This window comes from Elephas maximus, chromosome 22, assembly GCF_024166365.1.
Source record: "Elephas maximus indicus isolate mEleMax1 chromosome 22, mEleMax1 primary haplotype, whole genome shotgun sequence".
NCBI classification, from domain to species: Eukaryota; Metazoa; Chordata; class Mammalia; order Proboscidea; family Elephantidae; genus Elephas; species Elephas maximus.
Genome location: NC_064840.1, coordinates 27,527,046 through 27,814,013, shown reverse-complemented (window position 1 = coordinate 27,814,013; position 286,968 = coordinate 27,527,046). Strand labels below are relative to the sequence as shown.

The 286,968-nt window shown below is 43.4% G+C and overlaps 3 protein-coding genes across 5 annotated transcripts; 2 read left to right on the top strand and 1 right to left on the bottom strand.

Annotated features, from left to right (window-relative positions):
- Nucleotides 1-52,682: 52,682 nt before the first annotated feature.
- On the top strand, nt 52,683-58,447 carry LOC126065443 (60S ribosomal protein L21-like). The gene is made up of 2 exons (XM_049865471.1): nt 52,683-52,730; nt 57,950-58,447. The coding sequence occupies exons 1-2, from the start codon at nt 52,683-52,685 to the stop codon at nt 58,445-58,447; spliced, it is 546 nt and encodes a 181-aa protein (XP_049721428.1).
- Nucleotides 58,448-103,965: 45,518 nt separating this feature from the next.
- On the top strand, nt 103,966-279,271 carry ZNRF3 (zinc and ring finger 3). Of its 3 annotated transcripts, none has more exons than XM_049866947.1 (9): nt 103,966-104,502; nt 208,059-208,184; nt 265,683-265,757; nt 266,124-266,255; nt 267,856-267,966; nt 269,176-269,343; nt 271,233-271,335; nt 272,047-273,798; nt 275,413-279,270. In XM_049866947.1, the coding sequence occupies exons 1-9, from the start codon at nt 104,212-104,214 to the stop codon at nt 275,454-275,456; spliced, it is 2,802 nt and encodes a 933-aa protein (XP_049722904.1). In that variant the 5' UTR covers nt 103,966-104,211; the 3' UTR covers nt 275,457-279,270. The 3 variants fall into 3 exon arrangements, with proteins under 3 accessions (XP_049722904.1, XP_049722906.1, XP_049722905.1); XM_049866949.1 differs by lacking the exon at nt 103,966-104,502 and adding an exon at nt 104,702-105,557 and having other exon boundaries at nt 275,413-279,271; XM_049866948.1 differs by lacking the exon at nt 103,966-104,502 and adding an exon at nt 104,702-112,090 and having other exon boundaries at nt 275,413-279,271.
- A 1,124-nt stretch (nt 279,272-280,395) lies between these two features.
- Nucleotides 280,396-281,927, bottom strand: C22H22orf31 (chromosome 22 C22orf31 homolog). Its single transcript, XM_049866955.1, has 2 exons — nt 281,640-281,927; nt 280,396-280,821 (listed from the first exon to the last, which is right to left on the bottom strand). Exons 1-2 carry the CDS (start codon nt 281,925-281,927, stop codon nt 280,396-280,398), a joined length of 714 nt encoding a protein of 237 aa, XP_049722912.1.
- Between the last annotated feature and the right edge of the window lie 5,041 nt (nt 281,928-286,968).

Sequence of the window (286,968 nt, the reverse complement as noted above, 5' to 3'; positions counted from 1 at the left end):
CTGTAACCTTTCATTTACTGAGTTCACATTTATTAACTTGAAGATAATTTCTGGCACTGTTTAAGAAACTCGGGGAAACTAAAAACAAAAATGCCAAGAGTTTAGGCAAAAAGAAAGAAAGGAAACGCACGAGGCCCCTATTAGTCCATACCATACCATACCCATTGCCGTAGAGTCAATTCCGATTCATACTAACCTTATAGGACAGAATAGAGCTGCACCACAGGGTCTCCAAGGAGCACCTGGTGGATTTGAACTGCTCACCTTTATGGTTAGCAGCCGTAGCACTTAACCGCTACAGCACGCCAGCAGGGTGTAAATGAGGAACCATGTGGAAAAAGGTACAAGATACTGGGGCAGAGGAGAAAGTCAAACGCTTACATTTTGGTCTTGGTTGATGGAGAAGAAATGGAATGTTGAAACTGACTCCCCTAGCTTTTTGCTCAAGGCTTTTATCTTTTCGACCAATAGTTTAAGTCATACTAAAAAAAACAGTAATTTGATCCAATGCAGATCACTATCCATGAAGTCTTGAACACCCTGTGTCCAAACCCTTGAGTGGTTTCATATCCTCTTTGTAAAATGAATCCTATAATTCTTGCAACCAAAAAAAAAAAAAAAAGAAAGAAAACCAAACCCACTGCTGTCAAGTCGATTCTGACTCCTAACGACCGTAGTCTTTGTGAAATACAAGAAGCAGTGATGAGCAAACAAACCCGTGAAACGCTGTTACATGTGAGTAAATGTCAAGGTAAACGAACAAACAAACAAAAAGTGATGATCTATCTGAAACTAAAATTCAAGAACTGCTCTGTCTAACGCAGTAGCTACTAGCTACCCTGGTGGTACAGTGGTTACGAGCTGTGGCTACTAACCAAAAGGTTAGCAGTTCAAGTCTACCAGGTGCTCCTTGGAAACCCTACGGGGAAGTTCTGCTCTGTCACTGTGAGTTGGACTTGATTCAATGGCAATAGGTTTGGTTTTTTTTTTTTTTTGGTTTCAGCCACAAGTGGCTATTGAGCACCTGAAATGGGGCCAGTTCAAAATGAAAAGTACTGCAACTGTGAAATACACACTGGATTTGAAGATAAAAACCAAAAAATGAAAAAAAGAAAAAATATCATTAATCATTTTTATATTGATTATAAAGAAGGAGCCCTGGTGGCACAACAGTTAAGCGCTCAGCTGCTAATTGAAAGGCTGACAGTTCAAACTCACCCAGCAGCTCTGCAGAAGAAAGACCTATCTGCTTCTGTAAAGATAACAGCCTAGAAAACTCTATAGGGCAGTTCTAGTCTGTCACATGGGGTTGCTATGAGTTGAAAATCAACTTGACAGCACCCAACAACAACATATTGATTATAAGTTAAAATGAGAATATTTTTGGATCTGTTGGATTAAACTATGTTACTGAAATTAATTTCACTTGTTTCTTTCTGGTTTTTTTTTTTTTTTTTTTGAAGCCCAGGTGGCCCAGTGGTTAAATGTTCAGCTGCCAACCAAAAGGTCAGCAGTTTGAACCCACCAGCCACTCCTTGGAAACTTTGTGGGGCAGTTCTGTTCTGTTCTATAGGGCTGCTATGAGTTGGAATCGACAGCAACTGGTATGAGTCGGAATTGACTCAACAGCAACGAATTTACTAGAATATGAAAAATTACCTAGCTGGCTTGCATTATATTTCTACTGGGAAGCACCGATCTATGTGAGAGATGGCACAGGGAAAGAGGAACAAAGGAAGGGAAATAAATTCGTGCAAATCTGCTGTCTTTTTGAAGTGGCGGTATGCACAGGGTAGTTCTGCTTTGCACACGTGGGATTGCCATGACTCAGAATTGATTCAATGACAAAGTTTTCATTTGTTTATGCATGATGGTTAACCCTAGACATTATTAGAATAAATAGGTGTGTTAATAATGATTTTAGGACAGGGATACCTGTATCCCTCCAGGTGCACAATGACTTGCCAAGTCATGTGTGGATACATGGATAAAATCTCTCTTCCAAAATCCATGTGCCTGAGAACATGACTCTGAAGCAGATTCTTTTGCTATTCTAGCACTCTACAAAGGAGAGACCCTACTCTTCCCCATACCTGTTGTATTTGTGATCTATAGGGTTTTCATTGGCTGATTTTTTCAGAAGTAGCTTGCCAGGCCTTTCTTCCTGGTCTGACTTAATCTCGAGGTTTTGCTGAAACCTGTTCAGCATCATAGCAACATGCAAGCCTCCACTGACAGATGGTGGTGGCTGCATATAAGGTGCACTGTCTAGTAACTGAATCTGGGTATCCCACATGGAAGGCAAGAATTCTACCACTGTCCTACCACTGCCCACCCCCATGTCTAATCTCCCCAAAACGCATTGTCTTGGGGTAGATAAACCTCTGGAGCTCCAAACAAATAGACCTGTCTAGCTATTGGAGATGAAATTTAGAAAGGAAATGACCCTCCTCACTGACTGTCAAATCCCTTTCCAACTCCAGTGGTTCTAATTCTTTACTTTCAATAAGATTGATGGAACATAAAATAGAATTGTCAGGGGGAAGCCAGCACAGCCTGTGCAAGGCAGGGCCATGGTAGCTCCACAGACACACCCAGACTCCCTGAGGGACTGAATTGCTAGGCTGAGGGCTGTGGGGACCATGGTCTCAGGGAACATCAAGTTCAATTGGCATAACAGAGTTTATAAAAAAAATGTTCTACATTCTACTTTGGTGAGTAGCATCTGGTGTCTTAAAAGCCTGTGAGCGGCTACCTAGGATACTCCACTGGTCTCACCCCTTCGGGAGCAAGGAAGAATGAAGAAAATTAAAGACACAAGGAAAGATTAGTCCAAAGGACTAATGGACCACATCTACTATGGCCTCCACCAGACTGAGTCCAGTACAATGAGATGGTGCCCAGCTACCACCACTGACTGCTCTGACAGGGATCACAGTAGAGGGTCCTGGGCACAGCTGGAGAAAAAATGTATGACAAAATTCTAATTCAAAAAGAAAGACCAGACTTGTTGGCCTGACAGAGACTGGAGAAACCCCAAGAGTATGGTCCCCAGATACCCTTTTAGCTCAGTAATGAGGCCACTCCTTCAGCCAAAGATTAAACAGACCCATGGAACAAAAAAAGACTAAAGGGGCACACCAGCCCTGGGGTGGAGCCTGGAAAGTAGGAGGAAACAGGATAGCCGGTAATAGAGAGCCCAGGTTGGAGGAGGGAGAGTGCTGACATGTCGTGGTGTTGTTAACCAATGTCATACAATGTGTGTACCAACTGTTTGATGAGAAACTAGTTTGTTCTATAAACCTTCATCTAAAGTTCAATAAAAAAAAGAATTGTCAGCTGAGAGTTTAATAAAAATAATTTTTGATGATACATCACTATGTGACTTGGCTTCTAACTTGAAAGGTATTAAAGGATTGGCAGAGGGATAAAATATCAGCGACTATTTCTTTAATTTGGGCTGCCCCAGCTCTGGCCGTCCTGAGCACATGTTGTTTCTGTGGGTTGGAAGACAGAGGGGGAGTTTCTCTTTTCCCATCTACTTGGTTATATGAGCAAAGTTTCTGGGCACTTACATTTAAAAAAAGAAAAGAATAAAATTTATGCTGAACACTGTCACATTGTAACAGTAAGCTCTATTCATCCATTGATACATGAATCCAGAGATCCCATTCCAATATCATTTTACTTTGTATGATATAATAATTATTTATCAAAATTTGGATGATGTAGATATTGCTTTGAAGTTTAATAAAATTTTAGATGTGATAACTCAATGTGGAATATTTTTTATGATAAGAAAATTTTTAAATATTTATATACTTTTTTTGCAGAGTAATTAGGTAATCAATAATAGACTTTCAAAAATTATATTACATTGGGATAAAAGTCTGTTGGGGATGTAGAATGGAAATACAACTTCAAAGAGAAAGGGGAATAACGTAAAATATCTGGTTCTTAAAAAAGTTGTTGGTATATGTTTTAACTATTGATTTTGATATAATTTCAGATTTACTGAAAAAATGCAAAAATAGTATAGAGTTCCTGCATGCTCTTCACCTAGACTCTCCAGTTAGTTAATGAATAACATTTTACCATGTTTGCCTTATCATTCTCTCTCTCTCTATATATATATTTACATATATTTCTCCCTCATAACTGCAGTACTGCCATCAAAAGCAGGAAGTGAGCATTATTCAATATTTCACTATCTAATCCCCACCCCCCACCAAGCGTCAGTCAGTTTGTCTTACTGTGGGGGCCTGCGCGTTGCTCTGGCGCTGCAAGCTATGCCACCAGTGTTCAGATACCAGCAGGGTCACCCATGGAGGACAGGTTTCAGCTGAGCTTCCAGACTAAGACAGACTGGCAAGAAGGACCCGGCAGCCTACTTCTGAAAAGAATTAGCCGGTGAAAACCTTATGAATTGTGGTATTGGTGAAGAATATTGAATATACCATGGACTGCCAAAAGAATGAACAAATCTGTCTTGGAGGAAGTACAACCAGAATGCTCCTTAGAAGCAAGGACCGTGAGACTACATCTTACATACTTTGGACATGTTGTCAGGAGGGATCAGTCCCTGGAAAAGGACATCATGCTTGGCAAAGCACAGGGTCAGCGAAAAAGATCCTCAACGAGGTGGATTGACACAGTGGCTGCAATGATGGGCTCAAGTATAACAATGATTGTAAGGATGGCGCAGGACCAGGCAGTGTTTTGTTCTGTTGTGCATGGGGTCGCTGAGTCAGAACCGACTTGATGGCACCTACAACAACAGCAACCTAATCCCCAGGCTCCATTCAAATTTCTCTAATTGTCCCAAAAATGTCCTTAGTAATCCAGTCCAAGAACAAACATGTCCTTCAATATGGAACTGTTCCTCAATCTTTTTTGATCTTGACATTTTTTGAAAGTACAGGCCAATAACTTTGTAGAATGTCCCTCAATCTGGATTGTCTGATGTTACCTCATGATTTATGTGTTTTGGGCAGAAGTGATGTTACATTCTTGTCAGTGCCTTGGATCAGGAGGCACATAATGTCAATTTGTCCCATAGCTAGTAACATCAACTTTGGCCAGTTGGTTCTGTGGTGTCTGCCAGGTTACTCCACTTTGAAGTTAATTAGTAAGCATTATACTTATTAATAATAAGTATTTCATGGGAAGGTATTTCAAGGTATATAACCTGTTCCTCCTCATCAGGCTTTCACCCACCAATTTTGGTATCGGTTGATGATTCTTGCCTGAATTATAACTGTGTTGTTACTGGAAACCCTGGTGGCATAGTGGTTAAGTGCTACGGCTGCTAACCAATAGGTCGGCAGTTTGAATCCTCCAGGCGCTCCTTGGAAACTCTATGGGGCAGTTCTACTCTGTCCTATAGGGTTGCTATGAGTCGGAATAGACTTGACTGCAGTGGGGTTTTTTTTTGTTGTTGTTTATGTTGTTATTGTTAGTTGCTATTCAGTTTATTCTGACTCATGGCAACTCCGTGTGTGTCGCAGCAGAACTGTGCTCCATAGAGTTTTCAAGGCTGTGACCTTTTGGAAGCAGATAGCCATGTTTGTCTTCCAAGGTACCTTTAGGTGGGTTCAAACTGCCAGCCTTTCAGGAGCAGCCAAGCACTTGACTACTTGTGCTACCCAGGGACTCCAATTATCACTCTAATGGTTTCAAATGGTGATTTTCTAATTCCCGCATTCTTTCTGCATTTACTACTTGGAATTCTACTCTAAGGTAGAACTCTGTGTTCTTCTTTGTTTATTTATTCACCATTATCAAGCCATGGCGTCCTATTTTACTCAGTGGTTTAAAATCCATTACTACATTATTTATTTTGAGTCTCAGACTGTCTCAGACTTGGCCAATGGGAGTCCCTTTAAGCTGGCTCCTGTGTCCTTTTTGACATGTCCTCATCATTCTTTGAGCACATCCTTATTTTCTGGTAAGGCAAAATATTCCAGACTCATCTGTTCTTTACTAGCTCCAGCCCTGGAATTGGCCATTTTTCCAAGGAGCTCTGGCTTCTTTTAGTGAAGAATGGAGCTTAGAAACAAAGACCTGGGTGCTAGGTGTGCTCATTGCTATTGGGGTGTCATTGCTTCTAGGTTCTTTCAGTGAATGAGACTAGGAAATACATGTGTTCTGTGTATGTATGTCTATGTATACGTATGTATGTGTACTGGCCTATCTGTATATATTAAAAACTCATAAGTTCATACCAATAACTCTAATTCCAATCTAACAACAACAGGTCTGTTCTAATAGTCCCTCTTTCCGTAATTTTAACTCCGTTGTCTCACAATGAGAAAACAGGCTTCCATTAACCTAAATGTACTTACTTATTTGTTAAATTCTCATCTATGTAAATCTATATAACCAATCTACTAGCTATGATTGGTTGACTCCTCAGTCCCAGACAATGCCAACCCCTACTTCCAGCCAGCCATTCTTGGACAGATCCTTGGCCCATATTTTACAGTGTGTGGTGATGGATAGCAAATAACTATGGTATTTAGAGTCCATTGAACACATTTAAAAGAGTGATGCAATCATTTATTTTTAAATGTCAATACTTTCAGTTACGTCAGAAATAGCATCCTTTCCAATTGTTTAATTTAACAGTGAAATTTTAGATGTCAAGTTTAAAGTGTAGGAGGGGTATATTGTTTTCATTGTTGTCAGCCGCCATCAAGTCAGCTCCCTACTCAGCGTGACTGCATGCACAACAGAATCGAACCATTGTGATTCATAGAGTTTTTGCTGGCTGATTTTTCAGAAGTAGATTGCCAGGCCTTTCTTCCATGAGGGGTACACGGTTTTACTAAATTATTTTAGGGACCATGTGCCCAAAAAAAGACCACTGTAGCAGAAGAATAAAATCAAAGAAGTAGGAGAGTGAGAGAAAGAGAGAGAGAGAAACGCTTGATCAAGGGGAAAGCACAAGAAACATAGTCAATAGAAAACATGAAACAACATGGTAGAAATAAGTCCACACATAAAATAATCAAATATAACTGTTAATATATTACCTTCTCTTCTTAAAAGAGAAAGGATCTGACTGAGTGAAAAATCCAAAATCTAGCTAAATGCTGTTTACAGGCAATATACCTAAAACAAAACAGTACAAAAACGGAAAATGGCTTACCTGGCAAATGTAGCAATATTAACACCAGACAAAAGACAATATAAGGCAAAAAACATTAAAAGACTAAACAGACTGAAAATGAATCTCCCAACTAATATTGACCAAAGAAAAGCAAGCCTTAGAAGAATACATTTAAGAAATTCCCATTTGTCTAAAGTTGAAAAGGTAAAATTCAAGAATATATTTATTAAGAATATTCAAACAACAACAACAAAAAATTGATAGGCATGAGTAAACACACACACAAGAAAAGAATATTCAGAGTAAGCATACTAAAAACGGGAAAGATTATCACCAATATCAGGATACCTCTAGAAGATAAGAGGTTGGGATTGGCAAGAGGCTTACAGGTGGCTCTAAATTCCTCGAAATAGTCTATTTCATACTCTAAAGACAGTGAATACACATTGCTTTGCTTTATTTTTACTGTTCAAATTGTTTGCATATATTTTTGTGTAGTCTTTTCTACATATTATATATAGCACAATAAAGCAAATTTTAAAATAAAAAAAGGCATTAAAAAGGATAAAAGTTGTCATGGGCTGAATTGTGTCACCCCAAAATACCTGTCAACTTGCCTAGGTCATGAGTCCCTTGTATGATTGTCTACCATTTTATCATCTGATTTGATTTCCCTATGTGTTGTGAATCCCATCACTATGACATAATAAGATGGATTAGTGGCAGTTATATTGATGAGATATACAAGATTAGGTGGTGTCTTCAGCCAATCTCTTTGAGATATAAAAGAAGGAAGCAAGCAGAGAGACATAGGGACCTCTTACCACCAAGAAAGAAGCACCAGGAGCAGAGCACATCCTTTGGACCTGGGGTTCCTGCTCAGAGAAGCTCCTAGTCCAGGGAAAGGTTGATGACAAGAGCCTTCCTCCAGAGCCGACAGAGGGAGAAAGCCTTCCCCTGGAGCTGAAGCCCTGAATTTGGACTTCTAGCCTTCTAAATTGTGAGAGAATAAATTTCTCTTTGTTAAAGCCACCCACTTGTGGTATTTCTGTTATAGCAGCACTAGATGACTAAGACAAAGGGTGTTTCATATTGATTAAAGACACGAGTGATTAGCCATGAATCTTTATTGTACATAGTTACATAATATTGAAAAGTATAAAGACTAAAAATAAATGATGAAAATGACTGATCTACAATCATAATGGAGGACAAATATGCTTCTCTCAGAATCAAAGATTGAGCAGAAAAAAAGATTTGAATGGCACAATTAACAGTCTTAATTGAACTTTCCTCCAACCAAGAATACATTACTTTTTCCAACGTGAAAGATTCACATAGTCTGATCTCATTTCACACTTGAAGAGTGAGACTGACCATCGTGTCTTAGGTTTAGAAACTGAACTGCTGAGTTGTTCCTAGTTTTTGGTTTTGTGAATAAAGCTCCTGTGAACATTGGTGTACAAGTCTTTGTGTGGACATATATTTTCTTTTCTCTTGGGTAAACACCTAGAAGTGGAATTGCTAGGTCATATAGTAGATGTATGACTTTGTTGGAAATTGCCAAACAGTTTTTCAAAGTAGTTGTACCATTTTACATTCCTATGAGCTATATACTGCTTTCTTACATTGCTATTGCAGTTGTCATTGAACTTTCTCGTTAACCAACTTTTCATTTGTTTATTTACATGTTTGTTCCAACTGTTTTTCAACAAGCTCATTAGAAGCAGAAGTCATTTGTTACACTTCTTTATGGTTTTCAGTGCTTAATATAGTTCCTGAGTATATACTAGTCATTCAATAAATATTTGTTGAGTTATTATTGAACTGTTAGATTGCCTGAAACAAGCTTTAAATGACTGGCCATCTTTTAAACTGCCTTGGAAGCTTGCTATAGAATATCGTTCTCTTGAAGGCAGAATTCAACATAAGGCTGGTCTGTCTCGGACTCATTACCAAGGCACTGGAATGTGCTCATTTTTAAGGCACTAAGGCAACATTTCTATTCTACTTTTCTTCCTTATTAAAAAAAAAAAAAAAAATTTGCTCTTAAACGCTAACAAGTGGCCATCTAAGATGCATCAATTGGTCTTAACCCACTTGGAGCAAAGGAGAAGAACACCAAAGACACAAGGTAATTATGAGCCCAAGAGACAGAAAGGGCCATATAAACCAGAGACTCCATCAGCCTGAGACCAAAAGAACTAGATGGTGCCCGGCTACAACAGATGACTGCCCTGTCAGGGAACACCACAAAGAACCCCTAAGGGAGCAGGAGGGTTGTGGGATGAAGACCTCAATTCTTATAACAAAACCAAACTTAATGGTCTGAGTGAGACTAGGACCCCGGAGGCCATGGCCCCCAGACCTTCTGTTAGCCCAAGACAGGAACCATTCCCAAAGCCAACTCTTCAGATAGGGATTGGACTGGACTAAAAAAAAAAAAAAATTTTTTTTTTTTTCCTAGGGTTAGAAAATGATACTGGCGAAGAGTGAGCTTCTTGGATCAAATAGACAGCTGAGCCTATGTGGACAGCTCCTATCTGGACAGGAGGTGAGAGGGCATAGGGGGTCAGAAGCTGGCCAAATGGACACAAAAATATAGAGTGGAGGGAAGGAGTATGCTGTCTCATTGGAGAGAGAACAACTAAGTTTTTGTATGAGAGACTGACTTGGTTTGTAAACTTTCACTTAAAGCACAATAAAAATTAAAAAACAAAACAAAAAACCCATTTTGTTCAAGATGCCCAGATAAAAGCGCTGAGCTCCCAGATTCCCTCGAAGCTAGGGATAGCGAAATACTGCAGATCAGCCCAACGTGTAAGTAAAAGCTCTGGTCACAGAGGCTTCCAGGAAAGTTTGTTAAAGGAAGAAGGCTCAATCAGGATGCCTTTCATTTTTTGCCCATGGCTCTTTTCCCCTTTCCCCTTTTTGCCTGGAATGCTGATGAAAGTCTGAAGGTTGAGTAGGTTGCAAGCATGAGGAAAAAAACCACATACTAAGGGTGGCAGAGGGGAGTGATAGAAAGAGGCTGGGTTCCTCGTGGCAACATGGAGCATCCACCTAGCCCTGATCTAGCCCTAGCCTGCCCATTTCCAGATACCAAATCACACGAGAAATATAAACGACTAATCTATGTGCGCCACAGTAGGTGGGTTCCTGTTATATGCTGCAAGACTCAATCCTTGCTTTTACCTACCACTTTGCCCTCAGTCAGACTTCCCAAACATTGTTTTTGTTTTTTTTTTTTCATGAAAAGGCTACTAGCACTGCTAAAGAACAAGCATGCTTGAGAAGGGCAAGTGGAAGTAGGTGAACCCCAGGAACATAATTTTTATCAGTGACACTTTTTTCTGATACCAGGAAATGAGATGAGTCACTATTTCATGGACAGGAAACTTGAGGTTCAAAGGGAAGAGATAATCAGCTTAAGGCTATAGACTATTTCTCCAGCTTATCTAGCAGTCCAATACTCCAGGTTTACCAATTTCCTGGAATGTCCTTTTCCTCTTAGTTTGCCAATAAACTCCTATACCAGCATTTCTCAACCATGGCACTGTAACGTTTTGGGCTGGACCATTGAGTGACAACATCACCAGACCCTGCTTCACTGCACCAAACCTGAGGTGCAACATGGCAAATCTGCAGTGTACTCCCAGGTTGCACCCAATTTCTAGATAGCTAGGAGGGCATTAGAAAAAGGGTACCAACAGCTAGTATGGATTATTCCAAGAACATCACATCCTTCCCATCAGTGCTTGAACACACATTAGCACGCGGAAAGTGGCTTTTACTACTTAAAATAAGAAGCGGACAGTATATAACAAATGAGCGGTAACCCTGGTTAAAACCTGTCTGGGCAGAGATGACGACTTTTCCGTGCACACCCCACTTTGTGTCATGGGTGAAAGACTTAAATGGGATGGATATATGACACGCCTATGCCCTCTGGCTTCAGGAAACTGTCCCGGTGGAACTCTTCCATGCAAGCCCTCTACCTGGCATTGTGGCTGAGGGACACAAGGGTAGCCTACCTATTGCCAGTCTCCCCCTGGCCAGGCAGGTCCACTTAGTTAGGCTGTAAGCTTAATGCTATGTGTGCTGCCCATTAGCACCATAGCCAAGGAGACAAAGAAAGCCTTCTCTCCCAGCAATTTTATATCCCCAGCCTGCTTGACTAATTGTATCTTTTTAACTCTGTTAACAGGTGGGATCAGTCCCTGGAGAAGGACATCATGCTTCGCAAAGTACAGGGTCAGCGGAAAAAAGGAAGACCCTCAATGAGGTGGATTGACACAGTGGCTGCAACAATGAGCTCAAGCATAACAATCATTGTAAGGATGGTGCAGGACCCGGCAGTGTTTCGTTCTGTTGTGCATAGGGTCGCTATGAGTCGGAATCAACTCGACAGCACCTAACAACAACAACAACAACAAACATTCTAAGGCATCCTGCTGACAAAGTGGTTAAATGCTCAGCTGTTAATCAAAAGTTTGGTGGTTTGAACCCACCAGCCCCTCCAAGGTAGAAAGACGTGGCAGTCTGCCTTTGTAAAGATTATAGCCTGTTAACCCTACTGCACAGTTCCATTCTGTGCTATAGGGTTACAATGAGTCAGAATTCACTTGATGGCAATGGGGTTAACAAACATCCTGCTGCATCATGCCCCCCTTGACTTCCTGAAGGGGGGAATGGTTAGCCCAGAATTGTATGCTTTTAACCCTGCTAACAAACCCCAGAAACCCTGGTGGCATAGTGGTTAAGTGCTACGGCTGCTAACCAAGAAGTCGGCAGTTCAAATCTGCCAGGCACTCCTTGGAAACTCTATGGGGCAGTTCTACTCTGTCCTATAGGGTTGCTATGAGTTGGAGTCAACTCTACGCCAGTTGGTTTTTTGTTTTTTTTTTTTTAAACAAACTTCAGGTCTGGGGTAGGGTTGTTCTTAGGCCTAAAGATGCCAGCAGGGAGAGAAGGAATGGAGAAAATCATGGCCGTCTGGCTCGTTCAAAGGACCACCTTCTCACAGTCATTCTTTGCAGTAGGGGGCTGTTATGGATTGAATTGTGTCCCCCCAAAATGTGTGTCAACTTGGCTAGGCCAGGATGCCCAGTATTGTGTGATAGTTTGCAATTTCTAATCTGGTATGATTTTTCCTATATGCTGTAAACACTGCCTCTATGATATTAATGAGGCAGGAGTAGAGGTAGTTATGTTAATGACGCAGGACTCAGTCTACAGGGTTAGATTTTATGCTGAGTCAATCTCTTTTGAGATGTAAAAGAGAGAAGCTAGCAAAGAGGAGAGGACCTCCTGCCACCAAGAAAGAAACACCTAGAGAAGAGCATGTCCTTTGGACCAGGGTCTCTGTGCTGAGAAGCTCCTAGACCAGGGCGAGATTGATAACAAGGAACCTCCCCTGGAGCTGACAGAGAGTGAAGCCTTCCCCTGGAGCTAGCACCCTGAATTCAGACTTCTAGCCTCCTAAAATGTGAGAGAATAAACTTCTATTTGATAAAACCATCCGCTTGTGGTATTTCTGTTATAGCAGCACTAGATCACTAAGGGGCTGCCCTGTGCACTGGAGGATAATTAGCAGTATACCAAGTCTGTACCTACTAGATGCCAGTAGCAGCACTCCCTCAGTTGTGACAACCAAAAAAGTCCCCAGACATTCCCAAATGTCACCGAGGGGACAAAATCACCCCCAGTTGAGAAATGCTGCTCTAAACTCTTCGCAAATATCACTTCTCTCTGCACATTTGTCCCCAAGCTGTCCTCCACAGACTTCCAGTATGACACTTGCCACATCTGGTGGCACAGGTTCACCCATAAGGGACTGCATCCAATTCACGTTTGTATTCCCTTATTTGTTGACTAAATCGAATTCAAACTGGTCCAGGAAAGATATGGGAATAGAATTCAAGAATTCTGGCTCCCTGATCCCATGATTTGACACTCATCGAAAAAGACTCATGTGTTCCTATGCCTTTGCTCCGTGTCATATTTTATAGATTTCAGTAGGCAGATTGTAGCTCATGGTGTTGAAAACGCCAAGTAAAATTGAAAAAGAAAGAAAAATCGTTGAGACAGTCTTTTACGTTCTCATAAGGAAACATGAAAGACTTTTTTTTTTTTTCCAAGACGGCAGAAGAGATGACTTATTGTGCAGGTGTTACACTCAGCCACGACTGAGAACAGAACTAGTCCAGACTGTCATAGGTCCAGGGCAAAGGCTCAAAAGGGACTGATTTGGTAAGAGCAAGGTGGACCTCTCGGAAGTGTCTGAGGCGATTGAATGGCGATGAAAATTCTACATCCATTGAGGCAAGTTCTAGACAGTAGTATGCAGTCAACAACTTGTACCAGCGCCCCTGGCCTTCAGCGTCCCACGTTCCTGCTGCCGTCGCTTCTGTGGGTGCACACGCTAGTGTTTCCTTGGACCTCTGCCTCGTCTTTCTTCTTCTGTGCTTCAGCCTGTGCATTCTCGTCTTCCTCCACTTGGCTCTCACAGCTTGGAGGTTTCTAACAGGATGGCGCTAACACCGAGAGACGAAAGACTCTTAAATGATCTGGGAGAGAGTGAAGGGCAAGGTTCTACATAATATTTTTGTTTCTCTAATCAAATCAAGGAAACCCTGGTGGTGTAGTGTTTAAGTGCTACTAACCAAAAGGTAGGCAGTTCAAATCCACCAGGCACTCCTTGGAAATCCTAGGGGGCAGTTCTACTCTGTCCTGTAGGGTCGCTATGAGTCAGAATTGACTCGACGGCAATGGAGTTTTAATCAAATCAAAGTTGAATCATAATCTTGCAGAAGGGGTTATGTCCACCCCTCACCCCTTCTCAGTTTCTGCTAATGTTATCATCTTACTGGTAAAAATCAGTTCCCATTCAGTCAAAGCCGACTCATGGAGGCCCCCTGTGTATATTGGTCAAAAGTGAGAAACCAACTTCCACGCATTTGGCTTCACTAACCAGTAATCAGCTGCTGTCGAGTCAATTCTGATTCACGGCAACCTCATGTGTCAGCGTAGAACTATACACCATATGGTTTTCAAAGACCGATTTTTCAGAAGTAGATGACCAGGCCTTTCTTTCTAGGTACCTCTGTGTAGACTCAAACCTCTAACTTTGGGTTAACAGTGGGGCATATTAACTATTTGAGTCACCCAGGGACTCCAGGGCTTTATTACCCTCTAGAAATGGATGAAATTGTTTTGGTTTGATAGGCCTTTTGATCTTAGTGCTTCTGTTCACTGCTATTAATAGGGGTTTAAAGGAGGACTTTTATGAACTGTTTAAGTCGTGTTGAGATGGTTAGTATGTGGGCAGGAAATCCTCCTGGTCACGTTGGTGAACGTTTCCTTTGATCCTGCTGCTGCCCACCTCTTTCTGAAGAGTTGCAACACTTCCTGAAGCTCACTTGTGTCTATTACGGTTCTAAGAAATTCAATACTCCTTTGGCTTCCACAAAACTCTGCAGTTCATTTGCCAAGTAAATTAAACAGGCCCTGAAAGGGCACAACAACAAAAGGAAAAGATTCATTCAAAAAGTACAAAGGTATCGCCCATCTCTGGTTTTCACTTGGCGTTGACCCAGAGCAGTAAATGGCTCTGCATTTTGTTTTGTCTTTTGAAAGAAAGCACGGTTTTTCCATTGTCGGTACCTCTACTTCCTGACAAAGTTCAAAGGCGGCAAGAGAGGCAAGTTTTATCTTGAAAGAAGTTTAAGCGCTGTAGGCCTCCGTCATGAGTTCTGGGAGAATTAATATCAGGTCACTGGTATTGAATTTTTTTTTTTTTTTTAATAAACTTTAGATCTACAGAAAAGTTGCAAAGCTAGTGAGAATTATCATACCCTCTCCATCCAGTTACTGGTGCCCAGGACGTTATCAGCTTCCATACCATGGTATATTTGTGAAAACCAAGAAACCAACATGTGCACATTGCTATTAACTAATCTCCAGACTTTACTCAGGGTTCACCAGTCTTTCCCTAATGTCCTTTTCCTGTTCCAAGGTCTGGCATTGGCTTTGATTACTTAGCTTTTGTATAATACATCTAGTTTTGCAAAATATTTCATGATTCATTTCAGTAAATGATATTTATTTGAAGAGATAGGTTTGCTTAAGTTCAGCCTTCCCAGGCATCACTCTAGGGCTTTGGCCTCAAAATGTCAGCAGCTGGATCCTTCCGCCTTCAGTGCAGTGGGGTTGCCTTTAGGTGAGGCTCTGAGTTTTTGCATGACCTGGCTGGTGGTGGCTGTTGTGGCTGTGGGGTTGATTCTGACTCATAGTGATCCCCTGTGACAGAGTAGAACTGCCCCATAGGGTCTTGGCTCTAATCTTTACGGAAACAGGTTGCCAGGTCTTTCCTAACCTTTCGGTTAGGGGTTCGAACCACCAGCTTTCGGTTAGGAGGACTGGATTTCCTGAGAGTAGTCTAGAGACTTTCAGCATTAAAAAAAGAAAAATTAAAAAGTCTTCTCTTATTTATAGCTGACTTTGGACTTCTGATATTCATGCGGGCAAAGACAGCAAGCTGTGCCTTTTCTGTTCTCTCTTAAACAGCCAGGATTTATGTTGTTTCAAGAGCCAGCTGGATAAAATATAGAGCAAACTCTGGTTTGTGGAATGAAGGCGATATGAGAAGAGAAAAGCTTCAGAAGTGGAGGAGGAAGTAGAATTATGTTTCTTCAGAGAAGTCTCTGCGAGAGAGACCATCTGTCTTCTATCCCCCCTCCCCGCCCCCGATCCCATAAGACACATCGCTACAGCTTGAGGGTTAGGGGTGCTGGCTTGTGAAACAGACTGACCCAGGGTTGGTTTCAGCTGTACCACATACTAGTTGGATGATCTTGGACCAGTTACTTAATTTCTGTGAACCTCGGTTTCCTTGTCTGTAAAATGGGAATTGAGTATTAAATAAAATAATGTATTTAACACAGTGCCTGACATACAGAAAGCATTTGAATGTACTAAGTATTATTATTATTGAGGGCATTAGTGGTTCAATGGTAGAACTTTTGCCTTCCATGTAGGAGACCTGGGTTTGATTCCCAGCCAATGCGCTTCATGTGTAGACAGTACCTGTCTATCGTGGAGGCTTGCGTGTTGCTATGATGCTGAACAGGTTTCAGCTGAGCTTCCAGACTAAGCTGGACTAGGAAGAGAGGCTCGGTGATCTACTTCTGAAAATCGGTCAGTGAAAACCCTATGGATCACAACAGTCTGATCTGCAACTGATCACGAGGTTGGTACAGCATTTCATTGCATGGGGTCACCATGAGTCAGAGGCCGACTAACAACAAGAAGTATTATTATTACTAAAGACCTCTAAAAACTCAATTACTAAAGACAGTCCACCCTAATACCAACACACGTTACCAAACTCTTCTTGTTCTACCATCAATCTCATCCTTTCTTCCATTTTCGGATAGCAGGTAGCAAAGAAGTTGGCAATTCTCAGAAAGCTAAGTGGAACAATAGGTTACCCAAACCTTCAAAGCAAAATATTTCTAAGTAAGCATAAAATGTGGTGAGATCACAGGCAGGACCAAGTCTACGAAGCAGGAAAAGTGTCATAGTGATGAACACCAGGTAAGTTTTTTTCCAGTTGCTCCCCACCCCCTAAACCAGAGAACAAAATGCCCACGAATTCTGGGTGGGTTACATCTGGTTCCAAGTAGTCTGCCTTGCTAGTGTGACCTGAAATAAACTCCCCAGCAAAGGACTGCAAACATTGACTGAACATGCAGACCTGTGACCTATGGTTAGATTCCAGGGGCGGAGTTTGGATTACACCATAATTTGGGGGTTGGTGGCCTGTGGGAGCTGCCCTACACATAACAAGGCAAATGAGATGGTCAGATCTGGGAAAGAAGAGGTTGAGATCTGCAACTTTAAAAAAGGCGATCCTGTTGTTTTATTCCAAACACAATCATTTTTCATTTGAAAATGAAATTTCAAATTTCCCAGGACATGTGAGAATTAAGGAATTTGTTATAGTCCTAGGGTCCACAATGTCTTTCCAAAAATACTTGTCATTGTCTGTACATTCAGTGATCTGTGACCTCTTGGGTAACAAGAGGTAGTGGACAAACTGCTGGACTTGAGCGGTAAAATGTGGACCAGCTCTTAGCTCTGCTGGATGACCTGAAACACTAACCTCCTCAAGAGCTTCAGGGTTTCTTTGTCTGAAAAGGCGGAATATGCATGAAAGCAACCTAGCAGAGTACCTGGAACACAGGGAACAGCCTGTCTGATACATGGTTGCAGGCTCCAAAACAAAGGTGGCTCATCTCAGCCAGAGCCACTCTGTCTAGGTGTCTGAAGGAGTGTGACAGCAACAGGAACAAACTCCTGAAGATCTTTGTTGTTGTCCTCCGCTGTCATTGACTGGGCCCTTGACTCACGGTGACCTCCGGCCAACAGAACGAAAATGTTTCTGGATCCCGCTCATCCCCATGATCGGTTGCAAATCAGATTGCTGCGATCCATAGGGTTTTCACTGGCTGCTCTTCAGAAGTAGATCACCAACCACACCTTTCCTTCTAGTCTCTTAGTCTGGAAGTTCCATGGAAACCTGTTCAGCAGCATTATCGTGACCATCGCCACCAGTTCCTTTGAGTTGGTCCTGACTCATGGTGGCCTCTTATGTGTCGGAGTAGAACAGTGTGCTCCATAGGGTTTCCAATGGCTGGGTTTTTAGAAGTAGATCACCAGGCCTTTTTTCCAAGGTGCCTCTGTGTAGACTTGAATCTCCAGCCTTTTGGTTAGCAGCCACGTGCATTGACTGTTTACCCCACCCATCAACTCCTGTTCAGCATCATACCAACACGTAATCCACTGCTGACAGACAGGTGGTGGCCGCACAGGAGGTGTAGTGGGAATCATACCCAGGTCTCTCACATGGATGGCAAGAAGTCTACTGGAATTCTACCACTGAACCAGCAATGCCTCTTCCTGGAGATCCACCTGCCCACAAAGGTGCAGCTGGTGGAAGGAAGGAATGTGGGTTCCCAGGCCCCCCAGAGACATATACTTGGGGGAGTCTGTAGATTTTAAAGCTCAAAGGATCTGTGAGTCTGTTGACTTTCTTCTTAACTTCTGGAACAGACAAAGGGGTAAAGAAGATAGCTGACCTGGGGACAGTGTTAAAAAACCAAACCCATTGCCATGGAGTTGACTTTAATTCATGGCAACCCTATACCCAAAAAACCAAAACCCAGTACCATCGAGTCAAATCTGACTCATAGCGACCCTATAGGACAGAGTAGCACTGCCCTATAGAGTTTCCAAGGAGCGCCTGGTGGACTCAAACTGCCAACCCTTTGGTTAGCAGCCGTAGCACTTAACCACTACACCACCAGGGTTTCCAAATAGCAACCCTATTGGACAGAGTAAAATTGCTCCGCAGGGTTTCTGAGGTTGATATCTTTATGCAAACAAATTGTGGAAGCTTTCTTCTGTGGAGTGGCTGTTGGGCTCAAATCACCCACCTTTTGGTTAGCACCCAAGCACTCAATCACTGTGCCACCAGGGCTCCTTAGGTACAGCTTTGGATGGAATTAAACATTTCTCAACTGAAGTGTTTCGGTGGCCTCTAGAAAAACAATAGTTTTTCAGGCATGCAGGAAGTGGATTGCCCAATTCTAAGTTTCACGGAAAATTTTTGAAAGCAAAGCTTTCTATAGGGACTACCCTAATATTGATCAAGTGAGTGTCTCACACTCCCCTAGGTCCCAGTGAAAGAGGGAGGAGAACAGTTTGCCTTTGTACAGACTTGAGGTTCTCCTGAAAATCTCCATCCTTCATCAGGTCTCAATTATTCACATTCAGTGATATTTGTTGTTTCTTGGTCTTCAGGAGCTAGGTAAATTCAGCCAGCAATACTTGCAATAAAATGGTAATTTCAGAACCACTGACAGAGAACTTTGGTTTGGGGTCCTTTATACCATGTGCTATCGATGGTCGTCTGGCTCTCAGGTGAGCAGAATCTGGAAGAGGAGGGAGACATGTAAATAATACAATGCAACATAACTGCAACCAGCCCTTAGTAAGGAAAGTATGGCAGTAGGGAAGGCTTCATCGGGGAGATGTTCTCACAGGCCCTGAAGGATGAATAGGAGTTTGCATGGGATTGAGCACTTTTCTTATCTCTCTGTCCCTTCACCTTGCTAAAGAAGCTGGATGCCACTTGGAACCTTGGCATAGAATCTCAAGAAGGTAATAAAAATAACCTGAAACTAACAAAAATATATCCATTCAACCTTTAGCACCTGCTACTGTCCCTAAAAAAAAAAAAAAAAAAATTTTTTTTAACTGTCACTAAGACTAAGTGGGTAAAAAAGATCCTTCTGGATACCTATTTTCACTTTCCTGGAACATCCCCTGCCCCTTTCCTCCTGTCATCTCCACGCCCCTTCAGCTCAAGAATTCCTTAATATTTCTCTTTTAACCAACATCCTTTTTAAAAATCGCAGTGAAAATTTACATAAAAAATGTACCTCATCTCAACAATTTCTACATGTACAATTCAGTGACATTGATTATATTCCTCAAGTTGTACAACCATTCCCACTATCCTTTTCCAAATCGTTCTACCACCATTAACATGAACTCAATGCTCCCTAAAAAAAACTTCCCTTTCTCCCTCTCTCCCACTCCAGGTAACCACTAATAATCTTTGGTTTCTATAAAACCAAAACCAAACCCATTGCCGCTGGGTCCATTCCAACTTGTAGTGACCCTATAGGACAGAGTAGAACTGCCCCATAAACTTTTCAAGGAGCGCCTGGTGGATTTGAACCGCCAACCTTTTGGTTAGCAGCCGTAGCACTTACCCACTATGCCACCAGGGTTTCCTTGGTTTCTATATATTTGGTTATTTCACATAAGTGAGATCATATAGGATTTAGCCTATTGTGACTTATTTCACTCAGCATGATGTTTTCAAGATTCATCCATGTGGTGGCCTGCATCAGGACTTCATTTCTCTTTATGGCGGGTAATATGTTATTGTGTGTTTGTACCCCATTTTGTTTATCCATTTGTTGATGAACTTTTCGGTTGTTTCCATCTTTTGGCTGTGTTGTAGGGGAGAAAACATCACAAAGTTCAGTAAAGCAAAAAGAAAGTTTTCTTCGGCATATATTCAAAAAGACAAAAGTGGGAAGTGGACAAGCATGTTGTTAGAGCCACATCTGCCCGAGTCCAAGGAAATATTAGAATAGGTAAGAATGGGAGAACGGACAAGCAAGCTGCCACAGCCCTGTCTATCCAAGTCACAGAAGGTTACAGAGTCATCAGCATATATTAACATTACAAATGGGCAAAACCATTGAAAGCTTCACCTTTTCACAGATTGGTTAGAAACTGTGATCTTGCATTTTGAATTGTCCTTCTTAACAATCACCAATACAGGTTTCAGTAACCCACAGTCAGGAGGGTCTGCATTGGTCTAACAAATTTCTATTCACTGAATGTTAATAGAAAAAGATAAGAATGGAAAGTCTTTTGTGTTCTGGCTTCTGTCAAAAAAAGATATTTTCCAAGATTATCCTGTCTATTGTCTTTATACCTCAGGGCCCAGTTGATGTGTCCTTGTGAGTTCTTGTGAGCCCAGCTCCAGCTGGGTCACATTCTCTATACTCAAGGACAGGGAATAATGACTCCAATATTATTTCCTAAATCAGCTGTTCTGTAAAGTGCCATAGTGAACATTAGGGTGCTGCTTTTTGTTTGTGGTCCTACCTTCATTTTTTCTCAGTATATACTAATCAACAACATTTTAAAAATTGGCAGGCAGGAATTGACAGAGAAATGGAGGGCGGGATCCCAGCCCTACACCTGCCTTTGTTTGGCCTTCCATTCTTCACACTTCCGGCTCTGCTGTCCTTCCTAAAGCAACCTGTGTCTTTGGGCTTGGGCAGAATTATTGCTGCTTCCTGTAATCCCAAGAACGGGTTGTTTCTTGGCATCAGAAGCTGAGATGGGACCTCAGGCTGAGACCCAAGGCTGCATTCAGTGCGCCGGCCCTGCATCCTCACTTAGCACAATGAGAAAGCCCCACCTTTCGTTTTTTCTCTGTGCCCCATTGACTTGGCAACTAACCTGTCTTCATAAATCAACACTCTTTTCTCCTTGGCGTTTCTTAAATGTGTCCTCCTTGAATTAAACATTTAAAGGGGAGAGGCCCTGTGGACCTTGAAACATTCAGCTTGCCTTCTGGCCTTGGCCACCTGCCTGACAGGTCTCACTGGCTCCCTTGGGAGAGTGGGCAGCTGACGAAATCCCACAAGCCCTGAAACCTCCTTCCTGTAACTGCCCTTGTTTGCATATCCTGGTTGAGAACAGGAACTTCTTGTTGGAAATTGATCAAGGAGGTGCAGTTACTGATTGAATGGGTTTGCTTAGTGCTGTGGGCAGTAGCCTCCCTGAGAAAGAGGGAATCTGTCAATCTGCTTTACAGATTGAAATCTCCTGGTTTGTTCACTCTTTACTTCTAAAAGTTCTTGGAATTTTTTCCCAGGAAGAGGCCAGGTAATAGGGACACAATAGAAGGTCCTGCTTAGAACAAAACTCAAATTCATCAGAAGAAGACCAGACTTACTGGACTGATAGAGATCGGAGGAACCCCTGAGACTGTTGCCCTAAGACACCCTTTTAACCTAGAACTGAAGCCATTCTTGGAGCTCACCCTTCAGCCAAATATGAGTTTGGCCTAGGAATTAAACAGTAACACCCTTGAGGAATGAGTTCCTTAGAACAATCAACTATACGTGACCAAACAGGCAACATTTGCCCAAAAGGAAAAATGAGAAAATGGGGGTGGGGGAGGGGGCAAGGAAACTAATGAGATGGAAGCGGGCAAGTCAGGGTAGAAATGGGGAGAGTGCTGACACAGTGCAGGGATAGCAACCAAAATCACGGAATAATTTGTGTATGAATTGTTGAATGAGAAACTAAATTGCCATGTAAACTTTCACCTAAAACACAATAAAATGTTCCAAAAAAAAAAAAAAAAAGGAAGAGGCCAGGTAACAGGAAGTCAGAGTAGCAGGAAACATTAAGCCTTATTTTTGTCCTCCTTACCCCAAGCTCCCTTTATTTTCAAAGAAACATGCAAGAGGATGTGTGAAATAAATGAATAATAACAATAACAGCCAGTGAGCATCGGCTGTGTGCTAGGTCCATGTGAGGCTCTTGGCACCCACTCTCTTTTTTATTCCCGAAAGGTGACAATTGACTCCATTTTGCAGAGCAGGAAATTGAGGCTCTGAGAGGTTAAATCTGAGGTCATGCAACTAGTCACTGCCTTCAACCCACATCCCCACGCAGTGGCATCACTAGGGGGCTGTGGAGGGTGCAGACCACACCAGGTGACACGGTCAGAGGGGGTGACACCAAAATGATTGTCTATAAAATTTTCATGCAGTGTTTCAGCAGAAATGTATTTTTATTTTGAAAATGTATTATTTTTTATAAAAAATATCCCCGTAGTTAATTATAACAACAAAAACTTTTTCGTACGCCCAGCTTACATGTATCAATATACCTACAAGGCTAAAACTCTAAGCTAATGTACTTTTTGACCCTTCTAATGCACTCTGGTAAGAGCTGTCGTTATCACCCAATTACACATGATTTTTTTTTTTTAATAATTTTTATTGTGCTTTAAGTGAAAGCTTACAAATCAAGTTAGTCTCTCATACAAAAACTTATATACACCTTGCTAAAAAAAAAAAATACTCCCAATTACCCTCCCCCTAATGAGACAGCCCGCTCCCTCCCTCCACTCTCTCTTTTCGTGTCCATTTCGCCAGCTTCTAACCCCCTCTACCCTCTCATCTCCCCTCCAGGCAGGAGATGCCAACATAGTTTCAAGTGTCCACCGGATCCAAGAAGCTCACTCCTCACCAGCATCCCTCTCCAACCCATTGTCCAGTCCAATCCATGTCTGAAGCGTCGGCTTTGGGAATGGTTCCTGTCCTGGGCTAACAGAAAGTCTGGGGGCCATGACCACCAGGGTCCTTCTAGTCTCAGTCAGACCATTAAGTCTGGTCTTTTTACGAGAATTTGGGGTCTGCATCCCACTGCTCTTCTGGTCCCTCCAGGCTTCTCTGTTGTGTTCCCTGTCAGGGCAGTCATCGGTTGTAGCCGGGCACCATCTAGTTCTTCTGGTCTCAGCAATTACATGTGATTTTGTCTACAGACTGTACAAGAACACGCTGTTGTTTTTGTTGTCTCTGTTGTTTTTATAGTTGCTGATTTTGTCAAAATTTCTGGTGTTTTAGCTATGATATTATGGCAATTAGTATTTGTGAACCTATATCAATAACTTTTTTGAGAATGAGATACTAATTAAAGGAAAAGGAGGAGTGATATATGGAAATTTTGATTTACAAGTAACATTATGGCAAAAAACATTACTAAGGATTCTGTATGGTCTGGTACAGGAGGAGGTCATGGAAGGTGTGACACCATGAGTTACCGCACTGGTGACACCAAACCCTCATGTTGCCACTGTCCCTGTAGCTGAGGTAGACCTGTCCAACGGCTTTCGGGTTGTGATTCCTCTGAGGCAACTCCCCACCCCCACCCCTACCCCCACCTCTTTTAGTGATTTGCATTGTATTTGATAGAAACTGAAAATCCAAGTCAGGGTGCCTGAAACCAGCCAAAGAATGTTCCTTTCAGTCTCTGTTCTTATCCCTTGGTGGGGGGTATAGATCGGTGGGGCCTGGGTAACATTTCCTGTGCAAAGAGCAGATTAGAGCCAGGCAGAGCCCACACCTAACTGAGCAAATAGCACCTGGAGGCCCACAGGGCAAGCAGCGCTTTCCTGAAAGGCCTCCCTTCCCGAGGCACCATCTCTTTTCTGACAAACAAACATGCCAGAAATGCAGGAGATTGTGTCTGTGAACTGGAAGCCCACGACCCTGCTGCAGTCAGCATCTTAGGAATGGAGGAAATCAACTCAATGAACTCTGAGGTCCCAAATGGCTCTAGGAGTCTGTGCTGAGCAGTACATTACAATGGTCAGGCACCCAGAGTATGAAATCCAACTACTTGGGTGAAGTGTGAACTTAGCCACTTAAAAACTCTGTGATCCTAGACAAGTCATTAACTTTTCACAACTTCCATTTTCCTATTGGTCATGGGGGAATAATGATAGGACCCATCTCATGGGGTTGTCAAGCAGTTAGGGTTAACACCTTAGTTACAGGTAAAGCTTAGTTCAGTGTTGGTACATAGAAAAGATATTTTTTTTAAGGTGGCAAGGAATATTGAATAACTATATGTGGCTAGGAAACCCTGGTGGTGTAGTGGTTAAGTGCTACGGCTGCTAACCAAAAGGTCAGCAGTTTGACTCCACCAGGCACTCCTTGGAAACTCTGTGGGGCAGTTCTACTCTGTCCCATAACGTCGCTATGAATCAGAATCGACTGGCGGCAATGGGTTTAGGTTTTTTTTTCTCATATGTGGACTGCCAAAAGAATGAACAAATCAGTCTGAGAAGAAATATAACCAGAATGTTCCTTAGAAGCAAAGATGGTGAGACTTTGACACTCTTATTCTAGACATGTCATCAGAAAAGACTAATGGCCAGCAAAGGACATCTTGTTTGGTAAAGAGTTAGTGAAAATGAAGGAAACTCTCAATGAGATGAATTGACCCAAAAGCTACAACAATGGACTCAAACATACCAACCATCATGAAGATAGTATTTTGTTATGCATAAGGTCACCGTGAGTGGGAGGCAACTTGATGGCAACTAACAACAATGATGTAGGAATGTTGGGAATTATTGTTGACCCCCTAATTCCGCAAATAGTCACTGAGTTGCTAGCTGCCCTACTTCTGAGGAAGATGAAAAGATGATCACATGTGGACCTTTTCTCAAAGAACCCACAGCCCAGGAGCAGAGGCACACAAATGACAACGACACAGAAGTGATGGGGTCAAGTCTGGGATTGGCAATCTGCTCTGACGCTTCAGGAACTTCTGTAGAGAAGAGCTCCTAGGAGAAGGCAGATTTTATGGCTGCACATAGCACATTTTCAGCCCTGGCTTGGACACCAATCAACTGGATAGTCCCGCACAATTTATATAACTTCTCTGAACAATTTTCTCCTCCCGTGAGGGTGAGCTTAAAGTGTCAATTTGGCTAGGCTCTAGCCAACCTGCTGCTATTGAGTTGACCCCAACTCATGGCAATCCCATGTGGGTCACAGTCAGGGGCAGATTAACCAGCAAACACTGTATGCGCCAGCTTGCAGTAAGCAAGGTATGCATGGGCTTAATTATGTTTACTTACTAATCTGTAGTGCACAATTCAAAGTGGGTTTCACCATGCCACTGGGTGGATTCGAACTGCCAACCTTCTGGTTAGTAGCCAAGCACAACCGTTTGCACCACGCCGGGACTTCAGAAGTGACCCTAAGGCTGCATAATCTACCCTTCTCTATGTATGGGTGAGGATGTTCAGACTGAGAAGCCAAGAGATTTGTCCCAGCTCTCAAAGACTATACTGCAGGTATCAGGGCTTAGGGTTTGCCCTATAGGACTGGCACCAGGGTTGAGGCTAGTAAAATATTCACTTTGGACACAATATTTAAGGGTGCACCAAAAAATTTAGAGATCAAAATAAAAATATTTTAATGTGATTTTTTAAATCTAAATTAATGCAAAAAATCCAGGGTGAATAAAATACCATATTCCTACTAAATAAGAAGGATCAGTCTCCCCCTCTCCTTTTGCTGCAGGCTCCAGGACTTTGTTTCACAGCGTTGCCAGGTGCATTTGAGCTGCCAACCTTCTGGCTAGTTGTCCTAAGTCCACTGGGGTCTCTAATAGACACAGTGTCACATGCCACCCCGTGGTGTTCCTCATTATCGAGTGCGTGGTTTTCTCATCCCATCTAGACCTCCTGTAGGTGACCCACCGTCCTGCTGTGCCCCGGATGGAGGGGTTTCCTGGGACTTTCCTAAGGGCATGTGGGACTTTCAGTGCTTAAACTGGGACAGTCTGGCAAATCAGGATGACAGGTTGTTCACAATACCAGAGAAAGAAGCAGGAATTGGATCTTATGCACCTTTGCCCCCCAATCTACTTGGTTGTACTCAGTAGTTATTATTGAGTGAAATTGCCTTTTTTGGCAGTGCTCCTGGCAGGCACTCAGTACCCCTCTAATTAACTGCTTATCTCAAGCTAAAGGTGACATAGCCAGGGCCTACTGGCAAATTCCCATTGCTCCAGCCCCAGGCCTGCAGGCTTCCTGAGTTATCTACCTGCTGCTGCTCAGTCCTATCAGTCCCCTGAGGCCCCTGAGAAATGGGTCCAGCTCATGCAATTGATAAAGGCTGATTTGCCTAAAACCAGCACAGGAGGCCCCACGCTCCATTTTTTTCCTAGCAAACTCTTTACCCTCAAAAACTTTCTGTGCTCAAATGGACATTTTGCCTCTAGAATCATTATAGCATGTTTTCAGCTTGAAATGTGTAACTGGGACCATTCCAGGCAGGCCACTAAGTAGGCTAACTCTATCAATAGGGTCAAGGCCCCTAACTCAGATCTCTTTGGGCCTTAGCTCTGCATCTATGAAATGAAAGGCTTGGAGTCAGTGTACTGGGAGGCAGCAGGGTACCCCTGTGACCATCAGTTTCCTCATCTATAAAATGGGCATCATGATACCTTTTAAGGTCATTGTGAAGATTAAAGAGGATAATGTATATAAACTGCCTTGCATGGTGCCTTGTGGGAAGTCATTTATTAATTTTTTTCCCCTTCCCTTTAGTTCTCTTCTAAGTCTAAAATGCAATGATTTTATGATTCCACTTTTAGAATCAGTAGCCACAGATGAGTTGTTCACTTACACATTCAAAAATTTTTTATTATTTATCTACCATGCGCTAGGTTCTAAAAAAAAAAAAAAATTTATTATTTTTTTTTTTCTAGGCGCCAAGAATATGGTGGTGAGCAAGAACCTGGTTAGAAAAGATCAGAAATTGTTCCCAAACCCCCAGCAATACAAAGAAATAAACCAACCAAACCAAACCCATTGCTGTCGAGTCGATTCTGACTCATAGCAACTCTATACAACAGATTAGAACTGCCCTGTAGGGTTTCCAAGGCTGTAATCTTTACAGAAGCAGACTGCCACATCTTTCTGCCATGGAGTGGCTGGTGAATTGGAACCACTGACCTTTTTGGTTAGCAGCTGAGCACTTAACCACTGCACCACTAGGGCTACAATATAAAGAAAGACCTAGCAAAAAGACCAATGATGAAATGCACCCAGAAGTCAGAAATCATACCTCGCATGATTGTTTCAAGGAGCCCCGGTAGCACAACGGTTAAGCACTCAGCTGCTAACCCACCCATCAACTCCTTGGGAGAAAGATCTGGCAATCTTCTTCTGTAAAGATTACAGCCTAGAAAATATGCTGCACTTCTACTCTGTCACATGGGGTTACCATGAGTCAAAAATCGACTAGACGGTCACCTCACAGCAACACTATTGTGTCAAATGAATTCTGAGTAGATGTTACTTAGCAGATGGTCATGGTTCTCCCCAGTGGCTGCTTTTCTTGTATTTAAAACACCTGCTGCTGTTTCCAGGATATTAACATTTACTTTTGTCTTTATGTCAATGTCATTTGTAGAGAAAGCCAGCTGTGGGGCTTTTCTTTTCCAGCATTGCCACTGAATTGTGTTTGATTGATAAGAAAATAAACATCACTCACTAGGTAGCTCCAGGACAGCCTTCAAGACTGGTTTGAGCAGAACCCTTATACTCAAGATAAGGGGCAGGCTTCATCTTGTTGGTGTTGGGAATAGTCTCCTTCTTCGTGGCTTGCTTGATCACCTGGCTTGATTTTACTTTACTTAGTGTTGCTTTTGTCCTCTTCCCTTTCCTTCCTTGGTGCCTTCTCTTTTCTTTTTCTTTTTTAAATAATTTATTTCATTTTTTTTTTGTTGTTGAAAATGTACACAGCAGAATATACACCAATTCTCACCCTCCTTTTCTGAGCTGTTCCTCCTCCATTAACATAAACTCACTGCTCCCTAAGCTTCCTATTTAACATTTTGAGTTGCTGTCGTCAATTTGATTCTCATACAGCTACTTCTTTAAAGGAGCACAATGCTCAAGGCAGACACACTTTACTAATTAAGCTGAACTATTGTTTGGTTTAAAGAAGACTTCAGGGGATATATTTGGCTTAAGGTTTAAAGGTTATCTCAGGGCAACAGCTTCAGAGGTTCGTCCAGCCTCAATAGCTCCAGAAAGTCTGGATTCCATGAGAATTTGAAATTCTCTTCCTCATTTTCCTCTTTTTGATCAGGATTCTTCTATAGAATCTTTGATCAAAACATTCAGTAATGGTAGCCTGGCAATATCCAGTTCTTCTGGTCTCATGGCAAAAGAGACAGTTGTTCATGGAAGCAATCAGCCACACGTTCCATTTCCTCCTCCTATTCCTGACTCTCCTTCCCCTTAGAGCCCTTTCTAATAATTTCTGGAATTTTGCCCAATGGTTAAAAATAGATGAACCAGAAACAGTACACTGTAAAGGTTAGACAATAAGCAAATTAGCAGTTGCCAGGGGCTTGAGGAGGGTACATACAGGGTGTTCTTTGGGAAGTAATGAAAATGTTTTGGAACTAGGTAGAAGTAATGATCGCACAACATTGTGAATGTACTAAATGCCACTGAATTGTACACTTCAAAATCATTAATTTTATGTTCTGTGAATTTCATCTCAATGGAAAAAAAAGCACACATTAGGTTAAGCGAAAGAAGGCAGGTAAAAAGAGTACAACCTGTATGAGTCTTTTTATATGAAGTTCAAGAACAGACTAATCTATGGTGACAGAAATCAGAACAGTGGTTGCACTTGGGAGAGAAAGGGGTCTGACTGGAAAGAGGCACAAGGAAATTTTCTGGGTATTTGGTATATTCTGCACCATGTTTAGGGCATTTGTTAGAGAGTGTATTCATTTCCTAGGGCTACAGTAACAAAATACCTCAATTTATCGGCATCTGGACTTGCTTTAAAACCAAAAACCAAACCCATTGCCATCAAGTCGATTCCAACTCATAGGGCTGGCTTTATAAGGACAAAAATTTGTTCTCTCACAGTTCTGGAGGCTAGTAGTCTGAATTCAGGGTGTTGGCAGGGCCATGTTGTCTGCGAAGGTTCTAGAGGAAGATTCATTCTTGTCTCTCCAGGGTCTGGTAGCCCCAGCTGTTCCTTGGCTTCCAGCCTCATCGTAACCCCTACTTCTCTGTCTCTGTGTCTGTCTATCTTTCTCTCTCCTCTTCTTTTATAGAGACCACTTAGATTGGAAGGAGCCCTGGTGTTGCAGTTGTGAAAGCACTCAGCTGCTAACCGAAAGGTTGCTGGTTCGAACCCACCAGCCACTCTGCAGGGGAAAGATGTGGAAACTCTATGGGGCGGTTCTACTCTGTCCTACAGTTATGTCCTCATCGTTATGAGCCAGAATCAACTCCACGGCAGTGGATTTGGTTGGGACTCAGATTGGATCAGGACCCATTCTACTACAGTATAATTTCATGTTAACATAACTGATAACATCTTCAAAGACTCTAATTCCAAACGAGGTCACATTCACAGGTATGTGGTTAGGACTTCAACACATCTTTTTGAGGAGACACAATTCAATCCAAAACACAGAGTACAGGTAGTCCCCAATTTACGATGGGGTCCCATTCTGACAACTCCGTCATAAATCGGTTCTGACATGTCCAATGCCTCTTTTTTTTTTTTTAAGTTTTCATAGCTTCTTATACGACAGTGTTTTGAACAGTAAATCATAATATTGAACATCTGTGAGTGAACATTTGAAAATGATGACATCAGCAAATTACATGCTGCAACGTTGTATCTAGTACATATTACAAATCATAAGATGTACGAAAAAACAAACTAGACAAGTCGTAGGTGTGGCTTGTCATAACTAATACATTATAAATTGGGGGTTATCTTATATACAATTGTCAAAGCATATTGAACTATAAAATCAAGATCTGTGCATTTTATTGATGTTAATATACCCCATTAAAAAAAAGAAAAACTAGAAGAAAAATAAAGTAAAGGTTAATATCCTAGAAATAATGAAGGCAGAGGTCCTGGCAGTATTTGGAAAGTTTTTCTGGAGTTGAGACATTTATTTTTAACTTTATTGCCCTGAAGAACTGTTTTCTGTTACTCCACGAGTTGTTTGATGAAGGCAGTTTTTGAAAGGGATGAGTATTACTACTCACTAGTGGTGAGTATGAAGAAACCTTGTTGGCGCAATTGGTTTAAGTGCTCGACTACTAACTGCAAGGCTGGCGGTTTGAACCCACCCAGCGGCTCCTCGAGGGAAAGACCTGGCAACCTGCTTCTGTAAAGATTGCAGCCTATAAAACCCTATGGAGCAGTTCTACTCTATCACATGGGGTCACTATGAGTTGGAATTGACTAGACAACAACTAACAACAACATAGTCATATGGCTTTTCTACATAATTTCATTTCAAATAACTATATATACTTTGGGCTAAAGGCACCTCTTTCAAAGGATGACAATGAGTTTCACCTTCTCTTGAGAGGGATTTTAGCAAACTGGTTGACCGCCTAGGCTTTGGATTCAGATGGCTGGGATTTGCATCCTGCTCAACCATTTGACTCTTGCCTCGTTTATCTTCCTTGGCCACTTGTGAGTTGTGTGATTTGGGGTAAGTTTCTTAACCTCTCTGAGGCAAACTTCCTCTTGGTGTAAAGCAGGGATAATAACCCTGTAAAACAGGACCAACTGAGTTAACATGCAGAGCCTGGCACGCTTTACTTTGCTGAACTCAACACTTTGGACTGTCCCTGGTTTTCCTTATCCAGGGCTCAGACTCTCATTCCTCTATAATCCACAACCCACACCTGCAGGCCTCCCAGGGCCAGCCCAGCTCCTGGAGCCCTGACTTGGGCAGAACCCAGGATCTACTTGTGTGGCCAGGAGGAAAAGTCACCCTGAGAAAATATCCTCATCTTTGGAGTCTCAGGTTCCTCATGGATAACTTGGTCCAAATCAAACAATGTATTGCATTGGGCAAATCTGCTGCAAGAGACCTCTTTAAAGTATTAGAGAGCAAAGATATCACTTTGAGGACTAAGGTGTGCCTGACCCAAGCCATGGTGTTTTCAATCACCTAATATGGATATGAAAGCTGGACAATGAATAAGATGGAAGAAGAATCAATGCCTTTAAATTATGGTGTTGGTGAAGAATATTGAATATATCGTGGAATGCCAGAAGAACAAACAAATCTACCTTGGAAGAAGTACAGCCAGAGTGCTCCTTAGAGGCAAGGATGGTGAGACTACGTTTTACATACTTTGGACATATTATCAGGAGGGACCAATCCCTGGAAAAGGACAGTATGCTTGGTAGAGGGTCAGTAAAAAAGAGGAAAACCCTCAATGAGATGGATTGACATAGTGACTCAATGATGGGTTCAAACAGCAACAATTGTGAGGATGGCATAGGACTGGCCAGTGTTTCCTTCTCTTGCCCACAGGGTCGCTATGAGTTGGAACCGACTCAACAGCACCTAACAAAAACAACTTGGAAGCAATTATTCAGCTTGTGTAGATTGAAAGTGTAAAGAAATTAAAACTGAGAGTGGCACATACTAGGTGTAAGGAAACTATTAGCCAGAAACAACCTGAAGTAAAATTTCAAGCAACATCAAGAAACAGTGGCTGATGAGCTGGCTTGGTAGTGTAGGAGGGCAGCAGAAGTCAGCAAAGACTTCTGGAAGCAAGGGTTTCAGATCTCAACAGTTCTTAAGAAGGTCTGTGTCCATAACTGGATGGTTGTCTACATCCATCCCAGGGCCCACAGTGCTTTTTGGCCACATTCAGAGTCACAGACACATGCCATCTTTAAATGGAAAGCAAAATACTATATTCATCCAGGATTCTTCTTCCTCAGTGCGCTTCCTGGCTCTCCATACCCGTCCAGTGCTTTCAGAAAGTCTCAGGCCCTGTCAGTTCTGAGCTTTCTAGGCCACTGCCATGACCTGCCATGTGCTAAAAGACTTCTCACTTTCCTTTTGATTGTCAATATCTCCCTTGAGTAATTCAACATCTTTTTATTAACATCTTTTCATTTCACTGTAAGAAAAATAAAAAGAGCTTCTAACTACAATGTTCATGACTATACATAACTTTCACAGGCACTTTAGCTTGTCGTTTATTTGAAGGGCCATTGGAGGGCTGTGTATCTTTAAACCACATTAAGATGTTTGACTTGGATCTATTTTTCATGGGAAACTGATAGTTTACTGATTCCAGACTTTCAAAATTCTCACTCAAGTATGATTTTTAAAAAAAATGGGATTGCACAACATGGTGAATGTAATTAATGTCTATAAATTGTACACGTAAAAATGGTTGAAATGGCAACTGTTTTGTTATATATATTTTACCCCACACACATGCACAAAAGATAGGGGGTTTCCTAAGATAGGTCTGCCAGTTTTCAGTTTTGCCAAGGAAGAATATATGCGAAAGAGCAACAATTACCAACCGAAAGGGTAGGAAGGATGTTATCTCAGAATATAGAATGGTTTTTTAAATTTAGTACGTTAAGCTTTTCGAAAAATGCCCTACTTTGTTCTCATTTTCCTCACCTCTGCCACCTGGGACCAACACACCAAGGCGATTGGCGACAGCACCACAAAGAGCTACAGGGCCATCTAGTGTCCATTTGACCTCGTTGTACGTGCAAGTGAGAGTTATTCTATTCGGCAGTTCCAAAAAATGGTCAACTGGCACCCAGAATCTCTCCTTGAGGATCAACCTTTGCCATTTTGTGAAAAATTTGAAATTTATTTTTTAAACATTCGTCCAACCCTGGACTTAAAAAGGTTTGTTTCTGCTGTTAGGTGTTGTCAAGTCTCTTTCGATTCATAGTGACCCCATGTGACTATGAGTAGAACTCCCCCATAAGATTTTCTAGGCTGTAATCTTTACAGGAGCAGACTGCCAGGTCTTTCTTCCGCAAAGCCACAGGGTGGGTTCGAACCACCAACCTATGGGTTAGCAGCCGAGCGCTTAACCATTGCACCACCTGGGCTCCCTATGTGTTGAAAGATTGCCACACTGTAATTCTGAAGATTGAGTCTCTAGCCATCGAATGGGGATTTTGGGCACTGTTTCCAAGTCAGATGGGCCAGGGTTACAGCTTTCTGTCTGGGTGACTTTAGGCAAGTTGTTTAAACTCTGGGACGTTGGTTTCCTCTTGTACAATGGAGATAATAATGGTGGACACAGTTCTGAGGATAAAGGACAGCGTGCTTGTCATGTACTTGCCACTGTTCCTGATGAGTAGTGGGTGCTGGATATCCATCTGCTATTGAGGTGTTTATAATACTTTATCTTCTCGAGCCACCCTTTGAAATCTTCTGTTCAGTTCTTTTACTTCATCAATTCTTCCTTTGGCTTTAGCTGCTCAATGTTCGAGAGCAAGTTTCAGAGTCTCCTCTGACATCCGTCTTGGTCTTTTCTTTCTTTCCTGTCTTTTCAGTGACCTCTTGCTTTCTTCATGGATGATGTCCTTGATGTCATTCCACAACTCATCTGGTCTTCGGTCGCTAGTGTTCAATGTGCCAAATCTGTTCTTCAGATGGTCTCTAAATTCAGGTGGGATACACTCAAGATCATATTTTGGCTCTCATGGACTTGTTCAGATTTTCTTCAGTTTCAGCTTGAACTTGCATATGAGCAATTGATTGTCTGTTCCACAGTCGGCCCCTGGCCTTGTTCTGACTGATGATATTGAGCTTTTCCATCATCTCTTTCCACAGATGTAGTCAATTTGATTTCTGTGTGTTCCATCTGGTGAGGTCCATGTGTATAGTCACCATTTATGTTGGTGAAAAAAGATATTTGCAATGAAAGAGTCATTGGTCTTGCAAAATTCTGTCATTCGATGTCCGGCATTGTTTCTATCACCAAGGCCATATTTTCCAACTACTGATCCTTCTTCTTTGTTTCCAACTTTCCCGTTCCAATCCCCAGTAATTATCAATGCATCTTGATTGCATGTTCAATCAATTTCAGACTGCAGCAGCTGATAAAAATCTTCTATTTCTTCTTCTTTGGCCGTAGTGGTTGATGCGTAAATTTGAATAATAGTCATATTAACTGGCCTTCGTTGTAGGCTTATGGATATTATCCTAACACTGACAGCGTTGTACTTCAGGATAGATCTTGAAACATTCTTTTTGACGATGAATGCAACACCATTCCTCTTCAACTTGTCATTCCCAGCATAGTAGACTATATGATTGTCTGATTCAAAACGGCCAATACCAGTCCATTTCAGCTCACTATGCCTAGGATATTGATGTTTATGCATTCCATTTCATTTTTGACGATTTCCAGTTTTCGTAGATTCATACTTCGTGCATTCCAGGTTCTGATTATTAATGGATGTTTGCACCTGTTTCTTCTCATTTTGAGTCATGCCACATCAGCAAATGAAGGTCCTGAACGCTTTACTCCATCCACGTCATTAAGGTCAACTCTACTTTGAGGAGGCAGCTCTTCCCCAGTCACCTTTTGAGTGCCTTCCAACCTGGGAGGGGCTCATCTTCCAGCACTATACCAGACAATGTTCCACTACTATTCATAAGGTTTTCACTGGCTAATGCTTTTCAGAAGTAGACTGCCGGGTCCTTCTTCCTAGTCTGTCTTAGTCCAGAAGCTCAACTGAAACCTGTCCTCCACGGGGGACCCTGCTGGTATCTGAATACTGGTGGCATAGCTTCCAGCAACACAGCAACGCGCAAGCCCCCACAGTATGACAAACTGAACAGAAGATTTCAAAGGGCCTCTTGAGAAGACAAAGTATTATAATGATATGTACAAAGAGCTGGAGATGGAAAACCAAAAGGGAAGAACACCCTCGGCATTTCTCAAGCTGAAAGAACTGAAGAAAAAATTCAAGCCCAGAGTTGCAATAGTGACGGATTGCATGGGGAAAATATTAAATGACGCAGGAAGCATCAAAAGAAGATGGAAGGAATACACAGAGTCATTATACCAAGAAGAATTAGTTGATGTTCAACCATTTCAAGAGGTGGCATATGATCAGGAACTGATGGTACTGAAGGAAGAAGTCCAAGCTGCTCTGAAGGCATTGGCGAAAAACAAGGCTCCAGGAATTGATGGAATATCAATCAAGATGTTTCAACAAACAGATGCAGCGCTGGACATGCTCACTTGTCTATGCCAAGAAATAGAGAAGACAGCTTCCTGGCCAACTGACTGGAAGAGATCCATATTTATGCCTATTTCCAAGAAAGGTGACCTGACCGAATGTGGAAATTATAGAACAATATCATTAAAAGCAAAATTCTGCTGAAGATCATTCAAAAACGGCTGCAGCAGTATATCAACAGGGAGCTGCCAGAAATTCAGGCTGGTTTCAGAAGAGGACGTGGAACCAGGGATATCATTGCGGATGTCAGATGGATCCTGGCTGAAAGCAGAGAATAGCAGAAGGATGTTTATCTGTGTTTTATTGACTATGCAAAGGCATTTGACTATGTGGATCATAACAAATTATGGCTAATGTTGGGAAGAATGGGAATTCCAGAACACTTAATTGTGCTCATGAGGAACCTGTACATAGATCAAGAGGCAGTTGTTCAGACAGAACAAGGGGATACTGATTGGTTTAAAGTCAGGAAAGGTGTGCATCAGGATTGTATTCTATCACCATACCTATTCAATCTGTATGCTGAGCAAATAATCCAAGAAGCTGGACTATATGAAGAAGAAGGGGACATCGGGATTGGAGGAAGACTCATTAACAACCTGCGTTATGCAGATGACACCACCTTGCTTGCTGGAAGTGAAGTGGACTTGAAGCACTTACTAATGAAGATCAAAGACCACAGCCTTCAGTATGGATTGCACCTCAACATAAAGAAAACAAAAATCCTCATAACTGGACCAATAAGCAACATCATGATAAACGGAGAAAAGACTGAAGTTGTCAAGGGTTTCATTTTACTTGGTTCCACAATCAAGAGCCATGGAAGCAGCAGTCAAGAAATCAAAAGATGCAGAGCATTGGGTAAATCTTCTGCAAAGGAACCCTTTAAAGTGTTGAAGAGCAAAGATGTCACCTTGAAGACTAAGGTGCACCTGACCCAAGCCATGGTATTTTCAATCACATCATATGCATGGGAAAGCTGGACAATGAATAAGGAAGACCGAAGAATTGACGCCTTCGAATTGTGGTGTTGACGAAGAGTATTGAATATACTATAGGCTGCCAAAAGTAGGAAAAAACCCATTTTAGAAGAAGTACAGCCAGAATGCTCCTTAGAGACAAGTATGGTGAGGCTGCATCTTACATACTTTGGACGTGTTGTCAGGAGCGATCAGTCCCTGGAGAAGGACATCATGCTCGGCAGAGTACAGGGTCAGCGGAAAAGAGAAAGACCCTCAACAAGGTGGATTGACACATCAGCTGCAACAATGAGCTCAAGCATAACAATGATTGTAAGGATGGCTCAGGACCAGGCAGTGTTTCATTCTGTTGTGCGCAGGGTCGCTATGAGTCGGAACCGACTTGATAGCACCTAACAACAACAGCAACATTTGATGTGTTTGGAAACCCTGGTGGCGTAGTGGTTAAGAACTTTGGCTGCTAACCAAAAGGTCAGTAGCTCAAATCCACCAGGCACCCCTTGGAAACCCTATGGGGCAGTTCTACTCTGTCCTATAGGGTCACTATGAGTTGGAATTGACTCCATGGCAAGAGGTTGTTTTTTTATTGGTAAGTTTAACGCTTATGGAAAGAGTAGTAGTCCAAGCAAAGGAACAAATGTGCCCAAACGGGCCTAAAAGAGAATGCTTGCTATAAGAAGCTTGAGCAGTGTCTCAGAAAACCTTTCATTCCTCTCAATAATATTTTATAGTTATTTTGTATAGAGATTATACACATCTTTTCTATATGGATGTCTATATATTTTCATTAAGAAAAAAATCTTATTCAGCTTTAGGTGAAAGTTTACAGCACAAATAAGTTTCTCATTCCAAAATTTACACACAAATTGTTTTGTGACATTGGTTGTAATCCCCGCAATGTGTCAACACTCTCCTTTCCATCCCAGTTTCCCCGTGTCCTTTCCTCCAGTCTTCCTATCCCTTCCTGCCTTCTTGTCTTTCTTTTGGGGCAGGCGTTGACCATTTGGTCTCCTATATTTGATTGAACTAAGAAGCACATTCCTCACGTGTGTTGTTTATTGTTTTACAAGCTTGTCTAATCTTTGTCTGAAAAGTGGGCTTCAGGAATGGTTTCAGTTCTGAGTTAGCAGAGTATCCGGGGCCGTAGTGTTGGTGGTTCCGCCAGTCTCTATCAGAATCAGTAAGTTTGGTCTTTTTTGTGTGTGAATTTGAATTGTGTTCTACATTTTCCTCCCGTTCTGTCCGGGATGCTCTGTTGTGATCCCTGTCAGAGCAGTTGGTGGTGGTAGCCAAGCAGATGAGCATAGACGTGTAATTTTTAGGGGCTCCCATTTATCAAATTTATCTTCTGCTGTTTGTGCGTTGTTAGCTATGGTTTGTATTGTATTCATGCCATGTATTAGGCCCCTAGCATTGTCTCTATTTTTTCTTCCATGATCTTTATAGTTTTACACCAAAAAACCAAATTGCCCCATAGGGTTTCCAAGGATTGGCTGGTGGATTTGAACTGCCAACCTTTTTGGTTAGCAGCTAAGCTCTTAACCACTACTCCACCGTGGCTTTGATTTTTAGGTTTTATACTTAGCTCTTTGATCCATTCTGAATTAGTTTTTGTGTATGGTGTTAGGTATGGGTCCTGTTTCATTTTTTTACAGATGGACATCCAGTTTTGCCGGCACCATTTGTTAAAGACTGTTTTTTTTCCCCCCACTTAATGGACTTTGGCCCTTTGTCAAAGATCTGCTTACCATGGGTGGAAGGATTTACATCTGGGTTCTTGATTCTGTTCCATTGGTCTACATGTCTGTCGTTGTACCAGCATACCAGACTGTTTTGACTACCATGGCTGAATAGTACGTTCTGAGATCTGGTAGTATGAGGCCTCCTTCTTTGTTCTTTATCTTCAATAATGCCTTGCTTGTCTGGGTCCTCTTTTCTTTCCATATAAAGTTAGTGACTACTTTTTCCATCTTGTTAAAGAATGCTGTTGATATTTGGATCAGAATTGCATTATATTTGTAGATCACTTTGGGTAGAATTGACATTTTCACAATGTTGAGTCTTCTTATCCATGGACATGTAGGTATGTTTTGGTTTCTTGCAGTAATGTTTTGTAGTTTTCTTTGTATAGGTCTTTTACATCCCTGGTTAGATTTATTCCTAAGTATTTTATCTTTTTGGAGGGCTATTATAAATCATATTGTTTTCCTGATTTCCTTTTCAAAGTTCTCTTTGTTGGTGTATACGAACCCAGCTGATTTTTCTATGCTGATCTTGTATCCTGTCACTCTGCTGAATCTTTTTCTATTAGTTCCAGTAGTTTTCTTGTGGAATCTTTGATATTCTCTATGTATAGTATAATATCATCTGAGATTGGGATAATTTTACTTCTTCCATTCCAGTTTGGATGTCCTTTATTTCTTTTTCTTGCTTATTGCTGTAGCTAGGACTTCCAGCACAGTGTTAAATAGGAGTGGTGATAAAGGGCATCCTTATCTGGTTTCCATCCTCAGGGTGAATTCTTTCATCCCGTCTCCATTGAGAATGATGTAGGCTGTTGATTTTGTATAGATACCCTTTATTATGATGAGGAATTTCCTTCTATTTCTGTCTTACTCAGAGTTTTTATCAGGAATGGATGTTGGACTTCATTAGAGGCCTTTTCTGTGTCGATTGAACTGATCATGTGATTCTTTTCTTTTGTTCTATTTATGTGGTAGATTACGTTGACTGATTTTCTAATGTTCTTGCATACCTGGTATGAATCCCACTTGGTCACGGTGTATTAATTTTTTGGTGTGATGCTTAATTCTATTGGCTAGATTTTGTTGAGAATTTTTCTATCTATATTCATGAGAGATATTGGACTGTAATTTTCTTTCTTTGTGGTCTCTTTGCCTGCTTTGGTATCAAGGTTATGCTCATAGCATGAACTCAGGAGTATTCCTTTCTTTTCCAGGCCCTGTATGAAACAGTTTGAGTAGTACTGCTGTGAGCTCTTCTCTGAATGTTTGGTAGAATCCTCCAGTGAAGCTGTCCAGGACTTTTCCTTTTTTTTGTTGGGAGTTTTTTTTTTTATTATTATTATTAACTTTTATTAAGCTTCAAGTGAACGTTTACGAATCCAATCAGTCTGTCACATATAAGTTTGGAGAGTTTTTTTTTTATTACCTCTTCAATTTCTTTTCTTATTACGGGTCTGTTCAGATTTTCTATCTCAGTTTTTGTTAGTTTTGGAAGGTAGTGTGTGTCTAGAAATGTGTCCATTTTCTCTAGGTTCTCAAATTTGTTGGAGTACAATTTTTCATAATAGGATCCTTTTTATTTTAGTTGTGTCTGTTGCAAAGTCCCCTATCCCATTTCTTATTTGACTTGTTTGCTTCCTCTCCTGCTTTTCTTTTGTCAGTTTGGCCAATAGTTTGTCAGTTTGGTTGACCTTTTCAAAGAACCAACTTTTGGTTTTGTTGATTCTTTCTATTGTTTTTCTGTACTCTATTTCATATATTTCTGCTCTAATCTTTATTATTTCCTTTCTTCTGGTGGCTGGGGGTTTCTTTTGCTGTTCTCTTTCTATTTGTTCTAGTTGTAGGACTAACTATTTCATTTTGGCCCATTCTTTTTTGATGTGTGTGTTTATTGCTATAAATTGACCTCTGAGCACTGCTTTTGCTGTGTCCCAAAAGTTTTGGTATGATGTGTTTTCATTCTCATTTAATTCCAGGAATTTTTTAAAATTCCTTTTTTGATTTCTTCCATTACTCAGTTGTTTTTAAGCAAGATGTTATTCAGTTTCCATGTATTTTTTTTTCCCCTAGCTCTTCCTATTATTTATTTCTAATTTAATGGTGTTGTGATCACAGAGAAAGCTTTGTATTATTTTGATGTTTTTTATTTTATTGAGGGTTGCTTTGTGGCCTGAAATGTGGTCTAGTCTAGTGAATGTTCCATGCATACTGGAAAAGAATGTATGCTCTGCTACTGATGGGTGGAATGTTCCATATATGTCTACGAGGTCAAGTTGGTTGATTTTGGCCTTTAGACCTTCCATATCTTTGTTGAGTTTCTTTCTAGATGTTTTGTCCTTTACCAAGAGTGGTGTACTGAATTCTCGTACTATAATTGTGGAACTGTCTGTTTCTCTTTTCAGTGCTGTTAGAGTTTGTTTTATGTATGTCGGAGCCCTGTTGTTGGGTGCATAGATATTTATTATGGTTATATCCTCATGGTGGATTGTCTCTTTAATCATCATATAATGTCTTTCCTTGTATGATGGATTTCCTTTAATGATGGATTTTGTCTTAAATTCTATTTCATCTGAGATTAGTATTACCACCCCTGTTCCTTTTTGGTTACTACATATTGATTTTTTTTTTCCATCTTTTGATTTTTAATATATTTATGTCTTTGTGTCTAAGGTGTGTCTCTTGTAGAAAGCAGATTGATGGGTCATGGTTTTTTTTTTTTTTTTTCCCTTTTTTCAATGCAGGCTGCTACTCTCTGTCTCTTTACACATGCATTTAAGCCATTTACATTCAGTGTGGCTATTGATTGGTATGAGGTTATTGCTGTCATATTGTGCTTTTATTTTGTGGTGCTGATGTTTTCTGTGTTCCTCTTACTTTCCTGTGCTGAATTCCATTGTGGGTTTTCTTTTAATTTCTTTCATTATTATAGAATTTGTGTTTACCGAGTCTTTATGTTTTTCTTCTTTTTTATTTTGAGGAGTAGGTTTGTTAACTTTCTTTGTGGTTACCTTAGAATTTACCCTTATTTTCTTAAGTTTGAACCAGTCTTCTATTACTTGATATCACCTTGACTCCCCCCGCCACTTGAAAGTTCTATATCTGCACAGTTTATTCCCCTTTTGTTGTTTTCATGTTGTTGTCATTTACAGACTGACATCTGTTACCCTGTCTTCAGTCTTTTAGCTTTGTTTTATTATTGAGAGTTCTTTACCTAGGTTGCTAACTGGCTGATGCTGGTCCTGTGTCCTAGACTCCAGTCGTTGTCTGATGTTCTTGGCTCTCTACCCAAAGGATGCCCTTTAATAGTTCTTGTAAGTTTGGTTTGGTTTTTATGAATTCCCTTAATTTCTTTTTATCTGGGAATGTCCTAATTATGCCATTTTATTTGAGAGAGTTTTGCAGGATTTATTATTCTTGGTTGTCAGTTTTTCCTTTCAAGTTTTTGGATATGTCATTCCATTGCCTTCTTGCCTGCATAGTTTCTGCCCAGTAATCAGAACTTTGTCTTCTTCTTTCCCCCTTGTAAGTGACTTTTCTTTTTTCTTGAGCTGCTCTCAGAATTCTTTCTTTGTGTTCTGGTTTGGGCAAGCATGATTATGATATGCCTTGGTGACTTTCTTTTAGGGTCTATCCTATACGGAGTTTGTTGAGCCTCTTGGATAGTCAGCTTTTTGTCTTTTATGATATTTGGAAAGTTTTCTGCCAGCAAATCTCCAACAATCTCCTCTGTGTTTTCCATTTTCTCCTCCTGCTCTGGAACTCCAAGTATACATAAATTTTTGCTCTTGATTATGTCCCACAGTATTCTTAGGTTTCCTGCCTTCTTTTCTCTGATTTTTCCTCAAACGAAGTGACGTCCATGGATTTGTCTTCGGTTTTACTAATTCTATCTTCCATTGTTTCCAATTTGCTCCTAAAACCTTCCATTGAGTTGTCTATTTCTGAAATTTTGTTGTTTGTATTTCTAGTTGCTGTTTTTGTATGATTTCTAATTATTTATTTTGATGTTTTGTTCTTGTATTATTTTCCCAAAATCTTCTTTTGCTTTGTCTGTGTTTCCCATGATTTTAGCTATGTTTTTGTTGGCTTTGTCTGTGTTTCCCATGATTTTGTCTATTTTTTCCTTGGTTTTGTGTGTGTTTTCCTTGATCTCTTTCCTAATCTCTTGGAGAAGCCTAAATATTAGCCTTTTAAATTCCACATCGGGTAGTTTCAATGCTTTTCTTCTACTGGAAGGTTATCTGATTCTTCATTTTGATCACTTGCTGGAGTCATCTTGTCCCGATTTTTATATGTTTTGATACTGTCTGCTCTCTCTGAGACGTTAAGGTGTTATTTTATTTGTTGATTTTATGTTCTTCGTTTTGTCCTGCTCTTTTGTTTTGTTTTCAAGTGTCAAGGCAGGTGGGCCATGCTTGCTTTGCTGCTTACTTCTCTGTGGGCATGATAGCTCTCACCACCTTATCTGAGTCGGCAGGGCAGCACCAGGCAGGGTGAGCCACTTCACTGTATGCTGGTTTGGTGAGGTGGCTAAGGGCAGACTGGGAGATACTGTCTGCCTCCCGATGTTGGAACAGCAGTGTGGGAGCATTCACAGCCCCTAGCCAGATGGGTGGGGATGTCAGATGGGGAGTGGTACAGGCTTGCTCCCCACTGTTCAGCAGCTGGTCGAGTGGTGAGGAGGGCAGTGTGGGCCTGGTGTGGCAGTGGGTCTGAGCACCAGAGACTGGTGGGAAAGGGAGAGATGGGAGGGAAAAAGAAAAGGACAGAAAAAGAAAAAAACAAACAAATGATTGTGCATTGGGGGCTGGCGGGTGGTGGAGCAGTGATCCTGGGATAGTAGAGTCCCAGTATGCCAGTGGCACTTTATCTGCACGGTGTTGCAGGGGCTTGTGGGAAGAGGGGAGGTGGTGTATGGGTCTTGGTGTGAAGGAGAAGGAAAACAGAGAAAAATTTGGCAGTGCGGTGAGAGCAGGGTAGACCCAGTGAGCCAGTGGGAAGGGAGGGGAAGTAGCATATGGAGCCAGGTGGAAGGGAGAAAGAAAAGATGAAAAAAATGGCAGTGAGGCAGGAACAAGTGGGTGAGGGCGGGTAGACCTGGGGTGGTGGTGAGCAGTTGTCTCTCTAGCCTCGGCAGTGTGGTGGCATCCATGGGAATGAGGGAGGTGGTGTACAGGGCTAGATGGGAAGACCCAACCAAAACCAAACCCAGTGCCATCGAGTCAATTCCAACTCATAGCAACCCTATAGGGCAGAGTGGAACTGCCCCATAGAGTTTCCAAGGAGCACCTGGCAGATTTGAGCTGCAGACCCTTTGGTTAGCAGCCATAGCACTTAACCACTACGCCACCAGGGTTTCCTAGATGGGAAGGAGAAATAAAAAAGGAAAAGAAAGAAAGAAAAGTCAGTGCTGTGGGGGTCACCAGGCAGGGGCAGGCCAGACCCATGGCAACAGTGGGCTAGAGGCCCTCTAGCCACAGCAGCATGGCAGGGGCCAGCAGGAAGTGAGGGAGGTGGTATATGGGGCTAGGTGGGAGGGAGAAAGAAAGAAAAAAAAATGCCACATGGCTGGAGCGGGTGGGGTGAGTTTAGGGAGTGGTGGGGGCTCATATTATGGACCCTGACAGTGGGGGCTGCCAGGATGGGGTGTGGGGTTCTTGCTTCTACTCACCAGAAGGACAAGGGGTGGTAAAGCATGTTTCTCTGGTTACCAAGTGCTCTGTCTCCTGTGGGGAGCTCCATGAAATTGCCTTTCCATACTCACTGTCCAAGGTCTTTGCTGGCTGTGTTTCAAGATATTAGTTGGCAGGGGACCTCCCCTCCATATTGCTCCTCGTTCTCTGCTTTCCACCAGTTTCTTCTTCTATTTGGTGTTTGATCTAGTTCTTTACTCCTTTATTTGATGCTCAGGTTTCCAGGATTGATGACTGCATCTGTTTTACTTAGATTTTGGGTCTTTGCTGAATGGGGATAGCATGGTGCCTCTACGGCATCATGTTGGGCTCATCTAGATACATATTTTAATTTTTGATGCTATTGTATGTGGTGCTTAATTACGTTTCATTTATTTGACTTGTTACTTGTATGAAGAAGTACTTTTTTTTTTAATTGTACTTTGGGTAAAAGTTTACAGCTCAAGTTAATTTCTCATACAAAAATTTATACACATATTGTTATGTGACCCTAGTTGCTATCCCTATAATGTAACAGCACACTCCTTCCCACCCCAGGGTTCCCATGTCCATTCAACCAACTCCTATCCCTTTCTGCCTTCTCATCCTGCCTCTGGACAGGAGCTACCCATTTAGTCTCTTGTATCTACTTGAACTAAGAAGCACACTCTTCATGGGTATTATTTTATGTTTCACAGCCTGGTCTAATCTTTGTCTGAAGAGTCAGCTTTGGGGATGGTTTTAGTTCTAGGTTAACAGAGAGTCCAGGGGCCATGTTTTCTGGGGTTTCTCCAGTCTCAGTCAGATCATCGAGTCTGGTCTTTTTATGCAAATTTGAGTTCTGCATCACAATTTCCTCCTGCTCTGTCAGGGACTTTCTGTTGTGTTCCCTGTCAGGGCAGTTATTGGTGGCAGCCAGGCACCATCTAGTTCTTCTGGTCTTAGGCTGATGGAGTCTCTGATTTATGTGGCCCTTTTGTCTCTTGAGCTAATATTTTCCTTGTGTCTTCGGTATCCCTCATTCTCCTTTGCTCCAGGTAGGTTGGGACCAATTGATGCATCTTAGATGGACACTCTCAAACTTTTAAGACCCCAGGTGCTAATCACCAAAGTGGGATGCAGAACATTTTCTTAATAAACTTTGTTATGCCAACTGACCTAGATGTTCCCCAAAACCATGGTCCCCAGACCTCTCTGCCCCTGCTACTTTGTCCCTTGAAGTGTTTGGTTGTGTTCAGGAAACTTCTTAGCTTTTGGTTTAGTCCAGTTGTGCTGACTTCCCCTGTATCGTGTGTTGTCCTTCCCTTCACCTAAGATAATCCTTGTCTACTATCTAGTTAGTGAATTACCCTCTTTGTCCCTCCCCACCCTCATAACCATCAAAGAATGTTTTCTTCTGTGTTTAAACCTTTTCTTGAATTTTTATAACAGTGGTCTCATACAATATTTGTCTTTTTGTGACTGGGTATGTTCACTTAGCATAATGCCTTCCAGATTCATCCATGTTGTGAGATATTTTGCAGATTCATCATTGTTCTTTATCATTGAGTAGTATTTCATTGTGAGAATATACCGTAATTTGTTTATTCACTCATCTGTTGATGGGCACCTAAGTTGTTTCTATCTTTTCGCTACTATGAACAGTGCTGCAGTGATCACGGGTGTGCATATATCTATTCGTGTGAGGGCTCTTATTTCTCTAGGACATATTTCAAGGAGTGGGGTTGTTGGACTATATGGTGCTTCTATTTCTAGCTTTTTAAGGAAGTGCCAAGTGTATTTCCAAAGAGGTTATACCATTTGACATTCCCAACAGCAGTGTACAAATGTTCCAGTCTCTCCACAACCTCTCCAACATTTATTATTGTGTGTTTTTTGGATTAATGCTAGCCTTATTGGGGTGAGATGGTATCTCATTGTAGTTTTGACTTGCATTTCTCTAATGGCTAATGGTCATGGGCATTTCCTCATATATCTGTTCGCCGCCTGAATGTCTTCTTTGGTGAAGTGCGTGTTCGTATCCTTCGTGCATTTTTCTTTCTTTCTTTTTTTTATTGTACATTATATGAAGGTTTACAGAACAAACTAGCTTCTTACTAAAAAGTTAGGTCACATATTGTTTTATGACAATGTTTAACATCCCTTTGCCCATTTTTAATTGGGCTATTTGTCTTTTTGTTGTTGAGATTTTGCAGTATCTTGTAGATTTTAGAGATTAGACTCTGATTGGATATGTTGTACTCAAAATTTTTTTCCCAGTCTGTAGATTGTTTTTTACTCTTTTGGTGAAGTCTTTGAATGAGCATAAGTTTTTGATTTTTAGGAACTTCCAGTTATCTAGTTTCTCTTCTGGTGTTTGTGCATTGTTAGTTATGTTTTGTATTCTGCTTATACCATGTTTTAGGGCTCCTATTGTCCTTATTTTTATTCCCATGATCTTTATTGTTTTAGATTTTATGTTCAGGTCTTTGATCCTTTTTGAGTTAGTTTTTGTACATGATGTGAGGTATGGGTCTCGTTTCATTATTTTGCAGATGGATATCCAGTTATGCCAGCACCGTTTGTTAAAGAGACTGTCTTTTCCCTATTTAATGGACTTTGGGCCTTTGTCAAATATCAGCTGCTCATAGGTGGATGAATTTAAGTCTGGATTCTAAATTTTGTTCCATTGGTCTATGTATTTGTTGTTATACCTATACCAGACTGTTTTGACTACCATGGTGGTATAATAGGTTCTAAAATCAGGTAGTGTGAGTCCTTCCACTTTGTTCTTCTTCTTCTTCAGTAATGCTTTACTTATCTGGGGCCTCTTCCCTTTCCATATGAAGTTGGTGATTTGTTTCTCCATCTCATTAAAAAATGCCTTTGGAATTTGAATCGGTATTGCACTATATCTGTAGATCGCTTTGGGTAGAATAGACATTTTCACAATGTTGAATTTTCCTATCCATGAGCAAGGTATGTTTTTCCACTTATGTAGGTCTCTTTTGGTTTCTTGTAGTAGTGTTTTGTAGTTTTCTTTGTATAGGCCTTTTATGTCACTGGTTAGATTTATTCCTAAGTATTTTATCTTCTTGGGGGCTATTGTAAATGATATTGATTTGGTGATTTCCTCTTCAAAGTTTTCTCTGTTGTTGTAGAGGAATCCAACTGATTTTTGTGTGTTTATCTTGTATCTTGATATTCTTCTGAAATCTTCTGTTAGTTCCAGTAGTTTTCTTGTGGATTCTTTGGGTTTCCTGTGTATGAGATCATATCATCTGCCAGTAGGGATATTTTACTTCTTCCTTGCCAATTTGGATGACCTTTATTTCTTTGTTCTTGCCCTCCTGCTCTGTCTAGGACCTCCAGCACAATGTTCAATGAGAGTGGTGATAAAGGGCATCATTGTCTGGTTCTTGTTCTCAAGGGGAATGTTTTCAGACTCTCTCCATTTAGGATGATGTTGGCTGTTGGGTTTGTATAAATGTCCTTTATTATGTTGAGGAATTTCCCTTCTATTCCTATTTTGCCGAGAGTTTTTGTCATGAATAGGTGTTGGACTTTGTCAAATGCCTTTTCTGCATCAATTGATAAGATCATGTGGTTCTTATCTTTTATTTATGTGATGGATCACATTGATTGTTTTTCTAATGCTGAACCATCCCTGCATATCTGGTATGAATCTCACTTGGTCATGGTGAATTTTTTTTTTGATATGTTGAATTCTATTGGCTAGAATTTTGTTGAGAATTTTTGTGTCTATGTTCATGAGGGATACTGGTCTGTAATTTTCTTTTTTTGTGTGACGTCTTTACCTGGTTTTGGTATCAGAGTTACGCTGGCTTCACAGAATGACTTTGGGAGTATTCCATCCTTTCTTATGTTCTGAAATGCCTTTAGTAGTAGTGGTGTTAACACTTCTCCTTAAGTTTGGTAGAATTCTCCAGTAAAGCTGTCAGGACCAGGGCTTTTTTTTTTTTTTTTTGTGGGAGTGTTTTAATTTCCTCTTTAATCTCTCCTTTTGTTATAGGTTTATTTAGTTGTTCTACCTCTGTTTGTGTTAGTTTAGGTAGGTAGTATGCTTCTAGAAATTTGTCCATTTCCTCTGGGTTTTCCAACTTGTTGGAGTATAATTTTTCATAGTATTCTGTTATGATTCTTTCAATTTCAGTTGGCCCTGTTGTGATATTGCCCATCTTATTTCTTATTCAGGTTGTTTGCTTTCTCTCCTGTTTTTCTTTTGTTAGTTTGGCCAATGGTTTATCGATTTTGTGGATCTTCTCAAAGACTCACCTTTTGGTTTCATTAACTCTCTTGTTTGTTTTTCTATTCTTTATTTCATTTATTTCTGCTCTCATTTTTATTATTTCTTTTCTTCTGGTGCCCGTGGGCTTCACTTGCTGCTCTCTTTCTACTTGTTTGAGTTGTAAGGTTAATGTTTTGATTTTGGCTGTTTCTTCTTTTTGGATGTGTGCATTTATTGCTGTAAATAGTCCTCTGAGCACTGCTTTTGCTGTGTCCCAAAGGTTCTGGTGAGATGTGTTTTCATTCTCATTTGAGTCTGTGAATTTCTTTATTCTATCCTTGATTTCTTCTATAACCCAGTAGTTTTTGAGCAATGTGCTGTTCAGCTTCAATGTATTTTTTTTCTTTGCTTTTTGTGTTATTGATTTCTACTTTTATCGCTTTATAGTCAGAAAAGATGCTTTGTAATATTTTGATGTTTTGGATTCTGCTATGGCTTGCTTTGTGGCCTAATATGTGGTCTATTCTGGAGAATGTTCCATATGCTTTGGAAAAGAAAGTATACTTGCTGCTCTTGGTTGGAGTGTTCTGCATATATCTATGAGATTAAGTTGGTTGATTGTGGCATTTAGATCTTCCACATCTTTATTGGCTTCTTTCTGGATGTTCTGTCCTTCTCCAAAAGTGGTGTGTTGAAGTCTCCTACTGTTATTGTGGAGTTGTCTATTTCTCTCTTCAATGCTGTTAGACGTTTTTTAAATGTATTTTGGAGCCCTGTCATTGGGTGAGTAAATATTTATCATGGTTATATCCTCCTGGTATTGACCCTTTAATATTTATGTAGTGTCCTTCCTTATCCTTTGTGGTGGATTTTGCTTTAAGTCTATTTTGTCAGAAGTTAATATTGCCACTCCTGCTCTTTTTTGATTGTTCTTTGCTTGACATATTTTTCTCCATCCTTTGAGGTTTAGTTTGTTTGTGCCTTTGAGTCTAAGGTGTGTCTCTTGTAGGCAGCATATAGATGGATCTTTTTTTTTACCGTTCTGCCACTGTCTGTCTCTTAATTGGTATATTTAGTCCTTTTACATTCAGCATAATTATTGATACATATGAGTTTAGTGCTGTCATTTTGATGTAGTTTTGTGTGTGTTGTTGATAGTTTCTTTTGTTCCACTTAATTTTCTGTGCTGAGTCACATTTTTATGTATTTTCTTTTTATTTTTTTCATTTTTGTTGATTTTTGTATTTGCTGAGTCTTTATGTTTTTCTTCTTTTTTATTTTGATGTGCAGGAGGGTTAGTTTCCTTTGTGGTTACCTGAATATTTACCTCCATTTTTCTAAATTTAAACCAATCTTTTATTTCTTGATATCACCTTGACTTACTCTCCATATAAAAGTTATATGACTACATGATTTATTCCCTCTTTTTTCTTTTAATGTTGCCATCCTTTACATATTGGTGTCTCTGTTTCCCTACTTTCAGTGTTTTAGCTTTGATTTATTTTTGTGACTTCCTATCTGGGTTGATATTTGGTTGTTCTGTCCTGTGTTCTAGTCTTTGGTTGTTATCCGATGTTACTGAATTTATAACCGTAGGACTCCCTTTTGTATTTCTTGTAATTTTGGTTTGGTTTTTACAAATTCCCTTAACTTGTGTTTATCTGGAAATGCCCTAATTTTGCCATCACATTTAAGAGACAGTTTTTACTGGATATGTAATTCTTGGCTGGCAATTTTTTCCCTTCAAGACTTTATGTATGTCATCCCATTGCCTTCTTTCCTGCATGGTTTCTGTTGAGTAGTCAGAGCTTAGTCTTATTAACTCTCCTTTGTGGATGACTTTTTGGTTATTCCTAGCTGCTCTTAAAATTCACTCTTTATCTTTGGTTTTGGCAAGTTTGATTATAATATTTCTTGGTGACTTTCTTTTGGGATCTACCCTGTGTGGGGTTTGATGAGCTTCTTGGATAAATATTTTCTTGTCTTTCATGATATCAGGGAAGTTTTCTGTCAAGAAATCTTCTACAATTCTCTCTGTATTTTCTGTTATTCTGTTACTCCAATTATTCATAGGTATTCCTCTTGATAGAGTCCCACATAATTCTTAGGGTTTCTTCATTTTTTTTAATTATTTCATCTGATTTTTTTCCTCAAATAAATTGGTGTCAAGTGCTTTATCTTCAATCTTACTAATTCTGACTTCCATTGTTTCAGTTCTGCTCCTACGACTTTCTATTGAGTTGTCTAATTCTGAAATTTTATTGTTAATCTTTTGGATTTCTCTTTGCTGTCGCTCTATGGATTCTTGCAGCCTGTTAATTTGTCATTATGCTCTTGCATAACCTTCCTGAGTTCCTCTGTTGCCTTGTCTGTGTATTCCTTGGCTTGTTCGCATTTTGCCTGACCTCCTTCCTGATATTTTCAAGAGCTCTGTATATTAATCTTTTGAGTCCTACCTCTGGTAACTCTAAGAACTTCTGTTCCTTCAGGAGGTTTCTTGGCTCTTGTTTTGGTCACTTGCTGAAGCCATCATGCTCTGCGCCATAAGGGCTCCTTTTCCTAAAATATAAACTACTTTAATATATGAGTAATTTACAGTGAACATGTATTTCTTTTGTGATCAGAAAAATAAAGCCAAAAAGACATTTTAATTTAACCAGATAAGTATAACAAACATCAAATAGTGAAATAGATCATTTTCAGATCAAGTCTTGTGAAGATAAATCCAAATACATATTTTTCGCTAATTCTTTCCCATACCACTTCGTTCTAACCCTGTCCATAGTCTTTGCTTAGAATATTTCTTTCTAATGCACACTGAATTACAGCATGTAGTGAAATTCCTTTCAGGTTGTTTGTCTATAGTGGATACTGTTGGTGTCCCACCTAGGGCCCCTTCTTCAGGCCATTCCCTAGCTACTCTTGGCTGCTAAATATTCATGGCTACATTCTCTTTAGAGAATTCTCTTAGTTAAAGGGAACCACCTTACCAGGAGGTGACTGGGGTGGCCCAAGGCCAATGACTGACTAATAGGCTGGATATGAAAGCCTAGCTCCCTGGCCTCAAAGGATCCATCTATTGTGTCCCTGATCAGAATGTTCAGTAGTGATAGCTGGGCACTATCTAATTCTTCTGGTCTCAAGTAGAGGAGGCTGTGGATTATGGAGATAATTAGTCCTGTAATCTGGTTCCTTCTCTGATTCTTGGGTTTCCTTCTTTCTTTTTGGTTCCAGACAAATAGAGATGAAATACTACTCACTGTATTGGGAAGTAGAACATGAAGTGTTTATAGATTTAAACTGCTACTTTTCTATAAAGCAGCCCTGGTGGCACAATGGTTAAACCCTCAGCTATTAACCAAAAGGTCGATGGTTTGAACCCACCAGCCGCTCCAAAGAAGCAAAGACCTGAAAATCTGCTCCCATAAAGATTACAGCCTAGGAAACCCTGTGGGGCAGTTCTACTCTGTCATGTGGAGTGATTATGAGTCCAAACCAACTCCATAGCACACAACAGCTTTTCTATAATCAAAAGAGGCAATCTTTCTTTGTCAACGCAGCTACTGAGGTGTTGTAAGGTTGGTGTTCTGTGCCCAGGAGGGTGGCTGCTCCGACACGCCTCCACCGACTCCTCTACAGTCACCCACTTTACCCAGTCTAGATACCAGACCAGCAGGTCAGTGGGAAAAAGATGGTGTCGGGACAACTGATTATCAGTATGGAAAAACATAGAATTGGTTCCCTACCCTCACCACAGACTTATAAATGATTTTAAGATGCATCAAAACTCTGATTGTCAAAAGCAAGCTTTAAAATTTGAGAAGAAAATATAGGAAGCATATTTGGAACATCAAAGTGGTGAAGGATTTCTTAAGTAAGATGCAAAAGTGGAAACCATTAAGGAAAACATTGTTAAATCTGATGCATCAACATTAAAAACATCCGTATGAGAAACCCTGGTGGAACAATGGTTAAGTGTTGGCTGCTAACCAAAAGGTCTGCAGTTCGAATCCACCAGTCGTTCCTTAGAAATTGCATGGGGCAGTTCTACTCTATACTGTACGGTTGCTATAAGTCAAGATTGACTTGACGGCATGGGGTTTGGTTTGGGGTTTATGACAAATCTTATCACAAAATCAAGGTGAACAAGACAAGCCACAGGCTTGCTAGTATCATTATTGTTAGTTGACACAGGCCATTTCTGACCTATGATGTGGTTCTCACTCATGGCACTTCTACTCTAGAGGTCCCTGATCCTTCAAACCATTTCCTCACCTTCACCCTCATTCATAGTCCCTGGCCACCGAAGCCTGGGTGCTATCATCAGCTAGACCAGATCCCCAAAGGTTGGTCCAGATTCAAGGACTTGGTGAGACTTATGATTCAGACCTGGCTGAAATTACTTTCACTTTGCTTTTCTTCTGAACCTGCAAATGAACTGTGTGAAGGAGATACCTGAGATTGAGGGTATTTCTGGCCTGAACTTGCCAATGAGATGTAAACAGAAGGTGCTAGAGGGGCTTTTGTATAAACTTTTAAAAACAGGGGTGGATGCAGCTGACATGTATTTTGCTCTTTGCCCTTGACCTTGGTTGGAATGCAGAGCAGATGCTAGAGATGGAGCACCATCTTGTGACCATGAGGTGATGAGCCGAGGATGACAGCCCATACGCTGGGGATGAGGAATGATAGGAGTGTGGTCTGTGTAGGCATCCAGGAGCCACCATACCAGCCCTGTGCCATTTGCTTCCGGATTTCTTGAGAGAGATAAGGCTCCTATTTGGTTAAGCCTCTATAAATTGCTTCCCTTGTATAATAATTGCTAACATTTATTATGCACTTACTATATGTTTATATATTAGAGACATGCTGGTGGCATAGTGGTTAAGTGGTATGGCTGCTAACCAAAAGGTCTGCAGTTCGAATCCGCCAGGCGCTCCTTGGAAATGCTACAGGGCAGTTCTACTCTGTCCTATAGGGTCGCTATGAGTCAGAATCAACTCGACAGCAGTGGGTTTGGTTTGGCTGGTTTTCTGTATGTTAGAAATTGTGCTGTTGTTAGTTGCCATCAGTAGATTCTGACTCATGGTGACCCTATGTATGTCAGGGTTTTCTGTACGATTTTCCATGGCTGATTTTTCAGAAGTGTGTTGCCAGCCCTTTCTTCCAAGGCACCTCTGGGTGGACTCAAACCACCAACTTTTGGTTAGCAGCCAAGCTTTGTTAACTGCACCATTCAGGGACTCCAATTGATCTATAGGTTCCATGTAATCCAATCAAAATCCAAGGAAATTGACAAGCTAATTCTAAAATTTACATGGAAATGCTAAAGACAAATATTGTCAAGGCAATATTGAAGAACAAAGCTGGAGGACCTACAGTATTAGATATCGAGTCTTTCTATAAAGCTTACAGTAAATGAGACAATGTGGTACTCTTGCAAGGTGGACAATCAGACCAACAGAATAGAACACAGGGTCCCGAAATAGATCCTCACATAGTCACCAGATTTATCACAAAGATGACCTTGCAGTGTATTGGAGAAAGGATGGCCTTTTTCAATAAATCATCTGTGCCAATTTATGGGGGGAAAGAAAAAAACCTTGACCCATACTTCACACCATATACAAAAATTAATTTGAGATAGATCATAGACTAAAATTTGAAACAATCAAGCTTCTAGAAGAAAACATAGGAGACTGTCTCATAACATTGGAATAGGAAGATTTCTTTAACAGGACACAAAAAACACAGACTATGAAGGATGGATGCATTGATATCATTAAAATTAACAACTTCTATTCATCAAAAGACATCATTAAGAGAGTAAAAAGGTAAGCCCCAGAGAGAAAGGAGATAACTCTAATAAATATATCTGGTGAAAGGCTCCTATGCAGAAAGTATAAAAAAAAAAAACTCTTACAAATCAATAAGAAGAGAATCCCAATTTTTTTATTGCAGTAAAATACGCATAACACAAAATTTACCATTGTAACCATTTTAAAGTGTACAATTCATTGGTGTTAAGTACATTTACAATGCTGCACAACCACCACCTCTGTCTTCTTCCAGAACTTTCCTCACCCCAAATAGAAACTCTATACCCACTAAGCAGTAGCTCCTCATTCCTTCCTCATCCCACCAACTGGCAACCACTAATCTACTTTCTATCCCTATGGATTTGTGAATTCTAGATATTTCATATAAATGGAATGATACAATACTAGTATGCAGCCTTTTGTGTCTGTTTTCTTTTACTTAAGATAAGGTTTTTAGGTTCGTCCATGTTGTACCATGTATCAGTACTTTAGGTCTTTTTTTTTTTTTTCTTCTAATTTTTCTCTCCCCCATGTGTCTGACAGTTTGTCTTACTGTGGTGGCTTGCATGTTGCCGTGATACTAGAAGCTTTGCCACCAGTATATCAAATATTGGCAGAGTCACCCTTGGTGGACAGGTTTCAACTGAGCTTCCAGACTAAGACAGACTAAGAAGAAGGACCTGGCAGTCTAGTTCTGAAAAAAATGGCCAGTGAAAACCTTATGATTAGCAGTGGAACATTTTCTGATAAAGGGCCAGAAGATGAGCCCCTCAGGTTGGAAAGCACTCCAAATACAACTGGGAAAGAACTGCCTTTTCAAAGTAGAGTCAATCTTAATGACATGGATGGAGTCAAGCTTTCAGGACCATTGTTTGCTGATGTGGCATGATTCAAAATGAGAAGAAATAGTTCCGAACACCCATTAGTAACAGGAACGTGGAATGTACAAAGCATGAATCTAGGAAAATTGGAAGTCGTCAGATATGAAATGGAACGCATAAAGATTGATATTCTAGATCAATATCCTAGGCATTAGTGAACTGATATGGACTGGCAATTGTCATTTTGAATCAGGCAATCATATGGTCTACTATGCCAAATATGACAAATTGAAGATGAATGGAGTTGCATTCATTGTCAAAAACAACATTTCAAAATCCATCCTGAAGTACAATGCTGTCAGTTATAGGATAATATCCATATGCCTACAAGGAAGACCAGTTAATATGACTATTATTCAAATTTATGCGCCAATCACTAAGGCCAAAGTTGAAGAAACCAAAGATTTTTACCAACATCTGCAGGCTGAAATTAATCAAACATGTAATCAAGATGCATTCATAACTACTGGCAACTGGAATTCGAAAGTTGGAAACAAAGAAAGATTGGTAGTCGGAAAATATGGCCTTGGTGATAGAAATGATGCTGGAGATCACATGATAGAATTTCGCAAGGCCAACAACTTCTCCACTTCAAATACCTTTTTTCAACAACATAAACGGCAACTATACACATGGACCTCGCCAGACAGAATACACAGGAATCAAATTGACTGCATATGTGGAAAGAGACGATGGAAAAGCTCAAGATCATCAGTCAGAACAAGGCCAGGGCTGACTGCAGAACAGACCATCAATTGCTCATATGTGAGTTCAATTTGAAACTGAAGAAAATTAGAACAAGTCTACAAGAGCCAAAGTATGACCTTGAGTATATCCCACCTGAATTTAGAGACCATTTCAAGAACAGATTTGACACATTGAACAGTAATGACTGAAAACCATACAATTTGTGAAATGACATCAAGGGCATCATACATGAAGAAAGCAAGAGGTCATTAAAAAGACAAGAAACAAGAGATCAAAATGGATGTTAGAAGAGACCCTGAAAGTTGCTTTTGAAGGTAGAGTAGATAAAGTCAAAGGAAGAAATGATGAAGAGCTGAACAGAAAATTTCAAAGGGCAGCTCGAGAAGACAAAAGTAAAGTATTATAATGAAATGTGCAAAGACCTAGAGTTAGAAAATCAAAAATGAAGAACATGCTCAGCATTTCTCAAGCTGAAAGAACTGAAGAAAAAATTCAAGTCTCAGGTTGCAATATTGAAGGATTCTATGGGGAAAATATTAAATGATGCAGGAAGCATCAAAAGAAGATGGAAGGAATACACAGAGTCACTGTACCAAAAAGAACTGGACGACCTTCAGTCATTTCAGAAGGTGGCATATGATCAAGAATCAATGTTACTGAAGGAAGAGGTCCAAGCTACATTGAAGGCATTGGTGAAAAACAAGGCTCTGGGGATTGACGGAATACCAATTGAGATGTTTTGCAGCAAACAAATGCAGTGCTGGAAGTGCTCACTCATCTATGCCAAGAAATTTGAAGATGGCTACCTGGCCAACTGAATGGAAACCTGAATGGAAGAGATCCATATTTCTGCCCATTCCAAAGAAAGGTGATTCAACAGAATATGGAAATTATCAAGCAATATCATTAATATTTTTTAATAAAATTTTATTTAATTAAATAAATTTTATTTAATTAAATTTAATTTATAATTTTATTTTTTTAAATAAAAATTTCATGAAAATCACTCAAAAGCAGTTGCAGCAGTGTATTTACAGGGAACTGCCAGAGATTCAAGATGAATTCAGAAGAGGAGTGCAGCTAGGGCTATCGTTGCTGATGTCAGATGAATCACGGCTGAAAGGAGAGAATACCAGAAAGATGTTTACCTGTGTTTTATGGATTACCCAAAGGCATTCGACTGTGTGGATCATAACAAATTATGGTTAACACTGCAAAGAATGAGAATCCCAGAACACTTAATTGTGCTCATGAGAAACCTGTACTTAGATCAAGAGGCAGTTGTTTGAGCAGAACAAGGGACTACTGAGTTGTTTAAAGTCAAGAAAGATGTGTATTAGGGTTGTATCTTTTCGCCATACTTATTCAATCTGTATATTGAGCAAATAATCAGAGAAACTAGACTATATGAAGAAGAACGCAGCATCAGGACTGGAGGAAAACTCATTAACAACCTGCAATATGCACATGACACAACCTTGCTTGCTGAAAGTGAAGAGGACTTGAAGCATTCACTGATGAAGCTCAAAGACCACAGCCTACAGTATGGATTACACCTCAACATAAAGAAAACAAAAATCCTCACAACTGGACCAATAAGAGACACCATGATAAATGGAGAAAAGTTCGAAGTTGTCAGGGTTTCATTTTACTTGGGTCCACAATCAACGCCCATGGAGGCAGCAGTCAAGAAATCAAAAGATGCATTGCATTGGGCAAATCTGCGGCAAAAGGCCTCTTTAAAGTGTTCAGAAGCAAAGATGCCACTTTAAGGACTAAGGTGTGCCTGACCCAAGTCATGGTGTTTTCAATTGCCTCATATGCATGTGAAAGCTGGACAATGAATAAGGAAGACTGGAGAAGAACTGATACCTTTGAATTATGGTGTTGGAAAAGAATATTGAATATACCATGGACTGCCAGAAGAGTGAACAAGTCTGTCTCGGAAGAAGTACAGCCAGAATGCTGATTAGAAGCAAGATTTCATCTCACATACTTTAAATATGTTATCAAGAGAGACCAGTCCCTGGAGAAGGACTGGATGCTTGGTAAAAAGGATGAAGACCTTTAGCAAGATGGATTGACGCAGTGGCTCCAACAATGGGCTCAGGACTGGGCAGTATTTTGTTCTGTTGTACATAGGGTCGCTACGAGTTGGAGCTGACTCGGCGGCACCTAACAACAACAACAATTTTTATTTATTGTGTTTTTTGTGTTTGAGAATATACATAGCAAAAAGTACACCAATTCAACAGTGTCTACATATACAATTTAGTGACATTGATTACATTCTTCAAGTTGTATAACCATTCTAACCCCCCTTCTCTGAGTTGCTCCTCCCCATCAACATAAGCTCACTGCCCCCTAAGCTTTCTGCCTAATATTTCAGGTTGTTGTTATCAATTTGATCCCATAAAGATAGTTCTTTTGTGTGTGTGTGTGCTTTAGGTGAAAGTTTACAGAGCAAATTAGTTTCTCATTAAAAAAATTTATACATACTTTTTTCGTTTGGCCAGAACTGCCATCTTCTCAAAAAGACAAACCCAAAGAGAAAGAGAAGTAGCACATACTGTATGTTCTCCAGGCCTTTTAGAAAATTTGGAGTTGTTCCTTTGGCCACATACATGCGAATCTATAAGAAGGGTGGTATTGTAGACATCAAGAGACTGGGCACTGTTCAAAAAAGAATGTCCCCCAAATACTACCGTGGCAAAACTGGAATAGTCTACGTTACCCAGTGTGCTGTTAGCATTGTTGTGAACAAACAAGTTAAGGACAAGATTTTTGCCAAAAGACTCAATGTGCGTATCAAACATATTAAGCACTGTAAGAGCCAAGATAGCTTCCTGCAACGCATGAAGGAAAAAGATCGGAAAAAGAAGGACGCCAAAGAGGAAGTTACCTGGGTTCAGCTGAAGCTCAAGCCTGCTCCACCCCGAGAAGCATGCTTGGTGAGAACCAGTGGAAATGAGCCTGAGCTGCTGGAACCTATTTGCTATGAATTCGTGGCATAACAGGCGTAAATTAAAGACGTCTGCGATGTAAAAAAAAAAAAAAATTCATGCACAAATTGTTTCATGACATTGATTACAATCCCTGACATGTGTCAGCACTCTCCCCCTTGCCACTCCATCTTCCCCATTTCCATTCCTCCATTTTTCCTGTCCCTTACTGCCTTCTCATCCCATTTGGTCTCATGTGTTTGATTGATCTGAGAAACACATTCCTGACACGTGTTATCGTTGGTTTTATAAGCCTGTCTAGTCTTCAGCTGAAAGGTGAGTTTCGGGAGTGGCTTCAGTTCTGAGTTAGAAGGGTTTCCGGGAGCCAGAGTCTTGGAGGTTCCCCCGGTCTCTGTCAGACCAGTAAGTCTGGTCTTTTTTGTGAATTTGAATTTTGTTATTTTGAATTTTGTCCTATATTTTTCTCCTGCTCTGTCGGTGGTTGTAGCCGGGCATCAGCTAGTTCTTCTGGGCTGAGGCTGTGGGTTCATGTGGTCCATTAGTCCTTTGAGCTAATATTTTCCTTGTGTCTTTGGGTTTTTTTTCTTTAGCTATAAAAGCTAAACAATACTGTATGATATGGACATAGCACAATTTGTTTACACATTCATCTGTTGATGGACACTTGGGTTGTTTCCACTTTTCACTATTGTGAATAGAGCTGCAATGAACTGTGTTCAAGCTTTTGTTGGAACACCTGTTTTCCATTCTTTTGGATGTATACCTAGGGGTGAAGTTGCTGTGTCATGGGATAATTCTACTTTTAACTTATTGAGGAACTGCCAAATAGTTTTCCACAGGGATTGCACCATTTGACATTTCCACCAGCAATGTATGGGAGTGCCAATTTCGCCATATCCTCACCAGCACTTACTACTTTCTCTCTCTTTTTTTTTTGCTTTGTTTTGTTTTGTTTAATTATGGCCATCTTAGTAGGTGTGCAGGAGTTTCTGGGTGGCAAAAATAGTTAAGCACTGGGCTACTAGCCAAAAGTTTGGTGGTTCAAACCTACCCAGAGGAGCCTGGCAATTTGCTTCCAAAAGATCACAGCCATGAAGACTGTGCTAGAAGCACAGCTCTACTGTGGGACACATGAGGTCACCATGAGTCATAATCAACTCTATGGTAACTGGTTTTGTTTCGTTGTTGTTGTTGTTTAGCAGGGAAGTGATATCTCATTCTGGTTTTGATTTGCATCTCCCTAGTGATTAATGATTAATAGGAAACCCTAGTGGCTCAGTGGTTAAATACTAAGGCTGCTAACCAAAAGGCTGACAGCTCAAGTTCACCAGGTGCTCATGGGAAACTCTATGGGGCAGTTCTATTCTGTCCTATAGGGTTGCTATGAGTTGGAATCTACTCGACGGCAGTGGGTTTGTTTTTTTTAAATGATTAATAAAGAAACCCGGGTGGTGTAGTAGGAAACCCTGGTGGCATAGTGGTTAAGAGTTCGGCTGCTAACCAAAAGGTCAGCAGTTCAAATCCACCAGGTGCTCCTTGGAAACCCTATGGGGCAGTTCTACTCTGTCCTCTAGGGTCGCTATGAGTCGGAATTGACTCAACAACAATGGGTTTGGTTTGTGGGTTTTTTTTTTTTTTTTTTTTTTGGTGGCTTAGTGGTTAAGTGCTATAGCTGCTAACTAACAGGTTGGCAGTTTCAATCCACTATGTGCTCCTTGGATACTCTGTGGGGCAGTTCTACTCTGTCCTATAGCATCACTCTGATTTGAAATTGACTCAACGGCAATGAGTTGTTTTTTTTTTTTAATGATTAATAAAAAACCCTGGGTGATACAAACAGTTTGTGCTTGGCTACTACTACAGTCGTTAAGTGCTCAGCTGCTAACTGAAAGGTTGGCAGTTTGAATCCATGAGCCACTCCACTGAAGAAAGATGTGGCAGTCTGCTTCCATAAAGGTTACAGCCTTGGAAACCCAATGGAGCAGTTTTACTCTGTCCTATAGGGTCTCTGTACGTCAGAACTGACTGAACAGCAATGGATTTGCTTTGCTTACCAGGAAGCTGGTGGCTGGCATCCACCCAGCAGTGCCGTGGAAGAAGGGCCTGGCGATTTGCTTCTGTAACTTTAAAACCCATTGCTTTCGACTCGATTCATGGCCGCTGTATAGGACAGAGTAGAACTGCCCCATAGAGTTTCCAAGAAATGGCTGGTGCATTCAGACTGCCAACCATTTAGTTAGAACCATAGCTTTTAAACCGCTGCACCACCAGGGCTCCTCTATAAGATCACAGCCATTTAAAATCCTATAGAGTGCAGTTCTGCTCTGAAACATATGGGATCACTGTGTGTTGGAATTGCCTAGAAAGCAACAGGTTTGGTTTTGGAATGTCTAATAAAATTCAACATCGTTATGGATTGATTTGTGTCTCCCCAGTAAGATATATTCAAGTCCTAACCCCTGGTACCTGTGAATATAACTTTATTTGGAAATAATTTCTTTGCAGATATAATTAGTTTCGTTAACATGAGGTTATCCCAGAGTACGGTGGGCCATAGTCCAATATGTCTGGTGCCTTTGTAAGAAGAGGAGACAGAGACAGAGAAACACAATGAGAAGAATACCATGCAAAGACACAGAGGGAAGATGGTCATGTAAAGACAGAGGCAGAGATTGGAGTGATGCCGTCAACAAAAAAAGGAACACCTGGGACCTCCAGAAGCTGGAAAAGGCAAGAAACAGATTTTCGACCTAGTGTCCTAGTGTCTTCAGAGAGAACATGGTTCTGCTGACACTTTGATTTCAGACTTCTAGCCTTCAGAACCATGAAAGAAAAAAATTCTGTTTTTGTACGCCACTAAGTTTGAAGTACTTTGTTGTGGCAGCCCTAGGAAGCTAATATAGACATCTTTTCATGTGCTTGTTGGCCATTTATGCATCTTCTTTGGAGAATATCCAATTAAGTCCTTTGCCCATTTTTTAATTGGGTCGTTTGTCTTTTTATTATTGAGTCATAAGAATTCTTTATGTATTCTGGTTATGAGACGCTTATCTGGTATATGGTATAAGATTTACAAATATTTTCTCCCATTCTCTGGGTAGACAACCCAATTTTAAAAATGGGCAAAAGCCTTGCACAAACATTTCACAAAAAAGAACATCAAAATGACTAATAGCCATATGAAAAAATGTTCAACATCTTTTGTCATCAGAGACATGTAAATTAAAACTGCAAAGGGATATTACTACATGCTTACCAGAATGGCTAAAATTAAAAAGACTGACATACCGAGAGTTGGTAAGGAGCAACTGGAACTCCCTTATATTGTTGGTGGTAACCTATATTGACACAAACTCTTTGAAAAAAGCATTTGGCAGTAATTACTAAACCTAAACATAAGTATACTCTATAACTCAGCATTTCCACTCCTGGGTATAGACTTGTCTTAGTTATCTAGTGCTGCTATTACAGAAATACCACAAGTGGATGTCTTTAACAAACAAGTTTATTCTCTCATAATCTAGTAGGCTAGAAGTCCTCATTCAGGGTGCCAGCTCCAGGGGAAGATTTTCTCTCTCTGTTGACTCTGGAGGAAGGTACTTGTCATCAATCTTTCTGTGGTCTAGGAGCTTCTCAATGCAGGAATCTTGGGTCCAAAGGACATACTCTGCTCCTGGCGTTGCTTTCTTGGTGGTGTGAGGTTCCCCCAGTCTCTCTCTGCTCGCTTCTTTCTTTTATATCTCAAAAGAGATTGGCTCAAGACACAATCCAATCTTGTAGACTGAGTCCTCCCTTATTAACATATCTGCTGCTAATCCCATCTCATCAACATCATACAGACAGGATTACAACACATAGGAAAATCACATCAGAAGACAAAATAGTGGACAATCACACAATACTGGGAATTATGGCCCAGCCACCAAGCCTCATTGCCGTAGAGTTGATTCCAACTCATAGTGACCCTATAGGACAGAGTAGTACTGCCCCATAGAGTTTCCAAGGACTGGCTGGTGGATTTGAACTGCCAGCCTTTTGGTTAGCAGCTGTAGCATTTAACCACTACGCCACCAGGGTTTCCTGGCCCAGCCGAGGTGACACATATTTTTGGGAGACACAATTCAATCCATGAGAATACCCAACAGAAGTAAGCGCTAACTCTACCAAAGGACATGTTTAAGAATGTTTGTAGCAGCTCTACTCATAATAGCCTAAAACTGGAAACAAATCAAATGTCTATCAACATGCTGTAAGAGTTATTATTATTGAAGTTCAAAAGCTGGCAAAATTAATCTATGATGGTAGAAGCCAGAATAATGGTCACCCTTAGGTGGGTACTGACTGGCAGGGGGCACGAGGGAGCATTCTGGGATGCTGAAAATGTCCCATATCTAGATCTGGGTGGATGTTACATTGAGTGTAATGTGTATAAAAATTCCTTGAGCTGTACACTGTCACCTTATCAGAGTGGCCTTTGCTGAACATGTTATCCAAAGTAGCATACCTCCTCTTCCCATCCTGATGCCCTGACCCTGTGTGAAAATGGCATGGCGGGGCCATCTCACCTCCTTTAACATCACAAGGGAGAAGGAGAATCATATCAGCAGCAAGCACCCAAGGCTGATTCCCACGAGAAAGAAGACGTGCGTCCTCTTGCCAAGATTTTCACCAGTTCTGGCACCAATCGTCCCTCCCCCCAGCACTCTCTACTTCTCTGCTGGGTTCAATAACTCATTGCAATGACTCCATAGAACTCACAATGCATACTGACAGTTATGGGGTTTATTAGGGAAGTAATAGTTTACAATTCAGGTTCAGGAACACTCATGATAGAGTTCTTTGATCAGGACAGCCTCTTCTCAGTGGTGCCCGCTGGCAGGTCTCTCTCTGACCCTCAGCTGCTCATCCTGGCCTCTGCCTTGCTCATACAAGTGTTACAAAGCTCTTCTAGTTCTGCAGGTAAGTGCCCCAAGGCACCTCACTCCTCCATTAAGCCTCAGTCCAAAGGCACTCAGTTCTAGCTGCAGGGGTCTGCAAATCTAGCTCCATCAAGTGCCTGGAGGCACGCTACTCCATCAGCAAGCCTCCTCCCTGAAGGCACTCAGCTTTTTCTCTCTGTGGGCGAGGAAGTCCACCGTGCCATCTCCTGCTGGTCTCCTAGTTCTGCTGCCTCTGCTGCGGCTGTTTCTCAGCCGCTGCTTCTTGCTATCTCCAGTGTTACAGCTCCCTCTCTCTGTTCCTGGATCTAGAAGGTTCTCAGTGCAGGGATCCTGGGTCCAAAGGATGTGCTCCACTCCTGGCTCTTCTTTCTTGGTGGTAGTGAAATTCTCCCTTCCCGCCTCTGAGATGGCTCATTTTAAGCCTAGTAGGATGGCAAAAGTGACCAATTCCCTCTTTAGGGCTCCATACACTTTATTTGCATTGTCCCATCCAGTCATTTGGTGGGTGTCTTAGTTATCTAGTGCTGCTATAACGGAAATACCACAAGTGGATGGCTTTAACAAACAGAAATTTATTCTCTCACAGTCTAGGAAGTTAGAAGTTCAAATTTTGTGCACCGGCTCCAGGGGAAGGCTTTCTCTCTCTGTTGACTCTAGAGGAAGGTCCTTGTCATCAATCTTCCCCTGGTCTAGGAGCTTCTCAGTGCAAGGATCCTGCATCCAAAGGACACACTTTTCTCCTGGCACTATTTTCTTGGTGGTATGAGGTCTACCTGTCGCTCTGCTCAATTCTCTCTTTTGTATCTCAAAAGAGGTTGACTTAAGACACAACCTAATCTTGTAGATTGAGTTCTGCTTTATTAACATAACTGCCTCTGATCCTGCCTCATTAGTATCATAGAGGCAGGATTTACAACACATAGGAAAATTGCATCAGATGACAAAATGGTGGACAATTGCACAACACTGGAATCACGGACTAGCCAAGCCGACATACTTTTTTGGGGGGACACAATTCAGTCCATAACATCCCACCCTTTGGTTCCCAAGATTAATGTCCTTGCTACATGTAAAACACATTCACCCCATCATATCATAGTAAAAGTCTTAATTCAACCCCAAATCCAAAATCCAAAAATTTCTCTTCATCTGTGCTAGATTACAAATTATCTGCTTCCCAAGTACAATGTTGGAACAGGCACAAGCTAGACATTTCCATTACAAATGGGAGAAATTAGAGGGAAAGAAGGCATAACAGGGACCAAGCAAGTCAGCAGAACACATTACACTAGCCTTTAAGGCTTGAAAATAATCCTCTGTTCTCTGGGACCATTTAGTCAATGGCCCTGCCCTCCAGACTCTGGGTGTTGGCCTCACTCTCCTGATTCTTGGTGGAGGCCCGTCGGTCCTGGGCTTCAGTTCCAGCTTCTAGGGCCACTGGGACAGTGACTCCGCTCACTCATCTTTAGACAGCCCCATTCTCCTAGTCCATCTGAGTGGTAACTTCAGCCTTTGAGACCCCAGCCATACTCTGAGATGGAGGCAGCTCTGCTTCCTATGTTGCTTGTCTCTTCAGCTTATGTTTCCTGGTTCCTTGGCATCTTGGCCCCTTGTGCCTCTCTGCCCACATCTGCTCTCCTTGTGCAAGTGTTCCAAAGCTCTGTAGCTCCACCAGTAAGTGCCTGGAGGCACCCTACTCCAGAAGTAAACTTCAGTTGGAAGGCACTCAGCTCTCTTGCTCCGAGGGTTTCCAAACCTAGCTCCACCGATAAGTGCTTGGAGGCACCCAACTCTGCCAGGAAGCCTCCTGAGCAAAGGCACTGAGCTCTCTTGCTCTGTGGGTCGGCTCCAGGGCTGTCTCGCGCTGGTCTCCTGGTTCGGCTGCTGCCACCGCCGTTTCTCTGCTGCTGCCTTTTGCCATTGGTGCTGTCTCCAGTGTTACAGTTCTCCTTACTTCTTTTTGAGTTCTCACCAGAATTGTCTTTGATGTCTGTAATTGTGGGAGTTACCAAGACTATGGCTAGAAGGACCAAGTTAAGTAATTCACTGCACCAGGCCCTACCTTATTTCTCTTCACAGTGACTGCGGCTACCCAACATAGTATATGTTTGACTATTGACTTATTTATCATCCATCTTTCCCTAGTCGAATCTAGGCTCCTTGAGGGCAGGGACCCTGTTTTGATCACTGTGGTGTCCCCAGCACTAGGACAGTGTGTGCCGCAGAAGAGATCTCCATGAGTATTTGTGGAATGGATGAAAGAAAGAGGGCCAGGTAGTGGTAGTAGCAGCCAAGTGCTACTAAGCCCAATGTCCAGTTTATGGGACTAGCACAATGGGTGGTAACTATCACCATCATGGTCAATAGACAGAGAGAGAGAGTTAGAGAGAGAGATCAATAGCTGCCATTGAGTTGACCCCAACTCGCAGTGACCTCGTGTAAAACAGAATGAAACATTACCTGGTCCTCTGTCACCCTCACGATCACCAGCATGTTCCAGTCCATCGTTAAGGCTATTGTGCCAATCCATCTCACCAAGGGTCTTCTTTGCCCTTATTGGCCCTCTATTTCACCAAACATGATGTCCTCATCCAGCAATCGATCCCTCCTGACAACATGTCCAGAGCAAGAGAATTGGACAGTGTTCTATTGTGATCCATAGGTGTTCGATAGCTAATTTTCTGAAGTAGATTGACAGGAGTTTCTTCTTAGTCTGCTTTTGTCTGGAAGCTCCACTGAAACCTATCCACCACGGGTGACCTTGCTGGTATTTGAAATACCAGTGGCATATTGTTGTTGTTGTTGTTGGGTGCTGTCGAGTCAATTTTCAACTCATAGTAACCCCATGTTACAGAGTACAACTGTCCCATAGAATTCTCTAGGCTGTAATATATTTTTTTTAATAGTTAAGGGAGCAGATTGCCAGGTCTTTCTCCCATGGAGCCTCTGGGTGAGTTCGAACTACCAATCCTTTGGTTAGCAGCCGAGCGCTTCACTGTCATGTCACCAGAGCTCCTTCACATAGCTTCTAGAATCACAGCAACGTGTACTCCACCAGAGTACGACAAACTGACAGGTGGGCGGTGGATCATTGTCATTACAGTTTGTTAATTCTCAGAGTACTCAGTATACGACCCAAAGTTTCTGCTTCAAATAATTTACATTCTAAAAGAGAAAAGACTTTCCATGTGCACTTTGCTGTGTGTTTTATAGTATGCAACATGCTGAGTCGCTTCTTCTTTCAAGAAAATTAGTTCTTAGATTATCACATTGTAGTAAGCATCCTGAATATAGGAGTTGAGTTTTAGGACGTGGCTCTTGTTTGACTTTAGCACTACATTGCCATATGCCCAGGGTGATTCCCTTCCCTTCTATGAACGTTGGCTTCCTTAACAGTGAAATAAAGGGTTTCAGTGGATTTAAGATCTCTGAAGTCAGTTCTTTGCAGCTGGGAAATATTATAACCCATCTAGTATGTTGTTCTTGATCCTTACACTAGGGGGCAATACAGTCAGAACATTAGAACGGATTCTGCTTTTATAGTTCCTGATATTAGACATTGAATTGATGATGCAGAAAGACCGCTTCTGAAACCTTAATCCCACAAAACCAAGCTTTCTACCAGGCTAATTAGAGACACAGACTTCCATCAAAGAGAACAGAGCCGGATTGCTCTTGAAATCTGGACTCCGTCACTTCTGTACCTGCCATGGACCACGTATGTGGTTGAGGCGGTGGCATGCAAGTAATAAAACGCCTAGGAATGACACTTGGACACCCAGAAGGAGGTAGACTGAGATTTTGTTCAGAAAAGAAAATCAGTCTAGTAATACTATCTGTTCAAATGTCTGTCTGAGACCAGCCCGTGTTTGGAAGGTCCACTGAGGCCATGTACGGAGAGGAAGAGCCACAGCCTACATGCTAGAAGGCCTGCACTTAAGTCCCAGCTTGTCTACTGACTTGTGTCACCTTGGACAAGCCATTTCCCCTCTGGGTATAACTTTCCACCCGTGAAGTGAAAGAAAGGTACCTCTATATAACAAATGCATATCCTATATGTCTCCCACCACCTTTCTGCACCATGGCAGGTATCTCTCACCAGCCCACAAACCTTTCCCACCAAACCCATACACAACTTCAGAATCCTTTTCAACACTACAGCAATGAAAGCTGGCCCATGAGAAGGCTTTTTGCCATCTCTGTTAACGTTAGATTTTTTTTTTGCAGTGAATTAAATTATAGTTAGTAGTAATTCTATTATAGTTAACAGTGTATGTTGTTTTGTTTTAGATCTTGGGGGGATCATTTCTCAAAGTCCTTCCAGAGTCAGCATTCTATAGAAATGGGGCTTTAATAGCAGAGGCCTTGTTGATATTGATCAACTTAGGCTAGTTTTAGGTGGTTTAGGGTCAGCATTTCAATGCCTTTGTACATTGAGCAGAGACAGAAAAGTTTTACGCTCTACATGATCAAAATGCTTAGCAAGGGTTGAAGAACATGATGCGTTAGCCCACTGGTTTAGCAAAAGGCTTTCCTTATATGGAGATTTTGGTGATCACATTGCAAAGCAATTAAGAGGTATGAGAGCATGCCCTCTACTTGGCCCTTGACCTTCAGAACTTCACTTGGAGTTTTCAGACCCAGGTACAGAATGTGGCTAAATTTAGGCTCAAAGATCAGGTTCTTGTAGGTAAACCTGGAATTAATTCAGTCTTCATTACCAGAAGATATCTCCATCAGGAGCCATTGGTGGTTCAGTGGTGGAATTCTCACCTGCCATGTGAGAAACTCAGTTCGGTTTCCATACAATGCAAGTCGTGCATAGTTACTACCCATCTGTCAGTGGAGGCTTGCATCCTGCTTTGATGCTGAACAGACTAAGAGGGGCTAGGAAGAAAGGCCTGATGAACTACTTTAGAAAATCAGCCAATAAAAACCTTATGAATCACAATAATCCAAACCACAACTGATCATGGGGATGTGCAGAAGCAGGCTTAGTTCAGTTATACGTGAGACCCCCATGACCTGGGGGCCAATACGCTGGCAGCTAACAACAACGTCTCCATTGTATGATGTGGCTGTCATCCATTAAAAATAGGTACTGGTAAATATGTTCTCGTTAATGTTATTACTGGACTAGAAGTAAGAAGACCTCCTTCATGCTTTACAAGCCGTGCGACTTGAACAAGCTACAAAATCTCTCGGAGCCTCAGTCTCCACACCTATAAAATGGGGATAATTATACCTGCCCTACTTATTCAGTTTGTGTGTTTCAAATGAGATCATATACCTGAAAATATATTGAAAGGTAAATACACTATACAACTCCAAAGGAACATGATACAAATTTTTTAGGACCCTCTGGGAACATACTTACCATCTTGAACTCAGTCAAGGAACTCAAGATTTCTTAGCTTCATGCATCGCTGACAGAAATGTAAATTAGGATAACTTTTTGGAAGTCTATTTGGTCAATAGGAATCATAAGTCTTAAAAATATGCATGCCACACACCCACTAGATTGGTTAAGACTAAAAATCCAGATAGTACTAAATGTTGACGAGGAAATAGAACAATTAGAACACTCACACGCTGCTGGCAGGAGTGATGATTGGTACAACCACTTTAGAAAACTGGCAGTATTTACTGAAGCTGATGATCCACACCCCCTAGAACCCAACAATTATGCTTCTATGTATTCACCCAATAGAAATGTCTACATATGTTCACCAAAAGACATGTATTAGAGTGTTCACAATGGCACTCTTTGTAACAGGAAAAAAACTGAATGTTTCCATAAAGCCCATCCACAATAGAATGAACAAACAAATTAGGGTGTATTCATAGTATGGAATTCTAGCCAGCAACGAGAGTGAAGGAACTAAAATTAGTTGCAGCAATAGGATGGATCTCAAAAACAATATGAGTGAAAAGACTGTATACTGTATGATTTCTTGTTCCTAAAGTTCAAAACTCATCAGTGGTGATATGTTAGGATACTGGTTACTCTTGGGGGAGGGAGTGACTGGGAGGAAATAATACAGGGTTTCTGGGAGGCTGGGCAATGTTCTGTTTGTTGATCTGGATGTTGGTTACACAGGTGTGTTCACCTGTAAAAATTCATCAAGTTGTACACTTACGATTAGTACACTTTTCTGCAATTATGTTAATCTTCAATAAAAAGTTTACTTAAAAATGTGATGCCTTTGACTCAGAAACTTTACTTTTAGGAGCTAGATTTTAAGGGAAGAAAATAAGAGTCATTAAAAAATATGCTATATGCATACATTCATGTTGGTGTTATTTCTCACAGCAAACAAAAAGGAAGCATTAAAGAAAGAAATACATGTAGAATTTCTTTTCACATTTTGGGTTTCTGAAAAATCTAATTTAAATATTTTTTTGTGGTGCACTCCCACATGCGGTTGTTGCCGTCGAGTCAATTTTGGCTCATGGAGACCCGATGTGTGCTGAGTAGAACGACTCCATAGGGTTTTCAAGCCTGTGATCTTTCAGAAGAAGATTGGTAGGCCTGTGTTCCAAGGCGCCTCCAGGTAAGTCGAACTGCCATCCTTTTAGCTAGTAGTTTCAAGCGTTTAACCATACCTCCTGCCATTATAGGGAAGCACCAAAAAAAAAAACAAACAAAAAAAGCCAAACCTGTTGCCATCGAATTGATTCTAACTCATAGCAACCCTATAGGAGAGAGTAGAACTACCCCGTAGAGCTTCCAAGGAGCATCTGATGGATTCAAACTGCCAACCTTCTGGTTAGCAGCTGTAGCCCTTAACCACTACGCCACCAGGGCAAAGGGATGTTAAAGTAGAGCAGGTTGATGATTTTCTTCTGTGAAGATCCCACAGTCGTATCAGTTGAAGGCCACAGCTGAGTTTCCTGTGAGTCAAACACATTTATTTTTTGAAAAAAATTTTTATTGCAATAAAGTATGTATAACATAACATTTGTCTTTTAACCATTTTTAAGAGTACAATTCAGTGGTATTTATTACATCCACCATATCGTACAACCATCACCACTACCTACTTTCAAAACTTTTCATCACCCCAAACAGAACCTGTTTCCATTAAGCAATAATTCCCCATTCTCCCTTCACCTCAGTCCCTGGTAAACCCCTAATCTACTTTCTGTCTCTGTGAATTTGCCTATTCGGGATACTTCATGTAAGTGGGATCATGTAATATTTGTCCTTTTGTGTTTGGCTTATTTTACTTAGCGTAATGTTTTTACGTTTCATCCATGTGGCTTCACGTGTCAGAACTTTATTTCTCTTTATCGCTGAATAATATTCCATTGTACCATATTTTGTTTGTTCATTCATCTGTTGGTGGACACTTGAGTCGTTTCTCCCTTTTGGCTATTGTGAATAATGCTGCAGTGAACAGTGGTATACGAGTATCTATTTGCATCCCTGCTTTCAATTCTTGTGAGTCCCCCTAGAAGAGGAATTGCTGGGTCATATGGTAATTCTAAAGAGTCCTTGTGGCACAAAGGCTAAGCGCTCAGCTGCTAACTGAAAGGTCAGAGGTTTGACTTCTAAAGATTACAACCAGGAAACCCAATGCAGTCGTTCTACTCAGTCCTACAGTTAGAATCCCTCGATGGCACACAACAAGGTAATTCAGTACTTAATTTTTGAGGAACTGCCCAACTGTGTTCCGTAGCAGCTCTACCATTTTACCCTCCCACCAACAATGGATGAGGGCTCTGATTTCTCCACAACCTCCCCATCACTGGCTATTTTCTGTGTTTTTTTTTTTTAACAACCATCCTAGTGGATGTGGAGTAGTATCTCATTGTGGCTTTCATATGCATTTTCCAAATGACTAATGATGTTGAACATATTTTTACGTGCTTTTTGGCTTTTTGTATCTCTTTGGGCAACTTTCTCCTCAAGTCCTTTTCCCATTTTTATATTGGATTGATTGTCTTTGTTCTTGAATTGTAGGATATTAAACCCTTATCAGATACATGAATTGCAAATATTTTCTCCCATTCCATGTCTTTTCATTTTCTGATATTGCCCTTTGATGCACAAAAGTTTTTAATTTTGACGAAGTCTAATTTATCTATTTTTTCTTTCATTGCTCTTGCTTTTGGTGTCATATCCAAAAATCTATTGCCAAATCTAAGGTCATGAAATTTAACCCTGTATTTTCCTGTAAGAATTTTATAGTTTTAATGCTTATATTTAGGTCATTGAGTTATTCTGAGTAATTTTTGTATATGGTGTCAGGTAGGGGGTCCCTCACTTGTCTGTCAGTTTGTTGTACTGCGAGGGCTTTCATGTTGCTGTGAAGCTGGAAGCTATGACAACAGTATTCAAATACTAGCAGGATCCATCATGGTAGACAGGCTTCAGATGATCTTTCAGACTAGAAAAAAGGACCTGGCAGTCCACTTCTGGAAAAATTTGCAGGTGAAAACCTTATGAATAGCAGTGGAACATTGTCTGGTATAATGCTGGAAGATGAACCCCTCAGGTAAAATACAACTGGAAAAGGGCTGCCTCCTCAAAGTAGAGTGGACCTTAATGACATGGATGGAGTCAAACTTTGGGGACTTTCATTTGCTGATGTGGCACGACTCAAAATGAAGAGAAACAGCTGCAAACGTCCAGTAATAATTAGAACATGGAATGTATGAAGTGTGAATCTAAGAAAATTAGAAGTCATCAAAAATTAAATGGAATACAGAAATATCGATATCTTAGGCCCTACTGAGCTGAAATAGGCTGATACTGGCCATTTTGAATCAGACAATCATATGATACTATGCTGGGAATTACAAATTGAAGAAGAATGCCATTGCATTCATTGTCAAAAAGACCGTTTCAAGATCTATCCTGAAGTATAACTCTGTCAGTGATAGGATGATGTCCATGCACCTACAAGGAAGACCAGTAATACAACTGTCTTAGTCATCTAGCACTGCCATAACAGAAATATCACAAGTGGATGGCTATAACAAAGAGAAGTTTATTCTCTCACAATCAGTAGAAGTCTGAATTCAGGGCGCTGGCTCCAGGGGAAGACTTTCTCTCTCTGTCAGCTCTGGAGAAAAGTCCTTGTTGTCAGTCTTCCCTTGGTCTGGGAGCATCTCAGCACAGGAATCTCAGGTCCAAAGGACGCACTCTGCTCCCAGCACTGCTATCTTGGTGGTACGGTGTCCACATGTCTCTCTGCTCGCTTCTCTCTTTTATATCTCAGAGATTGGCTAAAGACACTATCTAATCTTGTATATCTCATCAATATAACTGCCATTAATCCTTCTCATTTCATCATAGTGATAGGATTTATAACACATACGGAAATCACATAAAATGGTAGACAATAACACAATACTGGGACTCATGGCCCAGCTAGCGACAGATATTTTGGGGGACAAAATTCAGTCCATGACAATGAATATTATTCAAATTTACATACCAATCACTAAGGCCAAAGATGAAGAAACTGAAGATGTTTACCAACTTTTGCAGTCTGAAATTGATCAAACATGCAAACAAGATGCATTGGTGATTACTGGCGATTGGAAGCAAAGAAGAAGGACTGGTAGTTGGAAAATATGGCCTTGGTGATAGAAACAATGCTGGAGAGGGCATGATAGAATTTTGTAAGACCAACAACTTCACTGCAAATACTTTTTCCAACAACATAAATGGTGACTATGCACGTGGACTTCACCAGATGGAATACACAGGAATTAAATCGACCACATCTGTGGAAAGAGACAGTGGAAAAGCTCACTATTATCAGTCAGAACAAGGCTAGGGGCTGACTGTGGAACAGTTCATCAATTGCTCATGGGCAAGTTCAAGTTGAAGTTGAAGAAAATTAGAACAAGTCCACAAGAGCTGAAGTACAACCTTGAGTATATCCATCCTGAATTTAGAGGCCGTCTCATGAAGAGATTTGATGCACTGAAGGTTAATGACCGAAGACCAGATAATTTGTGGGATGACATCAAGGATATTGTACATGAAGAAAGCAAAAGGTCATTAAAAAGACAAGATACAAAAGACCAAAATGGATGTCAGAAGAGACTCTGAAAATTGCTCTTGAAAGTAGAGTAGTTAAAGTGAAAGGAAGAAATGATGAAGTAAAAGAGCTGAACAGAAGATTTCGAAGGGTGGCTCAAGAAGACAAAGTATTATAACGAAATGTGCAAAGACCTGGAGTCAGAAAACCAAAAGGGAAGAACACGCTCTGCATTTCTTAAACTGAAAGAAATGAAGAAAAAATTCAGGTCTCAAGTTGCAATATTGAAAGATCCTACGGGGAAAATAGGATGCAGGAAGCATCAAAAGAAGATGGAAGGAATACACAGAGTCACTGTACCAAAAAGAATTAGTTGACATTCAATCATTTCAGGAGGTAGCATATGATCAAGAGCTGATGATACTGAAGGAAGAGGTCCAAGCTGCAGTGAAAACTTTGGCAAAAAACAAGGCTTCAGGAATTGATGGAATACCAATTGAGATGTTTCAACAAATGGATGCAGCACTGGAAGTGCTTAACTGTCTATGCCAAGAAATTTGGAAGACAGCTACCTGTCCAAATGACTGGAAGAGATCCACATTTTAGCCATTCCAAAGAAAGGTGATCCAACAGAATGCAGAAATTATTGAACAATATCATTAATATCACGCACTAGAAAATTTTGCTGAAGATCATTCAAAAGCAGTAGCAGCAGTATATCAACAGGCAGCTGCCAGAAATTCAAGCCAGATTCAGAAGAGGACATGGAACAAGGGATAATATTGCTGATATCAGATGGATCATGGATGAAAGCAGAGAATATCAGAAACATGTTTACCTGTGTTTTATGGACTACGCAAAGACAATTGGCTGTAGGGATCATAACAAATTATGGATGACATCGCAAAGAATGGAAATCCCAGAACACTTAATTGTGCTCAGGAGGAAACTATACTTAGACCAAAAGGCAGTAATTCAAATAGAACAAGGGGATGCTGTGTGGTTTAAAGTCAGGAAAGGTGTGTGTCAGGGTTGTATCTTTTCACCATACTTACTCAATGTGTATGCTGAGCAAATAATCTGAGAAGCTGGACTATATGAAGAAGAATGGGGCATCAGGATTGGAGGAAGACTCACTAACAAACTGTGACGTGCAGTTGATACAACCTTGCTTGCTGAAAGTGAAGAGGACTTGAAGCACTTACTGATGAAAATCAAAGTATGGATAAATAAAACAAAAATTCTCACAACTGAACCAGTAAACAACATCATGATAAACAGAGAAAAGTTTGAAGTTGTTAAGGATTTCATTTTACTTGAATCCATAATCAACGCCTGTGGAAGCAGCAGTCAGGAACTCAAAAGACATATTTCATTGAACAAATATATTGCAAAAGACCTCTCTAAAGTGTTAAAAAACAAAGATGTCACTTTAAGAACTAAGGTGTGCCTGACCCAAGCCAGGGTATTTTCAGTTGCCTCATATGCATGTGAAAGCTAGACAATGAATAAGGAATACTGAAGAATTGGTGCCTTTAAATTATGGTGTTGGCGAAGAACAGTGAATATACCATGAACTGCAAGAAGAACAAACAAATCTGTCTTGGAAAGAAGTACAGCCAGAATGGTCATTAGAAGCGAGGATGGTGAGACTTTGTCTCACATACTTTGAACATGTTATCAAAGGGATCAGTCCCTGGAGAAGGACACCATGCTTGGTAGAACAGAGAGTCAGTGAAAAAGATGAAGATCCTCAATGAGATGAATTGACACAGTGGCTGCAACAATGGGCTCAAGCATAACAACGATTGTGAGTACGGCACCGGCCAGGGCAGTGTTTCTTTCTGTTGTAGATAGGGTTGCTATGAGTCGGGACCAACTAGATGGCACCTAACAACAACAACGGGGACCCAACTTTATTTTTTTGCATATCAAAATCCAGTTGTCCCAGAATCATTTATTGAAGATACCATTCTTTCCCCATTGAGTGGACTTGGCACCCTCGTCAAATATCAATTGGCCATAACACATTCATTTTTATGTCTATTTTTTCTTTTTCTCATCTTGAAGTCTTACCAGCTGTCATCAGAAAGCTACTGGACCCTAGATTTCCCCCAGTTGCTTTTTCTGCAAGAAGCCTCTCTATAGGAAGCCACTGGAAGAGAAACATCTCACACTGGCTCTGTAGCCTCGGCAAGTCCTTGAACCACTCAGAAATCTCTCTGTGCACCGGGGATTCGTTCATTCAACAGATAACCCTCAAACATCTGCTATGTGCATATCTTGTGGCATTGGACAAGGTGGACATAGCTCTGCTCCTGTAGAGTTTACAGTTCAGCATGGGACCCAAATAATAAATAACTAAATAAACAAGGAAACACACAGTTAACACATTGTGATAAATATTTAGAAGCCAAAGTACAGAAATCTGAGAGAATGTCAAGTGGGCCAGGTTTATCTTGAGAAGCCAGAGAAGAACTCCTTGAGGGAGGGACTTACCCCCTGCCATTGTCTGCTCATCCACATTCTTAGAGGGTCATGATACTGACCTAGTCATTATTCTGTACTTCTGAGCCTCAGTTTCCTCATCTATAAAATGAGAGATTGGCCTAGATCAGTGATTTTAACCTTTTCCAGTAGGATAGCCTTTTTAATGTAGAAAATATTTGTCTCCACCCCAGTGCTACATGGAGTTATCTTGGAGCCTGAGGTAAAAGGAAAAACCAGTTACACAGATCCTCTCTTTATTTAAAATTTTGATGTTTTGCTTATTGTCACGGATTGAATTGTGTCCCCCCAAAATTTGTGTCAACTTGGCTATGCCATGATTCTCTATATTGTGTGACTGTCCTCCATTTTGTGACTTGATGTAATTTTCCTATGTGTTGTAAACCTGAATCTCTGTCTGTGGTTAATGAGGCAAGATTAGGTTATGTTAAAGAGAATTAGGGTGGGATGCAACACCATTACTCAGGTCACATCCCTGATCTGATGTAAAGGGAGTTTTCCTGGAGTGTGGCCTGTATCACCTTTTACCTTAGAAGAGATAAAAGGAGAGAGAATACAGCAGAGAGATGGGGACCTCATACCACCAAGGAAGAAACCCTGGGAGCAGAATTTGTCCTTTGGACCTCGGGTTCCTGCACTGAGAAGCTCTTAGACCAGGGGAAGATTGATGACTAGGACTTTTTCTCAGAGCAAACACAGAGAAAGCCTTCCCCTGGAGGTGACATCCTGAATTCAGTCTTCAAGCCTCCTAACCTGTGAGATAATAAACTTCTCTTTGTTAAAGCCATCCACTTGTAGTATTTGTTATAGCAGCACTAGACAACTAAGACATTCACCATGGATTTCTTACATTGATTTGATTTTTTAAAATATTGCATTGAAGTATTACTGATCTTATTACAAGTTTTTTGGTGCCCCCTTAAATTTTGTGTCTGAGGTGAGTTCCTCACTCTCCTCAGCCTAGTCCTGGCCCTCTCTATCTTCCTGTGATAGTAGTTGTATTATTGATTAATTAAGAACAATCACAATGACCAAAAATTACAATGAATTCAGGAACATTTTGGGATGAATTAAGATTTGATTGAGCCCAGCTCTTCTCGCCCTGGGGTTGCAATGGTAACTCAGCTACTAAACCAAAGGTCAGCGGGTTTGAACCCACCATCCACTTTGTGGGAGAAAAGACCTAGTGATCTGTTTCTGTAAAGATTACAGCCTTGGAAACCCTACTCTGCCCTATAGGGTTGTTATGACAGTGCACTGGAGGAGCTAGGTAGGAAGCTGAGGAGCGGGAGGGGGATTGGATAGATACCTATAGGCCAGAAGAGGGCACTCCTGAGTGATGGTGAAGAGCGGGGCCACACCTGACGAGGCTTTCTTTCTTGACTTGCTTAAAATGATGTGCACCTTATCCCAATTCTCTAAGCTATACATTTGTGTGGTTTTCTGTATCTGAGCTTTATTTTACAATAAAAAAAAGTATTGTAAAATTTTATAATACATAAAATTTATTTTACAACTAAAAAATCAGAAAAAAAAAATCAAAGTGGGGCCATGCAGTGCTGAGTCGGGATTGACACGCTTGAGGAACTCCTGTTCCACAGCTCTGCCAGGTTCTCCAGTAGCTCTCAGCAGCCCACAGAAGAGCACGGAAAAGCGGGGTTGGGTTGACCCCATTCATTCCACAGCTTGGCTGAGCACCTACTAGTAGTCAGGTCAGAGAGGCAACAGACTGCAGGGCAAATGGGGTTCTTGCCCTCCTGTAGCTTCCAGCTTTGTGAGGAAGGCAGGTGGCAAAGGAGCCACTGGAATTCTGTGCTATGGAGTGGCAAGTGAGGGTTGTTATGGGGCCTAGCCCAGCCTGGGATCAGGGGAGCCTCTGCAATCCAGTCTTGGGAGTTTCCAAAAAGGCTGGCATGAAGGATTAAAGGGGAAAGCACATAAAGCCAGAGATGATGAGAAAGGAAAAAATAAAGGGCGCCCCTAAAGTCCGGAAAGGTCCCTGGGTGGCACAAATGGTTTGCACTCGACTACTAACCGAAACGTTGGCAATCCGAATCCACCCAGCCGTACAAGGGAAAAAAGGCCTGTTGATCGGCTTCCATAAAGATAACAGCCAAGAAAACGCTGTGGAGCAGTTCCACACTGTAACACATGGGGTCACCATGAGTCAGAATCAACTCAGTGGTGACTGGTTGGTTTGGCTTTGACGTCCAAAAGCTGGCCTGGCACTCAGAGCTAGGCCATGTTATTCTCCTTCTGAATAAAAACAATCTTACAGAACACCAACATCAGACAAGGTCACTCTGAGACCATGAGAAAATGAGACAGAACAAGGCCACTTCATCATTTTGTTTAAGCACAGACAAAAACAAGGTCACTATGCAACCCACAAGATACCAAACACCCCCTTCCCTCTGCTAATACACATGGCTGCTGCTTCTTGGCCAACTACAGCTTTATCCTCCCTCTGGTCTGCCCTCTCTATAGATAAGATTTATTGAGATACCCGATCACAGAATTGTCCCTGCTCTGTGACGGCACCCAATCTAGAGGAAACCTGCGCTTCCTTTGACTCTCCCCCAAATCACCCACCCAAAATCCAAATCTATAGTAATCCTAACACCCTCTTACGGAGACACTCCACAGATCCCCAGGGTGCTTGTTCTCCTTCGATACAACCAGTAATAAAACTGACTCGTTCAGGGCACTTCACTAAAGAAGACATTCAGGTAGCTAACAGATACATGTGGAAATGCTCATGATCATTAGCCATTAGAGAAATGCAAATCAAAACTACAATGAGATTCCATCTCACTCCAACAAGGCTGGTATTAATCCAAAAAACACAAAATAATAAATGTTGGAGAGGTTGTGGAGAGACTGGAACACTTCTACACTTCTGGTGGGGATGTAAAATGGTACAACCACTTGGGAAATCGATTTGGCACTTCCTTAAAAAGCTAGAAATAGAACTACCATATGATCCAGCAATCCCACTCCTTGGACTATATCCTAGAGAAGTAAGAGCCTTTACATGAACAGATATATGCCCACCCGTGTTCACTGCAGCACTGTTTACAATAGCAAAAAGATGGAAGCAACCAAGGTGCCCATCAATGGATGAAAAGATAAATAAATTGTGGTATATTCACACAATGGAATGCTATGCATCGATAAAGAACAGTCATGAATCTCTGAAACATTTCATAACATGGAGGAATCTGCAAGGCATTATGCTGAGTGAAATCAGTTAGTTGCAAAAGGACAAATATTGTATAAGACCACTATTATAAGAACTTAAGAAATAGTTTAAACTGAGAAGAAAACGTTCTTTTGTGGTTACGAAAGGGGGGGCGTGGGAGAGGGATATCCACTAATTAGATAGTAGATAACTATTTTAGGTGAAGGGAAAGACAGCACACAGTACAGGAGAGGTAGCACAACTGGACTAAACTGAAAGCAAAGAAGTTTCCTGAATAAACTGAATGCTTCAAAGGCCAGTGCAGGAGGGGTGGGGGTTTGGGGACCACAGTTTCAGGGGACATCTAAGTCAACTGGCATAATGAAATCTATTAAGAAAACATTCTGCACTCCACTTTGGAGAGTGGCGTCTGGGGTCTTAAACGCTAGCAAGTGGCCATCTAAGATGCATCAATGGGTCTCAACCCACCTGGATCAAAGGAGAATGAAGAACACCAAGGACACAAGGCGATTACAAGCCCAGGAGATAGAAAGGGCCACATGAACCAGAGACTACATCATCCTGAGACCAGAAGAACTAGATGGTACCCGGCTACAACCGATGACAGGGAACACAACAGAGAACCCCTGGGGAGCAGGAGAGCAGTGGGATGCAGACCCCAAATTCTCATAAAAAGGCCAGACTTAATGGTCTGACTGAGACTAGAAGGACCCCAGTGGTCATGGTCCCCAGACCTGTTAGCCCAAGACAGGAACCATTCCCGAAGCCAAAGCTTCAGACAGGGATTGGACTGGACAATGGGACAGAAAATGATACTGGTGAAGAATGAGCTTCTTGGGTGAAGTAGACACAAATAGACTATGTTGGCATCTTCTGTCTGAAGGGGAGATGAGAGGGCAGGGGGGTCAGAAGCTGGCTGAATAGACATGAAAAGAGAGAGTGGAGGGAAGGAGTGTGCTGTCTCATTAGGGGGAGAGCAACTAGGAGTATAAAGCAAGGTGTATTTTAATTTTTGTATAAGAGTCTGACTAGATTTGTAAACTTTCACTTAAAACACAATAAAAATTGAAAAAAAACTGATTCTTCAACTACAGGTGTGATTCTGGTGGTCTTCAGATGGAGGGCATTGACAATGACAATGACAGTGATGACATTTATTGTGCTGCATGCACTGTACGTCAAGCGCCATGCTAAGTGCTTTGTTTGTGTTACTTCATTGAAACCTCACAAAACCCTGAACTAGGTACTAGTTTTATAGGCGAGCCTGAAGCCCAGAGAGGTTTAGTAGCTTGATGCAAATCACACAGCTAGTAAGTAGTGGAGGTGAATTCAAAACCAGGCAGTCTGAAATTGGAGTCTGTACCTCCAAACCCTGGTCTCTCTTGCCTTGGCACAAACCTGGGTGCTACAAGGATGACAGGGCTGGATGAGGTTCAAGAAGGAGAGGTTGCTAATTAGAGGGTGTGGGTATTCATACAACAAGGAGCCATGGTGGTACAAACGGTTAAGCATCGGGCTGCTAATTGAAGCGTTGGCAGTTCGAACCCACCCAGTGGCTCCATGGACGGAAGATCTGGTGGTCTGGTTCTGTAAAGATTACAGCCAAGAAAACCCTATGGGGCCGTTCTACCCTGTCACATGAGGTCACTACGAGTAGGAATTGACTCCACGACACCCAACAAGAACATCCATACAATGGAGTATTATTCAGTGATAAAAAGATATGAGCTATGACCCATAAGAAGACACGGAGGAACCTTAAACGCATGCTGCTTACTGAAAGAAATCAGTCTGAAAAAGCTACATATTGTATGAGTCCAACTGTATGACATTCTGGAAAAGGCAAAACTATAGAGATAGAAAAAAGATTGGGTTGCCAGGAGCTCGAGGGGTCAGAAATGATGCTGGGTGCTGGCCTCCTGAGCGTCAAGACCTCACTCCCCTCCAACCCTACTGCCACCACCCTTATACTGAACACCATTACCTTTTTTAAAATTATGTAAAATATTTGACCCACCAAAATATATAAAGGGGATTACAATAAAACCTATTTCCCACCACACAGCTTAAGACATAAAACAGTCCCAAGATTGCCGAACCCTGTGTACCCTCCCAGTAACTGCCTCTCCCTGGCAGCCCCACAAGTAACCGCTATCCAAGCCTGATGTTTATTATCCCATGCATTTCTTTATAGCTTTATTATTTGTTATTATAATGTTATTAAACTGTCTGCCCGCCCATTTATTATGTTCTACTGTGGTGGCTTGCATGTTGCTATGATGCCGGACGCTATGCCACCGGTATTTCAAATGCCAGCAGGGTCACCCATGGTAGACAGGTTTCAGCCAAGCTTCCAGACTAAGAGTAGGAAGGAAGGCTTGGTGATCTACTTCCAAAAATGAGCCAATGAAAATTTTATGAATCACAACAGAATATTGTGCAATATAGTGACGGAAGATGAGTCCGCTAGGTTGGAGGTCACGACACAATAGCTGCAAAACGGACTCGAGTGTACCACCCATCACGGAGATGACACAGGACTGGGCGACGCTTCATTCTGCTATGTACCAGGCGGCCATGAGGAGAAGCCGACTCAATGGCAACTAACAGCGACCGTCAATAGGTGTGTGTTTTTTTAATGTTTGTACACTTTATTTAAATGAAATCATACAGTGTGCGCTCTTCTTCACCTTTTTTGTTCCGCGTTTGTGAATCAACCAAGCTGATGGATGTAGCTTTAGTTCATTTATTTGCCCCGCTTTTTGGTTATTTCACAGGGAATGGGCCACAATCTCTCCGTTCTGTTAATGGTCATTCCTCCCCCCAACTATTTGCTATAACAAATAATGGTGCTCTGAACGTTTCTGTACCTGCCTGCTGGTGCACAGGAGCAAACTTTTCTGCAGGTATGTATACCTGGGAACGGAATTGAGAAGTGGCTGGGCACATGCTTCGTCAACTTTACCAGCCACTAACGGTGGGGAACCCTGGTGGTCTGCTGTCTTTCTCTCTCCTCTTCTTTTATAAGGACTACTTAGATTGGAAGGAGCCCTGGTGGTGCAGTGGTTAAAGCACTCGGCTGCTAACCAAAAGGTAGACAGCTTGAACCCACCAGCTGCTCTGCAATAGAAAGGTGTGGCAGTCTTCTTCTGTAAAGATTTATAGCCTTGCAAACCCTGTGGGGGGGTTCTACTCTGTCCTACAGGGTCACTGTGAGTCGGAACCGATTCAACGGTAGTGGGGTTGGGTTTGGTTTTTGGTTAATTACTCGCCAAAGTCACATGCTCCCAGCAGTGTGGGAGTTCCCGTGGCTCTCACCAACAATGGGTATTGTCAGATTTTTTAATTTTTGCCAATCTGATGGCTATGAAATGGATCTCATTGTGGTTGTAAATTGTCCTTTTCTATTTATCAGTTAGTCTGAGTGTTTCTTCACACACTCATTGACCATTGTTGTTGTTGTTAGCTGTTGTCAAGCCGGTCCCCGATTCATGGCAAGCCCATGTACAATAGCACAAAACGCTGCCCAGACCTAGGCTATCTCATGATCACTTGCAGATCGGACTGTTGTGATCCGCAGGGGTTTTTACTGGTTGATTTTTGAAAGTAGGTCACCAAGCCTTTCTTCCTAGTCCATCTTGGTCTAGAAGCTCCGCTGAACCTGTTCAGCATCAGAGTAACACGCAAGCCCCCCCTCTGACAGATGGGTGGTAGCTGCACCCTGTTCTGTGGCTTGCCCACTTTTCTGTCGGGTTGCTTACCTTTATCCTATTTCTTTGTAGATGTTCTTTATGTATTCCTGATACTGACCTTTTGCTGATTACGTGTTATAAAAATCCACCCATCAGGGGCTCATGCTTTCCCCTTTTGTATATTGTCTTTTGTTTAACAGAAGATTTTAAGTTTGATTTGTCTCTCTTTTCCTTTAGGGTGTGTCTTGTTTAAGAAATCCTCCCACACTCCAAACCCAAAACAATATTTAACTCTATTTCCTTAAAAATGTTTTGAGGTTTTGCTTTTCAAGTTGAGGATTTTAATCTTCTTGAAATTAAATTCTGTGTTTGTTATGATGCAGGGATCCTCCTTTTTTCTATTTGGGTAACAAGTTGTCCCTTTGCCAGATATTCAATAGTGACATTAATTGTCACTCCACTGCTTAAAACCCTTCCGTGTCTAACCAGTGCCATGAGCCGGAGCTCCAGCCTCCTTGCCTCAGTGTACTTGGTACTACACAAATGCCTATCCCACTCCCCTTCCTCACCTCTTGCCACTCTCCTTGTGCTCCAACCACGCTAACCTTCCTTCATTTCTAAAGGGCTGGGCTTTCCAACAACGAAAAGTCCAGGCCCAGATCCCTTCACTGGTGAATTCGACCAAACGTTTAAAGAAGATTTAACAACAACCCTTCTCAAATGCTTCCAAAAACAATAGAGGGGGAGGGAATAGTTCCAAATTTATTCTATGAAGCCAGCATTAACCTGATACCAAAGCCAGACAAAGATGCCACAAGAAAAGAAAACTATAGACCAACATCTATGAATATCCCTCAATGAAATACTGGCAAAAAATTCCAACATCATGTTAAGAGGGTCACACACCATGACCAAGTGGGATTCATTCCAGGAATGCAAGAGTGGTTCCACATTAGAAAATTAATCAGTGTAATACACTACATTAATAGGATGAGGAAAAAAAAAAACCACATGATCATCTCAAATGATGCAGAGAAAGCATTGGACAAAAGCCAACACACCTTCATGATAAAAACAATCAGAAAACTAGAAATAGAAGGGAACTTCCTCAACGTGATAACAGGCATTTATGAAAAACCCACAGCTAACATCACTTTCCATGGTGAGAGACTGAAAGTTTTCTGAAGACTGAAAGCATGCCCACTTTCATCACTGCTATTCAACAATTCAACATTGTACTGAAAGTTTTAGCCAGAGCGATTAGGCAAGAAAAAGAAGTAAAATGCGTTCAAATTAGAAAGGAAGAAGTAAAACTATTCACAGATGACATGATTCTATATATAGCAAACCAAAGAATCCATAAGGAGTCAGGCTCTTTTTAGCCTCCAGTCTTCAGTGTTTTGTTCTTACTACCTGGTGCACTCGGATTCTTGTGGTCTCAGTCAATATTAGCTGTAGTGAGTTGAATGGTGGGCCCCCAAAATATATGTCCACCAGGAACCTGTCAATGTGGCCTTATTTGGAAAAAGGGTCTTTGCAGATGTAACTAAGATCAGAATCTCAAGATGAGAACATCCTGGATTACCTGAATGGGCCCTAAATCCAATGCCAAGTGTTATTATAAGAAAGAGGAGAAGACACAGACACATGGAGGAGAAGGCCATGTGAAGATAGTGGCAGAGATTGGAGGGATGCAGCCACAGGCAAAGGAATGCCTGGAGCCACGAGAATCTGTAGGAGACAAGGCACAGATTCTCTTCTAGAAACTCCAGAGGGAGCATGGCCCTGCTGACACCTTGATTTCAGGCTTCTGAACTTCAGAATAAATTTCTGTTGTTTTTAGCCACCAAGTTTGTGGTAATTTGTTAGAATAGCCCTAGAACACTAATACAGGCAGGAAGCTGCAGTGGAGAGCCATCAAAGATGGTGGACAAGGAGTCCAGACTAGGGGCCTGAAGAAGCCAAGGCAGGTGGTAGAATGAAGGATGTTCAAATCCCCAGCCAGGAGGAGGGCATTTCTCTTAGTGACAGGTGTGTCCATTCTCCCAGGTGTTGGAGGGTGATGAACAGTGGCCACAGAGTTGGGGGGGAGGGTGTTTGTGACAGGACCATGCTGGAAGGGTCCTTGGTCCCAATGTCTTCTATGAAATCAATGGAATGAATGAATCTACTCCAGAGGCTTTTGAGTACCTTACCTGCGTAGGAGAGTGGCTGGAGGGATGTAAGGGAGGTGTGCAGGTCTGTAAGGGAGCGAATGTTTCTGGTCCTGCCCTTGCTGGAGACCTCAGTTGCCTAGTACTGGGCTGATGGAAAGAAGAAAGGGAATGATGGAGACAAGGATGGAGATAGCAGAGGTGTATGGCAGGGGTCCAGAGACGGGCACACTGATCTCAGGGAGATGCTAAGGGCTAACCAGAGTGCGGTTGAAAGGTCAAGGGGGCAACAGTGTGGAGGTAGACGCCAGTAGGCTAAAGGACAATTCTGGGACAGGGCTACAGGAGGGCTCCCTGTGTCTTTGGTCTTCTTTGATCCCTGGGCAACTTTGGCTGGGACAGAGCCTTGGGCTCCAATGGGGTCATGTCTGTTTAAACAAAATTAAACACTGGTGGTGAATCACTAACTCATTGAAGAAACAAACAGGAGTGGAGGCAATATCTCCAGCACCAGGACTTGAGAGCCATGTGGATGTTAAGAACTCCTGCTTATCAGGAGTGGCTGCCACTCAAGGTCCCCTTTGGCAAGTATAAGCATTTGCCCAGCACCTTCTATAAGCAAGTCACAGCACCAGATGCTGTGGGGTTGATGAATAGACAGGCAAAATCTGCTCTCCACTCAGACCTGGGGGAATCAGAGCTCAGAGCCAGCGTGATGTCCGTATTCCAGGCACCATGCTCTCCTTGGCCCACACAGCATCTCATGTCATCCTCACTCTAACCATCTGAAGTAGGGTGAAGATTTCCCTCGTTTTACAATGTGGAAACCTGAGCTCAGAGAGGGAGAGCAACTTGACTTGGTCACACAGCTTGTCAGAGGTGGAAGAAAGCAGACAAGAGCTGGCTTTTGCACAAAGGGGAATTAATTGTTAGAGTTTATGATGGTTAAAGCTGTGTGTCAACTTGGCTGGGCCATGACTCTCAGTGGTTATGATGTAGTTTGGCAGCTATGTAGTGATGTAATCACCTCCATAGTGAGACCTGATATAATGTAATCACCTCTATGATGAGATCTGCTATGAGCAGCCAGTCAGTTGAAAGGCATTTCCTTCGGGGTGTGGCCTGCATCCAATATACGTGGACTTTCTGGCAAAGCCTGAGGGTTTTTGTTCTCTCTGGTTCCCGCATTTGGCTACTGTTCATACAACCTCCGGTTCTTGGGACTTGAGCTAGCAGCTTACCTGCTGATCTTGGGATTAGTCAAGATAAATTATTTTAAAAAACAAACACAGTCTTAGGTGTGTGAGATAGTCTTAAGAGAAGTGAAGGTGAGAAGCTGGGCAGACTAATCAAAAGGTTTTTTGTTTCTGTAGAAAATATACATGTAACCAATTGTCATTTCAACATTCTTCATGTGCACAATTCAGTGACATTAGTTGTGCTTATTGTGTTGTTCAACCACTTGCCACCACCTGTTTCCAAATTTTCCCATCACCTTTAACAGCAGCTCAGTATCCTCTGAACAATAAGTTCCCATTTTCCTCTCCCTCTTACCTGTCCCTGGTAACCCTAATAAACTTTGGACTGTGTACACTTACTCTATATACGACCCTAGGTATTTCCTATAAGTGGAATGATATAATATTTATCCCTTTGTGACTGACTTCTTTCACTCAGCACGATGTTTTCAAGGTTCATCCATGGTAGAGCATGTATCAGGACTTCATTTCTCTTTATGTCAGAATAAAAGCTTTGTACTAATCTAAAGGTGTCTGGTTTCAACTGCAGGGCCCTGCGATCAGAAAACCTTTCCAGGTTCCTCCATCATGAACCTCGGGGTGAGAGCAGTCCAGTTGAGGGAATAGGAAGATGAAAGCTTAGAAGTGGCAAAGTGCCTGGTATGTTTGAGGTGGCTGCTGACACATAGGCTGTGTGAAGCATGGAAAAGGCAGGAAGGATGGTTTGGGGCCCAGTAAGGAAAAGCCTGGAAGGTCAGGATTTTATTTTGGCATAGATTGTGAGGAGCCATTCACGCATTTAGCAAATATTTATCAAGTGCCAACTGTATGTGAGGCATTTTGCCGGGGATTGCCTACATAAAAAAGGAGCCATTGGCGGAGCCAAGATGGCGGACTAGGCAGACGCTACCTCGGATCCCTCTTACAACAAAGACACGGAAAAACAAGTGAATCGATCACATACATAACAATCTACGAACCCTGAACAACAAACACAGATTTAGAGACGGAGAACGAACTAATACGGGGAAGCAGCGATTGTTTCCAGAGCCTGGAGCCAGCGTACCAGTCAGGTACGGCACAAGCACAGAGACCTGCTCCACCCCCCTGAACTAACCCCGGGAGGGGGACCAGCCGGTTCCACGGGCGGCGTGGGATGCAGCCGGTAGGAGAAGTCCCCGGGAGGCAGTGACTGGTCTTGGAGCAGAAAGAGCAGCGTCCGAGCCGGGGAACCGTCCCTCAGGGATTTGGACTGGACACAGGTACGGCATAAACATGGAGAGTTGCTCCACCCCCCTGAACTAACCCCAGGAAGGGGACCAGCCGGGTCGCGCGGGCAGCGTGGGACGCAGCCGGTAGGAGAAGTCCCTGGGAGGCAGCGACTGGTATTGGAGCGGGGAGAACAGCGTCCCAGCCGGGACACTCGGTCACGGCACAAGCACGGGGACCTGCTCCACCCATCTGAACTAACCCCGGGAGGAGGCCCAACTGGTTCTCGGGAGCGGCACGGCCACGCGGCTGGAGGGACGAGAAGTCCCCGGGAGGCAGCGACTGATTTTGGAGTCAAGAGGGCATCGTCCCAGTAGGGGAGCCTTGACGCTGGGCTTGGGGCTGGAAGCGGAGGCTCTGACCGTGACTCCAGCGGGCCAGACCCCCCGGGGGCAATCTCCACACAGCCAGCACACATAGGCGACGCGCCCGCGGGAATCTCAGATATAATAGTCATTCCAAGCAAGACAAGCAACTCTGGCTATATTCTGAGGTGCTACTCTCCTATCGCTCTGTTCCCTCCCCCACCCTCCCCAGGCGGCTTCATTAACATCTGAATAGCCTGAGCCAGAGGGAGAACTCTGATAGGGATCTGACTGCATTTTTTTTTTAGCAGATTTTCTGGAAAAACTAGTTTCCCAGTGATGGCTCGGAGACAACAATCCATATCAAACCACTTAAAGAAGCAGACCATGACAGCTTCTCCAACCCCCCAAACAAAAGAATCAAAATCTTTCCCAAATGAAGATACAATCTTGGAATTATCAGATACAGAATATAAAAAACTAATTTACAGAATGCTTAATGATATCACAAATGAAATTAGGATAACTGCAGAAAAAGCCAAGGAACACACTGATAAAACTGTTGAAGAACTCAAAAAGATTATTCAAGAACATAGTGGAAAAATTAATAAGTTGCAAGAATCCATAGAGAGACAACATGTAGAAATCCAAAAGATTAACAATAAAATTACAGAATTAGACAACGCAATAGGAAGTCAGAGGAGCAGACTCGAGCAATTAGAATGCAGACTGGGACATCTGGAGGACCAGGGAATCAACACCAACATAGCTGAAAAAAAATCAGATAAAAGAATTTAAAAAAATGAAGAAACCCTAAGAATTATGTGGGACCCTATCAAGAAGGATAACCTGCGGGTGATTGGAGTCCCAGAACAGGGAGGGGGGACAGAAAACACAGAGAAAATAGTTGAAGAACTCCTGACACAAAACTTCCCTGACATCATGAAAGACGAAAGGATATCTATCCAAGATGCTCATCGAACCCCATTTAAGATTGATACAAAAAGAAAAACACCAAGACATATTATCATCAAACTCACCAAAACCAAAGATAAACAGAAAATTTTAAAAGCAGCCAGGGAGAAAAGAAAGGTTTCCTTCAAGGGAGAATCAATAAGAATATGTTCTGACTACTCAGCAGAAACCATGCAGGCAAGAAGGGAATGGGACGACATATACAGAACACTGAAGGAGAAAAACTGCCAGCCAAGGATCATATATCCAGCAAAACTCTCTCTGAAATATGAAGGCGAAATTAAGATATTTACAGACAAACACAAGTTTAGAGAATTTGCAAAAACCAAACCAAAGCTACAAGAAATACTAAAGGATATTGTTTGGTCAGAGAACCAATACTATCAGACATCAGCACAACACAAGGTCACAAAACAGAACGTCCTGATATCAACTCAAATAGGGAAATCACAAAAACAAACAAATTAAGATTAATTAAAAAAAAATAATACACATAACAGGGAATCATGGAAGTCAATAGGTAAAAGATCACAATAATCAAAAAGAGGGACTAAATACAGGAGGCATTGAACTGCCATATGGAGAGTGATACAAGGCGATATAGAACAATACAAGTTAGGTTTTTACTTAGAAAAATAGGGGTAAATAATAAGGTAACCACAAAAAGGTATAACAACTCTATAACTCAAGATAAAAACCAAGAAAAACGTAACGACTCAACTAACATAAAGTCAAGCACTATGAAAATGAGGATCTCACAATTTACTAAGAAAAATGCCTCAGCACAAAAAAGTATGTGGAAAAATGAAATTGTCAACAATACACATAGAAAGGCATCAAAATGACAGCACTAAAAACTTATTTATCTATAATTACCCTGAATGTAAATGGACTAAATGCACCAATAAAGAGACAGAGAGTCACAGACTGGATAAAGAAACACGATCCATCTATATGCTGCCTACAAGAGACATACCTTAGACTTAGAGACACAAACAAACTAAAACTCAAAGGATGGAAAAAAGTATATCAAGCAAACAATAAGCAAAAAAGAAGAGGAGTAGCAATATTAATTTCTGACAAAATAGACTTTAGACTTAAATCCACCACAAAGGATAAAGAAGGACACTATATAATGATAAAAGGGACAATTGATCAGGAAGACATAACCATATTAAATATTTATGCACCCAATGACAGGGCTGCAAGATACATAAATCAAATTTTAACAGAATTGAAAAGCGAGATAGATACCTCCACAATTATAGTAGGAGACTTCAACACACCACTTTCGGAGAAGGACAGGACATCCAGTAAGAAGCTCAACAGAGACACGGAAGATCTAATTACAACAATCAACCAACTTGACCTCATTGACTTATACAGAACTCTCCACCCAACTGCTGCAAAATATACTTTTTTTTCTAGCGCACATGGAACATTCTCTAGAATAGACCACATATGAGGTCATAAAACAAACCTTTGCAGAGTCCAAAACATCGAAATATTACAAAGCATCTTCTCAGACCACAAGGCAATAAAACTAGAGATCAATAACAGAAAACTAGGGAAAAGAAATCAAATACTTGGAAAATGAACAATACCCTCCTGAAAAAAGACTGGGTTATAGAAGACATCAAGGAGGGAATAAGGAAATTCATAGAAAGCAACGAGAATGAAAATATTTCCTATCAAAACCTCTGGGACACAGCAAAAGCAGTGCTCAGAGGCCAATTTATATCAATAAATGCACACATACAAAAAGAAGAAAGAACCAAAATCAGAGAACTGCCCCTACAACTTGAACAAATAGAAACTGAGCAACAAAAGAATCCATCAGGCACCAGAAGAAAACAAAAATAAAAATTAGAGCTGAACTAAATGAATTAGAGAACAGAAGAACAATTGAAAGAATTAACAAAGCCAAAAGCTGGTTCTTTGAAAAAATTAACAAAATTGACAAACCATTGGCTAGACTGACTAAAGAAATACAGGAAAGGAAACAAATAACCCGAATAAGAAACAAGAAGGACCACATCACAACAGAACCAAATGAAATTAAAAGGATCATTTCAGATTACTACGAAAAATTGTACTCTAACAAATTTGAAAACCTAGAAGAAATGGATGAATTCCTAGAAAAACACTACCTACCTAAACTAACACATTCAGAAGTAGAACAACTAAATAGACCCATAACAAAAAAAGAGATTGAAACAGTAATCAAAAAACTCCCAACAAAAAAAAGCCCTGGCCCGGACGGCTTCACTGCAGAGTTCTACCAAACTTTCAGAGAAGAGTTAACACCACTACTACTAAAGGTATTCCAAAGCATAGAAAATGACGGAATACTACCCAACTCATTTTATGAAGCCACCATCTCCCTGATACCAAAACCAGGTAAAGACATTACAAAAAAAGAAAATTATAGACCTATATCCCTGATGAACATTGATGCAAAAATCCTGAACAAAATTCTAGCCAATAGAATCCAACAACACATCAAAAAAATAATTCACCCTGATCAAGTGGGATTTATACCAGGTATGCAAGGCTGGTTTAATATCAGAAAAACCATTAATGTAATCCATCACATAAATAAAACAAAAGACAAAAACCACATGATCTTATCAATTGATGCAGAAAAGGCATTTGACAAAGTCCAACACCCATTCATGATAAAAACTCTTACCAAAATAGGAATTGAAGGAAAATTCCTCAACATAATAAAGGGCATCTATGCAAAGCCAACAGCCAATATCACTCTAAATGGAGAGAACCTGAAAGCATTTCCCTTGAGAACGGGAACCAGACAAGGATGCCCTTTATCTCCGCTCTTATTCAACATCATGTTGGAAGTCTTAGCCAGGGCAATTAGGCTAGACAAAGAAATAAAAGGTATCCGGATTGGCAACGAAGAAGTAAAGTTATCACTATTTGCAGATGACATGATTATATACACAGAAAACCCTAAGGAATCCTCCAGAAAACTACTGAAACTAATAGAAGAGTTTGGCAGAGTCTCAGGTTATAAAATAAACATACAAAAATCACTTGGATTCCTCTACATCAACAAAAAGAACACCGAAGAGGAAATAACCAAATCAATACCATTCACAGTAGCCCCCAAGAAGATAAGATACTTAGGAATAAATCTTACCAAGGATGTAAAAGACCTATACAAAGAAAACTACAAAGCTCTACTACAAGAAATTCAAAAGGACATACTTAAGTGGAAAAACATACCCTGCTCATGGATAGGAAGACTTAACATAGTAAAAATGTCTATTCTACCAAAAGCCATCTATACATTTAACGCACTTCCGATCCAAATTCCAATGTCATATTTTAAGGGGATAGAGAAACAAATCACCAATTTCATATGGAAGGGAAAGAAGCCCCGGATAAGCAAAGCACTACTGAAAAAGAAGAAGAAAGTGGGAGGCCTCACCTTACCTGACTTCAGAACCTATTATACAGCCACAGTAGTCAAAACAGCCTGGTATTGGTACAACAACAGACACATAGACCAATGGAACAGAATTGAGAACCCAGACATAGATCCATCCACGTATGAGCAGCTGATATTTGACAAAGGACCAGTGTCAGTTAATTGGGGAAAAGATAGTCTCTTTAACAAATGGTGCTGGCATAACTGGATATCCATTTGCAAAAAAATGAAACAGGACCCATACCTCACACCATGCACAAAAACTAACTCCAAGTGGATCAAAGACCTAAACATAAAGACTAAAACGATAAAGATCATGGAAGAAAAAATTGGGACAACCCTAGGAGCCCTAATACAAGGCATAAACAGAATACAAAAGATTACCAAAAATGATGAAGAGAAACCAGATAACTGGGAGCTCCTAAAAATCAAACACCTATGCTCATCTAAAGACTTCTCCAAAAGAGTAAAAAGAGCACCTAGAGACTGGGAAAGAATTTTCAGCTATGACATCTCCGACCAGCGCCTGATCTCTAAAATCTACATGATTCTGTCAAAACTCAACCACAAAAAGACAAACAACCCAATCAAGAAGTGGGCAAAGGATATGAACACACATTTCACTAAAGAAGATATTCAGGCAGCCAACAGATACATGAGAAAATGCTCTCGATCATTAGCCATTAGAGAAATGCAAATTAAAACTACGATGAGATTCCATCTCACACCAGCAAGGCTGGCATAAATCCAAAAAACACAAAATAATAAATGTTGGAGAGGCTGTGGAGAGATTGGAACTCTCATACACTGCTGGTGGGAATGTAAAATGGTACAACCACTTTGGAAATCTATCTGGCGTTATCTTAAACAGTTAGAAATAGAACTACCATACAACCCAGAAATCCCACTCCTGGGAATATACCCTAGAGAAACAAGAGCCTTCATACAAACAGATATATGCACACCCATGTTTATTGCAGCTCTGTTTAGAATAGCAAAAAGTTGGAAGCAACCAAGGTGTCCGTCAACGGATGAATGGGTAAATAAATTGTGGTATATTCACACAATGGAATACTACGCATCGATAAAGAACAGTGACGAATCTCTGAAACATTTCATAACATGGAGGAACCTGGAAGGCATTATGCTGAGTAAAATTAGTCAGAGGCAAAAGGACAAATATTGTATAAGACCACTATTATAAGATCTTGAGAAATAGTAAACCTGAGAAGAACACATACTTTTGTGGTTACGAGGGGGGAGGGAGGGAGGGTGGGAGAGGGTTTTTTATTGATTAATCAGTAGATAAGAACTGCTTTAGGTGAAGGGAAAGACAACACTCAATACGTGGAAGGTCAGCTCAATTGGACTGGACCAAAAGCAGTTTCCGGGATAAAATGAATGCTTCAAAGGTCAGCGGAGCAAGCGCGGGGGTCTGGGGAACATGGTTTGCCGGGACTTCTAAGTCAATTGGCAAAATAATTCTATTATGAAATCATTCTGCATCCCACTTTGAAATGTGGCGTCTGGGGTCTTAAATGCTAACAAGCGGCCATCTAAGATGCAGCAATTGGTCTCAACCCACCTGGAGCAAAGGAAAATGAAGAACACCAAGGCCACACGACAACTAAGAGCCCAAGAGACAGAAAGGGCCACATGAACCAGAGACCTACATCATCCTGAGACCAGAAGAACTAGTTGGTGCCCGGCCACAATCGATGACTGCCCTGACAGGGAGCACAACAGAGGACCCCTGAGGGAGCAGGAGATCAGTGGGATACAGACCCCAAATTCTCATAAAAAGACCAAACTTAATGGTCTGACTGAGACTGGAGGAATCCCGGCGGCCATGCTCCCCAGACCTTCTGTTGACACAGGACAGGAACCATCCCCGAAGGCAACTCATCAGAAATGAAACGGACTGGTCAGCGGGTGGGAGAGAGACGCTGATGAAGAGTGAGCTAATTATATCAGGTGGACACTTGAGATTGTGTTGGCAACTCTTGTCTGGAGGGGGGATGGGAGGATAGAGAGAGAGGGAAGCCGGCAAAATTGTCAAGAAAGGAGAGACTGAAAGGGCTGACTCAAGAGGGGGAGAGCAAGTAGGAGTAGGGAGTGAGATGTATGTAAACTTATATGTGACAGACTGATTGGATTTGTAAACGTTCACTTGAAGCTTAATAAAAGTTATAAAAAAAAAAAAAAAAGGAGCCGTTGTGGCACAACAGTTAAGCACTCGGATGCTAACCAAAAGTTTACAGTTTGAACACACCCAGCAGCTTCGCAGGAGGAAGACGTAGTGACCTGCTTCCGTAAAGATCACTGCCAGGAAAATCCTATGGGGCAGTTCTACTCTGTTATATGGGGTCATTATGAGTTGGAATTGACTCAGTGGTACCCAACAACAACAACACAACCTACTTAAGCAAAAAGCATAGTCCTTGCCCTCAAATAGTTAAATGGACTAGTAGGAGTAATCAGACACACAAATCCAGGAATATTGTACAATGTGATCCAAGCTCAAAGAGAGATCAGCTCAAGGTGGGAGGGGAACAGGAGGAGGAACATCTGTCCACCCAGGGTTGGGGAGCCAGGGAAGATGTTAGAGGAGGTGACTAGGCATCTATGTTAGATTTTGTAGGTTTTGCATGCCTAGTATCCATTCCCCCATTTCTAAGGGGAAACAGACATTGGCCACTCTTAGTCTTCATGGTTGGATGAGTCTAATCCAGCTCCAGAGAAGGGTATATGAGTCAAGCCTAGTCAGCCAGCATATTCCATTCCATAGTGAGGAGCCCCGGTGGTGCACTGGTTAAGAGTTCAGCTGTTAACCAAAATGTCAGCAGTTCAAATCCACCAGTCGCTCCTTAGAAACACTATGGGACAGTTCTTCTCCATCCTACACAGTTGCCATGAGTTGGAATCAACTCAACAGCAATGGGTTTGGTTTTGTTTAGCCATAGTGATTGGTTCAGTGAGGTGTATGTTAACCAGCTCTAGCCAATGAGAGGCAACCCATAACTTGGGTTGGAACTGATATGAAAGACATTCTCTTTTCACTGGGAGTGCTGGCAATATGCACCCTACAAAAACTGAGAAATATGGTAGCTCCAAGAAGGCAGGGCCAAGAGCTAGAAAAAGATGATACCTAATAATATCTTTTGAGCCCCTGGATCCAGCTGTGCCTGAAACCAACATTCCAGTTATATGAGTCATTAAATCCCTCTCCCCTTTTTTTTTTTTTTTGCTTTAGGCAGCTTGAGTTTTCTGTTTCTGAGAAGGGGTTTCAATACATTCAGCCTCTCTCCCATCCCGAACTTCCAGTTTTCTTTTTCTCATACACTACTGATAACAGCTTCTTCTGTATCCTTCCTGAAATTTTATATGTATACACTCCCCTGCATGAATGCATATGTTTTGGTTTCACAAAAAAGGGAATATATAATCACAAGGTCCTTCCATCTCATACCCCTGCCTTCTTCTACTTGAGTCACCCATCATCTTGAGTCCCTGGCTTTCCTTTTATATGCTTTCATTGCATCTACATGTAATCCTAAATATTTTTTCAACAATAACAACAAAGTGTCTTTCAGCAATAACATGAGTGGCCTTTCTGAATTCTGAATTACCTTTGGAGATTACAGTTTTATCATTTTTCTATGTAGTGGTTTATTTGCTTTCAAGTTGAAACAACAAGGAACTCTAGTTTGAAAATTAATTCACTTATTTCATTAATGTATTGAACACTTTATTTTAGATTTTTTGCTTTGGAATTCTTTTTCATTTCTCTTGATTCACAAAAGTTTTCTTTTTTTTGTGAAGTAGATACTAGAGATCTCAAGATGAAGCTATGTTTGACTCAATTGCTTCTAACAAAAGTTGGGTTTCTTGACCAACCTCAATCTCAGTTGGACAAAAGCAAATGATTGGCCTTAATTTTCTTCTAGTATTTTCTCTCAATTCTCCTTTTGTCTTCAAATAGAGGCATAATCAGTGTAAAAGTAACCTGACTAGTCTATCTTTCAAAACTCTAATGAACTTGTCATCTAGATCAGGTTTTTTTTTTTTTTTAATTGTGCTTTAGGTGGAAGTTTACAGCTCAAGTTAGTTTCTCATATAAAAATTTATACACATACTGTTATGTGACCCTAGTTGCTATCCCTATAATGTGACAGCACAATTCCTCTCTCCACCACAGATTTCCCATGTCCATCCAACCAGCTCCTATCCCTTTCTGCCTTCTTATCTCACCTCTGGACAGGAGCTGCCCGTTTAGTCCTGTGTATGTACTTGAACTAAGAAGCACGCTCTTCAGGGGTATTATTTTGTATTTTATAGTCCAGTCTAATCTTTGTCTGAAGAGTTAGCTTTGGGAATGATTTTAGTTCTGGGTTAACAGAGAGTCTGGGGGCCATGTCTTCTGGGGTTCCTCTAGTCTCAGACCATTAAGTCTGGCCTTTTCACGTGATTTTGAATTCTGACCCCACTTTTCTCCTGCTCCGTCAGGGATCTCTGTTGTTTTCCCTGTCAGGGTGGTCATTGGTGGTAGTCAGGCACCATCTAGTTCTTCTGGTCTTGGGTAGATAAGCCTATCTTAGCCAAGGAAAGCATATGACTACATTTCTGTATTAATTAAATACTGTATCCTGAAGACAGGTGCCTTTCATGGTCAAGGGCGCAGCCCACAGATACAACTGTCTCCTATATATGGCACAGTATTTATACTTCTTGGATCTTGGGGCTTCCTCCTCTTCCTGCACCTAATAGTTTAGAAGTGATAGTTTCACTATCAGGCCCAGTCAGCATCTACCATGTCAGGCCACTACTCAGCAATATACCTTATACCAGTTACCGTCCAGTAGACTCCAACTCATGGCAACCATGTGTGTGTCAGAGTAGAACCGTGGTCCCTAGGGCTTTCAATGACTGATTTTTTCCTAAGTATATTGCCAGGCCTGTCTTCCAACGCACCTCTTGGCGGACTTGAACCTCCAACCTTTCAGTTAGCAGCCAAGCACGTTCACCATTTTTACCACCCAGGCACTTCCCACACACCAATACATTGCAAACACTTAAAAACCAAGAGATGTTACAAATAAATTTGGATTTTTTGCTTCTTTTGAACAAAATCAGAAGATCTGAGCCCACGTTCCTCACAGCAATTATGTGCCAGAGTGACCTTTTGGACAGATAATGGGTTCCCCAGGCCATCAACTCCCAATGGTGTTCTTACCTGAGGCCCAGTGCCATTTAGCATCTGGCCTTATTTTTTCTTACACCTGGCCTCTTCACTCAGTCACATTCCCTGCCGGCCCCTGGAGCGCTATTTGAGTTTGTGACTCCCTGTTGGGTGGCCACTGCAAATCAGGGGCAGGTTGAAGCAAGGTTTAAACCACTGATGAGTTGGGGCCCAGGTCGGCCTTCCGCCTCCAGGCTCAAAGTCGAAGTGGATTGATGCTGTACTTCAAAGGTGGAAGAGGCACTTCTAAGAGTCTTGAAAGAATTGCCGCTACTTGTCTGTATAACATCTATTGTGCCTTTCAAGAGAATTACATGATGTTTAAATACAATAAATGTAAGTTTCCAGAAATAGATATATTGTGGAAGAATGCTAGCTAGCATGTCTTAAATTTGAATTATCTTAAAGAAGCAAGATGAGGCTCAAGCTCTTAAAAGTTTTTTTTTTGTAAAATAGTTAACCTATACTTATCCTACTTCATCATAATCTTTTACTGACTTCCCTGCTGAAGAAAGGAAAGAAAGAGGGAAGAAAGGAAAAAGGAGGCTGATTCTCACTGTTCTGTTAGCTACTTGCATGTAATGACTGGTAAGCCATTTTTTTAACTCCTTATTTTGAAATAATTAAAAGTTTCAAAGACAGTACAGATAGGTCCCACGTACCCATCACCCCGTTTCCTCAATGATGACATCTCATACAACTATAGGCTGATTCCTTTTCGTATGCCAAAGGCATGCATTAACCTGTTGCTGTCCAGTGGATTCTGACTCATAGCAACCTTGTGTGTTACAGAATAGAACTGCACCATAGGGTTTTCTTGGCTGTGTGGCATTTTTTCACAGCATCTCTGAGTGGATTCCAACCTGCAACCTTTATGTTAGTAGTTGAGTGCAAACCCTTTGCACCACCCAGGGACCTTTTATGACATGCATTAGGTATATAATAAAGTTTACTGAATGAATGAATGTCTTTCCATATAGAACACTAATGTCATCATCTGTTGATTGAGTAGGTTAGTCTATTTACTTTATCCTATCAATTTTGAATAAGTGTGTAGAGCAAAATTCAATAGGTACAAAGGGTATACAGTGAAAAGTAGATCTTTCTCCTTTCCCTGCACCCCAGTCACCCAGATGCCTCCTTAGAGGGAATAATTTCCCATATCTCTTTTCATACATGGTTAGTGTTTGTAAACCTTCAGGTATCTGTTGTCTCCCCACCCTCTAGCCCCATTGTAGTAGTATGTATTAGTTTCCTACAGGTGCCATCACAAAGTATCACAACATGGGTGGCTTAAAATGACAGAAATGTATTGTTTCACAGTTCTGGAAGCTGGAAGTCCAAATTCAGTGTGTCAGCAGGGCCACGCTCTCTCAATGGCTCTAGGGAAGATCCTTCATCTCTTCCAGCTTCTGGTAGCCCCAGGTGTTCCTTGACTTGCAGCTGCAGCGTAACTCCATCTCTGCTTCCATCTTCCCTGTGTGTGTGTCCCTGTGTCTCTTCTCCTTTCATAAGGACGCTGACACTCATATTGGGAGCCCTGGTGATATAGTGGTTAAGTGCTATGGCTGCTAACCAAAAGGTCAGCAGTTCAAGTCCACCAGGCAGTCCCTGGAAACTCTATGGGGCAGTTCTACTCTGTCCTTTAGGGTCACTGAGTTGGAATTGACTCAATGGCAACGGGTTTGGTTTTGGTTTGCTTTTTACCACTCATAGTGGATTAGGATCCACCCTCCTCCAGTATGACTTCATATTAATTGATAAGATCTTCAACGACATCATCCAAACAAGGCCACATTCACAGGTACTGGAGGTTAGGACTTCAACATATCTTTTGAGGGGACACAATTCAATCCACAGCACATCTTTTTCATTTAACAGTGTATATTGGAGATCATTCTACATAAGCTCAGAGAGCTTTTATCTTTCTTTCCTTTTAAAGGCTATAAAGGCTATACCTGTTCTATTATACGGATGTACCATAATTTACTTAACCAATCCCCTACTGATGGACATTTAGGTTGCTTTCTGTCTTTTATCATTAAAAACAATACTGAAATGAATATTCACATCTGTTTTGATTTAGCACAGATACAGTCTCTCTAGGTCCAACATGCATACATTTATGAAATGACCAAACTTTCCTATCTGGTTATATAAGTAGAACTTTGATGGTAAAAAAATTTCCCAAAGCTTTATGTGATCTTTGGCCTAAATCAGTCAGATTTACCAAAGATGTGGCAGCTTTAACAGTTGCTGATGCACCTGTTCTGTTCTTCTCATCTGAGCTGTGCCTGATAAGTAGAGAAAGGAACAAGATAAGTTATACCCTGAATGACCCACCAGGGAGGTGCTGAATGTCTATCACCTCTCTTCATTCCTATCACTTGATCCAGTTTGCTGATCCTGTCCTTGCCCCTGGCTGAAGTGTCTTATCTCTCGTTTGAAGTTATTTTCTGTCTCCCCTTACTGCCCTTACTGATGCTGGTGACACTTCTTTACTCAGTAAATGCCTCCATTTCTAAACAGCTTTATGCTGCTTAAGCCTCTGTCTTATTAGGTATATTTTGCTTTAAGCTGGCTTCTAAAAAATTGAACCTGGTTTCTTTTCTGACATTTTTGTGGGTTTTCATTGTAGTTCCTGAGGGAAGGACTGTTACTCTTCACTCAGAATTTATTTTGGGCCCACAAAGCCCAATGCTCCTAAACAGCTGTTAACAAGCTGCCCCAAATGTATGCAAAATGGGAGGGGTACATGTCTATGAGCTTATCACTCATTCATTTAGTCATTAATTCATGCAACAAATATTTACTGAGTTCTACTGTAGTCCAGGCAGCCTTGGCCTAAGTCAGTGAACAAGACAAAGATCCCTGCCATTAGGGAGCTTATTCTTTGGCATGTGTGTATGTGGGGCATGGAGGACAGACAAAAATAAATAAGCAAATTATTTTCTATGTTAAAAAAAACAAAAAAGAAACCCATAGAGTCATTTCTGACTCCTAGTGACCCTATAGGACACAGAAGAATTGCTCCATAGGGTTTCCAAGGCTGTAATCTTTATGGTTTTCACTGGCTAATTCTTTTCAGAAGTAGACCGCTGGTTTCTTCTTCCTAGTCTTCGTCTGGGAGCTCAGCTGAAACCTGTCTGCCATGGGTGACCCTGCTGGTATTTGAATACTGATGGCATAACTTCCAACGTCACAGCAACTTGCAAACCCCCACAGTACGACAAAGTGACAGATGAGTGAAGAACAAGGGGATACTGCCTATTTCAAAGTCAGGAAAGGTGTACCTCAGGGTTGTATCATTTACCATATCTATTTAATCTGTATGCTGAGCAAATAACCCCAGAAGCTGGACTATATGAAGAAGAACAGGGCATCAGGATTGGAGGAAGACTCACTAACAACCTGTGGTATGCAAATGACACAACCTTGTTTGCTGAAAGCGAAGGGGACTTGAAGCACTTACTGATAAAGATCAAAGACCTCAGCCTTCAGTATGGATTACACCTCAACATAAACAAAAATCCTCACAACTAGACCAATAAGCAACATCATGATAAATGAAGAAAAGATTGAAGTTGTCGAGGATTTCATTTTACTTGGATCCACAGTCAATACTCATGGAAGCAGCAGTCAAGAAATCAAAAGACACACTGCACTGGGCAAATCTGCTGCAAAAAACCTCCTTAAAGTGTTGAAAAGCAAAGATGTCACCTTAAAGACTAAGGTGTGGCTGACCCAAGCCATGTTGTCTTCAGTTGCCTCATATGCATGTGAAAGCTGAATGATGAATAAGGAAGACCGAAGAATTGACACCTTTGAATTGTGGTGTTGGCAAAGAATACTGATATACCATGGACTGCCAAAAGAATGAACAAGTCTGTCTTGGAAGAAGTACAACCAGAATGTTCTTTAGAAGCAAGGATGGGGAGACTACATCTCACATACTTTGGATATTATCAGGAGGGATCAGTCCATGGAGAAGGACATGCTTAGTAGAGGGTCAGCAAAAAAGAGGAAGACTCTCAATGAGATGGACTGACACAGTGGCTGCAACAATGGGCTCAAGCATTAACAATTGTGAGGATGGGGATGGTGAAGGACCAGGCAGTGTTTCATTCTGTTGTACATAAGGACACTATGAGCTGGAGCCAACTCGACAACACCTAACAACAATGCAACAATCTTCACGGAAGCAGACTGCCACCTCTCTCTCAAAGCGCAGCTGGTGAGTTTGAATCCTCAACCTTTTCAGGTAGTAGCCAAGTGCTTAACCACTGTGCTACCAGGGCTCCTAGTACATTAAAAAAGGTAATAAATACCATGGGGGGGAGAGGGTAAAGCTGGCCAATGGAGACTGGGAGTGGGGGAAGAGTACACATTGCAGCTTTCAATAAGGTAGTCAGAGGAGGAGCCCAGGTGGTACAACACTTAAGCACTCGTCTGCCAACCAAAAGGTTGGCAGTTCGAATCCACCAGTGGTTCTGTGGGAGAAAGGCCTGGCGTTCCACTTCCGTAAAGATTACAGCCAAGAACACACATGGTGTTGGTAAGAGTCGGAATCGACTCGAAAGCACCCAACAGCAGTCAGGGGAGGCCTCACTGAGGGTGTGAGATTTGAGCTAAGACTTCAAAGAGCAGAGGATATCCTTACACAGTTATCCTGCATGTTTTAATGAAAATACCACTAATGATCTTCTTTTATGACAGCTGTCTTAAGTCCATATAACATGAAATTCACCTTTTAAAAGTCTACAGTTCAGTGATTTTTAATATATTTACAGGGTGGTGCAGCCATCACCACTACCTAACTGCACAGCATTTTCGTCACCTCCAAAAGAAACCATTAGCAGTCACTCCCCATTCTCTTTACCTAGTCCCTCTTAACCACCAGACTACTTTTTGTCTCTATGAACTTGCCTATTCTGGACATTTCACAGAAATGGAACCACACAACACCTGATCTTTTGTGACTGACTGCCTTCTTTCACTTAAACCAGAACCGGTTGCCGTTGATTCCAAGTCAAGGTGACCCCATGTGTGTCAGAGTAGAACTGGGCTCCCTTGGGCTTTCATTGGCTGATTTTTCTGAAGTAGATCACCAAGCCTTTGAGGTTCCTCTAGGTGGACTCAAACTTCTAACCTTTGAGGTAGCAGCCAAGCAAATTAACTGTTTGCACCATCTATTTTCAAGTTTTATCTATATCGTAGCATGTATCAGTACTTCATTCCTTTTTATGACTACGCCACATTTTCTTTATTCATCAGTTGATGGTGACCTCGAATTTTAAATAGTGCAAAGAGTCTTGGGCTGCAGTAGTGATGGACCTACCCCATGAGGACTGCAACATGCCACCCATGGGGAGCTCCTGGCAGCATAAGGTCTGAAGGTGCTCTTTAGGCAGGTTTTGGAGAAGCTAAAAAGCCACCTTCCTTAGAGCCCTGTTTTTCCAGGTGCCTTCCACTTGAGCAGGAGCTCTGGGTGGTCCAAATGTGGTAACACTGATCTGCGGATTTTTTCAAGTGTATTTTCTAATCTACATTCTGAAATATTTTTTCTACTTTAAAATGTAATCTAGATAAGCTACTTACCCAAGAAAATTCTCAATGAGTTTTTTTTGTGTGTATGTCTGTGTGTGTTTTGGTCTTTTTCATATTTTGGATATGTTGGCAAGTAAAAGTAGATCTTCCTAACCAAGTATTTCCAATTTTCTAAGCAAAGCCATTGTGGCCAGGGATGGAAGACTCCATGGACTTGAATCTGGCCTTTGAAGGCGGGGTTTGATTCCCACAGACGGCTAGGAGACGAGGAAGGGAAAGAAACGTTCCACAAGGTTGGGTAGGGATTTAAAGTTTATCTTCTGGGGGGCTGGGACCCCTGGGTCCTGGAAGGTTTTAATCACGCGTCTTAGAAACATTAATCTGGCATCCACTTGTCTCTATGCGTAAAAGGTGGTGTAGGATTCCTTCTGCCTTCTGCACAAGGTTGGTGGGGCGTTTGAGTCTCCAGGGCTGCAGAAAGATGAGCTCAATCAGAGTCCAAATGGCTTCCTCAAGTGCTTCCTCCAGCCCACCGGTGCAAGAACCGGACACGTCGCAGCGTGGCCAAGCTGTGGACAGCCCCGAGCGCTGGGGTCTTTCTGGTTCCATCCTAGAGGTGGGTTGGGGGTGGTGGGCCGGGTCGGCGCCCCGGAAACTGGACTGGGGCGGGGGAGCCGGGAGGTGCCGGGCCTTCCACGTCCCCCCGCGCAGCTGCCCTACCACCTGCGCCGGACCAGGTCGCACGGGGTCTCCAGAGAGGAAGCGCATTACCGGAGAACAGGTTGCAATTCCAATTCCCGCCGAATTCTAGCGTCGGCTAGTAGAAATGCCTGCCGCCGAGGGCGGAGCGCGGCGGGGGCGGTGCGCGAGCGTGAGGGGCGGAGCGAGGACGAGGGGCGGGGCATAGATGGGGATGGGGCGGAGCGAGGGCGAGGGGCGGGGCGGAGGCGGAGGCACGGGCGGGGCGAAGACGGGGGCGTGTCTGGCTCCGGACCCCCGCCCCCCGCCGCAGGCGCGCCCGCTCCGCCCCCCCGCTCCCTCCGGCGGCGGCCGAGCGCGGGGAGGGAGGGGAGAGCGGGTCACGGCGCTGCCGGGGCGGGGATAACCCCTCACGTGGAGCAGATGAAAGGGCCGCGGCGCGACGGCCGGGGGAGCCGAGCGAAGCCTGCGACCCACAAAGCCACCGCCGCCGCCGCCGCTGCGATGAGCCTCTGAGGCGTGAGCCCGCGCTTGGTCCTCCGCCGGCCAGCGACTATGCCCGGCCGCGCCCGCCCTCCGCGCCCTCCCGCCGCAGGACCATGAGGCCGCGCTCGGGCGGGCGCCCAGGGGCCCCGGGCCGCCGCCGCCGCCGCCTCCGCCGCCGCCCCCGCGGCCGCCGCCTGCCGCCGCCGCCGCCGCTGCCGCTGCTGCTCGGGCTGCTGCTGGCGGCCGCGGGGCCCGGCGCGGCGCGGGCCAAGGAGACGGCGTTCGTGGAGGTGGTCCTGTTCGAGTCGAGCCCGAGCGGCGACTACACCACCTACACCACCGGCCTCACGGGCCGCTTCTCGCGGGCCGGGGCCACGCTCAGCGCCGAGGGCGAGATCGTGCAGGTAGCTGCCGGCCTCCCGGGCCCCGCGCCGCCACAAGATGGCTCCGGGGGCTGCGCCTGCCGACCCCGCAGCGGGCGGGCGGGCGGGCGGGCGGGCGGGCGGGCGGGAGGGGCGGCGAGGAGGCCCGCGGCATCCCTCTCCCGCGGGCGGGCGGGCGGGCGGGCGGGACGGGGCCGTGGGGCGCCCGGCGGGGGGCGCGGGCACGTGGGGGTTCGGACCGCGCGCCCCCGCCGGGGCCGGGCCTCCTGTGGGCCCGGGGGCGGGAGGTGAACCCCAGTCCTGGGCACCCACGCTGGGGCGGCGCCCTTGGGCAGGTTGGCTATTCCTAGCTGCCTCAGGTGGAAGTGCCGAGAACTACCTGTTGCATGCCAACTTTGGGAAGAGTGATGAAGTCTGGTTTCAGACCAAGGGATTGGCTTTCCATCCATGCACATTCTTTTGGGGAGCGGCCAAGTTTGTCGGAGGGGCTGAACGACTTCAGGCTCTTCCGCCGCCTGCCTCACCTGGGCGCCGACCCTTCAGTTGGGCTCAGGACAAGCAGCAGCAGCAGCAGGCAGAGGAGCAGGGGGAGCTGGCCGAGGAGTGGAGATCGGGGTGCCCTGGAGTGGCTGTGGAAGGCAGCCCTTGCTGTGAGCCTCAGATTACAGAGGGTGGGAGAAAGGAGACCGCCTGCCCGCCTCTCGGCCAAGGACTTCTGCGGAGGGCCTGCAACTCCGGAGACAGGGTCGCGCACTGACAGGGCCTCCTCCACCTTGCTCCAAATGAAAGAGGTCTGCATTCCAAAGGAAGCTGGATAGAGAGAGCTTTGAGCTGTGCTCACTCTTTGGAGGAGGGACTCTCAGTTGAAGCCACTGCAGACGGTTCGCTGGGCAGATGTCTTCCCGCTTCTTTGGCCATGATTTTGTCAGTTCCTTAGTAGACTGCATGTAGACTGATGGCGGTTGTGCGTGCTGCGGCTGGGGCCGTTTGAAATCGTTGGCTTGCCTGTGAACCTCTTGGGGTGATCGGATGGTTGCAGGGCCTAAAGCTTTGGGCGATCTGGGCTTTGCTCTTGGGTGAGTTAAAATGAATAGGAGACGCTATGGAACGATTGCATAGCAGCTCAGAGTGTAGGCAGCCTCTTTCCTTTTCCCAGGTGGGTAGGGCAGGGAACCTGTAGGCTTTGCTCCTTCGAGGTGTGCCCTTCCAGAGCTGGAAGAGGCTTTTTTTTTTTTTTTGTCCAATGATTAATCAGCAGCACTGCATACAGGGCTCTTATCCCCTTTTTAAACATCTGTGGTGGTAAATAGAAGGGGAAACACATGTTGTTTGAGTCCTGTGACTACATATGTTGCTTAAGGCTTCTGGAGGTTTTATTTTAATAATGATATAATTGTGGTCTTCAATTTTTAGGCTTTAGAGACCATGCTCTGCTGAAGATTGCTAAACATTTCAGTCACAGCCTTCAAGAATAGTTTGAATCTTAAATCTTGCTCCTGTGACTCCTTGTCTCTCTTTGAGACCTTCACTGTGCCCTGTTGGCTTTAGAAATGTTTGATTTACAGCCCTCCAAGAAAAAAAGATGTTTTAACACAACACTTTACTTTTTGTGGGAGACTTCTGAAGTTTGCATTTTTTTTATCTGCAGTGTTTTAACTTGCACTCTTTTTGTATGGTAGTTTGTCTGGCAAGTTATCCATTATGATAGTGGTATGCTTTGGAGATAATCTTGGGTTCTCTATTTAATACAAAATTAGCCGTTTAAACACACCATTTGTAACTATTTTATCCTTCTGAGTAGAGATAATGTGTGAATTTGGCAGAAGGAACTTATTCTCTTTTGAAACTTTTTGAAGTGCTTATCTAACTCTTTTGTAGTCCATTAGCCTAGTTAAAAAAAAAAAGTCAACAATTACTGAGTAAAGAAAAATGACTTAAATGGTATTTAATAAGTTTACCTGTTAAGCAGTCACTAATAAAAAATGTCTTTAAGTCCCTTATAACTGCAGTAATATTGGTGAGTTTATCTGAGCTGCTGTCTGAATAGTTATTTCTTAGTGTACTGTGTATCTTTAATAACTTTATTGCCGTGGCTGGCTCATTGAACCTCTCCGTGGCCACGGACTGGAGCACAGTGTGGCTTTCTTGGCTGTGTGTGTACAAAGAGTGACTTGCTCTTACTAGTTCTTTGAATACTGCCAGATTAAAGGAACCTGGTGTGGCCCCTCTTGGCCCGGAAAAAAAGTTTTTGTTTTTTTTTTTAAATAAGAAAAGCTGATGGAGAGAGGCTATAACATTTTCTGGTGAGAAATGGGAAAAGTAGAAGAAATAAATCGGTCTTCAGTTTCAAATGAATCCTGTTTTTAAGTGCTGTAGTTGAACTTTTCAAAACCTCCTTTTATGTCCTATCTTAAAAAAAGCTTGGTGTGATTTGCTATTAATGTTTTATGGCTTTCCGAGCTGAGGTCATTTTCCTATCACTAAACCTAAATAGTAGCACTGGAGCATTGCTTTTGTTATTTCTAGCGGGGTTCAGTGGCACTTTTGTTCATGGTTTAGGGGAGAAAACCTGTTGGAGAGCCCCCTCCCTTTATGAATTCTAAGGGAATGTGTTTGTATTACTGACTTTTTATTCTCCCTATTATATGCCACTGAAAGTGTGTGTGTGTATGTATATATACACATATATATGTATATACATACAGAACACCTGTTGCCGTTGAGTTGATTCCACGTTATCATCCCATTTGGCCAGATTATTTCTAATTGAAGTACCTGTTCAGTGGTTTGCATGGGGTATGGGGAGGCTGGGTTAAGAAGGTACGTGTGAGAGAGAGAGAGGCGTAAATGTAGTAATTCAGATCTTGGGATTAGCCTCCAAGGGTCTTGTGGGCATTTTAGTCTTAAATAACTTGCCCAAGCTCACCAGTGTGTCCTGTAAGAAGAGAGCTCTTTTAATTTTTGACATCTCCATCTGTGAAAGTGATGGTGAACACAACGTGTGGGTTCAAAAAAAAAACACTCATTGGTGTCAAGTCGATTTCAACTCATAGCCTTCGAACTGCCAGACTTTTTGGTCAGCAGCTGTAGCTTGCCAGAACCCCACTGCCATTGAGTCGATTCCAACTCATAGCGACCCTATAGGACAGAGTAGAACTGCCCCATAGAGTTTCCAAGGAGCGGCTGGCGGATTCAAACTGCTGACCTCTTGGTTAGTAGCTGTAGCACTTAACCACTGTGCCACCTAGCTTACAGTAGCGCTTAACCACTGCGCCAATGTGTGGGTAGGAAATGCTGTTAATCGCTTTTATTATTGTATTTATTCGTGCAGTGTTAAAGCCCGTATGTTAGAGTGTCAGGCATACCTGTTTGAATGCTGGAGGAATTAATTACATTTCTCCTCTAGTTCTGAAGTGTGGAGGCTTAAAGCGTTCTTAGACATATTGATACATATTTCATCTTTGGATCAATTTATTGCTGTTAATGAGATCATTATCTGAAAATCCCAGACTTGGCTGGTGATGTTAAATAAAAAAAAAAAGACCTGATTAAACACTGGCTAGCGGTATGCGGATTGGTTAAACAATGAAAATTTGCATCACTAGTGATGAAGGATTGTTTTAAAGTGGAAATGCGCTTTTCCTTGAAGTCAAATATTTAGAAACGCTTGGGCAATTCATTTGTAGAAGGACTCTGACAGATTTTGTGTAACTTTAAAATTGGCCTTTCTAGATCCTGGGTTAAGTGTTGAATGGTCTTAAAAGCAGAGGAAAGCTGAGAACTTTTAATAACCAAGGCAGTGCCTTTAGTTATTTAGGGGTGGGAGGAGAGCCGGGTGGGTTAGAAAGGCCAAGTGGTCCTTAAATATCCCACGTTAACTAAACGTATCAAGGAGAAAAATTTTAGGAAACTAATTCCCCTGCCTTGTTTCTCTGTTTGATCAAATGCTAAACTGTTTTGTGCAGTTTAGCATTTGATCAAACGCTTTCTTTTCATCTCTGTTTTAAGTGAACTTAACAGGCCTGCCTCTAAAAATTGACTTGGCCTAATAGAATGATTGCGTGCTGATGGCTGACCTGGATTTACACGGAAAGGAGTCTCTGACTGTCTTGTCAGATGGGCCTTCATGGGTTAAAACCAATTTGATTTTTGGGAAAAATTAGAACTGTGTTTTGTGACCTTATGAGTTCTTTCCCATTGTCGTTGAGTTGATTCTGACTCAAAGAGATTCTATAGGATAGAGTAGACCTGCCCCATAGGGTTTCCAAGGCTGTAATCATTCCGAAAGTAGACAGCCACATCTTTCTCCCAAGGAGCAGCTGGTGGGTTGGAACCACTGACTTTTCAGTTAGCAGCCAAGTACTTAAGCACTGTGCCACCAGGGCTCCTGTATGATTTCTTAGGGACTCTTATTTTCTGTCTTGTTCCTTGAGATCTCATGGGACTTACAAATAAAGTTGTGAACAAAGATGAGGGTGGGAGATAAGCGTGGAGTCTGTAGACTCTAGGGAAGGTGGTGAGGGTTTCTGTTTACAAGCATTTATTGTATACAGGGCACTGTGTCAAGCACTTCATGTGTTTGCTCTTTTCACCCTGGCATTAACGCAGAATTAGCAACTATTGTTAGCCCCATTTTACAGATGAGGAAACTGAGCCTGAGAGACAAGTTGACTTCTCTAACCCTACATGGTTAATAAATTGTAAAACCTGGATTGAAACTCATGTCTGTCTGGCCTCCAAACCTGTACTCTTAAGCTTTATGCTCAATGACCTCATACCACAGAAGAGTGAAACTCTTAGGTTTGTTCCTGGATTTGCCAAATAAGCAGCACTTTGCTGTTAGGACTTGGACATTAATTCAAGACTAATTTTTTTAAATAATCTAGTATAGGAGTTCTTAACCTGAGGGTCATAGACTTTCAGAGGTGTCCCACAAACCCCTGAAATTGTATGTATAGTCTAGTATACGTACACTTTTGCTTTCCTGAGAAGACATACAACTTTGCCTCTTGGAGGTTTCTATAATCTCCCCTGCTAAGAGAAAAAGAGAAACCCTAATCTAATACCAAACCAAAAAAACCAAACCAGTTACTCTTGAGTTGATTGTGCCTCATGGCTACCCGGTATGTATCAGAGTAGGACTGTGCTCCTTAGGGTTTTCAATTGCCGATTTTTTCCCCCAGAAATAGATGGCCAGACCTTTATTCCGAGGCACCTCTGGGTGCTGGCAAGAGTTGTAGGGAAGAAGTCTACAGGTTTCTATACCCCTGTCAAGCATATTCATTTGATAGACGTTTACCAAAGCCCTGTTCTGTACCAGACCTCTGTTGTTGTCCTCTGGAGCTCACCGTTGCTTATGGAGACAAATATATGTATGGATAAATAATAACCCTTTGCTACTGTACTTCCTCACAGAATTGAGACCTTAAGCCCTAAGGCGTCATTGTAGGTAATGAATTAACTTCTGTGTATCTGTCTGGTACTAACTGTGTATCATACTTAGGAAAAGTAAGAATTTTCTGGGTTCAGATGGTGAGGTGCAAGAAGGCGATGATCTGAACACAGAGTGTAAGTGTGCTCCTTTTCCCCGTTTATTGAAGAATGGAATGGGGTATCTGTTGGTGTTGAAACGCCTTGAGAACTGCTCCACATACCTTCCCTTGTGGTGGGCCTAGGCTAGTCTCTGGCAGCACCACTGGGTTCCCAGTGGCTGCTACTTATCAGGCACTTGGTATTTATCGAATGATCTAAGTAATTAGAGTGGGGACGCCAGGCAGGGTCTTAAAAACTTGAATTAATAGATGAGAACAACTTCATTTGGCTCAGTTAATTAATTCTGGGATTATCTTTCCTTTTTGGTTGTTAGTTCCAGAAACTTGCTTGGTAGATGGAAAGGATGGAGTTGTCTGTCTCTCATTCTAGTAGACCCAGTGGTATTACAATACCAAGTTCTATGAGAGTAAGAGTGCCTGGGTGGTTCAAATGGTTAATATTCTTTTTTGCTAACTGAAAGGTTGGCAGTTCAAGTCTACCTAGAAGTGCCTTAGAAGAAAGTCCTGGTGATCTACTGCCAAAAAATCAGCCATTGAAAACATACGGAGCATAATTTTCCTCTGGCACACGTGGGGTTACCTTGAGTCAGAATTGACTCAGTGACAGCTGATTTTTTATATGAGAGTGATGTGCGTCTGTGGGCATTTTGGGCAGGGTATGTGGCATTATCAAGGCCCGAAGATGCTCTTTTCCTGACAAAACACGGAATATTGGATAAAGCCCTAAGGTGGACAGGTCTTATGGATGGACAGACACACAAAGAAGACCCTGGCCAAGCCCTAGTGTCCCTGGGAATAACTGTGAAGGCTTGACATTTCAGTATCATCATTACCCTTAGGATATGCCAACTTTGCTTCTTACTGGTGCATCCCAAGTCTGTGGAATGTAGATTTGCAGTTCGTGACAAAAACGGTGTTTAAATGAACCTTCATCATCAAAAGAGCCAGATTCCTACCTTTAATATTTTAGGTAAGGAGACTAAGGTCCAGAGCTGCCTTCCTTGCCTAGGACCGTGTGGTGAGGTAGAGATGGTACTGGACTTGGCGCCTTTCTGCTATCCCTGGCTGCACCCCAGCTGAGTGTATGAGGGAAGAAAGAGCAGATGAAGAAGCGTGCTGTATGATCAGGTGTATAATTGAGGAAAGCCAGGCATTCTTAAATTATATATTGGGTTTAAGCGGTTACTTTTCTCCTCTAATTAATCCAGACTTTGAATCGCTCAGTCTTCCTCTCTGGGAGAGCTTTTAAAAATAGCTACTAATGATCAAGTGCTTACTGCCTGCTGGGCACCGGGCACAGTGCTTTCCCTGCATTTTAACTGAGGTCGATGGTGTGTCCCAGGTTCTCACACAAGGACACTAAGCGTGGAGAGGCCACTGAGCAAGTCGCTGCAGAGCTGAGATTGAAGCCCAGGTCTTCCTGATTCTGAAGGCTTTTCTCTTTGCCCAAGACTGCTTCCCTGGGTGCCTTTTTAGCTTGTGATGAGGTATGCAAACGGATGGTAGAATTCAGTTAGGTAGAAATGGAGAAGAAATGAGCCTTTAACTGAGAAAACACTCTACCCCTACGGAACTACTCTTTCTTTTCTTTCTTTCGTCATGGAAGGCTCGTTCTAATCTGCTTTTTCCACACAGAGTCAGTCTGCCAAGTTTGGGAAGAGGGACCAGTGACTTGAAGGATATAGCTGTCACTTGATGGCACTTCATTGTTTTTGGCTATAGGGAATGTTGGAACGTTTAAAAGGCTTTTTTTGATATGAGACACACCTCTTTCCCTGCCTCTTCACTTCCTGCGGCTGACGTTTTAAAGCCATTCGGGAATGTGCATGGCTTTCTCCAGAGGTCATGTCCATGTTCATCCCTTCCTCACGTTGCATGGGCTGTGCCTTCCTGTTTAATTTAGAGGACTGTGAGAACCTAACACTGGATTCTCCCTGCTCATTCCATCCTCCTGGCTATTAGAACTTGCAGTGGGTACTGCATTCCTTCTGTTGGCAGACAGTCACTGGTGCCCACTGTCTGCCAGACCCTGCATGAGGCAAGACCTTAGTGCAAAGGTAGGTATGCCATGGTCCCTGCCCACAGGCAGCTGAGTGTAGGGGGGCAAACAGCATGTGACTAATACTTACAGTGTGACAGGTTTTGTCTGGTAAGACATATCTTACAGGATTCTGAGAGAACACCTGGGAGAGGGAACCTGGCCTGGAGTGCTGACTTTAGGCCTTGGCAACCCATCCTGAAGAAATATCTAATGAAAACATAGTATGTGATTTGGGCATTTTGGTCTTTTCCCACTCATTTTTACCTACCTGTGAGGTTAAAGCTGATAACCTCTTAGTAGAGATGTATCTTTATGCTTGTCAAACAGATAGGAAGGAGGTAAAGAGTAGAGGTTCTTTGTTCATTTGTAGCTTGAATGAGATGTTTTAAAATCTGATTTTGAGCGAGTCTGTTGACTCATGATAGTGTTAACAGAATGAGGTCAGCTGACCCATTGTGGTTCAAGGGAGAGTATTTTATTTTTATTACCCTTAAGCTATGTTGGAAGACTTAGTATTAATTCCCCTCTCTCCCCAGCAGTCAGTGATATGGTTGTTTAGCCACTGGATGTGTAGAGTTGATTTGGTTAAACTGCTTTGACGATCCTGGAAGTTTGATGTGAAAATGTATGCTAGGATGGGACTTTAAGCCTCCTAGTGCAGAAATGGAGTCCCTGGGTGGTGCAGATGGTTAACATGCTGGGCTGTTAACCGAAGGGTTGGAGGTTCAAGCCCACATAGAGGTGCCTTGGAAGAAAGGCCTGGCTACCTACTTCCAAAAATCAGCCATTGAAAACCTTATGGAGCATAGTTCTACTTTGACACACATGGGGTCACCATGAATTGGGGTTGCCCTAAGTTGGAGTCTAGTGCAGAAATGGCCTCATTTTAATATAAAATAATTGAGGTGGTGTTTGATAGGTACATGTTAGGACCTCATCCAAAAAAACCTAAATCCATGGCCATCGGGACAATTCCAACTCACATCTACCCCATAGGTTTCCAAGGGTATAAATCTCTATGTCTTTCTCCATCCAGTGGGTAAGAATTTGATTAAAACTTGATTTTCTACTTGAACTTTGGTTAATCTGAGACGCTAACTTGTCAGCAGACATTTTATTGAATTTTTCCTGTGGAAATAGCCTAGAGAAGAAACATAGCTTTTAAAATGCAGCCATGATGTACTTTGCACTTTACAGATTTTTTTTTTCTATAAGTTCTCACATAAAAATTTGGGCAGTTGAATTAGCCCCACTTCACGGAGTAAACTGAGGCTGACAGTCTTAAGTAAACTACCTGAGGCCTTAGAGGCTGGGGTTGAACTTGGGCCACCTGTAACCAGAGCTCACTGCCCCACCTGCCTGAGGACCCAGGTCTAATTTGGTGAGATTTAGGTAAAAGTGTTAGAATACATTTTATGTTACCTATAATTGGGGCTAAGACCTCCCTTTAAAGAAAATCATCTAACTTATTTTGTAATTATGAAAGTAATACATGTTTATTATAGAATACTTAGAAATTAAAGAAAAGTATGAAAAAGGAAGTTAATACCACTACCTAAAGATTGAGTCCCTAGGAGGCACAGTTAAACACTTGGCTACTAACTGAAAGTTTGGAGGTTCAAGGCTACCCAGAGGTGCCTTGGAAGAAAGACCTCGTGATCCTTTTCCAAAAAATCAGCCATCGAAAACCCTGTGGAGCACAGTTCTACTCTGAAACACATGGGGTCGCCCTGAGTTGGAATTGACTTGACACAACTGGTTTTGTTTTTGTTTTAACTTAAAGATAACCTCTGTTAACCTTTTGTGTTTTAGAATATTTTCCTTCCTTTTTTTTTTTTCTGCCACGAGCGTACAAGAGTTTTAAAGAAAATTCAAAAAACATTACATAGTGCTTATAATCTTTTGTCCAGCTGGAGTGTTTTCCTGTTACTAAATACGCTGAAGCATTTTTAGTGGCTGTATGATATATTCTTGTTTTCATTATTTTAAGTAGTGCTGCAGCAGACATCCCTTCTCTGTCTCTTAATTATTCTCATAAGATTAATTTCTAGAACTAGGATCACTGCTTCAAGCAGTATAAACATTTTTAAGGCTTTTGATACATATGGCCAGGTTGCTCTGCAGAAGAGTGGTCTAGTTTATACTCCCCACACTAGGTAGGCATTCGTGCACCCTTGCTCGTAATGGGTAGTCTCTGTTTCTTAAAAAAAAAAAAAAAAAAAACCAAAAAGAACTTCATAAATGTGAAAGTCTATTATATTCCTATCATCTACTAAATGGTAAAACACTTTTCCCTTCCCTGCCGCAAGGACCTAAGCTATAACTAATCTCTGCATTGAAGGACGGTTCCTGGCGTGGGATCAAGTACCCCTCCTTGTAGGTGTAACTGAGCACGATTCAGGAGCAGCAGGTTGCCCTTGTGTTCTGCGCAGGGACACGGCAGCTGTCCAGGCAGACGGAAGGGGCCGCTGTGCTGCCGCCACCCCCGTGCAGCAGATTGTTGCCCAGGGGGTGCTCCTGCGTTTGCAGTGTTCTGCGCGGTGTTCTGCACTGCCTCTTTACGATAGAGCAGCCACTGGGTTCGGAAAGACCACCACGGATCTGTCCTTGCAGTCAGAGTGACGCTGTCAGAGATGCAAATAGAGCCAAGTGCTGGACTATCTTGTGCATCCAGACAGTAGGCTCCTAGGCTGAAAACAGCTTCCGGCTATTTTGTTCATTAAAAATCTAGAATTTTTTACCTAAAAATCTGAGTTTTTGGCTCTTCTTGAAAAATGGAAAGATCTGGCCCCAGTAGGTCCACATTCTCACAGGACAACAGCCTTCCACAGTGGACTAGCAGCCGTCCCTTTCCAGTGAGGCAGTGCACTCGAGCTCACAGTCCCTGTCACCTGGCACTGGCTTCCTTTGTCACTGACAGTTGCATTCGCAAATGCCTGGCCCCTGTTGGCATTGGAGTTTGCCATCCTTTCTGTTCCTGAAAATTCTGAAGCTGGAAGCTTTTGAGCTGCGCTTGACGAGTCTCTCTCTTCTCCTTTTCCTCAACCGTCCTGTGTGTCATGTGTCTGTGAGTGGCTTTACAACCTTTCGTTGGACCCCATGAGTTATGCTGCTGGGCAAGGCCCAACTGACCCTGGCATGGCCAGAGTGTCCTTACTTTTTATGAGTGCTCCTGCCTTCTCAAGGACTTCTCAAAGGCTGAAGTCTAACAGCCATTTGGCCTATGTTACCTCCTGTCTTTTGCTCCTTGGTTTAACTGTTAGTGTTTGTGCTGAAGGGCACCTTGAATATGCTGTGGCTCAGTTCTCCCGTTGTAGCAGAGAAAGGAACTGCAGGCAAGAGCCTTGGGCATTTGGTCCCAAGAGGAGCTGGGATTAGAAGTCAGCTTTAGGGTTCCCAGATAGTGGTCTTCCTAGGAGGGCATCCTGCTTTGATGGTTCGAGCTCCAGAATACCGTGGTGCTTTCGGATCCTACTGCACTTTGAATTTCTTTATCTCATTCTCCTCCTTATCTGGGAGCTCTTTCCCAGCATTCTGCCCCAGAAGGCCATCTGCAGTGGCTTGTCCCATTCTTGACATAGAATGGTTTTCTTTGTATCTGATTTTATAGTTGTACTTGAATGCATTTGACATTGTGTGTTCAGCACCTTTATGCGATTTTTGGAAATATAGCTGGGTACCCAGAGAGTTGGCATCTTTTTGGAAAGTGCCTCAGTCTTGGATAGGTGGTAAGCGGACAGCTAATGACATGTAAGGAATGTTATAAGCTTGACTTGTGAAGCTATTTCAAAATTTAAATCAAGGTATCTTGTGGCCGAGGCAAAGGGAGATGGTGGTGCCCTCAAGATAATGCGTGGTTTGCTCTTCCCTTTGCGGAGTGTGGCAGCTGACCTGACCTCTTCATGCCCGATGCTGCCCAAGACGTCTTTCTGTCTCATATTCTCTCCCCTCCCATCAATTCTACCCCCACCCCCTGTGCATTTATCTTTCTAAATAAGTCTCTGATCCTGTCACTACCTTGATCAAAATCTTTAAGTGACATCCATTGTTTACTGCTGAACTGAGTACTGACTTCACAGTCCCTCCGTAGGTGACCTGGGCTGGCGCTTAGCCTCTCTCATTGTTGCTTTAGGACATGGGCCTAGGTATTTGTGTTCTAGTACTTGTTCCCTGAATGGGTCCTGAGCTTTCCTCCCTCTGTGCCTTTCGTTTCAAATTGCCCTCCTGCTGGAAGGTGTTCCTGTACCTTCACATCCCAATCCCATCGTTCCCTTTCTATTCTCCCTCCCCCCTCTTGCAACTCTTCCATCCACAGGCCAACCTCCAGTTTCTCCATTCAAGCATGTCTTAGTTCCACTAGTGCATTCCTTCAAACCAAAGCACTCCCCATTTTTTGCTTCTGGTCTTAAATGCCATTTATTAATGTTTCCTGTTTCCTATAAGATCACAGCTTTTAGCAGATATGTTTTACTCATCCACCTATTGCCTTGCGTCTAAAACTCTTAGATATTAGCTGAACTGAAATTCCTTTAGATCATAAATACACAAGTTAATGCGTGTGATGAGGATATTAGTGTAGCCAGAAAAAGACTTGGCCTTTTGAAGGATTGTAGAAACATTCTCTGTAGAAACGATTCACCAGCAATTTTCAGACATGGGTGTGTCCTAGGGCCCTTCCAAATAGTTGGGATGGATCAGACTCTCAACAATAACTTTACCTGGCCTCTAGTCTCCAAGAGGCCTGGAGAAAGGAGGTAGGATGGGAGATGATGGCCTCCAGTCCTTGCAGCTGGCCTGTGGCTGCCCCAGTACGTTGTTCACAGCACGCTGGGGAAGCAAAGACCTCCTCAGCCTCACTGCAGACTTTTAGGGAGTGTATTTTATTTAAATATTAAATAAATATTTAAATATATATATAATATTTTGGTGTCACTTGGGAAACTAGTACTTTTGGGGACAGCAAAAGTTATATGTAGCTCTAGAATGACCCCCCAGAAAAAACTTCATTTGCGTTAGCACTTCAATTTGTACCATATTACTTCTTTCATTTTTTTTTTCCTCTTTTGGAATCTCTGGTGTGGGTCTTGATCCTGTGTTTAACTGCTAGGTGGGAAGCAGCATTGTAAAGGACTCTCTAAAGAAATATTACATGTAGAAGAATTTTAGAGTTCAATTTAATTAACCTTTGCTTTTCTGCTGCTTCTAGGGTCCACTATAAGCATTTAGGAAATTATTAAATTACTGCCAGGTTCTGTTCATGTTGGCATGTTAAGTTTATTTTTGTTATTGTCATTTTTTTTGGAACAGTGGTAGTGACATGGGCACTGGGACCTTCAGGAATATTCTAGAGTATCTGTGATGTGTCGCATTTCACATGGACTGGAGGGTTTTCCTGGCTCCCTTTTCATGGCATATCCACTCTAGGAATGCTCCTGTACCCATCAGTAATTGCTGCCCTACTCCTAGGAATCAAACTAAGAGCTAGCTTGTAGTTTTGAAGTTTGGGTGTTACTAGGTTTAAATCTTTAGGACACATAGAAGCTGGCTTGTGGCATTAAATGTGCCATGTGGGTGATTTCAAGATCCAGTGGCAGTGGTAATTTTTGCATTTCCTGACTCTCGTGTTTAAATTTGCAGTCTCAACATTGCATCACCATAGGTTTTCACATTTAATGAATATTTATGTTGAGCCGAGTTCTATACGAATGCGGCGGTTTCTGTCTTGATTATAGCTTGCTGCGTACTGCGGCCAGGAGTGCCCTACAGACAACAGAGTTGGCACACGTCTCAGCATGCCAAGCCCTGGCGGATGTGGTTAGGGACCACGGCGACTGGTGCTTTGGTTGCCATGCCAACCTTGTTTTTGGAATCAGGAGGCTTTAAAACAGCATTGGGATAGAGGCAGGCTAGTTTTGAATATTCCAAGTAAAATTGCTCCCTATATGCACCCTTGCCAGGGATGTTGTAGAAAATCCCCAAATTCTTACTACATGCTCAGAGAGCATGTAGTATATGAATTTACTTTTTTAGAACTTTGTTTCTGTCTCCCTTTGTCCCATAAAGATTTCAGGGAGTACCTAGGGCTCCACAGAATTTTAAAGCAAGAAGCATTTATGTCACCTCTTTTTCTGTTTCTCACTTGCACATATCCCAGTTCCAGATACCACCTTGCCCCCAAGACTGCCAGCACCCCTGTTGTATCTTTTGTCTGCCGAGTGCTCCTTATCTCGCTGACCTCCTGTACCCAGCCTTCCTCCAGCTGTGCCTTTCATTTACTTTTGCAAGGCTGTTTGAATTGTCCTCTTGTAAACTTGGGGAAGTTATATAGTGGGGACTTACGTGTGTGAATGTCTTCCCTAGATAGGGTACACAGGGAATCTTCTGTCTCTTAATACCACTAACTCTCTCTTTCCCCTCTATACCATACCTTGCCCTCTGGCAACAATAACCTAGGATGGCTGATTGAGGAGGAGAAAGGAAAAGAACAACAGGAGGGAGAGTGGATGGGGACTTTCTCCCCCACTACCGCGCCACCAAAGAAGACCTCTCTTCTCTCTTGTATATTCAGCAAAGATAAGACCGCCAGGGTCGCAGGTGCCGTCACCCACAACTGGGATTTTAGGATGCCCTACTCTTGAGCTTTGGCAGGTAGAGCTGGGATGGGAGAAGGAAGGACTTGTCCCCCTACGCTGGAACCTCCCTTAGCCCCTTTGCTCTAAGTGCCCTATGTGGTTAGTTCTCATTGCTTTGTGTTGTGTCAGGAAGGGAATTGATCAGGCCTGGTGAATCAGGAGCCCTGATGATGCAGTGATTGAGAGCTCGGCTGCTAACCAAAAGGTCAGCAACTCGAATCTGTCAGCTGCTCCTTGGGAACTCTATGCAGCAGTTCTACTCTGTCCTATAGGATCACTATGAGTCAAAATTGGCTCGATGGCAATGTGTGTATTTTTTTTTTTTTTTGGTTTAGTGAACCAGATGGGAGGCCAGAATGCAGGGTGGGAAGGGACTGGAGGGTGCCATGCACTGCTCTAATTGCCTCTTTATGGGAAACCTGAGCCATCAGAGGCTGTAACTTGTCCAGGTTCAGATAGCTCCGACTGTCTTGCGTTGCTTTCTCTTATGCCTTGTCCTCCCCCAAAAAAGCCCCTACCCCTTGAATGAAAACGTAGTAGTATCTCAGAAGGGGGAGATTGACCGTAAATCAATTCTGATGAGACTAGAACTTTCTTTAGGGCAGGGATGGTGTCTCAATCTTGTAACTTTTCCCCTCTCCAACCCAGAGTCCTTTGGTATAAATTAGAAAAAGCGGCCCCTTTCTCAAGACGCTTGACTTCTACTTGCCTGAAATTGGTCATAAGGTGACTCCTGGGTGACCACAGATGTGAATGCACCCCCTAGAATTGTGCAGTGCTCAGAAGGTGCTCCTTCAGCTCCCTTTTGGCTGATGGGACACCTGTCTCTGAGTCGTTCCTTTCCCTGTCAATCTCTCTGCCTTAGCAACTCTGATTCGCTGCTTCAGATTTCTTTAGTCCATTCCTAGAAATCCAGGGAACCATGTTGGTTAGAAGTGTGTGTAAAGTTAGGGAAGAGCGATACCAAGGGGGGCTTAGGAGTTGAGTACTGGGATTCATGACCTCTGCCATGGCTGCTCTTCTGTTCTGGGCTGCTCTCCCTCATAGGTGACCTGGCTACAGTGTGGAGTCCTCAAGCAGTTGCCAGTTCCTCAAACTCTGGACACATTTTAATGAAGCAAATTGACTTTTTTCGTGGAGCAGGAACAGCATTGCTATTTTATGGGAGAAAATACACATGGATTCCTAATTGCCAGCCTACTTATAAATTAACTTTTGGACTATAACCTGGTTTGGTTATAAGTTCTGTTTACTTCTATCTTGTAACTATAGCCTTTAGTCAGCTGTATTTGAGAGGAGTTGAGAGGATACTTTCGTGCCATCAAACACTGGCATGGCTGTTAGGAGCAGTGATTTTTCCATTTGCTTTTACAGGTACCCAGGGTTTGCCAGGCTCTTTAAAAAAAAAAAAAAACCATTGCCACCGAGTTGATTCCGACTCATAACGACCCTATAGGACAGAGTGGAACTGCTCCATAGAGTTTCCAAGGAGCACCTGGTGGATTTGAACTGCCAGCCTCTTGGTTAGCAGACATAGCTCTTAACCACTACGCCACCAGGGTTTCCAAAAGCATGTTGTAAATTTTGCAGAATGTAGTGGCTCTGAATTTCCTTCGATGGGAAGAGGCAGCAGAGTGCCATGTCTGGAGCCAGACTGCCTGTGTTTGAATTCTGACTCTGCCACTTACGTGCTGTGGAAAAGTGACTTTTTTTTTTTTTTTTTACCTCATAGGCTCTCAGTTTCTTTGTCTATACAACGGAGATAAACAAGGAGCACGTCTTTCCTAGAGTTGTTGCGAGGATTAAATGAGTTACAACATGCAATTTGTGTTTAGTGATGGTGAGGGTGAGCATGATGATCAAGGAAATAACGTATCTAATTTTATGATACTCCTCACATACGCTACTGCCTACTACTGCCAGTTGCCACTGAGTCAGTTCTGACTTAGGGTAACTCTATGTGTGTCAGAAGGACTGTGTTCCATAGGGTTTTCAGTAGTGGATTTTTTAGAAGTAGATCACCAGGCTTTTCTTCTGGGGCACCTCTGGGTGGTCTCAAACCTCCAACCTTTTGGTTAGCAGCCCAGTGCACCGTTTGCACCACCCAGGGATGCCTCTTTATGTATACCTAACATTGATGTTGTATTCCCAAATGATTGAAATTTTTTGTTCTAAAGTAGTAGTTGATCAAGGTTTAAAAAATCTAAAGGCTCAACCTATTTAGAAGTTGTCATATAGAAGGTATCTTTTTTTCAAAAACTCTCAGGACCTTCTTACTTGCTGCTGTGTTCTTTCTTCTCTAGTGTGGAATTCAAGGACTTCAGAGTGGTTCTAAAACATCTGCAAGAGGCTCAGGCTGTTCATTTCTCCATAATTCCTAGCTGCTGCTTTCACCTGTTTCTTGGGAGGGGTGCTTTGTCGCATCTTTGTCTGCCCATCTCTGTTCCCTGCAGCTAGATCATTGCCCAGGCCCTGAACGTTGTCATTTGGGTGTACACGCATGTTCACACATGTACACACGCATACGCAGCTGGATGTGAATTACGAGTCCTGTGTGCAGGAGGCTGGGTTTCTGGTTTCTAGACCAACCTGCCTGTTGTCCCTGAGGCCACATGGGCTGCACAGGGGTGTGTCTGCTACAGAGGAAAGCTGGGTGGCTGGTTGCTCTGCTGGATCTGGCAAGGGCACATGGAATGTTGTGACACGCTTAAGGCTTTGCTCTGGGGGTTTAATTATGTGGGACCTGTGGCAGGTATAAGTGACTTCAGCACTTGGTTTGATCCAGCGTGTGATTTTGCCAAGGCAAATACTTTATTAATCTTAGCCCCCAGAATTAGACACATTGAATTTTACTAAAAATGGGAATGATGGGAGTATGTTGTGTTTTTTTTAACCCCTCCCACCAAGACTGGGCTGAGCATTCCTGTCCTTGAATGGAGAAGGTAGTTTCCATCTCTGCTACCTCCTTCTCTCAAATTCCTGAAACTGGGCAATGGAAGGATGCCCTATTATGGATAGAATTGTGTCCCCCCAAAATATGTGTTGTAAATCTTAACCTCTATGCCTGTGGTTATAATCCCATTTGGGAATGAGTTCTCTTTGTTATGTTAATGAAACAGAATTAGTGGAGGGTGTGTCTTGAGTCAATCTCTTACAAAATATAAAAGGAGCAGATTAAGGAAGCAGAGATGGGGTAAGGTAGATGCCAAGATACATGGCAATCTCCAAGGAACCAGGAATCGGAAGCTGAAGAGACAAGGACTTTCCCTAGAGCTGACACAGAGAGAAAGCCCCCCTCTAGAGCCAGCGCTTTAAATTTTGACTTCTAGCCTCCTAAACAAATAGAAAATAAATTTCCGTTTGTTAAAGCCATTCACTTGTGGTGTTTCTGTTACAGCAGGACTAGATAGAATTTGGTACCAGAATACTGGGATGTTGCTCTAACAAACACTGAAAATGTAGAAATGGTTTTAGAATTGGGTAATGGGTAGAGGCTGGAAGAGTTTTAAGGTGCCTAATAGTAAAAGCCTAGATTGCCTTAAAGAGAGTGTTGGTGAAATTATGGATGTCAATTGTAATTCTGGTAAGGGCTCAGAAGGAAGTGAGGAGAGCTCTATCATTTTAGAGAATACACATGGTGCCAGCAACAGAATGTTGCTAGAAATGTGGACATTAAATGTGCTTCTGGTGAGGCTTTAAAAGAAAATGTTGAACATGTGATTGGAGATGAAGGAAGGGCAGTGATTTTTCTGCAGTGGCAAAGAGCTTGTCTGAATTATGTTCAAATGTTTGGTGGAAAGTAGAACTTGTAAGTGACGAACTTGTATGTCTAACTGATGAGATTCCTAACCAAGATCTTAAAGGGGTTGTGCGTTTTCTCCTTGCCACTTACAGTAAAATGCAAGAGGAAAGAGATGGACTTAAAAATGACCTGTGCAAAATGAAAACAGCTTAAAAATTTGGGAAATTCTTTTGTACAAACTAAGGACATGTGTCCTAGAATTTTCATCAAGGATTTGGCTACACGATCTTTTCTTAAAGAGATTAAGCCTGTGAGTGATGGATTTAACCAACTACCATAGCAGAAAACTTGTCAGTTTAGACTGAAGGGGATAGAGAAAGAACAAAAGTAAAGAATGCTGTCTGGCTCTTGGAATTCTACAGGCAGGAGACAGCCAAAGGAGCTACATCTGTTGTTCTTCAAGAAAAGAAAAGAACCACCCCTGTAACAATTTGGAGATCTGCAGAACTGTTGGAAGGAGCACAGAAAAGCAGGATCTTCTCAGTTTCAAAGGGTGGGGCCACGGTCTCCTGGATTTCAAAGAGTGTGGCCACAGCCTCTTAGGTTTCAAAGAGTCAGATCTTTACCAGCTTGGTTCCAGAGTGTGAGGCTGCCATTAAGGTGTGCTAGGTGGATGGGGCTGCTGCTTAAAGCTGAGGGGGCAGGGCAGTGATGTCCAAGGGGCAGAAGAGTGGGGCCTGTTGGGGTGAGGGATTGGGGTCACCACTCAGATGGACTAGGAGAATGGGGCTGCCCAAAACTGAGGGAGCAGAGTTGCCATCCCAGAGGCCTAGAAGGTGAAGCTGAAGCTCAGAGCCAAGGGGTCTCCACCCAGCATACAGAGGGCATGACTGACACCCAGAGTCTTGAGGTTGGGACCATTGCCCACATGGTCCCAAATAACAGAGGATTATTTTCAAGCCTTGAGAGCTAATGTAAATTACTCCTCTGGGTTTTGGACTGGCTGGGTGCCTGTTATCTTTATCTCCGATTTCTCCCATTTGTAATGGAAGTGTCTGCCTTGTGCCTGTTCCACTACTGTACTTTGGAAACACATAACTTATAGTCTAGATTTCACAGGTTCACAGATGAAGAATATTCCCCAGGGTGGAATATACCTAAAGTCTCACCCATATTTGATTTAGATAATTCAGAAGATGAGATTTTGGATTTGGAGTTGATTTAAGACTTTTGGGGTAATATAATGGGGTAAATGTGTTTTACATGTGGAAAGAACATGAATTTTGGGGGGCCAAAGGGTGAAATCTTATGGATTTAATTGTGTTCTCTTCCCCCCCCCGCCAGGGAAGGAAAAAAAAAAAAGAAACCCACAACTAAACCCATTGCTGTCAAGTTGATTTTGACTCATAAAGACCCTACAGGACAGAGTAGAAGTGCCCCATAGGGTTTCCAAGGAGCAGCTGGTGGATTTGAACTCTCAACATTTTGGTTAACAGTGGTAGCTCTTAACCACTGTGCCACCAAGGCTTCATCCCCCAAAAATATGTGTTGTAAATCCTAACGTCTATGTCTGTGGTTATAATCCTATTAGGGAATGAGTCGTCTTAGTTATGTTAGTGAGACAGGATTAGTGTAGGGTGTGTCTTGAGTCAATCTCTTACAAAATATAAAAGGAACAGATTAAGGAAGCAGAGATGGAGTAAGATAGATGCCAAGACAATGGAGGTCTCCAGAGAACCAGGAAACAGAAGCTGAAGAGACAAGGACCTTCCTCCAGAGCCGGTGCTTTGAATTCAGTCTTCCAGCCTCCTAAACTGTGAGAAAATAAATTCCTGTTTGTTAAAGCCATCCACTTGTAGTATTTCTGTTATAGCAGCACTGGCTAACATGCCCCTTCTTCTATGCAGGTTCGTGTAGGCTTTTTCCAAGAGGTTTCAATTCTTTCTACTTCAAGGCCAAAGAGTCTTGGTTCTGAAAAAATTTGCTGTCCTGATGGAACTTCCCTAGGTGTGGACTCTTCTTGGTTTCCTTGGGATCCAGATGTGTGTAGGAAAGACTGTTGTGTGACTTCCTGTAGTGACCTCGAATGTGTCTGGGGAGGCTCAGCCATGATTTTTTGTGGCTTGTGAGTGAGTGGGGGAGCAAGGGAAGGGAGGTCTAGTAGATGAAGGCTTCCTACTTGACACACCGCATCTCTCCTCAGAGTATCTCTGGTAAAGGGCCTTTTCAGAAGTTAGAATGATTCTGGTATTAGAAAGAGAGCTTGTTCTCACCTAGTCTAAACTAGAAAAAAACGAACACCTCTAAAGAAGCAAGCAACCTCAGCTCACCTCAGAAAACAGTTCTTGGTTAACCTGTTGCCTTCTTTTCACCTTGCTTCCACCTTCCAGACTGAGGTGTCCTGGTGGGATTTGTGACCTTTGAAGTCATAAGGTGCTATTTTAATAACATTTCTTTTACACTGTAGTTTTTGAGACCAATTTAACTAGATTCTTGAGGGAGCTTACTTTACAGCATTCTTAAGCACTCGGACAGTCTTGAAAGAGTTAAACTCTAATTAGCTCATTCGTAAGGTATTTAATGCCCTTATTAAAACTCAACTGCTCGTTCACTTTTTTCTTCAGTGAATCAGATTTCTTGAGGAGCTGAGCCCTCGCTTCTCAGATCACAGGCTCACATGTTGAAGCTGGCAGTGCTAGAGGCTAGTTCCTATCTGTGACAGCATTTTTAATTTAACAGGACCGCCTTTGATGTTCCCAAATATTTATAGGCAGCTTTAGATCATTTCAGTGTGTGCTTTCTTTTTTTTCTTCTCTCTCTCTCTTTTTTTAACTGGAGCAAAAGTTCTTCCTCATGTAACAGCCTTCCTTTTATCCTGTGAGTTTATTTTTGTTTCCTTTGCAGCTTTGGTGAAGGCACTTTGCCTGCCTTCACACACAAAGTTGACCCTTCTTTTTGCTTCTTTGGTAAAGGCCACCTCTCGGTGTCATCTTGCCTGCTTGAGATTGCCGAAGGCACTTCTGTTAGTCCCTTTACTTTTTAGAGCCTGAGTGTTTTCTGATTTGGCTCCGGAATCTGCTCTCTGACAGACCCACAAAGCTTTCAGATGTGCAGTTGTGGCCTGGTTTGTATGTGTGTAGGTGTCTCTTTATGATGGCCAGGCTGTGTTGGCCTCTCTGCCTTGCAGGCTGACCAGGCTTCTGCAAGTTATGATTTATAATATAACCTCAACAGATATTGTTATAGCTGGGGCGGATCTGGGCAGAGACATAGCACTCTCTCCTGATCAGTGCAGGGTTGTTGCATTTGGCTATACGGGATTTTGCTGCCCAAAGTGGTAGAGAATCAGACTTGGGTCTCAGAGATGGGAAAAACATGGCTGTGTTGTAGATTGCCTTAAACCATTAAGAAAAAGGAAACTTTGTACCAGTCAAAACAGAGGGTGGAACAGAGGACAGTGGTTTCTCCTGCCTGGACTCTGGGTAAACATTCTGCTTATGAAACAATTCAAGTTACCAAACCCTCCACTGCTGTAACTCACCTGGGCCTGACAGATAGAAGTGCAGAACATTTCATGGCTTCCTCTATCATTGCTGGCTCTGCCTCCTGCTACATGGAAGCCTTTTAGGGAGGAAGGTCACACAGGCGCTGGGTGAAATGTTTGAATGAATGAACACTGTGTTGGACACTATCCTTGGGACTATTTGTCTCAGGTTCTCAGGAGGACTCTGATCAACCAGAGGTTCCATTCTTGTTTTTCAGGTGAGGAAACCAAAGTGCAGAGAAGTTTAATACAGCTAGAGAAAGGAGAATCAAGGCTGGAGCTCAGGACTGTTTACAGCCTTACCGTACTATAGCTTGAGGCAGATAAGTCTAATGGCAGTCTGCTAACCTCTTGCAGCTTTTTGGCAGATTGAGACTAAAATCTGTAGTTCATTGGGTTCTGAGAGTTCAGAATTCACCAGAACAAGAGGCCGTGTATGGGGCACAGTGGTTGAGAGCATGGCCCCGGAGCGAGACAGGCCTGTGTTTGCATCCCAGTTCTACCCACCTCCCTGAACTTGTGTTTCCTCATCTGTAATGTGGGACTTGTACTTCAGGATTGTGAGGGTTAACTGAGATTATATGTATACCATGTACAGTAAGTGCTCAATACAGGTTGCTCATATGCAATCATTGCCTTTAAGAAGTTTGCAGTCCTGAGAGAAAAACAAGTAAACCAGCCATTAGAAGACAAGCCTTTGTTGGCTACAGCAGAGAAATGTGCTGTGCATAGCAGGGGCCTTGGACAGAGCCACTGCCTTGGATTTTTATGTTCTTTCATTCAGCACGTATATACACCTATTCCTCACTTACAGACTATCTCATTACCTGACATTTTGGATTTACGACAATAGTGAAAAATCTACTGTACAACTATTTTGTGTATTAATAATGTTGTACGTCTGGTAGTAATGAACACTAAGGTGCAAAGTAAGAGTAACACTGGCTGTGGTGGTTAAGGTTATGTATCAGCTTGGCTAGGCCGTGATTCTCAATGGTTTGGCAGTTACGTAAAGATGTAATTTGGCAATTATGTAATGATGTAATCATCTTCCATTTTGTGATCTGATGTGGTTATCCTCCATTTTTGCATAATGACCTGGTCTTTGGAATCTAACCATGTCGATAAGTGCGGAGTGGGTGTTTTGAGTGCCTACTCTGTTTTGGGTGGAGCCATTAGATCCCATTGATTGTTCCCTCCAATCCCCCTTAATTTTCCTTTTCTCTTCTTGGGGGAATATGTGCTAAAATGCTAATTGCCACCTGGAAAAAGAGCACTCAAGTCATTTTCATGTAAAATCCCCAGGTGCCAAATAGCACAGCTACATTCCACCTGACAGTTTATCTTGTATGGCCTCGTGCTGTCCAACTATTATTTTAATCTTATTAAAAAAATATTTTTTTCTTTTTAATTTTTACTAACTTGTCTAGTCTCTTCTACATCAGAACTTTACAGTCCTTGAGAACGGAGAAGAGGCTCACTGAGGGAGCAAGGGGCAATTGTTTTGTCCTCACAACTCTCGGATGGTGTACGTGCCTTCTCATGATGTAGTACTGTGGGAATTTTTTGATAAGATTTTGCTTTGATTTGTTTTTCCAACCTAGTACTATATTCCGATTTGATTACCAACATTAGCTTTTTTCTTGCAGAGTTTTTTGTCTCTGTCATTGGCTATCTTGAAACCGAAGTCCCCTCACCTTTTTGCAAGCAGTGGAATGATTGTCGGAGAGAACTTTTTAACTGCTTATAGTGCTTGGTCCACTGTGGATATCAGCATACTTTTACTTTTTGAATGGATTGATAACATACTTATTTTAGAACAAAAGAAAAAATTGAAAGGCACTTGCTGTTCTTTTTATATATTTAAGAAACCAAATAAGCCTGTCTCTAAAAAAATTTTGTGAGCTTTCAGTGGGAAGTGGGTGTTCTCTAAATGTGCTGTTGATTTGAAGCTAAGATGATGCTGTAACTACTTTGGGACTGTGAAAATTATGATTTGGCTCTGTTGGCAGGGACCACTAGGGTGTTCATTTATATTAGGCTTTGGTATCCATGCTTTCTTTAAATCGCATGTTTAACTTCACATTGAAAACCAGCTTATGTTCAGCTAAAACAACAACTGATTGAAAGGATGGTTCAGAAGAACTAGATGATAGCAAGAAGGTAGCGTTGGATTGAAATTGGCTGCAGGTCTTCTCTTTAGAGTTAATTGAGAATTCAGCAAAGCCCAGATTTCTTTCCAAAGAACCCCTACAACCCTCTGTGTTGACTTATCCTCTCCCGGACATCTTGGTCTTTGGTCCACAGTGCACGCCAGCTGTGCTGTGGATAAAACAGTTGTGCCTGGCAGCACATCTTGAAGTAGTGATGAGTGATGTGCAAATCAATTTTGGAAAGGCTACATGAGTCACTAGCAAAATTTGGTCAAATAGAAGTCCACGAGGGATGAATGAGTACCACTGGGGCTTGTGCATGAGGTTGCTTGGATTTTCTAGTGACACTCATGGGGCTTCAGTTTGCCGCGTGTTCTTGGGCCATATTTGCCTTGTCCTTTGGCAGTCAAAACTAGGCCTTGGAGTAAAATCCATTCCTCACTGACACTCTTCCTTCGGGCTTAGTGGCATCATTAGATGTGTGGTCGGTTGGATGTGATGTGTTTTTGCTAAAGAAAGGAAAAGTCTGCATTGGTAATACAATGATAGGACCTGTGCTTTCATTTTGGGTTTTTTTTATATTGATGATTAGAAAGGAGCCCTCGTGGTGCAACAGTTAAGCACTCCACTGCTAACTGAAAGGTTGGTGGTGCAAGCTTACCCGGTGGCTCTGTGGGAGAAAGACCTGGCGACCTGCTTTGGTAAAGATTGCAGCTATGAGGCAGGTCTGTTCTGTCACATGGGGTCACTGAGTCGGAGTCGACTTGATGGCACCCAGCAACAGCAACAAAATGATAAATAAATGGGACTTTGGAATAAAGTGGTGATTAGATTTGCTGGGAGGAGCGGAGTAAAAGGAGGAAGCTAACAGCCTAATACAGACACACGGGTGCCCGGGCTCATGATTCTCCCAGCGAGAGCCTGGCATCTCAGTTGGTCGTCTGAAGAAGATTTTTTGGTCCTGTACCCCTTCCCTGCACTCCAGAGTCCCTCCTGGTCTTAACTCTTTATGGTCTCCTATGAGAAACTGGCGCTTTAGGACTAATCCGAAAGTTGGAGATGACAGCCTTTAAAATGACTCGATGGCAATGGGTTTTGTCCTAGAGGCTTCCTGCTGGGCTTGTTTCCTCACTCTATTGAGAACTCTACCTTAAGACCAGGGTAATTTTCACTGTATTTATTTTTTCAGAAAATAATCAAACCAAAACTTGCCCTTGCAGGTAGAGGATGATTGTGCTAATTAGGTCTCTATATATTCTATTCTTATGTTCCTAGAAATGTAGTGCCATTAAAAGAAACACCTTCTTTTAAAGCCCATATATTTTCCCCGTTTATGCAACGAATATGATAAAATCTGGTTTGTATCTGGGAACCTCAGTTTCTCCATTAGATTTCAGATCTGACAAAGGTAATAAGACAAAAAGCAAAGTAGAATCTTAGAAATGTAGTGCCATTAAAAGAAGCACTTTCTTTTAAAGCCCATATATTTTCCCCGTTTATGCAACGAATATGATAAAATCTGGTTTGTATCTGGGAACCTCAGTTTCTCCATTAGATTTCAGATCTGACAAAGGTAATAAGACAAAAAGCAAAGTAGAATCTTCTTTTCTTCCTCTATGGTTGTTGGCAATGCCAATCTTGTCATTATTATCAGCCTTATTACCATATTCTTTGGGGACAAAGGTGAGGAAGCCAAGAATAGGTTTTGGGTGTTTGAAGGTATACCTGACTGTGCTCTGCTCTTCTGAGCTTCAGCCTTAATGCCCTCTTCTCTTGGAGAGGGTTGGTGGATGTGGGGCCTGATATTTTCTGGAGGATATTCACTGTTGGACTCCTGTTTAAAAAAAAACCAAAAACTGTTACCATCAAGTCGTTTCCTATTCATGGCGACCCCATGTGTTACAGAGTAGAACTGCTCCATGGGGTTTTCTTGACTGTAATCTTTGTGGAAGGAGCCCTGGCGGCACAGTGGTTAAGCGCTTGGCTGCTAACCAAAAGGTTGGTGGTTCGAACCCATCAGCTACTCCGCAAGGGAAAGATGTGGCAGTCAGCTTCCCTGAAGATCTGTAGCTTTGGGAACCTATGGGGCAGTTCTGCTCTGTCCTGCACAGCCGTTAGGAGTTGGAATCAGCTCGATGGTAGTGGGGAACCTATGGGGCAGTTCTGCTCTGTCCCGCACAGCCGTTAGGGGTTGGAATCAGCTCGATGGCAGTGGGGAACCTATGGGGCAGTTCTGCTCTGTCCCGCCGTTAGGAGTTGGAATCAGCTCGATGGCAGTGGGGAACCTATGGGGCAGTTCTGCTCTGTCCCGCAGAGCCGTTAGGGGTTGGAATCAGCTCGATGGCAGTGGGGAACCTATGGGGCGGTTCTGCTCTGTCCCGCACAGCCGTTAGGGGTTGGAATCAGCTCAATGGCAGTGGGTTGATCTTCATGGCAGCCGATCACCAGGACTTTCTTCTGTGGTGCCACTGGATGTATTTGAACCATCAACTTTTAGGTTAGTTTGTGCCACCGGGGACCTGTGAGTGTCTGTTAGGGGTGGGCTTATGATGTGGATGGGAAAGACAGGATGTATTCGTACCATGGTGACAGTATAACACCGCAGGGGCTGAGTGCTGCATGCCTGGGGCTGAGAGAAAGTGTGTAGAAATGCAGAGATAAGTCTGGGAGGGGTAGGAGGGCGATGTCTCAAGCAGGGTTCTTAAGGAAGGTGGGTGCTTATATTGGCCCCTGCTGGCCCTTGCTGAAACCTAGGCAGGGTTGGTGCCGGATGGGGTCTTTTCCTAGCTGGTGAGGGCTAACAAGTAGACCCAGAGGCGGCCTGATGTGGAATATGGCCTTGACAGTGTGGGGAGAAAGGTGAGCCAGGGTGGGCTCATGGCCAGGAAACAGGTGACCTGAGATCTGTTTCCCAGTCTGTCACTTAGGTGGGACCATAGGGAGCTAGCCTCCCTGAACCTCAGTCCCCACATTGGTAAACTGAGCATGGAGGCTGGGTGAGGTTCCCATGGACCTGCAGCTCTACCTCAGAAAGGTGCCCCAGGGGGTAGGAGAATCTGGGAGGGAAACAAACTTGCATTTGTGAAGGTGAGTGGAGAACTGAGAGATGGGGCTCTGAATGCCAAGGAGAGGTGTTTGACTCTTGTTCTAGAGGCCAGTGGGATGCACATGGCCCTGATTTTGCTGACAGGACCTCCCTGCCTTACCCCACAGATAGACACACCCGCCCCATCTTCTTGAGCCGCGCAGTTTGTAATCACAACATTTACAGCATCTACAGGAGCTTGTTCGGGGGCTGTTCCCTAGCAGTCACTCCTCTCCAGAGAGCAGCCTGGAATGTAAGGGAGTAGGTGACATTCAAGTGACAACCTTGAATTCATTTTATTGAAGATAAATACATCACATGCCAACTTTGGCCTTTAGCTGTTACTAGTGACAAGTTGCTGTCTATGCATACACTGGGCCACTCGTGACACCTTGGAGGAAAATTGCTGTTGTAGCATTTGACTTTAGTTAGCACTGTTTTTTTTTTTTTTTTTTGAGGTTTTTTTTTTAATACACCACAAGTGCCTAGAAACGTCTAGGGAGCCATTCATCAGCTGCCTTTCAAGTTATACCCATAACCCTTCTCCTGAGGCTACACCCATTAACTGTCCTGGGTTTCAGAAGGGTGATTTAGATCCTTTAGGCTTAGGCAATAGAGTGACAGGCTGGTTTGGATGCTTTTCTGGTTACTGACAGCCCTTACTGTGGCTTCTCCCAAATGAATGAGGAATATATTTTTCTCAATTCAGCCGATGAGCCAAGTGAGCCACACTGGGATAAACTCTGTTTGTTTACAAATTATGTAAGAGAAGGACCTAGCCATTAAATTCTTCTGGGCCAGAATTCCTACCCCTCTTCAAAGTTGTGCTCAAACTAAACAAACACTTTCCACAGGAACTAACTCCCTCTGGAGAAACAGGAGCAGATGCTCCTGGGAGGCCTACAGCAACTTTGGAATGTTTAAAGTCAAAATATGTAACGAAGGTGAAGTTGTTCCAGAAACGTTGCTTGCTCTAGCCAGGACCAAAGCACGTGTCAGCTTTTTTATTTAGGGCAAGAGGTGCAGAATGAACTGGGCCAGTCCAGGCGGAATTTTCTCTGAATGTTTAATTTTCCCTTTTCATCTTTCTGTGCTTCTCATGGTTTTAGCTCCTTGTGACCTTTATTCCTTTCTGCTTAAGTAGCTTTTTTTTTTTTTAGCTTGATCCTTATCTCTCATCTTTTAGCTATGCTAAATTACATCTAGGGATCAAGGAGCCCTCCTCTTAACCAAAGCCAGCGATTATTGCTTCTTTGTGCCTAGAAAGATGTCAGCTGCAATGCAGACAATGCCAGGGAGGGAGGCTGAGGCTGGCCTGGTCTTCATTGTTGTCTAAGTCAAGACAAGGGCCTTGCCACTTGCTCCCTGGTACTTTTCGGAACAGACAGAGACCATGTAGGGGCAGGGACACAGGTTTACAGCTCTTGCTGATTTGGGTTTTACAAAATGATTTGATTTAATTAGGTTTGGGAATGTTGTACATTTTGGGGATGCCAAGCACACCTGTATTAAAATACACACAGTAAAACCTGCAAAAGCCAGAACCTGTTTAAGATGGAAACCTGCCAGAGAAGGAAAACGTAAATATTTTCCACTAATAGCGATAGAAAAGTGATAAGCTGTACCCTGTTAAAGGCAAGAAGTGAGACCCGGAAAAACAAGGCAGTCCTGTCAAGTTCCAGCTCTTGCAGGTTTCAGTGTTCCTTCTAAAGTCAAATGAGGATTTCTCTGGATTATCCGGATTTCTGCCTCTTTCCAGATGAGCTTTTCTGAAGGTGTCTTCATAAAAAAGGTCCCTGGGGTGGTGCAAATGGTTTGTGCTAGACTACTAACCTCGAGGTCAGCGGTTGGAAGCCATCCAGCAGTGCCGTAGAAGAAGGGCCTGGCAACTTGCTTCCATAAAGATTACAGCCAAGAAAACGCTATGGAGCAGTTCTGCTTTGTAATGTATGTTCTGAAGAATGCCAGTCCTGCAACATACCCTGGAAAGTGTTCCCTGGTGAACTGACTTTGAGAAGTGCTGTTTATAATAGTTCCCTCTTGGAAATTTGTACTGCACAGTAGTGAATTAATGGTTCTGAGAAAGCTTACTAAAGAGAATTCTATTTTAACTCTATTTAATCTGGCGTTTCCCAAATATACTCAATCGTGGAACTGTTTTTCTTCCTTTCTCAAATGATCCCGTGTGCTAGGGAAGCTCTACTCCAGGTAGCCTGTGTTAGGTTGTTCTGTGCTTGCTCAGTTGGTGTCCTATTGAATTGTAAGCATGAAAGGCCAAGACCGTGCTAACTTAAAACTTTCCACAGGGCCCTGGGATAAAGTCATCACCCCCTGAATGGTATGCATGCCTTTCAGCTGTGATAGCTGTGTTCCTTTGTGCTCTTCTCTGTATTTGGGTGAAGGGATATGGAGATGTACAAAGAAAACCGGGAAACAACACCTCTCTTTGAGGAGTTTAATTCCTGTGGTGACCCGGAAGATTCTTCAAAGAATTGAATAGTAATATGGTATACAAACACGCACATGCACGTGCACACACATACACCCTACACCCATTGCTATCAAGTGGATGCCAACTCATGGTGACCCTATAGGACAGAGTGGAACTGCCCACGGGGTTTCCAAGGCTGTAGTCTTTACGGAAGCAGACTGCCACATCTTTCTCCCACTGAGCGACTGGCTGGTGGGTTTGAACCCCCGAACTTTTGATTAGCAGCCAGAAGCTTAACCACTTCGCCACCAAGGCTCCTAATACAGTCCAGATGAGTGTGAAATGATACCAAAGCAAGCCGAGCACACAGCCAGTTCTGTGGGCGTTGGAGAAGGGGATGACTTGTGGTGAGCTGTGGGGACCATGCGAGGAGGGAAGATGGAGGAGTGTCATCCATGGCAGTTGAGAAATCCTAAATGATTTTTCATTGGTCTCAGCCTAGAGATGGGGGGGTGGGGGGGGCATGGCAGAGGAGGGCACTTGCCCCTGGGTGCAAGTCCAAGGGGGCACCAGATGAGGCATGGAATGACATTCTGAGGTGCCACAAATATAAAAGGTGCCTGACTGAGGTAGCTGGACAAGATGGGGAAGGCATTTCTGCTGACTGTTGTCATTGCAGCTATCAATGTCTAGTCATCCTAAAAAGGGGGCGGGGGGTTGCAACTTAGACATTGCCTCTGGGTGCCTGTTACCCTCCCTCTGCCTCTGGCTCAGCCCTGAGTTTAACTCCTGTAAACACTTCCCCCTAAAGGGGAGTCCCTTCTGGCTAACCACACAGTTGGCTGTTCAAGTCCACCCTGAGGCACTCCAGGAAGAAAAGCGGTAATCTACTTGCAAAAAATTAGCCATCGAAAACCCTATGGAGTGCAATTCTACTGTGACACATACGGGTTCACCATGAGTCGGAATTGATTTGATGGCAACTGGTTTCCCCGTAAATTGATACTTAAAGTTCTGCCTTCTGGAAGGAGAGCTCTGCCTAATCTGCAGGCCTCCTTTGGCTGGGTTAACATCCTGGATTTGGGGGCGGCTGTCCTCCCCAACTCCAATATTCAGCTGTGTGTTTGGCTACCTGACTTTTGGGGCCTTGGGGTCTGCTGTCTTGGAGGCGCTGGCCTGAGTTGATCAGACAAGCATTTGTCAGGCTTGTCTACCTTGGTTAACACACAAAATAGGCTCCTCTGACTCTAGTTGCCTGTAAAGAGCGTGATAAGAGCAGAGCTGAAATCCCCTGCGAGATGCTGAGAGGAAACTCCGAGATGAGAAGTCTAAATTCTTCTCCAACTGTGTGTCATATTTCATAGAGTGTTGACTTAGGGCCTTTAAAAAAAATTTAAATTGGGGTTGACCTACATGATGGATATTATCAACTACTGAGGTCTAGGCGGGGGCTCTGCTATTGCATTAAGGAAGGATTTGGGAATGGCCCTGGTCTTGGCCTTGGGTAGCATCTTGAGCAAGAGGGGTGGGGCGCAGTATCTCCTGATACGTGTAAGGATCTCTTAGACTTCCCCATCCCCCGCCTGTTGAGGCCAGCCATTGTGTTTCCAGGGTGCTGATTGTCGGAAAGTCCTTCCTTACACTGAACCAAACTTTTGCTCCTTACTTCTGGTTCTGCCTTCTGGAGCCAAGTAAGACATGATGCCCCTTCCGATCTTGGAAGGTGACTCTCCTCCGTTACACTCTCACATGCCCCTCCCCCAATAAAACTCCTTGCTGAGCACCCCCAGTTCTTTCTGGTTTTCCTTATATGAGATGGCTTTGAGGTCCCTTATCATCTTCGAGTATCTTCTGGACGTGCTTCAGTTAAGGAGAGACAGGAGTACCCTGGACTGTATGTGATATTCCAGTAGATTGCATTCTCATCTGTGCCCCAGCAAACAATTTTGAAGATTTTTTAGAGAATTTAAAAGGCCTGCAGAGCTTCAGTAACACCTTTAATGTATTTGTCCTTAATTTTGCACATGCACACATACAAACGCACGTGTGCACGCATGTACCCACACACACACGTACCCCCGCATGAGTTGAGTGTTGACCATGAATCTTTTTTTTTTTTTTGACTCAAACATGTATGTGTAGAGGTAAGTGCTTAAGATCTGTTTGTTCACCACATTTTTCCCTTTCTCACGATAGAAATAGTTATTTCAAAAGAGGAAATGAACGTAGAAGTTTATCTATTTTGCTATTTATTTTTTAGTGGAATTGAAGAGCTTTGGAGTAACTCAGTTGTTGAATAGAACTCATTTTAGGTAATACCCTAATGCCAATCTGTAGTATCTTTAGATTGAAAATTAGAAGGTGCCATCTTCACTTTTTGGGTTGGTTTACTTTTTATTGCCTGCATCCTCCACTAGAAATGAGGTGTCAAAAAGACTCACCTTTCTTTACGTGAACAGATAAATGCACACCCATGTTTATTGCAGCACTGTTTACAATAGCAAAAAGATGGAAGCAACCAAGGTGCCCATCAGCGGATGAATGGATAAATAAATTATGGTATATTCACACAATGGAATACTACACATCGATAAAGAACAGTGATGAATCTGTGAAACATTTCGTAACATGGATTAACCTGGAAGGCATTACGCTGAGTGAAATTAGTTGCAAAAGAACAAATATTGTATAAGACCACTATTAAAAGAACTTGAGAAATAATTTAAACTGAGAAGAAAACATTCTTTTGTGGTTACGAAAGGGGAGAGGGAGGGAGAGTGGGCGAGGGAGGGAGGGTGGGAGAGGAGTATTCACTAATTAAATAGTAGATAAGAACTACTTTAGGTGAAGGGAAAGACAACACACAATACAGGGGAGGTCAGCACTACTAGACTAATCCGAAAGCAAAGAAGTTTCCTGAATAAACTGAATGCTTCGAAGGCTGCTGTAGCAGGGGCAGAGGTTTGGGGACCATGGTTTCAGGGGACATCTAAGTCAATTGGCATAATAAAATCTATTAAGAAATTATTCTGCATCCCACTTTGAAGAGTGGCACCTGGGGTCTTAAACGCTAGCAAGCGGCCATCACTTGGATCAAAGGAGAATGAACACCAAAGACACAAGGTAATTATGAGCCTAAGAGACAGAAAGGGCCACGTGACCCAGAGACTACATCATCCTGAGACCAGAAGAACTAGATGGTGCCTGGCTACAACCGATGACTGCCCTCACAGGGAACACAACAGAGAACCCCTGAGGAAGCAGGAGAGCAGTGGGATGCAGACCCCAAATGCTCATAAAAAGACCAGACTTAATGGTCTGACTGAGACTAGAAGGACCCCGGTGGTCATGGCCCCCAGACCTACTGTTGGCCCAGAACAGGAACCATTCCCGAAGCCAACTCTTCAGACATGGATTGGACTGGACAATGGGTTGGAGGGGGATGCTGGTGAGGAGTGAGCTTCTTGGATCAGGTGGACACTTGAGACTATGTAGGTAGAGGGGGTTAGAAGCTGGCGGAATGGACATGAAAAGAGAAAGTGGAGGTAGGGAGCGGGCTGTCTCAAAAAAAAAAATTAGGGGGAGAGTAATTGGAGTACGTAGCAAGGTGTATGTAAGTTTTTGTGTGAGAGACTGACTTGATTTGTAAACTTTCACTTAAAGCACAATAATCAGGAGTGCCCCGTTGCGGTGTAGAGGCAGAAATGTTGTAGAAATGACAGCTTGAGGTTCTCGAGGTTCAGGGATTATTCTGGCCGCTTTCTGTTTTGCCATTGAATTTTGGCACTTCTTACGAAGAGCCCCTCAGTGCTGTTCACTCTTCTGCTCAACTGTGGTTTGTAAATCCTGATGGACAGTTCTGACAGACTTTCTCCCTCTAGCGGAGTCTCTGGACAGAGTGTGTCATGCTCAGGAGTTCCTTTCTTTGAAGGTGCTTTGACTACACCACCCAGGACTTCCAAATTGTAGCCCTTAGATGCCTGGAGCCCTGGTCCCACAAAGCTGTTAGGTTCCTTCTGTTCTGGAGGCCGGACAACGTTAAAACACCGACTATTTTCAGTGTCGGTAAATTATAGGATGCTTTTGCCAGTGGGTTGGGATAAGCACTCATCTGCTTGCTGCTCTGCGATTTCCCAGGAGCTGAGGCCCACCTGAGTGCTTCCAGGACCTCACCTGGCACTTGCCCAGGAAACTGAGGGCTACTGGAATGCCCTGGGATTTCTAGTAGCTTCCTTGTCCTTTGTGATGGAGTGGTTGGGGATAAAAAAGCAGAAGACCCTGAGGTATCTGACTGCCAAAGCTCGCCTGGTGGCAGGAATCCCTTTGAACACACTTTTCCCTGGGGCTGCTGGGAGTAGGAGTGGTATCCTGGGGCGGGGGGGGGGGGGGGGGGATAGTGTGTGAAGCTGAAGTCTTTCTACTTGGTCCTAAGGAGGCTTCTTGCTCCCTGCTAGGGTAGGAGAGATGCCACTGATCCAGTCTCTGAATCAGGTTAGAGCATAGTGGTCCAGAAGAGCACTGGGCTAAGAATGAGAAGTTCTGGGTTCTGACACGTTGCACAGTCTTGTGCAGGGAAGTTTGTTAAGTTGCCGGTGAACAGGGGAGTGTCCTGTGCAATGTCCAGTTGAATCCTTACCTGGAAGGATCCCCTAATTTTAAACAAGGTTACAGAAGAATGCTGTGTCTAAATTTGGGTAAGATATCATCTCTGGAGGAAACCCTGATGCTGTAGTGGTTAAGAGCTACGGCTGCTAACCAAAAGGTCAACAGTTGGAATCAGGCGCTTCTTGGAAACCCTATAGGGCAGTTCAGCTCTGTCCTATAGGGTTGCTATGAGTCAGAATCGACTAGACTGCAGTGGGTTTGGTTTGGTTTGGTTTTATAGTCTCTGGAGGGTGAAGAGGTTTAAGAGGGTGTAAAAACTTAAAAAGGCCCAGTAGGATCTAGGGTCTTAATCTTTCTTCAGTTGCCCCTTGGAAAAGATTTCCTGGCCTGGCATTCCGAGAGTAGGCTCAGTTGCTAGAACGCAAGGAGGCTTGCCACCAAGCCTGAAGTAGGTGGGCTTTGGGGGGCAGGTTTTGTTCTGCTAGCTTTCAGGCCCTTCATTGCTTTGCCTGGTTCTTGGAGGAACGGGAGCACTGAGAAAGGGCTGTTCTCTTAGCTGGAGTTTCCATTGAAGTGCTAAATGTTGGATCCTTTGAACCTACAGCCTGGGAGGGTATTTATAACTAGCTGTTTGCCTTCTTGGAAGAACGGAGGCCTTCCCTTTCTGTGGTGGTTTAAGCCTAGTGCCCTTGGTGTCGGCTGGAAGGGCAGGCCTGGCGCAGTTTGGGGACTCCCACTTGGCTCCCCTCGACCTTGTCCTCCTTTCCCCTCTCCTGTGTGCCTGAGAGACCCAAGCAAGCGGCTCTTTCAGGGTTAACTACTCTGCTTTGGAAGCAGCTGGCCAGTTTACACTCCTCCCTGGGCTGTACAAAAATACTTCCTTTGAAGTGTCGGGAGAAGCGGTGGAGGGTAAAACCTGGTGAAGAACAAAACCTGGAGTGGGGCTTGAATGCACTTCTCTCTCTGTGAGTTTGGAGTGAGATTCAGCCTCCAGCCTTCATTATAACCTACCGGGCTGTTCGGATCTCCTCATGTAGTTTATAGCTTTCAGCCAGAGGAAGCTCAGCATTGCAGCTGGCTTTCTCTGTGTGTGTGTTTGTGTTTAAAAGTCTCCACGAAAGGAGTATTTCTCAACAAGAGAGATAGTTAGAATGTGGCTGCCAAAGCTCGCCTGGTGGCAGGAATCCCTTTGAACACACTTTTCCCTGGGGCTGCTGGGAGTAGGAGTGGTATCCTGGGGCGGGGGGGGGGGAGGGGGGGATAGTGTGTGAAGCTGAAGTCTTTCTACTTGGTCCTAAAGAGGCCAGCCCTGCTTCTTGCTCCCTGCTAGGGTAGGAGAGATGCCACTGATCCAGTCTCTGAATCAGGTTAGGGCATAGTGGCCCAGAAGAGCACTGGGCTAGGAATGAGAAGTTCTGGGTTCTGACACGTTGCACTTGCCCAGTGACGAAGCATGCTGCTCTAACTTCTCTAACTTTAAACTTCACTTGCTACCTAAAGTGGGGATGGCAGCTCCTATCATGAGGGTGTTGTAAGGATCAGTGGAAATAAAGGGTGGGGGGCACCTTGAGAAAGTGTAAGACACTTCTGTAATATAGGGTCTGCTTCTTGGGCCCGAAATGGCATTCAGGATAAAGGGGGTGGAAGAGAAGAATGCTGGAGCAGAAATGAGATGGAACAAAGCTTGAATGTCTTCTTAATCCTCGAGTATTTGCAGCCGAGGAGGGGTTGGGTGAGATGGGAGGAGAGGCAGCTGTTACATTCTAGAGAAGAATGCCAACCTGTTTCTCCCCACAGATGGGGCCACACAAGTCCTTTCTGAAGTGGAGTTTGCAGTCCTTTCTTCCCTGGGAAATGTCCTCTTTGTATGGATGTTTTACATCTTATTACAATACCTCCTATCTGTTAGACAGGGATGAGTTCCACAGAATTAAAATAATACCACATGGCTAATTTATTGCTGACTTGTGCCAGGCATTGTGTTAAGCGTGCCACACGAATGATCTCATTTACTCCTCATAATAGCCCTATTTAGTTAAGTGTGGTTGTCCCCTTTTTACAGACGATGAAACTGAGGCTCAAAGAGGTGAAATGACTTACCCAAGGCCCTACTGATACAAGTATGGAAGTACAGACCCAGTTAAGCTGACTTTAGAGATAAGTTATAGCAATTGATGGAGGATGAGATTTAATTCTGTGCCCCAAACCTGGTCAGAAACTGTTTTTAGGAAAGAAGTAGAACATGGAACTCTGTTCTTTGTGACGGTTTTAACCCATGTTATATTCATCAGTTGGCTCTTGTTGATCACTTCTATTTGAATACATAGAAGTGCTCTTTGCCTTGTGGTTGCTGAAAATGACATTTCCTAACTTCTAACTGTCTGTGTTGTCTTTATAAGATATATGTTATTTGCCATTGGAAATACATGTCATTAGAAAGGCAGAAGATGGTCTTGTCTCCCTTGCAGTTGAAAGTCTTGACGTTGGAGATTGATAGGTAGCCTTTACCTCTAGGAATCCATAGTAGTAGGCTTTGGGCTTCCCCCAGCCTGGAGTCAGATTCAGCAGTTATTCAAGGGCCTTAGGGTCCCGCCCTGGATCCTCCTCATCTCATGGGGGAAACTGAGCTTGAGTTATTTGCCCCCAGTCACACACCCGGCAGCAGGGGCAGACCCAGGGCCAGGCGGGCAGGCTCCCAGTCCACTTTCCACATGCTAGTCCTTTTCACCTGAATTTCAAACAGGAGGGTAGATGAAAGGAATAGAAATGACAAGTCAGAAGAGTAGGAGGGCTCTCATTTGCAAACAGTTTCTTTTGATCTTTACCCCTTTGTTTAAAAAAAAAAAAAAATCCACATGGTAGTCTGAGCACATGGTTGACTCTAGTTCATTGAGGGGCAGTCATTTCTCATTTAGCAGGAAGCCCCCCATCGCCAGTGGTCTGTTTCATTTAGGGCCCCACACCCCTTTCCCCTTTTGCTGCTAGGCTGCCAGATGTCTCGTCCCTTTTTACAAATCTTTAAGAACTTTTTACTGCCTATAGGATGGAGTCCAAACCCTGTCCTACTCTAATGTTCTGAAACTCTCTGCATTTTGCTCCCAGCCCGTCTTTGTAATTTTGGTATCCTACTGCAGAACCTCTCACCTCCAGTGACATGGCTCCTCCAGACATGCTCCTTTGCCCACATTCTGCCCATCTTTCAAGGCTGCCACCTCCAGGGAGCTCTCAGACCACTACCATACCCAGTCACCTCTGCTGCCTCTGAACTTGAAACAACCTGGCCTGGTCACACATTTGGCACTTAATAAATGGTATACTGCTTTGAGGTGTTTGTCTTTAATTTGTGGACCTGTCTCTCCATCTAGATTTTAAGGTCAGTGAGGCCAGAGACATGCCTTATAAAAACTGCTTTGCAACCCCCCACAGCATTCCTGGGTCAAATGTCACATAAGTATCTGGGGCTGAAATCCTGTCATTTTCTAACAGTTAATAGGAATGAAAGACTTGATAAATGGGTTTCCATAAAATAAAACGATTACTTAGATTTTTACAGGCCCTGGTGGCGTAGTGGTTAAGTGCTGCGGCTGCTAACCAAAGGGTCAGCAGTTTGAATCCACCAGGCGCTCCTTGAAAACTCTATGGGGCAGTTCTGCTCTGTCCTGTAGGGTCACTAAGAGTCAGAATTGACTGGATGGCACTGGGTTTGGTTTGGTTTGGTTTTGTGTTGTGCCAGAATTAATTTACTTTAAATCAGGAGTTCTTGGATGAATCAAGTACTTGGAATCTGTGCAGAATTTTTTATATGTATAATTTTACTGGGAAAGGTCCATAATGGTGATTAAAAATTTTTTTTCTTGACATAGACCCTTTCAAAATGAAAACTAATATTTTCTCTTTATAATCTGCTGTTGTTAGCTCCCTAAATAAAAAAGTGGTTGTCCTTGTTGTTTCTAGACTTTTACTTGACTTAATTCCTTATAACTTCTCTCCCAACTCATTTTTTGGATCTCTGCTCACATTGTTATAATTGTGGGCTTCTCTTGAAAAATATCTCCCACATCTTTTTAGTTATGATGATAACACATTTTGTTTTCTTGAACTTTTCCATGGTTGGAACTTTTCCATAGTTCGTGGTTGTGCTGCCGAGTCTGAGGGTCTCCGGGTAGATTGATGGCTTTCGCTGGAGTTTTGAGTTTGATCTCCCCAAGGTGGGTCACCTGTATGTGTTTGGGAAGGATTTGTTTCCCCCTTCTCCATCCCTGCCCTCTTTCCTCTGCATTCTGGTCTGTGTATGGAATTCTGGCCTTGAACACACCTAGCAGGCCTGGACCATGACTGTTTCCCAGTTAACTCTTTTGTGCCGGATTTATGTGTGGCGTGTTCATCTGCAGCTGCAGATGAAATCATGTTTCTGTCACCATATACCCTTTTTCTTCTTGACATTTTTCCATTTCTTACCCTGAGCTAAGTGTGTAGCAGAAGGGATGGTGACTACATAGGGTCGGCATTAATAGCTCCCACTTATAAAATGTGGCAACAGATCTGAAAAGGCTAGCTGACCTACCCAAGGCCAAAAAGCCAGTAAGGAAATCACAAAATTGATCTTGTGACTCCTGGCTCAGGTATCTCCAGGCCCCATGGTGGACCCAGTGTTGGCATTGTTGGTGGATGTCTTGGAGTCAGGTGGCTGTTCAAGTGTCTGTAGCTGTTCTTTGGGAAGGAGTCACCTAGGTAAAGCAGCCTGGAGTGCTTACTCTAAGGGTCATTTCTAATCACATTTTTGAAAGTAAGGGATTTTCAGGGTGGGTTCTAGAATTTCCTCCTGGTTCTGATATGTTTGTGGGCATTCTTCTGGAGAGATGGACTCTGTAATACTCATCTGTCTCTTAAAGAAGGAACCCTGGTGGCACTAATTGAAAGGTTGGCGGTTCTAATCCACTCAGTGGCACTGGCGGACTGCTTCTAAAAAGCCTGGAAATTTCTACAGGGCAGTTTTATTCTGTCATATGGGGTCACTATGTGTCAGAATCGACTTGAATGCATCCAACAACAAACAACAATAATTCTTTTAAAGAGGTCCATGATCCCAAAAAGGTTTAGAACCACTGGTGGGGAGCCATGGTGGTACAGCGGTTAAGTGCTAAGGCTGCTAACCAAAAGGTCCACAGTTCAAATTCACTGTCTGCTCCTTGGAAACCCTATGGGGCAGTTCTACTCTGTCCTATAGGGTCGCTATAAGTCAAAATTGACTCGAGGCCAGTGGGTTTGATTTTTTTTTTTGGGCAGGTGACACCAGTGTCCCCTCCCCTTGCAGGTTGGACTGGAGAAGTCAGGCCTGTGGCCACCTGCTGTCCTTGGTAGTAGCATCACTGACTGCCCTGGAAGCACGGTAGAAAAGTCGGATGTGATTACTGCTACCTCCATCCTGTCGTAAAATGTTTTTTTCCTTCTTAAATTAAAAGTCTGTGAAGAATAACTTTTAAAAATAGCAAAGGATTAGTTTCTTTTTCAATTTTTTGTTATAGGAAATGTTAAAGATATATATACAGAGATGAAAAGATGTGATGTACATAATGTACCTCCATAGACTGGTCACTGGCTTCAACAGTTGTCAACTCCTGGCTGGTCTTGTTTCATCTACATACCATCCCCAAAATGATTTTGAAGCCAAAGTAGATCTTTTTTTTTCTTTTGTAAGTATTTCACTAGCTCTAAAAGGTAAAGATTCTTTTAGAAAACATAAGCTCAGTGCTATTCCAAGTGGTTAGTGTTAAGTTAATGATATCCCCCTCAAAAGGGACAGCCCCTCTGTCCCCCAGTCCTGTGATCGAGCCTACATTTTGGTGCTGGGGCCCTGGGTTGAGTCTGGGCATTGTGCTGGCCCGTAGTCCCTGATGGTCCAGTCCCCTGCGTGGGTGCATGATGGTATCGGCTTGCCCCAGGGCGGGAACTGCAAGATCAAAGCGCCGCGCACTGGGGCACTTCAAAGCCAGGCTGTAGCAGGCCAGGATGGAGGCCTAGAACTAGAGCGCCCTGCTGATGTAATCGTAGCCTGTGGGACAGGTTCTTTTATTTATTTATTTTTTTAATTTAAACAAAGACACCCCTTGTTTGTTTAGAGAGGTGAAGCGTGTGCTGCAGAGGGCACATGGCATCTGGGGGGCTCCACTCTGGGCTGGTGTGTTCCTAGTGGGGCAGGAACCTGCGAAGTGGCTAGCGTTTTCTCAGATGGGCTGGCAGATTTTCCCCAAAAGAAAAATCACTTCTGCGAAGAGCAGCTGAATTTTTTCCCTTTCCTAAGGTGATCAGATTTGTTCCCAAGTGACACCTCAGACATTTTGAAGGCAGCATCCTCTAGAAGGAAGTCAGGCTTTGCAGCCAGGTTGGGAGACAGACCAGAAAGTAGGCAAGTGGTCTGCTGGGCCCCTTTGTCAGTTCTCCAGAAAGGAGGCTCAGCAGCCCCTTCTCACCTCACTGGGGATGAGAGGTTTGCCTCAGACTGACATGGCGAGGAAGGGGTGGTGAGAGCAGTGTCATCCCATTGGGGGTCCCCAAGAATATGACTGAATGCCAGGATCTGTACCAACCCAGACAGAATATTCTCACCTCCCCTATAAAAGTCACAGTCACATGGCTGATCTTCTGGGCATTCGAAGCCCAAGGTGGTATCCAAGGCCAGGACTCAGGCCTTGCCTTCAGAGTTGGTCAGTACACAAAATGGTAAAATCCTGTGCCATACATATGCTGTGAGTAAAATTATAGCCATATTCTGTTTTCTTGCTTAATAGTTTTACAGACACGTAGCCAGACAGATGAAGCATCCCTCCAAATGGAGCCAGCATCTTGACGGTTCACTTCCTTCCTGAGATGACCCCCACCTGAGTTCAGGATGGGTGGGGCCAGAGGCACTCAGCAGTCATGGTGACCTGTGTCCGCTTGGGTATCCCACCAGCACCCCAAACCCAGCATGTGTAAAACCAGATTTCTCTTCTTTCCCCAAACCTAATTCCTTCAGGTTCTGTTACTCAAGCTAAAGCCCTAGGTGTCATTCTGGACTACCTCTTCCTCATTTTTTGATGTGTAAAACTTCTCACTAGGATTTCCTAGGCTGTAATCTTTTTGGGGAAATCCTGGTGGCGTAGCGGTTAAGTGCTATGGCTGCTAAGCAAAGGGCTGGCAGTTCGAATCCGCCAGGCGCCCCCTGGAAACTCTGTGGGGCAGTTCTACTCTGTCCTATAGGGTCACTAGGAGTCAGAATCGACTCAACGGCACTGGTTTGGTTTGGTTTGAGTTAATCTTTTTGGGAGCAGATCACCAGGTCTTCCTTCCACTCTGCTATGATTGGAGTGTTCTAACAGCCCTGTGCACGGACTGCTATCTCAAGCTCAATCCCCTCATATCTTTCCTCTAATTGATTTTGTGAGTTGGAAATCTGTTACTAGCCTCCCTGCATAGCTCCCTTCTCTACTGGCTCCCTGCCACTTGGCAGGCTCCTTACCATGGCCCCAAAGCCTGTATGGCAGTTTCCCTTTCTGAGGTTCCTGTGCACCCTCTCCATCCGGCATCACTGGGCCCCTTGGGTCTCTTGTATGCCCTGCTGTTCATGCTGCTGTGTGTTTTCTGTCTTTTAGGCCCCTGCTCTGGCCTCAGTGAGGTACTTTGTCCTCTGGTCCCCAGGATGCCTCGTCTCTGCATGTTGAATTGTCTGTAAGCTCCTAAAGGGCATGACTAGGAGATCTTTTATCTTTTTTTAACTATAAATCAAGTTTCCCACTTCTTCTACAAGAGTACTCTCCCATCCCCCAGTACTTTATTATGGAAAATTTCAGACATAAAGGGAAGTTGAACACCCTTTACTCGCCCACCACCTCTGTTCTACCGTTAGTGTTTTGCTGTAGTTGCTTTATCACGTGTCTGTGCATGTGATGGTCTTTAATATTTGAAACCCAAGCACATGAATATCCAGCACATGGTAGGCCCTCAGATATTTTAATGGACGTGACGGGGGTTTTGCAGTCCTCTTTGTTATAGATTGTTTTGGCCACTTTTGGATCCATGGTGCATTGGTAAGAAAGATTGTATTTTGTGAATGTTTTACCTGGGGTCAGTGATGACATTGAGTGATAAGAAGCCAGCACCTAAAAACTGACTTTTTTTTTGGTGGCTTGAGCAAGATGCTTCTTTGTTCTAACACTCAACAGGGAACCCAGGAGGTTGCGATGGCTAGAGGGCCCAGCCGAGGCATGGCGTTTGCTCTGGAGGCTCTGCTGTGTTTGAATGACTTAGCTCATTCACATTTTCTGACACAGAGTCCCTGCCCTTTCTTGATCTTGTCCTTCCCTTCGCTTTCTAGTAGCGTGGACTTGTGGCTGCAGCAGGCATGGGCACATTTGGCTCAGAGGCTGTAGGTTTTTGTACAACGGGGTGCTACTGTAGAGCGTACACTTAGCCAGCTCGGTTGAACCTCTGCTGGGTTTTAAACAAACTGGTTTGAAAAATCTCTAGTCCAAACAAGGTTGCGGTTTTTTCTTTTCTTTTTTTTAAGTGAGTAAAACAACTCAAGTTTCTTGAAGTAGCCGTGCGAACTTGTGCTTCGGCGGGTGGGGAGGGGGGAGGTTCATTGGAGTTGGTGAAATCGGTTTATCCTTGATGTTACTCCTTTAATTTTAAGGCTTTAGCTCTTACTTGTAAACCTGTTCAAAAGATCCCAGAAGCCTAGAATGTTTTGACTTTTATATGTAAAATGAGTATGCTTTGCAAAGTTAAGATGAGCCACAACTTGTTGCATTCAGACTGGCTTCCTATGAACTTTTCATTTGCTTTGTTTTGCTTTGGCTTTGGTTTGTATCCCCTTTAAAGTAAGTCGATGTGTGATTGTGTGATTTTGTGTATGTGTGTGTGTAAAATCTTTTAGAGCAGAAAGAGCCCTTTTGCTATTGTGGACAGGAGATAGACAGCGTTTACAAGCTTGCCTCAAGGTCTGTGGTTCTTTCTCTTCATAGAATTGGGTAAGTTTTTCCTTTCCCTCATGGCTTAGCATATTTTAGTTCCAACCTGTGGCTTCTCTGCTTCTGGGGCTTGGGCTCAGGTAGGTTTCAGTTTTAGGTAGGGGTGTGTGTGTGTTGCATGCCATCAAGTCTTAAGAAGAGTGACCTGCCTGTGTAGTGGCCTCCAGGCTGCCAAGAAGCCTATGATGTGGGCTGTGTAGTTGACCTGCTGACTCTGCCTGTTACACCAGTGTTGTCCCTATTTTCTTCTGTGGGAGTTGGCCTAAAGGGAGGCAGCTACCCAGCTTTTTAATAATGAAGCTCAGACAACATCTCCATTTTTATTCTGTTTAGAGACCCTTTCTTGTATAGTCTGGACCTGTGATCCAGCAACACCTCTGAGTTGGTTGGTGTCTCCCTACCCTATCTTGGTCTGTATGTAATTTATCCCCCAGCTTTTTTATTTTGAAGTATTTCAGCCTATAGAGAAGTTGAACGAACAGTTCAGTGTGTGGCAGAATGTTAACAGTGGACCAGTTTGTATTCTTTCTCTGCCATACACTCACACTCTCAGTGTATGTGTATGTGTATATATTTTCTTTTTTTGGCTAGACCATTTGAAAGTCACCAGCGTCATGGCATTGTACCCCTCAACACTTCGGCATACATCTACTAACACTAAAGACATGCTCCTAGCCACTACTCCATCATCACACCTAAGAATGAAACATATTTAAATTTCTCTGATTGCTTCAGAAATGACTTTTAAAGTGGGCTTTAAAAAATTCAGGATCCATTCAAGGTTAACCCCCCCCAAAAAACCCGAATGTATTGCCATCAAGTTGATTCCGACTCATAGCGACCCTGTAGGACAGAGTGAAACTGCCCTGTAGGGTTTCCGAGCCTGTAAATCTTTATGGAAGCAGACTGCCACATCTTTCTCCCAGTGTGGCTAGTGTGTTTTATCTTCCAACCTTTTGGTTAACAATGGAGCGCTTAACCACTGCGCTACAGGGCTTTTTCCATTCAAGTTTACCATATGGTATTTAATTTGGAAAGTACTTGTATCGCATAAATATGTAGATACTATAATGCTAATGGAAGCAAAATCAAAGGAAAGGTGTTTTATAATCCTACCACAACAAACCAAACCAATTTGGCTTTTCCATCTCGTATGCTCTTTAAAAATAAAGCTTTGAACATATTTCTTAGTTCATTTTTATTAACTATCCAGGAGATAATTGGAGGTATAATGGAATTAAAAAACAACAAAAAACAAACACTGACCATGATGGTTTTGCTGTTTCACTACACAAGAAAAATTGTGGTCTTTGAAAATTCTTGCCGGGAGATTTGGAGCTTTATTAAGAATACCAGGAAGCCAGTGGCCTTTGAGTAATGTTTGAATCAAGAGGGAAGAAATTGACTCTTCCTTTTGTTTGTTCAACAGCTGATTGTTTTTTGATGATGTAAATGTCAGTAGGTCTTGGGATTCCTTTTTTTCATGCCTTAGACCAGGATTTCTCCACCTCTATTTTTTTTATGCTACTACCATTTGGGGCTGGAAAATTCTTTGTGGTGGGGGCTGTCCTGGGCATTGAGCAGCATCCCTGGCTTCTACCCACTGGATGCTAGTAACAAACCCAGTTGTGACAGCCTCAGTTATGACAACCAGAAATACCTCCAGACATTGCCAGATGTTGCCAGATGGGGGACCAAAATTGCCCCTAGTTGAGTACCATTTTCCTAGAGATTTTTAAGGGTCAATTATTAAGTTGAGTTTGACAGCTGCTGATAAATTTCTGTGGAGGGGCATTTCCTATTACAATGAGAATAAAAATTTTATGTCCTGCCTCGTTTTGAGAACCCAGAAATTTCTAGATGTCACTGGCCAAGGGATTGAAATCATTTGGCAGATGACGACTGAGCGTGTGCCTTTTCATGATTTGCACACTTTAGCAGAAGCTTTGTTATCTGATCCTGTTGGGACTTGTAGGTGGCTGGATAATTGAAAAAGGTCAGTTAAGTTGAAGCAGGGAATGCTGAAAAAGAAATACTTTAAAATTATGTTTTAATTAAAGCCTTTAAGTGGACATTCAAGCCCAGGCCTTTGCAAATGGGATTGCCCATTTGCATTCCTTAGGCTCTTAAATTAACCTCATCCTTGATCTATCACAATTTCCAACTCAGGTTTTTTTTTTTTAAGTGGAGCAAGAACTTATAGACACTTCTAAAGTTATCAGGAGTCTTCTAGAGTTTCAGTTTTCGATGACACTGGGTTTTTTTTTCTTTTATTCAAAAGTTGTTGTGTTTATACCTAGTTCTCAGCAATTTTTTTTAAAGTTAATTCTCTTCATTTAATCTTTCTTTCCAAAGCTTTCAACTTAGTGTTCGCAGAATAAAATTCTATTTTTTGCATTGTTTAAAATTTAGTTTACTTACATAATTAAAGCAGGTAAAGTTGTCATAAACAGGTCTAGAAGCAAACATATCTCAGCTGGTGGGAGCAGTTGAGCATGGACGTTCTAGAGAGGAATCAACAGGCCTGGAGCCAGCAGTGGGTGCCGGCATCAGAGTGGGCAGATCGTTAATGTTGTTGTTGTTGGAAGCAGTTGAGTTGATTCCGACTCATAGTAGAACTAAGTAGAACTGCCCCATAGGGTTTTCTTGGCTGTAATCTTTAGGGAAGCAGGTTGCCAGGCCTTTCTCTCATAGAACCACTGGGTGGGTTTGAACCACCAATTTTTAGGATAGCGGTTGAGTGCTTAATGTATTTTTACACAAATAACGCATGCCTTCTATGTTTGTTTGCGAAATGCGCCCCCCTTGAAGTATTTTCGTAAGTGTCACTATGCCTTTTTTTTTTTTTAAACACGTTGCCTTAAAAAAAAATTAGCATGGCACACTCATGAAAATATCTTGGGGGGAGGTGTGGTTGGCAAATAAACATAGAAGGTGTGCATTATTTATGTAAAAATACAGTGATTATTGTACCACCAGGGCTCCTTTTGGTCTGCTAATAGCCTCTACTTCGTTCTGAAAGGCCTGGAGAAACTCCCAGAAGAAGGTGGTATCCTTTCTAAGTGTATATATACCTCCCTAGGAGTTGGAAGATCAGCATTCAAGCCCTGCTTTTATTGCTTCCTCTAGATTTGGGGCTCCAGTCCTCAGCTTGCTCATCTGTCCAGTGGGAATGATGGTAATGCCTGTCTAAAATACTGAGCGGGTTATCCTGTGGGTTGCTTGCAGGTCATGTAACAGGAAACGCCTTTGTAAATGTTCCATGGGACATACTGGTGTGTTATTAACAAGCCAGTTATTCCTGAGGCTGAGAATTAATTTGCTCTTTCGTGGGTGTGTTGGCAGCTTCTTATTCTTTAGCCACAGAGCACTTGAACTTCACAAGTAAAAGCTTTTGGTCAGAATAAGAAATGGGGAGGCTTTGCTCAATGTACATTTAACCCCACCACTGAGGAAACAGCTTTGGGCTGTTGTTGGTGAAGGCATGTGGCATGGCTGGTTATTGCCTTCCCTGTGACAAACCCAGAGTGTGCAGCCTCAGGTGAGGGGACAAAGTAGGGGACACCTGGCACTCGGCTGGCATATAAGCAGCAGTCAGGGTTTTCTTCACTGGCCCTTTACTCATGCTGTGAGGTACATGCACAGTGAATGATGCTGTGAAGACTGTGCCACCTGGAGGAAACGTTTTAGGATCTTCTGGAAAGTAAGAAAATATAATTCCCTCCCACCCCTTGTGCTGCTTGCGTTGTATTCGTGGTTTATCAACCAGTTAGCCCAAGTTGGAGCTGTCTGTCAGAGTCTGGTGCTGTAGAATGGTTAGATACTAAATCACCTACTGATGTTCATACCTTGAGGGACCTGTTGTTTCGGCGCATCATGAATTAGAGAAACTGAACTCCATGAGATAGAGCAGATCAAATTGTTCTCTTCAGTCTTTCTTCCCCACCCAACAAAGGAAGCTAGAATGGAGGTAGTAGGTGAAGACTTTGTGAGTACTTGTGTAACCTGAACAAGACTGAAATTATGAAGCAGTTAGCATTAGGGAAGCCCTGGAATTATTAGCCCGTGGTAGTTGTTAGTGCAGCATAAATTTGGCTGTTAGACCAACATTCCTATTTTGACATGGAATTGACAAAAGGAGAAAGAATTGAGGAGACTACTACTTTGCTAGGGAATCCCATCCATCCATCCATTCAAACATCCATCCAGCCATGCCAGCCACTGTGCAGGCACTAGGGATACTATAGCAAATAAGACAAAAATCCCTGACCTCATGGAGCTGACATTGTCCTGGGGAAACCTAGGCCCTAGCATGCTGTCATTTGGGAGCCAGAGGGCCTCTTCCTGCCTAGCTTCACTGGACTAGACACATAAAAGAAAATGTGTGTTGGAGGGACAGCTAAGCTTTGGTCAATGACAAAATGAAGGTGAGGTTTCTATGGTCAGAAAAGGCAGAAGATATGATGGGGACACATTGAGCTCTGTAACATGTTGGCATATCACTGTAGATAGCCTGGGAGAAGTACAGTAAGGAGAATTCAGGTCGTCAGCCAGGTGTGGGTCATCTTGGAACAGAGGCTGTGGAAGGGGACAGATGTGATGTGTGATACCCGTAGCCGAGGCTCAGATGATAATCTTACCCTGCCCACAGCACAGAGAGGACCTGTTTAGCCACGGAGGACCTGTTCAGCCATATGCGATCCTCACTAAAGGCACGAAACAGGGAGGTCTGCATGGGGCAGTGGGAGGCGGAAGACCTGGATACTTATCATGGTCATTAGTGGTGTGATCTCAGGGAGGCTTGTCCCCTCTCCTGGCCCTGATTTCCTCACCTGTAAAATGAAGCGTGTATCTCAAAAGTCTCTTCTGGTTCAAATAACAACTTAACATTGTTGAGTAAGAAAGAATGTAACCAGTTGCCTCTTTGATCAGTGATCCGCATGAATGGAGGGGACCTGGCTTTTCCTGGTTCATGCTACCTTTGGAGTGAGTGCAAAATGTCCATTTTGCTGATGACTGGATCCCTACTGGTGTGTTCAGAATTCCAGGCAGTGTGAGAGTGTAGTAGCCACACAGTGACACTGGGCCACTGTGTGTGCATCCAGCGTGTACACACGTAATCCATCATCAGGCTGTTCTTTGTCTGGATCTAAGATGCACTACAACTTTGCCCTGCAGAGACTTCAGCCTAGAGGCAAAACTGAGCAGAGAAAGGGGCTTCTGCAGCTGTCATCCTGAGAGGCTGGGAGTAGCTGACATGTAGTTCTTTAAATCCTTGTGTTGGGTGTTTCAGGCTGTGGTTGGTTCCCCTTAAGAATCTTCAGAATAAACACCAAATATCTGTGTGCTGCTTTGGAGCCCTTTACCAGCAGTAAGTCTTCCTCTGAGAGATACTCTACTGTCTGTTCTCTCTCCTTTTCCCCATGCCCCTTTCCTCTCTCCGCCCCTCTACTGTCATGAAAACAAACAAAACTTTACATCGCACAGGTCTACTAGGATGGGGCTGTGTGTGTGTACCAGTATCCAGTGCAGATCATCTGACATTTTAGAATAAGAACTAACATCTCAAAGTTGTGTTTTAACAGCTTGCAATTTTAGAATATTTTCTAAACTCACGAACAAATGCATTCTTCTCAATTATACCCCAACTCTACCATAGTCTTCACCTTAATTTCTCTAGAAATTAATGGACTCTCCTTACAAAAACTGAGGGATTGTATGTTAATAGTCGATTTCATGGGAGTCAATTCAAGTTTGAGCAGTATGGAAAAAAGGATTTTCAGGTGTTATTTTGATGTTTTAAAAAGAGCATTCCTGAACCTGAATGAAGCAGTCACGACCATAACATCTGTGTTCCTGACGAGTCAGGGCCCATTGAGCAAATATTCATGTCTTCTGGCGGTCATAATAACTATTAGGGAGTTAACGTTACCTCTGCTATGTTTAAACATTAACCAAAGGCTTCCTCTGCTGTTATCTGTTATCAACAATTACTTGGAACGTTTTCTGGCAGTCCAGCTTTGTTTTTCCTCTGAGGAGATGCTAGAACAGGATGAGAGTACACATTAAACCACAACAAAGGAAGATTCTTGATTATGTCCAAAGAAACCCTGGCCTTGTGGGTGCACAGAGTTTGCCTTCTTAACATTTTCTAACTACTGCTTCCTCCTCCTCCTCCTCCACCCCAACAGACACAGTTCCCTGGGCCTGGGGGAGAGGGCTGTAGTGCTTACTGTGTGATGAGTGGGAGAGGGCTGTGGTGCTTACTGTGTGATGAGTGGGAGAGGGCTGTGGTGCTTACTGTGTGATGAGGGGGAGAGGGCTGTGGTGCTTACTGTGTGATGAGGGGGAGAGGGCTGTGGTGCTTACTGTGTGATGAGTGGGAGAGGGCTGTGGTGCTTACTGTGTGATGAGGGGGAGAGGGCTGTGGTGCTTACTGTGTGAAGAGGGGGAGAGGGCTGTGGTGCTTACTGTGTGATGAGTGGGAGAGGGCTATGGTGCTTACTGTGTGATGAGGGGTGCCTCTTTTCCAATTTGGAATATTCATTAGAGTCGCTTCGTGGTGACGGAATGATGGCGAGGTGTAATTAAACACAGCCAGTGCTTTCTGCTTAAGTACCTGAGATATTAATGCCCTTCCGGTCACTCATATTTGGGGAGATGAATAAAGGGGGTACTTCTCTGCTGCACATGTGTTCATTTAACAATTAACAAAGGCTGGGTGACCCAGAAACTTAAACCCTGAGAAGAACAAAAGTACTTTAAAACTTACAAATGCGATGATCTTGGAGACTCTTGAATAATTCTTCTGGAGTGCTTTCCTTGCCACCTAGTTGCTTTGGAGCTGTGGAGCCTAATAGCTTCTCAGCGTAGAGGGCCCCGTAAAATTTTAGCCTGTTTCTGTGTAGAGTGCTTTGGAGTGGCCATTTCTCTCTGCCTCTTATTTAGTCTCAAATACCCTTTGGAAAAAGAGCTGATGAGATGCATTGAGATTTGGCATCAAAAGCTATTCATTGGTAGCCATAGCTTGGTTCTCCTACACTCTTGGCCTTAAATTAAAAAGAAAAAAAGTTTTAAAGAATTGCTACTATAATACAAGAATACATACATGTTAAAAAAAAACAATCTAACCCGTGAAAAAGTATGTAGATTAAAAAAAAAAAAAAAGCTCCCCCCCCCTTCTTCCCTTAGATAACTATTGTTACTAGCTGGATATAGAGATTTTCTTTTCTGTGCGTTTGTCTGTATTCACAAATGGCTTTACATAGATGGGATTATGTACATCTGCACACCCTGTTGCTTGACTTGCTGGTGCAGGTGTACACTGCTGGTCTTCTTTCCCAGACACCTTTCAGCTCCAAGTGCCTCAGCACCTGTCTCAGGACACCGAGGCCTGGCCTCTGGCTGCCTGGAAGAGCAGCAGACTCAGCACCTTGGAGCGAATGGTGTCTGAGTAGCCACTTAGTTGTGGATCGGTTATGTCTAATTGGTTTACCCTTGCCCCCCTCCCACTCATTCCCCCCTTGGCTCTTCCAGGCGAGGAGTGTGAATACTTTAATTGGTCCTGTTGTTGTTAGTTTACCATCGAGTTGATTCCACCTCATGGCGACCCCATGTGTGCGGAGTAAAACTGTTCCATAGGGTTTTCACGGCTGTGACTTTTTGGAAGCAGATCGCCAGGCCTGTCTTCTGATGTGCTTCTGGGTGGGTTCCAACCGCCAGCCTTTTGGCTAGAGGTCGAGTGCTTAACTGTTTACGTCACTCAAAGACCCTTAAATTGGCTCCTGTTGTGTGTTGTTGAGTCAATTCTGACTCATAGTGACCCTGTGGGCAGAGTAGAACTGCCCCATAGGGTTTCCTAGGCTGTAATCTTTATGGGAGCAGATCGCCAGGTCTTTCTCCCGTGGAGTGGCTGGTGGGCTCGAACCACTGATCTTTCGATTAGCAGCCGAGCTCTTAACCACCATGCTACCACGGCTCCTTAATTGGCTCTAAACTGAAACCAAACCCATTGCCATCAAGTTGATTCCGACTCATAGCTACCCTGTAGGACAGAGTAGAACTGCCTCATACGGTGTCCAAGGATCAGGTAGTGGATTTGAACTGCTGTCCTTTTGGTTAGCAGCTATCCTCTTAACCACTGCACCACCTGAAAACCTGTTGCCGCCAAGTCAATTTTGACTCATAGCAACCTTATAGGACAGAGTGGAACTGCCCCATAGGGTTTCCAAGGAGCAGCTGGTGGATTTGAACTGCTGACTTTTGGTTAGCAGCTGAGCTCTTAACCACTGTGCCACCAGGGCTCCTAATTGGCTCTAAGAGGTAGTAATTTCAGGTTGAATTTCTGTGTTTTTTCTTTACTGTGGCCAGAAGCTTAGCCACCAGACAAAAACAGCCGTTTGAGTGCCCGTAAAAGTGGAGTCGAAATACAAATTTTGCCAGTAGTCTATGCCAGGTAGAAGTCCTGTACTTTCCAAGAAGTCTAAGGGTGTACCTGGAGGGGGAGGAAGCCAGATGAGGGTTATAAATACTTGTTGACTACAGGATAGGGTTAAAAAAAAGGATATCAGAGGCCATTACAAAGCCAGGGCTTCTAATCTAGCATTGCACTTTGTTTATCCGAGCTATTGAACAGCTTACAGGTTTAAGGTCTTTTTTAATTATGAAGATGAGTCTCTGCCTCTTACACTGTTAGTTATGATACCCTGGCCGGCATTGTTAATATAAAATTGAGACTGGAGGCCATAAATTTGAAGATGAGAATGCTGCCAATGAACTCCTTTCTTACAGTTAATTAAAAATAAATAAATAAATAACAGCCTATGCCAGACTTGTTTGAGAATTGTCCGTATAGTCACACCAGAGACCCCCACAGATGTTGGCTTGGGATGTGGCTGAGGGTCACGGGGTGGACAGAAGAGGTCATTTTGAGCTTGGGACTGGTTCGTGTGTGTCCCTTGGGCGTATCCTGTGTTAGGGCATGTGTCTGCTCTAAAAATGCTGTGCATTCATTGATATACCGACCCTTCTATTCAGGTTTCGTTGTTCTGTTGTTTTGACTGTGAAACTAGTACTTGCTACAAAACAATTTTCTGCGTTCTAGAACAGTATTCTCAAACTTTTGTGTGCGTCAGAATCATCTGGCCCTACCTCCAGAGTTTCTGATCAGTAGTTCTCAATTGGCTGCTAACTGAAGGGTTGGTGGTTCAAACCCACCAGGAGAAGGACCTAATAATCTGCTTCTGTGAAAACTACAGCCTCAAAAACCCTAGGGGCAGTTCTCCTCTGTCACATGAGGTCACTATAAGTCAAAAGTGGGCTATGGCACCTAACAGGGTGGGGCCTGGGAATTTGCGTTTCCAACAAGTTTCCAGGTGGTGCTCCTGCTCTGGGGACCACCTTTTGAGAACCACTGATATAGAAGGTACAAGGAAATGGAAACCATCTTCTATCTTACCACTCAGACAGAACTATTGTTAACATTTTAGGGTATAGTTTCCAGATTAAAAAAAAAAAAAAAAAGTAGGTATGTATATGGATGCATTTTTTAAAAATTGTGCTTTAAGTGAAAAGTTTAAAAATCAAGTCAGTCTCTCATATAAAAATTTATATATACTTTGGTATGTACTCCTAGTTGCTCTCCCGCTAATGAGACAGCACACTCCTCCTCTCTACCCTGTATTCCCTGTGTCCCTTCAGCCAGCTGCTCTGCCCCTCTGCCATCTCATCTCCTCTCCAGACAGGAGCTGCCCACGTAGACTCATGTGTCTACTTAAGCCAAGAAGCTCGCTCCTCACCAGTATCATTTTCTATCTTATAGTCCAGTCCAATCCCTGTCTGAAGAGCTGGCTTTGGGAATGGTTCCTGTCTTGGGCTAACAGAAGATGTGGTGACCATGACCTCCAGGGTCCTAGTCTCAGACCATTAAGTCTTTTTATGAGAATTTGAGGTCTGCATCCCACTGTTCTCTTGCTGCGTCAGGGATTCTCTGTTGTGTTCCTTGTCAGGGCCATGGATGCATTCTTAAAAGCAAAGATTGTGCTGTACCTTACCCTGGAGGGATGTGTTCCGAGACCCCCCTGTGGGTGCCTGAAACCAAGAATAGCACCAAACCCAATATATACTATGTTTTGCCCTATGTACACATACCTACGATAAAGTTTAATTTGTAAGTTAGGTACGGTAAGAGATTAACAACAATAATAATAAAATAGGACAAGTATGACAGTAAAAAAAACAGTACACTGTAATAAAAGTTATGCGAATATGGTCCCTGGGCAGGATGGAGCTGCATGGCTTCAGATTTCATCACATTACTCATTTCACGGAAAGTGAAACTGCGGATAAGGGGGGACTATTGTATACTACTCAGATTATTGCTCCCTTTTTAAAAAACAAAAAAGCTTTTATTTTGGAAACCCTGGTGGCGAAGTGGCTAAGAGCTAATCAAAAGGCTGGCCGTTCAAATCCACCGGGCGCTCCCTGGAAACCCTGTGGGGGCAGTTCTACTCTGTCCTTTAGGGTTGCTATGAGTCAGATTTGACTCGACGGCAACAGGTTTAGTTTTTTAGATTTTCAGAGAAGTTGCAAAAGATAGAGCAAGGAGTTCCTGTATACCTTGTGCCCAGTTTCTGTTATTGTTAATATCTTAAATTCCGGTAATAGGTCACAACAGACAAATCATAATGGTACGTTACTATTAACTAAACTCCACACTATTAACTGCTTTTAATGAAAATACATGAATGTTTTTTCATAGTGGGATCCAAAAATCAGAACCGCGTAGTGACAGACTCCCTGCACTCCTCCAGTCCCACTCACTTTGAAGAGGAAGCACTGGGTAGCAGCCTTCGTATACTGTTTGTATATTTCAGAGTGTTTTTTATACACTTATATACATATGTAATTACATACATACAACCCTCCCCCATCTTATTTTAGGACATGCTTTTTTTATTTAAATATATTGTAGAAAAATTTTTTATATCAGTATATCTGGAACTACCCCCATTGTTTTTTAATGGCTAATACACATTGTTTTGTACCCTTTTAAAATTTAATAATATCTGTTTCTAAATTTTTAAATAGATTAAAGGTAAGGTCTAGCACTCCTCCCCTTTATCTTGCAGTGGAGGTTAGAGGTTATTTGCCAGCCTTCGTGGAGTACTTAGCATGTTCCAGGTACTGCCAGGCACTTAGCGAGTATTATCTCAGTTATCAAAACAACCTTATGAAATAGGTATCATTATTATCACTATTAACAGATGAGGAAACTGAGGGTCAGAGAGGTCAAGCGAGCAAAACCCTTGGACGACTTTCAAGCTGAAGCAGGCAGGCTCTCTCTGGCCTTTTGGGTCCTCCAAGCCATTCAGCTTAGTGTGCACTAAGTTTATTTATTATGTATTCAGCTTATTTGGTGTGCACTAGAATCTGAGGGTGAAGGATGTCCTCAAGAACTCAGTCTAGTTGGGGAGAGATGCATGTAAGCAAATGATAGGATAAACACTACCCCAGAGCTGGTAAGTGACTAGTGGATTTTTGATGCCTTAAAAAAAAATCCCCTGGAGGAGGGGGCAGGGTGCCTGAAATAGTGGTGGTGCAGATGGACGTATAGCATCCGATGTTGCAATGAGACCTGAGTTTGAATTCTGAATGTTACATTTTAGCTGTGTGACTCTAGGCAACGTACTTAACCTCTCTGAGGTTTTGTATGAATATCGTAAAAATATTTCTTCTGGTTGTTAAGATTACATAAACATATATTAAGAACTAGCTCCTGTTATGATTAATAAATGCATAAATATATATTGTGTGTTTAGTATATTTACTGGGCTTAATAAATTTAAATGTGTCATCTCTGCCACATTAGTTGCTGAATGGAAACTTGTTTTTCTAAAATCCTTAGAAAGTTCCAAATAGAATTAAGGAAGAAACTCAAATTCCCAGCCTCCTTTCTTAACTCTTATCTCTCAAGAGCAAATTCTGAAGCCTTCTCTGCATTCTCATGGCTTTCTCTTGATGGACCTCACTCTTGGTACTTAACCCTTGCTTCCACGTATGTTCTCTTCATGCCACCTCACCTCCGTGGAACTGTAGTGTTTTTGGAGGGCAGAATCTGTCTTTTCTTCTTGTGTCCCCTGAAGTTTGACAGAAGCACATTAAATATCAGTTGCAGAACCACGTGCTATGGAAGGGGCTCACATCCTCATGCCAAGATGAGTCGAACTGAAACATTTTGGTTTTTGAAGAGTCTTTTCACCTCTCCTAACCATCATCCTTTCCCCGTTTTTTTAGACTTCAGCTTTTCAGACCCAAACCTGAGTTTTTAACGTAAGAGGTAATAGAACATTTTGTTAATAAGACTTAATGAACTATATCTTGATATATGAGTAGTCTGCATTATGAATCTACTTATCCTCAGTTCTTTCACTGGAAGGGAAGATTTATGTTGATATTCCTGCCGCTCTTACTTAGAAAAGTAGAACAAAACCTCAGCAGGCCTATGTCTGTGTAGCCTGGACGATTCTTACCAGACTGCAACAAGGAGATAAAGAGCTGTTTGCTCTTTTCCTTGTCTGCTGGCGTGGGGGGTGAAGAGCGTTTTGGCAAGGATTCTGGGATAACAAATGTGTAAAGAAGTTTTGGTTGAAGAGGAGGCAAAGTGAGTTAAGGGAGAGGCTGGTTTCTTTGCAGCACAATGGCTTAGAGAAGTTTCTGAGTTTGTCCTAAGGGGTTGGTGGTTAAAACATGCTCCATGTCAACCTGTAATTTTTCTTCCTTCCCTTGGAAAATCAGCTAAACTCCACACCTTGGGTAGAAAGTATGCTCAACTTGTATGTGAAAATCTGTCCTCCTAGATTCGAAGAACAGGACTTTCATTTCTGAAGGGTAGCAACAGAGCCACACTAGGTTTCTGTCATTTATTTTTTTCTTTTCTTTAGGAGATTGCTCCCCCAAGAGAGCCAGCTATTCAGAAAACTTAATCATAGGTTCCTTCCATTCAGTTTTAGTCTGGTCATTCAGAGGCCCTTGCCCTCCCCTTCTGAGGCTGCAGCAGCAGACCCAGGCCATGCAGGGTCTTCCTCTTCAGCCTCCAGAACGCTCCGAGGGCAGGGGAGGGTGTGGAGAGGGGGTTGGGCTGGGTCCATTAAAATTAATCTCCAGTTGTGAACTGTAAAGGAGACTAACCAGGAGGGATTTACTCTCCTCCATAATTTATCATTGCAGCCAGAAGATTCTGATGGTCTCGGCCAAAAAAATCTGACCAAAATATAGCAGAAATTTATTTCACTAAGGTTGTTCATTTTACGGATGGTTGTGCCTTTTCAAGCACTTGAATCACCCTCATACATTCCTTCTTTTCCCAGTCCAGTTCTCTAGCACATTTAGTGACGGGAGTAGAAGGGCCTTAGAAAGTCTTTCTTTGTGTAAATAAGCGCCTCCATCTCCCCACACTTTTACTTTCCCTGACACTAAAAAAAGGGTAGAGTGGGGTTCTTAGAAATCCTATCACTGCAAAAAGGATGAGCTTAGGTGGCAGCAGTGGTGATGGTGGCTAGGGAAAGAAACGATGAGGCCCTTTGTTTGCTGCCTCGATGTATTTGCTTGTTCATTAGCTATGTGCCCTAAGGTGTCTGGAGTAGTACAAATTGTTTTTTGTGGATTTTTTAAAATTTCGTGTTAACTTTCTTTCCTCTTGGTTGAAGACAAATACAGACAAAGTCTTGGCCTATGCCATTTGAAGTTTAAAAAATATTTATTGTGGTAAAATTATAAATATTAATTTTGCCATTTTAAATGTACAGTTTAATGACATTAATTACATTCACCATGTTGTGCAACCATCACCACTATCTGCTTCCAAAAGGTTTTCATCATCTTAGACAGAAACTCAGTACCTCTCAAGCATTAACTCCTCATTCCCTCCACTGTCCCCCAGCCCCTGGTCCAAAACCAAAACTAAACCTAATAGATAGTAGACAAGTAGTAACTTTGGTGAAGGGAAAGACAACACACCATATAGGGGAAGTCAGCACACTTTGACCAAGGCAAAAGCATAGAAGCTTCCCAGACACATCCAAACATCTTGAGGGACCTAATTACTGGGGCTGAGGGCTGGGAACCATGGTCTCAGGAGACACCTAGGTCAATTGGCATGACATAGTTCATAAAGAAGATGTTCTACATCCTACTTTGATGAGTAGTGTCTGAGGTCTTAAAAGCTTGCCAGTGGCCACCTAAGATACATCTATTGTCCACATCCCAGCCGGAGCAAAGGAGAATGAAGAAAACCAAAGACACAAGGAAGATATTAGTCCAAAGGACTAATGGACCACAATTGCCACAGCCTCCAGCAGCCTGAGGCCAGAAGAACTAGATGGCATGTGGCTACCCCCACTGACTGCTCTGACAGGGATCACAATAGAGGGCTCCGGACAGAGGAGGAGAAAAGTGTATAACAAAGTTCAAATTCACAAAAAAACACGAGACTTACTAGTCTGACAGACACTGGAGGAACCCCTGACACTGTGGCCCCGGGACACCCTGCTAACTCAGAACTGAAGCTACTCTCAAAGTCCACCTTTCTGCCAAAGATTAGACAGACCTATAAAACAAACAAGAGCACACATGAGGAACGTGCTTCTTAGTTCAATCAAGTATACGAGACCAAATGGGCAACACCTGCTCAAAAGCAAAGACGAGAGGGCAGAAAGAGACAGGAAATTGGACAAATAGTCACGGGAACCCTGAGTGGAAAGGGGGAGGGTGCTGACACATTGCAGGGATTGTAACCAATGTCACAAAACAGTTTGTGTATAAATTTTTGAATGAGAGGCTAATTAGCACTGTAAACTTCCACCTAAAGCACAATTTTAAAAGAATTCAACTTGAGAGGGAAAAAAAAACCTAAACCTGACTCTGACTCATGGTAACCCTATGTGTTACAAGGTAAAAACTCTTTAGGGTTTTCTTTACCGTAATCTTTACGGAAGTAGATCACCAAGCCTTTCTTCAGTGGTGATGCGGGGTGGGTTGAAATCATCAACCTTTAAGTAACCACTAATCTGCTTTGGTCTCTGTGCATTTACCTATTCTAGATATTTCTTATAAGTGGGATCATACAGTATTTGTCCTTTTGTGTCTGACTTATTTCATTCAGAGTAATGTTTTCAAGGTTCCTCCATGTCGTAGCATGGATCAGAACTTTAAATTTTGTTTTTAACACAGGACATTTTATCTCTGCAAAATGTGGTAAAGACAAATCCATTGGTAAAAATAGATTGCATGAGATTGTTCACCCTAACTGTCGAAGGCTGGAAGAAATCACAGGTGCCGTTTTAGCCTTAACCTTTCATATGGTCATGGGGTTCTTTGATAGTTTCAGGCTTGAACCCTTTGTGTGTGTGTGTGTGTGTGTGTGTGTGTTTAGCTCTATAAGTCTGTCACCTGTTTCAGGAAATCATTTTGAGCAAACCTTACCTTCTTTAAGGGTCTGAGCACTTTCTAGGCAAAGCTTATAAACAGCTATGTGATATGCAGAGAGCTGGAGCAAGGGTGCCCACCTGCCTAGGGACCTAATTTCAACTTCCACTGTGAAAATCCACTAAAACCAGTGGGCTAACTGTTCTTTCTCAGAAGAAAAGGGAGACACAGCATTTCACGTATATCACGCCATTTAGGGGCGGCCAAAAACTAAGTGAGGAATGAAGACCAAGCTTTCAGCCTTTTTTGGTCTTGTCCCTAGAACTTTATAATTGTATCCAGTCAGTGGGAAGAACTTCGGAGTGAGCGTTGGGGGGCTTGGGATCTAGACGAGCTGGGTGACCTTGAGCAAGTCTCTTAATGTCTCAAGATCTTTCTCCAGAGGGGACAGGACTTGATTCTCTGCAGTCTCTTCCCTATAGGACAACTCCTAGGGGTCAGTGCTGCATCTGTGGTTGGAGATCTTAAGTGTGAAAGGAGCTATTTTAGGTGTCCACCGTAGTGGTTAAGTGGTATGACTGCTAACCAAAAGGTCGGCAGTTCGAATCCCCCAGGCGCTCCTTGGAAACTCTATGGGGCAGTTCTACTCTGTCCTATAGGGTCGTTATGAGTCGGAATCGACTCGACGGCAATGGATTTTTACATAGGGCCCACAAAGTCCGTTGAATCTTTTGTCTTTCAGCTGGGAAAATGAGGACAGCTTCTATCTGAATTAGGGGGTGTCTTCAAACCAAAAAAAAAAAAAAAAAAAAGAAACCGATTGCTGTCGAGTCGATTCAGACTCATAGAGACCCTATCGATTCCCCTATTTATATTCTATGGACCAGTGGTTGGTCTTCTCGTCCATGTGATTGGTGTTGCCCTATTGGAAGGGGGACATTTGGACTAAGGATTTAGAGATTTTCTACCAAGAGATTATCCTATTATGCTAAGAAGTTGTTTAAAGCTGATATTTACCATCTTATCACTGAGTGGCTGTTTCTCTTTCCATAGCTGTGGGCTTTATGTGGCCATCTTTCAGGTATGCCGAAAGATTTGGCTAGCACTTAAAAGGCAAGTTCAGGAAATACTATTGTGTGTGTTTCTTTTTCTCCTTACTTTCTTCCTTGTTGAACAGCACACCACTGCCCGTTTTTATGTTCCACTGGGCAGCTGCTGCCAGTCTGATGTTTTTCTCTCCCCTTCCTCCTCCTCCTTCTTCTATTACCCCTCCCCTGAAGGCCCCCCACCCCTCCATTCTTGCTCTGCTCTGAGGGGAGCTGTACCTTTGAGGTTCTTCTGCAGCTGCTGAACTTTGATGGGGACATGCTTGCTGCCTCTACACTTGCTTCCCCTAGCAACCGATCCTTTGAAGATGACCTCTTGCTGTTTGCCTGTTGTGTCTCATGTTGGATTATAGATGAGAGATTTATCAGGCTTGGAGTAGGAGCCTGCTGTTGCATATTTCTTTTAGGGTTCCCAGCATCCCTTAGCCTGGGTTTTCTTTCTCCAAAAACGGTATTTGGAGAGTGGGGTGTGTGTGTGTATGGGGTGGGGGGCTAGGGAGATATTTGTGCTGAATCAAACACAATTTCAAGTTTATGCAGTTGTCCTAGTTGTGAGTTAATTTGAAAATAGACAATGCGGTGATTCCTTGTAAAAGCCACGTGACTGATGTCTCATTTTTCTTATAATATGATTAATATACACAGGATGGGGCCGACATTTTTTCCTCTTTACCCTCCCAAAGTGTTTGTGTGTTGGCACCAGGCTTGCTTCCTGATATAATCTGAGTTCTGGGAATTACCAGACTACCTAAATCTCCACACATTTCAACACCCCTGCTTTCTCCCCAAACATCAAGCTTTCTCTTTATTTAAAGTAGCAGAATCCTCTGAAATGTGGCCCTTAGACTGTGTGGCTAGTTCATGATCTGCTGTGTCCAACTAGCACGTTGATTTTTGTTTAGCTCAGTGGAATTCCTTTGGATGAAGATTGGTGAGGACAGGGGAGTTGGGGGACAGCAAGTATTCCAAAACAACTCTGGATTAAAACAAAGTCAAGATGTCTCCCCTCCTAAAATTAGTACAAGAAAATAGATACTCTTATGTACTACTGGTGTGGAGTGCTATTTGTAGCAGTGTATCTATCAAGAGCCTTAAAAATATTCATACCCCTTGACTCAGCAGTTTTTCTTCCAGGGGCTTTATCCTAAAAATGTAATCAAAGATGCATAGCATATCAAAATTTATGTTCCAGGACATTTACTAACATGTTATTTATAAAAGAAAATTGCCAACAGTGAAAATAATAATAAAAGGCTGGCTAAGCGATAAAAAAAAAAAAGAAAAGCAATAGTACCATTGTTCATATACTGGGGTACTATGCTGGTATTAAAATTGCTTGAGAATACTTAATGTCATGTAAAAATGCTGATAAGTGAAAAAAGCAGAATATAAAGCAATATATCATATCCTAATTTTGTTTACCACCACGCATCTGTCAGTTTGTCATACTGTGTTACGTGTTGCTGTGATGCTGGAAGATGCGCCACCAGTATTTCAAATACCAGCAGGGTCATCCTTGGTAGACATGTTTCAGCAGAGTTTCCAGACTAAGAGAGACTAGGAAGAAGGACCTGGCAGTCTACTTCTGCAAAAGTTGGCCAGTGAAGACCTTATGAATATAGCAGAACATCATCTGATACAATGTCAGAAGATGAGCCCCTCAGGTTGGAAGGCATTCAGAATACAACTGGGGAAGAGCTGCTTCCTCAGAGTCCACCTTAATGATATGGAGGTGGAGTCAACTTTCAGGACCTTCATTTGCTGATGTGGCACAACTCAAAATGAGAAGAATCAGCTGCGAACAGCCATTGACAATCGGAATGTGGACTGTACGAAGTATGAATCTAGGAAAATTGGAAGTCAAAGATGAAATTAAACGCATAAAGATCCATATCCTAGGCATTAGTGAGCTGAAATGGACTGGGATTGGCCATTTCAGAACAAACAATCATATGGTCTACTGTGCTGGGAATGGCAAAATGAAGAGAAATGGCGTAGCATTCATCATCAGAAAGAACATCTCAAGATCTATCCTGAAGTACAACCCTGTCAGTGATAGAATAATATCCATATGCCTACAAGGAAGACCAGTTAATATGACTATTATTCAAATTTTTGTACCAACCACTAATGCCAAAGATGAGGAAATTGAAGATATTTACCAACTTCTGCAGTCTGAAATTAATCAAATATGCAATCAAGATGCGTTGGTAATTACTGGTGATTGAAATTCGAAAGTTGGAAACAAAGAAGGATCAGTAGTTGGAAAATATGGCCTTTGTGATAGAAACGACTTGGGAGAGTGCATGATAGAATTTTGTAAGACCAGTGACTTCTCTGTTGCAAATACATTTTTTTTCAACAACATGAATGGTGACTATACACGTGGACCTCAACAGATGGAAAACACAAGAATCAAATTGACTACATCTGTGGAAAGAGACGATAGAAAAGCTCAGTATCAGTCAGAACAAGGCCAGGAGCCAACTTCAGAACAGGCCATCAGTTGCTCGTATGCAAGTTCAAGTTGAAGCTAAAAAATTAAAACAAGTCCATGTGAACCAAAATACAACCTTAAGTATATCCCACTTGAATTTAGAGACATCTCAAGAATAGATTTGACTGACTGAACGCTAATGACTGAAGACCAGATGGGTTGTGAGATGACATCAAGGGCATCATACATGAAGAAAGTGAAAGGTCATTAAAAAGATAGGAAGGAAAGAGAAGAACAACATGGATGCCAGAAGAGACTCTGAAACTTAACCTTTGACCATAGAGTAGCTAAAGCGAATGGAAGAAATGATGAAATAAAATAGCTGAACAGAAGATTTCAAAGTTCGGCTCGAGAAGACAAAGTAAAGTATTATAATGAAATGGGCAAAGACCTGGAGTTAGAAAACCAAAAGGGAAGAACATGCTTGGCATTTTTCAAGCTGAAAGAACTGAATAAAAAATTCAAACCTTAAGTTGCAATATTGAAGGGTTCTATGAGGAAAATATTGAATGATACAGGAAGCATCAAAAGAAGATGGAAGGAATACCCAGAGTCAGTATCCCAAAAATAATGGTTCTATATTTGGCCATTTCAGGAGGTGACATATAATCAAGAACCAATGGTATAGAAGGAAAAAGTCCAAGCTGCACTGAAGGCAGTGGTGAAAAACAAGGTTCTAGGAATTGACAGAATACCAGTTGAGATGGTCAACAAACAGATGAAGTGCTGGAGGTGCTCACTCATGTATGCCAGGAAATTTAGAAGACAGCTACCTGGAGAGCTGACTGGAAGAGATCCATATTTGTGCCCATTCCAAAGAAAAGTGACCCAACAGATTGTGGAAACTATCAAACAGTTAATATCACACACAAGTGAAATTTTGCTGAAGATCATTTAAAAACGATTGCAGCAGTCCATCGACAGAACTGCCAGAAATTCAAGACGGATTCAGAAGAGGACATGGAAGGAGGGATATCATTGCTGATGTCAAATGGATCTTGGCTGAGAGCAGAGAATACCAGGAGGACTTTTACCTGTGTCTTATTGACTATGCAAAGGCATTTGACTGTGTGGATCTTAACAAATTATGGATAATATTGCAGAGAATAGGAATTCCAGAACACAATTATGTTTATGCAAAGCCTATGTGTAGACCAAGAGGCATTCATTTGAACAAAACGGGAGTATGGCCTGGTTTAAAATAAGGAAAGGTGTGCATCAGGGTTGTATCCTTTCACCATATGTATTCAGTCTGTATGCTGTGCAGATAATCTGAGAAGCTGGACTATATGAAGAAGAACGCAGCATCAGGATTGTTGGAAGACTCATTAACCTGCGATATGCCGATAACACAACCTTGCTTGCTAAAAGTGAGGAGAACTCGAAGCACTTCTTGATGAAGATCGTAAGCTACAGCCTTATAGATTACATCTCAACGTAAAGAAAACAAAAATCTTCACAACTGGACCTATAAGCAACATTATGATAAATGGAGAGAAGATCGAAGTTGTCAAGGATTTCGTTTTACTCAGATCCACTGTCAACACCCATGGAAGCAGCAGTCAAGAAATCAAACGACACATTGCACTGAGCAAATCTGCTGCAAGAGATCTCTTTAAACTGTTAAACAGCAAAGATATCACTTTGGGGAGTAAGGTTTGCCTGATCCAAGCAATGATGTTTTCAGTTGCCTCATGTGCATGCCAGAGCTAGACAAGGAATAAAGAAGACCTAAGAAGAATTGATGCCTTTGAATTATATACCGTGGACTGCCAGAAGAACAAGAAGTCTGTCCTGGAAGAAGTGCAGCTAGAGTGCTCCTTGGAAGCTAGGATGGCAAGACTTTGTCTGGTGGACTTTGGACATGTTATCAAGAGGGACCAGTCCCTGGAGAAGGACATCATGCTTGCTAAGGTCAGCAATAACGAGGAAAATCCTTGATGAGATGGATTGACACAGTGGCAGCAACGGTGGGCTCAAATAGAGCAAGGATTTTGAGCATGGTGCAGGACTGGGCAGTGTATGTGGGGTCACTATGAGTTACACCTAACAACAAGAATAACAACAATTTTGTTTAATTAAAAAAAAATTGTGTGGCATACACAGAAGAAAAGACTGTTATGAAATTGTATTCTGAAGCTATTTCTCCAGGTAAGAGGATTTTTTTGTGCTCTGAATTTTGTGGGTTTTTAATTTTGTTCACACTTCAAGTTCTTCAATGATCAGGTATTACTTTTATAAGCTGAGATTTTTATTTTTTATTTATTTTTATTTTTTAGTTGCTCCCACCCTCAAAAAATTACTCCAAAAACATTTTCATTTAAGGGCAAGTATTTCTTAGCATGTAAACCAAGAAAATGCTTGTGCTCTTTGCCTTTTTATTGTTAGAATGTGTGGTTGTTTTTTTTTTTTAAGCCATCATCATTCCTTGAGATAAATGATATTGTGGCTTTAAGATTTATTCCAGTTTTATACAAAAGGATGTTATATTCCTTACCAGGAGTTCAATAAAATAATGTATTGTCTGTTGTAATTACGTAATAATGCCTGACTTCAAAATGTCTTACTTAGGAATTGGTGTTTGGACCAGTTGTAGAGGGCACAGTCCACGTGAACTAACCATTCACTAAAGATGGCTGGATGGCAGTGGGCTTTAGGATCTCTTCTCTTAGTTGGTAGTTGAAGTCGCTAGTTTTGAACCCTATTTTTATTTGGAAAATGTTTATGATCTGGGAAGATGAGAAATATTAGCAGATGATCTTATGGTGCTACAAATAGGTTATCTAGGTACATCAAAGTGGTAGGAGCAGGTTTAGGGAACTGGAGTGTGGGTTTTGTTTGTGTTCGGCTGTAGCAGGTGGTATTGTTGAGGACAGAAAGGTCTGTACTCACTGTTGAGGTATACCTGAATAATGGTGGTTGAGTGAGTGGATGGGTAACTGAAACTATGGACTGATGAGCCTCATGCTTCCTCAGCCCTCACTGTCACCAATTACCTGGGAAACATATAAGGCTGGGAAGAAGATAAATATAGCAGTCACTTCCTGGGAAGGGGATTGAGAGACCTGCCCAAATGCCAGAATATGGGTGAAACTAGACCACCATACTTCTATTGGGTTCATCTTGTGGGAGGGACTAGTAAGAGTAGGGTTGACATTTTTTATAGGGTTCAGTCTTTTAACACTCTATTTTAAATCTTTTCAGTAGGCACATGTGGGAGTCCACAGGTGTCTAGATAGAATTTTCGTCCACCTGGTACCCTGTTATCAACCAAATGATCTTCACTCTTTGATTTTATTTTTTTAATTTGATTTATTTTGTTGTTGTTGAAAATATACACAGCAAAACGTACACCAATTGTGCAGTTTCTAAATGTACAATTTAGTGACATGGATTATATTCTTTGAGTTCTGCAACCATTCTCACCTTCCTTTTCTGAGTTGTTTCTCCTTGGTTAACATAAATTCACTTCCCTTTAAGGTTCCTATCTAATCTTTCAAGTTGCGGTTATCAATTTGATCCCATATAGTGAGTTCTTAAGAGGGCATAATGCTCGAGGCAGACATTTTTTACTAGTTAAGCTAAACTAATGTTTGGTTTTAAGAAAACTTTAGGAGATATTTTTGGTTTAAGGTTTAAAGATTATCTCAGGGCAGTACTTTTAGGGGTTCATCCAACCTCTGTGGCTCCATGAAGTCTGATGTCTATGAGAATTTGAAATTCTGTTTTGCATTTTTCCTCTTTTGATCAGGATTCTTCTATAGAATCTTTGATCAAAATGGTCAATAATAGTGGCCAGGCACCCTCTAGCTCTTCTGGGCTCATGGCAAAGGAGGTAGTTGTTCATGGAGGCAGTTAGCCACACCTTCCGTATCTTCTTCTTATTCCTGACTCTCCTTCATCTGTTGCTCCAGGAGAATAGAGACCGATTGTTGTGACTTGGATGGCGGCTTGTAAGCTTTGAAGACCTCAGGCACTATGCGTTGAACTAGGAGGTAGAAGAGAAGCACTAAACATGTTATTAGGCCAATTAACTGGAACGTCCCATGAAACCATGACCCTCAACCCCCAAAGCAAGGAACCAAATGCCATGAGATTTTTGGTTGTATGTAAGCAGCCTCAGCAGCTACTCTTTTTATTTTCTTTTTTTTAAACCTTCACTCTTGATTGTTCATCCTATAGAATAATAGTTATGGATCAGTTCCATTAAACACCTTTTTCCATGGATGTGTACAACAGTGATTCTCAAAATCTTTGGTCTAAGGACCCCTTTATACTTTTTTCCTAAAACAGTTCACCCATTTGAAGTGTACATTTCAGTGGTTTTTAGTATATTTACAAAGTTGTGCACCCATCAGTGCAATCAATTTTAGAACATTTTCATCACCCCCAAAAGAAACACCATATACTCATGAGCATTCACTCTTATTTCTTCCCAACCTCTCTTCCCCCCAAGCCTTAGGCAACCACCGGTCTACTTTCCAAATGGAACCGTGCGATATGTGGCCTTTTGTGACTTGCCTTTTTCACTTAGCATAATGTTTTCAAGACTTATCTATGTTGTAACATCAATACTTCATTTCTTTTTATTGCTGAATAATACTCCATTGTACGACTTTACCACATTTTATAGTGCAAAATTAAAAGCACATGAACATTTGGGTTTTTTCCACTCTTTCACTATTACAAATAGTGGCTATTATGACCTTTTTGTGGAGCTGCCAGACACACTGCACCATTTTACAATCCCAGCAGCAGTGTATGAGGGTCCTGATTTTTCCATATCCTCACTGACACTTATTATTATCTGTCTTTTTGATTATAGCCATTGTAGTAGATGTATAGTGGTATTCTCATTGTGGTTTTAATTTGCACTTTTCTGATGGCTCATGGTGTTGAACATCTTTTCATGTGCTTATTGGCCATTTGTATATCTTATTTGGAGAAATAGTCTGTTTAGATCATTTGCCCCTTTTTAAGTTGGTTTTTTGTCTTTTTATTATTGAGTTGTAAAGAGTCCTTTACACTCTTAAAGTATTGAGGACCACAAAGGAATTTTCTTTATGTGAGTTATATCTATCAATATTTACCATATGAGAAATTAAAACTGAGAAAATTTAAAAATATTAAACTTTAACATTCACTTGAAAATAATAGTAAACCCATTACATGTTAACATAAATGACATTTTTTTCATGAAAAATAATTTTTTGTTTTGGAAAATACAGTCAGAAGGATGGCATTGTTTTATATTTTTGCAAATCTCTTTAATGTCTAGCTTAATAGAAGTCATTTGGATTCTCTCATCTATTTCTGTACACACAATCTGCTGCAGTCAGCTTTGACTGAAGCAAGTGAAGAATATCTGGTCTTACACAAATACGTAGTTTGAAAACGGAGAGGTACTTTACTACCCTCTTAAGATAATTGTGGGTTTTTTTTTTTTTTTAAATACTACATGAAAACTGGACAGGAAGTAGTTTCTTAAAAGTTAGTTGCAGTGCAGAATCTGAAACCATATCGATGAACGTTTTATACTCTTTTACGTTAAAATCCATTAGTCTTTCTTATACTTTGAATGGATCTTTTACCAGTACATATCGTTACGCATTAGTCATTTAGAAAATATTGGTTCACTGTATCATGCAGTTCTTCCAGATCTTGGAACATTTCATTATACAATATAAAAAAATCACGCTTATCTCCATATGAAAAGTCTTTAAGTATCAGGATTCTATCAAGTGCATGGTGGCAGATACAAGTTTCCCAGAAGTCTAATTTTCACTTGAACGTTCAAATACTGTCATTGTTAACAAATATTGTCAGTTGTTTTCCTGAAAGCAACGAGCTCACTTCATTCATTTTTGAGAATGAATTGCCCTATGCCCAAGTCTGCTTGTTTTTGAACGTAGAGTAGCTAAAGCAAAAGGAAGAAATGATGAAGTGAAAGAGATGAACAGAAGACGTCAAAGGGCGGCTGAAGAAGACAGAGAAAAGTATTATGAAATGTGCAAAGATCTAGAGTTAGAAAACCAAAAGAGAAGACTATATTTAGCATTTTTCAAGCTGAAGAACGGAAGAGAAAATTCAGGCCTCAAGTTGCGATATTGAAGGATTCTCTGGGGAAAATATTGGACGACGGAGGAAGCATCAAAAGGAGATGGAAGGAATACACAGAGTCACTGTACCAAAAAGAATTGGTTGATGTTCAGCCGTTTCAGGAGGTAACATATGATCAACAACTAACTGATGGTACTGAAGGAAGAAGTCCAAGTTGTACTGAAGGCATTGGTGAAAACCAAGGCTCCAGGTGTTGAAAGAATATCAATTGAGATGTTTCAACAAACGGATGCAGTTCTGGAAGTACTTACTCGTATATGCCAAGAAATTTGGAAGACAGCTACCTGGCTAACTAGAAGAGATCCTGTCTGTGCCTATTCCAAAGAAAGGTGATCCATCTGAATGTGGAAATTATCGGACAATGTCATTAATATCACACATGAGTAAAATTTTGCTGAAAATCATTCAAAAGCAGTTGAAGCAGTCCATCAACAGAACTGCCAGAAATTCAAGTTGGATTCAGAAGAGGATGTAGAATGAGGGATATTATCGCTGATGTCAGATGGATCTTGGCTGAAAGCAGAGAGTACCAGAAAGATGTTTACCTCTGTTTTATTGACTATGCAGAGGCATTCAGCTGTATGGATTGCATTTAACTGTATGGATTGTAACAAATTATGGACCATGAGGCAGTTGTTCAAATGGACCAAGGGACTACTGCATGGTTTAAAATCAGGGAAGGTGTGTCAGCGTGGTATCCTTTCACCATACTTATTCAATCTGTATGTTGACCAAATAATGCAAAAAGCTGGACTATAAGAAGAAGAACTCAGCATCAGGACTGGAGGAAGACTCATTAACCTTTGGTATGTAGATGACACAGCCTCACTTGCTGAAAGTGAAGAGGACTTGAAGCACTTATTGATGAAGATCAAAGACTACAGCCTTCAGTATGGATTGCACCTTAACATAAAGAAAACAGAAATCCCCACAACTGGACCAATAAATAACATCATGATAAGCAGAGAAAAGATTGAAGTTGTCTAGGATTTCATTTTACTTAGATCCACAATCAATGCCCATGGAAGCAGCAGTCAAGCAATCAAACGATGCATTGCATTGGGCACATATACTGTGAAAGATCTCTTTAAAGTGTTAAAAAAGCAAAGATGTCACTTTGAGGAGTAAGGTGCACCTAACCCAAGCCATGATGTTTTCAGTCACTTCATATACATGGGAAAGCTGGACAATGAATAAAGAAGACCAAAGAAGAATTGATGCCTTCAAAGTGTGATGTTGGCAAAAGAATACTGAATATACTATGGACTGCCAGAGGAACCCTGGTGGCATAGTGGTTAAGAGCTACAGCTGCTAACCAGAAGGTCAGCAGTTCAAATCCACCAGGCGCTCCTTGGAAGCTTTATGGGGCAGCTCTACTCTGTCTTGTAGGGTTGCTATAGAATCGACCCGACAGTAGTGGGTTTGGGTTTTGGTTTTTTATGGACTGCCAGAAGAACACACAAATCTGTCACGCAAGTACAGTCACAATGTTCCTTAGAAGCAGGGATGGCAAGACTTCATCTCACATGCTTTGGACATTATATCAGGAAGGACCAGTCCCTGGAGAAGGATGTCATGCTTGGTAAGGTAGTGGGTCAGCAAGATAGATTGACACAGTGGCTGCAACAATGGGCCCAGGTATAATAATAATTGTGAGGATGGCACAGAATCGGGCAGTGTTTTCGTTCTGTTGTACATGAGGTCGCTAAGAGTTGGAACTGACTTGATGCACCTAACAACATATCCAAGTCTGTATCATCATTTGTCTTAGTTATCTACTACTGCTATAACAGAAGTATCACATGTGGATGGCTTTAACAAAGAAAGATTTATTCTTTCTCAGTCTTGTAGGCTAGAAGTCTGAACTCAGGGTGCTAGCTCCAGGGGAAGGCTTTCATTCTGTTTGCTCTGGGGAAGGTCGTTGTCATCAATCTTCCCATGGTCTAGGAGCTTCTCAGCTCAGGGACTCCAGGTCCAAAGGATGTGCTCCCCTTCTGGTTCTTCACTTTTGGTGGCATGAGGTTCCCATCCTCTCTCCTTGATTCTCTGTTCTCTATCTCAAAAGAGATTGACTCCGAATACAACTTAATCCTGTAGATTGAGTCTTGCCTCATGAACATAACTGCCTCTAATCCAGCCTCATTAATCTCATAGAGGTAGGATTTACAATACGTAGGAAAAGCACATCAAATCACAAAATGGTGGACAACACCACACTATGGAAATCATGACCCAGCTCAGTTCCATGGCGTTCCATGAAAAATGTGGCTGTTTTGACTTGCTGCTCACAAGTGTACAAGTACTTTTTCTTGAGACGGCCATCCTACTTCAGTTTACAGCAGAAGTACTCTATGCACTCTTCTCGTTTTATCTCACAGAATATTAAAAAGCTTGTATTCAAGGTCAAGATTTAATAAAATTAATAGCTTTTATTGCTTCATCAATGACATTCTAAATGGAGCTTTTTTTTTTTTTTTTTAACTGCAAGTGCATAGTGGTCCAAGGTGCAGTTTGGTGCCACTGGCCTAACTCATGCAAAGGTACAGAGAGTTTTTCCCATCACTGCTTCTGTACCATCAATGCAAATGTCAGCACAGTGAAAAAGGCAAAAAGCCAAAATGTAACCTGTTGCTGCGAGCCTATTCCGACTCACGTTTTTAGGTACCGTTGAGTCAGTTCCAACTCATGAGACCCGATGTATAACACAATGAAACACTGCCCAGTCCTGCACTGTCTTCACAATTGTGCTGTTTGAGCCTATCATTGTGGCCACCATATCAATCCATCTCATTGAGGGTCCTCCTCTTTTTCGCTGACCCTCTACTTTACCAAGCACAATGTCCTTCTCCAAGGACTGGTCCCTCCTGATAACATGTCCACAGTACTTATAGTGACCCTAAGGGTAGAACTGCCCCATAAGGTTTCCACCAACCTCTGTCTGTCTGTCGTACTGTGATTGCTTGTGTGTTGCTGTGATAATGGAAGCTTTGTTACCAGTACTTCAAATACCAGTAGGGTTACCCTTGGTGGACAGATTTCAGTGGAGCTTCCAGACTAAGACAGACTAGAAAGAAGGACCTGGCAGTCTACTTCTGAAAAAGTTGACCAGTGAATGGCAGCAGAACATTTTCTGATATCATGCCAGAAAATAAACCCCTCAGGTTAGAAGGCACTCAGAATAGGACTGGGGAAGAGCTGCCTACTCAAATTAGAGTTGACCTTAATGACATAGATGGAGTCAAGTTTTTGGGACCTTCATTAGGATGGCCCAGTCCCTGGAGAAGGACATCATGCTTGGTAAAGTAGAGCATCAGTGAAAAAGAGAAAGACCTTCAACCAAATGGTATTGACACAGTGGCTGCAACAATGAACTTAAGCATAATGTTTGTGAGGATGGCATAGACCAGGCAGTGTTTCATTCTGTTGTACATAGGGTCACAATGAGTTGGAACTGATGCCATAACATATAACAACAACAACATAGGGTTTCCAAAGCTGTAATCTTTATGAAAGCAGACTGCCACATCTTCTCCTATGGAGCAGCTGTTGGGTTTGAACTGCTGACCTTTCAGTTAGCAGCCATGCGCTTAGCCACTGCACCACCAGGGCTCCTGAAAAAGGCAAACAGTGTTTTAATTTTGCTACGAAAATAGTTTTGCTTTTGCAGAACTCCTGAAAGATTTAAGGGCCCTCAAGGGCTTGTAGACTGCACTTTGAGAACCACTGGGCTAGCCAGCATTTAATAAAAATTGGGGTAAATTTTTTTAAAGGTGCTTGCCTGTTATCTGACAGTGTTAGCATGAAGTTACATGGTGATAGCTACAATAAGTGTATCTTGTGTATTATGCAGGTCATAACCGCAGCCAACTTCAACTTCGTCTAGTTTTCAGCAACACGCAAAATCCCAAAGCTATAAAAAACGCTGAGGCACCTTTGAGAAGGGAATTCTTTTCCTTTTTTCTTCTTTTCTTTCCTTCTTTCTTCTTTTTTTCTTCCTAGAAGAGGACCCTCTTTATCACCCACCTTTGCCAAATGTGGTATTTCCTTTATTTCATGTTTTGAATTTGAATGGCACTAGTCCTCAAGGGCCCTACTCCATATCTGTTTCTCAGGTCACGCCTTACTCTGAAACTCTTAAAGGATGACTAGTTCAAGCCCAGGACAGTGGTTGGCAGTGACCTGCTCCTTGCTGTGTAAATCCTCACCAAACAGCATGAGACTCAAATGTAGCAGCTCATGGAATTGTAAGGTGAGCCTAGTTTCCCAGCCAATTATGACTTGATCTAAAGCTGTAGCGGGCCATTAATGTATTTTGGCCTTGTCCTCTTTTATATCTTGCCAAACTCTTGACAGTCTACTATATAGCTACTGGCAACAGACCTCTGCCAAAACAGACTGTGAATGTATCATTTTACACCTCATTTTTCCTTGTTTTTCCTCTGTGATGGCACCTTGCCTGTATTTCTCTCCCACACCTTTCCACCCACTTAAAAAAATTATTCATTTAATTTATTCCTACATCTTGGTATTACAGACTTTTGGCTTTTGTACTTACTGTGAAAGAGATGCTAGAGACTGAAAATGTGACTCTCTTCTTATAGTACCCCTTCTTTTTCAACTGTGTAGTTCTCTAAGGACCCAGAAGTTCATTGCTGCCTCCAATGGCCCCGTGGTTCCATTACTCACCCTGGAACTTTGTTCTACAGGTGACACCACCATGGTCTCTCAGGGGTTCACATGAACTTGGAATCAAGGTTGATAACCACGTCTCTGCTTCCATCCCTTCTGCCCATACCTCTTCCTCTGCATTAATTAGAGATACTGAAACCTGACTGCCTTCCACTTGCTACCCTTTCCTGCTGAGTGAGGAGCGTGGAGCCAGCACGGGTATATTTGGCTTTATTTTCTCCAAGTACTTTCTCCCTGGGACCCGCCTGCGGGTTTCCAGCTGACCGCCGATTTGCACCGCACAGCCCGGAGAGGTGGCCAAGAAGAGCGAGCTGCTGGTATACTCAGGGCCCCAAGACATTACCCTTTGTGGTAGTTTGGTTCTTGACAGGATGCCCTTGTAAAACTTTTACAAAAATGTTGTTATACTTGAGCTGGAGGTTGAAAATTGCTGTTAACCTTGCTAAGTCCCATGTCGCCAGGAATGTGGGACGCCAAGGAAATGCTTCTGGCCCTCCCACTGAATGGGCCCTCCACTGCAGCAGCTGCCCAGTGCAGAAAGTTGAGCTGGATGGATGGATTAAAGGACATCAGCTAGGCCTTTGTTTAAAAATATTTAAAATATGTTTGAACCTCCCTTTATCAACAAAGAACCATTCCTTTTAGCAGAGAGAAGTTTTTCATTTCCATGTTTTTTTTTTACAATTTTGTTTGGACCTTTTGTACATTAGTGACTTGAGAAAAGTCGTTCCCATTCACGTTTTGAAAACCAAGTACAAAAGCCATTGCATAGTTGTGTTCTATTTTGCTTAAGGGAAAAGAGCAGTTTACTTCTGTTAAGAACATAATGTTTACGAAGATAATCTCCTCTGGCTTGAGATCATTTTTTCTGGCGCTGAGCTTTGGCAGTTAAAAAAAAAAGGATATGTTTGAGAGCATGTATATTTAAAACTTCTTTGGAATTAGGAGTTAATGGAGGTGTATTAGTAATGAGAATGAGCTTTGGAAGTTACAAAGGTATAAAAATAAAAGAGGTTCCTATGCCAGGGTCCCCTGGTATTGGGACCAGAAGGGATATTAGCCTCCTCAGAGGCCTTGGCTGTCAGGTATTTTGAGTCAAATTTCAGAATAAGGTAGCATTTCCAAATATGAGATCCAGGTTTGCCCTTGCATTCCTCTGTGATGATCAGTTTTGTTTGCCAGGTTCTGCTTAACTTCAGATCTTCTTTGGGCATTTGCCCAGTGTTATTAGAAACCTGAAATAGCTTTCTACATACATGTAGGAAGGGCCAGCATGTTGCACAGCTCCGGGGGCCCCGTTCATCTTAGTGCATTGATTAGGCTAGAATGTGAAGGATGCTGGCGGCGTGCGGTCCTGCATGCAGGTGGTAACAGGAAAGAGGGAGTGGGTGGATGTCCTGCTTTGTGCGTTGATTCATATATTACTATTTTAGAAATATATCCCAGTTGTTGTTGTTATTGTGTGCCATCGAGTTCATTTTGACTCAGAGCAACCCTATAGAACAGAGTAGAACCGCCCCACAGGGTTTCCTGGGCTGTAACCTTTATGGAAGCAGACAGCCACATCTTTCTCCCACGGAGTAGCTGGTGGGTTCAAACCACCAACCTTTTGGGTTAGCAGCTGAGTGCTTAACTGTTGCACCACCAGGCCTTCCAGCTATAGTCCCTGATATCCTGTGTATGTAAATCAAATCATTATCTGGAGGAGTATTTAGCTAACTCTGGGTTATGGTTTTACCATCTAGCCACTAGCTCAGCCACAGCTGGACAAGGGTGAAGCTACAGTCCGAGGAAGATCATCTGGAAAATTATTAGTTGTCTTTTAAATTAAATAGTTGTGTTTGAAATCATTTGAGGGTCAGCCATGACATTTGGGGAAAGAATGTGCCTATGTTTTTCCTTTTTCCTTCTTTCTCCGACAAGCATTCCTGTTCTTCAATTGATTCCAGTGGCTGGAACCTGAGTGAAGAAGATGAAGGGTGCTTTAGATCAACATTCTGGAATATTTCAGAGTTTCGGGGCTTTCGGTTGAGGTTAGTGATGTGCTCCCAATGAGTGAGGCTCTATTATATCCTGAAAGGATATATATTTTTTTCTCAGTCACTCGTTGATCCTTAGCCAGGAATTTAATGAATGGCACTTAAATAACTAGGTTGAATTGTATGAAACTCCCATTTGTGTAGGTCAGAAATAGTTGAGTATTGGCAGTTTTCTGTTTTTCTTCCTGGAGCGATGGGTAGCGTGGTGCTTAAGCACATGGGCCTGGGGCCCACATGCCTCATGCTGGCCTGGAATTCTTGCCTGGCCACTCACTTGTTGAGTGACCTTGGGCAAGTCACCCACCCTCATCGGTGCAGTTTACACTCTGAAAATGGTGATGATTGTGGTACTACTTCATAGGGTTGTTTTAAAGATTAAGTGTCTGTGTAAGACACTAGAACAAGGCCTAGCACGCAGTTCGCTCTTTGTGTTATTATTCTGTTATCATTAATATATGAAACATATGTAAAATAAACAAAATATTATTAATATTTAAAATGTTAAAATTTTTATTAGTCATGTATTTAATATTTTTCTTCAAAGTGACTACATTTGAAAAAGCTAAAATAACTTAGATTTTTAGATGTTTTTCTTTTTCATATTTTATCATCTCTGAAATTAGAATGTCTTAAGATCCATGGCATGTCCTGGTTTAAATTTTCTTTTCCATGAAAAAATCTTATAATCAATGATGCTATATTTGGTAAAAAATGCTGTTTTGAAAAGGAAATTTTATTAGGAATTTGTACCGGTTATCTTTTTCTAATTCACATTAAAATAAATGTCTGCTGAGGAAAAAAGTTCACTAGCGTACCACCTAGAATCCTCTGTGTGTGTCGGCAGTGACTTGTGGCTGCATTCTGGGAAACGCTGAGGGCCGTGAATGGTTTTCAGACGCTGGTTTGTGGAACAGCTTTGGGGTCACTGCCAGGAGCAGGGAGGCAAGAGGCTCAACCTGGAGCCTCTTCACCCTGCGTGGCTCTGCTTTGTCTGTCTCCTGCATTGGCGTTTTATTTAAGGTTTGGTTTATGGAAAGGACTTCTGCTGCTAAATATGGTTTAAAAACCACAGCCCTAAGCTACCCTTAAGGAGCCTTGGTGGCACAATAGCTAAGCGCTTGGCTGCTAACCAAAAGGTCGGTGGTTCAAACCTACCAGCTGCTGTGCAGCAGATCTCCTACCTGGATATCTGCTCCTATAAAGATTGTGGCCTAGTGGATCAATATAGGCATATTGGTATACAGGTAGGTACAGGTGTGTACATAGGTGAGAAGAGATAGAAGTAACTATATATATATAAAAAAAAAAACTATAGGTACATGTAAATACAAATATTTGGGTGCAACCTCGTGTATTCATTGAAGACACAACTCTGGATACGCCTCAAACATAACCAAGCACCTTCCAACATTGGTTTTCTGGGTTTGAAGGCTTAGGACTGCAGTCTCGTGAGACAACTCAGTCAGTTGGCATAACATAGATCACAAAAATCATGATCTGCATCTTAGTGAAGTGAGTAGCATCTAAGGTCTTAAAAGCTTGTGAACAACCATCTAAGACACAACTACAGGTCTCTGCTTGCCAGGAGCAAAACAGTAAGAAGGTAACCAAAAGTACAGAGAAGAAACAAGCCTGCAGGAGCCACAACCTCATGTACCCCGAGACCGGAAGAAGTAGGTGGTACCAGCTACTACGACTGACCATTGTTACCGGGGTTACAATAGTTGGTCCCCGACAGAATGGGAGAAAAATATGGAGCAGAACTCAAATTTTTCTTCTTCTTCTTTTTTTTTTTTAAGGCCAGACAAACTACAGCAGCAGAAAACAGAGGACTCCCAGAGAATATTTTCATGAGACACTCTTTAAACCTAGAACTGAGCCTATCCCCTGAGATCACCTATTAGTGAAATAGCAGAGTGGCATACAAAATACAGGATATTACCGGTAAGATCAGTGCCTTACTTAAAAACCATAAGTATGAGACCAAAAGGTCAACAATTACTCAAAAGCAAAGATAAGAAGCTAAGGGGACAGGGAAACTAGAGTATTAGAAAGGGAACAAACTGAACACAAAGAGAATGTTGACACGTTGTGATAAATATATCTAATGTCACCGAACAATTTGTGTGGAAATTGTCAAACGGGAACCCAACTTGCTGTGTAAACTTTCGTCAAAAACTCAATAAAAGATTACTTAAAAAAAAAAAAAAAATTACAGCCTAGGAATCCCTATGGGCAATTCTATTTTGTCCTATAGGGTTGTTGTGAATAGGAATCAACTCGATGGCATACAACAACAAAGCCCTCCTTAAGAAGCCCTGGTGGCATAACAGTTAAGCACTTGGCTGCTAACCGAAAGGTTGGCAGTTCAAACCTACCCAGTAGCTCTAAGGGAGAAAGACCTGGTGATCTGCGCCTGTAAGGATTAGTATGGAAAGTCCTGTGGGGCAGTTCTGCTCTGTCACATGGGGTCACTATGAATCGAAAACAACTCGACAGCACCTAAAAGCAACAACAGTAAACCTCCTTGACATTTGCCCCACACATGGCCTGTCCTGGTTCCACAGACTGGCAGGCTGGGGTGCAGAGCATTCTCTCCTCAGGACAGTAAGCTCATCAGCCTACCTGTCTGATTGGGAGGTAGCGAAGCACACAGAGATGGCTAGAGACAAGGATGGCTGCCCCAGACAAAGGTCACTTTTGAGTAGGGAGCATGCAGCTGTTTTCTGGGATGGAAGTGGGCTAGGAAAGAGATGTGTGGTGCCTGCCTTGAATTTCTTCCTGTGGATGGCTCACGGGTGTCTGATGGCATTTCTTAGATTTTCTGGGTAGCCTTTTTTTCCGTTTCCTTGATTTTTTAGCAGCATCTTCTTACATTGGTAGAACTCTGAGCTTCCTGGAAACAAAGGGATCTCCTGACTCTTCTTCCCTTCCCTTTTCAGGGCTGGTGTTTTCTCTATGACCAAGAAGAGTAGAGCACGGAGAACTCAGGGAAGCTAGCTTTACCTTTTCTCCTACAGGGAGAAGATCGTCTGCAAAGCAAGGGGTCTCTTTTTCTGTCCTTTGAAGTCACCTGGTCTGACAGAGAGTTTCCCTGCTAGCTTCTTGAATACTGAGCTGAGCCAAAAATAATTGAATTGCCCAAAGCCGTGTGTGTGTTGAGTTTGATGGACTTCATGCACTACCGCTTGGGCTTTATCTGGGAGAGAAGCTGAGAGCTGAACAATGCGTGGCCTGCTTCCTGAGGCCTCTCTAGGCGATCTCTTCTAGAAGATCATCAAAAGCCTAGAGGCTCTGGAACCAGGCCAGGTCAATTCTGGAGGAAAAATAATAGCTTAATAGCCAAGACCCCTTTCTAACCCAACTGTCTTTTAGCCATAGCAGGTTTAGCAGCCAAGTGGGGACCAGGAGCACCAGCGTCTCGGCTGGCCACTTCCACCTCCCAGTGCATATTGATTTGTTGAGAAGGTGGATTTGAATTTGGTCCAAAGGAGGTAACGTCATATCGTGCAGGACATAGGGCTTTTTGTTCAAGGATGTGTGCACTTGGAAAGAGAATTATAGAGCAGGGTAGGTTTACATGGAGCATATTTGGGGTTTGTTACAACCCTAGGCTTTATCCTTTGGAGCCGGGACAGTGCCTTCCAAAGCCTGTCTTCGTGGAGGGGTTTTGCAGTTGTGGGATTTTGCTGTGGTGGCACTAGTTACGAGATAAGACATAGTTAAAAAATTCCTGCTGGGGATTATCATCTGCTGTCATTCCACAGTTGGCTCCTTGGCCTGACTCTTTACTGCCACTCTCAGCACCTGCCACAACACGTGTCACCCAGAGGGTGCTCAGTAAACTTAATGAATGAGTTTATAAACGAACAAACCACTTTTTGATTGTGTAATAATGCCTGCTCTTTCTGAGTCCTTGCCGTTATACTGAGTCAAGCTAGGTGTCCCCTGAGACTGTTACCATGTTCCGAAGTGGGAAATAAGTGTCTGCTGCGCTCAGTTTGGGAGTATGGAGAACTTTTGGAGGTGGCAGCATCCAGGAGAATGCTTTGAAAAGCAACTGACTCTTTTGTGCATTTCTTCAACAAGAGCCCAGGGTACAGTTCATTGAAAAGAGCTTTGTCTTTTCTGAAAGGTAGTAACTAGTTCTTCCATCAACAACTATTTAAGTGCCTACTAGGCAGGCAGGAGCCAGTGATCGATAAATTCTGAGATCAATAGAATAGTTGTTTTTATTTTCATCTCCCCCAAACCAGAGACTTGTTAAGGAATAGTTTATTTTGACTTTTGCCCCGTCTCCTTTGGGAGAGGGGAAGGTGTACAACGTAATGAATGATTAAGAGCATCAACTCGGGGGTCAAATTGCTTGGGTTTGAACGTGGGTCCATGTTGACTCCGTGTTTCTTTGGATATACCGCCTCCTGAGTCCAGGCCCCTGTCATGACGTGGGGACAGTAATCTCTTTCCTGCCAGCCACATGAGGAAGGTAGTGGCCGTGACTTGCAGTACGACTTGTAAAGCACTGCACGCCTTGGAGTGGTCGCTGCTGACGGGGGAAGGGGATAAGGGTGGCGCTTGTCGGGTACAGTACACCAGGAGCCTCAGCCTCCCTACTCGTGACTGTGTTTGGTTCTCCTTCCCTTCTTCGGTAGGTACTGTTTCACCCATTTATCTTCATTAAACTTCCCAATTTGGCTTCTCTCCTAGCTCATGGTAAACAAGTTACTGTCTGTTCAAAACCAAATGAATTGCATCGGGTACATTTAGTCCTTGTACCTGATAGCAAAGGACTAAATTCTGGTGGCTTGGCAAAATGGGCACCGAATTGGTTACCAGAGAGTAGCATAGTCACTTCAGAGGGCAGATCCCTGGAGGAGGCACCCATTTTGGTACAGAATTCTCACTGACCACAGGTGCTGCTGAAAATTACCTCGTACACACTTTCCCATTCCTCCCCAGGGAAGGCTGAGTTGCTTCTTAACTTTGTCTGGCAACCACTTGGGTGAGAATTCTGGTTTCATTGAAAGGCAAGAGCTCAGAAACAACAGAATACGGGCTGTTTTCTTGGAGGAAGCAGGAAGCTCAGCTTACACATGCCTCTGGTCCAGCAGCTCCCCACATGGGAAGTGACCCTTTAGCTGTGGAAACCCTGCAGGGGAATGATGACTTGCCCCCTGTTAGCTGTTGCTTCCTCTCTCCCTCCCTCCCATACTCCCCCACAGAGGAATATGCAATAAGCCTCTGGCCTGGGTAGACCTCTTTCAAATAAGGCTATGGTCTTTGTTGGCTAAAAAGTTAACCCATTCACTAAGGTGCATACTTGGATCTAGAAGTGATACCATCTTATTGCATAATAGTATTTAATAGAACCATATGCAAGTGCTATTTTTGTAAGCAAAAAATTGGCAAATAGTGACCATTTCTCGTGATTCTTCTAATACTTATTGAGTATATGAGTTTCGACTTCCATCATGTCATCAAATTCAGATGGAAAGTGGGAAGTCTTATTCCGGTATGTTTCTCGTCTGCACTTGGCCTGTTTTCTTTGGTCTAAGCAAGTTATTTTGAAAGTTTTCTCTGAAAGTCACCTTCATCAGAATCACCTGGGAAGCATGTTAAAAACCCGAAGTCTTGGTCCCAGTTCTGGAGATTCGGATTGGGTGTGTATGTAGTTGGATTGTGCCTTTGTTGTTTGTTTATCTTTTTTCTTTGAGGTACAGTTCAACTAGAGTGAATTGTACAGGTCTTAAGTATATCATCCCGTGAGCTTTGACAAATGCAACACATTTGTTGTGTAACCCGACTCCTGAAGCATCAGCCTAGAAAGTTTTCTTGTCCGTCTTCACAGCCAGTTCCCAGTGGACTGTGCATTTTTAATGGTGCCCTGGGGCTTCTTATTAGTGGCTAAGTCAGAGAGCCACTATTAATTAACGAATGACGGAACAGCTCAGAATTTTGATCTAACTGGAAGGGTCTGGGTCTTGAGGTTGCTATCCTGAATTCAAGGTTCTTTGAATTCTACAGATTTTCGGTCATATTGATAAGGACTATATTTTAAAAATGAAGAGTGATTTTGGCGACATGATTAGAAGGAAGCCGAAGTGTGTTTACCACTGGGTCCACCCTGTTGCCCCCCTCTGAAGTCAAGGTGTTTCTGGTACTGGGTGCAGAGGCCACATTGTTGTCTCAGCCAGGCTCCTGCTTCCTCAGGCTTCCCCCTGGAGAGGCTCCCCTGCAGCGCCATCCTTAGGGCTTCCCGGCTCCTCCCTTCCGTGGCTGTTCCCGGTCATTCTAAATGTAGAAGACCACTCCATCGGTGGTTACTGCCTTGTACTCACTTGACTGTGTTGTCTTTCTTCACTTCATAATCTTGCTATTTATTTTTCATAATACAAAAATGTTTGTCATTTGACACGCATTCTCTCATTTAATCCAGAGCCAGTGGGTTGACCTGACCTACCCTGCCCACTGGGAAGAGTACATATATACAATAGCTAAGCTTCTAAAAAACCAAACCTGTTGCCATTGTGTTAATTCTGACTCACAGTGACCCTATAGGACAGAGGAGAACTGCCCTGTCAGGCTTCCAAGACTGTGTATCCCACAGAAGCAGACTGCCACACCTTTCTCCCTCATAGCAACTGGTAGGTTCGAACTGTCAACCTTTCGGTTAGCAGCCGAGCACTTAACCACTGTGCCACCGGAGTGAAAGATCACATGGAGGCAGTGAGGCTGGAGCTGGACGGTGAAGAATGGGTGAGCCAGGGAATGAGGGTTAAGGACTCCAAGTGACTTAGGTGAATTTACTATGATGGCATCTTTTGAGTTACATTTGATACTCTTTAGAACACTTTATCTTATCTTTTCCTTTCTGGCAACTCTCTGAGTTACATGGGGCAGACAGCTAAATCTTGTTTATGTTGCATAATTGAGGTTCAGAGAGATAAAAGTGATGTGCCTAATAGTCCACAGCAAAATAAGTTTCAGAGCCCAGCTCGCAGCCTGAGCTTCTGACTATGGATATATCAGATTCACCTGACCACCCACTGGTCTCTGACCCCAAAGACCTTCATTACTGGTTTCCTGCGGCATTTTGTTTTGTTCCGCGTTGTGTGGTGCTGTTTAAAGTACAGCCTTTTTAAAACAATGTTTTGCCTGTAAACCAGTAACATCAGACACATTTCTGTATCTTTGAGATTCAAGCTGGTCCTGCTTTTAATTTGATGCCTTTAAGTAAACTTGAGGAGAACAAGGTGAAAGTATATTTGATCTTTTTTTTATTTCTTGAGGTTGTAGGGAAATATTACATTTCAGAATCTAAAGTTAATACAGTAGTTGCTAGCCAGATGTGTTACTTAAATTTAAACTAATTAAAATGAAGTAAAGTCTAAAATTCCATTCCTCAGTTGTACTAGTCACATTTCAACTATGAATTGGAATTGACTTGATGCAAGTGGGTTTGGTTTTTTTGTTGTTTTATAAAACATGGGGAGCCCTGGTAGCGCAGTGGTTAAGAGCTTGGTTGCTAACCAAAAGGTCAGCAGTTTGAATCCACCAGCCACCCCTTGGAAGCCCTTTGGGGCAGTTCTACTCTGTCCTGTAACGTCTCTGTGAGTCAGAATTGACTCAATGGCAATGGGTTTGATTTGTTTTTTATAGTACATGTAGGGTCGCTATGAGTCAGAATAAATTTGATGGCAATGGGTTTGGTTTTTTTCTTTTTAATAGCATATGTAGGAGCCCTGGTGGCATAGTGGTTGAGCACTTGGCTGCTAACCGAAAGGTTGGCGTTTTGAACCCACCAACCACTCCACAGGGGAAAGATGTGGCAGTCTGCTCCCATAAAGATTTATGGCTTGGAAACCCTATGGGCAGTTCACTCTGTCATACAGAGTCGCTACGAGCCAGAATCAACTTGATGACAATGGTGTATAGCACATGTGGCTTGTGGCTCCTGTATTGTCAGTAGAGAATAAGAACCTCTCCATCATTGCAGAAATTTCTGTTGGACAGCACTGGTCTAACACTGCTGTCTCAACTGAGTGACTTCTCCATAACCTCCAACCCTCGGTAGCCTCTCACCTGTAACTTCTTGATAACCTCTGAGTTTACAGGTTAGGCTTGGAATGCAAGTGGCGTGCGATGAAGTTGCTCAGGGTGCTGAGACATGTTTCAGGCCATGAGCTCACATTCCCTGGTTCATCTCCCCAAAGACACGAGCAGCCACTTGTTTTCTTCAGAGAAAGGGAAAACCTGATTCTGGCCATTACACTGACTCTTGTGTAGAGATGCTGTGCGGTTTTGCGGCATGCCATGAGAGAATCTAGGGCCCGTGTATTAGCATCTGTTCCTTATTTGTATGTGGAGTGCACATGTGCTGTGAGTGGTGCATATTACACGGTGTAAAATGTGTAGTGGATCAGTGTATGAGCATGAAGCGATATACCTGTATTTGGGGGCACAGATATCGGGGAGGGCAGCTGCAGCCAGAAAAGCTCCTGTACCAAGGAATAAACCGCCATGTTGGTGCCTCGACTGCCCTTAAGAGTGTTCTTTGTTGGGCCTGCCAGTGTCCTACTGGGATTTGGTGTGTATAGTCTTTGCGTTTGTCAGAATAAAACCCTAAATGCAGAGTTACAGGTAGGGGGCTGCCATTGGTTCAGATGTGTTGAGATAACTCATTTTTATGCACAATGGCTTATACGTTCAATACCCTTTTATAAGGGCAGGGCAAAGGGGGTCATTGTAGACCTTAATGTTTGAGCTGACTCTGGATGTAACACTGCTGATGTCCAAGGCCACTGCTCTTATTCTACCTTCAAAATATATTCAGAATCTGACCACTTCTCATTATCTCCACTACTGCTTTCACCCTGTCCAGGCTACCATCATTTTTTTCTTTGGATTATTGCATATGCCTCCTAGTTTGTCTCCTTTCTTCTACCTGCCACTCCACCCTTCACCCCAGTCTTTTCTCAAACATAGCAGCCAGTGCAGTCCTTTTAAAACATAAGTCAGACCATGTTACTCCTCTGCTGAAAATTTACCAATGATGTCCCAGCTCACTGTAAGTGGAAACAAAAGACTTTGTGAAGGTCTGTAAAATCCTTCATGGTTTGACATTCTGTACCTTCTCTCTCCCTCTGTCCTATCACTTTTGCTCCTTGTTCACTCTGTTCCAGCCACACTGGCCTTTTTGCTGTTCTTCATAGAACATGCCAGGCATGATCCTGCCTCAGATGTTTTGCACTTGCTATTATTCCATATGCCTGTGCTCTCTCTCTTACTTCCTTTAAGTCTTTGCTTAAATATCACCTTCTGCTCAGTGTGTAAGTTTCATTTTGAACATCCCTCTCCTGATACCAAACCCCAAATAATAAAAAGAAAATTAAAGATGTAATTATGCTCAAAAATAAGATAAACATATCTATGGAACAAGAACTAGAGTAGAAACACAAAGCAAATTGATGCTGAAGCCATACACCAGCTGAGCTTCGAGTCTGGAAGCAGGCTAGGACCTCTAATCTAGTAGGGCAGTGGAATGAAGAGTAGCCCATGTGGGTGGGGGACTGGAGCCAGACTCACTGCTTAAAACCAAGGTCTGGGTGGGCTGTTCCATCTATGAAAGGAGGCTAAAAAAAAAAACCCTACAGTTACTGTTCAGTATAAAGCCTAGGGTGGTGGGAAGAAACAGGTACAACCTTGCAGTCAGCATGGGGGCCAAGGATACCTAGAGGTGTGATGACTCAAGTTTGCCATTGTCACTGTTGCCTGGGGGTCCTGATAGTCAACACAAGACCTGTTCCAGACTAGGGATCCTGGGAGATGTAACCACAAGCTTGCAGGGGAGGAGCAATCGCAGAGAAGGACTCGCTTCAATTAACTGACTCCATGAGTTTGCAAACCAAAATTCCAAAACACCTGAGGAAGACTAAGAACAGGTAGCTCACAAAATCACAAAGATTAATTTGTTTGAGATTAAATGAAGGTAGGGCAGTCTGACAATGACTTTAAAATGCATGTTGAGGATTATCAGAGAAGGAAGAATTACAGACCTAAGAAAGAATAAGAAATTATGAAAGAGAACAGGCAGGAAACATTGATAGACATGAAAAGGAATGGTGTAGAAATGCTGGAAATGAAAAATAGGCATTGGAATTTAGGTCTTAATAAGTGAAACTCCAAACTGGACAAAGGTGCAGGTAGGATTAGTGAACTGGAAGACACACTAGGGAATTTACCCAGAACACGGCACAGGAAGAATAAAAATTTTTGACGGTTTAGCAACGTGGAGGACAGACCTAAGCCTCTAACTAAGGTCTGATGGGTATTCCAGAGGAAGAGAGCAGGGGCAGTGGCGGACAAGCCAGGAGTAAATAAGACCTGTGTTTTCAGGTCAAATACACAAAGAGTGCTTTGCTTAGCAGGATGAATTAAAATAAATCCATAAATTCACCCTAGACATAGTGAAAATAGCCCAGCATAAAGGAAAAGCAAAAATCTTAACTGCCACCAAAGAGAGAAGACAGATGACCTAAGAAGGAGTAACAGTTTTAAGGTAGCCTTTTTTTCCCTGTCCATCCACAGCACTGTTTTCCCTCCAGCCTTAATCTTAAGTACTAAAGTAGTCGTTACTGCTTACACTCCACTTGAAGGTCTTCGTCTTCCAAACCCAAATCAAACCCATTGCTGTCAATCCCGACTCATAGTGACCCTACAGGACAGAGTAGAATTGCCCCATCGGGTTTCTAAGGCTACAAATCTTTAGGACACAGAGCAGCTTGTGGGTTGATTCAAAGTGCCAACTTTTTGATTAGTAGCTGAGCACTTGACTGCTGTACCACCAGGGTGGTAAATCAGCTAAGGAGATAGTCTCAGTGATCTGGAGTTAGTTTTCTGAGCACGCCCATTGCCATCAAGTAGATTCTGACTTGTTTACTGAGTAAAACGGAGCTCCATAGGGTTTTCTCGGCTATAATTTTAATGGCAGCAGATCACCAGGACTTTCATCTGCAGTACTACTGGGGGGCACAGTTTGAACATCAGCCTTTTGCACGTAAGCTTAGGTCTAAGGTAACGATCTCTTCCTGGGGCTCCTGCTGTAGCTGATATTCTCTTACACCAGGGTTGTGAGTAGCACCCTCCTCTGGCTGTGGATCAGTGGCTTCCTGCTGAAGGAGACACAAAGATTGGTTGGTTATTCTCCATCACCAGTAAACGAACCAAATACCTGATGTATTCTTTACCTTTTTTTGGCCACCTCTCAGTTTCAATCAAATGACCTATTTCCTTCAAGTTAGTGTACTGTTTCCTAGTGTGTATTAATTTTTTTCTTCAGGTTGGGAAAACTGATACATTGGTAGTTTACCAGTCTTGTTTTCTTCTTTCCAAGTTACCCGTTGGTCCCCCATTGAATTTCGAACATTTAATTTTTTGCGTCTTCCCCCTTTTGTTGGGCAAGCAAGCACCTGAGACTTTTGCAGAGGTGAGAACCAGGCTTTTGCCAATCAGGGCTTTGGGGAAAATATCTGAAGGTATCTGACTGAATTGCAGACAGGAAACAAATTAGGAAGATTGCTGGTTTATGGAATGGGTGGAATATGTGTTTGAGGTGGGTGAATTTATTATATAATAAAGTCATCAGTTTATACTTTTTAAGAAATCAGGGTTGAGTCGTAAAACAATACTGTATCGAATACTTGGGCCATCATGAACTAGCCTAAGAAATAGTATTTCCTATCCCTTCCTGCAAAATGTGATTACCATCCAGAATTTGGTATCCTCATTTCCACTTCTGTCTTAATTGGTCCTGCTTTGGTACAGTCAAGGTGAGAATTGGGCACATCCCCATGTCATTTCCACTTCTGTCTTAATTGGTCTTGCTTTGGTACAATCAAGGTGAGAATTGGGCACATCCCTATGTCAGGCCAATGCCAAGACCTGACTGATTTGGCTGGTAAAGTTACAACAAGCCACTTTTAGATTCTGATAGTTTATTACTCATATAGACAACGAAAGGGAGAGTAGCCAAAGATGCCAGCTGCCCATAGCCCTTGTCCCATGCACACACAAATATGATACTGAGACAGAAGGGACCCAGTGACTGCAGTGTGTGGCTTGTGGAATACCCTGTTGTTGCAGGCTAGATTGTAGCCAAGCGGTTGTATATTCTGAGGAGGGGTGGAACAGTCAGCCTCATTCCTCATCAGAACCTGGGAGGCAATAGGAAATTGTCTAATGACAACCTCCCAGGGCAGGTAGGGAGGCGAGTGTGCCTCACAGTCACCTCATCCTTTTCTGTTCCAGGAGGATCACAAAGCCTTCTGCCAAGTCTTGAGTGGGCTGAGTTTCAAACCTTTGCGTGTGTGGCCTGTGTGGATACAAGTGAGAGCGCTATGGTGGAGCTGCTCCCTTGTGATCTGTGTGGATACGAGTGAGAGTGCCATGTTGGGGCTGTTCCCTTCAGCCCTCTGGCTCCCACACACTTAGTCTCTGCACTATTTACAGTAGGTCCCCTTATCTGACTCTGGTACATACAAGGCTTTCTAGGAATAAATGTCAGTTTCACCAAACTGGATAAAGACCCTCAAGAATAGAGACTGGTATTAAATATGGTTTTTTGCATCTTTTGCACATTTGAATACACACACATTCACTCTCACTGACTTACTCATCCAACAACATGGCTTTGCCTTTGCTTAGAAACAATAAATGTAGGTTTCTTTGTATGTGAACTAAGAGGCACCTGGTTTCTTTAGTTGGTTTTCAGGAAATTAGACACTGCAAAAGCGTGTGTATCAGTGTGACACATAAGAACTGAGTAGTTAAAAAAAAAAAGAACTGAGTAGTTGAAGACCCCAGCAGCCTGCACCCCCACCTCCAACAGCGTGGTAGTCAGTCTCCATTTTAATGCCTTAGAATAAATACTGGGGTGGGGAGGGAGTTAACACAAAGCAAAGGATCTAAATTAAAAACAAAAGTCTGGAAGGCCTTTCTTTTCCTTGTGAATTTTTTCTTTTTTAAAATCAGCCCTCTCTAGCATTGAATACTGGGCACTCTGCTAAACATTCAAGGTGCCCTGTTGCTAATGAGCGTGGGTTTAGAGAATGACTTCAACAAGGCAGACCAGGACAGACCCAGCCTGGATTATGACCTTCCCCAGTTTACTGTACTTGGAGCAAGAACTTTTAGAGCATAGGTAGCTTCATGAGGTGAGGAAAGGGCAAGAAACTGTCCTAGCTTGTGCTAATAATGCCTGATCCATAGCGGCTGTCTCCAAGGAGCCCGAAGCACTGCTCAGACGTTATCTCATTAATCCTCCCAAAACCCCCATGAGGTAGGCAGGTGGCAGGCAGGTGGCAGGCGTTCCCCTTGCTCTCAGGATCAGAGAGAATGGGGCCTTATGCGACTTGCCCAAGGTCATACAGGTTGGCAAAGCCCAGCATATAATTTATTGCTTTTAATGCTCTGGCCTATGGTTTGCTCCTCTCCCTCCCTGGCTGTTAGCAGACAGCACAGGGAATATTTTAATCAAGTGATTCTCATCAAGTGTCCCTTCCTGGGGCACTCTTGGCTCAGTCCCTGGTTTGAAAACTCAGCAGGGCAATTACAGAGAAGCAGGGACTTGGGTGAGTTTGCAGCCCATGGGTGTAGCCAGTGAGTCCTCAAGGAACCCAAGGCCCCCTCTCCCTCCCTGGGGGCACTTGACCATTCCAGATTTATCATTGGTGTCCTGTCTTTCCAGCACTCTTTGTGTTGGGTCTCACTTGATTACATGGTTCTGGGGGCATAGAATGGGGTAGTGGCAGTTCCACCCTGCTCCACTTTCACATCCTCCTGTGAGATTGCCCTTTTCATTCTGTTCATGGCAGTGTTGGCTTCCTGGCCAGAACCCTCTTCCCTATTAAGTAGTACGCCCTAGTTAGCTGCTTCCACTGGCCTTGAAATCCTTATTTATTAAGTATATCGAACTCTGGTAACCTCAGGTGCAGCAAGCACCTTCCCTATTTTATGTACCAGGAAACTGAACCACAGGGAGAGAAAGTAATTGCCTGGTGTGGTAAGAGCCCAGCTTTGTTCTTTTCATCATACCATGCCAATAATGATATAGTCTTGCTCCACTGTGTTTTTTTTTTTTTTCCTTACTATTTATTTGCATAGTTGTTTAATAACACCTTTATTGAGCTATAATTTGCATAGCATACAATTCACCTACATAAAGTATACAATTCAGTGGTCTTCAGTACATTCACAAAGTTGTACAACTATCACGACCATCAATTTTAGAACATTTTCGTCATCCCCAAAAGAAACTCCATCCCCATGAGCAATCAATCACTGTTTTCCTTCATTACCACCCTCTTCCAGCCATTAATCTACTTACTGTCTTTATAGGTTTGCCTGTGCTGGGTGTTTTACGGAAACCCTGGTGGCATAGTGGTTAAGTCCTACAGCTACTAACCAAGAGGTCGGCAGTTTGAATCCGCCAAGCCCTCCTTGGAAACTGTATGGTGCAGTTCTACTCTGTCCTGTAGGGTCGCTATGAGTTGGAATCGACTCGACGGCAGTGGGTTTGTTTGGTTTTTGGGCTTTTTACATAAATGGGAACATACCACATAGCCTTTTGTGAGCTGACTTCTTTGACTGAGCACAATATTTTCAAGGTTCAAGTAGCATGTATCAGTACTTCTTCCTTTTTTATCCATTCATCAGCTGATGGGTATTTGGGTTGTTTCCACTCTGGCTATTGTGAATAATGTTGCTAGAACATTCCTGTACAAGCCTTTGTGTGGACATATGTTTTCATTTTTCTTGAGTATGTACCTACCTCTGTATACTCTTTGAGGAACTGCCAGACTTTTGCAAAGCAGCTGCACCATTTTACATTCCCATCAGGAGTGTATAAGGACTCTGGTTTCCCTACATCCTAGGCAACGCTTGTTAATATCAGCTTTTTGATTATAGCCATTGTAGTGAGTGTTAAGTGGTATCTCATTGTGGTTTTGATTTGCATTTCTCTGATGACTAATGATGCTGAGCATCTTTTCATGTGCCATTTGTATATCTTCTTTGGAGAAATGGCTATTCCAGTCCCTTGCCCATTTTTTAATTAGATTGTCTTTTTATTATTGACTTGTAAAAATTTTTTGTGTATTCTAGATACAAGACCCTTATCAGATATATGATTTGCAATTATTTTCTCCCATTCCGTGTTGCCTTTTCATTTTCTTGATGGTGCCCTTTGCCAACACAAAAGTTTTTAATGTTCATGAAGTTCAGTTTATCTATTTTTTCTTCAGTTGCTTGTGTTTTTGGTGTCATGTCTGCTGCTCCACTTTTTTTTGTTGTTTGTTTGTTGGTTTTTGGTGAAAGTTTACACAGGAAATTAGGTTCTCATTTAACAATTTCTATACGTATTGTTCAGTTACATTATTTAAAATGTATCAGTATTATCATTATTTCCATTTGGGTTGTTCAGTTTCCATTAATCTAGCTTCCCTGTCCACCCTTGCATTCTCATCTTTGGTCCAGAGTAAATGTTAACCACTTGGTTTCATCTAGACCATTATTCCGAGGGGCGCAGTGCTCATGGGTGACATTTATTTTATGGGCCAGTCTGTCATTTGGCTGAAAGGTGAGTTCTAAGTTTGAGTTCCAAATTTGAAGAGTACCTCAAGGCAATAGTCTTGGGGGTTTGTTTTTACCAGTCCAGTAAGTCTGGCCTTTTTTTTTAGGAATTTGAGTTTTGTTCTGCATTTTTCTCCCATTGGGACCATTTATTGAGTCCCTGGTCAGAACAGTTGGTAGGTAGCCATACTGCCTCACTATTTCTACAGTCCAGGCACATAAGCCTGCTTTGCCTCTATTCTCCAGGAAAATATGCAGATGGGCAGGATCAGTACAGTCCTTCTGATGAGAAAACGAGGCCCGGAGGTCACATGACTCTTCCAAGGCCTCACAGGAGTTAAGTAGCAGTGCTGGGACCCACCCCTGGGCCATTGTGACTGAAAGCCCATGCCCCTTATAGCAGCACAATCACAGCTCCCTGGTGGCGTCTGTGTCGAATGACAGACTCAGCTCTTACGCTGGACATTGAGGTGCCTGCTTCTAACACTGGTTAAGAATCCCCTTCTCAGAACAGTTGCTTAGTAAATGTTACATCATTCCTCCCATTTCAACTTGTACGCTCTTCCAGTTACAGAGAGTTTCTGAATAAAAGGGAACTTAGACTCTTGATTGGGAGGTAATGAACCTGTGTTTCAAGGGCCTGCCTTCCTTTGCATTCAGAAAACACAAGATTACTGCAAACTGGGCTTATTACATCCCATTGGTTCCTTGTAAGAAATTTCCCAAATCTCAGGAGTGATTGTCTTTATTTTGTACAGAATCCCCGACTTATATTTTATTGGTATAGTTGTGGATGTACATTTTTAGGCATGTGGTGAAGGGTTTTTAGTTTTGTTCAGTAGCATTTTTTGCCTGTGTGTGTGTTTTGTGTGTTGAAAGGGAATTATGGCATAACTTCGTAACATGTTTCTAAGGTCAGATGGTCCTCTTGAGCAAGCTCGAATTTTTTAGATAACCAAAGCTAAACTGCTGTCAAGGAGCCCTGGTGGCGCAGTAATTAAGCACTCAGCAGCTAACTGAATGGTGGTTCAAGCCCACCAACAACTCTGCAGGAGAAAAGACCTGGCGATCTGCTCCCGTAAAGATTACAGCCTAGGTAACCCTCCAGGCCAGTTCTGTACTCTGTCCTGTTGAGTCACTATGAGTCAGAATCAACTCAGGGGCACCCAACAACGACAACAACAAACTGCCAAATTCATTGATTACAATAGTACTTACAGTTGATTCTTTCCTGTGTGCTGGCTCATCTTTCTCTTGTGTTTCTTGCCCCTGTGGTAGTTGACGCCCGCTTACAGGGCAGTACCTGTGCCTGGCTTTCCAGCTTAGACAGAGAGCTTTCTCGTTGGGACCTCAGGGCGTGCACACAGCCCTGTTAGAGCAGCCCATCCTGAGACTGGGTGGTTTATTGTGGCAAAGGAGCGCATCTGTTGGATGATGGGTCTTGTGTAGTACTGCTACTCGGTACATTTAAATTGTGTAATGCATAGAGCCTATTTATAGGAAAAGCTCTGGTAAGCTGAAAATTTCAGTCATCTATCTTACCAGTATGTGTGCAGGCTTTTTTTTTTTTAACTACTGGTCAAATGACATTACAGCCAGAGAGTGCCCAGGCCTTCGTTACGTTTCCTGCCCAGCATCCCGCACAAGGCTTGGCATAGGCTAATCGCTCGGCAAACATTGGTTTGGATGACTACTAGAAATCAAAAAAAGATAAATTGCGTGTATTCATTAACTCTACCATTTCATTCCATTGTGCTACTGCTTATCCTGGAGAAGTCTTAAGAAGATGTTTGTACTTTCTGCCTTCTTTGTTCCTGTCTAGCTTGTTCGTTGTCTGAAAGCATTGCCTTAATTCATGTTGCCTCTTTGTTTCTCAGAATAACTTATCCAGCAAACTGACCTTTTTTCCTACATTGCTATCCACCTGTCCCAATCGAATTCATTAATGACCCCATCATGCATCCTTAGGTTACGCCAGGTTTGTGTCATATTAAGATCTTAGAAGAGCTTGGATGTGTTTTTGGAATTTCTTTTCCATTTGTTTTTCCAGTTTCACCTGAGCATCATGCAATCTTAATGATTTGTTATTCTATAGTACTCCAATTATAGTATTTATAGTATTCCAATTCCAATTTTACCTTTTCCTCTCCAACATAGTTCTCCTTAATTTAATATCTCGGTGTGCATAAGCCTCTAATCCTTACATTTTTAAAATAAGAACATCAAGGACCCATTATTAAGTTGCCTTGTGATTTGAAGTCTTAACCATATCTGTGAATGTCTGTGTAGGGAACAGTACCTGTCATCTGGTAGCCATGTGGGCCACTTTTAGTCACTTGGAGAATGGATTTAGAACTAACTTTTGCTTAATGTTTCTCAGACCCTTTTCAGTAGATAATTTGATACTTAAAAAAATAATAATTTACCTAATGAAATATCCCGTTAACCCATTTGATACCAGAGGTGGAAGTTCTAAGTGGAGATTTGTAAAGTCAGAAATGAGATTTGACAAAATGAAATTCCAGGGGCTGGGAGATATTGAAGTGGGAAGGTGGGTTTTAAAATACTTACTGCTTTCCCTTGCGTTCTGACCAGCAATTTCTCGTTTGCCTTTTTAGTATACATGCTGCTGAAGAGAGAACTTTATTTGCCTTTTTGGTGCAGCGGAACTAAATTGGATAGAAACTGTCCTTAGTTTTTCTGGGAAAAGTGACACCCACTAGGAAAGACTCAGAGTTAACGTTCTGAAAACCAGAGCTCTCAACAGATGAGAAGGAGCCCTACCGGATAGGATGGGAGAAAAATGCAGAACAAAACCCCAAATTCCTAAAAAAAAAAAAAAATCAGACCTACTGAATCCCCGAGGCTGTTGCCCTAAGATAACCTTTGAACTTGGAATTGAAGCCACCTTTCAGCCAGACAATAGATTGGGCTATAAAATAACACATCCATGAGTAATATGCACCCTTAAACAATTAACTATATACAATTAACTACATGAGACCAAATGGTCAGCAGTTACCCAGAAGCAAAGATGTGAAGCTAAGGAGGGGAAGGGAAGCTAGATCAATGGAAACAGAACAAACAGAATGGAAATAATGAGAATGCTGACACATTATAAATATTGTAGTCAATGGCATGGAACAATTTGTATAAAAATCGTTAAAAGAGAACCTAATCTGCTGTGTCAACTTTAAACTAATACACAATAAAATATTATTTAAAAATATAAAAGAGGAAGGAGTCCTCGTGGTGCAACAGTTAAGCACTTGGCTACTAACCAAAAAGTTGGTGGTTCAAACCCACCTACTGGCTCCATGGGAGGGAGACCTGGCGATCTGCTTCCATAAAGATTACAGCCAAGAAAACCCTATGGGATAGTTCTACGCTGTTACATGGAGGCGTTATGAGTCAGAATTGGTTGAACGGCAGATAACAGGCAAGAAGGGCTGGCTTAATCCCCTGAGGATTCCCACTTGGAGGTCTCATACAAACAGAAGCAACAGCCAGCTCCTTTTCTGTGTCTGGGGCTGTTTCCGTCCCCATTACAATTGTCCGTTGCTGTGTCAACAGGGGGAGAAACTGTACTCAGGTACTTCTACATTCTAGATCCAGAAAAGCATTCAGGCTGTTTGTTCCGAAGGCAGTCGATTTGTCTGTTTCTTTGTACAAAGAAGAGAAAAAATAATCCTTGTGATTCAAGAAACAAATGGGTGGAGCAGTCCTTTCCCAGTCCTTCCCATAAATTATAAGCCTTGATTCTAGCAACTGCACCTCTTAAGAAAAGGTCTGGGGCTGTTTCATGCGAAACCCTGTACCATAGCGACACCCTACCCTTGGCCGACAGCGGTAAGAGGACAAAAGGAAGGAAGTTTCCCTTTTAAATCCCCAGGAATTTTTTGATGAGATAGTATTACAGAGTGAAATGTCTCGTCCTCCTCCGAGTAGTTAAGTGTTTGGCTCCTCTGTAACAGTAACCCACTTAGAAGCAAGCGGCCCTTTTGAAGTTATTTTAAACCTTCAACAGAGTGTAGAGATATTGTAACCTTGGATAAAAGCGCCACCCAACCCTGGTTTCAGTTTTGCCCTTTCAGACATGTGGAAAGTGTACCAGTATATCTCAAGGATTTTGTACTAAAAGCTTCTTAAAGAGCTGATCTTGGTTTCAAAGCTTGGCTTGATGTACCGCACTCAAGGGAACACAGTTCTTTTTCTCCAGATATTTAACCTTGTCTGACTTAGTCTTTTGGCTTAGAAGTTCCCGGAGATTCTTTGTCCATGAGTAAAATAGTGAAACCATGATAGTCAACCACGATGGGCTCTGAGAAATTTGAAGAAGGTGCATCTTTATATTTCAGCATAAAATCAGCTGTTCAATACCTGGCACCGATGATGGACAGCTGTATGCATTGCTTGGGGCTGGCAGTTTTGCCGCAGCAGCTCCTTATTCAGAAATGCAAATGACACGTTCAGTGCCTCTTCTAGAGTTTATAGGATCTCCCTGTTTCTGGGAGGAAATTGGGGCTTCTCAGAATAATCGCCGTGTTTATTGCGTCTGCCATCTCTGTTAACATCCACATCCCCGTCATTCTCCGGTGCCACCTGGGAGTTATTTTTGGTTGTGGGGGTGGTGAAGTCTGCTGGTTCTTTCTGCGTGTGTATCTCTGAGTCATTCCCCTCTGTGCTCTGTTCCCAGCCATCCCCAGCCCAGGTCCTGGACCGCTCCCAGAGCAGCTGTCCCTGACAGGGTCTTCCTGCAAGTGCCCACTCCCCTGTGCAGGGAGCCCTGGGGTCCCTCTGTGGCCTGACAGACTGCATCCCTGCCTTTTCCAGTGAGGCGGTCCACCTGGAAGAAGGGACTTCAGTCCAGCAGTGCAGAAGCTACCAGCATAAAAGCAACGGCAATGTGATTATATCTGTACTTTGGGACCCTAAAAGCCAGGCTTACTATGTTTAAGAGTATACTGTATTTTTACGCAAGTAACACCCACCTTCTGTGTTTGTTTGCCAGTCGTGCCCCCCCCCGCCATGAGGCACCCTCACAAGTGTTGCTGTGCCGTTCATCTTCCACGTGTTACGTAAAAAAAAAAAAAAGAGCATAGTGTGCTTATGAAAATACCTCTGGGAGGAGGGCGCAGAAACAAACATGGAGGGCGCATGTTATTTGCGTGAAAGTATGAATTAATTGTATTTTTGATCTGTAGTAATGCGATGGCATTATTCAACAAATGTTGAGTGCCACTGTATGCCAGGCACTGTTCTTAGGTGTTAGGGAAACACCGGTGAGCAGAACTGACATGTTGCCTGTCTTCATGGAGCCAGATCTAGTAGGGGTTATTGACCTAAAAAACCCAAAATAGAACAAAAGAAGAAAACAGAGAAAATCATGACCGGTTGTCATAAGTGGCATGAGCGTGGAGGGGTGGGGCAGAGGGGATGGGAAGAGTCTCTTTTGCTAAGATACTCACTGGAGAGATCTCTGAAGAGGGGACATTTGAGCTGAGCTCTTTGAGAAAAGTGGTTGGGGAAAGCAATCCAGGCAGTAAGAGCGGCATGCTGGACAGAGCTTAGGGGACTGAAGAAGCCGAAGAAAGACCAGGAAGCTGGAGCCTCGTGAGCAAAGTGGAGGGAGGCCTGAGAGCCGGTCCCAGGAAGGGGCTAAGGGCCACATGGGGGAGGCCTGTCCCGCCTTCCTATGCATTTCCTTCTCAGTGCAGTGGCAGCCGCCCACCCCCCGACCCCAACCCAGGCTTTAAGGGGTGGTACCCTGATGAGATTTAGTGTCAACAGATTGCCCTGGCTGCCATGTGGAGATTGGTTACCCTGATGAGATTTAGTGTCAACAGATTGCCCTGGCTGCCATGTGGAGATTGGATTGCAAGAGGCAAGGGTAGCAATGGGGAGAGCAGTTAGAGAGGCGATTATCTGGACTAAGGTGGTAGCAGTGGAGACGGAGAGAAGTAAACAGACTTGAGGAAGATGTTAGAGGTGGCTTGACAGCGCTCAGCCCACAGTAAGTGATTTAGTGTAAATCTACTCGCCAGCCTAACGCCAGGCACTGAGCCTGCAGAGAGAACTCGAACATGGTTCCCACTCCTGGGAGCATTGACTACCCTAGGAGAAGTCGGGGTATAAGCAGGTTCTGGCAGCATTATCATGTGGGCGCTAAAGGATCGACTTCCGTACAGGATGCTGTGGAGCCTGGAGAAGCAAGAAAAGGGTTTGATGGAAAAACTAGGGAGAAGGTTAGCCATTCTCTCCAACTGCAAAAGTTCAACTAGTTTTCTAAATCAACATGTCGTTTCATTTCTTAAAAATTAGAAAGTACACACTATGAAATATTTCAAACCCATAAAATTAGGGAGACTTGTATAACAACCTCCACATTTATTCAAAGATTCAAATTTTGCCATACTTGCTTTATTCCTTTTTTACTTTTGGGAGCCCTGGTGGTGAGGTGGTTAAGAGCTTGGCTATAAACCGAAAGGTTGGTTGGCAGTTCGAATCCACCAGCCGCTCCTTGGAAACCCTGTGGGGCAGTTCTAGTCTGTCCTGTAGGGTCACTGTGAGTCCGGAATTGACTTGATGGTAATGGATTTAGTTTGTTTTTTTTACTTTTGTGTTCTGCTGAAGTGCTTTAAAGCAAATCTCAGACATGTAACTTTACACATTTCAATATGTATCTCTAGAAGAATAAGGACATTAAATTAAAATTTAAATTTTTAATCTAAGTAATGCATGGATATGTTTACAAAAAGGCAAAGAGTACATTATAGCTTATTTAAAAAAAAAAAAAAAGCATTCCACTGTTCCATCCTTCCCTGGGGCAACAATTTTCAATTTTTTTTTAGTGGTTTCTTCTGCTGGTCACCTCTGTATTTCTAAATAATATACTTAGGCTGCTACTTCATATTTTTGGTCCACTTCAAAATTATTTTTTGGCTTCCTACTATGGAAGATAAAGATTGTGTTCTTTTACACCCTTCTCCTACTTTTTCCCTACCCCATCTCTCTCTCCTTCTCTGCCTCTCCCTCTCTCTCTGTCTCTCTCATGCACACACAACACTCACTCTCCCTGTCCCTAGAGTCTTTCAGTATAGCTGTATCACAATTGATGGCTGTTAGTATTCTCAGCCAGGTCATTCCGTGTACTGGGATTATGGTATACTTTCTGATGTAAATTTTTCTCTTCTCTGGAGCTAATAGTCTCTCCCCCACCATTACTTTAGTTTGATACATAACTATCACATTTTATGCCCTTGTTGAGAATGATAGCACTCTTCTCCATACCATTAAACCCACTGGGTAATGTTTTGGGTTTTGTTGTGTGTTTGTTTTCTTAGCTCTCCTGGAGCCCTCATCCTTCTGGTTCAGTCTGGACCAGTTGCTCTCCAGGCTTGTTTGGAGCAGCCACGTTGGGATTTCCCATCGCCATAGTCCTGGGAATTCCCTTTACTTCTCAGTTGGATTCTCTATGCCCTGGATCCCAAGTCTGCTTCTTCCTTGGTTTATTCCTGGGTTTTGTTGGAGCTGCTGAGGATTAAGAGATTTTATTTGGGGTGGAGACCCTCTTACCTCCTTTCCGCTGTTGCTGCCATTTTAAAGTGCTGTCATAAACTCACCTAAGTGAAGGGCAGCAACGTGAAAGCATTAGTTGCCTCTGGATGCCTGAGCTGTTGGTGGTTCCACAGCAGGACCAGGAAGGAACTGCCTTTGCTCCTGTGCCATTGCCAGTAAATTTTGTGTGTGTGTATATGTTGAGGATGTCTTTTGTGACTTGATAATCAATAACTATAAGAGCTTTTTTGGGTCTTTTTAAGTTCATGCAGCAGTTTGGTTAAATTCTGACCTATTGTCCCTGGTCCCTCATTTAGCTGGGCAAGACCCAAATGGCTTCCCAAAAACACACAGCACAGGCACGGCAGCAGGCCTGCCTTCAGGCCCAAGCTAACAGTCCATTATTGAGCCACCCCTTGGGCACAGGCTTTGGGTGGGATAGAAGGGAGCCACTGTGTAAGACTGTCCTTCTAGAAGCAGATGCCCATCTTAGAGGGGACCTGAAGGAACTGTGGTAAGCACCATGCAAAGCATTTGGGATCACAGTTGTTAGTTGCCGTCAAGTTGATTCCAGCTCACAGAATCACAGAGTGAGAGCTGCTAGCTGTATAGGTGCATTCAGGAAAACTTGCATAGAGCGGGTAACATTTAAGCTGGTCTCAAAGGTTGGAGTATTGTAGGCAAAGGCCCATAAACCCAATGCCGTCGAGTCGATTCCTACTCATAGACACCCCATAGGACAGAGTAGAACTGCTCCACGGGGTTTCCAAGGAGCAGCTGGTGGATTCAAACTGCCAACCTTTTGGTTAGCAGCCGAACGCTTAACCACTGTGCCACCAGGGCTCCCTAGATGAAGGTAGACAGTGCAAATGAATAGGACCAGTGTGGGGAAAGTAAAGGAGAAGGCCTTCCTGCTGATTGGGTGCCTACTATGTTCTTGTGTGCGTGTACTTTATCTCACGTAATCCTTACAGAAAGCCCTGGAGGCAGATGCTATTGTCCATGTTTTACAGATGAGAAAATCCAAGTTTATAGAAATTGAGTTATCTGCCCAGGTGATGTGCCTGACAAGTGAGCCTTAGGTGCAAGGCTGGGTGACTCCAAGCTCTTGTTCTTTCCATTCCAACACACTCCCTGGAACAAAGTCAGGAGCCATTGAGTAAGAGGAAACATCTTCATCATAATTTCGAGCTTCATGACGAAGCACTAACAGGGCATGCCTTCTTCAAGAAGCAGGCAAGCATGTTGAGCATCCCAAAGTTACTGTTCTGATAGCACAAGACCGAAGTTGTGACACCTGACTTATCTCCTGTTCTATCCTTGCAGTTTTATTATAGCTTTTTAATTATTTGCATCAGGTTCTTCAGTGGATTTGCCTAGGAGTTTGAGTTTGGCTTGTCTCACTTCAAGCCGTCCTTCCCTTTCTTCAGTGTTCTCTGTCCAGTGGAGTCTTCGTCAAGTTTCATTCTAGGTTTCTAAATCTATTTGCTTTTTTCTTTGTTTTCCTTAGTAGTTCTTTTTGTCCTCCTAGCATTTTTTCTTTTCTGTGTTTGTTTTGCTTTTTTTGTGGTAAAACTATATATAAGAAGACATACGCTATCTCAACGATTCCTACATGTGTAACCCAGTGACAGTGATTATATTCTTCTACTTGTACAGCCATTCTCACTATCCTTTTCCAAATTACTCCCCCACTATTACCATAACCTATTACCCTCTAAGCAAAACCTCCTAGAGTTCTTACACGTAATTCAGCCACTTTTAACTTTCTTAAAGAGATGAATGAAGGAAAAATCATCTTAAATGTCAAACATCTGATCAAGTAGACATTACACATACAAACATTTAAAGAAAATAAACTCAGAAATGCCTATAATCTTTAAATGTTTATGTGCCACATTAAGTTCAAAGTTAACATGCTTGAACATCCTACACTGGAGATATCCTAAGATTAATTCTGAATGATTAAGCACTTAGAAGCCATACAGGTCTTATATGCAGTCATTGCCTGGTGTCAACGTGTATGAATTAACAAGCCTGGTTTTTATGCTCTCTGGAGCAGCGGTGTGAACGGGAGAATACGTTCATCTTGTATTTAGGAGGGCCTCGTTCTCCATAGACAATCATTATCCAGAAAAGGACCTTGAACTCTTTTTTAAATTGGAGGCTGATATTTCTTAGAAAATAGTGAAAAGAACAATTTGATTGAGGCTTTATTTTGAAAAATAAAGCTGAAATCAAGAGTTTGTTTTCTGATTTAACACTTTAAATTCAATTGCAGCTTTGTCCTGATTTCTAAGAATAAACAAAAAGTGAATCCTGTGTGGGCAGTGTTGGGATATTTTCAGCAAAATTGTATGAGAGAGTGTGGATGTGACATCCTTTATGTGTGATTCCAGCAGCATTGGAGGACTCTTTGTCACTTTCACAAGGTCGCTTCTTCATTCTTTGGTCAATTCTCTTTGGAAGCTTCCATGTGATTTTTTTCTTCTTTAGTCCTTAAATAGATTGTTTGCCATTGGCTTTGAGTGGAATCCTGTCGTTGACTAATATGACTTTCATGGGCTTAAATAAATTCTGCATCCATTGCTGACTTGCAGTTCTGCTTGGCAACTGATTTACATCATCTAGTCACTGTATTGGAAACCCTGGTGGCGTTGTGGTTAAGTGCTATGGCTGCTAACCAAGAGGTTGGCAGTTCAAATCCTCCAGGCGCTCCTTTGAAACTCTATCGGGCAGCTCTACTCTGTGCTATAGCGTTGCCATGAGTCGGAATCGACTCGATGACAGTGGGTTTGGTTTGATTTTGGTTGGTCACTGTATCCTCTGATATTCTCAAAGTTAGCAAGAGGTCAAGGTAAGAATTAAACAGGATAAAATACATACACGTGGGAACACAGTAGGTGCTTATTCAGTGGGAACACCCCCTCCCGCTCTACTTCCCCAGACTCCTTGTGTTCATTTGCACTGTGTGCTGCTGCCTAGAGTCCACTGTCCTTTAAGACAGCCCAGTTCACTACTGAGTATTTAGGGTTAGGACTACTTCTGCTTCCCTGTACAACGTCCTCCTGAGCTCATAGCTTGGAGCCCTTAGAAGGAGTACCCCCAGGGTGTAAATGGTTAGAGGCCTGGGATGACAGGCATTTCAGGAAGCTGATGCTGTTGGCAGGATTTTGAGGTGCTGGAGTCCTAAACCCCAGCAGAAGCAAAGGGGTGGAAGAGGCTGGGTTACATTTCAGAGACAATCAGAGTTGAGATTGACGGGAGCAGTAGTTTGGGCACCTGGAGATGTAAGATGTAATAAGCAGCTCAGGAGAGAAGCAGGTTGGGTAGAGTTGGGAAGGTGGTGGAGATAATGAGGGAAGTTTTTGACACTCTGAGATGTGATTTTTGGTGGCCTCTTTACCCTCTGCGGCAAAACAAACAACCCATGCCAACCAATTGCACCCCTTGGCAGTTTAGAAAAATTCCTTTGGTTTTGAAAGCTTTGATCCCTGTTTAGATGTCAACACTCTGGACACGGCTGACATTTTCAGCTGCTAACAGTCACCCCAGTGTGAGGGGAAGACTTGCTGCTAGGGGAGCTGGGAGGAAAGTGGGAGGGGTGCCTGCTGAGTGGGCAGAGGAAGCCCTGCAGCTGCAAGTGCCGCCCAGGGTGCCAGCCTGGCAGACCAGAGGGCCCGGGCCCGCGGGTGTGTTTGAGGCTCACATAGTTCAGATTTCTGCGTGCCTTGGGAAGCGCGCTTGACATGCTTCTCCTTGGCCATGAGTTCTGCTTCTCTCTAGTGGAAGCCTGCGGCGTGCAGGCCCACTTTCTCCTCACTGTTGGCCCTTGTTTCTGACCAGCTCTTCCTCCTCTCCCTCTCTGCATCCCGCCTGCCCTCCCAGCCTTACCTTGCCGCCACCTGCCCTCAACTGTCCCACCATCTCCTCCCACATTTTTCCATTACCCTCTCCATCATAGGTGTTTCGCGTTTGAGGACATTTAGTTTTGCCTTATGTCATAGTTACTTCAGGTGTATTCTCTCATGCGTGTTTATGTGCTCCCCTGACTTAGTGTTTCTCAGAGTGTGTTCCAGGAAACAGTGTGATCATATTAAATGCAAAATGAGCTTATAATTAAGGGTAGAAAATGCTGGTTATAGCAAAGAATCATGAAAAAACGAAACCATTAAAAAAAAAAACCTTTAGGTCTGTGCAGAGCTTTAACTTACAAACGTAAATCCTGAATCCCTATGAAGTATTTCTCAACGTTATTTACTTGTCCAAGGAGCCAGTGTTTCATCTCGCAGGGTTAGTATTCTGCAGGACACAGTTTCCAGAAGAGCTGCTGTAATGTAGATCCCATATGAGCCGAGGGCAGCACTAAGCCTGTTGTAAGTAGTTTCTGAGTAAGTGCTTAGGAAAGTTTTTTTTTTTTTTCTTTTTAACATCTTTTTTGTGGTAAAATTCACGTAACATAGAACTTATCATTTGAATCATTGTGAAGTGTGTAATTCAGTGGCACTTAGTACATTCACAGTGTTGTGCAACCATCATCTCAGTCTAGTTCCAGAACATTTTCATCACCGCAAAAGGAGACCCCGTGCCCATTAAGCAGTCACTCACCAGTCTCCCTGGCCCCCAGCTCTTGGCAATCACTAATCTGCTTCCTTTGTCTTGATTTGACTAGTCTGGATATTTCCTGCAAGTGGGGTCATACAATATGTGGCCTTTTGTGCCTGGCTTCTTTCTTCAGTTAAGTTTTGATATAGATACAAGGTATTAGACCTGGACAATACCTGTGCTCCCCCAGCACAGCTCCTCATCATCAGCCAAATCCAATACGTGTTTAAGTACCAAAAAGCAACTATCCATCCGGAAACCAAGTTGCATGACTAGGTTAGAAATATCGTGGAATACTGTAGAAGTGAGTTGGTAGTGTAGTTGCCACTAAAATTACTTGACCTGGGATTTTGGAAGCTGACTTGAACCGCACTGGTTTGAAACAGCCCACCAACTCTTTCTTGGAGGTCGAGATGACTGAGGTAGGCTTATCATCCTCACTCATTCTCTCTTGGTGCGGTAGGCTTATCATCCTCACTCATTCTCTCTTCAGCCAGAGGTGTCAGCATTTCAGGCTGCTCGTCGTTGAAGAACCGTAGACCATCCCAGAGCAGGCTCGGTCCTCAAAGAATTTTGTCTGTTCCCCAATAACCAAGGATAGTCTCTAAACAGCCTTTTAAATAGGTTGGTGATTCTGCAGAATTGCTAGCAGGCTCTTTGTAAAACCCTGAACGTCTTTCTAGGTTCTTTAACATGAGTCGAAGTAGGTTTGTCATTAAGGTTTAGAAACTAAACGGTCTTAGGCACTAATCCGGTTAGTTTCATCTATAATTGGCACTTAATGTTAGATTTATGGTATTTCACAGCTATTTAGATTGGTGTTTATATGGGAGCTGTGCTATTTTTCATTCCCAACATTCGTCGGGGTGGTGTCCACCTTGGGTGACCACTGCTTACAAAGCGGTGAGACAATATCCATAAAATATAATGGCTCTATTGTTTTCTCCTACTGCTCAGCTCATTGTGCTGAAATAGCGTTCTCAATGGGCTGAAAAACTGCCCCCCTCTTTAATTTTAAGTTTTGAGGCTAGTTTTGGCTGTTAAATTTGAGAAATGTAAAAAATGACTCAAGCAAATCTGTAACCTGTGTATTGAAGTTATCTTTCCATTTTATTTCCTAGATGCACCCACTGGGCCTGTGTAATAACAATGATGAAGAAGACTGGTATGACTATGGCTGGGTAGGAGTGGTGAAGCTGGAACAGCCAGAATTGGACCCAAAACCATGCCTCACTGTCCTGGGCAAGGTAAGCATTCACCATCCCCAGTTGCTCTGATTCTGGTTGGTGTTCTCCACTCTTTCTTTTCCCCCGTTCCTCAAATACTTGGTTTTGGAGAAGAGCTGTTTGGCACAGTACTGTTTCTCTAGCTGAAGCCCGGGGTTGAGGACTAAGGGCACGCCTGTGGTCGCCCAGCATACTGCTTACCATACTGTTTACATACTCAGGCTCTGTAGGACATTGCTGGCCTCAGAGTCAGCTCCACCGCTGGTCCATTCTATGGCCTAGGGCAAGTTACGTGCCCTCGGTTGGTCTCAATTCCTTCATCTGTGAAATGGATTTAAAATAGAGATTTACAATCCCTTATCTGATACCTTTGGGGTCAGATATTTCAGAATTCAGAGATTTGGGGATTTTAGAAGGTATCATGTGCATATATTTTATATTAAGTAACCCTCAGGAGATCTGGGGCAGCACTCAGTAATCAAACACATTCATATTTGTGTAGCAAAACACATGGATGTTCACATTAAGTAGGAAAACTAAAATCTGAATAACCTAGTGCTAGCTCGGCTCAGGTTTGCCTCCAAATGAGTTCAGATTCATTTAGTTTTGCTGCCAAATAAATGATGGAAAACCTTCTGGGCTTTAGAGGATTTCTGGTTTTGGAATAGCAGATAAGAATTATGGCCTTGGACTCGAATTTACTTTATAGCACTGTTAGGAGGATGAGATGAGGTGCAAAGGCCTACCACGTAGTAAGCTCTGAAAAAAAGTTCACTGCTGTTGGCTGCTGTCATCCCACTTCGAAATACTAAAAAGACATATTAGCCAAGAAGGTCAGCGTTACCTTTGACTATAGTATGAGACAGAAATACATTTACTTTAGAAGGCCATTTGTCAAGGATTGTAGAATGTGACAGGTAAGAATCTGTTTTATCCTGGATTATTTTGTTAAGGGGAAAGATTAAGAGAAAGTTACTTGAATCTTGGTTGGGGGAAAGTGATATCTCCTTAGTATTATTGCTTGGATACTTTTTTATATTCTCAAAAAATGTTGTTCTAGGCACTGTGGGGAGATAGTTGGGCAGAGGGTGGAGAACAGTCCTAGTTTCTGACCTCTTGGAGCTTGCAGTCTGTTGGGGGTTCCAGCCAATAGAAGAGGTGGTTTTGCTTCAGGTTGCTAGATTTGAAAATGTCTCAGTCAGTGATTCCTAAAAGATCTTTTGCCTGGGAGACCCTCACAGATCTACCCCTTTTTGTGATTTTTATGTCCTACTTGTTGTCTTCTGAGTAGCTTCAGAGCATGTGTCAAGTTCTGCCCTTTGATTGGAAAAAACACAGGAATTATTATTACCTGTTTGGTTTACAGTTCCAGAAGCTGAATCATGATGTTTTAGGTGGCCCAGGCCCTAAATACTTCATCATTAAAATAGTTGGCCAGAGCTGCTTAGTGATGGTAGGAGAGCAGCAACCCCCGTGAGAATATTTTAGTATTTTCCTGGAAGAAATGCCAGTCACACCCAAAGGTTAGGAACAGAGCTTTCCTTGTAGGTATTATGCTCTTAATGTAATGTTTTCTCCTATACTTAATCTATGCAGGGCTCAGCTCCTTGGCTAAGGTTGCTTTGCCCTAGTTTGGTGGGGCTCCATCTTTGTGTCTGTTCTGTCTGTAAGTGGGTTGGCACAGGACTCACGGCGTTGGGGGGGGGTCACCCCGTTGTTCTTTCTTGGTTTAGTGGTGGAGGGACTTGTTGAAGTCACTCACAGAACCCAATTATTTCCTCCTCCGTCTGCGACAACCATCTAGCAGTTTTACTTGGAGGGTTTCGTATGGTTTGGCCTGCTGGCCTATGAAGCCAGGGGGAATAAAAATTTTAGACATATATTGAATCATTAAGTACCTCTTGGGTTTATTCATTCGCCAAATATTTATTGAATGTGGAGGCCCAGAGGCTAAGCATGTGGTTTTCCCTGCTTGTGAGCAGCAGCCCACCATGTTTCTGTTTGTAAAGGCTGTGTGGTGGCAAGGCGGCTGAGTTTACATCTGAATAAAATCATTAACAAAAAAAGCTTAGGCCAGACAAACCAAGACAGTTTCACTTTTGTTTAAAACCTGGGAAGTGCAGGAGGTGCTATAAGTCAGGTGTCTCATCTTTTTAAAGCGTGGCTGTTCTTAGGTTCAGTTTTATTAACTTTGCTAACTGTGTATTCTCTTTTCTGAGCCCCCAAGGGCAGTGGCAAGAGACAAGGGTAAAGAAAGACAGGGTGCTCCTCACAGGCTGTGTGACCCCCTGCAGATGGTGTGGTTTTCTGATCCCTTTCTTCCCTCTTGGAGGCTATGGCAAGAAGGGATGGGCAGTAGAGAGAGCCATCAACAGCAAAAAAAAAAAAAAAAACCTACAGCCATGTAGTCAATGTGGGGGGAGAAGGAACTCCTCCGTGTCAGCGTTGAGACTTGTTGAAAACCATAGAAGGGAGGACTCCGTCAGCCACCGCCCTGTCAGGCCTTCAGAACAGCCTGTGGGAGGATGGGAGGAGCTAGACCCAGCCCACAGAGCAGGCTTGCTCAGGGACCCCCCTCCCTTCCTCTGTCCCCACCCTCCCACAGAAAATGCCATGGGGCAAAACCTTGAAACAAGAAGAACATCCTAAATTAAAAAAAAAAATCATAAATGCCTCTCCAGGAGTTCAAATAAACTTTTCATTTTAAAAGCAAAAGACATAAACTCATCACCTTGGCTTATTATGGAGCGCTTTTGAACTCCTTAGAAAAGAATACTATAAACTCATGAGAGAAAAATGATTTATAATCCCCTCCTTGTAATCTTTTGGGTTCTGTAGGACGAGGTGCAGACAGTAGGATCATCTAGGGAGGCAGAGTTAGGGTGTGGGTGAGTCGCCCACAGGGAAGCAGCAGCCAGGGCACTAGGCCAGGCCCTGCCTCGGACCAGGCGAGGGCAAATCTCTTCAGCTTTCTGGGCCTCTGTTTCCTCAGTTACTGTTAGGAGTCTGTTTTGAATTCCTTGTTCTTCTAGTATTTTGAGCTTCTGTATCATATTTAAAATCTTTTCTTAGTATTCTAGTTTGGAAAGAGTCTAGTTGCAGCGTTAAAGATAAAGTCTGTTAACCTGTGACAGTCTAAGTCCTAGAACGTTAAAATACAATAAAATTGACATTTCCGAGCAGCTTTCTCTTGAACGTAAGGGTCTTAAGCCATCTACAAAGTGGAAGCATTTTAATCTTTCATTTCAGTCAGTGTTTGTTAAGCATCTTTTTTTTTTTTGAACATTTTATTGTGTTTTACATGAAAGTTTACGTAACAAATTAGTTTCCCATTCGACAATGCATACACAGATTGTTCTTGATTTTGGTTACTATCCCCACAATGTGTCAGCACACTCTCCCTTTCCACTTCCTTCCTTGTTTCCATCTCTCCAGTTTCCCTGCCCCTCCTTGCCTTCTCATCTTTGCTCTTAGGCAAATGTTGCCAATTTGGTTTTGTATAGTTGATTGTTTTAAGGAGCACATTCTTCACAAGTGTTATTGTTGATTTTATAGGCCAATCTATTATTTGGCTGAAAGGTTACCTCTGGGAGTGGCTTCAGTTCCAGAATAAAAGGGTATCTGAGGGCGATAGTCTTAGGAGTTCCTCCAGTCTTATCAGTCCAGTCAGTCTGGTCTTTTTTATGAGTTTGGGTTTTGTTGTACGTTTTTCTCCTATTCTAACCAAGACCTTCTCTTGTGTCCCTGGCCAGTGGTCGGTAGTGGTAGCCAGGACCATCTGGTTCTTCTGGTGTCAGGCTAGAGGAGGCTGTGGTTCATGTGGGCCTTTAGTCCTGTAGACTGTGTGCTTCCTTGAGTCTTTGTTTTCCTTCACTCTCATTTGCTCTAGATGGGAGAAACCAATAGTTGTATCTTAGATGTCCACTTGTAAGCTTTTAAGACCCCAGACAGTACTCACCAAATTAGGATGTAGAACATTGTCCTTATGAACTGTGTTATGCCAGTTGACCTAGATGTCCCTCGAGGCTATGGTCTTTTTAAGCATCTTGTGGTACTGGTCAGAGATTTGATGGTTGGTTTTAGTGGCTTCCATCTCCTATGACCCATCAACCATGTGGAGAGTCTCACAGCACTGGACACCCAAGATGTGCTAGAGTGTCTAACAAAGCCCACCTGGCACCAATTCCACAACTTGAGGCAGAGTTAAATACTCCTACACCCATCAGCAAGGAGCCCTGGTGGTGCAGTGGCTAAGCACTCGGCTGCTAACTAAAAGGTTGGCGGTTCAAACCTGCCCAATGATTTTGTAGGAGAAAGACCTGGAGATTACTTCCATAAAGATTGCAGTCAAGAAAACCCTATGGGGCAATTCTATTCTGTAACACATGGGGTTGCCATGAGTAGGAATCAACTCGGTGGCAGAACGACAACACTCAGTAGCACAACAGAAGAAAGGCCTGACGGTCTGCTCCTGTGAAGATTACAGCCAAGAAAACCCTATGGAGCAGTTCTGTTCTGTTCTTGTTTTTTGCACCCCTGTCCACCTCCCCCCCTCCCCACACTACCCACTGCCATTGGAGTGGATTCTTAGGGGGGGCTTTGAAAGACAGAATGGCCAACTTAAGAGGGCAGGGGGGAGTAGATAATAAAAGCAAGAAAGGAAAGGGGTTTCAGGTCAGAGAGACCCAGCCTTGGCTGAATGGTCTTGGAAAAGCAACTTAGTTTAGTTCTTTACTTTCCTCGTTTGTGAAATGGGGCTGATACTGCCTTTGTAGTTGATGTAGGGATTCCATGAGATGTTTGTGGAGCACTTAACACAGACCCTGCTCATGGTAAATGCCTGATGAGAGTGGAAACGCAGCTTTCACATGGGAGCTGATAGTGGCCGGGGACCTAAGAAGGTTTTATTAAGAGTGAGGAGTTTGGCCTTTATTCCCTATGTAGTGGGGAGCCACCAAAGGTTTCTGGTGAAGGAGCCAATGTCGTAGGACCCATCATTCTTCAGAATTGTTCATTCTGAACAATTTGGTGGTGGTGGCTAGGCTACTTGGGGAGGATCAGGTTACTCTGCTGCTGGATGTTTATAGAAACCAAATGGGCCAAGACATCAGTTCCTTTAAAGGCTTTGATGAGGCTCAAGCAGGTGAAATTGCTGAGGACACGTCCATGTTTGCCTTCAGAGTTCCCCATTCTCCTCATCCCTGCCCTTTCTCCATTTTCACATTTAGGTGAATGTGAAATGGGGAGGCAACATGGCCAACAGAGTGGCCGGGTAGAGAACTACTGCACTGTGAGGAAAACTACTGCCAGAGCACCCATGTGTAACTGAGTGATGGAGAGGGTGACAGAGAATTGAACCTACGTGTTCACTCCGTCAAGCCACATCCAGCCCTCAGAGTGTCTTGATAACTCACTCCTTCCGAAAGGCTGAGTAAAGACCCTGGTAACCAAAATGACCTTAATATAGAAAGCAGCGTGGCTGGGTTCGAACCACTAACCTTTCAGTTAGCAGCCAAGCAGTTAACCGGTGTGCCACCAGGGCTCCTTAGAAAACAGGCGAAGGAAGTTTTAGTTTTTCAGGATGGTTGTGGGGCAGGGGCAGGGGTGTATGTTAATGGTGAAGACTTGGGTTTAGACATCAAATTACCTTGGGTTTAAACCCTAGTTCCAAGCCCTTAAAGCTGTGTGACTTCCAGCAGTCACTCAACCCCTCTGCATCTGTTTCACCACCTTAAACGGGAACTGTACCAAGTCTTCACCAGGATTATTGAAGGAGAAGATGGTATATGTCAGGGTTGATCATTGTTCCTGGCACAACTGAAAATACTCAGTAAAGTAGCAGCTCTTCTTGTCCATCTTCCCTTTCTTGCTCTTACTATTCTTAGTTTCTTTTAAGCACTCAAAGTGCATTACTTAAATCATTTCCCAATGCATGGAGACTCTAATGGCAGTGGGGGGTGGAAAAGGCAGTATTTTATTCCCAAAGTGATGGCAGATAGTCCCTTCCTGAACGGATGACTGATTCTCCTGAGTCCTAGTGAAAACAAAGTATTAGTAATTGAGATAAAACCAATGAGTTGCTGTTTTCCCCATTTAATAACAAATAACCAAACAATGAATTTGAAGAACTTAAGTGAAGGAGGTTTTAATATCTTTAAAACCTGTGTTGGGTTAGAACCTTCAATTTGATCTTTTGCAACCTTGGGGTAGGAATTTGTGAGATCTTGGGTAAAGCTGCAGAGGTGTTTTATAAGCCATGTAGGTAGGGACGCTTATCCTGCAGCATTCCATTCTCGTGTGAGCTTTCAGTCACAGGTGCAATTTCCTGGGGCTATGTAAGCGCCCCAGTACTTAGGCCAAGCCCAGCTTCCTACTCTTGAGTGTGGGAGTCCCATCTGAGAGGGATGGTGGGACTGAAATCCTTGGGCGTGGTTTGCTGTGAGGAAGGGGAGGAGGAAGCTGGCTATACCAGGGTCTCAGGCAGCTGTACCACTTCACAGGCACTGACCTCAACAGGCCTCAGGTAGTCAGTGAAACAAGGACAGCATTTGTCACATACTTGAGCAAAAGGCACCGTGACTACAACTCATTGGCATGGTATCCCTGGTAGCACCTATGCACCTGCTTGGGACAGTTACCTGTATCATACCTTTCTAAGGCATGTGTCTTAGTCATCTAGTGCAGCTATAACAGAAATACCGCAAGTGGATGGCTTTAACAAAGAGAAGTTTATTCTGTCACAATCCAGGAGGCTAGAAGCCCGAATTCAGGGTGCCGGCTCAGGGGAAGGCTTCCTCTCTCTCTGTTGGCTCTGGAGGAAGGTCCTTGTAACACCTCAGTCTTCCCTTGGTCTGGGAGCATCTCAGTGCAGGAATCTCAGGTTCAAAGGACACATTCTGCTCCAGCACTGCTTTCTTGGTGGTATGAGGTCTCCCTGTCTTTCTGCTGGCTTCTCTTTTATATCTCAAAAGAGATTGGCTGAAGACACTATCTAATCTTACAGATCTCATCAATATAACTGCCACTAATTCATCTCATTACATCATAGTGATAGGATTTACAACACATAGGGAAATCCCATCAGATAACAAAATGGTAGACAATTGTACAACACTGGGAATCATGACCTAGCCAATTTGACAGGTATTTGGGGGAGACACCGTTCAGTCCATGACAGCATATTCTTTGGGTCATCTTATTTCAGTGGTTCTCCAGTAGGGGTGATTTTGCCCCCAGGGGGAATATTTGGCAGTGTCTGGAGATATTTTCGGTCTGCAGACAAAAATGTCAGGGAGCGGGAGGGTTGTTACTGGTATGTCGTAAGAGAGAGGTCAGGGATGCTACTCAGCATTCTACATGCGCAGGACAGCCCCCGCCACAAAGAATGATCTGGCCCCAAATGTCACTCATGCTGAGTTGGAGAAAGCTCCTATCATAAAGTAAATGAATGATTTCTTTTATAAGGATCAGCACAAAGCTAGTTCTATAAGGCGGAGGTTAAAGATGTCCCAAATGTCTAACTTTTCCAAGCTGCTGTACCGTTCCATCATCTCTAATATCAACTACTCTCACCTCAGTACTCTCCCTCCTGTTTTTGGGTTCCCTGATTTCTTGCCATGTCCCACAGAACTCACGGACCATAGAAAGGAAATGGCTCACGAGGTTTTGGAGGCTGACAAATCCCAAATTCATGGGTCAGGTGTAGACTTCTTCCTGGCCCTCGGTCTCTGCCCAGAGGCATTCAGCTTTCTCGTTCCATGGGCCAGGAGACCCGCTGCGCCATTTCCTGCGGGTCTCTGCTACTAGTTTCTGCCACGGGTCTCTCCTTCTTTGGTGGTGGTGGGCTCTCCCATTTGCTCCGGAATTGACTCTCTTTTAAGGCAAAACTGACCAGTCCCCTTGCTAGGCCTCAGTTACCCTATCACACAACCCCTGAGTGGGAGTTACAAGACCATGGCTATAAAGGCCACACAAAAAAGTAACCAATCCACCACATAAAGTACAAGGTTTCTCTCCCTAAGAACACTTGAAATGCCACTTCTTCCACCCTCATTCTCTTCTCTGCCCCATTGCTCTCCAGCATAATGGCAGGTTCATGGCAGCCTTTGTGGTATATTCTGTTAAAGTGAATGGTGAGGTTAGAGAAATCGTGTTATAGCACTTTCATGTTTCTGTGTGAGGAGTAGAAAGGGCCTGAGCCTTGAAGCCATACAGCCTAGGTGCAAATGATAGTTCTTCTACCCAGGTAATAGCTGGGTAACTCTGGGCTAGTTAACCTCTCTTTGTCTCCATTTTTTCATTGCCCCCTCTGTAAAGGTAATTATGAGAATTAAAATACAGCCTTATGTCAAGTTATTGAAATATGTGAGTATTCAACAAATATCCATTTCCTCCTGTTTCTAAATGTACTCTTAGCAAGCAAATGGAAACCCTTTTTAAAAGTGAGCTGGGGTGGGTTTATGGTTGGGGAGGAAGTTTGGAAGGCTCTTCAGATTTATTTTAAGGAGCGCTTGGGTAAATACCTCCCATATTTGGTTAAAAAGGAAAGCAAGAAAGGAACTTCGTAAAATAGATCAGGAGGAGAAGATTGGTGTGATCTGACAGGAAAATCAGGGAATACAGCTTTTCTCCTAAGGTCCCAGGTCTGAGTTGAAATTCCCAAACTTTTCATTTGATATATTTCTTCTGCACCTAAATCTTCCAGGAACCTCTTGGTTAGAAGACTATGTTAAGCTCAATGCTTTTTTTTTTTTTTTTTAAAGTAGATCAGAGACTTTTTCAGCCAAAAAAGGCTAACTGAAACCATTATTTGAAACCCATTGGGAGGCTTAGGGAAGTTTTGAAGATAGAATGAATAGAACAAATAGTGTGTCTGCCAGCCCGAGGACAGCAGGTAGCTGGCTGCCTCCCGGGTCTGGGGGAAGCCTGGCCCGTGACATGCCTCCCTGCCACTGTCCCTACTGACTGAACCAGGCTCTCAGTGGAAACAAGGATCACAAATGAGGCCGTCATGGGAAACTAGAGGTGGTATGATGGGCCAGCTGAAAAGCTCATCAGAAATAGCTAATGTCCTTGTCTGCTCTCTTTTTTTTTTAAATCAACATTAAAAAAAAATTATTTTTATTGTTGTTGAAAACATACAAAGCAGAACATACATCAGTTCAACAATTTCTACATGTACAATTCAGTGACATTGGTTACATTCTTCAAGTTGTGCAACCATTCTCACCCTCCTTTTCCAAATTATTCCTCCCCTATTAACATAAACTCACTGCCCCCTAAGCTTCCTATCTAGTCTTCCAAGTTGTTGTCAGTATGGTTCCATATAGGTAATTCTTTAAACGAATACAATGCTCAAGACCCTTGTCTGCTTTTGGGAAGCTGTTTTGAAGCATACTTAATATGTAAACTGTCAGTCCTAGGGAGGTTGATCAAAAACATAGATTCACAGGCAGAGAAGCAGGAGGAATGGAGACATGCAGGAGCTCCTGGTCTGCCAGCCTGGATCACAAGACGTTCTGACTCTAAATAAATGCAGTTTCTTCTCATTTTCTGTCTTTTGTGTTGGTCTCCTTTCCAAAAAGCTCTATACATTATTTGATAAAAGCTACGGGGGAACATTCTGCTTTGGTAATCTTGTTTTCCAAATCAGTGCTGGGCTCTGTGGTCTAATGCATTGTGTGCTGTGTTCGAGGCAGTCTAAACTTTTCACTTCGGCATCATTTTTGCTGGTCATGAGAGTTTCTACACATCCCAGTTGTCCTAAGCATTGTTGACTAAAATAAAATTCTAGGCAGCCTAGAAAACTTGTGCTATTTTCTTGTGATGTGTAGTGGTACTTGGCCTTTACAATCACACATTAACTTACAGATAGAGATTTTCACCAATGTATCCATTCTTAAATGCACCTGGGAGAAAAGAGTGTAGAATATACAAGGAATGTTTGTTACCTTGGCTTGATTTTTAGAAATCGAATTTTAAAGTCTTTAGCTTTCAAAAGCTTTCTTTTTTCTTTAGTATTTATCTGTAAACATAGTAGATTGATTTTTAAATCAGTTATTTTATTAGTGTTTTTCTTTTTGTAAAGAAGTTTCAATTGGTAGAATCTTAACTTTGATAACCCCTCATGTTAATGGTATACCTAGAATTTATAGCATTGCCTCACTTTACTTTTTTGTTGTATTGTTGTAACTATGAGAAATATTCTGGTCCTCAGTTTTGTTTTTAGTGTGTAAGCATTGTAACAATTTTTTTTTTTTTTTTTTACTATCACTATTGTATCACTAGTGCTAAGAACTGTGGCTAGCACATATAGCAGGCACTCGGTAAGTATTTGTTGCATGAAATAATTATGGAGATTTTGAAAACATAATGGGGGGGACTTTAATTCTACTCTCTTAACACAAGTACCATCAATCTGGTTTATTCCCTTTGAATCTTCTTCCCTGAGCCTGCTTTCTAATGTAATTATCACGACAGTGTAATGCCTATTCTCCCTTTTTTAAACTTAATAATATATGCTAGACGTTTTACCGTTTTGCTGTTATTTTCATAACCTATATTAATGGCTGCCTAACATGACAAGAGAGCTGACCATTTTCCCAGGGTTCAGGAATTCGATTGCTTCCGTTTTATTTTTAAGCTTTACAAATCAACCAAACTGAAGACTTTTCTTTGTGTAGGATAGGTTTGGGTTGTTTTTTGTTTTTTAATTACTACTTCCCTAGGGTGATATTTATGAGAGAGATTACAGATCAAAGAATATGAACGATTTTTTATGACTCTTGACATGAACAGTTGCAAATTGCTTTTCAGGAGCGTTCTCTCAGTTTTTCCTGCCATTAGTGAAGTAAGAGTGAATCATTTTTCACAGAAACAATTGCCTATTATCATTAACACATTTCTTTTGCTAATTTTAAAGGAAAAAATAGTACTTTATTGTTTTCATTTGTATTTCTTTGATTATTAGCAAATATTAAAACTCCAAACATTTTTCCATATGCTAAAAAAATTTCCTTTCTTGCAAAATGTCTGTTCTGGTCCCTTGCTCATTTGTCTTTAAAAAAAAAAACGGTTGCTGTTGTGTTGATTCTACCTAATGACAACCCCTTGTGTATCAGAGTAGAACTGTGCTCCCTAAAGTTTTCACTGGCTAATTTTTCAGAAGTAGATTGCCAGGCCTTTTTTTTCTGAGGCACCTCTAGGTGGACTCGAACCTCCAACCTTACAGTTAACCAGTATGTACCATCCAGGGATTCGCATTTGTTTATGGGTGAGTCTTAATGTAGTTTTTTTTTTTTTTTTTTATAGTACTATATTCTTTGCCATTTTGAATGTTTTTTGAATGGCCCTTTTATTCACTTGTATTTTGCTTGTTTAGCTTTCTTGATGGCAGAAGTTTTAAATTTTTACAGAGACATCATTTCTTTAAGATTTCTTCTGTTGCTTCTAAGCTTAGTTATTCTACCCTCTCATAAACTTGAGTCATTTTGGCCTTTTTTACTTTTTCTATGCTTTTTTAATAATTTATTTTTATTGTTGTTGAAAATACACACAGCAGAACACACACCAGTTCATCAATTTCTGGATGCACAATTCAGTGACATTGATTACATTCTTTGAGTTGTGCAACACATTCTCACCCTCCTTTTCTGAGTTGTTCCTCCTCCATTAACATAAACTCACTGCACCCTAAGTCTCCTGCCCAATCTTTTGAACTGCTCTTGTCAGTTTGATCCCTTACAGATAGATCTTAAAAGAGCATAGTGCTCAAGACAGAATTTTTTTTTACCAATTAAGCTAAAGTGTTGTTTGGTTTTAAAAAGAGTTTGGTGGATATTTTTGGTTTAAGGGTTAAAGATTATCTCAGGTTAATAGTTTCAGGGGTTCATCCATGGCTTCACGAAGTCTGAATGCCATGAGAATTTGAAATTTTGTTCTATATTTTCTCCCTTTTGCCCAGGATTCATCTCTAGAATCTTTGATGAAAATGTTCAGTAATGGTAGCTGGGCACTATCCAGTTCTTCTGGTCTCTTGGCAAAGGAGGTGGGTTATTCATGGAGGCAGTTAGCCACACGTTCCATATCCTCCTCCTATTTCTGACTCTCCTTCTTCACTGTTGCTCCAGGCAAATAGAGACCAGTTGTTTTGCTTTGGATGGCTGCTGGCAAGCTTTTAAGACCCCAGGCACTATGCAGTGAACTAGGAGATAGAACAGAAGCACTAAACATGCTATTAGGCCGATTAGCTGAGATGTCCCATGAAACCATGACCCTAAACTTCCAAATGATATTTTTCTTTTAATATATTAAATATTTCAGTCCTTCAGGATTTATTTTGATGCGTAGTATCAGGAGTGGCTTAAGCAGAGTTATCCCAACACCTTATAAGTCCTTTCCTGTGTTTTATATCTCTCTCTCTCCTTTTAAAAAATAATGTATTGTTTTTCTACAGTAGGATCATACCTTGAGCTATCTACTGTTGTATAAATTGCGCATCCCTTTCTGGGCTAGCACCATACTGTTTTAATTTTTGTTGCTTTAGAACATATTCACAGAGCTAAGCAAAATGTGCTTGTGAACACATTTAAAAGAATTCATCTGTAAATCAGCAAAACTACTGCCTATTTGTGCTGCCCTTTTGACCAGGGAATCTTGGTTAATACTTACCCTCCCCTACCCAGTACATCATATCCCTGCTCCAACTCTGTCAGTATTGGGAGTTGCTTTCAGAATCTGTGTTTATTATCATAATTGCCGTATTCAGGTTTCACTCTACTCCAGCATATGGTTGCCCAAGACTGTTTCTTCACCACAACTTTTCTACCCATGTCTGTTCTGGAAAAGAGTTTTTTAGAGAGCTGGACTCTATGCAGAAATAGAACACAAGGGACTCGTCAGATTCTCATTCCCATGTGAAGGATTTTTTTTTTTTTTTAATGTGCAATTCAGTGGTTTTTAGTATATTCACAGAGTTGTGCATTCATCACCATAATTCAAGAACATTTTTATCGCCCCAAAAAGAAGTTCTGTGCCCTTTAGCAGTCACTCCCTTCTTCTCCCTCAGCCCTCCCATCCCTTATTTGTTGTTAGGTGCCATCGTGTCGGTTCTGACTCATAGTGACCCTATGTACAACAGAACAAAACACTGACCAGTCCTGCGCCATCCTCAACAATTGTTGCTGTGTTTGAACCCGTTGTTGTAGCCACTGTGTCAATTCATTTCATTGAAGGCCTTCTTCTTTTTCACTGACCATCTGCTTTACCAAGTATGATATCCTTTTCCAGGGACTGGTCCTTCCTGATAACATGTTCAAAATATGTGAGGTGAAGTCTTGCCATCCTTGCTTCTAAGGAGCATTCTGGCTGTACTTCTTCCAAGACAGATTGTTCATTCTTCTAAATGGAATCATGCAATATGTGGTCTTTATGACTGGCTTTTTTTCCTTAGCATAATGTTTTCAAGGTTTCACCCATGTTGTAGCATGTGTCAGTACTTCATCCTTTTTCTTGACAAATAATACTCTATTGTATGGATATGCCATATTTTGTTCATCAGTTGACAGACATTTGAGTCATTTCTGTTCTTTGTCTATTGTGAATAATGCTGCTGTGAACATTCGTGTATACATTTTCATATGAATATCTTCTCCTTTCTCTTGGGTATATACCCAGAAGTGGAATTGCTGGATCATATGTCAACTTTATGTTTATCTTTTTGAGGAATTGCCAGGCTGTTTTCCATAGTGGCTGTGCCATTTTACATTCTCACCAGCAGTGTGTGAGGGCTCCGATTTCTCCACATGCTTGCCAACACTTGTTATTATCTGCCTTTTTGCTTCTAACCACCCTAGTAGATGTGAAGTGGTATCTCACTGTGGTTTTGATGTGCATTTCCCTCATGACTGATGATGTTGAGCAGCTCTTCCTGCACTGTTGGTTATTTGCATATCTTCTTTGGAGAAATTCAGATCCTTTGCTCGTTTAAAAAATTGGGGTATCTGTCTTCTTTTTAATTGAGTTTTAAAAGTTCTTTATATATTCTTGTTACAAGTCCCTTGCCAGATACACAGTTTGCAAATATTTTCTCCTATTCTGTGCGTTGACTTTTCACTTTCTTGATGGTACCCTTTGAAGCGCAAAAGTGTTTAATTTTGATGAAGTCCATTTTATCTGATTTTTCTTTGGTCCTTTGTGTTTTTGGTGTCGTATCCAAGAAAGCATTAGAAGACTCATTCTTTCACTGAGGCCTGCTATTTGTCCTCACTGTGGTGTTTTACATAGCTGTATATTTAAAGCACTCCTGGGGTTCCATTAAAGAATTCATTCTCTTTTTCCCTCCAGAAACTTTTAAGCTAACAGAGGGAATAAAGGTGGGTAGAGAGCCAGGAAGCTTTGGTCTCTTCATCACTGGTCCTATCCTGACTCACCTTCTCATTTCCCTTGATTTCACCTGGGACACCTGAGCCACGCTGCTCTCCACATATCCTACAGAGGGAGGATGGTAGCTCTTTATGCATGCCAGTGGATTCCTTCAGTTCCTGCTCAGTAGCTGAACGACTAGGTTAAAAATACAGAAAGAAGGGAGAGCTACTGCCCAGACGTCTTCCCTTTTTTGGCTAGTAATGGTTCAGGCAGAGACTGGCCTGCCACTTCCTAGAATCTCACCAAGTGCCTGTAAAGGCAGATGCTCCTGCTCACTAGCCACGGGCACCTGCTTTCCAATGGGCTTAAGGCTATATTCCACCATGTCTAATGCGGGAACACAAGACAGTCTCTTAAAATAAAGGCACTTTGGTAACAATGCTGCAGAAAGGATGTGGGCAAGTGACAGCTGCCAATCAGCCTCCCACCTCGCTGGGCTTTTAGTGCCTTTGAAAAGCTAACAGCTCGAGGGTTCCATTTTAGAATATTCAGGACCTGAAAAATGTTTCCAAAATAATTTTTCCTCCAAAGGTTTGCTGCTGAGCACCAGACTGAAAATAATTCCCCTAGCTGATGGCTAGGAGTCCTATTGGCACAAACGATTAAGCACTCAACTACAAACCAAAAGCTTGGAGGTTTGAACCTACCCAGCAGCTCCGTGGGAGAAAGACCTGGCGATCTGCTTCCGTAAAAATCACATCCAAGAAAACTCTGGGGCAGTTCTGCTCTGTCACATGAGGTCACTATAAGTTGGAATCGACTTACGGCACCTAGCAACAACAGCAACAGCTGATGGCCAGGCCGTTGTTCTTAGGAGGGAGTGGGGGGGGGGTTAGGTGTGTTGGAGGTGGAGGCGTAACTGGGATTCCCTGCTCCTAAGAACAGTACCAACAGACAGTGCAGGGACCTTCTGTTTAGTTCTACCCATAAACCACAGCCTGCCTGGAAGGCCTGGCTTCGGGCCACTTGTCCTTGGCAAGTTGTGTTTCAGAAATTGCTTGGCAGAAACCAGAGCTGATGGATAGGCTCACATGGTCAGGGTAGACTTGGGCAGTGGCTTCCCATTTACTAGACCTGGGACTCTTCTCCCAAGGTCTTTTTTATAGATGCACTGAGAAAAGAAAAAAAAAAAAAAGCTTGTCTTTTGCCAGGTCATTTCTATCATCTGAAAGTCATCTAAAACACCACAAATTCTGTTGTTTTAGCACCCCATTTTTCCTGTCATATGGTCTTCAGTCCCTCTCTTGATATTACAGTGCAGTTGGCTTTAATATCTTGATTGTGTAAAAAAAAAAAAAAATGCAGTTGGCTACCACGTGGAATTTTTGCTTAGCATGGAAATCCACTTTTCCCTAAAGGTCAAAAGCAAATCAATTTGTTTTGCAAAAGAATGGCTTGTAGAATTGCTTTCAACTCTCCACACCGCCCTGCAATGCCACTCTGTCCCCCCAGGCCCCCTGCAACAAAACAGACAAATCTAGCCCGTACCCCGTTTCTTGAGGCTGGCTGTGTTATATAAGCAGCCTGTTGCTTCTGTGGCCGTTCTTACTGCCCCCACCCTCCTGGTCCCTCTCTGCTGTTGTCATCTTTGCTTAGGTTGGGCTCTTTCCTGTGAATAAGAGAAAATAGGAAAATTGCCTGTTTTAGGCAATCCAGGTGTGTTTCAGAGATTGAGAGTTAAGAAGTCAAGTAAATATTTTGGCAGCCCAACAAAGGTAAGAAAGGGAGAATGCACCTAATGGGCTTCTCGAATTACAGGTCTATCCAAAACAGGGCCTTCCTCCAGAGCCACTGGGTGGGGGCGCAGCCAGGCTGAGGTGGGGGGCTCTGTTCCCACCCAACTCCAGGGAAAAGATCCTCGTCAGAAAGTGGGATAATCGTTCCTCCTTAACAGACTCTAATCACATTGCTTCCTCTTACTGGCTGAAAAAAATTCCAGATTACTCTTTCTCTCCTTTTAAACTAGAGCCCTGAAGAAACTGGGCACAATATCTTAGAAAAGAGAGATTTTCCATGTAACTGCAGCCAGCCTGAGGGTCGGAAGCAGAGGGCGATCGTTGAAGGAGGATGGGAAGCAGCTTGTCGTGGGGCCACCAGTCTTTTGGGCTCAGGATCTAGCTTCAGTGTGTACCTCAAACAGGCCAGGCTAGGTGTCTTTTCTGTCACAGAACAGAGACATCCCAGGAGGCTCTCTGACCTGCCAGTAGCCTGTCTACTTTGAAGCTGGGCTTTGTGTTTTTTTTTCTCACAGAAAGGCAAACATAAAAGCTGCGTCTCCTCGTCGGCTTCCCCAGTACCTTCTCAGGATCACCTTGGATGGGTCGAGAGCAGCGCAGCCACTGGGCCACTGGTGGGAGGAGGCGGCGGCCCCTTTGATCACCGCCCGCAGTTCCAGGCTCCCGCCTGCAGGCCAGCCAAAGGCCTGGCTTTACTGATCTGATGAGGTGCTGAATAGGACCCGAGGGGCAGTGACGGAGCAAGAAGAAAGCCTGGGGAATAAAAAGGAAACCCCGGGAACCTGCTCGGCTGCATTGGCCGGATTTTCCTACTCGGGAGCCGCTCAGTTCCTGCCAGCCCAGAGCTGTGGGCCCCTCACCCGGGCCCCTCCTGTCTCCTCTTTTCAGCTGCCGCGGTGTGCGTTTTGTGTTTGAATCACGGCTGCTCCCCCTGGTTCTCAGGCTGGGAACCCACTGCGCCTGTTTCCATGGTCACTGGGAAGCTCTTGGTGCCATGTGCTTCAAAGGAAGCCTTTCCCCGCCACACAGCACCCTGCCTTCCCTAGGGGACACACAATGATGGCTCCTCCCCAGCCTCCGGCCCTCGCTGGCCAGGACGAAAGCCCCGCCTTTGCTGAGGACACTGTGAAACATCCCAGACATACCTGCAGGAGAGTGTTCGAGTAGGTGCACATACTTGTGCTGCAGGGGTTCCCGGGTGGCCCCTTGTAGAGCTTTACGCAACTGCCCCAGCCCTCAGTTCAGTAGACTTTGGGAAACTGAAGAAAGGAGCAAAGTGTCAGCCCCTCTGGGGAAGGAAGTGGCTTCATTTTCGGTGGAGGAGGAGAAGAACAAGGAAGGCTTAGATTGGGGAAGGTAGTGGGAACCCAAGGCTGTTCTGGAATCCCTCTTTCGAGCCAGCAGAGAATGAATGGGCTGCGCTGGCTTTTGTGTTATGATAGACATAGTGGGGAGATGGCCCTGGCTTCTTGTCCCCAGAGTTAGGGTTGGGCGATAGTGCTTGCTCACCCCTGTGGGGCCACAGACATGGAGCTGTCACCCAGGGGGTTTAGAGTTTGTTTTTGATTGTTCGTTGAGTAGTGCAGGGGAATGAAATCTATCATATCTGATCCCAGAGAGAAAGGGTCAGTGATTTAATCCCCTTGGAAGGCTGCTACGTGATGACAATGAAATTAAAAGGTGAATATCCCCTGAAGAGCTTACCTTTTGGATGCCAAGTCTACCTCCCTAGCTCGGCAGTAAGAAAGTTCATTTCTGCCTTGGGCTTACTGTACTACAGAGAGAATATCCCAATTGGGTGATTGAGGGTCTTGTGATTTAAATTGGCTGTTTTACCCTGATGTGCCCTTTCCACATCATTGGTGGCTCCTTGTCAGTCTTTTGGCTGGCTCCCTGCAGAAGACGCCCCCAGCAGTCCTGGCACATGGCTTAGTCTCCTGTGTGTGTAGTGATGGGAATTCTGGGGGCAACTTCAGATGTGGCTTTTAAATTTCTGGAAGAAAATTCTCCCTGGTGGTGTTAACTACTTGTAACTAATCCTAGAAAAAGTTTCCTAAAATTTCAGACTCAAGGCTTATATAGGTTTGTTACACCAACATAGTATTCTGTTTGATCCATCTTCACTGGCCACATGTAGATTTTAGGTACATCTCAGTCCAAAATCTCCAGCATTCCCGAAGGTGCTTTTCGGTTGGAACATGCATCTAGAGCCTGAAAAGGTAGAACACTTGGCATGCCAGTGAAAAGCCAAGTGAAGGATGATGCTGGCTACCTTAATAATCAGTGTCATGATTACATTCCTGCTGTGTGCCAATGTTTTCACACATTATCCACAATCCTTATGATACTCCAGGAGGGAAATGATTTAGGGCACAGGGTGACCGGAGTACTGTGTGTATAATCCTACAGCTGATTGTAGTGGAGGTGGGTGAGTGCCCTGGACTTCCCCACGGTCCTCTTCCCCTTGGCCTGTGCCAATAAGCTGCAGTGGGCCTGAGGGCCTCTAAGCTTAGGTGGTCTTGCATGGGGGTACTGGCTGGTGTCAGATTACTTTGAACATTCTAGGAGGAAAAGTTTGGTTAAATTCAGATATCCAATTTCTTAGTTAGGAGTCCCTGGATTGTGCAAATGGTTAAGCACTCTACTAGTAGCCAAAAGGTTGGCAGTTTGAATCCACCCAGAGGCACCTCAGAAGATAGGCCTCGCAGAAACCCTGTGGAGCCCTTCTACTCTACACATATGGGGTCACCATGAGTCAGAATTGATTCAACAGCAACTAACAAGAAGTTTCTTAGGTACTTGAGATTCTAATAAGTGAATAAGAGATCTCACTGAAATCATCTTATTTAAAATTCCTAGTTTCTCTCGTGTAACTTTTACTTGGCTACCCATCTTTTCCTTCTGTAATTATTTTGATCATATCTCCCCTTTTTTCTTTTTCTCATTTGCCCCTCCACAGAAAGTCTATTTGTTTTGTTTTTACAAACCTTCCCTGAAATTGCACATCTCTTACAAGGAGCTCGTTGATACACTCAGATGATGAGGAAAGGAATAACAAGGTGGCACATCTTCTGTTTCAAAAATGCCAGCATTCTTGTGTCCCATTACTAGTGGAAGTTGAAGACCTGAACTATTTGGGGCCCAGCTAGGGCACCACGGTCACCAGTTTCAGAGCACTAGAATGTGACCATGGAGTCCTCTGGGGTCAGGTTGGCTGACTACTCTGTGCGGTAGCAGTGACTTCGCTTATTCTGTGTTCTAAGCTAACTGTCCGGAGATTCTTTATCTAACTTGACATGGAAAAGTTAATGGTGGCAGGATTTACTTTGGCTCTCTTTTATTTCAGGCACGAACTAGAAAAGAGGAGCTTGGAGTTCTGGTTCACTTGAACCTTTTGGGTTTTTTCTTAAGTATTCTCTTTCTCCTCCAGTGGCAAGCCTGTCTAACATAGCATCTTCAAGACTGAATGAGTGTCATTTTCTTTCTGTACCTTCTCTGAATAGAACTTAATTGAGGACAGGCATGAATGGCCTGAGCCTGGGTTCAGACCTATGCAGGTCAGGAATACATTGGTGATTGCTCTTGACTTGAACTTAGTGGTTCTTCAGAAGAAGGTTATTGATTTTCATCCAGTTATACCAACAGCAGTCCTTGTTAGCAGCTTTAATGGAAGGGTTAGAGAAGTTGGACCCTCACCCAGTTCAGTGCTCTTGTTTGTCCAGATTCTGTGGCTGTGATAGTCTAGGTAACCAGTTAACCTTCTTTGTTAACCAAGAAGCTTTATTCCAGTTATTGGGCTAAAAAAAAAATATATATATATTTATATTGGGCTAGAGTTAGTAATTTAAGATGTGGATGTGTAAAAGGTGTTAAGTTTTACTTGATGTCTTAGAACTACTGGCTGCCATTGAGTCAATTCTGTTGAGTCGGTTTCATCTCTTGACGACCCCATGTGTGCCAGAGCAGAATTGTGCTCCACTGGGTTTCAATGGCTAACTTTTTGGAATTAGATCACCAGGCCTTTCCTCCAAGGTGCCTCTTGGTGGACTCAAATCACCAACCTCTCAGCAGCAAAGCACTTTAACCATTTATACCACCCAGGGATATTAGAACTAGAACTATCCACTCCTTTGCCTTGGTTGCCCTGATTCCTTGATGTTTACTGAGTGACTTTAGAGTACCCATAGTGCTCAGCCACCGTCTAGGCACTGGACTACAGGGGGCCATCGTGGAGCAGTCAGAATGGTGCTTCTTCAGGTCTTACCTTAGAGATCACTTCTTCCTGAGAATCTTTCTGGACCAGTAGTGTGTTAAGAGGGAAGGCTTCACAGAAGAGCTGAAACTCAACTTTCAAGAATGGATGGGTTTGGGGTGAGGGAGGGAGAGAAGGGAATTCCAAGAGTGGGGTCCAACAGGAGCAGAAATAATACATAACGTGTCCTAGGGCCAGAAAGAGTGTCACTGGGCAGTAGAACATCCCTTGATAGGCAAGGTGTTTCCAGGGCGTACATCAAGACGCAGGCAAAAGAGGAGTGAACGGTGGAGGGGAGGGGAGAGGGCTCCCAGCAGAGGGAACAGTATGTGCTTAGGCCTAGAAATAGATTGCCAGCTTGGACATTTCTGTGAGGTTGCTACGTATTACTGTTCTACAGCAATCTAAGTAAACGAAAGGACTTAAAATTTTTTAACATATTAGAGACCCTAAAACTTAAATCCAAGAGAATTTTTTGCATGAATAAACCGAAGTGGTGCTTGATAGAACTGACCAGTCAACATGAAACTCAAACAGGGCTTTGGTTTTCCCCTTCTATGGCACTGTTTTACCCTGAATGTTCTTCACCTTTCTTTGTTCTTGCTACTTAATTCTTCACCGTACTTTTTTTTACACGTACCTCGCTACTCCACCTTGGTTTGTAATTTACAGTCATCCTGAGAATTCTAGAAAGGAAGAGAATTCTTCATTCCCCAGGCAGGCTGTCTTGGTTTGTTAGAAGATGTGCCAGTAGGGTTGCAAAGAATCATAAGGAATTGCACAGGCGGTACTCTGGGTCCACGCAGGGGGCCAACAAGCTGGCTACACCATTCTGTGGTAACCTTCTTGCAAATGGGGCTCTCCTATCCGCCTCTATGGCTGACTGCCACCAGCCCCATGGTATGAATGGCAAGGAAGTGAGGGCCGGCGGCTGGCCAGACGCCAGGGTGCAGGCCCTGCTGGCGGAGAACCAAGGCAGAGGGGAGAAATCACTCTTGTGTATAAGAGAATGCTAGCTCCAAAACCTGTAATTCCCAAGTTTAAAAAAAATTTTTTTTTTTTCTTAAGATTTTTCAACCAAACTGTGCTTTTATCTTTCGGTTCTGAATGGGAGATTGTTCACACAGCTAAGCTGGCTGCAGAAGCCAGGCCAGTTAAAACAATACCAGGCAGCTTTCCTCCAAGTAACTAGAAACTGTTGGCTCAAAGGAGCCTGAACCGAGGAACCAACCTGCTGGGAGATGTTTTCCAAGGAACTGTAAGCAACGCCTGAATGTAAATCCTCCTGCTGGGGAATGGCACTTTGGCAAATGAAGACCCTAATTAGAGATGGAAGGGTTTCTATTTTGTTTGTCTTTAATCCTTACCCTGGGGCCTTTGCAGGGCCGCCATGTCTCTGCTTGTGTGCAAAGAAATTTCCAGCTTCTCTTTGTAACAAGATCCTCTTTGGGGAAAGAAGCAACAAGCTGATGATGTGGGCCCACCACAGCTGGGGGACCCTGCAACCAGCCTAATCCAAAACAAGGAGCTGGGTCTGGGATAGAGTGGCTGGGTCACGTGGCATGGTGGGTTGTTTGAAGTTGGTGGCCAAGCTGAATGCCACACTGCCTCCCTCATCCCCCTAAGACACCCAAATCCATGCTTAGACTACAAGTGAAGTTTGTTAACTTCCAAAGGAGAACAGGAGTATGAAAAAAATGCAAAGCAGTACGGGAGAAGGCAGCTCTGACGCGCCAAGGTCAAGGTTGCATTGAAATGGGTGGTGAACCGCTCTTACCTCTTCAGCCTTCAACATGACTCTTTGGTCGTTTGATCTGGGCTGTGAAGCAGAAGGTACTATGCTGTCTTTCAAACTGATCACCTTTTAGTTCTTGAAATATTCAGAAGCATCAGCTATGTGGAGAACCTGCACACAACAGTGTTGTCCTGTTTTGTTGTGGGCACATCAACGTACCCGGTCACTCACTGGAATTTCTTTTTGGCCCTGGAATGGCAAATGAGCAGAGCTTTCTGGGCCCAAAGTGTTGGATTGTTGGTAATTACAGAATCAATTCTAGATAATCAGTTATGGAATCAGTGGTAGATAACCAAAGTAAGACGTAGTGAGGTATCGTTTTTAGCCTCTCAGGTCTGTTCTCCGTTAGAGGCATCACCCTTCATGTTGTTAAATGTGGGAAGGGTGGGTAAGAATTTTGTGTGCCTGAGTATTTTTATGCGCTCTAAAGGGCTGTTAACTGTTTATTGTTAGATTGCTTGGTACAGGATGCTTATGCCTAAATGACTTAAAATGTGTGAGGGGAAATGATATATTTTCGAGTCAGAGGAAGGATGCTTCTTTTGAGCAGCTGCTCCATGTTGAGCCTGTCCGGTCAGAATCTCCTTTAGTATTCACAACAGCTCCCTGATACACTTGATACATTCCTTTACAGATGAATACACTGACACTTGGGGAGGGGACTCATCTAAAGCCACCAGACCTCCTGCTCTTCTCTGCCCCCTCAGCTCCTCTTCACACATCAGTTCTGTCCTTTGAATTAGAAGCTGAGCCTACAGATGGTGGTTGTTCCAGCTCTGAACACATTACAGGACCGACTAACCAATTCCTGCCCAACTGATTCTCCCCCCGCCCCATTGTTGAGAAGCCCAGTGCTACTGAAGAGCCACCCATTACTAGCGGCCACATGCCAGACAGATGTACCCACTACCTCCATTTCCCAGAAGTCCTCAGCTTGCCCAGACTGTCTAAAGTTAGGTTTCAGGGAATCCCAAGACATTTTTTTTCAGCTCTGTGCTTGTGGTTATGCCGTTCGGCTTGCTGGAGAAAAATGGCCTAATCCGTTTGCTGCCTGGCAAGAGGGTGACAATGAAGAGCATCCTCCAGTGCCAGTAGACTGTCCGTGTTCCAACTGCTCGGTCTTGGTTTAATTTCCAGTGTGGCTTGTGACTACTTAAAGCGATTGAGAAACAGGACTACAATGAAAACTGAGGTTTTTGATGATACCTTGATCCCTTTAAAAAGATAAAACCCGCCACCATTCTGTCCTTGATTTTATTCTGTTGCTGTTGGAGATGTTTGGTGCTTAAATGGCAAGACGTGATGGCAACTTTTCCCTCTTGTTCCTGAGAATGTTTGCTGAGTATACATATAGCTAGTTTAAAGCTGTGTCAAACTGAAACAGGTGAGGGGGAGGGACCCCAGATAGTTGGCACATCATCCCACGCTTGTACCTAATGAACGTCTTAGATTATCGCCTGCTAAACTTGTGGTGACAGTGGCTTTGGAAGGGGACCCAGATGTCAAGAACCAAATTCTGTCACAGATTTTTAAATGGCCTGTGGAGCCCTGGTGGCACAGTGGTTAAAAACTCAGCTGCTAATCAAAACGTTGGCCGTTCAAATCCACCAGCCACTGCTTGGAAACCCTGTGGGGCGGTTCTACTCTGTCCAATAGGGTCATTATGAGTCGGAATTGACCCGATGGCAGTGGATTTGAATTTTGGATATAGGCCATAACTATGATTAACTAGAGTGAATGGAATAATACCAAATTGATGGCAATGCTGTTTTTACTACATGAGTGTGAGGAACTAGGGGTGAGGTGTGCCTAATATAAGCAGCCATGAACATCAAAGGATATTGGTGGTGGCCTTTCCTGGGACAGTTAGCATCGCTGACAATGTTAATAATATCTTCATGGCCGGAAGAAAAAAACCTTTGTACAGAGGTTTCAATATGGTTCCCAATACATCTTTCTTTGTATCTTTACCTTGTAGTTTTTATTCTGCCCTGGTCATTTCTGTTGCCATCACGTGGCCATCTGGAGTGCTGCTGTGACAACAGTTGGGATCCTAGCCAAAATCATATCCCCAGGAAGAGCTGAGAAAGGGCATTTTAATTATCACGATAGGCATTCTTGCTTTTCAACTTTGTCTTCCTCTTTTTAATTGCCTTTGTGTTTGTTTGTTTTGAGCAGGGTAATTAATAGTGGTGACATCACTGAAGTCCTTCAGTCTTCTGAAGTCATGCACATTTGCAAGTGCCCTGTTTGTCCACTGCAATTCACCTGGTAGCAGCAGCCCTGCTTACATTGTAAGGCAGGCTTGGAAGATGCTTTTCCTGATGGCTGTGGGGTCCCTGGACCGTGGGTGGGTCAGCAGCAGCAGCAGCAGCGTCTGTCCAGAAGCCAGGATAGGGATGAGAATGTGCAGCCCATCCTCCTGAGACCCCCTCTTTTGCCGGGAGGCAAAGACAACTGGTCCCCCAGCTGTACTCAGGCAGCCTGGAGGAAATACACTGGACCCTCAGTGGCCTCCTTTTATAGCTCAGTGTAGAAGAACAGATCCTGCCTCTGGAATTCATTCACGTTTATTAAGTGCCTCCTATGTCCCTGGTTGGAAACCCTGGTGGCGCAGTGGTTAAGTGCTATGGCTGTTAACCAAAAGGTCAGCAGTTTGAATCCGTCAGGTGCTCCTTGGAAACTCTGCAGGGCAGTTCTACTCTGTCCTGTAGGGTTGCTGTGAGTCGGAACCGACTCAACGGCAGTGGGTTTGGTTGGGTTTGATGTCCCTGGCGGCGTGCTAGACACCGCTCATACAATGGTGATTCAAATAGACAGTCAGGACAGGCGATGCAGAGACAGCCAGCAGGTAAACACATACATACCAGGGTGGCTGTAGATGGTGACATGCTTTGGGACCAATAGCCAGGGGCTGGAAGGGGAACGGGACACCTCTGTGTTGGCTGCCACATGAGCTGAGAGCTCAGAGTGGGGTCCTGGAAGAGAAGAGGGCAGCATCCGTGCTCACCCATCACCACTCAGAACTTTCTGCCTCTGTGCGTCTAACAGCTCCGCACATCTGCCCTTCAGCTTGTCTGCCACCTGGGGTGTGCTCCCTGATTCCTGTCATCCCTGTCATTTTCTAACCCATCACACAGCACTTTGCTGCCATATAAGCATTAGCACCTGTCTGCTAGGTAATAAAATGAAGGCACTGAAGTCTTACAGTAAGTTCAGTGCTTATTTTAGGTATTTTGTTAAATGTTAGCTACTTGACTATTTTGTGACAACTGTTTTCAGACTCTGAAAATTGCATAATATGCTGCGTGATGTGAAAGGATATATATGCAAAACCTGTTGTTATTTTTACTAATCATTGCCTGAAACTTACTCTTCTGAGTTGTTTTAATGCTTCGTTGTAGCTTGAGAAGTCCAAGTTTAATTGCTGTTGGGTTTTGGTGTATTGTTTTAAGTTAAGGAGCCCTGACTGCACAGTGGTTAAGCGCTAGGCTGCTAATTGAAAGGTTACCAGTTCGAACCCACCAGCTGCTCTGCAGGAGAAAGATAGGACAATCTGCTTCTGTAAAGATTTGCAGCTTTGGAAATCCTGTGGGGTATTTCTACTCTATCCTGCAGGGTCGCTAAGAGTTGGAATCAACTTTGCGGCAGTGCGTTTGGTTTTTGCTTTGCTTTGGGTTGATATCCTTCCTTGCAAATGTTTTTTCCCCCTCTCAGTGTCTTGAAAGAAGGAAGGAAGCAAAGAAAAATAAAACCGATCAAAACTAAAATTGGCTTGACTGATGAGAGTTGGATCTTATACCCCAAAGTAAATAATGTTGCAAGAGGTCACTGGATGATCTCTGACTGATGATGGCTCTGGTACTGGCAAAGGGCGTCGCCACAGCTCAGTCAGAGCTGCTCAGTGTGTTGACCTCCTGTTCTCATAAAAATGTAGAGGCCAGGCCAAGTGCCCTTCCAGCCTGCGATAGGTACATTTAGGAGGATGAAGTAGTAGTTGATTGCCTTGAAGAAGGAAGACGAGAGTAGAGGGAGAGGTTGTAATGGGTTAGAGAACTTGTTCTTTAGAAATGAGTGAGAAAACAAGGCTTTACAGGGAAGGGAGAGGGGAGCGCTAGAGAATAAAAGGTTTTACTAGAACTATTTCCTTTGTTCTACTAAGTCAAGTTTTCCTGTTGTTGTTAAGTGTTGTTAAGTCAATTTTTGACTCGTAGTGACCCCATTTGACAGACTAGAACTAACCCCACAGGATTTTCTAGGGTGTGACCTTTATAGGGTTGCTATGAGTCGGAATCGACTCAACGGCACAGGGTTTGGTTTTTTGGTTTTTAATCTTTATAGGAGCAGATCACCGGTACTTTCTCTTGCAGAGCCGCTGGGTGGGTTCAAACTGCCAACCTTTCAGTTAGCAGCCCAGCAGTTAACCATCGTGCCACCAGGGCTCATTTTCCAAGTCTTGCAAGCACTGAATAATTATAGTAGAAAAGGCTTGAGTGTGGCCATCCTTTCACTTGTTCAGTAAAGGTTAATTTAAAGACTTACTGGGATTTTAGGTAGACTTTGAATTTAGTGGTTTTTAGTGGTGATGGAAATAGAAGTGTATTTGTTCCTTAATGTCTGAGTGACCTCTTGGTATTGAAGAGTGATTAATGATTAACCAGGGAATTTCAAATGAGATGCTTTCATATTCTGATTTAAAGAAGTTGCCCCAGGTCCATGAGACCTGGCTGGTGTTGGTGTGAGCTGGGAGCACAGTGGGGGGCTCGTGCATCTCAGAATATTGTGGCTTCAGGTGCCAACACTTCCCTCCCCGTGTGAAGTGCCCATATCATCCTAGGGGTTGCGCCCAGGGGCGCACTAAAGGCACTTCTGCAACATGTTTTCATTAGAAATTCTTGAAATGGGAAGAGAAAGTAATGCTTGCATAGAAAGAAAGGTTGTCTGCTCCCTATATTTTAGACAAAACTGAGATCCCAGATCAGGGGCAGAGTTGGTGCATGGCTGAGAGAGATGTGGCCCAGCTCTCAAGCCCACTCTTTAATTTCTACTCTTGGAGGTGTGGCATGTTTTTCAGGCAGAGATCTGCTGGTTTGATGAAGGCCAAAGTTGTGAGGCATTGGCCACACAGGGTGCACCTGCATAATGTTTTAAGTTTAAACTAGTTGCCAACACTTCAACTGGAAGATTTAATATAAAAACCCACATTTCTGTGTTCCATTAAAAAAAATATTAGGAGGTCCAGCAGTGCTGGTGTCTCATTCTTCCTGGTGAAGGAAGCCCAAACCCTTGGTTAGACAGGCTAGCACTGTACAATCTGCCACAGTCTGCACCACTCCCTGCTGACTCCTGTAGACAATTGAGTTTGTGATGTCTGTTGTATGATTCCAGACTGCTGTGGAAAAACCATTAAAGTTGTCTGTGGAAGGTTGGAGTGAATCAACTGTGAACACAGACCAATATTTTCTGATGTTCAAACAATAACTGAATGAGGACCTGAGATAGGTTGGCTCGCTGTTGTTGTGTGCCTTGGAAATCCTGTGGGGCAGTTCTACTCTGCTTTATAGGGCTGCTACAACGACTCGGAACGGATTTGTTTTTTGGGTTAATCTTTACAGAAGCAGACTGCCATATCTTCCTCCTGCGGAGCCACTGGTGAGTTCAAACCACCAACATTTCAGTCAGCAGCCAAGTGCTTAACCACTGCGCCACCAGGGCTCCTTCTAGTTTGGATTAGAAGACTCATTATGCCTCTCCATTCTGTCAAACCCTGTAAGACCAAAGTAGGGTGACCATACCAATTTGTCATCCAAGCTAGGACACTTTTGAGAACCAAAGGCGATGCTAGTAGTATTAATTATGCAGAGCCAAGTATAAGCTGGGGCTGTCCTGGCCATGCTGGGACATATGACTGCTCTAGGTCTGTGAGAAGGGCCTCTGGTGGCACAGCGGTTAAGCGCTCAGCCGCTCACCGCAAGGTTGATGGTTTGTACCCACCAGCCGCTCCATAGGAGAAAGATGTGGTGGCCGGCTTCTGTAAAGATTACTATCTTGGAAACCCTGTGGGGCAGTTTTGCTCTGTCCTGCAGGGTCACTAGGAGTCAGAATCGACTCAGCGACAATGGGTTTGGTTTTTGGTTTTAGGCCTGTGAGACAAGTAAACAGGAAGCTCACCTTATATCAACAAGGGCGAGTATGGCAAAGGCTCATAAGAGGGGCTCACATGGGGGCTATAGTGGTATAGAGATGGTTCTGGAAAAATTGGCCAAGGCTTTGCAGTCAAGGAGACTTTTAGGCAGATCCTTGAGCATGAGAAGCATGAGGTAGAGAAGACTCTAGGAGAGTGGTCAAGGTAAAAAGAATAAACTAAGCAACAGCTAGGAGGTCTTAGTTTTTCAGAAATGGGGAATTTTGTGGCTGGCGTACAAGGTGCTTAGAGGCAGATAGTGGGAGAAGAGGTAGACCAAGTAGACTGAAGTGTGTTTTGAACATTACGGTAAGGAACTGGGGCTTGGATCTGAAAAGGGTGAGAAGATAACTCTGGGCAGTGTGTATGGGGTAAATGGTGACAGGGGAACTTGAAATACAGGGTAACAGGGATGCAAGGGGAGGGCCTACTCAAAAGTGACCCCCTATGGGGGTGGCAGACTAGGTGTGGAGAGCGGAAGAGTCGGGTTGTGTGAGGAGCGGGAGAAGAGTGGTTTCTAGGTTCAGACAATGGTGACTCCATTAGCCTGAGACAAGGAGTCTAGGTTTGAGAGAAACTTGGTAACTTTGATTTTAGTCATGTTGCATTGGAGCCCTGGAATTCAGGAAAAGGGTCAGGGCTGGATGTAAAGGTTGGAACATCATTTTATGGCGGGAATGTGTGTGTTGAAACCAAGAGTCTGATTGAACTTGTCCAGGAAGAAAGTATAGACTAGGGAAAGGGGCCAGCATAGGACTTTAAAGAGAACTTGGAATAAGGGACAAAAAGAGGGAAAAGCCAATAAAGGAGAGGGGAGACAAGTTGTGGAGAGAGGTATGTAAATAGGATACACTGGAAATCTCCAGAGGAGGGCGTGGCAGGGAGCTCCATAAGCACCAGAGGCTGTAGAAAGGGCACTAGAGAAACCTGGTGTCATCCTTGATTACTCCCTACCCAATCAGTCACCAGTTCTTTGCTGATCTCTCAAGTCATTTGTCTTCTGCCCATCATTGCTGACCTTACCAATCCAGGCCACCACCATCCTTGCCTGGATCGCTGCTGCAGCCTTATCTCAGGTCTCCCAGCCTCCAGTCTACTCCCTGATCTAGCCTCAACCCTGCTGCCTGAGGGATCTTCTCAGAATACTAACAGATCTGCTCACATGCCTTCTCTGACTAAAACCCTGTGGTGGCTTCTCGTCGTTGTTACCCCCAGCCCAGGCTTTCCACCTGGCACACCAGGCCCTGCAGGAACCGGCCTCAGCCATATCTCCAGGCCCATGCCTTGCTCCTCTCCCTCTTGGGTCTTTCCATTCCTTGAACAAACCATACTCTCATCTCTGGGTCTGTGCACATGCTGTTCCCATTGTACAAACACTCTGCTTCTGCCCCACTCCACCCTCACTTTTCTACAGATCCTCTGATTTTACTTTCTCTCCAGACAGCTCCCCTCGTCCCCAAGCTGTGTGGTCTCAGCTCCCTGTACTGCCGTACTATTGCGCTTGTCCTTTTTCTCCGGTTGGACTATAAACATCTTAACAGCAGAGACCTTGTCTGCATTTTTACCACAGTATCCCTAGCGTCTAACTCATTGACCAAGGTGTAATTGAGACTCTGAGTGAGTGGGACCACGTAAGAGTCAAGTCACGGGAATCCAAAGATACGAGAGAGAGAAGAGAAGCAGTCTCAGGAGCACAAAGCAATGCAAACAGGATTGTGGGACAGCACAAGTGCAGTAGCAAGACCTGTTGTGCAATCAGTAAAAAAAACAACAGAACAGTTGCTGTTGATTCCGACTTATGGTGACCCCATGTGTTTGAGTAGAACTGCATTCCATAAGGTTTTCAATGGCTGTGACCTTTTGGAAGTAGATCACCAGGCCTTTCTTCCAAGATGCCTCTGGAGGGATTCAAACCTCCAACCTTTTGCTTAGTAGCCATGTGCTTAACTGTTTGTACCACCCAGGGACTCCAGACATGCAGTTAGCACAGGCGTATCGGTTAGCTTTTGCTGCATAACAAACTACCCTAAACCTTAAAGCAACAATTTTTTTATTTGCTAACAGTTCTGTGGGTCACCTGAGGGATCTGGGCCAACTTGGCCGATCTTTGTGGTCAGCTGGTGGCTCAGCTGGGGCTGAATGGTCTGGAGCGTCCCCAGGGATTGCTATGTCCTCTCTCCGTGTGGGCTTTTATCATCCAGGCTTCTTCATATGGTGGTCTTGGAGTTCCCAGTAGTAAGAGAGGACAGGCTCCAGCGTACAGCACTTTTCACGCCTGTGCTTTTGCAGCACGTTTGCTAATATTACGTGGCCAAGCCCAGATTCAAGTCCCCCCTCTCCAGCTTCATGATGGGAGGAGCCACAAAATATCGTGGCCATTTTTTTTTTCTTTCTACTCAACAAGTGTGAATTCCTTGTAACACTTGGCAGGAGGAAATACAGTGAAACCTGTGAGAGCTGGGACTTGACAGGATTGCCTTGTTTTTTTCCAGGTCTTCCACATTTTGGGTGCAGCTTATCACTTTTCTGTTGCTCTCTATTAGTGGAAAATATTTTAGTTTTCCTTCTCTAACAGGTTTCCACCTTACACAGATTCCGGCTTTCACAGGCTTTACTGTATTTGGTTCTTTGGGCCAGTTGTGTAAATTCCCAGTTGAGCCACAAGGGAGAGAAATTCAGAATTTAAATAACTGAAGATCCATCTAATTGTGGGGGACGTTGTTTCACATCTGCTTTGTAAGGAAACTGGAAGGTAGTAGTGCAGCGAAGAACAGTGCCACTGATATTCATGACTTCCACCTAAAGTGACTACTAAAGACATTGATATACACAATTCAGATTCACACTTGAGTGTCCTCCCTCAAAGCAGCATTTGTTTGATTTGCAGCACTTGACAACACCTTAGTCCCACTGCTGATTTGAGAGTGACTATGAGTAATAAGGAAACCCTGGTGGCGTAGTGGTTAAGTGCTATGGCTGCTAACCAAAGGGTCGGCAATAATATGAGTAATAATCATAGCTGCCATGAATCATTGCCTTGTACCAAAACTATGCCAAGCACTTTAAACCCATGAATTTGTTTGATTCCCTCAACAACTCTGTAAAGTACTATCACTGTCCCGGTTTTACAGATGAGGAAACAGAGGGCCAAAGATTAAGTGACTTGACCAAGGGCATCTATTTGGTGAGTGATAGAACCAGGCATTTAAAAATCCCTCAGGCCATTGGGCTCCCCTGAGTGTGGGTAGCACCTTGCTGAGAATTTGCATTTCTGACAAGTTCCCTGCTGAGAATTTGCCTTTCCACCCCAGATATACTGAATCAGAATCTACATTTTAGCAAGATTCCCAGGTGATTGTTATTATAACTCCCTGGGAATTTGTTAGAAATGCAAACAGACTTGTTAAAAAAATGGAAAAAAACAAACCTGTTCGAAGCCCTGCCCAAAAGTTCCCTCATGTCCTTTGGAACTCACTCCCTCCCTTCCACCCTTCCCCAGTCCCCAATCACTGGTCTGCTTTCTCCTACTTTAAATTAGTTTGAATTTTATACAGTTTTATATAAAGGGAAGCATACAGTATATACTCCCTTTCTGTCTTTTTTTACTCAGCATAATTATTTTGAGATCCACTCATGTTATCATGTGTATTAGTAATTCATTCCCTTTTAAATTTTAAATTAGAAAAGTGAAGACTGCTTTTTTACTCTGAACTTGGGCCAAGGCGATTGAAGTTGCCTACGAATTGTACATTAACCAACTAATGTCGGTGATGAGTTAAATTATAACTTCATCTGTTAGCTGTTAACGTGACCCCTAAACCTAACCTCCTCCTCATAGACACTAACCCCTGTCTGACACTGGTCCCAGGCACACTTTCTCTTGGAGGCTGAAGCTGAAGTAGGAACCCAGTATTTCTGAGTCTGGGTTGGCCCTGGTGATGAACACATCGTGAGGACAGGGCTATATCTGTGATGTGTGAGGAACAGAATAACAAGGGCTGGGTGCTTGTTAAAAAAACTCTGGCTTTAGTCAGCTCTGTTTTACAAGAGTTATACAAATGTCCTAAGCTTAGTAGAAGCAAATTGAGGTTATTGGGAAAAACTAGGGGCCTTCTTTAAAGTTTTTTTTTCTTTAAATGTTGGTGTCTTAGTCATCTAGTGCTGCTATAACAGAAATACCACAAGTGGACGGCTTTAACAAAGAGAAGGTTATTCTCTCACAGCCCAGTAGGCTAGAAGTCTGAATTCAGGGCACCAGCTCCAAGGGAAGGCTCTCTCTCTCTGTCGGCTCTGGAGGAAGGTCCTTGTCATCAGCCTTCCCTTGGCCTGGGAACATCTTAGAGCAGGAACATCAGGTCCAAAGGACGTGTTCTGCTGCTGGCACTGCTTTCTTGGTGGTATGAGGTCCCCTGCTCTGTGCTTGCTTTTGCTTTCCTTTTGTCTGTAAGATAAAAAGTGGGGCAGGCCACACCCCAGGGAAACTCCCTTTACATTGGATCGGGGATGTGGCCTGAGCAAGGGTGTTATATCCCACCCTAATCTCCTTTAAACACAGGCAGGTTATGATTTATAACACACAGGAAAATCACAAGATGGAGGACAGCCAAACAGGGCCTAACCAAGTTGACACATATTTTGGGGGGGACATAGTTCAATCCATTACACTTGGCTTTAAATCTCAATGTATAGGAATGTTCTAGTAATGATTGCTTCAAATAATACAAAAAATATTTTTATTCTTAATAGTCATCGTTGTTAATTGTCAATTCTGACTTATGGCAACCCCATGCTTGCAGGGTAGAACTGCTTCCTAGGGTTTTCAAGGCTGTGACCTTTCAGAAGCAGATCTCCAGGCCAGTCGTCTGAGCCGCCTCTGGGTAGCTTCCAGCTGCCAACCTTTCAGCTAGTAATTGAGTGCTTAACTGTGTGTGCCACACAAGGACTCTTTTCTTGATAGTAGTTGCCAGTTTTTTTTTTTTTTTTAATTCTTATTGTGCTTCAAGTGAAAGCTTACAAATCAAGTTAGTCTCTCATATAAAAATTTATATACACCTTGCTATATACTCCTAGTTGCTCTCCCCCTAATGAGACAGCACGCTCCTTCTTCCACTCTCTGTTTTCTTGTCCATTCGGCCAGCTTCTGACCCCTTCTGCCCTCTCATCTCCCACCCAGACAGGAGCTGCCCACATAGTCTCATGTGTCGACTTGATCCAAGAAGCTCACTCCTCACCAGTATCAGTTTTCTGTCCCATAGTCTAGTCCAATCCCTGTCTGAAGAGTTGGCTTTGGGAATGGTTCCTGTCTTGGCGTAACAGAAGGTCTGGGAACCAGGAGCCAGTTATTTTTTGATTCGCCTAAATTATGATCTCCCTCCCAAAACAAATACTTGGACATTATAAAACTTAGAGGACCATAAAGAAGGATGTGTGTGGTGGTGGTAGGAGGGTTTGATAGGAATGCAGTCAGCTCTGAGTGATACACCCACCCCTGCTGCCAGCATGCTCTGACTTTGGGGAAGTCACCGCCTCCTTTGCCAATCTAGGATTTAGGACTACCTGTTGCTGTCGAGTTGATTCCAACTCATAGTGACCCTACAGGACAGAGTAGAACTGCCACATAGGGTTTCCAAGGAGCAGCTGGTGGATTCGAACTGCCAGCCTTTTGGTTAGCAATCAGACACTTAACCACTGTGCCACCAGTGCCCTGGATTTAGGACTAGGTGCTCTTTAATCCCATTTCAGGACTGAGAGGCACTTAATCCATTTCCATGGACCATAGGTCACTGTGATCTAAGAGACCCCTTTTGTCCCTCTCCACAAAGACCAGTGACTCCTCAAGTGCACTGCATGGGCTCCTGGGGCCCAGAGAGGCAGCCTCAGTCAGTTATTCAGTGTGGGACCATCAGACCAGACCTGTGATCTCCAGTGTTTAAAGGGAGCTGGTGGTGGTCCCCCTTGTAGGAGAGGTTTGCTGGTCCTTCCATTTGCCCCCCAGCCACCTGGAGGGTATGGGGTTAGATTTGTTTAGCCTCAAAATGATGCTAGCCAATCCCCCATGTCTGCCTGAGAGATGGGTGCCTCTTGATCCAATGCTGGTATATTCTACAATTATTTCCTTGTTTGGGGGGTTATGTAGTGCTTGTAGTTTTAGCTCTCTCCACTTACCCACAAACCAGGGCACCAAACTCCTGAATCATAAAACAAAACATAAGAACCCTGAATCCTGACCAAGCTCTTTTCCTGTTCTCCTTTTGAGACTTCCCCAACAGGAAAGGCACTGGGTAATTGATAGAGATTATCCCTGATTCCCTTAATGTAACCTTTTTACTCTTTCCTTTTCCTGGGATTAAGCTGTTCCTTTGCAAGAAATGCTTTTCTTAATGACACAGTTATCTGCCTATTGTTGACCAAAGGAAGTGATGCTGCTCAACTCCACCTTTCTGTGCGTAGTGGTCCCTTTAGTCTCATTGTAATGATTTTGAAAGGCATTAACTGATTTTTTTTTTTTTCAATTTTCTGCATTGTTAAACGTGATCAAACAATACTTTGAAATTACTTTGCCTCCTTGAAGCAATAATTGCGTATATATTTGTTGTTAAGTAGCCCTGGTAGCATAAAGGTTAAGTGCTTGGCTGCTAACTGAACGGTTAGTGGCTCGAACCCACCCAGTGGCTCCACAGGAAAAAGACCTGGCAGTCTGCTTCTGTAAGGATTACAGCCTAGAAAACCCTATGGGACAGCTGTTCTTTGCCATTGGGGTCACTATGAGTCTAAAACTGACTCGACAGCACCTAACAACAACATATTTTTTGTTGGATGTGTGCGTTAGTACTGAGTAGATATTTTCATATTTCCTGCATGAGGTTCTGAGGCAGCATTGCCGCACCGTGTAAGGCCTGCGGGTCACAGAATGATGAGTCAAGGTCTGATATAAAGCAGACTCTGTTAGCATGTTAGCACGTACTTTCCTAACATCCACCTGATGACCATCCCTCCCTTTAAGGAGTAATTCTTGCAGTCTTGTGACTTTCCTCCCCTTGAGGGCCCTTACTTCTGTGTGCAGTGTCTCTGGTGTGACTACTGAAGAAAATTAAACTGTAAGCTCCTGAGGAGAGAGACTAGAGCTTTTAAGACTGGATCTTTTTTGCATGTAGCTGTACCTTCATGGTAGACACTCAAGTATTTGTTGAAATTAAATATTTGGCCTGGAATCACATAGCTGTGGGACTGAACCTTTATAAGGATCAGAGAACCCCTTCCAGGGAACATAAAATTTCAATTCGTTTTCCAAAAATGTCACTAGACCATAGGATACATGCATGCCTGTATTAGAAACTAAACTGGGAGTGCCAACTGCTATCCAGGGAAAGGGAAAGAAAACTGAAGATCCAAACCAGTTGTCTTCGAGTGGTTTCTGATTTATGACAACCCAATATATTGCAGAGTTGAGCAGCGCTTCATGAAGGCTATGACCTTTCAGAAGTAGATCACCAAGCTTTTCCTGCAAGATGCCTCTGGGTGGGTTCAACTTCCAGCCTTTCGGTTAATAGCTGAATGCTTAAATATTTGCGCCATGCAGGGACTCCTTAGAGGGAAATAGCAGTCGATAATGTATATGATGGCTTCATGAGCAAACTGTAATACATTATTACCATGTAAAAAAAAAATTATGTATATATATATTCTCTAACAACAACAACAAAAAAAACTTGCTGTTGAATCAATTCCAACTCATAGCAATCCTTATAGGACAGAGTAGAACTGCTCCACAGAGTCCAAGGAGCAGCTGGTGGATTTGAACTACTGATCTTTTGGTTAGCAGCCATAGCTCTTAACCACTGTGCTACCAGGGCTCCCTTTAGCAAATGGTGCCGACAAAACTCGATTTGAAACAGGACTCATACCTTACACCGTACACAAAAACTAACTCAAAATGGATCAAAACCTAAATATAAAACTTAAAACTATGAAGATCATGGAAGAAACAATAAGGACAACCCTAGGGGTCCTAATACATAGCGTAAATGGTATACCAGCCATAACTAACAATGTACAAACAGCAGAAGATAAACTAGATGAATGGGACCCCCTAAAAATTAACCACTTACCCTAATCAAACCAAAACTAAACCCGTCGCCATTCAGTCAATTCCAATTCAGAGCGACCCCATAGGACAAAGTAGAACTGCCCCATAGGGTTTCCAAAGAGCGGCTGGTAGATTCAAACTGCTGACCTTTTGCTTAACATCTGGGCTCTTAATGTTCATCAAAAGAGTGAAAAGAGAACCTACAGACTGGGAAAAATTTTTCAACTACAAAGTATCTGACCAGTGGTTAACCTCTAAAACGTAGAAAACTTCAACACCTCAACAACAAAAAGACAAACAATCCAGTTGAAAAATGGGCAAAAGACATGAACAGATACTTCTCCAAAGAAGACATTGAGGCAGCTAATAAACACATGAAGAAATGCTCTCGATCATTAGCCTTTAGAAAGATGAAAATTAAAACTATAATGAGATACTATCTCACCCCAAAATCAATGGCACTAATCCAAAAAAAAACAGAAAACAACAAATGCTGGCGAGGTTGTGGGGAGACTGGACCTCTTAAACACTGCTGGGGTGAATTTAAAATGGTACAACCACTATTGAAAATGATATGGCGCTTCCTTAAAAAGCTAGAAATAGATATACCATGTAATCCAGCAATCTCACTCCTAGGTATATCCCTAGAGAAATAAGAGCCATGACACAAATAGACATATACACACCCATGTTCGTTACAGCGTTATTCGCAATAGCAAAAAGATGGAAACAACCTAAGTGCCCATCAACAGATGAATAGGTAAACTGTGGTACATACACGCAATGGAATACTATGCAACGATGAAGAATAATGATGAATCCATGAAACCTGTCATAACATGGATAAATTTGGGGGACGTTATGCTGAGTAAAAATTAACCAGTCACAAAAGGACAAATATTGTGTGAGACCACTATTATTTTAAAAAAAAACCAGTCTTACACACAGAAAAAAAATTCTTTGATGGTTACCAGGGAAGGGAGGATAAATTACTAAATAGATAGAAGACACATGTAATATCAGTGAAGGGAAAGACAATACACTATATGAGGGAAGTGAGCACAACATGACAAAGGAAGACACTGAAAGGAACACAAGAATAAAGGGCAGCTGAGGCAATTACTATAACGTAAACAATCCTACAACAATATTAACAAACAATACAAAGGGATAAGTAGGTAGATAGATACGCAAAAGAGGCGTGGAAGGGTGGAAGGGAGGGCATTCACCTGAAGATACAGGTTAAGGTGTGGGTATCTACAAACATGTTTGTAGACGTTGCATGTATACTGACGATAGAACACACAAGGAGCACAGTAATGGAATTGTCTTATGCAGGACGAAGATATTAGGTTTGAAAGCTAAGGACCATACACTAGGAGGACATCTACATCAACTGGCATAACATAGTACACAAAAACAATGTTCCATATCCTACTTTGGTGAGTAGCGTCTGGGGTCTTAAAAGCTTGTGAACAGCCATCTAAGATACAACTAGTGATTGCTTCCCATCCAGAATAAAGGAGAGTAAGCAGAAGACTCAAGGGAGCAATTAGGCCAACAGACAAAGAAACCACGTACACCACAGCCCACCTGACCTCAAGACAAAAAGAACTAGATGGTGACCAGCTACCACTACTGACCCCTCTGACCAAGATCATAATAGAGGGTCCCGGACAGAGCAGGAGAAAAATGTAGAACAAAAAATCAAATTCATTAAAAAAAAAAAAAAAAGAGACCAGACCTACTAGCCTGATAGAGACTGGAGGAACTCCCGAGACTATGGACCTAAGTCACCCCTCTGACTTGGAACTGCAGTCATTACCAGAAACCACCTTCCAGCCAAAAAATAAAAGTCAATAAAATAAACAATAACACCCAAAAAGAAGGTGCTTTGTAGAACAAACAATCATACAAAACCAAAGGGCAACATTTGCCCAAAAGTAAAGATGAGAAGGCAGAACGGGATAGGAAAACCAGATGATAGGAAACTGGGAACCCAGGGCGGAAATGGGGAGAATGCTGACACAGTGTGGGGATTGCAGCCAATGTCATAGAACACTTTGTGTACAATATGTTGAATGGGAAACTAATTTGCTCTGTAAACTTTCACCTAAAACACAATGAAATATTTTTTTAAATAACTGAAGTCGTCAAGAATTTCATTTTACTTGGATCCACAATCAACGCCCATGAAAACAGCAGCCAAGAAATTAAACAACATATTGCGTTAGGCAAATCTGCAAAAGACCTCTTTTAAAATGTTAAAAAGCAAAGATGTCACTTTGAGGACTAAAGTGCACCTGACCCAAGCCATGGTATTTTCGATTGCCTTAGTGGTTAAGTGCTACTGCTGCTGACCAAAAAGGGCAGTTCTACTCTGTCCTATAGGGTTGCTATGAGTTGGAATCTACTTGATGGCAATGGGTGGTTTTGGTTATACATGCAAAAGCTGGACAATGAATAAGGAAACCAGAGATCTGATGCATTTGAATTACAGTGTTGGAGAAGAATATTGAATATATCAGACTGCCAGAAGAGTGAACAAGTCTGTCTTGGAAGAAGTACAGCCAGATGCTGCCTAGAAACAAGGAGGCAAGTCTTCATCTCACATACTTTGGACATGCTGTTGGGGGGGCCAGTCTCTAGAGAAGGACATCATGCTTGGTAAAGTTAGAGAGTCAGCGAAAAAGAAGATCCTCAACGACATGAGTTGACACAGTGGCAACAACAATGGGCTCAAACATAGCAACAACTGTGAGGATGACACAGGACCAGGCACTGTTTCATTCTGTTGTACACAGGGTCACTGTGAGTCATAATGGACTCAAGGGCACGTAACCACAACAACCTGCAACCAAACATTGCCTTTTGTAAACCTCTCCTCTTTATGACACTGTGTGTCCGCAGGGTTGGCCACCTGAGCCAGTGCCTATTGTGTTTGACTCCCCATCAGCCTCCCTTCCTCTTCACCTGGGCAGCTTAGTTTCTGTGAAGCCCTTCCTGACTGCACCAGCTCATAACACAGGTCACCCCCACCTATGCTCAATCATTCCACAACTGTTTTTGAGCATCCTTCAGCTTGGTCCCAAACTGTTCTTGATCCATTTTTTTCCCTTGTTGGTCTAGCATCATTTATTTCTTGAATTAGATTACAAGCTGTGCACAGACAGGGACTCAGACCACCTCCGCCCCCGCCGCACCCTCCCCACACACTACTTTGCATCCCAGATGGGGGCATCCAAGGGGTTGTAAATCTAGGAAGTATCTCAACTGATTGTAGTTGATGCCCGAGAGCATGTTTTTCCTCCAGTTAATCAGTTCTTGGCCTGAGGAAGACCAGCTTGGTACATATTCAGCTTTTCTCCTTCCTTTTCCATCATCACCACTATTGTCATGGCTATTTATTGAGCTCCAGGCTTAGAAAGAGTTCGGAAAAAATAAGTGTGTATGTTCAACATGGTCTTCAGCCTATTGGCCTGTAGAAGTTTGATTATAGGGCTTGTTCTTTGAATTTAATACTAAAATATGGGCTTTCTGGTTTTAACTCGTAGTGTGTTTTATAGCCTAATCCATGACTTCAGCTGCTACAGCCAGCAGCCTCCCGCCACACCATCACCAGAATTGCTCTTCATGGCAGAAGCCATCATGACTTTTTTGAAGAGCTGTGGGTATCAGTCCAGCAGTTGATTCTGTGACTTGGTTAACTGAGCTCGGAGTGTTTGAGGGCCTAATTCAACAAGACATGTGTTTTGTGAAGAAAATGGGACTTGAAATTGGTATCCTCGAGCTTCTCACGTTGCTGAATTTTTATCATCCTGTTATCTCAGAAGGCCCTCTGAAACTTTCATTCTGTTGCTTTGTCCTGCCAGGGGTTAGGTAGGACCCCTGTGCAAGGTCCTAGGATGACTCGGGCAGGGCTCAGGGAGCCAGGAGGGCTTAGTGAACCCCAAAAGTTTGACTCCTCTGTACAGGATAGATAATGCTCTTGTGACCATAGCCTCTCCCCGCCATCGTTGGAGCCCCCTTCCTCCAGCAGGTGCAGGTGCTGGTAATAGTCTCTGGCCTTGAGGGCCTTCCATTGTAAAGGACCCAGGCATCTGCTTTGGAGGTATCTTACATTAAGTCTAGTTAGAATAGCATAAGTAGGTCTCTTAAATGCCAAATGATGCAGCTGAGAAAGAAATTTGGCAGTCTTTGGAGGGGAAGAACAAAGGATTGTTGAATTGGGGAATAAGAAACACATTTCCAGCTTCTATCTCTTCGGACCGCCTCGAATTTTGGTCTTGCAGCTACACGTTTTGGCTTTGCCTCAGAGTCCACCCGAGAAGCATTCAGATCTACAGAGAGAGGCCAGCTCCACTTCTAGCCCAGCTCCCTGATTCAGTCCCCAGGGAGGAGTCTACCCTGTATTTGTGAAAACCTCCCGGGGCGTTCTGATGTGCCACTGGGCTAAGAGCCACTGACCACACTCTGCCTGTCTGTGCCATGGCATCTTTTCTTGCTCAGGATGTTCTGTTCCTGCATGTGTATGAAGGGTAGCACATCCCCCTCAACTTTCAGAACCCTTCAGAAGGCAGATTCCCTGTGACTCTGAGTACCTGCCTACTCTAAGAGGCAGGCCTCAGAGTGGGATCAGACAGGGTGCCTCCTCTCTTCTTCCTGGTAGAGGAGAGGAATCCCATACACCAACAGTCCAGGGAAGGACCAGGTAGCACAAAGGGGACAAGCATGGAGTATATGCTGTGGTCAGAGGAGGACAATATACAGCAGTCATTCCTAAGCCAGGTGTCTTCTCATTTAATCCTCATGACTATGAGGGTATGTTCTATTATTATCCCCATTTTACAGATGAAGAAATGGAAGCCAAAAAAGATCGACACATTCTCAAAGTCACACAGCTGGTAAGGTGAGCCAGGATTCCAACCCAAGCAGTATGAGTAGAAGGAGCCCTGGTGACACAGTGGTTAAACGCTCAGCTGCTAACTGAAAGGTCAGTGGTTCAAACCCACCAGCCACTCCACAGGTGAAAAATGTGACAGTCTGTTGTTCCATAAAGATTTACAGCCTTGGAAACCCTATGGGGCAGTTCTGCTCTTTCCTGCAGGGTTGCAGTGAGTAGGAATCAACTTGACGGCCAAGGGTTTGGCATTTTTAGTGCAGGTAGGCAAACACTCTTCCTGACCTTCCCCCACAGCGGTACTACAAAGAACCTGGGTTGGCTGCCGTTCACAGGTCACCTTCAGGCTATGTTTCTCCTCAGGCCCTCTTTAGAGGGTGTCATCAAACTGATTACACCCACACAAGAACAGCAGAACTGTTGTGACTGCCCTTTTCCAGAGAGAAATGAGTTTGCCGTGGGTTTAAGAGACAAACTATCATTTTAAACTTCTAATACAAAGTCACCAGGTACAAAGGAGTCAATCCAGTAGGGGACATAGGACCATTTTGAAACAGCTGACTAGGTCTTTAAGAAGTATAGAGAGTGAAAAGCTGTACTGTTGTGACCTTTCATTGGTTAAAATGACAATGGATATAACCCCTTTGGATGAAATAGCCTCTGACTCAACAGACATGAGCGTCTAAGCAGCTAACCCTGTACAAAAATAGGAAAACTTTCTACCTTGTCACCTACCAGGGAGGGCCAGATGTGACAGAGTGTGTTGGGCAACTAAAAAAAAAAAATCCTCTCCTCACGTTGACAATATGAGCTACATGCCTTTCGTAAAGAGAGTTGTAAAGTTGAAGGAGTCCCAGTGGGTCAGGATAAAAGCTATCTGGAATTTCTTGTGGGACTGGGAAATAGAGTACTTAGATAAATCAGTAAAGGAGGACTGACAGCTTGAGGACTCATGTTTAGATCTGGGCACACATCTCCATCACACTTGATTTTAGAACCCCCTGGGATAATGTGAAGTAGCTCTAGTGGTGTAATGGTTAAGCCCTCGGCTGCTAACTAAAAGGTCGATGGTTTGAACCCAGCAGCTGCTCCGAGGGAGAAAGATGTAGCAGTCTGCTTCCATAAATATTTACAGCCTTACTTCACAGACACATCCAGACTCCCTAAGGAACCAGGTTACTGGCCTGAGGGCTGGGGACCATGATCTCGGGGGACAGCTAACTCAACTGGCATAACATAGTTTATGAAGCAAATGTTCTACATTCGACTGTGGTGAGTAGCATCTAGGGTTTTTTTTAAGCAGGCAGCTAAGATACAGGTACTGGTCCCATCCCAGCTGGAGCAAAGAAGGGTGAAGAAAACCAAAGACATAAAGGAAAGACGAGTCCAAAGGACAAGTGGACTACAACTACAACAACATCCATCAGACTGAACCCAGAACAACTAGATGGTGCCTGGCTACCACCACGAACTGCTCTGACAGGGATCACAACAGAGCAAGAGCGAAATTCAAATTCACAAAATAAATAAATAAAAGAGCAGACTTCCTGGTCTGACAGAGACTGGAAAAACCCCAAGAGTGTGGGCCTTGGATACGCCTTTTAACTCAATACTGAAGTCACCCCCAAGGTTTGACTTTCAGCCAAAGATTAGACTGGTCCGTAGGGCAAACAATAGCACATGTGAGGAACATGCTTTGTAGTTCAATCATGTATACAAGACTAAATGGACACACCAGACCAAAAGCGAAGACAGGAAGGCAGGAAGGGAAAGGAAAGCTGGACAAATGGAAATAGGGAACCTGGAGTGGAGGAGGGGAGAGGGTTGACAAGCAATGTCACAAAACAATTTGTGTATCAATTGTTTAATGAGAAACTAATTTGCTCTGTAAATTTTCACCTAAAGCACAGTTAAAAAAAAAGATTTACAGCCTTGGAAACCCCATGGAGCAATTCTACTCCATCCTATAGGGCCACTATGAGTCAAGATCGACTTGACAGCAATGGGTTTGGTTTTGGTTTGGATAACATATTTCTCTGGTCTGACCTTGTGACCATGGACAAGGTACATAACCTGTGAGCCTCTGTTTTCTATTCCTCAGTTGTAAAATGGGTATCAGAAACTTAAACGTTGAAGAGTCACTTCGAAAATTCAATACCAGTTAAAACCACTCAGTACCTTGCCCTGTACATAATACTTTCCCTGCTTGGAATCTGGGGCTGTGGGCCAGCACTGCCCAGTGGCCAAGCAAGGGGGCCATGCTTTAAGGTTGTGGCCACAGAGGAAGGAGTCCAGGAGGAACCTCCTTCTTTGGACTACCCCTGGAATCCCCATATTCCCCCAAGATGACCCTGTGCTAGTTTCTGGGACCTTGCAGACCTCATCTTTGGAACCATCTTCCTGGGGGCAGACTGCAGTGGCAGCGCAGTTCTTCCCCAGGGGGTTAGATGGAGCTTGGATGCAGAGGCCAGAGTGACTACCCAATCATGGACAAGAACCTTTGCAGTGCAGGGTTGGCTAAGGAAGCAGCTTTTTTGACACATCTGGCAAGGAATTCCAAGGAGTTAAGAGAATGTAAGTTGGAACCCGACCTTTTAGGTCTTTATGTGTCAAGATAAAAGGGTAGATATATTTTATATAATGGCTTGTTAGCGCTTGTCCTAAGCCCCACAAATGTTAGTAGCAGGCCTGTTTTGGGCATGTAAAAAATCTTTCATCCAGATTACCTTTTTCTTCATAAAAATAAGAAAACTGTATAATCAAAATAATTCTTAGTTTTTTTTTTTTCCTCAGATCAGTTTACCTCCTGATGCAGGTGTCCTCTAATACCTTCCTTTGCCTGATGCTCAGTATTGCCTGAGATGCTGGTAGTTAGCTTCCGGGCCCACACCAGTCCACCAGAACAGGAGAGAGGCCCCTGGCTGCACCGGGCAGTCATCCCTGAAGCTTTGTTAGCTAGATGTTGGTCTCACTCAGTGCCTCTCAGCCCTCCCTCAGTATTAAAATTAACTGGGAAACTCTTAGAAAAATATTGCTGCTGGGGTTCCAATCCACAGAGATCAAATTACCATCTCAAGGAGTGGTGCTGGGCATGGGTTTTTGGCCTTTTTTTTTTTTTTTTTTATGGTGGTTTTATTTTTTTAATTTTTTAAAAATATCCCCAGAGAGCCAGGGTTGAGAACCAAGCTGACCCTGCTTGCTGCTAGCAGGGAGGAGTTCAGCCCTCCGCTCAGAGAGCTTGGCCCCTCTGTCCAAAGGGAGGCAGCAGTGACATTGCTTATATTCTTCACAATATTATCAGCATTATCATTACTTCCATTTTGGTTCTGTTTCCATTAATCTAGCTCCCCTGTCCCTTTTATCCTTGTCATCTTTGGTCTATGGTAAATGTTAAGCATTTGGTTTCATCTAGACAATGATTTTGAGGAGCACTGTGCTCACAGGTGATAGTCTATGGGCCAGTCTGCCATTTGGCTGAAAGGTGACCTCTGGGAGTGGTTTAAATCCCAATTTTAAACGAGTATCTAAGTGCGATAGTCTCAGGGGTTCATCTAGTCTCTGTGGCCCGGTAAGTTTGGCCTTTTTTTTTTAAAGGAATTTGAGTTTTGTTCTACATTTTTCTCCCATTCTATCTGGGACCATCTATTGGGTCCCTGGTTGAAATGGTCAGTAGTAGTATCCGGGCACCATCAGTTCCTCTGGTCTCAAGGTAGGTGATACCATTGTTCATGTAGACTCTTGGTTCTGTAGACTAGTTTCTTCTTTGAGTCATTGGTTTCCTTCTTTCTCTTTAGCTCCGGACAAGTAGAGACCAATAGTTGTATCTTAGATGGTCGTTTGCAAGCTTTTAAGAACCCAGCTGCTGCTCACCAAACTAGGATGTAAAACATGGTCTTTATGAACTATATTATGCCAATTGACTGAGTTGCCCCATGAGACTATGGTCCTAAGTTCTCAAACCCAGTGGACCAATTCCATGAGGTGTTTGGTTGTATCTAGGAAGTATCAATAACTGTGCCCCCATCTGCTTTATTTTGTACTTGGAAGTATGTGCAGCACACATAAACATGTATATATAGTATGTATAAGAAATTGTTAAATGCGAACCTAATTTCCTGTATAAACTTTCACCAGAAACACAATTTAAAAAAAATTTTTAAAGTGAATAAAAGTATATGTTTTAAGTGAAAATAAATTTAAACCACAAAGGAAAAAAAAAGGGGCGGGGGGCTACAGGGTTGCCAGACTTACAGACACTGTTGATCCTTCTTAACCCTGTTTCCGCCACCTAGTTAACACTTGTTTATACTAATTAGTCCCTATATCCAAAGGACCCAAAACCCACTAAACAAAAGTGGACCCAGGGTGGTCCTTTTTGAAGTTTCTAGTGGCTGAATTTATAAAATTCTCCCTGAAGTGAGGCTTCTGGAAGCTCCACCCAAGATAGCAGCTTCCAAGTTCTTCCAAAAGTTCTCTTCCAGCCGGAGACCTCTCCTGAAACAACCCAATTGCTGACGTTTTTGAACAACCTCCCCTCATCCAGGGGTTGATGGCATGGACGGGCTTTCCTGGGTTTTTGGTGCTCCTTGTCAGGTATTCAAACAAAGAGGGTCATTGTGTTTCTTGCAACTGGCCTAAAAGTCTGTCTAGGTTTAAGATTAAGATCTAGGGAAATGCATTTCCGTTTGACACCCAGTATTTTCTGATTGTGAAAAGGGTACCAACCAGTATAATGGCGCCGTGACACGGCCGCTGACTCCAGCCGCTTCTGTCGGTTCCTTTAATTAGGAGAAATTAAGTGGGGCTGCTACATAGTTTGGGAATAAATAACACTTAAACTTAGGCAGCCATAACCACTAACTTAACCGCTGAATTCTCGCTGCTACATGTCTCCTAAATAGATCAGCATAATCTTAACTAGGACTTAAAAGGCATCATCTTTGTTCCGGAGCTCAAAACTAGCAGCCGACAAGGAGCCTATGGAGGCTTAATGACTTTAATTATGGCGAGAGAGATCTCCCTGTGGGGAGGGGCAGTCAGCGACCAAATTCTATCTTAGTTATCTAGTGCTGCTATAACAGAAATACTATAAATGGGTGGCTTTAACAAACATTTATTTTCTCACAGTTTATAAGGCTAGAAGTCCACTTCAGGGCCCCGGCTCTAGGGGAAGGCTTTTTCGCTCTCTGTCTGCTCTGGAGGAAGGTCCTTGTCTCTTCTGAGCTTCTGTTCCTGGGCAATCTTCATGTGTTTGGCATCTCACTTCCCCCACCTCTACTTCTTTCCCTCGCTTGTTTAATCTATTTTATATCTCAGATTGATTTAAGACACTCCCTACGATAATCCTGTCTCAGTAACATAACAAAAACAGCCCATTCCCAAATGGGATTATAACCACAGGCATAGAGGTTAGGATTTACAGCACACATTTTGGGGGGGACACAATTGAATCCATAACATTGCACCCTTTGCCCCCCCCCCAAAATTCATGTCCTTGCCACATGCAAAATACATTCACCCCATCACATCACCCCAAAAGTCTAAAATCAACTTCAAGTCCAAAATCTCATCCCCTGAATCCTCTAAATCAAATATGAGTGAGACGTTAGACCTACGCCGTCCTGTGGCAAAATTCCTCTTCATCTGTGAGCCTGTGAAATCTAGAATACAGGTTATCTCTTTCCAAAGTACAGTGATGGAACAGGCACCAGGTAGACATTTCCATTACAAATGGGAGGACTTAGAGGGAAAAGGGGGACAGCAAGCGAGTCCATAACCCAGCAGAACAAGTTACATTAGCTCTCAAGGCTTGAAAATAATCCTCTGTTCTCTGAGACCATCTGGGCAATGGCCCCGCCCTCCAGACCCTGGGTGTTGGCCCGAAGGCTGGGCCAGGGGGTGGGGTAGGGACACACACCCTGGGGTGGGGGGGAACTCTGGGAGGAGAAAGAAGGGGAGGAGGGGCCCTGGGGGAGAGGGAAAGGGAAGAGGGAGGAGGGGCCCTGCGGGGGGGGGGGTCGTGTAGCGGCGGTGCCTCTGAGCTCTGAGCCGTGTTTGTTGCTCCAGAGCTTTGATCTCCTGCCAGGGAAACCTGGAAGGTCAGGCCCGGCTGCTGCCAAGCCCTGGAGAAAGGAACCGGGTGGACCGGGCAGCACTGCTGGTGCCCGCACCCCTAATCCCACCTCTGCACCCACTCCCCCGACTTGCCTCACCCCCAGTTAATTAGCCCGCCTGGTCGCCCTGTCCTCCTTCCCCAGCTGCTCTTTACTTCTCTGTGGCTGTTTGGTGTGTAGGTCTCTGTAGTCAATGGATTCGGGGCAAGTTATGAAAGTAAACCAGCCAAATGTCCTTCAAGTTTGGTTTGGTAAAATCATATATGTTGTATGTACTTTAAAAGAAACCAAGCTACTTTTTAAGCGGGGCTGTACCCTTCCTCCTCTCGGCACACACACACACTACAAGTTGCCCAAGAGAGGCAGGTGATTCCCCCTGTTGATTTGTGTGTTAGGGGCTTGTTGCCCTTGGCACTTCTTCTGACATCCTTCTCCCCACTTCTTGGCACTGGGCTTTTCTCACCGGTTCCCCATGGTGTGTGTGACCTCATTTCCTATGGAATGAAAGGTTTCTGTTTGAAAACAGGGCGCTGAGTGAGACAGGACTTGCTGCTCCCCCCCTTGCCCACTGGAGAGTGTCTTGTGCCATACAGTGAGTCATGCTTCAGGGAGCAGCAGCTGACCAGAATGTTCAAGAGGCTGGTGCCTGGGTGGTCACTACTAAGTGAAGAACACGGTGGAGGAGGAAAGGAAAAAGTGAGGAGTGAGGCTCTAAAATCCACTTAGTGGCTTCCAGAGGGAGGGGTGTGAAAGGGCCCAGTGAACGCCATGGCTGTTAGGACTGGGCAGGAGGAAGGACGGATGGGCGTCAGGCATGGCCGTCCCGGACTGGCTGGGGTGGCAGTCTGTTCTGTGGACGTGCCCAAAGGTAGTCATCTGGTCTGGTCGGCCTTCCTCTGGTGAAGGTACTAAGGGGGGGGCCTGCATTCCTCCAGAGAGTGACGGGAACAGACACTGCAAGTGCACGGGCTTGCCTCCTGAGACCTTTGACATCCAGAGGCACCTGGGGCCTGCAACAGATCCACAGCAAGGCAAAGCCTTCCAGTCCCCAAAATCAAGGCTGGCCAGAGACTGAATGCCTGCCTGAACACTAGCAACCAAGAGAAGGCCTGACAGCAAGCTCAATGCAGAAGGCTTGCAATGAAGAAGAGACCAGGTCCTGAAAAGCTAATAAGAAGAATATTGAGTCCCAAGAAGATCTGGTAGAGAACAGACATTTCTCAATTTCAGAGTCAAAGCAAGGGACATCGGTGAGCTCAGCCAGCCAGCAGGGAGCTGCAGCTTATATTTTGAGCGCCAGGGCCAGGATGTTTGATGCTAACCCCAAGGGCAAAAGCTGATCTTTTTCAAGTGAATCAACAAACACCAGGCCCCATGCCGTTGTTGTTGTCATAGAGTCAGTTGCGACTCCTGGCGACCCCATGTGTGCAGAGTGGAACTGCTCCATAGTGTTTTCAAGGCTGGGACCTTTCAGAAGCAGATTGCCAGGCCTGTCTTCTGAGGTACCCTGAATGAGTTCAAGCACTTAACCAGTTGTGCTACCCAAGAACTCCTGCTAGATTCTTGGAACTCAGCAGGAAAGAAGTCTGGCATAGTGACTGTCCTTTAGTGAGGGAGACACTTTTAAGTAAAAAAATCACAGTGTGATGTCATAAGGGCTGTGATGGTGGAACCCGGAACAAGGTGGAAGCCAGACCAGAGAGAGTAACACCTAAGAGAACAAGAGTTAGAAGAGGTAATGATGAGGGGAGGGGCAGGGTCCACAGTGGGAAGGTTAGAGGCATTGGAAGAAGTCAGCCTAGTTGGCAGGAAGAGTTTGAGTGCTGAGTTTGGATGATCAGTAAGCAAGAGGGGAGGTCAGATCTTACCCTAAAGGCAGTGAAAAGTTATTAAAGCCGAGTGGTGTGGTTGCACCTTGTGGTTTAGAGGAATCCCTCTGCTGAGGTGTGGAGCCGGGACTGGGTGGGCAGGATGGGAGACCCCGAGGGAAAACACTGTTGTGACTCCCGTGAGAAGTCTGGTGTCCTAGACAGGGTGGCAGCAGTGGGGCTGGAAAAAAATTCTGGTTATAAAGAATGAACATTTTTCCACATCAGTGTATGTGATATTGTTGAGTCAATTATGGAGCTAAGGAAAAAATAGCAGAGTAGGGAACAGTATATATCCAATCTATTTATATATATATATATTTTATATATATATATATATATAGTAAAACCTGCAGAAGCCAGAATCTGTGTAAGCCAGGAACCTGTCAGAGAAGGAAAATTGAGATATTTCCCACTTAATAGAGAGCAATAGAAAAGTGGTTAAGACTGTACCCTGTCAAAGGTGGAAACCTTTCTAGACCCAGAAAAACAAGGCAGTCTGGTCAAATTCTGGGCTCTCAAGTTTCACTGTATACTTATGCTTATATGTGGGTTGATGGCACTGGGTTTTTGGGTTATATGTGGGTTTACAAAAACATGGAGAGATGTATACCACACATGTTAAAATGGGTGGATTCGGAAGAGAAATCAGCAAAACTTGATAAGCAGTTGAATGTAGGGATGATGGCAGAAGACCCCGGTTTTGGCTTGGCCCCTGGCAGGTGGCGGGGCCCTTCCCGTAGGAGGAAGCCTGGGTAGGAAGGTAGGGATTGCATGAAACACAAGCCCATGGCAACATCTCGCACACACACATCAGCCTGAGCAGGAAATGACCGACAGATGTCCAGGACCATGCCCTCTGCTCTGTGCTGGGAGTGGCCATGGAAGTGACTTGGGGACCAAGCTGAAGCAGAATGCTGATGTCTAAGACATGGGAACCAAGCCCTGGGATGCTGGTGCCATGTTACATTCTCTGCATTCACAGTTTCTATCTTGAAACATGGGCTACACTGCTGGACATGAATGTGTCAGAGGAGAGCCCCAAGTGTACCCTTTCCCGAGTGAGAGGGGAAATGCACACAGCACCCACCAAATCTCTTCCCCCCAGGACAATAGCAAGTGTGTTACTGAAGAACACTTTAGGAGGTGGTAGCTTGTATTTTTCTTGGGGTTCATGGCACACAGTTATCTCTCTCAAGTAGTTGTCAAATGAAAACTCATTGCTGTCGAGTTGACTTCAACTCATAGCAGCCCTATGGGACAGAACAGAACTGGCCTCATAGGGTTCCCAAGGCTGTAATCTTTACGGGAACAGACTGCCACATGTTTCTGCCATAGAGAGGCTGGTGGGTTTGAACTGCCGACCTTTAGGTTAACAGCCAAGCACTAATCCGCTGTACCACCAGGGCTCCTAGTTGTCAACTAGAACCTGATAATTGAATGTTTGTATGCTAATAACCATCTCATTTAAATTGTGCTGTGTATATTATTCAGTAATTGCTTTCCAGATCAAACGTAGACCTTCGTCACATCCCTCAGCATCCTACCTGTGAGTTAGAATGACGGAAAGAGCGAAGGGAAATGACATTCACACTTTATCATAACGTATACCATGAAGCACTGGGCCCCAGAGCGTGTTCCATGGAAGGGAATGTATTGATAGGAATTGCTGCAAAAGGATTCGGTGTCCAAAAAAAGTTGGGGATGCTAGGTAGAGAGGAGCCGCTAGCATGTTACCGTGCTCTGTAATGTTGAGGTAACCCTAGAATATGCAGCAGTTCTCAAAGGAAACTGACCAAGAATATCATTCCGTTATGCACTGTGGGAAAAGCCACTATAGAGACATGGGGTAAGTGGTCTGCGTGTTTAATTTCTTACCCGTTTGCCCTTGGAACTGTTCCTTATGGCTCCCCTGGCCTTTCAGAATGGTCTCTACCAACTTTGCAGACAGAATTGGCTCCGTGAGGACAGGGCCCTGTGACCTTGTTGCTCATCGCTGTAGGTGTCCCCAGGGCCTAGCACACACAGTAAATGGTTAATTACTACGGTTAAACAAATACATTAATAAATGGTAATCCAAATAGAATTAACTGTGTGCCACGTACTGTGTTAATTTGTTGCATATGGACCAGGCCCAGGGCAATCTGCACAATCGGGCTTTATAGGGCCCCCAAACATGGTGAAGAAGGTTCACCTCCTGTTCCTAGGAGTCTCCGTCGGACCAGAGGATATGTTAGCCCAGCACCTGAGCGAGGCCCTTAAGTGTAGAATGCCTGTACCATTTGGCTATTTGTATTTTCAGGACAGACCCACCAGAATGTGACTCCGAGGCTATAAATACAGCACTGTTCATAGTAGAGAAAATGTAGAAATCCCCTGAGCGCCTGTCAAAGGGACAGTGGTTAGCGAAACTCTCGAACAACCATATAATGGAATATTTATATGAGTTAAGAAAACATGAAAGGATATATGTTAGAAAGGGGTTATACCTGGGATATGGGGGAATAACAGAGGAGTTGTTTTTCTATTTCAATTTCTTAATTATTTTAAATTTCTCGTATCAGGCACATAGTACTCTTTTAAATAGCAAAAGCACTAAAGATGGGCATATTTTGGGGAGGGGGGAATGCATCATAGAAAGTGGTAAGAAGCCAGGGGAAATCCTAAGAGACAACAGAGTTTCAGAGAGGGGTAAGATCTCCCTTTGGCTGAGAAAAAGTACTATTCACTTTATGGACAAGCAAATGAAAATAATACTCCAACCCAAGTTTGACTGGGTAAAACAGTGAATGATCTAACATAGGAAGATTGTTTTAAGAAAATGCCTCATCAGTTTTTCAACTGAAAAATGTGGGAGGAAGGGGAGGGAGTGAAGTTGACCTCGAAGGACCAATAGGCTAGGTATGATCAACGCGTTATGGTTTAGTCTTGGAAGAGTTACTTAAACTGATTTCCTTTTCCCAGCCAGCTCACTGACAGGCCACCTTGCCCAGATGTTAAATCTGTTAACAAATTTGTCCTGTGTTTTCTGTGCCACTTTGTGTTGTCATTAATGCAGATAAATACGAGTTGAGTGGCTGTATCAGGAGGAGCAGTAAAATTCTACGTGGAATGTATTATGATTTTTAATAATCATATTTTATATTCTTTGGCTTTGGACCTCCATCCTAAGGAAATCGGAAATGTAAGCCAGGATTTATTCAGCAAAACATTAATTATAATAACTGGGATAGCTTAAATTAAAAAAAATACATGGATGCCTAAGTTAACATATATGCCATTAAAAATATTTACAAAGAATCTTAATGGCCTGCTGGAAAGCTTATGATACGTGAAAAAAGCAGAATGCGAAACTCTTCAATGAAGGCAAAAAAAAAAAAAGGTCTGCTTGAAGCCCCCATAGGTCAGAACTTTTCTATAAGACATTGAAGACACATGTCTTCATAGTAGCTCTCACATTCCAACTTCCTTGGTTATCCTCCAGTCAGGTAAAAAGAAAAAATAGGAGTTTGGGACAAAGGAGATCTTTTGGGTTATTTCCTAATTAAGATAGCATTCTGTCAAAGTTTTCTTGCAATAAAGGTTGGACACTGGGACACCACATCCAAGTGCTTGACAAAGGAACAGATAAACAACAGGCTAAAAATGGAGGCTATACCCCAGAGGCAATCCAAAACCAAAAACCAAACTCAGTGCCATCGAGTCAATTCTGACTCATAGCAACCCTATAGGACAGAATAGAACTGCCCCATAGTATTTCCAAGGAGCGCCTGGTGATTTTAACTGCCGACCCTTTGGTTAGAAGCTGTAGTGCTTAACCACTACGCCTCCAGGGTTTCCCCCAGAGGCAATAGGGAGTATTTATTCATGTGGGTGTTAGCCCCAAACCAAATCTAGGTATGAGAGTACCTCCATGGAGATGCATCCCTGGTTGAATAGCTCTCGTTAATTGGCAGACTTCAGGCTTCTCCCACCCACTGGGTGGTAAAGAGACCATCTCATCAGAATGGCCCGATTGCATTGGGAATTCTAGACTTAATCGTATTGAGAGAAGCACTGCCTTATGGGAAAACCACATCCATGCTCAGGGAGCAATTTCTTTTTACCAACAATAATTCAAACTTACAATCTCGGGCAGGCTTTCTTTCATTTATAATAAATTTTTTTTGGATAGCCGTAGGAGCCTTAGCTTTGCAGTAAACACCAGCCACATTGGGCTCTGCCTTCTAGGGTTTGAAATTTTGTTGTTGTTAGGTGGCGTCGAGTCAGTTCTGAATCATAGTGTCCCTGTGTACAGCAGAACGAAACACTTCCCAATCTTGTGCCATCTTCACAGCCATTGCTATGTTTGAGCCCACTGTTGCAGCCACTGTTGAGGGTCAGTCCGTCTCGTTGAGGGTCTTCCTCTTTTCTGCTGACCCTCTACTTTACCAAGCATGATGTCTGTCTCCAGGGACTGATCCCTCCTGATAACATGTCCAAAGTATGTGAGATGAAGTCTCACCCTCCTTGCTACTAAGAAGCATTCTGGCTGTATTTCTTCCAAGCAGATCTGTTTGTTCTTCTGGCAGTCCATAATATATTCAGTATTTTTTGCCAATGCCATAATTCAAAGGCATCAGTTCTTCGGTCTTCCTTATTCATTGTCCAGCTCTCACATGGATATGAGGCAATTGAAAATACCTTGCAAAATGTTTTTGTAAATGTGCAGGTGTTCTCATTTTTGACAGTTATCACAGTGACTATGAGCACTGTCTAGTATCAGGTCCTGCAGCCTGGGAATGCAAATGAAGGACTGTGACAACCTTTTACTCAGCATTCTCCTGCTGGGCTCCTGGTCACCTGCAGACTGGTGCTGACTGCCCAGCTTGAGTGAGGATCAAAGCAGTGAAGGTGGTAAAGGATGTGAAAATAGCTTTGGATTCTTCTGGAAGGCCTTGGCAAGGCCTCCCACCTGTGTTCTGCTGCTCAAACCCTTCCAGTGCTTTTCCTCTCCAGTTCAGAGGTGACTGCCCCCTAACTGTAGCCCAGTTTCCCTGTGACCTTCATCTAGGTTGTATCTTTCTCCCCCTTTGAAGCAACCTTATCTTGAAAATTCTGGAAGTTGAGTATTTGATGTTATAAAGATAGGGTTTTTGGAGGTCACAAGACTGGTAATCTCCCAACTATGGTTTAGATTTGTTTTGAAATAATATTCCGGCCCAAGCTTGACTAGATAAAGCGAGGAATGATATGAAGACTGGTTCAGGCAGGAATATGCCTCATCAATTTTTAAACCGAAAATGTGGGACGAGGGGCAAAGTGTGGCCCAGTGATGTTCTGTTTTTTTTATTTGCTTTGGGAACAGTACAATAAACATGTCATTTTCTAAAAGGGAATTATTTGTGGCTATTTTCAACCCCGAGCCAGCTCCTGACAGGCCAGTTTCCAGCAGAATTCCTGGTTGACCCCCCTCCTGCCCAGTCCTGTCATGTGCAGGAAACACAAGCTTATTTTAATAGTCACTTCCATTAACTGTAGTTTTTAAATTAAATCAATGGGGAGAATTAGCATTTCTCAAACCAAACATTTGCACTGGATCCTGTGTGTTAGCCTGGTTAAGTTGTCTGAGCTCGAGCCGCAAACCTGGTTTAAGCAGCTTATTCTTGATGTAAGAGGCCTGGTGGCGCAGTTCTAAGCACTCAGCTGTAATCGGAAAGTTGGTGGTTCGAACCCACGAGGTGCTTCAGGGGAAAAAGACGTGGAAGCCAACTTCTGTAAAGATTGCAGCCTTGGAAACCCTACAGGGCAGTTTTAGTCTGTCCTATAAAAATCACCTGGAGGGCAATGGGTTACAGCGTCACAATGAGTCGGAATCGAAGGGAACGGGTTTGGTTTTTTTTTTGGTTTATTCTTGATCACTTCTGTGCAGTGTGGAAACCAGGAGACCGGTCAGTCTTCGTAGATTTTGTTTTAAAAAAATTTATTTTGTGCCTGTCCAGAGTGGGTTATGCCCTTTAACTGGAACCTCTAAATCCTTGGGAATTCCAAGTGTGTGAGGCAGTGGTGTGGTTGAACGGCTGCCCTGGGACGCCCGAGGCAGTCTGGGAAGGGATTGCACTAGCCCAGGTCTTTCATCCCACAGCCATGAGACGCTCCAGGTGTGCCAGCATCAAAGCGGGGAGGGGCAGGTGCTCCCAATCAAGACCGATCTGAGCAGACATTCCCCTTGGGGGCTGTTGGATGTGCTTGATGGTGAAATGAAAGCCAAATAAAGGAACGAGAGGTCCTGTTGATTATCTCCCTCATTTTCAGGGCTCTTCTACATGCAGGGAAAGAATTTGTGAAAACCCTGGGATACACCTGCGCAGAAGACACAGCACCTACTCTTAACTCTGAGGTCCTCGAGCTTGTGGCCTCAGGCTAAGGGGCTGTTCCCCTGAAGAGCTTTGTGGAGGAAAGTGAGCCTACCTTGGCTTTACTGTTACTCACCTCTGCCACCCATGGTGTCTCTGGCTGGAGGGGACTACAGGGCCATTGCTGGTCTCTTTCTGGATCACTCTGGACCGTCCCCTGCTTCTCAATTGAGGGGTCAAGACCAGAAGGGGTCCTAGTCATAATGACCTAGACTCCCTCCTCCATCTCTTACCTGTAGGGAAACTGAAGCTGATGCTGAAAGGGAATCAGTGTCTTGCCCACTGTTGCCAGCTTGTCATGGCAGAGCCAGGGATAGCTCCCAGGATTCACCCTAGACTCAGGGCAGCATTCTGGTGGGAAATGGGGTGGGGTGGGCAACTGAAGAGGGAACTTGAAATACATCGAATCTCAGTTCAACGAGGAAGAGTCCCCTGTAGGACAAAGACACCTTCTGGGCACAGCACCCAGAGTGCCGAAGGTTGTTAAACTGCTGAGGACCTTGCAGATTTCACTTTTCGGTCCTGCTTGTTCAGTACGACCTACTGGAATTGGCTTATTGTAGAAGTTACGGGATAAGACTGCCCTCTGGTGGGCTGGTGAAGCCATTGACCTAGTCGCATTTAGTTCAAAGTTGTTTTCTTATGCTGAGTCGATGTGGAGCAATTACTCCACTGGAAGAAATTCTGATTTTACCCTTTCTCAGTCACCCTGGGCCATAGTGACATCCTTGACCTCTGAGCAGTAGCGGTCATTTGCTCATTTTATAGAAGGTTGGTTTCTGTGTCTTACTTCCCTAACAAGATAACGGCCTCCCAAAGGCTGGGATTGTCATGTGTCTTGTGTCTTATGCTTCCATTTAGCAGGACATAAAATTAGAAGGCTCATTGGGATAAAAAGGAGCCCTTTCCCTCCCAAAAAATAATCTCATCCACTTCTCATTTGTTCCTAAAACATTCTAATCTGAGCTCTCTGATCGATAGTTCCCCAAGTTGTTGAGTCATCAGAATCCCTCAGAACCCTTTAAGAACACACTTTCCTGGGCCTTACTCCAGACCTGCTGGATCAGTCTCTGTGGTCGGAGCCAGGAAATCTGCTTTAAAAACTTCCCAAGTGGTTTTTGATGTGCAGCCAGGTTTGGCAGCCAGCGGCGCTAAATCTCCATTTACAATTACTTCTCAATAGCTTTCGCCCCTAACGAGGTCTCCAGAGGTCTTCAGCTTGTGTCAGTTATTAAAATTGACCACTTTGAGATTTCATTCAGAAATACTCACTGCACTTTTCTAACTGCAGCGTGGGCAGAGCCCCAAGAGAGGGACGAAAGGTATTTGCTTTGGTGGCCACTGGCTCTGTGTTCATAGCAGAACACACTGAAACTAATACCTCTCTGCTGACTGGATAGGTTGTTTATTTGTAGTTTGTTTTTGATGTTTGGCCTGGAGAGGGAGAGAGAGTTTATTGAGTACCCAATTACTTATTTTCACTTATTCCAAGTCTTTTGATCCTCAGGATAACCATATGAGGTAGGTGACATTGTCCCCTTTTTTACAGATGGGCAAAGTTGAGGCTTCCAAAGGTCAGGTCATTTGGCTAAAGTCACATAAGTGGATAACTGTCAGACCTTGCTCTTGAACGTAGGTGGGTCTGGTTTCGAGGGCCAGCTTTGGGAAGGTAGAAGACCGAAGTGCCAACTGCTTTTTTTTTTTTTTAAATTGTGGTAAATATATAGGTAACAAAACATTCCAACTGCTCTGTTTCACTCTGCCAGGCCAAACGAGCAGTACAGCGGGGAGCCACTGCAGTCATCTTCGATGTATCTGAAAACCCAGAAGCTATCGACCAGGTAAACTCCTCAGGCCCCCCCATACTGCACTCTACCCAGGCGAGGTGTCACCCTTGTGTGACACCCATTGTGGGGCCTTTGCACTTGTCTGCTGAAGTTAAATTTCCACATTTGAGCCAAGGGGGCATACTGAGAGGAGGTTAAAGCCAGGGTGTGCCTTCAGCCTGCCCAGTCCATTCTGAAACAAGCACCATCCCCAGTCTGCTCCATGGCCTTGCCCTTCACGCATCTCCGAGGTTATGATGCCTAAAGAATTTGAAGATTTCCAGCTGGGTGTTTAGCGTTCTTTTCCTCCATCCTTTCTTACTCTCTCCTGTTTTTAAAGTTAAGTGTGTCTTCTAACCAGAGCCCTGTCTTCTGCCTCAGCTAAACCAGGGCTCAGAAGACCCGCTCAAGAGACCAGTGGTGTATGTGAAGGGCGCAGATGCCATCAAGCTCATGAACATCGTCAACAAGCAGAAAGTGGCTCGGGCAAGGATTCAGCACCGCCCTCCTCGAGTGAGCCTCAGCGCTGGCCGGCCAGGCCTAGCCCCTTTTCTGCCGCTGCCAGCGCCTTTGTTTCCTTTGGGCTTTGTGATTGCGATTTCTGTCTGGAGCGCCAGTGTACCCCAGGTTCCTGCAAGTTTCAAGCAGCTATAGGGCTGGAGGCTGGGAAGAAATTTCATCCGTATTCCTTTCTAGGGGATTTAAAAAGTACTACTAGAAATAGAGGAGCCCTGGTGGCACAACCGTTAAACGCTTGACTGCTAACTGAAAGGTTGGTGGTTCAAACCCACCCAGCCGCTCCATGGGAGAAAGACCTGGCAATCTGCTCCCGTAAAGATTACAGTCTAGAAAACCCTCTGGGGCAATTCTTTGTCACATGAGGTCACCATGAGTTGGAATGGACTCCAGGGCACCCGACACCAACAACCAGAAATAGATAAGTAGTGCTGGATGTCTCTGGTTTCTTCCCCCTGGGATTCCCTCTGGTGACCTCTCATCCCTCTTTGTCTTCCATCTTGTCTCCCTAGTCTGAAAGGCAAACTGAAGGAGGATTGAAGGGTTAGAATACCCAGGCCTTCAGCTTCCCCATGTCCCTCTTCCACATGGCCTAGCCTAGAGAAAAAGGCCTGTACTCCCTTCTTCCTGGAGGAAAATTATCTCATGGAAATCCCTCAACTTACATTGGGGTCTGGAAAAGTTAGCTTTCAATTGGAATTGAATTTCATGACCTCCAGGTGGTTAATGAATACAGTTTCAGCGGTTAATGAATACAGTTTCAGCTTCTTTTGAGTGTGTTGAAGGGACTGTTGGTCAAGAACTTTTGGCTGGCATCTTTTGCCCAAACCTCGGGCTGAAGGATTCTGGGAACCTGGTGCAGGTGCCCCATGTAAGCTTTATTTCCTCCTCACAAAAAACTGGAATACTCACACTGAGAATGATTCTTGCACGTGCACAAAATATCTGGAAACATACAGCATTCAGTTAGTAAATCACTGTTCTTTCGGCTAAATACATGTCCTAAGTGAGGTGACGTGAAGGTTTTAGGAAGCAGTGTGCCATGAGGAAAAGGTAAGACCTAAAACTCAAGGGGGTTTACAGGAGAACTGACTTGTTGGCTTCTTCTTAAAGGAAAAAAGAGCGCTTTGGTAAATATGAGTCATTGTAGTGGAAGCTAGTATTTGTAGAAAAGCAGCATACAATTTTCTGAGTTGTTGTAAACCATTAATTATATGGCTAGTAATCACTGTTCCCTCAAAACACGGCACTCACTCCTTTGTCCTATAAATGCGATATTTGTGTTTATTTGGAAGGGCCTTTCTTACCGGTTGTAGCGTGTTTTGTGCTCTTCCATAGGGAACCGGCCTTTATGAACAAAATTCGCTTGTCTGTTGGGAGGCCTGGCTGAGACGGCTACAGGCCTCCCCTGGCCACATCGCAGGGTACTACCTGGGCCTAGACAGTACACCATGTGCCTGTTAGCAGAATCCCAGGTGTTCCCAGCAAACCAAGGGGCAGTAGCCGCCCGATCACCCATCCTTCCTACCTAGTGCTTTTGTACCTGATCACTAGGCTGAAGAGAGGCGTGACTAATTGTGTCTGTGTTCTGTTGTAGCAACCCACCGAATACTTCGATATGGGGATTTTCCTGGCTTTCTTTGTCGTGGTCTCCTTGGTTTGCCTGATCCTTCTTGTCAAAATTAAGCTGAAGCAGCGGCGCAGTCAGGTAACATCTCAGCACAGCCTGTGAAGGCTGCTTCCTATGGCCCCGTTGCTGGTGAAAGCGGGACTCCCGTCTGCCTAGTATTTGATGGCTCTGTATTTGAGCCTGACGGCCATGGGTGCTGGGTTCCAGAGCCTGTTCCTAGGGCCTAAAAACAGCCAAGATGGAGAAAAATAAGAGCAGAGCTTTCAGCACCATGCCTCCTGTGCTCTAGAAGGGGTTTTCCTAGAAGCGTTAAGTACCAGGGGTGTTTCCAGCCAGAGAGTTTGTCCCAAGAAATGCCTACCTGTGAATGTGGAGCCCCAGAGCGCTGTTGCTTCAGCATCACCTGGGAGCATGATAGAAATGCAGAGTCTCAGGCCCGGGTCAACTGAGTTGGAATCTGCATTTATCAAGCTGCCCAGGTGCTTCTTGAGGAACAGAGCAGCGCCTTTTGTGCTCCAGCGGGCACGTGCTTATGTGCTGGTAGGAAGGAAAGCTTTGGGGATGGGGTGGTGAGCGGATAAGCAGGAAGCTTGAGTCTCAAACGGGTAGCAGTGTGGTGTCTCAGGAGAGAGATGGTGGACGTGGCAGGCAGTCCCAGGAAAGGAGACTCTCTGGGCTCCCACGAGGGTCAAGTGGCCACTAACAGGACAGTGCCTGGCATTGAGAGCAACCCATCTGCCAGGAGCTAAGCACTCATACTCACCTTCCGTGCAGTAGACCCGGGTTTCGTTTCCAGCCAGCACTTTTCAAGCACAGCCACCATCCGTCTGTCGGTGGAGGCTTATGTGTTGCTATGATATTGAGCAGCTTTCAGTGGGGCTTCCAGGCCAAGACAGACGAGGAAGAAAAGCCTGGTGACCTACTTGTGAAAATCAGCCAGTGTGAACCTTATGAATCCCAACACTTTGACCCAGCGACAGCTAATGGCAACAAAGCACTCACATGCATTATCTCATGTATCCTCACAACTTCCTTCAGCGTAAAGAGGAGGAACCCTTGACATACATTTGGTGAATAACTCAGGGTCTTACAGAATTGAGGGGCAGCAGGGCTGGTTGTTGAAGCTGACCTTTGCCAGTGTGCTTGTGGCAGTCTGAATGTTTCATGATTTTTTCAAAAGTCTCTTCTGGCCTGATAGAAATTGGTGTTTGCTGTCCCAGTACACATAGTGCCATGTCCGTGAGGGTGACAACCAGACCCTGATACCGGCCACATTCTGCCTTGCAGAATTCCATGAACAGGCTGGCTGTGCAGGCCCTGGAGAAGATGGAAACCAGAAAGTTCAACTCCAAGAGCAAGGGGCGCCGGGAGGGGAGCTGTGGGGCCCTGGACACACTCAGCAGCAGCTCCACGTCTGACTGTGCCATCTGCCTAGAAAAGTATATCGACGGAGAGGTAACAGCTGAGGCAGGGCCGTCCTGGGTGGGGGTGAGATGGACAGGTCAGCAAAGGCACCCAGGTCTCTAGGAGGTGCCCAGAGACATTTTAACCAGTATTTCCCACTGGAAGGGGGTTGCCACAATGCAGAGAGAGACTCGCCCAAGGACCCAGCTAGAACAGTAGTGATTTCAGATACCAGAAACCAATTGCAGTCCAGGCAGTTCCCACCCATGGCCACCCTGTGTGTCAGAGGAGAACTGTGCTCCATGGAAGCTGATCAGAAATACATGGTAGGCCCGAGAAACTGTGTGGTCTTGAGAACATTCACACATGTTGACTTTGTTTTAGAATCAATCGTCTGAAAGCTCTGAGACTTGACTATTTTGATATAAACCTCTCCTACAAAGCTTTGTGGAACATTTGGTATTTTTACTTACTAAGAGGCAAGGGGTTTGATATCCCGTTTTTTTTTTTTCTGGCGTTTTATTTTGACGTTTTCAAACCTTCAGAAAAGTTACAGGAATCATACAATGAATGATCTGTCGGTCACCCAGAATCACCAGTTGTGTTAGTTGCCACGCTTGCTTACTCTGTTTCTCTCTAGATAGAGGCGAGTGAATTTTTGAGAATTAGTTGCAGGCATTTTGATAGCCCTTTGATGAAAAAGTTCCATCGCTGTATGGACTATTGGATGAAAACTAGCTTTAGAATAATGGAGTAGTCCCTCGGTGGTATAAACAGTTAAGTACTCAGCTACTAACCAAAAGGTTGGCAGTTTGAATGCATCCAGTGTTGCCTTGGAAGAAATGCCTGGTGACCTACTTCTGAAAGGTCACAGTCAGGAAAACCCTATGGAGCACACCTCTACTCTGAAACACATGGGATCACCACGCATCAGAATCGACTCGATGGCAACTGATGTTTTGGATTTGGTTTCAGGATAAGGGAGTCTTGCATGGATGCAGGTTCTAATCCTGGCCCAGGGCAGGTTCTAGCTTTGTGCTTATGAGCAAGTGAGTTCATTCTCTGTGACTGCACTTGTGACATGGGCCTGAGACTGACCTGCACTCCAGGTGATCACAAAGGTTACATGAGAAAACCCGGGGAGACCTCTTGGCCCACTCTCAGGCCTGGCATTAGGAATTTGTTTGAATGTTACTGTGCTACACTGGTCCAGAGAATGAAAACCAAAGTGACACTAGCCCATTTGGAGGGTATTTGGGCTCAGGAGCTCCAGAGTTGCTTCTGCCTCAGCAAACCATCCCCTCCTCTCCAGATAGGCTGCTTTTGTTAGAAACCACACGTCTCTGGGCTGAGCGTTCAGCGTTCAGTGAAGGGGTAGAACAGGAGAGCTTTGCCCCTTTAACGCCCCACCTCTGTCACTTACGAGGCCTGAGCATCTTCCTTTCTACTCATCCACGTTTAGGGTACCTGGAGGCAGCCGCCATCCCAGAGATGTAGAAGGTCTTAGGATGTAGCTAGTCCTTTCTCCACAGCCCCAGGCCCCCCTTCTCACTAACCGCAGACTTTGGCTTTCTCCTGTGTGGCGGCATCTCTACAGAGGAAGTAATGAGTGCCCTCCTCTAGCTACAGGAAAGGAACTTGCTTCCATATGCTCCCCCTTCCTTAAAATTGAGGGTTGTGCTTGGGGCTGGCTGATGGACAAATTTCTGCTCACTAGAGCCCATCTGTGGGCCTGCCTCCAGGGAACTGAGCTGACCTAGTTGGACGTGGGGAACAGGAAACACCCAAAGACTGGGGAAGGGTGCCCCTGGGCAGTGACAAGCTGACCAGGGCCCCTCAGTCCACTCCAGGCTCCACAGGAGAGAGTACATATGGGGCCAAAGGCAGAGCTGCCCTCTGGCCTGTGCCCTCGTTTCAGGCTGTGTCCTCTCCCTTCCCAGGAGCTGCGGGTTATCCCCTGTACTCACCGGTTCCACAAGAAGTGCGTGGACCCGTGGCTGCTGCAGCACCACACCTGCCCCCACTGTCGGCACAACATCATAGGTAATGGTCGGGTACTGAAGCGTCCGGTCTGCTGAGTGCCTAGCAAGAGTATGACACACACTGTAGGCTCACAAGTGAAGCCACCACTGCGTTGCCATCTAGACTTACAGACATGGAGACCAGACTCTTGGAGGCTGGCCACACAAGCTTTAGGAGAGTTGGGCCTTAAGAATTTCCCTGAGTTGGAGTTTTGGCTTGCACATGAGCCCGCTTCCTGATCTTGGGCACTTGACCTCGCAGGGCCTGAGGCCCATAGTCTTTAGTGGGAGCAGCAGTAATGATGCGTGCCCATCCCTGGCCCCACGAAGCCATTCCCAGGGCCACAGAACGAGGAGTGTGACATGGCAGGCATGTGACGCTGCTTCTGTATCATCATGTTACTAGACGGAGGCACAGCGTCACTGCAGGTAGCTATTTTTTAAGAGGAACAGTGGCCCTCATCTGTATACTGTTGTTGCTCTCTTTGAACTCCCGGGTACAGAGGAGTGGGGAGGTGGGAGATGTGCCCCGACAAGAGTGACCTCTTCTTACGTGGGGAAGCGAGTCAGCCTTAGCCAGCACGATCTGGTGACAGATTAGAACAGGCAGGGTCTTGAGACTGGACACCTTGGCATGTAACCAAGCCTGTTGCTTCAGTCTTTGCCTTTATTTGTCCCTCTGATCCCTGACACCAGTGTGCTTAGCCCTGCTTACTTCGTTTCCTCTCCCCAGAACAAAAGGGAAACCCAAGTGCCGTGTGTGTAGAGACCAGCAACCTCTCACGCAGCCGGCAGCAGCAGCGGGTCATCTTGCCAGTCCATTACCCCGGCCGTGTGCACAGGACCAATGCAATCCCAGCCTACCCTACCAGGACGAGCATGGACTCCCACGGGAACCCCGTCACGCTACTGACCATGGAGCGGCACGGGGAACAGGGCCTGTATTCACCACAGACCCCTGCCTACATCCATGGCTACCCGCCCCTCCACCTGGACCACACCCTGGCCACCCACCGCTGTGGCCTGGAGCACCGGGCCTACTCACCAGCCCACCCCTTCCGCAGGCCCAAGTTCAGTGGCCGCAGCTTCTCCAAGGCAGCTTGCTTCTCCCAGTACGAGACCATGTACCAACACTACTACTTCCAGGGCCTCAGCTACCCGGAACAGGAGGTGCAGCCCCCACCCAGCCTGGCTCCCCGGGTCCTGTCCCGTGCCTTCCCACCGAGCGGCAGTGGCAGTCTGCTTTTCCCCACTGTGGTGCACATGGCCCCACCCTCCCACCTGGAGAGCGGCAGCACGTCCAGCTTCAGCTGCTACCATGGCCACCGCTCAGTGTGCAGCGGCTACCTGGCCGACTGCCCGGGCAGTGACAGCAGCAGTAGCAGCAGCAGCAGCTCTGGCCAGTGCCACTGCTCCTCCAGCGACTCCATGGTGGACTGCACTGAGGTCAGCAACCAGGGCGTGTACGGGAGCTGTTCCACGTTCCGCAGCTCCCTTAGCAGCGACTACGACCCCTTCATCTACCGCAGCCGGAGCCCCTGTCGCACCAGCGATGCAGGTGGCTCGGGCCGGGGGCCAGCTGTGCACCTCGAGGGCTCCCCGCTGCCTGAGGAGCTCCTGGCCACGCACAGTCGTGGTGCTGGCCTGGGAGAGCATTGGCTTGGCCCTGCCTCTCCCTCGGGGGACCAGCTGTCCACCTGCAGCCTGGAGATGAACTACAGCAGCAACTCCTCCCTGGAGCACAGGGGGCCCAATAGCTCTACCTCAGAAGGGGGGCTCGAGGCTTCTCCTGGGGCCGTCCTGGACCTCAGGAGGACCTGGCAGGGGGGCCGGGAAGGGCTCACGTGTGCCTGCTGCTGCGAGCCCCCGCCCTCTGCACTGGAGCCCAGCACAGGTGCGGCTGACGGCAGCACCTTGTTCCTGGGTACCCCCCTCTGTGAGGGCTGTGGCCCTCCAGTCGGGGAACCACCACCGGGAGGCCCCCAGGGCCTGCACGGCCTTCACCCAGACCATTTGCCCAGGACAGATGGGGTGAAGTATGAGGGCCTGCCCTGCTGCTTCTATGAAGAGAAGCAGGTGGCCCACGGCAGCGGAGGGGGCGGCAGCTGCTACACAGAGGACTACTCCGTGAGCGTGCAGTACATGCTCGCTGAGGAGCCCCCACCCAGCTGCCACCCAGGGGCCCGGGACCTGAGCCAGCGCATCCCCATCATCCCAGAGGATGTGGACTGTGACTTGGGCCTGCCCGCAGACTGCCAAGGGACCCAGGTCTGCAGCCTCTGGGGTGGGACACCAGGCCTGGATACCCCCCAGCCCCACCAGGGCCTGGGTGTGGCCCAGGAAGGAGAGTGGGCTCTGGGCTGCCCAGTGGGGGTGCTGCTGCGGCCGGGTTACCCTCCAGAGGAGAATGGTGCCTCCAGGGCCAGCTTCCCCAGTGCCCTCCAGGACACTCAGGAGTCTGACACCATGGCCGCTGAGGCTGCAGGTGAGAGCAGGTGACAGGTGACAAAGTAGATGTTTCCATGGGGTTCTTCTCTGTGTGGTCATTTCCTAAGTGATTCCATTTGTGCCCTTGGCTGTAAGGACTGTCCGTACCTAAGGACTTCCCCATGTGCTCCTCCACCCAGCCCTCCTGAGGCCAGCCCCAGCAGCCATCTGCTTCCATGATCGCCCCTTCAGTGCCTCCCAAGCATCTCAGCCTGCCATGTCCAACAGCACTCTCAGCGCCCTCCTCTCCTTTTCCAAGTCTCTCCACCCAGATGCTCAGGCCAAAAACCCAGGCACCATCCCTGACCCTGCCCTGCCCCTCACACTGACTGCTGCCTCCAAGTCAGGGGTCCTCCATCTGTCTGCAAAGGATGGTGTTTACTTGTTTATTCCCCAGTCCATCATGGACTGATACTTTTTGCAAAATACAATGAAAAGAAATTGCCAGAAAAACAAAACTTAACAACCCAACCCGGTGCCGTCGAGTCGATTCCGACTCATAGCGACCCTATAGGACAGAGTAGAACTGCCCCATAGAGTTTCCGAGGAACGCCTGGCAGATTTGAACTGCCGACCCTTTGGTTAGCAGCCATAGCACTTAACCGCTAAGCCACCAGGGTTTCCAACTTAAAGATATGGAAAATACAAGTCCCTTTTTTTTTTTTTTAATTAGATTCAGCAGACATTGTCAAATTGCTATAATGTTTCTAAACATTTTGTCTCAGGCAGTAATAAGCGTGCATTCTAGCACCTTTGAGTACCGCTGGGTTAAGTTCCACCTCCAAAATAGTTCCCAGCTGTATCTACTCCTTTGCCTGCCCTCAGCCCAGCCCATTTCCTCTCCCCAGGACGAATGTGGTATCTTCTCACTGGTCTCCTGTTGGTAGTCTTGTCTTTTTCACTCCATTCTCCATGTGGGAGCCAGAGTAATCTTTTTTGAAACATAAGTTCTATGTCTTTCTGCTAGAAAATCCTTCCATGACTTACCATTATCTTTAGCATTTTTAAAGCCCAAATCCATACCGGTGTCTGTGTGGTCTAGCCCTTGTCTGCCCTTCCGTCTACCTCTTGTTTCTCTGTGGTAGCCACCTTGGCTTCTGTCCCGTTCCTCCAGCACACCAGTTTGCAGACCTTCTCCCCCTGCTCTCCTTCAGATCTCAGCGGAAGTAACTCCCCACCTCCCTCTGAGGTCACTCCACATCCTGTGTACTTCCTGGGTTATCACAATCTGAAAGTACTTTGTTTCTCTTGTGATGTGTAAATGCTATATCAGTGTCTTCACTGCTCTTCCCAGTGCCTGACACACTCTGGGCGCTTGGTTAATACTCTTTGGTGCGTTGTTTCTGTCCTACCCAGTGGCTTCCAGAAGGCTCTGTGCATCCAGATGAGGGAGGTCAGCTCTCCAATGGGGCACCTGTGCTGTTAACACAGAATGAGCCCTTCCCAGAAAAGGAGCTCTGCTTCAGCCCTGTATCATATACACAGTGGGGCCAGTGTTGCGAGCTGTCACTCACCGAGACAGCCTGTAAACAGGGGCTGCCTGAAGCCCGCCGGTGCCCTGATGCCCATGGGTGTCGGCTCCCTCCCCTGATGACTGTTCTCTCTCTCCCAGGATCAGGATCTTGCCCAGCAGATGCCAGCAGCACAGGAGCCTGAGCTGAGGAGGAACTCCTATCTGGAAATGGGGGACTGTGCAGAGACTCCAAACTCTGATTTCCTTAAAAGAAAAAAAAAAAAAAAATTTTTTTTTTAGCTTTGACAAACAAACAAAAGTGGTAATAGAGCCCTCCTTCTCAACCCGAAATGTGAGCCACCTGTGGCAAAACCACCCCCACCCCCATTAACAAACCAACAGACACAAAGTTCTGAGTCCTTTGCCTCTTTTGATAACACGTTACTCTGTTTTGTAAAGTGTGTGTGCTTGGGGTTCCAAGGTGTGTGGGATTGAGTTCTCTGCATTGTTTTTTTTTTTTTTTAATGTTATATGTAAATGTAAAGTTATTTAAATATATATTTTAAAGAACCCTAACTGCCAACATTCGCTGGAAAAAAAAAAAAATCTCACTGCTGCATTAAATGAACCACATCACGTGTAGATACTGTTGTCTCCCCAGAGGGAGCTCAGGCCTTTGAAAAGCTCAGGGCTACACCTGCCTTAGAAAATGAACCAGAAACTTGAAGTAAAGCTAGTTGATATGGGTACAAACTCTGAGGAACAATGCAATGCTGCCTCTTTCTTTCTCGTGGCAAATCCCACTGTACAAAAGTTCAGGACTTCTCAGAAGCCATGTCCCTACAGCCTGCACCTTTAGGCCCTGGGTGGAAACAGCTGGAATGAGAGCAGAAGATCCATAGCCCTGGCTCCCATCCAAGGAACCAGAGTAGTTCTGAGGGCATCCGGGACAGTCCTTGCTACAAGCCTTGGGGTGACGGGTGACTCCATCCACTCTCTTTAGTTTGCCCTCTGGGGCCATCACCCAGAATAAAATGACAGAGTCCCTGGTCATGATCTGGGTCGGGGACCAGGTCATAGTAAGGGCAGCAGGCGTGGGGTCCTCTGTATGAAGTGTCTGACTGACCCCAGGGTCTGAGGGAAGAGGAGCCTAACTTTGGAATCTTTTGCAAAAAATACGTTGGGCTTCCAGCCACTGGCTGCAGAAATGGTTCGATGGGCTGTGTAGGGGCAAACACCCAAGGGGAATGTAGTTTCGTGGCCTTGGTATCTGGAGGGGCGTGGGGGTGCTCTCCACAAACTCTGCCCGCACTGGCACATGCTCAGCATGTAGAGGAGGGGATGCCTAGGTGGGGCAAGCCTGTGTGTGCATATGTCTGCAGGGGCACAGCCAGGACCCTTGGCTGCTGCATCCTGGGGGCACACGCCAGGACCCGCAAGGTCTGCACTGAGCTGAGCTCCGCGTGGATGGTACGTTCCCCATCCTGTTTCCCACGGAAGCACCGCTTCAGGGTGATTCAGCCCTCTGCGTCATGGCTGAAATTCCTCATCTCGCCTGGAAATGTCTACTATTCTGTCTACGTAATGCACTATTATGTATCAATTCTCCAGGAGACAGAGAGAGAGAAAGAGAGACTATCGGAGAGTTTAGACACAAAGGATGGGTTTTTGTGTATTTTCCCAGCATTTTTTAAAGGGGGAGGGAGAATTTAAAAACCCAACAGGTGTTTTTTTGTTTGGTTTGTTTTGTTTTTGGGGGGGTGGTTTAAAAGACGTTTCCATTTTAAAAGGGAGAGAGAATCTATTTAAAGCTATTTCAGATCAGGGATTGTTATCCTTTTTTGTCCAATGTATTCTTTATTCTTTAAAAAAGTTTTTAGAAAAAACTGACCACATTAGCCCTTAGGTTCACTAACTCTTCTGGTCACTTCTGTGTATTCATTCACTCAAACAGGGATATGTTGCCATCTGAAAGCGTGCGGCCCATTCAGCCTAAGCTCATTCACAGAATGGGAACGGTGCAGCCTGGTCCTATGGGTGGGGAGACAGGGACCACCCTGGGCTTCCAGGTGACTGTGACATCCCTCTGTAGTCAGGCTCATGTGAAGTCAGCACCTGTGTAGCCAGACCAACTGTATAGGAATCCTTTGTTCCTAAAAACCCCAGCTAGTGATGAGGAATTTTCTTAATTCTAACCAGGATCTGATGGTAAGAAATTGCAGCATCCAATAATTGAGCCATTTGCCATATAGAAAGAAGCTCGCTGTGGTTAGACTTGGGCCTCCAGCCTCCATGGCGCAGTCCCCTGGGGGCAGCTCCCTCTGGGCTGTGCCCTGGCACACCTGTTGGCGAGGGTGTGAGAAGCCCTAAGCTGTTGACATGTGATCCAGCCGCCTTTATATCTCGGGCCAGAAGTAGCAGCTGCTGAGGACAACAGCTTGCATTACGTGGTTTTAGGGAAGGGGTATGGCTTTTAACATGAACTGCAAAAAGCAGCCTCTCATGGTTGAGAATTTTTTTGTTTGTGGCTTTGTTTTTTTGTTTTTAATGCCTTTGAGTGAATATTATCTTCCTTGTCTGAAACCATACCCCCGAAGTGGCTTTCTTTAGCCCTGGCGGAAAACCTCTCCTCAATAGCTTTAAGCAATGAAGGATGAGTACAGAATGTGGCTTCAACCAGGCTTATTAAAATAAATGTGCCCAGTTTTTCATTTGACAGGGAAAACTGCAGATGGCAAAAGAAGCACATTTCATTTTTGTTGTTTATAGGGTAGTAACCAGAAAAAATGAAATTTTAATATCTTAAATATCAGCAGTTGTCTTTTAAATTTGTGCCGGCTCATCAGATAGGGAGGCGACCAGAATATAACAGCTAACTCTATTATTGCCTCACCTTTTAAATCAAAATAAATGTCTTCTTCAAAGTTGTAAGACTCCAGTTGAGATGACAACTTTGTGGCAGTTACAGTGAAACCTGTGAGAGATGGAACTAGACAGGACTGCCTTGTTTTTCCGGGTCTTGCAAGTTTTCTCCCTTTGACAGTGTGCGGTCTTACCACTTTTCTATTACTCTTTTATTAGTGGAAAATATTTGCATCTTCTTTCTCTGACAGGTTTCCACCTTACATAGGTTCCAGCTTTCACAGGTTTTACTGTATAGAGCTGTGGAAACTGGAAGCACCACATTTTCCACTGAGAACCCCCACCTCCCAGGCTGAGGTGTGGCTGTTGGACATGGCCTAGCCCTATAGGACAGCCATGGAAACTGAAGAACAATATGGAAATGGGTATTTGGGTGTTCTGACTAACGAGGTACCTCTTTGTAGACACGGCTCCAGTGAGCTGGCTGGAACTCTCCGAGTTCCTTCCCCTTCTCCAAACCCAAGCCATTTTATAATGCTCTGTCTGCTGCCTCACTGCTTGGTCCCTTCCTTACGTGCTGCTAGTCTCTACTCCAAGTTCATGCAGGATGAATGCTTTTAAAATGAGGTCTAAAAAAGAATTACTACTCGAGAGTATTATTTTTAAAACAGAACTGCCTTTTTCTGTTCTTTATATAACTGCTTCCTATTGTGTTGGTCTAACAAGGCACTATTTTAAAATGTTTTTGTTTTTTTTTTTAATTTCTCCCATAGCACTTAAAAGATATTTTGTAAAGACTTTGCTGTAAAGCTTTTGTAATAAAGTGGTCTAAGGGCTCTTTCTCCAACATTACCATTTTTTTTTAAAAATGTTTTAAAGGCTAGAAAACAACTTATGTAAATTCTGTATATGTATAGCGGCACATTTCATTTATGGAAATATGTTCTCAGAATATTTATTTACTAATATATTTATCTTAAGCCATGTCTTATGTTGAGAGTGTGACATTGTTGGAATAATCTTTGAAAATGACTAACACGAGGCCCTGTAAATACATGATAATTGCACACAGATTTTACATATTTGCCGACCAAAAATGATTTAAAACAAGTTGTAGTCTTCTATGGTTTTGTAACAAATTGTACAAATGACTGTAAAAAAAATACAATTTTATGAAGTATGTGTTATACGTTGTCATTGCTCTTTTTGGTTAAGGTCTACCAGTACTCTACAAAGGAGAGGTTTGTATGGGGGCAAGGCCTGACTTTAATGTCAGCTGGCCCACAGGAGCATGGATAAAATTTTCTCTCAGGTGATTTGGGGTGATGTAAGCTGGTGTCTCAGGAGAGTAGCCACTAGAAAGTAGTGAGAGTTTATCTTTTTGAGGTGGTATTAGGCCTTCTGCTCAACACTGTGAAAAAAAGTGGTAGTGGATGACTCAGAAGAGCCTCGCAGTCCACATTTTTTTAAAAAAGGGAATTGTGTACCCCCCTCAAAAAAAAAATGTGTTGGAATCCTAACCCCTATACCTGTGGTGTCATCCCATTTGGGAATAGGGTTTTCTTTATGTTAATGAGTCCATGTCAGTTGTAGCTAGTGTCCTAAACCTAATCACGTCTGAGTGATAGAGCAGCATAGACACAGAAACAAGCGAGCACAAAAAAGGGGGGAAGATAGATGCCATGTGGAGATCACCAAGGAACTGAGAATGAACACCGGGCTAGAGAAACTGAAAGATCTTACCCCAGAGACGACAGAGAGAGAACATTTTCCTAGAGCCGATGGCTTGAATTTGGACTTACAGCCTCCTGAACTGTAAGAAAATTAATTTCTGTTCTTTAAAGCCACCCCACTTTTGGTATTTCTGTTACAGCATAGGTTAGACATAAACCATCAGCTTCATCTGCCAGGCCTTTTCCTACTTGGAAGATTTGAGAGGGATTCCTCAAGCCTAACAACAATTGTGAGGATGCTGCAGGACTGGGCGGTGTTCCGTTCTGCTATGATTTGGAACCAACTCGACAACCTCGAACATGTGTAGGAAGAGGGCATTGTCTAAAGCCCCAAGCAACTAGCCCTAGAAACAACATCATGAGAGTGGAGAGGGGCCCTCAGTCTTGAGAAAATCCCTAACCCATTTTTCTTGTTGCCCGGGAAGGGTAGCTACTAACTTGTAAAGCACTCTGAGATCACATGGAAGGTACAAAGTGGTGTTTATTTTTCAGACATCTAGCAGAGAATATCCTAATCTCATGAGCTCCTGTTCCTATTTCTTACTCTTTAACTTGGGCCATTTTTTTTTGGCACAGGCTCCTCACTGACATGGGGCTGCTTCCTGCCCAGCAACTGGTCCTTCTGAGCACCTTCAGTGATGGTGGCCTGACTGCACAGGGCTTCCCAGAGCTTCTGTTTAATGGCCTTGCCCAGCTCCAAGCTGTACCTCTTGGGGGTCCCTGAGGGATTCCATAGCATTGGCTCAACCACAGCATGGTACAGAGCTTGGTAACCCTCTGTGGGGAGGCCGTGGATGGTGAGTGTGTCCTCTGACAACTCTCTCTTTCTGACTTCAGGAAGCAATGCCTGGCCCTTCCAGGCTGCTGTCCCACTGTCCCAGGGTAGCGCTTGGGTGGCGGCCACATGTTCAGCATAACTTTCCTCAAGATCTTGGCAGACAGTTACTTTTTTCTCCTTTGAACTTTCTTTACTCTAGCCAGGAAGAAAGAAGAGAAGTCAAAGCTAAAACTCGAGAAGGGTGCTCAGAATAATTATCTAGGATTTGTGTCCCAGAGTCTTGGTTACAGCAACAACCAACATTTGTCTAACGTGTTCTGTCTTACTGAGTGCCTTCATGTATACCACAGCATGTGTTCCCTGTAACCCTATAAGGTCGGCAAGACAGCTTTAAAGGCAAGGAAATTGAATTTGGTTTGCCCAAGGCCCCACAGCTAAAAGGTTAGTAAGCACAGCTGTTGTACCATGCATGATCCAAAGCATTTACTCTGTTCAAGAGCCGTTTGCATGTATTAACTCATTTAATCCTGATAAAGCCCTATGAGGGCAGGGCCATTATCCCCTATTTTATAGATGGTAAAATTAAGGCACAAAAATCAAGAGGTCAAACCCAAGGTCATCTTCAGTTATAACCAGGGCTGAGATTTGAACCTCTGCTGGCCTCCATGGAGTGATGGAGTTGGACTCAGAGCAGACCTCTAGACACCAGTCTTCCACAGGGAAGTTCATAGAATTAACTTTCTTTCCCATCTCTATCCTGTTTTCCCTTCACTCCAAGTTCTTTTTGTCTGTACTTAGGAAAGCCTTTTCACCCTTCTGTAGAAGTAAAACCAAATCTGGTGCTTTCTCCACCGTGTCGTGCCAGGCCACCCTACCCTCCCCATTTGTCTTTAACTTCCAGATTCCCTTCTCTTGGTATAAATCTCAAGCATTTGTCTTTAAGTGCCCCCTCTAGCTTTACCTTTTATTTTCCCCGCCCCACCCCATTTACTCCACCACTGGCCAGCATCTACCTCACTGATGCTTCCTATGGGCCTCTTAAGCCTAGGCGAGCCCAGCTGCCCCGCTGGCTGCTTGCTCTCGGAACCGATGGAGTTTCTGACCCTGCGCTGTTGAGCGGCTTTCATCGTTGAGTTGTCCTTGGGCTTTAATCGCTTCGAGGGTTTTGCTTTTTCAAACTTGTGTGGTATAGGGCAGCTTTTATCCTCCAATTGTCGCCTAAGTACAAGCTTCACCAGGGATAATGAACCGGCAATTAATGGATCCTTTACAACTTCCCAAGAAGAGGTGGTACCTGGCATGGGGGCGTTGGCATTCTGCCTTGCACACTTTCTGGCCGTCCATATGTTGGTGAGAGCTGGTGAGTCCACATAGCAGTCCTGAAGCCTGGTGTTGAGCAAGATGGACTGTCGGAGCCCATAGGTGGGGATGCTGAAGTCTCGTCTCACATAGATTGGGTGCTAGAATTACAAGGGGGAAAAAAACAGCAGTAAAAAAGACCAGTTCTTAATCACAGACGAGAAAGCCTACTTTGGAGGCAAAGTATTAACATCTACGTAGCTCTTAGAAATGTTGCTACATGTCCTCTCTCCTCTTCACCAAAGCCTTTTGTACCCAGTAGAGACAAGATAGTAACTTCATAAGGTCACAGTGATAGCCAGGCTTTTGGAGGACAAAGCATACAGGTGAGAAGTGGAGATCAGGGAGCATTGTAAGGAAGGAATCGAAAGCAATCCCTATCTGCTAGAAAGATGAGGGAATCGGTGGCAGGAATTGGTTAGAGACAGTGTCACTCTAGGCTCCCATAAGAGTTGTAGTCACTCTTCAATCATGCCGCAACCCAGAAATCACAGCAGATACAGTCCTGCCAAACCCTGAATACAGTTTCTAACCAGACAGCCATGTGCCAAGAAAAGCTGCTAAACAGGGAAATACAGTCTGGGGTCCATAAAGGCAAAAGCACGAGGTAAGTGATACTGGCCTCGAATTCCTGGGACCAGCCAAGAAGGAGAGAAACAATTTGAATAGATAAGAATCACAGACTTAAAGAGACCTACACATTTAAAGAGACCTGACTTTCTAAGAAATGTCATCTATAAAAAATAAAATCACCTTACCATATTTCAGTTGCCTTAAATTTTATTTTAGCTAGCTTAGTAGGGGGAAGAAATATGTATTTTCTTTTTCCTCTTTTTTATTTATTTGTTTCTTTTTTTAATATATATTTCTAGTCACCTGTCTTTCTCTGCCTAGTCATATATGGGCAAATTGCAGTTTGTTTAGATTTTGGCTCACAGGCAGGCAGTTTTGAACCATTACCCCTAGTATTTGTGATGTCACTTTGGTTTGTGATGTAGATGTGGGTGGGTGTTACATCATCAGGTTTTATAGTTAAATTATGTTGGAAGAAGTTCTACTTTGCTTTGCTTATCACCTCAGGAAACCCTGGTAGTACAGTGGTTAAGTGCTACGGCTGCTAACCAAAAGGTTGGCAGTTCAAATCCTCCAGGCGCTCCTTGGACACTCTATGGGGCAGTTCTACTCTGTCCGATAGGGTAGCTATGAGTCAGAATTGACTCGATGGCAATGCGTTTAGTTTTGTTTGGTTATCACCTCAGGGGCTTCTAAAGTCCTCATTTCCCACCCCAAAATAACTTGGGTAGATTTCGAAGATCCTAACATTCTTAGGAAGGGGCACTGATGGCACAAACAGTTACACACTCAGCTGCTAACCGAAAGGTCAGTGGCTTGAACCTAGCAGTGGCTTCACCGGAGGAAAGAACTAGTGATCTGCCCTCAGAAAGATTTCCAGCCTAGGAAACCTATAAGCCACTTCTACTCTGTCCTCTAGGGTTGCTGTGAGTTGAAATTGACTCGACAGCATACGGCAACACCATTCTCAGGAAGCATCTTATGCTTGGAAACAGTCAAATGGTGCAGGCCAGGTTTGTGGATACAGGTAGTGTGGGATGCATCCTTACACGTGCAAAAGTGCCCTTCTCCACATACAGAAAGAAGGTACTGTTAAATTCTCAGACTATCTGCCAAGGTAAGGGACCAGAAGTGAAGGAACACGTTCCTGCAGCCCTGGGCGCCTCTCCCTGTGTGTCTCTTCCCGGGAGACTACACGGTTTCTGGAATGTGGTTTTATTTTACATCCCATGGCAAATGCAGTAATTAGAGCTGTTCACAGTGTCAAGAGCTTGAAACAAGAACAAAGAGGCCTCTTCCTGGGAACACCTGGGCAATGCTTCCCTTCTTATCAGGTGCTCGTCCTCTTGGTGGTTTGGATTTTTCATATACAGAATGCCAAAGGAAGCTGTCTCCCGAGGGGGAGGAAATCGAAATGATGGAAAAACCGAGTCTGATTCTGGCAGGAGCTCCTGGAATCGCATGTGTTGCCTGTTTGAATGTTGTAGTGTTGTCCCTGGAGTGAATTAAAGCCTGGAGGCAGACCGCACCTTGGGCTGAGGTGGCACCACCTCTAGGCCCCACGGCTGCTGGACCCACAGACGCTTCAGAGGACAATGGGGCCCATTCAGGAGTGAGCCCGGGCCTCACCTCCCAAGAGGTAGGTCAGCTTTAGAGCAGGGCGGTGGAAAGGGTTTGTCTTTGGGAAGGGTTTGCAAACGTCTAGAGACTGAGCAGACAGGCATCCTTTCAGAGCCAGCAAATCCTGGAGAGGTGGCACCAGGCTCTTGGCCTACCTGGAAATTACCATCTGCCTTTACTCTGCGTCAAAGGGACAGAAGGGAAAAAGCAAGAAAAGCATAATAGGAGTAGTCCTTCTGTTTTTTTTCCTTTCCCCATCTTGAGTTTGCCTTCCCATATCCCCTCTTTCCAGACACTCATCACTTGTGTCTGCTTTCCTAGGCCTTTTACTCACTGACCAAGTGATAGGCTCTGGCTCTAAAGGTCGCTTTGAATCTTCTTCTAGTCCAGGGCTATTCACCTGGAAAGCAACTGACATACTCTTCGTATCCAATTGAATTCTGTCTTCCCTTCCTTCAATGCAACTCGCTTAAACTAACTCTGTTCCAATGGGTAACCCTCACCTTTCTTAGAACAGATTGCTCAAGAACCATGTTCCAGGACCCACAGCTAATAACCAAGTAAAGGCTGGACTCAACCAAGGTGTACGCCACCCTTCCTCTTAACAACTCTGTTAGCCATCACCATGATGCTCTGCCTCTTATCTGGTGGCCCAACCACATACCACATCTGGGACCAACTCTAGTCCTATCCTTGAGACTTTTTCTGGGCTCAGGAATTGTTCTGCTTGAGTTTGCATCCCAGATCCATCATTCAATGGACAAGTTAATTCATATCTCTGAACCTTAATTTCCTCATCTGGGAAATGGGCATAGTAATAGTGTTTCTCCCAGGTTTGTGGTGAGGATGAAATGTGACAATGCATTTGAAGCACTTGGCATGGCTCCTGGCACATAGTAAGTGCTCAATAAATAATATTTTTATTAACATTATTAATACTGGGGCCAATTCATTCATGTGGACCTTTCTTGAGCCCCTGTTGCACATGGCCTGAGTGACATAACCTAACATTTGATTAGACCTTCATTTCAAGTCCTACATGTGCATCCATTTGGTTTATGAGGCCAAACAATGAACTCCCTGAAGGTGGGAAATGATTGTGATCTGACTTGGGTATCATGGCATCTCTTTTCTCATGCTACATCTTTAGAAAATGTTTGTCAGCTCGATCTACCTCACGGAAGTAGTGCGTTTACAGGAGCTGTTAGGTGTTTCCCTCAGCTAAGGGAATTACATAGAATATTCCGTGCTTTTTTAGATGGAAAGGGAAGTGGGTACCTGAGGAAAGCCTAAGAAAAGTTGCTAGTCTTTAGTAGAGATTGTTCCATTGAAGGTTGTTCAGAATTACAAAGTCAAGATGGAAAGAATCTATTTGGTCCAGGGTCCTGAAACCAAGGCAAGAATTTCCATTGTTGGTGCCAACAATTGATCTAGAGAACTTGGGATTGAGGCAGGAAGGTTTCCATGTTGCTGAAAGGCCTGACCCTCAGTTTGATTCTCCCATGAAGCTTTTTTAAAACTCCGAGCTCAGTCTAAATAATCTTTATTTCCCACCTATCATTTTGAGCTGTGCTTCCTGACGTATCTAAACCACCACTTCTATTTGGAAACACATCTGCCCTTCTTTGATGCTTAGCCAAGCTCTTCTCACTGTAGTCGTAGCTCTCAAAATCTTTCTTTTCTGTACTATTACTTTTCTCCTCTTTAGTTTCTCTTAGCTCCTATTCTCTTTCTGGAGGACCAGCTAATGAAGAAGAAATTAGGGAAGAAGAGAAAAACTTCGGATGAGAGAGAATTTGAAAGGATTGCTGAACCATGATGCAAGTTCCAAGGACCAATGATTTAGACCACGTGTACTGAATGTGCACCTGTCACAGGCCAAGTGTGTGAAATAATGGTCCTGCCTGCACTCCCAACCCTTCTCACCCGACTTGGTGTGGATGACCCCCACTTCCTCGTTTCCAACCCAGCCCATCTCTGGGTTCTCAGACACGGCCACCCAGATGCCCCACCAAGCCAAAGAAAACCAAATCCACTGCCATCAAGTGACTTCTGACTCATGGTGACCCCATGTGTCACAGAGTAGAGCTGTCCCATAGGGTTTTCTTGATTGTAGGGTTTACAGAGGCAGATTGCCAGATTTTCCTCTGCAGTGCTGCTGGATAGGTTCAGACTGCCAACCTTGAGGTTAGTAGTCAAGCACAGACCATTTGCATCACCCAGGAACCTTTTGGATGACCCATGGACACCTCTAACTCACTATGTTCAAGACCAAGTTCTTTCTCTCTTCTCACCCCATCAGAAGAAGCAAACTGCTGCTTCTCTTCAATTTTCCATCGCCGGTTGCCTGTGCCAGAAACCTAGGAGACAGGATCAGTAACAGTGCTATGCCAAGTCATAACTGAAGACTAGGAGAAAGGAAAAATCAGTAGTACAAAGCCTGTCTTTATTTAAAATTTTGATATTTTGTTCATCATGGATTTTTTTGTGTGTTTATTTAGATTTTTTTATTGACTTCAAATTCACATAAGATTAACCATTTTTGAGTGTACAACTCGGTGGCATTTCTTACATTTACGACGTTGTGCAATCATCACTTCTACCTAGTTCCAGCACATTTTCTTCAGCCTAAAAGTAAACGCCGAACCCATTAACCAGTCACGCCCCATTTCTCCCTTCCCTCCAGCTCCTGGCAACCACTTAATCTGCTTTCTGTCTCTGTGGATTTGCCTATTCTAGATATTTCGTATAAATGAAATCATACAATATGTGATCCTCTTCTGTTGGGCT

Bases quoted from the DNA above. Each gene is read 5' to 3' on its own strand.
- LOC126065443 (XM_049865471.1), top strand. From the start codon at position 52,683: ATGACAGCCCATACGCTGGGGATGAGGAATGATAGGAGTGTGGTCTGT. The intron at 52,731-57,949 runs GTAGGCATCCAG...TCGTTTGGCCAG, and splicing joins ATGATAGGAGTGTGGTCTGT to AACTGCCATCTTCTCAAAAA.
- ZNRF3 (XM_049866947.1), top strand. From the start codon at position 104,212: ATGAGGCCGCGCTCGGGCGGGCGCCCAGGGGCCCCGGGCCGCCGCCGC. The intron at 266,256-267,855 runs GTGAGCCTCAGC...GTTCTGTTGTAG, and splicing joins TTCAGCACCGCCCTCCTCGA to CAACCCACCGAATACTTCGA. The intron at 267,967-269,175 runs GTAACATCTCAG...TCTGCCTTGCAG, and splicing joins TGAAGCAGCGGCGCAGTCAG to AATTCCATGAACAGGCTGGC.
- C22H22orf31 (XM_049866955.1), bottom strand. From the start codon at position 281,927: ATGCCAGGTACCACCTCTTCTTGGGAAGTTGTAAAGGATCCATTAATT. The intron at 280,822-281,639 runs GTAGATGCTGGC...CTTCCTGGCTAG, and splicing joins CCATAGGAAGCATCAGTGAG to AGTAAAGAAAGTTCAAAGGA.